This window comes from Vicugna pacos, chromosome 8, assembly GCF_048564905.1.
Source record: "Vicugna pacos chromosome 8, VicPac4, whole genome shotgun sequence".
In the NCBI taxonomy this organism is placed as follows: domain Eukaryota; kingdom Metazoa; phylum Chordata; class Mammalia; order Artiodactyla; family Camelidae; genus Vicugna; species Vicugna pacos.
Window position 1 is genome coordinate 8,391,088 of NC_132994.1, and position 288,358 is coordinate 8,679,445.

General features: G+C 41.5%; 2 protein-coding genes and 2 non-coding genes across 6 annotated transcripts; 3 read left to right on the plus strand and 1 right to left on the minus strand.

Moving 5' to 3' along the window:
• Positions 1–600: 600 nt before the first annotated feature.
• Positions 601–19,516, plus strand: LOC116281423 (uncharacterized). Its single transcript, XM_072966274.1, has 13 exons — positions 601–872; positions 3,192–3,306; positions 3,464–3,637; positions 7,666–7,772; positions 10,614–10,681; positions 13,593–13,651; positions 14,551–14,689; positions 15,128–15,186; positions 16,087–16,225; positions 16,664–16,722; positions 17,623–17,761; positions 18,184–18,230; positions 19,121–19,516. The coding sequence occupies exons 1-13, from the start codon at positions 652–654 to the stop codon at positions 19,313–19,315; spliced, it is 1,521 nt and encodes a 506-aa protein (XP_072822375.1). The 5' UTR covers positions 601–651; the 3' UTR covers positions 19,316–19,516.
• Positions 19,517–43,634: 24,118 nt separating this feature from the next.
• TRNAN-AUU (transfer RNA asparagine (anticodon AUU)) lies at positions 43,635–43,710 on the minus strand. Its single transcript is given in 2 exon segments — positions 43,635–43,670; positions 43,674–43,710. It is a non-coding gene; the product is annotated as a tRNA-Asn (tRNA).
• Positions 43,711–47,540: 3,830 nt separating this feature from the next.
• On the plus strand, positions 47,541–159,467 carry CD109 (CD109 molecule). 3 transcript variants are annotated; one of them, XM_072966276.1, is made up of 33 exons: positions 47,541–47,833; positions 49,174–49,346; positions 63,450–63,478; positions 67,206–67,436; positions 71,869–71,994; positions 86,767–86,806; positions 89,598–89,682; positions 94,937–95,033; positions 95,303–95,444; positions 96,128–96,237; positions 98,431–98,661; positions 99,487–99,588; positions 99,676–99,738; positions 100,473–100,649; positions 103,296–103,448; positions 108,704–108,778; positions 109,307–109,367; positions 113,210–113,348; positions 114,246–114,363; positions 116,874–116,987; positions 118,391–118,609; positions 119,342–119,486; positions 121,742–121,918; positions 131,449–131,530; positions 133,316–133,544; positions 134,540–134,705; positions 136,337–136,527; positions 136,963–137,118; positions 138,111–138,176; positions 140,898–141,040; positions 144,231–144,378; positions 152,933–153,035; positions 154,746–155,028. In XM_072966276.1, exons 1-33 carry the CDS (start codon positions 47,760–47,762, stop codon positions 154,922–154,924), a joined length of 4,344 nt encoding a protein of 1,447 aa, XP_072822377.1. In that variant the 5' UTR covers positions 47,541–47,759; the 3' UTR covers positions 154,925–155,028. The 3 variants fall into 3 exon arrangements, with proteins under 3 accessions (XP_072822377.1, XP_072822378.1, XP_072822376.1); XM_072966275.1 differs by lacking the exon at positions 154,746–155,028 and adding an exon at positions 155,041–159,467 and having other exon boundaries at positions 47,545–47,833; XM_072966277.1 differs by lacking the exons at positions 140,898–141,040; positions 144,231–144,378; positions 152,933–153,035; positions 154,746–155,028 and adding an exon at positions 139,392–139,549.
• Positions 159,468–222,990: 63,523 nt separating this feature from the next.
• On the plus strand, positions 222,991–223,064 carry TRNAI-AAU (transfer RNA isoleucine (anticodon AAU)). The gene has a single exon. It is a non-coding gene; the product is annotated as a tRNA-Ile (tRNA).
• Positions 223,065–288,358: the final 65,294 nt, after the last annotated feature.

Here is a 288,358-nt window from a genome sequence, read left to right on the forward strand (position 1 = left end):
AATGATAAATTCAAGATCTACAACATGTGAAATTCTTTCAGGTATTCTGGATTGATTTCACACAAAATGTATTTTATCTTTGATCAACCCATTGCCCCCATTCCCAGTCCTGAGGCCTGTTTTCCCTTTGCTTCTTTGGAAGAATTTCTCAGAGCTTTCATTTTGCCGCCAATATGACTTCACCCAGAACTCTCTCATTGTGTGACTTTATTTCAGTTGACAACAGGAATAAACTGAAGGGCAAGGAGGTTGAAAGAGTTTTTGGGGGGATCTCTCCGGGGGATGAGGCCCTCAGCATCCTGAAGCTCCACACCACTCCATGACCAGTCACATGCCAACACGTCTTTCTTGGGTGAGTCTAAATTCTGCAAATGTCCTGAACCAGCCAGCCAAGTAGCAGCAATATTTGAAAGGAAAGCAGTGTGGCCCAGAAGCAGTGGCAGAGATCTGAGATGCCTGGGGCTGGCACGTGCGGGCAGGGCGTGCTGGGCCTCAGGGCCTCTGTGCGCACGGGTAGGGGCTCGGGGTTCCGAGGCGCACGGGCACTGCATTGGCGTTGCTAGGCTGCGGTTGCTGTGTACGGATAGAATCCAACGGACACAGCTTCCCAGCCAGACCCCAGTGGTGGTGGAAAGCCTACTTGTAGAGATAATGAGCCGATTTTTTTGCGTTTGCCGTGCGAGCTGCGAGTCGCCTGTGGGCTGTACCATCAGCCCTCAGAGAGACCGCAGGAACTCGCAGCCTGGCTACCACATTCACAGGAGGGACCTAAAAAAGATCCATAGAGCTGCCTGTGCTGGAGACGTCAGGAAGGTCCAGCGAGTACTCCTCCTGAGACAGAATGGCCTGGACGAGCGTGATAGAAAGAACAGGTCACAGGGGTGGCAGGACAGGGCGGGGCGGGTCTGGGAGGGGCCGGGGGCCGGGGGCCTGGCCCAGCTGTCAGTTTCCCTCTGAGGCTCCTGGAAACCAGCGTGGGGTCCAGTGGCCAGCAAACTTTATAGGTGGCTAAAGCTTGAGCTGGTTTTGGACCCACTCATAATTCCCCTTAGAGAGCACTTTCCTGACAGTTTTTCAGTGACTTAACTGCATGGCAGTAATAATAGAGACCAGATTCAACATAAAGATAAAAATGGCATCTTATTTTGAATGTACACTTTTATATACAGGAAAGTGTGTAATGAGAAAAATAATTGCCATGATAGATGAGCCTCTGGGATAAAACTTCTTGGGATAAAATTCAAGATCCATTTTATATCAGTGTACACGTTTGTACATACATTCTTTACTGAAGGACCTTAGAGGACAACTTTGAAGTGGGGAGATAGATAGCTGTGCTCTTGAACACGTGGACTCATTTTCTTTAAATCTGTGGTCTTCCCATATTTATTGAATTTTCCATAAACCAAATTCAAATTACAGGCTTTTTTTGCTTGTTGCTTTCAAAGACTTGTCAGTAAAAATGAACATATTGTCTGACACAAATACACTGTGCATCTTTTAAAGGCACATTGTTGGGTTTTTTTGTTAATCTTATTTTCTGATCTACAGGGTTTTAATTTTTTTTTATGTTGTTCAATCAACCTCCAGAATTCTTGCTTTTGAAGTCCTTCTTTGGAATGTCTTTGTCAGCATAAAAAATGTATAGATAGAAATTTATGTTTTCTTCTGGTACTTTTCTCACTTTGTATATTTAAAGATGTTTATCCATACGTCTTACACTTATGTATGTGAGATAAAAATCTAGCTACTTTCCTCTAAATAGATTGTTTCTCCATCACGCATGAATAACTTCTCTTTCCCTTATATGAAATTTCATCAGTAACAAGTTCTAAAGTCTTACATAGACTTGGGTGTTTGGGCATGTTCCGATCCATTCATTTATCTGTTTTTTCAACTGTTGGTAAATCAGTAATTTGTGGAAATTTACAGCACATTTTGATATCAAGAAGGGTAACACTTTGTCTTTGTCTACTACACAGATGTTTGAATTTCCTCACGAGAATTCAAAACAGCATGTGTAACTCACAATTTTTCAATGGAAGTCTAGTTGATTTACAATATTGCCTATCATGTTTTTAAGGTCTAAAGTTGATTTAAATGCCACCCGTGTGACAAGAACTGCAGTAGACCTGCAGCATGGACCATTATTGCACTTACTGAAAGGCACCATAGGTTGTCAAATGCCCCACTATTTTATGCCCCAATAAGGAAATTTGTTAAGTGCTGCCAACTCCCAGATACAGAGAACAAACTAGTGGTTCACAGTGGGAAGGGGGAAGCGGGGAGGGGCAGTATAGGGGTAGGGAACTTAGAGGCACAAACTGTAAGATTTAAAAGAAGCTACCAGAATATATTGTACAACACGGGGAGTATAGCTACTGTTTGATAATAACTCCAAGTGGAGTATAACTTTGAAAGGTTGTGAATCACTGAACTGTACACCTGTAATTTCTGTCACTGTCTTATACATCAACTATACTTCCGCAACAATAAAAATGCAACCGGAGACCAAAAGATATTCCAATAATTAGACCAACAGGAAAAATGAGAAACAGTTTTAAAAAATACTACCAATTATGGTTGTAAGACATGATGAATTTGAAATTGCCTTCCCATGCCAGAGATGTTAAACTGTGAGAAAATGAGCATCTTAGAATCATTGAAGTCCAGTGTTCTCTCTGATCCTTACAGAAGCAAAGTAGGTGTGATACCATTTTACTTCATTGAAATGCTGTCTTTGTAAAATAGTAGTGAGTCATGATTATATTGTCAGACAGCAACTGAGCTGTTACTTGTGCAAGGAACTGTTGCAAACACTTTGCATGGATTTTCACTGAAGCATCACAGCCGTGTCCTGTGAGATAACTCCTACTTCATCCCTGTTTGGTTGATGAGGAAATTGAGGCACAGAAAGGCTAAGTGGCAGCTTGTAAGTGACAGTTAAAGTAGAAGTCCGGCCCAAGTTGAGCTGAATCTCGAGGTCATGCTTAGTATTCAGACAGGTTGTTCTTCCTTTAATGTGGTGAGTAATAAGAGCTTATAAATAGTGTTCTTCCTGCATAAGGAAACTGAGTATTTCTTTTAAAGGGGTAGGAAGAGCATGCTATTGAATGTTCCCAGTGATATGAGTAATTGTATGTTTGAACTACTACGCTCTAATGTCCTAAAAAGTTGTCTCCCGTTCATAGGACGGCCCTCCATTTGGCCTCTGCCAATGGCCACGGAGGCGTGGTGACTCTTCTTCTGGAGCGAGGCTGCCAGATCGATGCCCGGGACAGGAAGAAAAGGACGGCGCTGATCAAGGTGTGTAGCAGCCAGCCGTGCCCACATGAGGTGGAGTCCATGTAATGACTTAAAACTGAATTGGTTTGGTTTAAGCATAATGAACCGCTGGGACTTGTGGCATGTTGACTTGGAATTCCTGGCACTTACAGTCTGTTTCTTGGCATGATACCGACAGGCCGTACAGTGTGAGGCGGAGGAGTGCGTGGAGATCCTCCTGAAAAGTGGAGCAAACGTCAACGCCGCAGATGTGCTTGGCAACACCGCACTCCACTATGCGGCATGCCTCGACACCGCGTCTATCGCGGAGAAGCTGCTGTCCCACGCCGCGGACATGGACATGAAAAATCAGGTATAGCTCCACTCGCTTTCTTGACAAAGTATTTCAAATACAGGTTCTTTTTTAGCCACAGGTGTTTTATTTCTAATACATGTACCGAATAGACTACATCAGGCCCTGTTACCATGGAAACAAGTCCAAAGCCAACGCCAGGGGCTAGAGAAAGGTGATGCCCACAGGAAAGGCAGAGCTCTGTCACCCAGCACCTGTGCTACCCTGGAAGGAACAGCTCCCCATTAGGAAGTGCTTGGGAGTGGGTGGTAGGTTCAGAGGCCATAGAAGATGAAGGCCAGGGGGGAGTGAAATGATGATGAGGGCTGGCTGCCTTAAGAGGCGGGGTGGCTACTGGGGATGGGTGGGAGGAGGGAGGCTCAGTATGCAGCAGGGGAGCTGGGTGAGTGCACATGGGCAGGGGAGGCAGCAGGCCACAGGCCCTGAGCACCCCAGGACCCCCGGTAATAGGATCAGGGCAAGTGAGGTCAGTCAGGTCATGTTTGACAACCGGCAAGGGCATTCACTGGTGCTGGTGTCCATGTGGCCCACCACGTACACCTTAGGGTCTTCCACGCTTAGCCTGGTGTAGCTCCTCAGTGGGGCTGTGGCTCTTTGTGGGCAGCAGGTGATGGCAAAGCTGGTCCGCCTGCTTTTGCTCCAGGACATCTGTTACCTCCCGCCACTGCAGCCCTGCCAGGAATGCCCTCCGCTGACATAGTAGGTGCAGTTTTACGTATTGGAGGCTCAGGCACTTCCTGAGTGAAAATATTTGGAAAGAACTTGTCTAAGATTTCACTTTAAATAATGAGATTTGCAAAGAAGCATTAGAAGGTGCAGCTTTCTTTTGTTTATTTATGGCAGATATTTGTGCAAACGTTGCATTTGTTGCAGGTAAAAAAAAATTCTTTTCAGGTTTTACCCACTCACTTTTTTTTCTGTTTGGTGTAAAAATCAAAGAAAGCAAAACTTGCCTTGGAAATAGACTTTGTCTTAACACTGAAGCAAAACAAAAACATCTGACAGTGTAATCAACTTCTTGCTGCTATGGACAAGTTTCTGTTTTATTAAAACAAAGAATTTATCTAAAACTGATTTCTGTCTCATTGCCCAAGGCTTAAGGGGAAATAAAAGGAAACAGACTATGGATTGAGCAGTTGAAATATGCAGGCTAGTGTGGAAATTGGGAAATAGCAAGAGGAGGTTTTTGTTTTCCTTCTGTTTATGTAGTTGGGCAAGCTGTTCTTCACTTGTTGGGGAGAAACATTGTCATCTTGGGAAAGAGTGTGAGTGAACTGTACACTTGCCGAGACATCAGCTTTATGGGGACTCTGAGGAAATGACACTGGTGGTGAACAGGGGGTGAGTCCGTGGGAAATAAGAAGAACAGATAACAAACTGACCCAGTGTCCTATTCTGGCAGAAACAGCCTCTTAGATAAGAGTCTAGACTTGGCTGTCAAATCTAGGATGTCTTGATGGGAAGTAAAGAATGCAGAGATAATGAAATCAAGTTGCTTCTGAATTGAGTAGTCCCTGTTGTACTGCTGTCTACCCAGGAGAATGAAATGCAGTTTTGTTAAGTGACTTTTATGTCTCAACATTTCTTTGTTTGTGCAAATCCTCAGATGAGGGAAGGAACTGGCCCCGTGGGAAAGCGATGAGTCCGAACTGGTCGGTTGTCTCCTGTGCGAGTTCTCAGCTAAAATCGTGCCAGTGAACCACAATCACCTGGCAGCATCTCCAAAAATGTTCAAGCCTAGGCTGTCCCCTGAAGATTTTGAGTGAATAAATGTAGTAAGGCCTGGGCACGGGTAGTCGAAAGATTTCCTTGAGATTCTGATACAGCCCTTGGGTGAGAACTGTTGAATGGCTACGTGTACTACGTGTCAGTTCACAGCTCTCGAACAGAAGGCCTCTCTAGAAGAGTGGGAGTGTGACAGATGCGGCGTCCTTCAGTGCTCTCCTGTCCAGCCACAGAAGTCTGACTTCTATCCATCCCTACTTCTGTGCTTGACAAGTTAAAACGAGTATTATTGGCAGTATCTGTGGGCTTGAAGAATAACTCCTTTTTCCTTCCAATCACTGATCATTCAGTGTCACTCAAAGAGTCTTAGAAATTTGCTTCTGGTGAATGATTTAATAAGTAGAGCCCTTTAAGGATTTTGCACCTTTTGTTACCAACCAAGGCATTAGGCCAACAGGGTTTCCTGAGTGCAGTGATAGTAAATCATGACCCTTCTGTTGGTTAAATCTGTGTGACCGAATCTTGCAATATATCTGTTAGATTCACTGAGCACCTGCATCATTAAAATGGTGGGTTTTTTAAAAAAATGGCAGTATACTTGATTTACAGTGTTGTGTTAGTTTCTGCTTTATAGCGGTGATTCAGTTATATACACACACACACACTTTTTCATATTCTTGGCCACTTTGGTTGACTACAGGATGTCGCATACAGGGCCTTGTACTGTACAGTGGGACGGTGTCGTTTATCTATTTTATATGCAGTAGTTTGTATTTGCTACTCCCAAACTGCTAACTTACCCCGCCTCCACCACCTTTCCTCTCTGGTAGCCATCAGTTTGTTTTCTACATCTGTGAGTCTGTTTCTGTTTCTTCAGTAAGTTCATTGGTGTCATAGTTTGGAGTCCACATATTAAGTGATATCACCTGGGGTTTGTCTTTCTCTTTCCAGCTTTCCTCATCCAGGATGATAATCTCTGGTCCCATGCATGTTGTTGCAAATGGCAGGATTTCATTGTTTTTATGGCCGAGTAGTATTCCATTCTATATGAATACACCATGCAAGATGGCAGTTTTAAACATCAAAACCCAGGAGGTTACTAACAGAAGGGAATTGTTTTAAGAATGTAGTTTCAGGCATCTTATGAACTAGACATCCATATGATTAACAATAAGGGAGACTGCGATACAGATTGTAGTCTGAGTAGTCATAGGAAAAGTTCTTAAAGTAGGTATTATGAGTCTTAACAGCACTTTTTATGACATGTTGGGGCCCAGTTTTTTTTTTTTTTTGGTAGGACATATGCTACTAAAGGAAGGAAAGGTTTTACATCCAAATATTTGCTTCATACCCAACTGTTTGGAAACACAGCAAACATACAAACACAAGTGGGCTATAGACGAAACATGGCCCCTGGATATGTTCAGTTGGCCTCCACACGTTGAGTCAACGTTTAAAATTTAGGAGACTCGTGCAGAAATCTACATTTCAGACTTGAACTAAAGGAACAAATCTAGTCCCCCGTGAGCCCAGGCTCCCGTGTGGTCTGCTGTGCAGAGGCAGCCCCTAGTCAGTGGGGTGTGTGTTCTCCACTTTGCCGTCCTCACCTGGGACCTTCACTGAACATGGGTCCCCTACTTTGCCTCTGTAAGCATTTGATTTGACAATTCCTGTTTTACAGTATATTTTGATAATGATTTTGAGGTTTTAAAGGCAGTGTATATTAAATTTATAATCTATTTCATATTGTATAATAATCTCACGCATGGGATTGAATTTTTCAAATTAGAACTTATAAGTTGATTTTTAAAACAAACTTTTTCTTTTCATGAATATGCAAATAATCATATTCCCATCGGAATGTCTTTAAACCTGATGAGGTTGGTCGTGGTCAAATCTGTACAGGTTATGCTCACTGCAGACGGTGTGATGTCTTTCTCCTCCGCGTGGCTCCTTAGAGCTGCGCTTGACTCAGTAGCTACATGGCTCCCTGTGGAGCAGTGCTGAGAGCGCTGAGCGCAGTCACAGAGCAGTAAGGGGGCGACAGAAGGCCTGGCAGAAGCAAAGGCTCTTGGAACCAGTAAGTGCTTGAAGTGAGTTTTAGAGAATGACTTCACGGTGAACTTTCTGAAGAGCTCAAGGAGGAGTGTTTTAAAGAGTAGGAGCCCAGAGGGGTGAGGAGGAAGAGGCTACTTTGTATTTACTTTACATGATATGTTTATGTTCAGAGACTTACAAGTTTTTACATTCAGTTTTGAAATATGTAATTTTGTACATTATACACTGTTTTTGCTGTTTTACAGGATGACCTGACACCACTGTTACTTGCCAGAAGGAACAACAGGCAGCTAATGGCAGACTTTTTAAAGGAAAAACAGGCACATATGCCTACAGTTGAGAAGACGAAAAGGTACAGTAGTTTGTTACCTTTAAAAAAAAAAAAACTTTGCTGTTGTTCCCAAGCAGTATCAGTTAGAAAACTTAAATTAATAAAATGATTAACTTAGAATCCACACATCTTCGGTTAGGGAGAAAAGCAATTCCGACTGGGTGTCACAAAGAACAGAATAGAACAGGATTCCTCTTCCTTTATAATATTGACTGATGTCATTTGCAACCTGATTCTTTTGATCATATGATCTTCTCATAGGTCAGGGAGATCACTTTCATTTTATTAGTATGAATTCCAATTTTAATTGATGTTATGATAGAACAATGAATATCTGAATTCTTTTATAATAATGTTTAAATTTCTACTGTGTATAGGTTTTTTCTTAAAAGATGAAGGTTAAACATAGAGGAATTTGTTTTATCTTTTAGATGACTATTAGCTTGAAATGACTTTCTTTGAAGAATACTGATATTTTTAGGTTATCACACACGAGTGTGCATCACCATTACCGGATCCTATGGGCTCATCCGTTTTTATCCTTTCTCAATTCTTGTTCATTTTGATGATTTTATTTTTAATTGATAATGGTAGAAACAGGAAAGATAGCTTTAGTGATTGAATAAACATTTCCTTTAAAGCAGACAAGGCAGTGGTAGATGATAAAGAGGAAAGAGTTGAGCTTTAGATCCAGACCAGGTTTAAGTCCTAGCTTTCCTGTTTGTCAGGTGTGTTCCCTGAGGAACATAACTTCTTATCGACAGATAAGTTTCCTGATATGTAAAGGAGGACAGGAGTACATCCTTTATGGGGGGTTGTGTGTAAGAAGGAAATACATACGGTATTTAATTCAAGGCCAAGCACATGCTTCTCAGCATGATTCACTGCAACCGGGACTATTTTCATTATTCATATTATTGTTTGAAGCCTGCAAACAGCTTTTTTGTTTTCCTGACCTCTAGCTGATTTTAAAGTATAAAATTTCAGACTCATCAAGAAATGGGGAAATCTTTATTTAAATCTTTCCCTACTTGACATAAGTGACCTCAGCATCATTTCTTGTCCATCAGAGGACTTTAAATCTGCAAGTTCGTCTCTGTGTTACCCCAGGAGGACAGGGGGCTGCTTTTTTGTGGCTTGCTTTTGGCCTTGAGGTAACTTGCCGAGATGAACACTTGAGCATGTATATGATCAGTCTTACAGAGATGGTCAAGGTACAATATATCAAATAAGCTGTTGGAGAAAGTTAAGTAAATTCCTTGGGGAGGGGGTGGGTTTTCTTCCCTGATTTTAGAACAGCCCTCATGCTTGCTGTAAATGATGAATCACCAAATGTGGTCAGGCTTCTTCTTCAACAAGGCATTGATGTCTTTCCTCAAGATACCTAGGCATGGAGTGTAGAAGGATATGCTCTTATTAGTGGTTTTAATATGTAAGTGTTTACACTAAAATGGCGATGATCACTAAACTGAGGTTGAAAATAAGTGTTACTTGTCACACGACAGGTGAGAGTTCCGAGTTGGGTGCAGGCAGTTGGGGGATGGCAGTGAGCTGTGCCCATCATGAGCTGGAAATCACGCCAAAGGCCAGACTAGTGAGATGCAGCAGTGGCCCAGGATCCTTTATCTCAGGGCCTCTGAGCCCTTTGTCCTTCAGCATCCTCGTGTTCTGTATTTCATTCCAAGTGTATCCCTTATGCATGGGGTACAAACAATGTCATAACTGATTTTTCTAAGCAGCTATTTGGGTCTTAAAGTGTTTAATTGAGCAGAAAATCCTGTCTTTTGCCTTGAGGGCTTTCCTCTGTACTCTTCCTCTGGAATCTTCCAAGAAGGGAAGGGATTCCCTGAGGTCAAAGTGACACCCGTCTTCCACAGGTCACTGGGGTTGGGGTGGGGAGGAGGGCTTTCTAGCCATTCTGTTGTTCCCCTCGATTCTGTTGCTGCAGCGTCGGTATGAAAACTGGTCTCAGCAGGGTCTCGTTGGCAGCTGGGTCTGCGCTGTGCATGTTGTTCTCTAAAGACCTTTAATAACATCATTTTAAAAGAAGAAAAGAAAACAGAATGTGGCCCTGCAGTTGGTCCTGTGTGACCTCTCCTCCCAGGATGCCCATGCTGACCCACGCTCCTCAGCCTTCCTCGTGACCCACACTCAGACTGCAGGGCGACAGCTTGTATAGTTCTCATGCATTGCTTGTGTGACGTCCTGTACTTACAAATACAGCTACAAAACATGTAATAGCTGAGGTGCCCTGAATTATAATCCCTGAAAAAGGACGGCTCATCACCATAACTTGGAACATTTTCTGAAAACTGCACCTTTGAATATTGCACCTATGAAAAAACACACATTGGTTTTTATTTGGGGTGCTAAAATAGTTCTGGCATTAAAGTTCAAGAAGGATTTATTCAATTTCTTCACCGTTTCTTGGAGCATTGTGGGGGTATATTATGTCATTAAATCCTCTGAATAGTATTGGGAATTAAGGCTATAAGATCCCAGTTTTATAGAGGAACACTTTGAGCTGATGAGAAACAACTTTTCCGGGAACAAATAGCTGTTGGTTACAGAGCTCGGACTTCTGAGTTCAAGATCCTTTCCGTGTGTCAGACTAAGTCTAGTTCACTTCATGAGCTATCCTGCCCTCAACTCATGACTACTTAACCTGACTTTTTTTTCTCCTTAAATTACATGTTAAAGAACAAGTGTATAGAACTTAGAAATTTGAGGTATACAGGACCATTGAAGGTTTGATATTAGCTCTGCTATTGTATGAAATAATGTAAGAGTTTAGTATCTTTGGTCATTATTTTCATATTGGCATTCAAGAGTAATATTTATCGATTACTTTTTTTAACATAGCGAACACAAAGACGAAAGGAGACGTGAAAGACCCTTTCAAACTACCAGCCTGGCGAAGACTTCTGATTGTAAGTGACTCTCTGTGGTCCTGCCATAGATGGAGAAAGTGAGAGTGAGGCAGTGCTGATCATGACAGAGCAGTCAGAACAGCCAGTGTGGGAATTCCATGTATACCTTGATTTTTACAATTAATTTCTCCCTTAATGCTCTACTGTTCCAGATTATTTAGGAAGTTAATTGTAGGTCATTTAAACCCTGAGACAGTGTTGTCTGGAAAGAAATTCATGTATTTAAACACAGCCCCTGAAATCCCATGTTCTGTCTTTGTGTAAAGAAGGAAAACAGATCTTTAAGTTTGTTGTCCATTTCCTCCATCAACCACACTATAACACACTGGACTTCTCATAGAACTGGATCTAATGGGTTACACTGGGGAAATGAAGGTTAGTTATTGCATAGTGACTCATCTCACTTAAAAAGTTACTGTCTTTAAAAGGGAGAAGTCAGTAATCCCTTCCTGGTACTCTAACGCTTTGGCAACCCGTGAGTACTGCAAAGCTGAGCCAGTGCGCAGCACACCAGTAAGAGATTGTTGTTGAAAAGTACCCAGCGACAGTACAGAAGTCCGGAAAGCAGTGCCTTGTGGAGAAGCACTGGTCATTTTTCCCATCCTTACACCAACCAGGTCTCACTCTTACAACTTCATTCCTCATAAGTGCGAACAGAATGTGATATGCTGACCTAATGACAACCAGATATATTCCTGTCTTTCTCCTCCTTCTCCTCCTCCCTCTTCCTCTTCTTATTCTTGGATACTTGTCATGAAACTAATTTTGTTAGAACCAGCTGCTCTGTTGCCATCAGTTAAAGGATTTTCATCATAAATATTCAAATAGCCCAACACAGGACTTAAGAAACTGCAGTAAAAGCACAAAAATGCTTCCCATGCGCATGAACACTGCTGTGCCGCCTAGATGAGAGCCCTGGCACTTGCACAGTCTGCGCTCTGTGGGGGCCCCTGTAACACAGCCGGCCCCTGGCAAGCAAAGAGCTTCTGCTGGTTGGCGTTGCCAGTTATGGGAGACACAGAGATGGAACTGGTAGTTCTTGTCCTTAAGGCAATCAGAATACGACACAGTTGTCCCTGGTTGTTTTCTGTGTTTTTTAAAATAGAATTTTGAAAGGAAGCATTCTCATTGATCTGATAATTATTATCACTTTTTAGGTCATTTTTTTCCCACATAAATGGCTGTCAAGTGTCTCATAGGTGCTAAGCACGAACCTGATGTTACAAAATGCAGACATTTAACATGCAGCCCCGCCCCCCAGGAGCATGTCACTTATCGTCATGTTTGTGAGTCCCTCTCGGTGACTCTGCTCCCTGTGTCCCAGGGCCCCTAGGGCTTCATAAGTGTCTTTCTGTATCTTTCATTGGTGTTTCATATGTGCCCAATGCTTTAAGTTCATGGTGAGGAAATGGCTCTTGAAAAAGTGGGCAGGATTGGAGGGAAGCATGCAGGGCGAGAAGTTTGCCAGGGAAGCAGAGAGAAGGACAGTGTTTGGTAGGAGGAACAACTTTCAAGATGACATTTGGCCAAAGGAACAGCAGGCAGAGGCAAAGATGTGCCAGGGAACTCAAGGGGATTCATGAGTTTCATGAAGTTGGCCCAAAAAGGATGCCGTGGGCGTGGTTGGGAACGAGGTGAATGCAGAGCTCAGGCACGCTCTGGGAAGTCCTTCTAGTTCTACAGAGAAGAGTAGGTCTCCTGTAGACCCCGGGAAATGTATTGGAATGCTGCTTGCTGTAACGAATAATAGACCTGAGGGGCAGTGGCTAAAACAAGAAGAAGTAGGATTGTGCAGATGATTCATGATGCCATCAGCATCCCAGATGTCCCTCCTTCAGCTGTGAGGCTGCCGGTGTTTGACGTCTCCTTTCCTGGTCTGCTGGTTGGCAGCAGCTCCTGGCATTATATTCTCACATGGGAATATCCAAAGGCCAGAAGGACTGCTTTTGTCTACCTCTTTTCCTACAAATAACGAAGAACAGTAGGATGCTTACAATAGCCTTCCCCGGATATTTTACTGGCTGGGTTATATCACATACTCATTCCTAAATGAGCCTCTGGTGAAGGAAAGGTAGTTCCACTCATTATCTTAGAAGTCAGTTCTGTTTTGGGAGCTGGGGGGAGGTTACCTTCTTTGTATATTGGGATAAAAAGATATCAAAGTAAAGTTGCAATTGTGCAACAAGAAGGAAGAAAAACAATGGATGTCAGGTTGGAAATGAGCAACATGTGCTGCAGGGATTCCATAGGGAATTTTGAGGAAAAGAGCAAGAAGATTAGATTTGAGTATTAGGGCTCTCTGGTCATGACCTAAAGCACAGGGAGGGATGACCGAGCCAGAAATAGAGAAACAAGAAAACGGTACTGAGACGGATGCAAGCGATGAAGGTGCTCCAGAGGAGCCAATAGATGAGAAGAAGTTGACCTTTGTGGATGGAAAAGACAACACTGACATGGCCAGTAAAATAGTAAAATCTATGGAGTTTGATTTTTCTTCTCTCTGTGCTTAAAAGCCACTAAGGGTGAGGGAAGGGAATAGCTGATTGGTAGATGGATCGCATGCTTCAGATACAGGAGTTCCTTGGTTCAATACCCAGTATCTCCATTAAAAACAAAAATACAAAAGCTAATGAAATATATCTGAAGTCTGTGGATACAGATAACATATCCATTACTGTTTCTTTTCCATTTCCCAACTACCGCAATACATAGCCAACAAAAGACCAAGGTTTTCCTAAGCAAAGTGCATCTTCCCTGTGAAATTCTTTTGGGTCACGTTAACTTACGGAAAAATTCTAGCAAGCAGTTAGGCTTCACGTGTGTGTGTGTGTGTGTGTGTGTGTGTGTGTGTGTGTGAGCAGGTCAAAGCTGTCAGTGTTGTCTGAATAATCTGTGTGACTGCACCCTCTAGGTGAAGAGTCACCTTTCCCCTCGGGACCGGAGGAGGACGCACGCACCCCTGGCGAGGAGGTACCATCTCGTTTTCTTGACTTACGTCGTCTTGTAGCACCTAGCCGTCGAGGGTCGCTAGTGCACATGAGCGGATGGATGCATCGCCCCTGCGTCCTAACGTTTGCGATTTCCCGTCCCGGTTCTTGACTCCTTTTTGTAATCCAAGCTAACTAAGTCATTCTGTGCTTTCGGTCTCGCCAGGGCACAGTACACTTGTGTTAGTTCTCCACGCTCCCCTACGGAGAGCAGTTTCTGTGTCTCCATTCTTTGCTTGCACTGCTTTTCCCTGGTAGGTTAGTCCAAGTCACTGCATGTAGATAGCTCCCCGTGCCAGTTCGGTGAGGTTTCAGAGGTCTCCCGCTTCGCCTTGTCGTTTTGGCCCTCCTCGGTTTTGATGAGTGGACTGGTGCCTCTGTTTACTGAGTCTTGCCAGTGGGGTCTTCCCATTCCGTTCCCACCCAAGTGTGTTCCCGGTGTTCCGTGTGACTTCCCGTGCTGTTTCCCACCTCGTCCTTTGGCTCAAGCTGCCCCTCCTCGAGTCCCTCAGCCTGCCCCCTCTGCGCTCGGACTGCCTTTGAAGACACGGTGCGGTCTTCCCAGCGTTCCCCGAGCCGAGCCCTGCCCCAGACTCTTCTGTCCTTTGTGCCCTGCCTGTCCGTTCGCGTCGGCTGTCGATAGGCTGCTGAATGGCCCTTTGCCGTGCTGATGGGTGTTCCCGTGTCCCTGCGTCTGGTAACAACACGGAGCAGAATGTCTCTTTCGTGTGTCTTCCCAGCTGTTGCCTGGGCGATGCCTGTGATTTGACACAGGCAGGGACTGGTTGCTGCCTCACCGAACTGACAGACTGAATGGCCAAGTGCAGGAGTCGGATGGTTTCTCAAGGTGGGTTGTGGGGTTCCTTTGCTTTGTTTTTACAGGAAGGGGTGCCCGAGCCCAAAGCAGAACGGGACGGCACCCGTGCTGAGACACTCGTCGCTGACGAAGGCGCTGCAGACGAGACAACTGAAGACGAGACCCTGCCGTCTGTGCTTGCGGCAGAGCAACCTGATGAGTCCGGTAGGTTGGTGAACATCCACGGAGGTTGACTGTTCTCCTGTGTGTGCTTAAAGGCTACTGTGGGGCGGGGAAGGGTGTAGCTGATGGGTAGATGGGTGGCATGCTTCGGATGCAGGAGTTCCTGGGTCCCATGGCCAGGACCTCCTTTCAAAGGAAGAAGCCAAATGGCAATCTAAGATACCTCAAGGCTGTAGGTCCACATACCCCATGCAGTACTCCCGTTTTGTTTTCCTTCTGCCCACTTTCTCCACACATACCGCCAACACAAGCAGGCCTTCCCTGAAGAAACTCCCTCAGTCCTCTGAAATGCTCTTGGGCCACGTTAGTTTACGGAAAGCTTCTTGGGTGGAGTTAGGCTTCACGTGTTTGTGTGTGTGTGTGTGCAGGTCAAAGTGGTCAGTGTTGTCTCTGAATAATCTGTGTGACTGCACCCTCTAGGTGAAGAGTCACCTTTCCCCTCGGGACCGGAGGAGGATGCACGCACCCCTGGCGAGGAGGTACCATCTCGTTTTCTTGACTTACGTCGTCTTGTAGCACCTAGCCGTCGAGGGTCACTAGTGCACATGAGCGGATGGATGCATCGCCCCTGCGTCCTAACGTTTGCGATTTCCCGTCCCGGTTCTTGACTCCCCTTTTGTAATCCAAGCTAACTAAGTCATTCTGCGCTTTCGGTCTCGCCAGGGCACAGTACACTTGTGTTAGTTCTCCACGCTCCCCTACGGAGAGCGGTGTCTGTGTCTCCATTCTTTGCTTGCACTGCTTTTCCCTGGTAGGTTAGTCCAAGTCACTGCATGTAGATAGCTCCCCGTGCCAGTTCGGTGAGGTTTCAGAGGTCTCCCGCTTCGCCTTGTCGTTTTGGCCCTCCTCGGTTTCGATCAGTGGACTGGTGCCTCAGTTTACTGAGTCTTGCCAGTGGGGTCTTCCCATTCCGTTCCCACCCAAGTGTGTTCCCGGTGTTCCGTGTGACTTCCCGTGCCGTTTCCCACCTCGTCCTTTGGCTCAAGCTGCCCCTCCTCGAGTCCCTCAGTCTGCCCCCTCTGTGCTCGGCCTTCCTTTGAAGACACGGTGCGGTCTTCCCAGCGTTCCCCGAGCCGAGCCCTGCCCCAGACTCTTCTGTCCTTTGTGCCCTGCCTGTCCGTTCGCGTCGGCTGTCGATAGGCTGCTGAATGGCCCTTTGCCGTGCCGATGGGTGTTCCCGTGTCCCTGCGTCTGGTAACAACACGGAGCAGAATGTCTCTTTCGTGTGTCTTCCCAGCTGTTGCCTGGGTGATGCCTGTGATTTGACACAGGCAGTGACGGGTTGCTGCCTCACCAAACTGACAGACTGAATGGCCAAGTGCAGGAGTCGGATGGTTTCTCAAGGTGGGTTGTGGGGTTCCTTTGCTTTGTTTTTACAGGAAGGGGTGCCCGAGCCCAAAGCAGAACGGGACGGCACCCGTGCTGAGACACTCGTCGCTGACGAAGGCGCTGCAGACGAGACAACCGAAGACGAGACCCTGCCGTCTGTGCTTGCGGCAGAGCAACCTGATGAGTCCGGTAGGTTGGTGAACATCCACGGAGGTTGACTGTTCTCCTGTGTGTGCTTAAAGGCTTCTGTGGGGCGGGGAAGGGTGTAGCTGATGGGTAGATGGGTGGCATGCTTCGGATGCAGGAGTTCCTGGGTCCCATGGCCAGGACCTCCTTTGAAAGGAAGAAGCCAAATGGCGATCTAAGATACCTCAAGGCTGTAGGTCCACATACCCCATGCAGTACTCTCGTTTTGTTTTTCTTCTGCCCACTGTCTCCACACATACCCCCAACACAAGCAGGCCTTCCCTCAAGAAACTGCCTCAGTCCTCTGAAATGCTCTTGGGCCACGTTAGTTTACGGAAAGCTTCTTGGGTGGAGTTAGGCTTCACGTGTTTGTGTGTGTGTGTGTGCAGGTCAAAGTGGTCAGTGTTGTCTCTGAATAATCTGTGTGACTGCACCCTCTAGGTGAAGAGTCACCTTTCCCCTCGGGACCGGAGGAGGACGCACGCACCCCTGGCGAGGAGGTACCATCTCGTTTTCTTGACTTACGTCGTCTTGTAGCACGTAGCCGTCGAGGGTCGCTAGTGCACATGAGCGGATGGATGCATCGCCCCTGCGTCCTAACGTTTGCGATTTCCCGTCGCGGTTCTTGACTCCCCTTTTGTAATCCAAGCTAACTAAGTCATTCTGCGCTTTCGGTCTCGCCAGGGCACAGTACACTTGTGTTAGTTCTCCACGCTCCCCTACGGAGAGCGGTGTCTGTGTCTCCATTCTTTGCTTGCACTGCTTTTCCCTGGTAGGTTAGTCCAAGTCACTGCATGTAGATAGCTCCCCGTGCCAGTTCGGTGAGGTTTCAGAGGTCTCCCGCTTCGCCTTGTCGTTTTGGCCCTCCTCGGTTTCGATGAGTGGACTGGTGCCTCAGTTTACTGAGTCTTGCCAGTGGGGTCTTCCCATTCCGTTCCCACCCAAGTGTGTTCCCGGTGTTCCGTGTGAATTCCCGTGCCGTTTCCCACCTCGTCCTTTGGCTCAAGCTGCCCCTCCTCGAGTCCCTCAGCCTGCGCCCTCTGTGCTCGGCCTGCCTTTGAAGACACGGTGCGGTCTTCCCAGCATTCCCCGAGCCGAGCCCTGCCCCAGACTCTTCTGTCCTTTGTGCCCTGCCTGTCCGTTCGCGTCGGCTGTCGATAGGCTGCTGAATGGCCCTTTGCCGTGCCGATGGGTGTTCCCGTGTCCCTGCGTCTGGTAACAACACGGAGCAGAATGTCTCTTTCGTGTGTCTTCCCAGCTGTTGCCTGAGTGATGCCTGTGATTTGACACAGGCAGTGACTGGTTGCTGCCTCACCGAACTGACAGACTGAATGGCCAAGTGCAGGAGTCGGATGGTTTCTCAAGGTGGGTTGTGGGGTTCCTTTGCTTTGTTTTTACAGGAAGGGGTGCCCGAGCCCAAAGCAGAACGGGACGGCACCCGTGCTGAGACACTCGTCGCTGACGAAGGCGCTGCAGACGAGACAACCGAAGACGAGACCCTGCCGTCTGTGCTTGCGGCAGAGCAACCTGTTGAGTCCGGTAGGTTGGTGTACATCCCTGGAGGTTGACTTTTCTTCCGTCTCTTCTTAAACGCCAGTGTGGGGCCAGGGAAGGGGGTAGCTGTTGGGTAGATGGATGACTTGCTTAGGCCGCAGGAGTTCCTGGGCTCCAACGCCAGGACCTCTGTCGAAAGAAAGAAGCTACGTGTGAACCTAAAGTACCTCAAAACTGTAGGTCTAGATACCACCTGCAGTACTGCTTGCTTTCGTTTTGCCCGCTGTCTTCCCACACATCGCAAACACGACCTGGTTTTCCCTCAAGAAAATTCTTCAGTCCTCTGAATTTCCTTTTGGCCACGTTAGTTTACAGAAAGATTCTTGAATGGGTTAGACTTCACGGGTTTGGGTACAATTCAAAGTGGTCAGTGTTGTCGCTAACATCTGTGTGCCTGCACCCTGTAGGTGACACATCGGGGCAAGAGGAAGACACGGAGTCCCCTGACGAGGAGGTACCGTCTCCTTTTTTCTGTTTTTCTTCTTCTTTTACTACCTAACCGTCGAGTGTCATTAATACGTAAGCGGTTGGACACGTCGCCCCTGCGTCCTGACGTTTGCATTTTCCCGTCACCATTCTTGCCTAATATTTTCTAATCCACAACTGCTAAAGTCATTCTGGGCTTTCGGTCCCACGAGCGCACAGTACACTTGCGTGAGTTTTCCACGCTCGCCTACGGAAAGCGGTGTCTGTATCTGAGTTCTTTGCCTCCAGTACTTTTCCCCGGTTGGTTAGGCCACGTGACTGAATGTAGATGGTTCCCTGTGCAAGTTCGGTGAGGTTTAAGATGTCTCCCATTTTGTCTTGTGTTTTCGGCACTCCTCGTTTTGGATGAGTCGACTGTTGTCTCTTACCGAAGCTTGCCAGTGGGGCCTTCCCGTTCCCTTCCCGCTCTGTGTGTTCAGGATTTCCGTGTGACTTCTCATGCCGTTTCCCACCTCGTCCTTTGGCTCAAGCTGCCCTTCCTGGAATCCCTCATCCTGTCCCCTGTGCGCTCGGCCTGTCTTCGAAGACATTGCCTGTACTTCCCAGCGTTCCCCGAGCCGGGACCCGCCCCAAAGTCTTCTCTCCTTTGTGCCCTGCCTGTCCTTTCCCTTCGGCTGTAGAGCTGCTGAATGGTCCTTTTGTGTGCTGATTGGTGTTCACGGGTCCCTGCCTCTGGTAACAGTAAAGGGCAGGATCTGTCCTTCGTGTGTATTCCCAGCTTTTACCAGTATAATGCGTGTGAATTGATAGACACCTTACATAGCTCCTGCCTCGCTGACTGATAGACTGAATGGCCCTGTGCATGAGTAGGATGGTTCCTCAGGGTTGGGCTTGTGTCATTATCTTGTGTTTTTACAGGAAGTTTCAACGCAGCGGGAGAATGCAGTAGAATATGTTACTCAATCCCTTGAAGATGCTCCTGAGGATCCAATTGTGCAGGAGGAAATCGCATTTTATGAAGGAATTTTAATGTTTATATTACTGTTCTCCAGCGTCGTTTTGATTTTTATTGTATTATATAAACCAACCATTGATGAGTTGTGGCGGGTGTAAATGGTATATCCTGCATTGTATCCATTTGTCGATTGTTTCCCCCTCGATTCATTAAACCCGTCTTTCTGGCTCAAAAATGTGTGATTTGTATTTGTATAGATTCTGTTTGGATTCTTAACCTATGTTTTCTCTTATTTCAGAAGTATTTGTCATACTGTTTCGTTGGGTTTTTTTTTTTATAAATGGATGTTTTAATTTTTACAGTGATTCCGGCAAAAATATTTGCTTAAAAGGAATAGTGTTTTTGTTTTTGTTATTTTTTCTATTTTCATCTCTTGAAATTTAAAACATGTGCTTGCTTCCTTTGAAATTTTATGTTTTCAAGTAGAGCTGCAGGGACATTTCAGGAGAATGAACCCTATGGTAAGCAATATGAGATATGTTACGTTCTTATAGCATCAGTTGATGCAGTCGTGCTCTATTCAGGGCCAACCCTGATGATAGGAATGGATTCTATTCCTCAAACTACATGAGCAGTATGCACTGTTTCCTGTTTTAAAATGTATCTACCCACCCCATCCCGCATCTCAAGTGTTTTCTCACCCTTTATGCGCTGTTGTTTACTCAGTTGAATTGTCCTTGGGGCCGCACTGCAGATTTCCAGGGGCCATTCTGTGGTCCGCTCCCTCCTCACCAGCCCTCTCTCGTCTCATCTCTTATCTGTGTTGGTTTCGTCTGACTCTCTACTTCGTCACCTCGAGTGAGGGCGTCTGGTGGACCCTCCTACCTCTGTTCCCTGTCCCTGTGTCACAGCCTTGATATTCTCCCAAGGCCGTGCACTGGGGCATCCATTAGACTCACTTCATGTGTGTTTAGGGATCACTGTCCTTCAGTTCCTGAAGTCCTGTGTGTTGAAGATTGTTTTTTCATGTATTTTGTCTGTTTTGGTTTTGCTTGTTTCAAGGAGGCAGGCCCGTCCGTGCCTGTTCCTCCGTCTTGGCTGGAAGCCGTCTGCGGGAGGTCTCGGGCTCGCGCTCTAGGTGGTCTGCTTCCTCTTGGGCTTAACTGCTTCCTGCTCATCCTTCATTCCCAGTGTGACCATCTCTTCACTGGGGAATCTTCCCCGGGCCCAGTCTAGGCCAAGCCCTGTTACATTGTCATAGAGCTCTCTTTTTCTTATAGTAGCCATCTGAATTTGTAATTATTTTACTTGTAATTCTGTTCTACTAGACTGTACACTAAAGAGGAGCCGGGGTCTTGTCTGTTTTATCTTCAGAGCTTAGTAGAATGTCTTCCACATTATAGATGCTCAGTATGTACAATTGTTCAGTCTATGGATGAGTGAATGTGAAGGTACACAGTCCTTTACACACAAAAGTTACTCATGTCTTTATTTCTACTTTTTTTCCTCCTAATGCAGATTATGGTAGCTTAGTGAAAATTCAGTATGCAATTCTTTTATAAAGAAGATGAATAGAATTTTAAAAAACAGTGTGAACTACTTACAGGGAAAATTCAAAGATTGGAAAAGAAGCTTAATAGGCTATGAAAGGAGCTGTCAGAAACAAAAGGAATGAAATCACAGAATACGAAAAAGTGGAGTGGGAACGAGAGCTCTGTAGTTGAGGCACTGAATTTCTTGTTTCTAAACATTTGAACTCTTTATATCTACTTTAATAATACAGATCTGTAGAAGTTTTATAATTGCTAACTTGGGATTTTACATTAAAGAAAATTTCATTAGTATTGTGGAGTATGAAATTCTTGGAAGTAATACAGCAAGATAAATATACATACACACACACACACACACACACACACACACACATATATATACACACACTATATCTTTAAAAGATCTTTGATCCATATTTGTCACTTGTTCTCCAGAAAGTTTGTTATTTTACATTCCCACTTGTAGAATTAGAAAAATGGCCATTTTTCTCAAGACAAAGTTGAAACAGCATGCAATTTTATTCTTAACATCTGAATGGGTGGAATAAAAAGTAAAATGAAAAGTGATTGTTGACTAGTTTGTTCAGCATCCCTCTCATACAGAGAGAAAATTAGTACAAGGGTCTTTACCGAAAGCACCGATTACTCTTTATTGTTTAATTAATGAACATGAATCCTGTCTTGTTCCAGAAGTGATTCTAAAAGGATTTATTAAATAGATAATAATCAACAAGGTAAGTTTAAAGTGTTGTGAAAGAAGAAACATAAAACTTGGAGGGGAAAAGGGTATATATAGCTCAGTGGTAGAGTGTGTGCCTCGCATGCATAATGTCCTGGGTTCAATCCCCAATACCTCCCTGAAAAAGTAGAAATAGAAATAAAGCTAATTACCTCCCCCCACCAAAAAGAAAAAAACCTAAGAAAAAAATGTAGGGCAACAGGGAGTAGACTCCCCAGCGTAGCCTTGGAGGATAGTAATTTGCAGATCTGTGCTCTGTAAAAGACATCTGCAGGTGCTACCTTACACCTGGGTGCCAGTCACCCAGCAGGGGCACAGGAGGAATCTCTTTGGATGCCCACCTGGAGGAAGTCACGACATCACAGGCTTTTGCACACCTCCCCCTACCATGTGCCCAGTGCCCTAGGAGGCTGAAATGGGACAGTCTAGGGCCCCTCTTCAGGCTCACTTACAGGTGGGAGCCATTCAGTCCAGCCCTGCCTGGAAACCTCCGTCCAAAGGCTAGGGGAAGCGCCAGGCCCCTGTTCTCTCAAACCACCGCTTTCTATCATGGGATCCATGTGCCTGTGGGAGTTAGCACCCACAAGTCTGAAACTTGAACACAAGGGTTCTCACCCAGCTGGTCACCATGCACCGTGCTCCTGACAATGGCTGGAGACTACAAATCCAACCTCTCCTGCAGTCACCAGCTCCCAAACACTCCCCTGCGTCCCCTCACTCCACCCGCAGCACCCTCGTCACCCCTCCACTGTGGTGAACCTGACTCCAAAGCTGGTCCGCAGGACTGGAACCATCCCGGGCGTATGGTCGGTGCTCAGAGACGTGGAGCATGATGGACTTGCTCACCTGTCCTGTCATCGGTGAGGCGCTCGGCGCCGGAGGGCCAGCCTTGTGCTGGGCTGGGCACCTGGAGAGGGAGCCCATCGCTGTCCCCAGGGCCTCTTGAAGGGAAGACATCCTGGGCCCCGAGCTGAGCACACAGGTGCAGGGAGGCCGTGGCCTGTGGGGGAGGGAGGGCACAGCCAGGATGCCAGGCCTGGAGGGGGAGGAGTGTGCGGGCCAGGCACTGCCTGAGCAAAGGCAGGAGGTGGAAATCATCTGAGGGATGGGGTTTTGTTGGGGGAAGGCCCCAGTGATGGAGGAAGGCCAGTGACGGCCGGACAGGTGGGGCTGTTGTTTCCCGTGGTCCTCCCCCTCCACCCCACACCTCAGGCAGCCCCCGTGCAGACCTGGACCCAGGCTGCGGGTGCTGGGTGAAGCGAGCAGCGTCTGCCTGCAGTGGGTGGGCCTGGAATGAAGGGGATCAGAGACGGGACCTCCACCCTGTCCGGGCCTCCCAGGCCGGTCTGCCACTTGGGACTCCCCGGTCAGGGCCAGACATAGCCCACTGGGGTTTTCAGGAGCAGCTTGGCTGGGGCCTAGTGGGGCTGAGGGCCTTCAGGAGGTCGGCAGGGCCCCTCCCTGCAGCGGGAGGGTGGGAGGAAGGACTGCAGATGCCACCAGCTTTCTCAGCTCTGGCTCCTCCCCAGACGTGCTGTGTCCCCCTCTGCCCCTTCCCCACACCCAGCACCTTCCTTCCTAGATCCCCTTATAGCCCCCAGTGCTGTGAGGGGGATCTGCATCTGTCCCTGTTACAGAACAGAGATGGGGGAAGGGCTTGGGCTCCATCGTCCCGGGCAGGTGTACCGAGGTGGGCACCATTCCCTTTGGCCACAGCCCTGATGGCAGAACTCACCTCTGGCAACTTCTAGGGCTGGGTCTAGGCCTGGGTTCTCACAGGAGCTGGGGGACCCCTGGTGGGGTGGCCGGTGTCATCTGAGGGCTTGGAAGGAACCAGGAAGTTGTCCAGGCCCTGGGCCTCGTGGGCAGGCTGGCATCGGGCATCCACGTGACTGGGTGGCCCCAGATGCCCTGCACCTGCTCCGAGCCACAAGCACCCCCATGTGATGGTCCTGGACTTTTGGGCCCACTCTCAGGCTCCTTGTCACAAAAGCTCTCTCCGTCTGTGTCTCCCTCTCTCTGTCTCTGTTGTCTCTTGCCTACCACCACCCTCCCCAGTCCTCAGCATCCACAAGCTCTCAGTCAGTAGAGCCACAGACATCAGCTTCTCCATGAGGGCTGGTGGGCCATGGGCAACTGGGCCAATGTGCCAGAGGACAGGGTCACTGTGTCCAACAGCGTCTTCTCCATGGGGCTGGCAGGTGAGGGGCCTTGGAGTGTGGGAGGGGACCCCCCCAGGGTGGGAGGCCCACCTGCCTGGGATGTATCTTCTTGAGTCTGGCCTGCTGCTTTAAAGGCTAGGGCAGCATCCATTTCTTCTCAGTGTTCCTGAGGTTGCCCCCTCCTCCAGGAAGCCCTCCCTGCTCTCCCTGTGTTGAGAGGCTCCCAGCCAACCTTGGCTGAATGGACCAGTGGACGGCCTTATTGCAGGGAGGGCAAGGATCTAGCCTGGAGTCGCACAGCATGTGACTCTGGTTCCCAGGAAGAGAAACTATCCCCTCAAGGGTCCCTCAGGGCAACCCCCCCGGCTCAGCTGCAGACTGCATCTGTGGTGGGGGTGGATGTGACCACCGAGCCGGGGCCTCCTTCGGGGGACATGCGCTTCCCTCCCCAGAGCAGGGTCGTGGCCTGGGGGCGGGCTGGGAGGAGGGCGACCGGTGGTGCTCTCTTCCAGAGGCTGATGACTCGTCTGTGCTTGTGATGAGCACCGAGCCCTACAGGAACCTGGGCAGCTTCGCGGCCCTGCAGAGGTGGGCGCGGTGGGCACGTGGGGTCGGGGAAGGCCAGGCCGGGGGAGCTGGGGTCTCGTGCAGGGGGGCTCCCGACCCTGACACGGCCCGCTGGCTCCGCCCAGGAACACGACCGCCCTGAACTCCAAGGTCATCTCCATGACCGTGAAGCCCCCGCCCCACTCCTGTTCACACCCTCGGAGATCAAGTTCACTCACATGGACAGCGTGAGTGCCCTCCGGGCGCACATCTGTGTACACGTGTGCCCTCCACCTGACCCCACGTGTGGTGAGTGTGCTCGGCCATCTCGGCCTCACATCAGCCTTCAGACAGAGCTGCTTTTACCCTTGGGTGATGGGTGGAGGCCACTGAGGCTGGCAGGGGACTTGCCCAGGGTCACATAGCAAGGTCGTGTGGGGGCCAACACGCAACGCACATCCGAGGCCACTGCACCCCTGGCCCCGTCAGCCGGGCCGTTCCCTTGGGGAAGAGAGAACCATCCTCTGCTGAGAAATGAGTCTGCCCCACCTTCAGGCCCTCCATGTCCTGCTCCTGGGGGCAGCGGGCGCCAGGATGCCCTTTGGACCAGCCGAAGACAGGAGCTGCCCACTTACCCAGCTGGGACAGGGCAGTGGCAGGCCTCGATCCACAGGACAGGTTGTGGGAAGACTCGGTTCTGCCCTCTCCCTGTGTGTGGCCTTGGGCCTTGCTCAGCCTCCCTGTGCCTTGGCTCCCTCCCTCAGCAAGTGGGAACCCCCGCTGTTGTCACACCATGGCCTGCAGGACAAAGGCATTTGCTGAGGCCCTCCCCCCAGATGCTTTCCAGAGGCTGAACCTCTCTGTCCCCACTAACTGCCTGCCTGAAATGCTGCAACGAGGCCTTGGATAAATGCCTCAGAGGCCCCTCCAAGGCTTGGGCCAGGGTATACCCATGTCAAGCCCCAGGCCACAAAGCGGTGGCGGAGGTTGACAAGTCGAGTGCATCCCAGGCCTGGGCGATCAGAGCTAGGATAGGGTGAGGGCGTGCGAGGGGGCCCTTGCTCCCACCTGCCCCCTCGGGCAGGACTCTAGGATGAGGGGTCAGGACCTGGTCTTCACTGAGGGGATCCCTCTGACTCACGGGAGGCAGGTGCAATCAGGGTGAGCTGGGGGGAGTCCTGTGTGATGTCTGGGCCAAGATGGAGTCAGAGGAGAGACAGGGTAATGGAGGTCCCTGGGCCTCCAGCTTGGGCAAGTAGGTGATGGGTGGCGAGGCCCCTTGCTGAGCAGTGGGGAGCAGACGTGTGCACGTGTGTGTGCAAGCACATATCTGTAGGTGCATGTGTCTCTGTATGCACATGCTATGTCTGCACACGTGCACATGTGCACCACACCTGTACAAGTCTCAGGGCAGGAGGAGACCTGGGCTCAGCGTGTGCTACCTGGGACATACGGGGCAGTGGGACAGGGACAGGGACTGGAAGAGGAGGGCTTGCCTGCCGAGGACCATTTAGGGAGAGGCCAATGGCCAGGACAGAGCCCCAAGGAGCCGAAGGCAGGGCCTCAGAGAAGGAGGGCCAGGCCAGCAGATGGCTGGGTGCGCACCTGGCACGGGGGACCTCTGGCAACTCCCACAGCATCTGAACTGTGGCTTCCTCTGTGCTGGGCTCCCTCGAGCTGGCTCCCCCTTTGCCCTTAGCAGTGTGGGGCCTATAAGGGGCCACCAAGCACCCTGGGGTCATACTCTGCTGGGGTCAAACTGCCAGCCTGCTGACCGAAGGTGAGGGGTGGAAGAGGCTTGTGGGCTCTGACCCAGGGCCAGGGCTCAGCGTGGTCACTGGGCAGTTCTCTCCAGAAGTGCTCACTGGGTGCTCACTGTCTCCCCTAAGCCACAGGGCCCCTCTCTGGCCCTTGGTTTCCCATACACCAGCCTGGGTCACTGCAGGGCCCATCACCCACTGTCCCTCTTGGGTTCCCAAGCCCTGCCACTCAGGTCCCTGCCTCTCCCATCACACCCTCAGGACCAAAATGCCCTGCTGCCAGGAGGCTCTCCAGGGGTCCAGCCCCCATCACTTTGGTCAAATTCTTCCCCGAACCTGCCACACGGCCTCCCAGAGCCTGCAGGTTGTCCTCAGGGTGAGGGGTGGGGGACCTCAGAGAGATGGCCATGCCAGGCGGGGACAAGGAGCTGGAGCCACAGCGACGAGGGACGGAGACGATGACTGGTTTATTTACTGCACACCAGGACCGGTCTCTGGTCTCACGGGACTCCCATGGGGTAGGAGCCATATAGGCCCCACGCTGCAGCTGGCAAGGTCCCCATCAGAAGAGAGACCCCACCCCCACCTCCCACCGTCCCGGATGTACCCACGAGCGTGTGAACCATCCATGATCCCTGCCTGCGATCAGAAGCCCCAGTGCCTTGGTTTCCCTGCCGGACAACTAGGGCATGGGCTGGACACTGGTACCTCAGGCTCCAGGATTTTCCAGCCTCACCTCAGCCTTTTGGATCCTCCCCAGGCCTAGCCCAGCACACAGATAGGACCAGGTCCTGCCTCCGTACCCTCCCCATCCACCCCAAGCCGCCAATGGCATCCCCAGACACCAGCCACAAAAGACACTGCTGTCCTGCTGGCCATGTGAACAGTGCCCACCTGTGTGTCTGGGAACGGCTGCACTGGGGAGGGAGGGCAGGTGGGCACTTGCGGCACTGAGGGATGCCCCAGGGACTGGTGGTGTGCAGGGCTGGGAGAGCCAGCAGGAGGGGGCCCCTGACCACCCTGCCCACTGAAGCCTGCCGTCCCTGCTTGGGGGGCCCCAGGGGCCTCCACATATGCCCCCTGGGCCATAGCAGGTGAGGCAGCTCGTCACTTGGAGACAGAGGCAGCCCTGGCGGGAGACCCCATCGCAGAGCCAGGACAACCTGTCTGCGCCTTCTAAGGGGCTTGGGGTGGCGAGGAGGGGCTGGGGAGCCCAGGCAGGCCTCCCTTAATGAGCACAGAGCCAGGTGGGGTGGTTGACTAGCCTTCCCCGCAGACCCACGGCCACCATCTGCCCCCACTCACAGCCTGTGCCAGCCAACCAGCCCCCCAGTCCCCTGGCTGACTGTGGGGCACCCCAGGCCTGCCGTAAGGAGGCCCCTGGCCATAGTCCACTCACTGCAGAGAGGTGGGGGCAGACCAGCCAGGTATCCCCACTGGGCAGTAGGGCCCCAGTCCCTGGTACTAAGAGGCACCAAAGCTCCCGGATCTGGGCCTCCCCAACACCTGTGGGACACCATCTCCCCTCTCCCTGGGACAGCTAGGGTGAGGGAGGTTGACAGAGAGTGTGGGCCGGGCAGAGCTCAGGGCCACCACCAGCTGCATCCCAAGCACCAGGCTGGGCTGGGTGGAGATAGGACAAGCCGGACCTGCAGCCCGGGCTGAGCTTCGCCGACCCAGCAACCAGGAACAGAGCTGTGGGGCCCTCGGCTGGGACAGGCCAGGACTGAAGGACAGGCCTACGTGACTTGGGGTACATCTGTATGTGCGTGTGTGTAGGCACGGGAGTGAGGGTGTGCACTGGCAGCAGAGTAGTTGGGGGTGTGTGTGCGTGAGCACACGCGTGCAGATGTGCACGTGCTGCTGTTGAGAGAAAACCTTTCTAAAGGTGCCCCAGGTGAGGGGGGACCAGACAGTCAGGGCTCGGGTGGGGAGCAGGGACAGCAGGTGGTGGAGGGCGCTCTCATGTCCTGAAATCACTGGCACTACTCCGGGAGAACTGGGGCTCACTGACACCCGCCCTGGGTGGCCCCTGACAGCTCCCAGCGCTGCACTCAGGCAGGGCTGCACGCAAGGGAGGGCTGCAAGGCTTCCTACCCTGCGTGTGTCTCTGGGCAGCGAGAAGCGCTGTCCGAAGTCCCCATGCCAAACAAGGCGGGAGGCACCTGCTCCGCGGGGTGGGGCCCTCCACCCATAGCCAGGTGTGGGTCAGTGACACAGCCAGAGCACCGATGACCCTGTTCACCAGCACCTCAGGTGCTCTGACAGCAGCCCCTCCTCCGCCCAGTCTCAGCTCAGAGTCGGCATGCCCAGAACTGGCCACAGCTGGGAGTGGATGGGGACAGCCAGGGTCTCATCGCACTGTCCACCTCAGCCTCTGAGCCTCTGGAAACCACCAGCCCTGGAGGCTTCTCTGGGACCCACAGTCACCCAGCAGGCCCTGAGGGCCTTGAGACCCCATCTGTGCCTCCTCCAAGTGAGCCCTTGAGGATGCCCACAGATCCCATGGGCAGGGAGGTGGCTGGTGGGATCAGCAGGAATATAATGGAGAGCCAGATGGAGGTGGGGGATCCCTTGGGAGATGAGGGGTGAGGGAGCCCCACCTCTGGGCTCCTGCAGGCCACAGTCTTCTACCTCCAGGGCCCATTCACTGAGCCAATCAGGGTCTCTTTCCTCCTGTATTCCCACGCCCTCTGCCTCTCCCAGGCTGCATCTCAGGCAGTGTGTACACACGGCACCCACAGTGGGTGCCAGAAAACACAGCTCTGTCTGATGGCACAGTTGCAGCCATGGAGGCTGGAGGCCAGAGGGTTCCAGAGGGCAATGGCAAAGGGGGATTTGCCGACAGCTGGGGTAAATACAACCCTCCAGGCTTAGGGTCTTGGTGGGGGAAGGTTAGAGTTTTGCTCCTAGGTCTTCGCCTCTTGCACATGGCCAGACACCGACCTGCCACAGGTAAAACGTGGTTGGACTCAACACTGCCTTCAAGGGCGCACATTCACACAAGCCCTGCTCCATGCCATGCAAACACATGTGGCAGTTTGCGTGCCTGCCCACACATGCTGGCAACCTGCTGGCCGGACACGTACGTGCACGCGTGGCACACCTGTACACGAACGCGCTAGCTCTGGCCTGTGCGTGGGGCCCAGAAGCCAGGGGCCTGGGGAGTGTGGGGAGACACGGGTGACGGTGCTCCGGTCCTGGCGGGGGAGTGCAGGGACCTGCGAGAGGGTGGGGGCCCGGGGGCTGGCGCCCGGGCCGCGGAGGAGACAGAAGGGGCGGGCAGGCGGCCGGAGCGCGGAAGCCTCTCTCCGCGGAACGAGACGGCGCGCCACCCACCGCTACCGCCGCCGCAGCCCCGGGCCGCAGCAGCCGCAGGAGCTGGAGGCGTCCCTAGGAGGAGGGCTCGGGCCCCAGGACCTGCTCCGAAGTCGGAGGCGGGCTCGGGCCCCAGGCCCTGCTCCGAAATCGGAGCCGGGCCGGCCCGCCGGCCAGGAGGCGAGGACGCCATGGAAGGCCGCCCACGCCCTGCCGTTCTTCTGGCCCTGCCGCCGCCGCCTGGTGCCGGGCCCAGCTGCCTCCGGGCCAGCTGGCCGGGACGCTGCAGACCCAGCTCGCTGAGGGCCCAGCACGTTGGATGTCCGGTTGAAAACCGAAGACCTGAGCCGGAAAGGCTCTGAGAGCCTCACCCTCGCCCCCATTTCACGGACTCGTCCACCGAGGCGCAAGAGGAGCCAGAGCCTGCGGACAGGGGCCGGCTCAACAACTTGGCTGTGTCCTCTCCCGGCCCAGGGTCCGGAGGAGTGCGGCGTGATGCCGAGAGCGGCGAATCACCTTGTCCACCCTGGCGCGGGAGCGCACCTGAAAACAAGCGCCCTTCCCCGCGACTGAGGCAGCCGACTCCCCGCTCGAGCCTCGGCGCCGTGCCCGCCAGCAGAGCCTCGCTGCCCTGGCGCATTCCCGCCGGCTTCACACTCGGCCCCTGGACGCCCCGGCTCCTGCCCGCTCCTTCGCCTGCTTGACCTTGTTCGGGTCGTCGGAGCCCCACCGGCGGCAGCGGGGCGTCGGAATGCAGAGTTTCGCTGCCGCCTGCGGTGGGGAGGGAGCGGCAAGGAACAGAAGGCTTCGGGTTCTCCCTGCTACCTTGGTGGCGGCTGGGGTCGCCAGGGAAGGAAGGCTTCGGGTCCTACCAGACGCTGTGGCCGCCTCCTCAGACTCCAAGCACCGTACACCTACAGGATGTGAAGGAGGGATGGTTCAGGGCTTGTCTGCTCCCATCCTGGGTCCCTGCACTGCAAGAAACTTGGAAGCCGAAAATAAGGTTGGGAAAGGTAAGACGCTCAGCGGGCCGCGGCTTGGGTGTCTGAGTGGGCGATCCCTCTGGGCTGCCTAGGAAGTGACCCAGCAGGAGCCACAGCCGCCCAGCAGAGGTGCCGGGGCTTGGAGTCGCAGCCTCTATCAAGTCTTTCAGGCCACCTCGCTTCACCACGATTTTCAGCTCTGCTGCTCTCTCCCGAGGCAGGCCGGAGACGTGCTGAACCCTGCCCAGAGAGCCGTGGGGACTAGGGGGAGAGGGCTTCTGGCTGGGTCCAGGGCCCCGGCCTGCCTGGGAAGGGGTAGGGGCCAGGCTCATTCCTCGAGGCAGCTCCGTGGGTCCAAGCGAGCACGGCCACCATTGAGGGCCGGCGGCTTCCGCCCACTGGAGGACATCTCGGGCCCCTCCAATGTCTGTAGGGGCTCTGGGTCTGATGAGGGGAAGGGGCCATAACGTGTCTCTCCTGAACCTCCCTGAGACTGTGTGTGGCTGTGGGGCACATCTGGAGTTCCCCAAGACCCCTGCCAGCGCCTGTATGTGTTGGGGGACACAACGGGGAACGCCTTCCCCAGCCTGCCCCGGGTGTGTGCAGGGGAGGTGAGCAGCGCCGAGGAGCCTCTCCCACGTCCAGGTCGCCCCTTCCTCAGCGTGACCGGTGCGGGTGCGCCAAGACCTGTCAGATTCTGTCCCCGCTGCTGGAGGAAGGCGGGGGGGAGAAGCTGGGGGCGGGGGCGGGGTTCCAAACTCCCGAGATCCGAGAGCAAACTTCGGAGCTGTGAAGCGCCAAATGTGAAGTTAGAAAATCCGGCCGCCCGTCCCTCCCCTGACCCCCTCCCACCTTCGCTGCACCCCTTCTCGCCGCGCCCCCAGCCCCGCGCCGCAGCCTTTCTGGCCTTCCCCAGCAGTAGCGGCCTCAAGACTTGACCCAGCGAGTTGCAAATCCTCAGGAGGCCCGCGTCGCCGGGGGCTGAGCCGGGCATCCGATCGGAGGGTGGGCTCCTATCGCCGCCGCGCCCCCCCGCCCCTCCGTCCCCGGTCAGCTCCAGGTCTAGCCGGGGCGCCCCCGGTAGCACACCAGCTGGCCCACGAAGGCACCCTCCCGTCTCCACGCCGGCCGGGGCTCCCCTGACGCCTGGGAGGCCCGGGTGCCCGGGCTGTGGGCGATGTGGGGCGCGCGGGCCGGGCCTGGCCAGGACGCTGCGCGGCCTCCTGTGCTCCAGGCTCGCCGGCTCCGCGCTCGCTTCGCCAGGGCGGCGCCAACGCCGTGCCCTCTGCAGCCTGCGCCCGCCGATCCCTCTCTGGCAGCCGCCGCCGCTCCGCTCCTCTCAAATGCCCTCTCCTCTCGCCTTTTTCCCCCTTCCTGGGGGGCGGGGGCGGGGGGCGATCCGAGCCAGATGCCTGGAGGTGGGGGGTGGGGGAGAAGGAGGAGAGAGGCGAGCTCCTTCCTCTCACCGGGCTGCTGGCTCCTTAATCTCTCGCTCTCTGAAACTGGATCCCAAATCGGGAGCCAGAGACTGCATTACGGATTATAGCAGGCTTTATAGAGCTTCCAGATCACACATTAGAGGGAGCGCGAGTGGGGAGCGGGTTGGGGGGGGGAGAGAACGAGGTAGCGAGGCAGGGATAAAATGCAGACGCGCACACCGAGGAAAACCCAGGTCCTGCCCCATGCAACAGGAAAACCAAGAGCTGCGTCTCAGCTCTCTGCCTCTTCCAGGAGCCTAAGAGTGGCTGCAGGTTGGCTGGCTGGATAATTGGTGGATGGATGGAGGGAAGGAAATTATACCGGTTGTACATAGACAATGAACACAGGTTCGCGAGAGGATGGGATGAGTGGAAGGATGGATGAGGTAAATAGGTGCAGATCGAGGAGATGCATGGGAGGATGGATGGACAGATGCCTGGAGAGATGGGCGAGATGTTGGATGGAAGGGTGGAGGGTGGATGGACGGATAGAGAAAAGAGACAAGTGAAGATGGACAGGATAGATGAGTGCATAAATGGACAGATGGCACACCAGTGGAGGGCTGAAGAGACTGGGTGGGCCCTGCAGTTGGAAGGATAATGAGTGGATAGGTGGATGAGAGTGGGTGTGGGCAGGTGAGATGGAAGAGGGAATGAGTGATTGGAGATAAGAGTCAGAGGCACAGACTCTGGACCCCATCCAGGAGGAACAGAGGTTGGTAGAGATGGGAAGAGCCAACTCGAACTGCACAGGTTGGGTTTGTCCAGTCTTTCTTCCAGGGGACTCCTGTTCTGAGAGATGCTGTGGGAGGGGCTTGAGATTAGGACCAAAAGGGTTTGAAAGTAAGGCCCAGACTTTACCCTGTGGAGCTGGTCTCAGTCATTTCCTCCCCATTCACATCTTCCACCCATCCTCCTTTGGCTTGGTGGCAGGGGGGAGAGCCCAGTCCCATATTTGGATTTTGTTTTCCATAAGCTCTGCTTCATCTCCCATCTTAAAGCATCCATAGTCTCTCTTCTTCTGAGCTCTTGGCCAGATACCTGCAGGGTGCTTCTCTAGAATGAAATACCAAATCTTGGAGGAACTGTTGCCAAACGAGGTTCCTGTGCACCACGAGCTCAAACTATCTGAAACACTGAAGTTTGGAGGAAAGAAAGGTTTATTGCAAGGCTGAGGAAGGAGGATCGGGTGGCTTATGCCTAAGAAAACCCGGAACTCCCAGAAGGAGCTTAACAAAACATATTTAAAGGCCAGGTAAAGGAGGAGGGTCACAGAGTATGTGATCAGGTCATACACAGTCCTCTGACTGGTTAATGTGGAGGTGGTCAACACCACCAACCACCAGGCGCCAGAAGGTCTGGGGGCTATACGCTCTTGATCATCAAGTAGTTAATTTCTTCCCTTTCGTGGTGGTTTTAAGCATCTGAAAAATTCAGGAAATATACATAAGATACTATTATCTGGATGCTTCAGAGAGGAGCTGCCCCAGAGGATATAGGTCCTGCTTCGTTACAATAGAAGTATTCATGAAAATTAATAGTGGAGTGAATCTACTTGTAGTATTTTTTTCCAAAAGAAATTAGTAATTTGTGATTTCAATATATTGATTTTGTTTAAAATAACTCAGAAATTAATGACTTAAACTGCAGTTATTTGAGGCCCAAGTTAAACTTTTTTAACTGAAAAAATGCACATCTCCTATTACGGTATCATTGTAACTTAATGCCCCAGTGCTAACAGAATGTGATTTTTTGTGTGTTTGTGGTGAATCAACACATTTTAGATAATCCAGTAAGAGCTATCAGATTGTCATATTGTCAGAACACCAAGATTTAAATTAGAATTGGGACAAACTTGTTTGGAAGCCACTTCCTGAAGGTAACCAGTATTGAAGTTTGGTGCAAATCTTTTCACTTATTTTTTTTTTTAAGTAGAGCTAAAATTGTAATCCAGGTCAATGTGCTCCAAATTCTGTGTTCTTCCCATTAAACGAAATAATGTATATAAAATATAATGAATGCCTAACATGTAGCAAGACTTAGTATTAGCTGTAGTTCTCAGTTTCATTTCTATCAACCCTGTTATATGGAATGAGCTGATCAGTCAGTGAATACTTGGTGCACACGTTGTTCTCAGCACCACACTAAGGACAGAAGGTATCTGAGAGGATGTGAGAGTTACAAAGGCTATGCAATGTCATTTTCATTTTAATACATAACTACAGTTAAGCGTGGCACAGAGACCATTGTAATGTATCAGGCTATGAAATAGATCTTCAAGACCACATTGATGTTAAAGTTTGCAGATTGCCTCTGTTCTCCGCGTGTTACCAATACCCCTCCCTCGATTTCGATAGACTGACTGCAGGAGTGTGGCAGTTCGTGTGCGGGTCTTTGCTGTTGCCGCTGTAACCAGCAGCACACAGATATGCCTGGCTTTGCGGTCCACCTCTCCGGAATAACAGGATTCCAAGTCCAGCTGCCCTCCCTGTTCAGATCAGCCTCTGTGCCAGCTCCCAGGGATGAGAAACTGTCTCCTGAGGCAGCTCAGACAGCTCTGGTTGCTAGAAAGTTCCATGTAGTGCCCTTTAAAACTAACTTTGCCAGAGTGAAAACTAAGTTGAGCCTTCAGACAGGGCCGGCACACTCGATCTTTGTTAATAGAGATCCTACACCAGCAAAACTTCAGGACTCTCAGCTAATAAAGGCCATTCAGACTAAAGTTAGCAGCTTCCTCCAAGGAGGGCTCAGTACATGGAAGTTTCTTTAACCATGTCCTTCTAGATCCAGAGATGGGGTCTTGCGTGTAAAAGTCACATTTCTGTGACACTGGGTTGTGAAAGGTGCACCTCTTATGACCTTTAACAACAGCATGAGTTAATTTTATAAATTTATAAACTTATAAATGAGTGAATGACTAAGGTCACATTCCTAGAACTCCTGAAAAGTGCTCAGAATTCCAGAATGCCTGAAGCTTGGGGACAGTCACCTGCCCCCTCCCCTTGCCTCAGGCACTGTGCTTTGGGTTGCTGGCCTTTCCTGCTGTGTTTTGAAATAATGCAAAATGTTGTTTAAGTATTCTGGAGTTTAGCTTTTTGATTTATTCAGCCTGGCCATCTTAGTCCAGATAAGATAGCCTGGATGTGCAAGGGGTTACAGTTTAACTTAAAAAGAAAATGTTCAAAGAACAGGAATGTGGATATGCAGACCAAAAGGAAGCCGGTGATTTGGGCACAGGGCCTGTGCTTTCTTTGGGGAAATGAAGGGATCCATGTTATTTGTTGAAGTGTTCTGAGTTGGTTTCCCACATTTTGTTTGTAGTGACCTTGAAGGGGCTGTGTTTGGACCCTGGCTTTGTTTTGTAACCTCTGCTTTATGGTTTTTGACTCTTACCGATGTTTGTGCTTGCAGTGGGTTTATTTTGACAGTGGCCTGTGGGCCCTGGGGTACAGATTCACGCTGTGTTGGTAGTACCTGCCACAGCTATTGCCGCGTGGACACTCAGAATTTCCACTCCCGAAGACTCCCCAGCCCAGAAGGCCAAGCTTATTTGACCTGCTTTGGAAAGGTGTGTTTATATACATTTTAAACATTCTTCTACATCCCCTTGAGGAAGGAGGGCTTTAATATCTACTGGGTAGAGTGTTCTTTAGTAGGTGTTCTGCGGTTTTACACCAGTTTGTAATATCTGTGCCGGGTGGGTCCAGAGATATTTGGGGTCCTGGTGAGTGTCTGTGTGTTTCTCTCATGATCCTAGTAACTCATTGAGAATGGAAGGCGGAGACTCCTGGGCTTCTTGCCACAGTCTTGCTTTCCAGGTGACATTTAAAATTTGGCTTATCCCGCTCAGCTCCTTGCCCTCTCCCCAGGCCCTAACCCCAACCCTGAAACCACTGGGTCTGTCCTTGGGGCTCCTGCAGGCCTCTCCCAGAGACAAACTCAGAGTCTTTTCGTTTTCAAGTTTTGCTGCTAACACTTCCAGAAAAACCCAAAAAGTACATTTGATTTTTTTTTTCCAGAGTAGTAAAGGTACAAAGCTTCAGAAAATGTTTACAGAAGCCTACCGTTCAGGATTCTTTTTAGAAAATATATTTTTAAATTCCTCAGGTGGTACATATTTGGTGTGAAAACATAAGCAATACAGAAATATACGAATTAAAAAGTTTCTCTGCAGATGTTAATTTTCTGGGTGGAGGATTTGCGCATTAAAAATTTGATAGACACTTAACAAATGGATGCTTTCCAAAAGTGTGTACCCTTTACACACCACCACCACTGGCAGCCTGTGAAGTTTCCCAGGAGGGTTCCCAACACTGGGAACATCTTTGCAAATGTTTACCACTTTGATAGGCGGGAAAGTAGCATTTCACATTCATTTGCATTTCTCTGATTACAATGGATTTGAGTATCTTACTATTCTATTGTTTCTGTTGCTTACTATTCTATTGTTTTACTATTCTATCTTTTACTGTTCTATTGTTTCTGACATAGAAAGTAAAAGTCAGCTTGTACTGCGAAGGTGTGAGGTGCTGTTACTAAGTCCAAATTCATTCTGTTTGCTGCAAGACAGGCCAGTAAATCAGGAGATGATGTGTTGGGGCAAGGAATAGCAACTTTATTCGGGAAGCTGGCAGACCAAGAAGATGGCAGACTAATGTCCTGGATAACCACCTTCCCCAAGTCAGAATTCAGGCTCCTTTGATAACAAAAAGGGGAGGGAGTGTGGTTGGTTGGTTGATTCAAACTTCTTGGTGTAGGAATTCTTTGTTCCTGGAATCCTTTGGTGTTTCTGCTGTCCATGTAGGCCAGGTCATGGTGCGCCTATAAAAACTCCAAAAAAATGAATGCTATTTTCAGTGTTGATGGTGACCTATGGACCAATGCACATAACAGATTGAAAATTGAGTTATTAAGAAGCAAAATTCTTGTATCTTAAAAAAAAACCCACATTTTATTTGTTTGGAAGCAACAAATTAAGAAATAAGGATTTCATTTAGGAAAAACCATAAAATATAATGTATATTTTTATTACTAAGCTTCCTATGATGTGTCTGTGTGTATATATATATTTATTTCTGGGGATTGACAAATTTTTATCGAGATGCCTAATATATCTATGAAAACTGTCCTTCAACCTAGGCAAAACTGCTGGGGCTGTTCAGACCCATTCCTGCACATAAGGGGTCTCTTAAGTTCTTTACCTCACTGCAGATGATGGAAGCAGTTCATTCTGCTGTCTCCTGACCGAGGTGGATGTAAATTAATTAACAACTTAATGTGAACCATGTGTAAGTTCTAAAGTTTATAAAAGCAGTACTGAAGTATCTCACACATAAATATTTGGGATTTGTTGCCTAAGGAAACCCTGTGTTTCTATAATTGGATCCTTCCTTGGGAGTGACTGGCATTGCTACAGCTGGTTTCAGCTATCCTTGGGAACAAGATTGCCCTAGTAATTATTTCCTTTTATTTCAGGATTCTTTAAAACTTTCTGACAGGAGCTGGGGAAAGGGAGACAAAAGAGAAATATTTTCCTTTCTATTAATTCATTATAAACCAGGTATGTGTGAAAAAACAACCTGGGGCACCTGAAACTCACTAGCATTTCCTTTTGTTTTCCATAGTAATCAACAGAATGATAGCTGTGATGGTTTCTGGACGTGACTCCAGTTGTAGAGTTTGATATTGTCTTCTTCTTTTTATTTTTAAGTTGTAGTGAGTTTAAAACAATTTAGAACTGATGTTTTTATCATCCGTAAAATGAGATTAACAGCTGGCTTCAATTGTATAGCAACTATAATTTATTCTGTGCCAGGATGTTTATCTCATTTAACCCTTATGGCCCCACTCAGAGGTATTACCTCCACTTTGCAGACAAGGACCTGGAGGTCCAAGGTACCGTCCTCTCCAATTCACAAGTTTCTGTGAAGGTTTAAGTAACAGACAAGACGGCAAAGTTCCTGGAGCCCCGTCATGTTCTATGAATGTTGACTTGCTTCCTTTCTTTCCTCCCTAGATTATGGGGAGGAGAGATGCTCCCTTCATGTGTATTTTCCTTTCCCACTTTTTTGCACTTAAACATGTGACATCAGTTTGTTACTGGGCATTACTATACAAGTGGGCTCATTTTAATATATGATTTCTGGTCAACAAGAAATAAAACCCTTTTCTGGCCTAAAACCAAAACAAACAAAAAGTAAACACTAACAAATCCCCAATACATCAGAGGGTAGTGCTAATTCCTAATCAGAATTTTGAGTTGATGATGCCTTTGGAGTGCACGTAAACTAGGGGTGAGGCTGTGAATTGGCCGTGAATAGTCCCTGTGATAGAGGCCGTCGCACGTACAGGACTTCAAGTTTAGAGCCTGGGCCTGATTTTGCTACTCAGCACTACTCCAGGGTCTGCCTGGTGGCTTGCTGGCCTCCACAGCTGCCGGTCCTGGAGATATCTGAAGTTCGGAGATGGTTCAAGTCTACCCTGAGAATCCATGGTGTTGGTCCCGGGTGAACCTCCCTTCACAGCAAAGCCTAAATACGATGGAAACCACTTGGAATAAGTAACCTAGTCCTACTTTCAGGTCTTGGCGAATCTGTCCTCTAGGAGTACAAGGGAAAGGTGTTTTTAGGAATGGGTGGCATTTGTCCCAGGACTGAGCTTAGCACTGAGCTGAGGTCATCTTCGATTTTTCAGTGAGGGAAATTGACATTCTTTTGCCCATGGTGGTGTCTGCAGTAATGAACACAAGGCTGCTCACGATCAGGGCGGTAATCCTGAAATCCCCGTGGTCTCAGCTTCGTGTCCTTCCTCACATTCTCCGTGGCTGGGCCAGTCATCTGACCGGTGTAAGCTGAGGTTGTTAATGGTCCATTTCACTAATGTTTAAGCAAGTGATATTGAAACAGTTGGCTTAGGTAGACTACTAATTTCATTAACAGACATGGGAATTACATCTCTTATCTTTTTATCTCTTCATAAGAATTTTTATCATTTATTGTTTTGCCACTGTCACCTTGTAATAGGGATGTTTACTTTCCTCTCCTCCTCGATTTGACTCAGTAAACATTTATCTCAGGCACAGAAAAATGTGACATGGATTAGGCAGTGACTCCAGTAACGTGTTACTATAATTGATATGACCACTGGGTGGCAGGCTGATGCAAAGTGGCAGCGCCCTGGGAAACTGGAGTCTCTGGCCAGAAGGGCAGGCAGGCTTTTCCTGGATTCAGAATGCAAGCTGGCTGAATACAAGCATCTGTCACCTTACAGACCTGTGGCCCCAATTACCATTCCTCCTCGTTTCTGCTTGTGGACCTTCAAACACAAGAGACTAAGCATCCTATTCCAGGTAATAGAGCTATTTCCTCACCATTGTAATGTGACCCCAGGGCCCCTTACACAGACATCTAGAATTCAGAGGGGTCACGGTCTAAAATTTTTGAGTCTTTTCTGAAAACTCCTATAATCCTGTAACAAGAATTTTAAAATACAAAATAACCCCGATTAGGAATTAGTCAGTGCTACCCTCTAATGTATTGGGGATTTGTTGGTTCAAGGCGTCCCCCTCCACCAAAATCTGGGAATGCCCTTACATAAAGTGACATGGTATTTTCACGCAACCCATATCTATCCTCCCATTTACATTTACTCACCTCTAGATTACATACAATACCTAATATAATGTAAATGCTATATAAATAGCTGTAAAAACAATGCAATTGCTATGTGAGTAGTTGCCAGTTCATGGCAAATTCATGTTTTGCCTTTTGGAAGTTTCTGGAGAATTTTTTGGAATATTTTCGATCTGTGGTTGGTTGAATATGCAGATGCAGAACTTGCAGGCCTGAGGGGCTGATTTTTAATAGAAAATTCAAGAGGTTCTACAGATAAACTCTTAGAACTGATAAGAGTTCAGCAGGGTTGGTGAATACAAGATCAACATACAAAAATTAATTATCTTTTATATCATCAATAACGCATTAGAAAATGCAGTTAAAAATATCATTTATGATAACATCAAGGACTATAAATCTGACAAAGGATATGAAGACCTTTATCAAGAAAAAGTATAAAATGTCATTATAGAACATAAAAACATAAACAGCAGGTTATTGTATGCCTATGTATGGGAGCATTCGATTTCAAAAAGGTGTTGATTTCCCTAAGTTAATCTCTAAGTTAAAAAAAAATTCAAATAAAAATGCCATCATGCTTTCCCCCATGGAACTAGACTGACTTGAAAGTTCATATGGGGAGTAATGGTCAGAGAACAGCCAAAAACAATTCTGGAAAGGGACTAGAAGAGGTAATTTACTTTTTACACACCAAAACTCAATATAAATTTATATTAATTAAAGCATGTGGTATCAGGCCCAATGATAGGAAAATAAATCAATGGAAGAGAAATAAGAGCTTAGAAATAGACTGAAGCACTTGTGGCAAATTGATATAAATGTGGTATATTACAATTTCTTTCTGTGATTGGCAAAACTCAAAATAGCAATGGCTTAAACAAGGTAGCTGTTTATTTCTCTCTCACCTGTTAATCCAGAGGAACTCAGGGGCCTAGATTTTTATCTTTTTATACCACTGTGCATGGCCTACTTTTCTAAGCTCCACTAATGGTTCAGGATGACTTCTGCAGCTCCAGCCAACATATCTTCATTCCATCAGCAGGGAAGAGGTTAAGGAAGGAAAAAAGCATGCCTTCTCCCCTTGGGGACATTTCCTGTAGGTTGCTCACACTACTTCCACTAACAGCTCATTGGCCAGAACATGGCCACACCTAGCTCCAAGTAAGGCTGGGAAATGTAGTTAATTCTGGATGCCCAGGTTTCCAATTAAAAATCTACTACAGAAGGAAGAGGAGAAAGGATATCGAGGAAGCAGAAGATTCTGCTACAGGTGGCAAAACAAGTCAAAGGAAAAAGTTTCGTTATTTAATATAGATGTTGGGACAGTGGATTCATGTAAAATTAGGTACATTCTCCACACTATACAAAGATGAATTAAAAACTTACATGTGAAAAATGAAACTTTAAGGGTGCCTGAAGAAAATATAAGAGATTATCTTTATGATTGCAGTAGGAGATTTTTTTTAAAACAGAAGACACAAAAAGCACAACCCATTAAGTAAAAGTGTGATAGATTTTCCCACAGTAATTAGAAACTTCTGTACCACAAAGGACAGAATAAACAAAAATGAGGGACTGAGGAAGACATTTGTAATTTATATATTAAGGTACCATTAGAATCTAGAACATAGAGTTTCCATAAATCTGTAAGAAAAAGACAACCTAATACACACTGGACCAAAGGCTTCATGAGGTGATTTACAGAAGATGAAAACAGAATGCTAAGCCACACCTAATTGTGCCAAATACCTTTTTATTGTGAAAAGAATTTAAGAGAACTTCTTTTCCACTGGAAAAAAGATAAAAAGAAAGAAAATAAAAAGGTAATTAATACGTGAACATGTACTCAACCTGTTACTGAGTCCAGACTCATTCTGCTCACCGCACGACAGGCCAATAAATTGGGAGACGAGGTGTCGTGGCAAGGAGCAGTGACTTTATTTGGAAAGCCAGCAGACAGAGAGGATGGCAGGCTAATGTCCTGGAGAACCATCCTGCTCCAGTCTGAATACAGGCTCCTTTTATACAAAACAAAACAAAACAAAACAAACAAAAAAACAGGGGAGAGGGTGTGGGTGGTTGTTGCCAACTTCTTGGTGTAGGAATTCTTTGTTCCTGCAGCTGTCCACGTGGGCCAGCTCACGGTGCTCCTGCAAGTCCTCCGACAATTCAAACAATTCTGCAACTTACTATCTTTGCGTGAGTGCAGAGCTAGCAAGACTAAGCCTAGGGAACAGGGCACAGCGGTTAAGTCCAAAGGAACAGATCCAGTGTGGAGTCAGATTTGTTCTCCTCTATTACAAACCTTATTGGGGAGTAGGATATTGAATGGTGAGTAAAACACTGAGTGGAAGGATGTATTCTAAATTACAATGATGCTTGCTTCTGGACAGACAATATCAAATATCTAATAGGAAGAACCAGACAGGAGAAGAGGACAAAGGAAGTTTAATTTGTTACAAAGCTCCTCATCTTTAAGTTAAAAAAAAAAAAGTGAGAAGGAAAGGACAAAACCACACCAAAAGCCCACTCAGTCAGGCTTTTCTCTACTTCACTGCCATACTCTTTGGATGGGGCCCAGTGAGGGCTGCTTACCCACTGCCCTTGTCTGCACGGCAGACAGCGGAGGGGACAGCTGGAGAGTCACAGCACTTTCCCTCTCCAAGGCCATGGCTGAGAAGGGTGGACCGCCATTTGTGCAGAAGCCTGGGTCTGGTTCTCTTTGCTGCCATATCTCTTAAGATGGGAAATGCAGGAATCCTATCTTGACTTCTGATGAGGACCCCTGCTCATGTTTTCATCTTGCACATGGAGAGCGCACCCTTTTCTCTGACATCCTCAGTAAGCTTTGCTGCTGTCTGACTCTTGGGGGCATACAGGATACCTGAGTCAATTTGTTCTCTCTCTGCAGGCTGTTCTCCAGGTTAAAGCCCAGGAATTCTTGGCAAAGTACCTGATAGTCCCTGACCCATGGGTTGTTCCCAGATAATTATTTTTTAAAGGGAAAAAAATTAAAACAAGAAAAGATGATATGCAATAATACATTATTTCAGTAATCGAAAGACTCATCTGAAATGAAGTCCTCATTAAGATCTGGTTTCCTTGTGCTCTACATTGGAATTTGACATAACATTGTAAAATGACTGTAACTCAATAAAAAATGTAAAAATAAAAAAATTATTAAAAATAAATGTGGAAAAAAAATCTGGTTTCCTAACATATCTAAAAGGAAAACATCTTTCTGGGATCGCCCATGTACAAGACTAGTTTGATGGTGATGGTGGCGGGGATGACAGGCCTTCTAGGAGTCAAAGCATATACCTGGCGCCTGAAAAAGCCAGGAGCTCAGAACAGCGACTGTTTAGCTGAGGCTGGGAGGGGATCAGAGCCAAAAGTGATCAGACGTGCATGGCTTAATACAGGCTCAGGGTGAGCTTTGAAGTGGGGGCTGCGTGGCGAAGCAAATCAAGCCAGGATGGATGATACCTCAGAACCGAGTCTCAGGTCTGGAGGCAGGTCACCACGGAGACTAAAAGTGGGGATATATAGGTGGATTCATGATTCTATTTTGTTTCCATTTCAAGTCATTTAAACTTTTTGAACCTTGACTCTCTGATTTATGTTCTAAATATATCAGGTACAGATTTATGTCATTATAGTTATATCATTTTTATTCTTTTTCCTTTATACAATTCCCTTTAGCAGAAACCTGTGATTTGGTAGAAGTTCAGCAAGCAAACTCATTTTAGCGCAAGGAGGTAAATACACTCTTAGAACAGCCATTGAAGCCTGATGATATTTATGGCTAAAATTGGCTGTAGAAAGGTATGCCACATTCAAAACAAAAAATACTGAAGAATGGGTGGGGAGCTTGCCCTCTGGGCCAAGAAGGCTTAACCTTAGTGGAAATCACTGACCTCAAGGGTGCGTTGTGTCTTGGGGCAGACAGGACACGAAAGATCAGAGTCCCAGCTGGGAGGGGCCTGAAACTCTGGCACTGACTCAGGGGTTCCCTCCAGCTGGAGACGTCCTGATGGGGAAGGGGACATTTGGGGCCGTCCAGGGCTGCTGCAGCCACTTAACTGTACATTCAGGGATCCAGGTGCTTTCCACCTGCCTTTCCTCTCGGCCATCCTCCGGTGGCTTTCATCCTCTTGAGTCACAAGGAGAGATGTCCAGGTTCTGGGCCAGATGAAGGTGAAAAACCAGGACCTACTCTTGAGGTGCTGTGTCCCGCCCTCACATTGTTTTTTTTTTTTTTTTTTTAGGCAGGTAATTAGGCTTGTTTGATTGTTTGTTTATAATGGAGGTGCTGGGGATTGAACCCAGGACCTCATGCTTACTAATAAGCAAGTGCTCTACCGCTGAGCTATATCCTCCCCCTCCCCTGCATTTTTGTTAATGGAGATAATGCTTCCCCTGTGGTCTTCTTTTTTGTCTCATTGTGCAGAATGATGTCACACAGCCATGTCTAGCTGAATTGAGCCTGGAAAGGTGTATTTTAGCTTCCTGCCTCCCTGGCAAAGGAGTATATGGCAGAGGGAGGCAGTAGATAGCTTTTTGGTAGCCAGTCTACAGTGTTTATTTCTAGGGAAGTAGATGGTGACCCAGGAGGTGCCCAAAAGCCAAAAGTGAACAATGAAAATGAAAAACAAAGAAAAGCCAGGAAGTTAAAATGTGAGTAACAGGGCAAAGCAGGAGTTTTAGGTCACTGTGACAATTAACTTTTGGTGTGTTGTGTAAAGTTGGCCAGGTTTAGAAATCTTGACACTGACTCTTGGTTCTGCCTCCTTTAAAAAATTAAAACAATTTAAATTTAAATTCAGTGTTTAAAAAATTACATTTGCATGCAATTTAAAGACTGAAATAATTCTACAATAAGATTTAGTGGAAAAAGAAAAACCAGCAGTTCTTTTTACCTACATTGTCTATTTCCAGAGGAAGCCATTTTTTAATTTTTAAAAATGTTTTATTATTTTTATTAAATTATAGTTGATGTACAATATTATGTAAGTTATATAATCAATATAGTAATTCACAATTGTTACAGCTTATACTCCATTCAGCGGAAGCGATTTTTTGATTTCAAGTTCACGTTTTTTTGTTTGTTTTACGAGGGGGAGGTAGTTGGGTTTATCTATTTATATATGTTTGGAGGAGGTGCTGGGGATTGAACCCAGGACCTTGTGCATGCTAAGCATGTGCTCCACCACTGAGCTATACCCTCCCCCTAGAGGAAGCCATTTTAAATGGAGAATTTTCTTTGGTGGATTTTCCAGCTCAAATTCCATCTTTTCCGCCAGCTTTCCATTTCTTCCTTGAGGTCTTAACTAGGTATCTTTCTTAGGCTGTGGTAATTTGGGACAAAATTTTTGGTCATAATTTTCATCTTCTCTGTCAAATTTTTCGGTGGGAATTATTAGTCATTTTTCTGTTTTCATTTTTTCTTCTGAACTGAATTTTCTTGTACCTTTATATAAATCTTGTTTTGGTACAAAAACTATTTCATTATGGAAAAGTTCAACCATATGCCGAAGTAGAGAGAAGGGGTCAGTGAATTCCCACGTACCCATCATCCAGCCTTAAGAACCATCAACTTACAGCCATGTAATTCCATCTCAGCCCTACCTGTTTGTCTACTCCTGTAGTATAATTATATATAGTAAAATATTCATAATGTAAAATTTACCATTTTGCCCATTTTAAGTGTACAGTTCTGTGGCATTAAATACTTTCACATTGTTGTGTAACCGTCACTACCATCCATCTCTAGAAATTTTTAATCTCCCCAAACTAAAACTTGCTACCCATTTAAATAATAACTCTCCATTCCCCACTCTTCTCAGTCTGGCAACCACCAGTAGAATGTGCTTTCTATCTTTGTGAATTTGACCACTCTGGGCACCTCAGATAAATGGAATCGTACAGTATTTGCCCTGCTGTGACTTGCTTATTTCACTTAGCATGATGCCGTCAGGGTTCAAGCATGTTATAGCACGTGTCAGAACTTTTCTGAATAATCTCCCATGGTATGAATATGCCACATTTTGTTTATCCATTAATTCATCAAGGAACAGTCAGGTGACTTTCACCTTTTAGCTCTTGGGAATAACGCTTCTGTGAGCATGGGTGTAAACGTATCTGAGTGCCCGCTTTTAATTCTTTAGGGTCTATACCCAGAAGTGGAATTACTGGATCATACGGCAATTCCATGTTTAATTTTTTTGAGGCACTGTCATGCAGTTTTCCACAGTAGCTGCACCATTTAATCTTCTTACCAGCAGTGCAGAGGGGTTTCAATTTCTCCACACCCATTCTAATGTTTGTTACTTTCTGTGGCTGCTAATGGCTCAGACCCTTCAGGAGAGAAAATTTGGGTGAACCCATCATGCAAAGAACCATGACCAGCCTTCCTGCTTACTGAGGGCAGAGGAATAGGCAGTTGAAGAAGGTGGTTGCAAATACAACTATGTAACCAGGAGCAGAAATAAGGACTGTAATAGCTATTTGCATTGCCTTCTTAGAAAAAAAAAGTGACAACGAATGTATGTATGTTCATGTATAACTGGAAAATTGTGCTCTACACTGGAATTTGACACAACATTGTAAAATGACTAAAACTCAATTAAAAAAATGTTTAAAAAGATAAAATAAATCTGCCTAGATTGAATTTTATAAAATGACTGGAGGTTGTAAAACTTTCTAGATGTCTTTGTGGAATGCGACACTATCAGGTATCTTTTGGAATCCCTCTTACATTTGCCTGCGTCTAGAATATGCCTGGATATACTGATCCATCTTGTGAAGTAAAGCTTGATGTCCAACTTCCTTTTCTTACCAAAGTGCCCCCCAATTGCCTCCACTTTTAGACCCTCTGCGGCCCACTGTTCACTGAAATAAAGCAGAATTTCAGTCCCTCTTTCAGGCCTGCTGAATCAGCACCTGCATTTTGCTGCGATTCTCATACACACAATTAGAGTTTGAGAAACACTGATTTAGCCCCTGACACAGCCCGCACTTGACCTTGAACAACAGAGGTGAGGAAGCCAGACCAGCAGTAACAGATGTGTCAGGGGCAGGATCTGTACCAAGGTCCTGGGCCCACTGCTGCCCTTTCGCTTAACCCGAGCCCTGCCTGCAAAGGAAGTCAGCCACTAAAATAGGCGCATGTGGGAGACAGGAGGACACAGGGACCTCTGCAAGGGTGAAGAAGGGTGGCACAGGAAAGGAAGGAAAGCGGTTCCTGGACTCCAAAACCACAGCGTGTCTAGGTGCTACTTTTCCCCTTATTTAGCCCATAGCTTTGCCACTGACACAACCCTTTGCTGACCTCTTTTCCTTTTGCATTTTTCCCCGTATTAAAATGTCACCATCTAAAACTTGTCTGTATGAAAACTAGAAACTTTACGTTGTCAGGGACTGAATGTGCCTGTTTTCCAACAGTTTCTGGCAGTTCCTGGCTTTTATGGTGTAGTCATGGTGAAACCTGAGTCATCTAAAGATGGTGACAGTGCCAAGGAGCTGCGCACAAGCCAGACTGCAGGAGCTGGCGCTCAGCCACTGCTGGGCACCCTGGGCCACTGGCCCCCCTGGGGACAGGAGAGCCACCCTAGTTCTAACAGTGTTGGTACAAACAGCTCCAAGCCTTGCAGTGCTGATGAATGCTTCCTGCAGCAGATGGGCTTAGAGACAGCCCCAAGTGTAAAGTATCTCCCCACATGTGTTTCTCAGAGTTCAAGAAGCAACACCTAACTTTCACATGTGCCACAGTTCTTTTCTCCCTCTTTTCTTTTTAAAGCTGAGAAACCACATTTTCCCGGAGAGGCAAACACTATACCTCACTTTTTGCTTTAAGGGGAAAGAAAAAGGTTTTCTCTTGTGTTTATTCATATACATTAAATAACAACGTGTGTGTGTGTGTGTGTGTGTGTGTGTGTGTGTGTGTACGTGTGTACGTGCCTTTTCTCTAAAATTCTGACTCAGTTTGCAGGACAATGACTGATTTTTTCCCACCTCACATAGCTGCTATGATTTCTCCACACAAGGATGGGCCTGTTTACGCACACCGGGGAACCGTTGGTGGAGCGCTAGTGTAAACAGCCCCAGGAGCCTGGTGGGCCGGGGCGCCCTGCGTTCTCCGCGGGGAGCGGGGGTGCGGGGGCCAGGTTGGGCTGACCGCACCCCGCCGGCCCAGGGTTTGTGATGTTTGCCGGGGAGGCGAGGAGCGCCATTGTGATGCAGCTGGGAGGGGTGGAGCCACCGAGTCCCGGCTCAAATTAGATCCTTCTCTCTGCTGGGCGCCCGGGCGCGCCCAGTGCCGTTTGCTAAACTCCAGAGTCGGGGAGAAATCTGGGAGGAGGTGGGTCGCCACACCCCCGGTGCCTGCGAGTTTTCTTCAGAGCCCGGGGTGCCGGGCACAGGCCACCAAGATGCTGGGCCCTCGGCTCATGACCACCGCCCACCTCTTCTGCTTATGGAGCTCGGTGCTGGCCGCCACCTCCGGGTAGGAGCGCAGGGGGCGCGCGGGGCAGGGTGGGGTGGGGTGGAGGCGAGCCTCAGCCAGACCCTGGCTTGGAGGTTTGATCGTATTTGTCCTCTGAGCTGGTTCTCCATGGGACAGTTACTTTGTCCACCCACGAGGTTGCTGAAGCGTCTCTGGCCGTAACTGTTTTCTAAAGACAGTTGTTTTACTTTTAGTCCACATTGCCCCTGTGATTTTCTCAATTTTTTGCTCCCAAATAATAACGCGTTTTTCTTTCAAAGACTTTTTTTCCTTCCCTAAACGAGATATCCCAACTTTGGCACTGACAAGGTGTGGCTGAGGTGACTGAAGCACGGGTTCAAGTGCAGACTTTGTAGGGAGATACCTTGTGAGACACCCAAGTAATAGAAAGCCCTTGCCACCCTGCACCCCCATCCCCCAACCCCCTCCCCGCAAAGGTTTTTGCCTTTGAGCCCTAACCCCAAGCTCGAGCAGAGAAAGTGCTGTTTTAGCGATTTTTATGCTCTGCATCTGGAAAAGTCACCAAGGATAGTTGAATTTCAGTTGGTATACTTTAATCAGTGGTGTCAGTTAGGTGATGTTTTCTTGGGTAGATGCCGAAGCATTAAGATTTGAATAAGAAACAGGCAAAATTCGTGTGTGTGTGTGTGTGTGTGTGTGTGTGTGTGTGTGTGTGTGTGTGTGTGTGTGTGTGTGTGTGTGTAAGCCAAAAAAAAAAAAAAGTCACGCTGGGATGAGATCCTCTGTAAAGGAGAAGTTTAGAGGCTTGTACTTTGCCAGTAACTTCTGCATGTCCCAGTGTAAGCTATACTGTGCTGTTTGTGGTTTATAAAATGGAAATTATAACATAGGCCATCCGCTAGTGGTGCATGAATTACTGTGTTAAAATTGATTTATGAGAAATTACAGCATGATAAATGTAATTAACACTGCTGTGTGTTATATATGAACGTTATTAAGAGAGTAAATCCTTGGAGTTCTGATCATGAGGAAAAATTATATTTTTTCCATTTCTTTAATTTTGTGTCTAAATGAGATGATGGATGTTCACTAAAGTCATAATCACGATGCTGTGTAAGTCAAATCCGTATCTATACACTTTAAACTTACATGGTGCTGTGTGTCAGTTACATCTCAATAAAGCTGGATAAAAATTGATTTATGGCTGCTATTGTTATAATAGCATGTCAGTGCCGTTGTTAAGTGGAGCAGTGGGGCAATACTAATTGGAACAATTGCAGTTGGCACCATGCAAGGAGGCTGTCTCAATATTTACAAAATTTGAGGATCTCAAAAGATGAAGATGTGAGGCTAAGAAACTTTGTTTTCCCCTCCTTTAGGCCCAGGTTTCTGGTGACAGCTCCAGGGATCATCAGGCCTGGAGGAAATGTGACTGTTGGGGTGGAGCTTCTGGAACACAGCCCCGCACAGGTCACTGTGAAGGCAGAGCTGGTCAAGATGGCAGCCAACCTCACCGTCTCTGTGCTGGAAGCAGAAGGAGTCTTTGAAAAAGGTAAGGTGAATAACAGAGTCTTACCCTCCTGCAGAAGTAACTGGAGTGTGTTGATAAAGCTGTGTGCTAGGTGACTTAATGGAGAAGCCCCACATTTTCGGTAGCTTACATGATACACTTTTTTTTTTTCGTGTGAGAAAGGCTTTATTCATCCGCCTCACAATTCTTATAAGAGAAAGTTGGTAAACAGTAACATCTTGAATAATTGCACTCTTCATTTTTTTCTAGTTCATTTTTTTCTCCCATTTTTAAGAGACGGCACCTTAGAACCAAAAAAACTTGTTTCTTTAACTTAAAAAAAAATCTTCACACTGTAAGCATCAACAACTTAAGTTACTTTGAAAGAACTTCGAACAAGCAAGCAGAACCCACTTACTTCCCATTTCATAATACACTTTGAATCCTTACTCATGTGAGTCCGAAATGGTGTTTCTGGGATGCTCTTCTGGGTGGAGATTCCGAGACCCAGGTTCCTTCCACTTCGTGGCTCCATCGTCATTAATACATGGATTCCAAGTCTGCTGCTGAAGAGCATGGAGTTTCTCTTACAGTGCAGGCCTGATGTGGTCATATCACTCTTCTTCTGATGGCCACGGTTAGCTGCACAGGAGGCTGGGCGTGTGGGCCGTAATGAACAGTCTGACACAAACCATAGTTATGTATGGTTTACACAAGCTGTGCATAACTGTATTTCTTTATTGAGTACAGAGGATTTTACTAAGTAGGCCTATGGGAAGGGAAAGATGAGTCATAGTTAAAAAACCTAGTTTTATGGAATATTTTTTAGTTTTTTTAAGTAGCAGAAAAAAAGACAAATAATGTAACAGTGGGAGTCATTTGTAAAAGAATCCACATCTCCTGTTTGAAGTTTGGGTTCTAACTAGGCCCAGGATTAAATTGGGTCAATGAATGTCTCCTTTTTCAATACTAAGGGAAAAATAATTTTGGGGGGGTAAACAGTTAAATATGCAGATTTTTCTTTCATTAAAATGAGTATTTTTTTTCCCAATTGAAAGAATAATCTATACTCAGTACTTACAACCTGATAAACACTGGAAGTAAAGGAAATAAACCAAAAATCACCTGCAATCCCACCACCCCAACTATAAACACTTAATCATGTTTAGATGTTTAGTCAGAGGCCAGAAATTGAGGCATAAATTCATATTATGTTAAGAGTTATCTTTTAAAAACATCATTTAAGGGCACAAAATGAAAGCTAGATGGGGTTCCACAGTACTCTGTTATATAAATGTTTATCCTTTACCAGCACAGAGAAATTAACCTCCTCATGAAATGAGATAAAATCAAAGTTTATCTACATCCAAGGTTCTTTCTGCACTGGGAAGTTGACCGACTGGGTGGGTTAGTTTGGGATAGGAGTCAGGAAGAGGTGATGTGTGCAGGGGCCAGACCACGTTGTCTTTCATAGGTATGATGTCAGGGAATTGGGAGGCCTTGTTTCCCTGGAGAGGAAATGTAGTTAGTGCTTAAGATGTGAGATTGAGTCTTAGTACTAGCTGTGTGATCTTGGGCAGGTTACTTAACTGCTCTGAGCCTCAATTTCCTCATCTATAAAATGGGGATAAGGTACTTCCCAGGGTTGTTACAAAGTTATAGTAAGTATCTAATACCTATTGGGCACTCAATAAACAATAGCTTGTTAGTACTGTAAGTAGTAATAACGTCAAAGAAGATGCCGGAAGTGTCATTTCCATCTTATGTGGGGGTGGATCTCTACTTTTATTATTGAACTGTTTTATTATGAAAATGAATGAATTTTGGTTTTATGATAATGGATAAAGAAAATGTTGAAATACTAAATCAGAGCAGATGACACTTAAGGTAGCTCCACATTCATTATTTATTCATTAAGAATGATCATTTTGGCTCTAGTAGTGTGGCAGTTTTCCTACAGGGCAAAGGTCCAGAATAACAAGGATGATTTTGACTGATATTTGGTCTTTGCTTGGACATTTGCGTACCCTTATTCTAGAATTTCTCCTGCATTGTTTTTTCTGCAGTCACCTTTATCGGTCTCCTTTCTTTTTTTCTATAAACAAGTAGTATGAACACTGGGTGCATGTTATTGTGGCTTGGTTAAACTTTATTCTTAGATTTTCCCTTTGGGAGGAAAGTTGGTCATATGCCTTTGGGAAGGCTAAAGTGCTCAAGATTGTGTAGGACAACACTATCCTGGGAGCAGAATGGATCTTTGAAAAAGAGAAAGAAAATGTGCTACTTTCAGGGGCTGTTTTGGACTCAGTTGATGTCCAGTTTCATTGAAAATACCATTGGCTGGAGCATTCTCCCTCTTTCAAAGGAGAATGTTAACTTTGTTATCAGGGGCTGTGGGTCATTGTTCTCAGAGCAGATGCTTCCTGTAAGGTTAGGGCTGAAGGATCAAGACATTTCTCCCTCCTTGTCTTCACATCCTTTGCTTTATCTGATTTCTTCAGTTGTAACAGTATGTAGATAAAGGAGGACTTTCTGAATCAATGGGGTCTGGATCTTCCTAGGATTTATTTTTCTCCCCTGCCGCATAAACACAATACATACATATTAGGTCTCACTGTTTCGCCATTTCCTTATGAAGGCCTCCAAGAAGTTCCTGCCAAGAAAAGACTGATTTTAATAAAGATTCATCTTCTAGCAGAACTGGGTAAGGAGGCGGAGTTTCCGAGTGGCTGTTCTTCTTAGAAATTCCTGGGGCAGGGCAGTGTTTTACCATAACCATATTGCATTTCTAGCTTAGTTTGTGTCAGAAATAGTGACAGCTAAAGGATTTGAGTTGCAGAATATCTTAATAAAGGCAGAAAAGTATGGCTTGTCCTCAAGGAAGAGGTCATTTGTTTGACAGATATGGGGAAAATTTTGTTTACATTTTCATCCTTGAGCCCAGCAGCATGGATTACATTACAGCTAGCTTATTCATTTTTTAAAAATATATTAATTCTGTATTTATTGGGGATTGATTACTTTTATTTATTTATTTTTTTGTGAACAGTAACCTTTTAGAAAGTGTTTCTAGTGAACTTTGAGGAATTCTTTAAAGGTATATTAATGCCTCTTCAGTGGTGAGATTGAGACATTGAAGTGTACTTGTCATTATCAGAACTATCACCAGCATCACCACCACCATCGTCACCAGCACCATTATCACCACACCATTTCATCATCACCACCACCATCATCACCATCATCATCTCTGCGATGAATAGAACTAGGTTCATAATCTTTTGTTGTGTAAAATAGTTACACAAATATAATAGACAAAACATGGTAAAATTCAACAGGTAGTAATTACCAGAGGAGAGAAGGTGGAGCAGCTATTGGCATTTGAAGTCAAGACAGACAGTCTACTGGTTGGAGAGTGAGTCTGTCCCCTTATTTCTTACCTTCTTGGCTTTTACCTCTTCCTTTACTGTGATGTTGCCCTGGAGTTCCATGCCAAAGCAAGAAAACAAAGTTGAGAACATCTGAACTCACAGGTCATAAATGAGAATTATCTTCTCATCTGTTAAGATGTATGGAATAATTGAATTATTTATAATGTCCTTGAAACTATAATTTCTGCTTTATTTCCTGTTCTCTTTTTACAATTTGAAATACTATTTGTAAACTTTCAGTGTTTTTCCTGAATGAGATTTACTTCAGATTTTGATAAAGAATATACCCTTTTCCTCCACTAATGAATTCATTGTGGCTGGTTTCACAGAAACCTGATTTAAGAAAAATACCTAAACAAAATCTCGACTGCAGACTGGGGTCCTCAGCAGGGCATCTCCTGGCCTGGAGGCACTGATGATATATTTATGGTGCCAAGTCTACTTCCATCTTCTCGCTGAAGGATTTGGGAGAGATGGACTCTGAGACTGTGCCTCTGTCCTTTAATAACTGGCTTTTTCTTCTTGCCCTAAAATCTTGGAGCATTAATGGGTGTTTACATTCAGTTCTTTAAGAATTAAACCTTCTTCTTTGTCCTTTATTGTCTTTTTTTCTGTCTCCATTGACTGTGGGATATTTTATTTTCCATCTTAATCCAGTAAGAATGTGAAGTTAGTATTTTAAAATTTGAGATATTAGCTGAAAAGCTTTTTGGAAAATCATCCAATTCGGTTCGGATGGCTTTCTGGTGGACAAAGCTCCTGAACATACTTTTTGTAACTTGTAGATCAAAATCAGTGCTATGGTTTTTGTGAGAGTAGATTAATTAGAGAGCTGTGTGGGCAGGTCTCCCAGGGAAGTTTCACAGGCAGCCGTGCCAGGAAAGCTCAGTCTGAGCATGTAGTGACATGAGAATCATTTTTAAAGGGTGTGGGCCCTTCATTCACATGTCTTTGGTATTGTGTGTGGTGTATATTAATAGGGAGGTGGGACCTGAGGACAAAGGACCAGAGTGTAGTCATGACGTGCTTGGGCTCTGAAGCCAGGCTGCCTGGATGCCCTTCTGTTAGTGGTTGTGTGGCTGTCGGCCATGGCCATCTCACCAAGCTTCAGTTTTATCATCTGAAGAGTGGTGGTTCCTGCCTTGTACAATATGGTTATTGGGAGGACTAAATAAGTAACGTGTCTAAAGCACTATCACACATGGGAATTTTTAAAGAAGATGGTAGCTATGGTAATTATTAGAAAACGCTGGCAACAAACACATCGGAGGCAATTCTTAATCACCCTCTTGAGATGATCTTGAACTGGAAACTCTATAAAAGGCACATCACTAAGCGCGAATGGGAAAGGATGTAACGTATTAAATACTGAGTTTCCTTATAGTGCCGGGGACTTTATGCACACTTTTTAATCAGTAACCTGACGAGGAAGGTACTTTTATCTTCATTTTAGAGATGAAAAACTGAGGCTAAGAGAGGACCAGTAATTTTCCTAGGCTAACACAGTAAATGGTATAGCCTGAATGTTCTGTTGGTTCTGATGGTTCTGAACTTGAAGGTTTTGTACTGCCTGAGAGAGTGTGAAATATTTTTTGTTGCTTTGTTTGGGGAATTTGATGCAATGTGTATCAGCCGTCTTCCTCAAAAATCATTTTCTTCTTTGCTTATGGTAGTTTAGAGCTGGATCTCATGAAATCTAATCTGGATCCAAGAGTTGCAAGAGGCAATAGCAGCTCTCCTCCTAATTTAGTTTAGGCTTCATAGAATTTTGGAGCTGAATGGAACCTCAGGGATAAGCCAAATCAATCGCCTAATTTATGGCTGAGGAGACTGAGATGTGGTGTTGGTGACTTCCCCAAAAGCTGGAAGCAGATCTCAGGCCCCCAGATTTTCAGTGCAATGCTATTTACATTATACTCTGGGAAACTCTCCTAGCATGTGGGGAACTGTATGTAAGACCTAGGGGATATTTGCAAATGTTGATTTTTCTGATATGGAAAAAAATAAGGCTAACTAAGGAGTTTAAAAATGCTTACCTGTATTTTTGTGCGAGTTTCTTGTTTCAGCTCAAGGTGGAGTTGTTCTTTATGGACCAGTGGTTCTGCATCAGGTGGGGGTGGGGCTCGGTGCCTGAGAGCTCAACTAAAACTTAAATCCTATTGCTGTGTTTCTGGAAATGTGAGTCATACTTATGAAAAATGCAGATTCATGGTGGCCCCCTCAAGACCTGGGTAAGGTCTGGGAATCTAAACCTCATTTTAAGCAATCACTGCAAGTGGTTCTTACCCTCGTTAACATGGGAACAGCTGGGCTTCAGTTAGGAGGAGACTCATGGATTGTTCTTGACCCAGTGGTGGGAAGCTTGAGAGTGAGAGGCAAGTCTTAGCAAGTCTGTGATGATTCATGGCCGCTGAAGGGCTCCACCCAGATTTCTGTATTTGCCTTTCAAGCAGCCCCCAACCCTAAGCCTTGGTGTTAATTTAAAGCAATAGAGAAACATGTCTTGGGTTTTGATTGTGAATCAGTGACGGAGTGAAGTTGAAACTGAACAGACGGATTCTTTAAACTCCAAGTTAAACATGTGCTGCTCCTCTTCTAACACAGAATGAGTCACTGTCCCAGTGACTCACTGAGGGCTTGTGGTGGAAACAGAAATCAGATCTTGTAAGAATCTGGGCTGGGTTGCTGTTTGAACCTTTGTGTTATTAAGAGGGCTTCTCAGTGCTGGAACTCATTTCCCCAAGGACAGTTTCCCCCCATTAGTTGATTATTTATTGACTATTTGCTGTATGTGTATGGGAACCGTGAATGAATGGGGGGGTGGGCAGAAGAGGAAGGGAGGCGTTAGAGGAGGTGCAGAGGTTGTCGAAGGACATGTCTGATATTAAAAGCAGAGGAGGCCGGAGAGTTTTTATTTCTTGTTTGTGTAGAAAATTCAGTGTGGTTGGTAAATAGTGCTTCTTGTGTGTGACCCTGTGCTTGGTACGGTTACTTTTTACACCCAGAGCTATACAGATGTCCATTCATGAATGTTCCACCTCTGCTGACATAGTTGGCGTTTAGTGGGGGAAGTTATTTCACCTCTGAGAGAACACGAGGATGTGCCGGAGGAAGAACCCAGGGCTGGGAGAGGCAGTCATGGAAAGGAGATAGAGGTGTGTGTGTTTTCTGAGAAGATGTTACATCTGGCTTTATATGTATGTGTGGGGAGACGCCCAGATGGAGACGTTCTGCAGATAATTTTGACATTGCAGCTAGGGAGAGTTTAAGGCATTGTTTTCACAGAGGCAGACGATATTTGAAGTCTTGGCGGGAAGGCATGGGATGCACAAGAGAGATGGAGTTTATGGAAAGGACACGTCTGATGCCAGAAGCATGGAGGGAGGAAAAGAAATCAGTGAAATGAATGGGTGGGGAGCAGCCAGAGACAGGGATGGATTGGAGATGGTGAGGCGTCTCAGAAGCCAAGGGAAGAAAGAGTTACAAGAAGGAAGTAGTATCAAGTGTCCTGTACAGTTGGGGAGACATGGTAGTTCAGGACGGGGGCTCTGAAGCCACACTGGAACTGGGCCCTTAGCACGACCTCTTACTGCCTTTGTGACCTTGGGCAAGTTGCTTCGTTGCGTCTAGTCCCAGTTTCTTCATCTGCATAATGGTGACAGGAATAGTACCTGCCCCAGAACATTGCTGTGGGGATTAAATGAAACAATGCTTTAGAGCCGTATTGCCCAATATGGTAGCCACTGGCCACATGTGGCTTTTGAGCACTTAAAATGTGGCTTGTACGTATTATGATGGACTGTGAGGACTGGATTTTGAATACTTAGTGCCAAATAATGCAAAAAACCCAATCATTTTTTTATATTGATTGCACATTTAATGGTAGTATTTTGGATATATGGGGCTAAATAAAATATGTTTTTAAACTTAATTTCACCTGTTTGTTTTTCTTTTTGCAACATACTGCTTTAGGACATTGACTGCAGTGCCTGGCACACACAGTAAACATTTGGGCACGTCAGCTATGTTGCACCAGGCATCCCCCTACATAGACATTAGCTCTGATGCCTCCCTTCTGAGCATGTGCCTGTGGCATGAGACCAGGAGTCTCTGTAGATGGGCCTTTGGTTCTCACTCGATTGGGCCTTCAACCTTATTTCTTTGTCTTTGAGGAAGGAGGATGTCTCCCTTAAAAGAGCACCATGCCATAGGGGTTGGTAAATTTTTTCCATAAAGGGCCGGATAATCAATACTGTAGGTTTGCCTGCCAGTGGACTTTGTTGCAGCTACTAGACGTGGCCTTTGCAGCAGGAAAGCAGCCACAGAGGACACGTTAACCAATGAACGTGCTTGAGGACCAATGGAAATTTATCTATAAGCTCTGAATTTAGGGTTCCTGTAATTTCACGTGTCACAAAATAAGATTATTTTTATTTTCCCCAGCTATTTAAAAATGCAAAATCAACATAGCTGACCATAGATGTGGGCACAGTGACCTAACTCAGCATGGGACAGAAGCTCACTCCTAGGCCGGCCAGCAAGGACTAAGGCACATTCTATTGGAAACATAGTTCATAATACAGGGAATAAAAACATTCTCCTGAAGAAGGGAGCCACAGTCATGGCTAAGAAAAAAAATCTATTAGAATAATGGGACACAAAATCAAGATAATAATTTAGAATACTTACATAGACTAATACCAAAACTATTTACTTGATAATACATATTCAATGTTCCTAGAAAATAAAACTCTAGAATGAAGATTTTTTGTTTAAGTTGAAGTATAGTCAGTTTGCAATGTTGCGTCAATTTCTGGTACAACATAATAGAAGATTTGAATTTGAGAAAAAATAAATTCATAACAGACCTTTAAAAAAATGCAAAACCACTTTTATTTCATGAACTGTACAAGAGCAGGCCTGGCCCAGGCTTGACCCATGGGCAGTCGATTGCTGACTCTACTGTAATAAATGCCCTGTCCGTTTGGCCGCCCAGAGCCTGGCTTGACTTGGTTTTTCAGTGTATAGAACCTAACATTTAGTTTATATTGTACCATTTTATTTATTTTACTTATAGTAGTTTCATTTGACTTGTTTTATGCTGAGTGGTCTAAATGGAACAAAACATTGTTTATGAAACACTTCTTTACTGAGATATTTATAAGCAAGGGAAGGCAGGAGAGGAAAAAAAAAAAAAGAGTAAGGGACCAAAGGAAATTTTTTTGTTTTATTTTGCTTGAAATACTTGTGTTTTCTGTATCGATTGAATTCACTGAAGTTCCTTGACTTAAAAATGCCATTAAACTGTGAAGCAGAAAAATTATATTTTAAGATTTTGTCTTCACGGATTTGTGGTAGAAACCCCATTTCCCACCCTGTCCATCTGAGATCAAAGAAAATGCTGAATAATGAGAGAATATTTTAATAACTTGACAAAGAGGTAAAATTTTTCAGCTCAAAAAGTGATTTCCTTAAGTTTATTACTATATATTACTGAGTAGCGGAGAGTTGCCAAAAGCCATCAGGTAGTAAATGCTAGGTCAGGCATATATATGGTGGAAAGTCCTTTTTTCCCCCCTTGGAGGATATTTCAGGACCCAGTTGGATTTCCAATTACACACTCTCTCCCTTCAGTGACTCTCTGCAGTGCTGTCTGGCGAGCACAGATGTCAGAAGCAGCAGCATATGGCATTATAGAGTGTGTTTAAAAAGTTAAGGAAAGGTTAGTTTTTGTGTATGCTTATTACACCATTTAAAAATAGCTTTGACTCTATTTGTAAATCAGATGACGGCCAGCTCTCAGCCTGTGCCAAGTGTGAAGCCTTAAAACAAAGTTTCTTTTGAGTGGCTTTGGTGGCATTGGGAGGCAGAAAGCACTGGAAGGGTTTTAAGATCGACTTTCTCTGGTTATACACAAAAACGATATGATCTGGGTTTTACAGAGTTGTCTGCAATAAAGTTGAGAAGGATTTCAGAGGACAGAATGTATTTTTAGTCAGTGATTAAGGATGCCATGCAGTGTTTTAAGAGGTGGTGACTATTGCCCATGTCTCAGGGGAGCCCCACTGAAAGGGAGAAGAATGTTCACAACAGTTTGCAAATTCTGTCTATTTAATCCTCAACCCAGCAACCCCAGGGAAAGGGATGCCTGTTTCCCATCTGCACTCCCACCACCCTGCCCCAGTTTTATGTTTTGGTGCTGTAAATTATTGCTAGACTATTAGAACTTCCAAATAAGACTTAATAAGTCCCTAGGAAATTCCAAGCTGCTTTTATGAATTTAGAGGGATGACACCAAGTAGAAAAAAATGTCTAGCACTTAAAGGTGACCTTTTAATAAGATGCTTGAGGCAAGTGAAGGGGGCCTTACGCTGGATCTCTCTGCACATCCTTTGAGTCACTTTATGAATCTGGCAAGAATTAGGCCTGGGTGGGGCCTCTCTGCCCCTACATTCCAGCTTTTGGGTGTGGCTTCTGTTTCTGGGTCTGTGCCTTTCCTGGGTGTGTGATGGGCACAGTCACGTGTCACAGAGGTAGGACCCAGGCATGCAGTCCACTCCCCTTCCAGTTTCTCTCAAGTGAGAAAGACCCTCAAAGCTTTGACTCTATGAAGAGTTACAGTAAAAAAAAAAAAAAGTTCTATGAATGGGATTTCCTGTACTTCACATCTGGGTGGCTGGTTTTAAACTGCTGAAATGCTTGCCCTTCAATTTGCCATCAATCTGCTAGATTTACTTGGATCAGAGACTCGAAGCTGTTTTGTTTTACTTTCTCCTTGCTTGATGTCACTTAGATAAAAATAAATCCAGCCCTGACACACGCATATGTATCTTTAGTCTTTGTGAGCGTTGGGAGGTAAGATGGTGTGTCAGGCCATGGTAGAAAGGAAGCACATTGTTTCCTCCAGTTACCGGGCTGACAAAGTAATCAAGCCTGGTGAACAGTTTGTCCTAAAGTCATGAAAATCAGGGACTCTCAATAATCAAGAGTGCTGGTTGGCTGGGGCTGAGCCCCCTGCAGTCCAACACTTTTGATTTTATTCCGCAGTGGGACGTTGTGGGGGCTGCTGCGCTGTACTGTCTAGGTTGCCCCCATCAGGGAGGAAGACTCATTCTCTGAAGCTGCTGGGAATACTGCCCTTTGAGCCAGCCCCTTAGGGGACTGCCCCAGCTAGAGAGAGTCTCCCTGTCCCAGGGGCACCCCTCTCCCTCAACTCAGGACAACTCTCAGGAGTCAGTGCTACTTCTGAGTGCCCCCCTGGACCTGTCCTGAGCCTGCATTGCAGCCCCCGTCTCCCCTCCCCCCAGTCCTGCCTCCTTCCAGTTCCTTCCCTTCTCCACGCACTGGTCCCAGGCACACCCCCTGCAAAACCTCTTGCGCTAGTTTTTTTAGGGCATCTAATACTATATTTTTTCATACTAATGAATCAAAGAGGGAAATCATGTGATGGTCATGAGAGGTTTCCAAAAACCGTAACATCCTGATTTTTTTAGAAATTCAATAAAATTAGTAACATACACATACACCAAACCAGTAACTTGTATCCTGCTTAATGGTGAAACATAAACATTCTGATTAAAGTCTCAAACAGTATAAATGTGCTAAACAATAAAATAATTAAAAAAGTAAAATAAAAGGCATTAATATTCTAAATATGAAAGCCCATTTCTTATTATCTGTGGATATCGTCATTGCATTCCTCAAAAACACAAGAAAATCAACTGAAAAACTATTGGAAATAATAAGCAAATTCAATAAAGTGATCATCTATAAAATAAATGCAGAAAAATCTGTAGGAAACCTCTTGCACTTCAATCAACCATCTCAGTGTTGGCTTCCCAGGGAACCCAGCCTCAGACAAAAGCTACTGTTTACCTTTCCTTTGAGGATGGGTTATTCCGATCTTGATCTTGAAATGAACTTCACACTGTAGTGTGAAGAGCTGATAGAAGAGTTGGGAAGTTTTCCAGTTTTTGTTTCTTTTTTGGAAGTTCTTGTATGCCACAGATTATTTTAGAATTAGCTCCACTCCAGCAGCGCTTGTGTGTAACTCTAAGGGATGGGAGAAACATTATGGAAGAGGAACCTGTGCTGTGCTGATGGCTAAAATTGAGTTGAGGGGAGAAAGGAGTCCAAGAGGACTGAGGTTTTGAGCCTCTGTGACTGAGGGAACAGGAGTTTCAAGATACACAAAGAGGCTACCCAAGCTCCCGATGCCAATTTTTTCCCCATACTGTACTGTTTAAGTGTTTCAGCCCAAATATTTTGCAGATCTGCCTGCAGAGTACTGTGGTTCTTTTCAACAAATATTTTTACAAGACAAAACATGTCAGTTGTCTTTTTATGGTTCTTTTGGGGGTTCACCCAGTTTAGCTGCTGCAACACCTCAAAGGCTTCTCAATTTCACTTCGGTTCAGTATAGAATACACCTCTCCCATTAACAGCAAGAACTTAACGCACAGAAGTTTCTGCCCACAAATGGAGAGATTCGCAAAGCGTGATTACACAAATTTCAGAGTTAAATCTTGTGCAAATTAAACCCACCTCATGTTAATATTTTGCTAAATCAAAAAAGATCTGTGACAAATGCTAGATACGGAATGCTGGGGTAACAGCGTGACCTGGACCATCCTGGGGGGGCTCGCCTGTCTAAAGGGCCTTCTGTGTCTAAAGGGCCTTCTGTGGTCTGATCCAGCCTCATCTCTTCTGCCCCTCCCACCTCTGGTTTTGTCTCATCTGGCTCTTTGCTTCCATAGACTCATGCTGACCTCCACTCCTTTGCACTTACTGCTGCTCTGCCTGGAGATTCTGCCCCTCCGTTCTCACCTGGCTCATTTTCCCCCAATCTACAGTCCTAGATTCTGCATCATTTTCTCCAGGGACCTCCTGTGATCCCTCTGGAGTGCTCCCCAGGCTACCTCTGTTGCAGCCCACCTCCGTTGCAGCCCTTCCACGTAGAGCTGTATCTGCTTCTCACTTTTCAAGACACTCTTTGCCCAGTGTCATATGATTTCAGAGCCCTGCTCTTTGCTTCCTGTGGTGACAGATGTTAGATAAACTGGTCTGTGCTGTGTGGTTAGTGATTTTGATGCATTGCTTATCTGCTCCGGAAAACATTTGTGTTTCACTGAGACCCATCGAGGCAGTGGCCATAGATGGGGTGCACACATCTGGGAGTGCACAGGACCATTTATAAGAGTGTATGTGGAAAAGGTACTAACTTTTATTTCTATTGTTTTATTAGAAAAGCTAAAAAAAAGAAACTATTTAATACTTTGGTTAAGAAAGTGCATTATATATATTTTATAAAAAATATGTAATACTTATACATAAATAAATATACATAAATATGTAATGTATATTACATGAATTATATAATATAATCTATAGTATTTAAGTAAATGTAATTTATATAGCATAGATTATAATTTACATATTTAAATAAATATAATTCATTTACATAATATGTAAATTATGTATTTACATAATATATAATATATAATTTATTTACATAATATACAAATTATATATTTACATAATATATAATATATATTATATGGTATATATAATACATTTATATATTTTATGTAATGTATAAAGTATTATTTATGTATGTAAAATCCACATATTTTATAAATCTATCCTGATGGGGTAACCGGTACTGAATACTTTATTGACTGCATGCTCCATCATCAAACAGGTTACAGAGGCACACTGACATGCTAGTGGGGGACTCGGCAAGCTTTCTGGCCCTATAATGACGCACGTTGGTCAAGTATGTTTTATGTGCCAGGCACTGCTCTGTACCCTTTACAGGCATTGACATACTTATTCCTTATATCCACTTTGTGAGATTGTTGCAATTATCAGCATCCTCATTTTATGGGTGACATAGCTGAGCCCCGAGAGTCAGGTAACGTTGTCAAGGACAGGACTCATGCGTGGCTGGTTGAGGAGAGAACCGATGTGCTCTGACTGCAGAGGCTACTTGCTTCATTAACCCTGCTCGACGCTGTGCCACTCTGTTCCCTTGGGGTAGACACGTGTATCTTGTTCACTGTGGTACCCTTAATAAATATTTCTCAAATAAATGAAGGAATTGAGGGCCTGTCACCACTTCTGAATTCGTATCATTTAAATGGCAACTTTGGATGAATACTCTTCTTTTTAACTCGAAACATTTTTTCCCTTGCAGTAAATAGATGTGATGAGGAATTGGCATGGGTGAAATTCGCAGTCTTTGTTTCAAAACTTACATGAAAACAAGTCTGCATCACCCTAGTACTGATGGGCCAGTTATGAGTCCCAGCTCTTCCTGACGTGACTCATGCCTTCCTCTCTTCCCTTTATCATGAGTGTATGAGAACATGGGAAATGGACCTCAGCTTGCTGGAAGTGTCCCTCAGACATGGACAACCTTAAACAGCAGCAGGAGCAGCAGCAACACTGACAGCAAAAATAGTGATGGAAAACAGAAGCAGGACTTAACTACTTAACTAATTCTGATAGCCTTTGAAGTCTTCATTCCTTGGCACCAGGATCTGTAATAACTCTCAAGTGTTCTGGGCTTTGGTAAAATTGTTTTGATTTGACCAAGTAAGTTCGTGGTTTCCTAAGCTTATGACTCCCTTTACATCTGAAAGAGGATTGAGAGGATCTTAGGAGTGTTGTATCATATTGTATTCAAATTATGACTCTATTTTCTTTCTTTTAGGCTCTCTCAAGACACTTACTCTTCCATCAGTAAGTATTTATTTAAGAAACTTGGTTTCAGAAATATACATTGCATCAGTGAAATAAAGAAATGAATATTTTATTGGCTTTTGTATCAGTTTGTATTCCTTGTGAGTTTGACTTGAGTTCAGTCCCCCCTTCAGATTATTTAAGAATAATTTTACTTCTGGGAGATTGGCTATTAGCCCCCTCAAACTCACAGCAGAGATTTCTTATAAAATAGAGCAGTTCACTGAGGGGACCTGGCTTGGGCTCGTAGCACAGAGACCTGGGTTGGTTTGGTCCTGCTTCTGACCTAATGAGCCTTGTAGTCTTGGGTGTGTTACTGATGCTCTGTCTCAGTTTCTTGGTTCTGGAAAGGGGCGGTCCCTTGCTGAGCCTTGTTGGAGTCTGAGGCAAAAGGGAACATCAGTGATTAATACTGATCCTGCCTTTGGTTAATGTTTTGGCTTTTTGGTTCATAATTTAATTTTTGTATCACTTTTGCTATTTAAGACTATTTTAGATATTAAAATTTTATTTATCTTGATGACTGAGTTTTTTTGGTGCCCCCTTGAATTTGGCACTTGGGGCAAGGGCCTCGCTCACTGGCCTTCGTCCTGGCCCTGGAGGAGGGTGAAGGTGTCTTCTCCTTTCACAGGGGCTGCCTTGGAGGTGAAAGGAGATGGTCAAGTGCTGTAACTTGACTTGTTACAGAAAGTTTTCTTCTTGAGAGAGTCATAAAACCTGATGATTAGAGGCTGTGTGTGAGCCCGTCCTGCTTCCCGTTGCTTTGATTTGGAAGTTTGTGCTTTTATTACTGTTTTGTTTCACAGCTTCCCATGTTTACTGTACAGTTCAGTAGATCAGAGCATCCACCATAAGGTGCAATTCAGTGAACTTTTCTGGGAATAGATGACTGATAATTTTGACCCTGACACCACTTTACATGCTTATGTAGGGTCAGCGTTTCCCGATGGGCTAGTTCCCCCATTACCTCTGTTTTTCTTTGGAGGTGGGTGGAGATAATCAAGTTTATTTATTTGCTTGTTTAATGGAGGTACTGGGGATTGAACCCAGGATCTCGTGCATGCTAAGCATGTGCTCTGCCACTGAGCTCTACCCTCTCCTCGGTCCGTTACCTATTGAAGGTTACTTATCAAGCACATTCAGAAACCCCATTCCTTTGAGGGATTCTTAGAGAATACAGGGCTCCCAAACCATCCTTTATAAAAATTACTTACATTCCATAGATATTATGCTTCTTACCTATGATGTTTATTCTGACCTTAAAGAGATACACTGCTGTAACAATAGAAAGTGGGGAGGAGGAGGCATAAGCAGGCTGATGTGCGGGAAAAACCCCAATCTTAGTGACAGCAGGACATTAGATGGCATTAATGTAACCTCAGGCATTAGGTGCTGGCCCCCAGTGCCTATGCCCATAACTCCGTGGAAAGAGTATTCCAGTGAGAAGATTCAGATGACTCCTGTGTCATACAATTGCCCGACAGTGGAAGGGAGTGAGATTTGAGTTCAGGAATCACAGACTGGAGTGTAGAGAGGCTGAAATGAGCAGGCACGCAGGCGGTCCGACGGCACTCGGGCTGATTCCAGTAATGCTCTTGTGAACTATGCTCATCCCGGCTGTCATTAGCTGGAAATTGGCTATTATTATTCTTTAAAGTCTCAACTGTAAGAAATACTAACTCCAACATCCTGCATTTGTCTTTAATATTATGCCACTTCTATTGTGTTAACATTTGGCCATACCTGCTCCATCTCATGTCTGTCCATCTGCTCATCTCTTTGTCTATTCATTTATCTTATGTTTATGTCACCGAGTCCAAATTCGTTCTGCTCGCTGCACGACAGGCCGGTAAATTGGGAGACGACGTGTTGGGGCAAGGAATAGTGACTTTATTTGGAAAGCCAGCAGACCGAGAGGATGGCAGACAAATGTCCCGGAGCACCATCTTCCCCAAGTCAGAATTCAGGCTCCTTTGATACTGAAAAGGGGAGTGGGTGTGGTTGGTTGTTGCAGACTTCCTGGTGTAGGAATTCTGTGTTCTTGGAATCTTTTGCTCTTGCAGCTGTCCACCTGGGTCAGGTCATGTATCCCCTGTAAAACCTCTAACAAAACAAATGTTGTTTTCTAATCTGCAACTTGTTATCTTCATATGAGTGCAAAAGTGTTAATATCCTTAAAGGTCAGAGCCTTGAGGATGGGCTGTCTTATCTATTTCAGGCTCTAGGCAACATTGTTTCACAAAAGGTGCGGAATCAGCAAGACTAAGCCTAGAAAACAGGGCACAAGGTGAAATGAAAGCCAACGGACAGATCTAGTATGGGGTCAGATTTGCTCTTTTCTATTACATTTAAAATGCATTTCCAGGTAAACTGCAAACATCAGTGCTTTTCTCCCTATTTCCTGCTGATCTTTCCGTTGTTGTTTTTCCTTCATTTTCTTTTCCATATTGCTGGCCTTTTGGTGGCTGCTATTGCTGGAAAATCTCCTTGGAGCTCTCTGTGGGCAAATGCTATTCGTAAAAAGGAGGCAGAATGTAGTTTCAGAATCCTAGGTTTATGAATATGAAAATGAACTAGAAGTCAGGTGTACTAGTTATTTCTTGTTGTGTAACCTGCTGTCCATCCCCAAACTGTGGTGTGAACCAACCGTAAGCTTGTGTTACTTCCCACAGGTGTTGTGGGTCAGGAACTTGGGAGCCACGTGGTTGGGCAGTTCTGCTCTGGGGTCTCACAAGGCTGCACTCACGGTGTCAGAGCCGCAGTCATGTGAAGGCTTCCCAACTTGGGCCTTGCCCACGCTTCGTGATTGTCCCATCACGTGGCGGCTGACTTCCTCCAGAGCCAGGAATCCAAGGAAGAGAGAACCAGGCAGAAGCTATCCTTTTAATGATGGAGCATCATTCTACTCTTGAGAAGCAAGTCACTAGGGCAGTAGGTGCTACCATTTCAAGGGAGGAAGGTCAGAGAGCTTTTGGACATATTCTAGAACCGTCACCTGAAGGCTCTTGTTAGTGTAGTGGGGCTTATCCTGGGTTTGACTGGGACCTGGAGCAACTTCCTTTACTCTTCCAAGCCCCAGTTTCCCAGTTCATAAACTGGTGGTGTCAGAGCACCACTTGAAGGACTGCTGTGAGGTGAGATGACACTGTGTGTGAGCTGCAGAGTCTGGCTTCTAGTCTGTTAATGTTAATGTTAATGTTAGGACGTGGCATTTCCTTTAAGGACAGAAACAGTAAACACCCTAGTGCCATCATCCTTACCCAGACTCTGACATGATGCTCAAGATACAGGAAGAGACTGCATCCTGGAACAGATGAGAGATTCTGGAAAGAGTATGGCAAGGAAATCACCCATGAGCTGCCTCAGACGGGGTGATGCACGGAATAGAACGCCGAGGGGACTAGCCATTCTGGCCCAAAGGGTGTCAGTGAGGAAGAGTTTGCACTTGGTGCAGGAAATGACAGGGTGATTGTTGAGAGAGCCAGGGGACGTGCCTCCCGCTGTCCAGGAGCCCTGTGATTTAACTGGAGAGCTGACTCCTGGTTGCTGAACGAGGGAGAACAAATTGTTTAACTTTGGTGCCTAGGAGGGACATGTTGTTCAACATTGCAATTACTTTTGGTAATACTATGCATTTAAAATTTCAATCCTAACTTACAATTAACGTACAACTTTTGAGGTAAAATAATGAGACCTTGACACATCTGATCTCTCTTTCTTCCCTCAGCTACCCCTGAGCAGTGCCGATGAGATTTACGAGCTCCGTGTCACCGGACGTGCCCAAGATGAGATTTTATTCGCAAATAGTACACGCTTATCATTTGAGACCAAGAGAATGACTGTCTTCATTCAAACAGACAAGCCCCTGTATAAGCCAAAGCAAGAAGTGAAGTTTCGGATTGTTACGCTCTTCGCAGATTTTAAGCCTTATAAAACCTCTTTAAACATTCTAATTAAGGTAAGTGCCAGACAGAAAAGAATCCAGGAGTGGAAGCTGTCTCACTGAAACTCTCTTGGAAGTTCTGCTCACATTGTTGGTACAGGGATGTCTTAGAATTTACATGGCTGAGCTTCCCTCCCAGCATGGGGGTGTCTCTCGAGGAAGGGGTTTGGTAGAGCACTCGGTGAGAGCTCAGGCTCTGGGTTCCAGTCCTGGCTTCTTCATTGATTAATTCATCCATTTGTCAGACATTTATTAAACTTGTGTCCTAGGTCCAGAAGGGACAGGGCAGTGAACAGAACGGATTAAGTTCCTGCTCACATTGAGCTTTTATTCCAGTGGGTAGTAGATGGGCAGTAAACACACACATACCTAAAAAAAGGAATAGGTACATATGTGTGTGTGTGTGTACGAGAGAGAATGTGTGTTTTGTGTTTACTGTTTTCTGTAGAGTTGATAGAGAAGCTCTGTTTGAGCAGAGAACTGAAGGGAAGAAAAGAATGAGCCTGTACACACAGAGGGAATAGCATGTGCAAAAGCCTTGAGGTGGGAGCTGGTTAGTGCATTGGGGGAGCAAGCTGGCAGTGCACTGGAACCCAGGAAGTGAGGGGACAAATATTAGGAGATGAATTCAGGTACGAGTAGGTTGGTTGGAGGAGGGGTTATACAGTATCTTCTTGACTGTGACATAAACTTTGGATTTTACTCTGAGTGAAATGAGAATTCACTGGAGAGTTCTGAGGAGAAGGGCATAAAGTGATTTGACTTATTAACATCTTAAAGTGTAGATCGAAGCTCTGGGATCTGGAGGAAATTAACTAACGTCCCTGAGCCTCAGTTTTCTTATGTGTAAAATGTGTAATAATAATAATAATACCTCCCGAAGGCTTTTGTGTTATGTGAGATGATTCAGGGAAAGCATTTAGAGCTGTGCCTGACACATAGTACATGCTCACTGAACATAAGCTGTGATTAGAATAGGAACCCCCTCTGGCAGGGAGTCATTTGGCCTCTGCTGCTTGAACACCGAGCTCTGGAGGCAGCGTGGTTAGCAGACTGAGTGCTTTCCTGTGAGAACCAAGCTGAAGACAGCTGAGATCCGGCTGGATCTGGCTTTCTGTCCTTAAGCCAAGGAGAATACTAGACATTTGATCATTACATGAGAATAGGGTGGCCAGCACATCCCAGTTTGCTGAGACTCTTGATTTTAGAACTAAAAAATACCCCTCAATCTGGCACATTGGTTACCCTAAATGTTCTGGTGAGTAACACAGGATGGAAGGTAAATTCAGGCTTTTCAGCTCAGTATATCCCTATTCTCCTTAGCTTCTTTGTTGTTATAAGCTGAACAAACAAGTAAATGAAAATCAAGCAAACAAACGTGTACACATACAACTTCAAGCCAAGATGTGTCTGTAGCAGACAAGGCATTGGTTGGCATGCTCAACGCGTATGTCTTGAATGGAACTGGTGCTATATCAGTGTTTGCAGCTTATTTGCAGCTTTGTGAATTTCTGCCTTTGCTTTGTGTTGGAATGAAGTGGGTTGATACAGTGAGTAGCATTTCAAAATTCATGGAACTCTCGGAGCAGCGTTTAGGAATGCCTTCATCCCACCCTCCATCATTTGTCCACAAATACTGAGAACTGAGTATATGCCAGAAATTTTGTGCAAGATACAGGATTTAGAAGTGTGTCTGCCTGTGTCTGGCTGTTTACATTCAGTCTGCCTCTTTCTGTCTCAGGTGAATAAAAGTCAGCACTAGATAAACTGCCTCTTCTAGGCATTAACCTAGAACTAGCCCTGCTGATCCTGGACAGTTGGTCTGTGCATTTGTAAATTTCGGGTCATTCTGCTCTAGCATCTGCCTTTGAAACTTCTGATTTGTAGATTCTTTGGGTCCCTCTTTCTGACTTTGCATTTAGCCTGTCATGCCCAGTGGTGCTCAGAGAGACTCCTCTTGCTGCTTCTGGTCCTGGGGGATCCTGCTGGCCTGGCTGATATGTGGCTCGCTTGGACAGGGGAGGGGAGTTTAGACTGAAATTCCAGGCGGAATGCACAGTGCTTGGGACCAGTGAATGAGCATGCGTGTGGGTGCCCGTCCTCCGCTCTCTGTATCTGGGTAGTGAGGTGGGGATGTGAACTCCAGTCCAGCCTCCTTGCTTGTAATGTGCAGAGGCCAGGTCAGAGCATTGATGTGAACACCAGCACCTTGCACTCCTCCACCTGAAAACAGCCTTGTGGGCCAGAGCTCACCAGACTGTGCTGTTTTCTACATCTTTCAGTGTAGGATAGGTGGTTTATTGAAAAAATTTCCCAGAAAAATGTGGCCTTTAGTGTAACAAGAGCCCCTGACTTGGACGCAGTCATACTTGCTAGCACAGCACCACCTGCAGGCTGGTGTGGAGAAGTGCATCTTGGAACTATGGGAGACCAAATTTTGGGGACCCATCTTGCCCAGCCAAGAATGACTAGGATGTAGCTAAGATATTGACCCTCAAAGCATATTCAGGCATGTTCAGTGTTTTATTGGGGGATCATTGGATATTATTCATTTTGCCTGCCTGGATAACTGACCTTCTCAGGAAGCAAAGGGCTTTCTCTGGTGGAGTAAACTTCTGCCTTAATTCCAGCTTCCCCCGGCCAGTCTGTCCTTATACTGTGGAAGGAAGTTCATTTGCATTCCCTTGATTATTAGACAGCATGTGTATGTTAGCTCTTTGTCTTCATCTGTGTTTGATCCTCTGAGCTCTGTAGCATCACACCGTGGGGGGCACAGGAGAGCCAGCCCTGATGACAGTGCCTGCCTGCCCCCCGGGCTTGCCGAGTGACCTGCTTCCTCTTGACCTGCTTGTGGTCTTTGGTTTTAACAGTTAGTTTCTGGCTCCCTAGACCACTTCCTGCTCAGTTCTCAGCATTGTACTTACGCTGATTCACATTCTCCCTCGCTTGGGGAGAGAGGTTTCTTACGGCTTCTAATAACCAGGCCAACCCACTACCTCTAGTCAGAGGATAGAGGATAAGAACAAGGAAAAATATTTGATCCTCACTGCCAGGACTTCATGGTCTAGGAAACACAGAAACACCAAAACCAAAAAATAACAGTGACGTTAACAGACACACACACGCACACACACAAAAGGCCCAGAAAACAAATGAGTGCCTTAAATAGTAGTATGTGTCAGGAGGGGAAATGTCCAGATGCACTGGGGCTCTCAGGCAGCGGTCACTGCTGCTGGGTGCAGGCACGTGTAGAGCAAGAGGCTGGAGCTTGTTTCACTGGCCGGACGAGGACGAGATGGCCTTCCACGCAGCTGAGGCCTAGAGGCATGGGCCATGGGGGCAAATGGCAAACAAATCTGTACATTTGGAGGAAGATGTGCCTAGAAATGTGGATGAGATCCGCTTCCCAATAAGCCTTGTAAACTATGCCAAGGAGTGTGGATCTCATCCTGTAGACAGACAGAGTCATCGTCACCTGCTGGTCTAATATAGTGATCGTAGTCTGTGTTTCCTCACTGCTTGTTACATGCCAGGAACCGTGCCAAGCATTTCAACCACCTGGCCTCAGTCTCAGGTCCTTGTTTCTGACGAATGACACTGTCGGCACTGGGGAGGATGGATCAGAGGGGTAGGACTGGAGGAGGGAGATTAGTTGCAATAGTTAAAACAGGCATTGTGGCTGATTGTGAGGGTGGAAAGAGACAAATGTGAGAGAAGTTAAAGAGGCAGAGTTGACAGGGCTGGGCAGGTGAGGGGAGCCTGGGGTGACTGCTGGATTCGCTTGGATGGACGGGGCCCGAAGCGTTTGTGGTCTGGGAGAGCGTGAGAAGACTCAAATGTTTTGCACACACCCCATTGTTTAACACCCCTATGACATACTTTTGTTGAGTGAAAAGACACGTGGGTTTGAATCCTGAATTCCACCATTGCCTGGGGCTATGGCATTGGACCATGGCTGGCATTTACAGTTGAGGGCTTACGTAACCTCTCTGAGCATCAGTTTTCTCAACTGCAGTAATAATAGTTCTAGCCTGAAGGAGGATCAAAATGACTGGATGATGTGTGAGTGGTAATGCTAAGGCAGGGTGCCGGGCACATCACGGGCCTTTACTACACGGGGCCTGTTATCCCTACAGTGGAAATTTCTCACAACAACACGGTTTGGTGATGTATACTTTGTAGTGTTTCATGTAGAAGGAAATATGTTGCCAAGGGTTAAAAAGAGCAGAGTAAGGATGTTCTCGGGAAAATCTGAGAAAAGAAGAAATTTTGATTTGTCTTCCTTCTTCAGTCATACAGAGCTGACATTTTCCAGAATCTTCTCTGTCTCCCACATTTTGGATGTGCTTTACCTGGGAGTACTGCACAGCCGCATTCACAACCATGTAGGATCCATGCGCACACGGGCTGGCTTTACCTAATTAAACTTGTGTGGTTTTCGTTGTAGGACCCCAAGTCAAATTTGGTCCAACAGTGGTTGTCAGAACAAAGCGACCTTGGAGTCGTTTCCAAAACTTTCCAGTTGTCTTCCCATCCAATACTTGGTGACTGGTCCATTCAAGTTCAAGTAAATGTGAGTATACATACATTTTCTGGGGGGAATGTTAATATGATTTAAATAGGTCAGGTGGGGAAAGTATCTCCGAATTCAGTGAACAGAAAAACATTAACCTGAGCATCTAGACAATTTAAGTGGTTTATTTTTAATTTACTATTGTTATCAATGGGTTAGCCTTTATTATAATATAACATACTAGAGTTTTAATCATTTTTTTATATAACATAACATTTGAAGCTTAAAGATTTCCCATTTGAGTATGAAACTAATTAAATGAGGCTTATCATACTTTGTTACTGCATACATTGCGTATTAAAACCAAGTAATGAATATGCAGCTGTTATATGGCAAATTCTATGTCCCAGAATGATGACTCCTGATGAGAGACTGGACTAACCTACTTTATCTTTGCTTTGAAAACTCCAGTGACCTTAAATGGCCACATCAATCTTCTGTTCTCCAACCTTTCTTTCTCCCCAGCTTGTCCACCTTTGCCTGTGTTTGCTGCCAACTCCCGTAGTGCTGAGACCCAGCAGGGCAGGGGCACGAAAATGCCCTCCCGTGTCTCTGCCTCAGGTTTCCTCCCCTGTTTGAAGATTCTTAGAATATTTTCAAATGGTTTTTTTTTGAATTTCTGACGTGCAAATTCACAAATAAGAGCTTTATAAAATAACAAAATAATTCTATTAGAACAGGACGTCTCACTTAGGAAGTTATGATCAGCAATTCTTTGCTGTGGCTGCTGCCCTGTGCCCTGCAGGGCATTTAGTAGCATCGCTGACTTCTCCCCACTAAATGCCAGTAGCAGGTCTTCCCTCCCTCCAAGTCGTGACAACCAGGAATGTCTCCAGATGTCACCAGATGTCCCCTCAGAAAACTGCCCTCTCCTTCCTCCATCAAGAGCCACGTTATTAGAAGGAAAAATCATTCTTTAGCATAAGACCTGAGATAAGATAAAAAGTACCATGTACTTAACTAAAGTCAAAACATTTTTTCAACTTCCTTTCGCTTGTGTTTTTTGGGCCACATCTTAAAAGCAGAACTAGGTCCCCCTAGTCAGCACATGTCCTTGGAGCATCTGCATGAGGATGGGGAGCACGCTGGGCTTCTGGTCAGGCTGTGCCGCAGAGGAAAGCAGAACGTGTACCAGGACTCATAGACGCCTAGAATGGGGGTGATGAACTCTGGGCGGACCAGACATCTGAGTGTGTAGAGGGGGAAAGAGTTGATGTTTGTGAGACTTAGGAGAGAGGAGGATTTGCGTGGAGGTAGGAGAAGTGGAAGACAGCCTCGAGTATCTGGGGATTTGGGAGAAGCGGGTTACTGGAGTGTGCTGAGGGAGATAGGAGTTGAAGATTAGGAAGCATATTGTGAGTCTTAAAGAGTCAGGATTTTATTCTCAGTTCCTATTTTTTGATTTTATTATAAGTTCCCCAGGAATCAGTTGTTTGACAGTCCATCCTTCCCTCCATCCATCCATCCCTCCCTCCATCTATCCGTATATCCATCCACCCACCCACCCACCCATATACTCATCCATTCACCCACCCATCCATCCATCCACCCCCCACCCATCCACCCACCCATCCACCCATCCATTCATCCACCCTCCACCCATCAAATATGTGTTGAGGATTTATAGTGCCATGATGGATACAAGGAGGCTAACCATGTGATCTCGGTCTTCAGAGATGTGGGAAGATGACTAGTTTGACAAGGATTAAGTTACACAAGGGTAATAGAAAAATGTGAGGTTGTGCAATAGCAGAGGAATTGTGAGGTGCTGAGTCTTTGAGGCCCATGAGGTGCCTCTAAGGAGAGAGTCTTACTCAGGCCACCTCAGGACAAAGACGGTCTGCCGTAAACATAAGGGCCTGTGCTTTGGGGGCCACCCGCTCCCTCTGTCCTTGTGGCCAGCTCCATTCCCTCTCCTCCAACCTCTAAGGTGTTCTCTAGTCTCAGTCTAGACTGAGCACATTGGCTCAGCTAAATAACCACCATCCTCAAGAGTCCTAGAAGCAAAGCTCTGCATGGGTGTCTGGCATCCCGTGGATGGCTCACTCGGTCAGGTGTCCATGGTTGGTCCGTTCAGAGGCCACCTCTGCTCCATGACCAGGCAGGACAGTCTCAGCCCTGAGGGTGGCAGCCTCTGAGGGATTAATTTGTTCAGTGAGTGGTACACAGAATATGTACCAGAGGAGACACAACAAGAGAATAGTGGAGAAAGGCTGGAAGATGTGAGATTATAGGTTGAAAGATTTATAGGATTGCTCATGTAGTAAGTTTTGGATTTGACCTGTCATATTGCTGTGGTGGGGGGAGAAAAAAAAGATCAACGCTCTCAGTGAAATTTGGGTGCTTGAAAAATTAAAACTCATTCACAAATTCTGGTCCTTGCCCACCTCTTTGGTCTTGTTTAGTGCCACCCTTACCCTCGACCTCTGTACTTTAGGCTTAAATTGTTCCTTAAATTTCTTAAACCCAGCAGTCTGTCCGATCCCAGAGCCTTCCTATATGCTGTTCCCTCTGCCTGGCGTGCTGTCTGTCTGCTTGCTGTCCTCCTTCAGGCGTTGTCTGAGGGGGCCCAGCCCCTCTGGACATCTCCTCTGCCCTCTGTGCTTTTCATGGTCCATGCCTGTCACTTTTAGTTGGCCGGACCTGATAGAAAGTCTGCGTGAGGCCTGTTCTCCCTGTGTCTTCAGGACCTAGCACGGTACTCTGCACACAGGTAGAAGTCAGTACATGTTAAATGAGTAGTTGAAAGCTATATAATCTAAATATGATGCCCCCTTTTCACATTCTATAAACATCTTTATCCTTTGTGAAGACAGGCATATCGATCGGGTCCTTATTTGTGGTGATGTCATGTTTTTTCCTTCTGGCTTTATCGAGGTGTAATTGACAAAACTGTAGGATATTTTAAGTGTACCACGTGATGATTTAATACACACACACATTGTGAAAGGATTCCTCCCCGGGGATACAATGTTTAGGCACACAATGAAGGGAAAATAAGCTCCTTTGTCGAAAAAGGAGTCCTTCAAGGGCCACCAGGGGTCAGTACAGTCGAATGTTGTTGAGAGGAAACCCGGACCCACCCTTGAGCTCTGGTTTTTGTCTTTCCTTGACTCCCCACAACATTCAAGGACTGTATATATAAGCTCCTTTTCTTTTGGCAATGAGTAATGACCATGGAAGAAATATATGAATTATTTAAATAGTCACCATTATAGACTACATTTTAATTTTCCCAAGGCAGTGACCATTCTCATATAAATCTTAGGGAGGGGAGAGACTTATTTTCAGGAGAGTGTTTTGAAATCCCGTTTTGTCCCTAGAAAAAATATGGAATGATCCTAGTATTACTATTAAAGGACAGTGTATTAAAAAAAATACAGGACTTATCAGAGCTTTGATTTGTGGTGATGGTGCAGATTATCAGAGTGGTGTTTTTCTATTACCCTTCCGCTAGGTCAGGAGCAGAATCCTTTAGGTAAAACACACTTGATGGGCCCCTTGGCATCTCTAACTGTAACTGTTTATGCACTGAGAGTGGATGAGTCCTTTAATATACTGTTAACCTTTCTGGGTTTCTTAAACTGTTTTTGAATTTTAAGTATTGCTTTTCACTTTTCAGGATTTTTAATGATGAGTAATTATTTTGATTGAGTAGGATTTCTAGGTTTTACTTCTTTTAATTTTCTTTATTGTGCAGTGTATGATGGTGGAGCATAGTGAGCGCCATAACTTCATAGACAATAATTCTTTTTCTCTTTTTCTCTTTCTCTCTTTCTTCTTTCTTCCTTCCTTTCTTTCCTTCTTTCTTTCCCTTTTCCTTCCCCTCCCTTCCCTCCCCTCCCCTCCCTTTCCCTCCCCTCCCCTCCCCTCCCTTTCCCTCCCCTCCCCTTCCCTTTTCTTCTGAAACCTGGGAACAAACCAGGGATAACAATGACTTTTTCAATGGAATTTAATTATGTTGGAAGTAACTCTTAATGATTATTTTTTAAGCCCTTTTAAAACTAGTAAAATTTAGTGAGAGCACTGACTTTTTCATGTGTTCCTTATGCACAGACTTAGTTTCTATTGCATTGAGTGGGTGTAGTTCTTTGCTGCTTTGGGGGCTGCACTGCTTTTGAGAAGACTCCCCATCCCTTCCATGTATTCCAGCCTTTGATCCCTTCTGCCCTTCCTCGCCTTTTTCCATCAAATCTCCCCGACCTTCTTGGAGCACCAAGCTCTCCCCTCCGAGGAAGAGGTTTATTTTAGCTGTGATACCCTCCATAGACGTGTGTTTTACAGGGTGTTGTACATCATGTACATTAGAGGTCAGGTGGGCAAATGTGCTCCCGTTTGATCATCATCTTACAAACACACCCTGGGGAGGGAATTTGTTTTAAAAGTTAGACATTGCTTGTGTTTTCACTTTTTGCAATATTTTTCTAGTCGCCTTATCTCTCGATTGGTACCCTTGGCTCTCCGAAACAGTTGCAAATATTTTTTCTCCCCATTTTTTTAATTGTATATATACATAACATGAAAGTTACTATTGTCAACTGAAATAAAATGCACAACCTAAAAGCTGAGAGTTACATTTTATTCAGTGGTTTTTTTCTTAGGACCCAAGCCCAGTTCTTAGGCCTTGAGCCTGGGGACACAGCATCTCAGATCGCTCTAAGAGGCTGTTCCAAAGTGACAAAGTAGAAGCCGGAATATATGAGTTTTTGCAATAAAGACCGGGTAGTCGGAACGTGAAAAGATTACTGTTAATTCAAGAAACCCAGATACCTCAAGTTAAGGAATTTAGTGCTTTTCTATGTACGGGAAGGTGCAAAGGTCTTGGCTCTTTAAATTATTCCTTTGATACGCACCCAGTACCTAGGGCCAGTGTGCTGTTTTTTTCACATCCTGAGTCCCCTCAGGATGCACCCTTGGGGGTGGCTGCAGAGGCCAGCTGCTTTCTTGACTCCATCCTGAGTTCCCTCTCCTCACTGTCAGGGGTGGTGGTAGTGGCTGATGACTTGATGGCCATGGCATTCTTTGTTTAATGGTATGGTTTGTAATATTTTTCATTCACACTGTCTTTATTTTTAAGCGTAAAATTTAGTAATATTCAATACATTCACAGTGTTGTGTAGCCATCATCACCATCCATCTCCAGAACTGTTTTCATCTTGCGAAACTAAAACTCAACGCCCATTAAACAATAACTGCCCCTTTCCCCTCCTTCCAGCCCCCGGCAACCACCACTCTGCTTTCTGCCGCTACGGTTCAGACTACTCAAAGTACCTCATCTAAGTGGAAACACACAGCAGTACTTGTCTTTTTGTAACTTCATTTCACTCAGCATAATGTCCTCGAGGTTCATCCATGTTGTAGCAGGTGTCAGAATTTCCCTTTTTATAGGGCTGGACAATCTTCTGCTAAATGTATTTACCAGATTAAGTTGCGAATGCTCTTGCATCTATGATTAAAAATTGTATTCCAGGTTGCTAGAAGGCAGTTTTCCACGTTCTTTAAAAGAAAGGCTGATGTTTGTGTCTGAACCCCAGGCTCCTGGGAGCTGGGAGGATCTTGCCACACCAGCCTTCTCCCTGGGGGCAGCCACGGCTTCTGGGTGACCCAGGAGTTGGGGCTCACTTTCCTTTGAGGACCGGAAGGGAGAGAGAGCCCTGCTGTTTGATACTCAGCCCTGTGCCCTCTCCCTCAGGGGCAGACAACCTGTTTCACCGCCCGGAGCGGCTCATGCAGCTGAGTTCACCAAGTGAGGCTCCAGCTCCTGGATCTTACCTGTGGTTGTCAAGCACCAGAGAGCCCACGAGTCAGCCCAGGCACCACCCTGGGGACTGTGAGTCAGTATTGTGGGCACGGGCCTAGGAATCTGCATTTTAAATGAGCACTGTAGGAAATCCTGTTTGTAGGACCACATTTTGAGACGTGCTGCTCTGTGCTCGTAGCCAGGCATCTTTAGTTTCTGTCTATTCCACTGAGAGGCAGTGTTGGGTGGTGGAAAAGGCAGGTCCCCTGACTTACTCTTTGAAGTCCCTGGTGGTGAGACTGAGCTCTGCCCAGCTCCCTGGCAGCCTAGACTTTCTCCAGCAGATGTGGGGTCACGATCTGCTTTTTATGACAGCTTCTCTGGTGATGTAAATTCACAGCCATCATGGGAACCCCTGAACCTGACGACCTTCTAGTCTCTTCTGGCTGCATCTGTCTGCAGTTTCTCAGCCCTTATCTTAATCTTAAGCCAGGCTGGGGGACAAGAAATAGAAGGTAGAAAACTCAATAGCTCCGAGGCCTGAGACCACTTCTTTGGAGACTTTTGATATTTTGTGGGTGTCAAAATGTTATGTAATTCAGAAGCAGTCCGCATTGAACTGTTCCTTTGTTTCTAACAGTTACATCTACTTGATCCTAAGCTAGATGGTGTGGAGGTTAGGTAAGAGGTGCCGGTGCTGCATGGCTTTTTTAAAAAAATTTTTGTTTTTTACTGTGTATAGTCAGTTACAATGTGTCAGGATCTAGTGTACAGCACAATGTGCCAGTCCTGCACATATTTACGTATGTTCATTTTCATATTCTTTTTTATTAAAGGTTATTGCAAGATACTGAATATCATTTCCTGTGCTATACAGAAGAAACTTGCTTTTTATCTATTTTTATATATAGTGGTTAACACTTGCAAATCTCAAACTCCCAAATTTATCCCTTTCCACCCCCTTTCCAATGCTCCTTATCTTTCTGCTTCGCTGCTCAACTGTTCCCTGGTTATTCTGCTTCTGCTGTCAAGGCTGATATGAAGCATTGTCCTTTGCAGAAGAGCACATCTTTGTTTGGACAGTTCTCCTGCTTGAAGCTCCTCTATAAGTAACATTTGGTAACACCCCCTGGCTGGTGATGACAGCTTAACAGAAAGCATGGCGCAAACTGTCACAGGTCGGCAAACAGCGGCATCCTCTCTGGAATGGTGACGTGGCTTCCAAAATACTTTTGCTTGCCTCTACTAGAAAAGAGACAGAATTTCTGGAAAAAGACCTCAAGTTCTTGCCTGCATGTGCAGTGAAAAAAGGGAGGAGGAGTCAGTCTTAGAATTTTGATTTCTTACAGTGTCAACTGGCAGAGTAAACACTTCACTCTCCTTGCTTCCCTGGGTCCTTTTACATAACACCTCACTATAGCACTTACTGATCGAGATAGGTCCCCCCCCTTTTTCGTGGGAAGGCATACATAACATAAAATTGACCATTTTAGCCATTCTTTGAGTATATAGTTCAGTAGCATCAGGTACATTCAGATTGTGCAGCCATCACCACCATCAATTTCCAGAATTTATCTTTCTCAACTGTGATCAGTGTAGTTTTTAAAAAAACACGACTGCCTCATTTGACTGAGTCCCTTGAAGACAGTTCTTTTTTAAATTGAAGAAGAGTTGATTTACAATACTGTGTTAGTTTCAGGTGTACAGCATACTTACTCTTTTTTTCCAGATTATATTCCCTTAAAGATTATTACAAGATATATAGGGTAAAATTCCCTGTGCTGTGCAGTAAATACTTGTTGCTTTTCTATTTTATGTATAGTAGTTTGTATCTGTTAATCTCATACTCTTAATTTCCCTCCCTCCCTTCCCTTTGGTGACCATAAGTTTGTTTTCTATGTCTGTGAGTCCGTTTCTGTTTTGTATGTAGATTCATTTGTATTAGTTTTTTAGATCCCACATATGAGTGATAGCATAGTATTTATATTTCTCTCTCTCTGTCTGACTTACTTCATTAAGTGTAGTATTCTTTAGGTCTATCCACATTGCTGCAAATGGCAAGATTTCATTCTTTTTTGTGACTGAGTAATATTCCACTCCATATATATCTCCTATCTTTTTAAGCCAATCATCTGTTGGTGGGCACTTGGGTTGCTTTCATAAGACAGGAATTCTGTATGATTAATTTTTACATTTATTCTGTTCTGTTATAGGAACTCATTTCATGCTTGTGGGGTGGGAGAATGAGTGAATGGAGTGAATGAACAGTTTCCTCTCGACTTGCTACTGGGTATTACCCTCTGTGATGCTCTTTGAGTTATAGTCCCACTCTTCTATATGATACTACAACTTAGTAGAAATAGAGTTGTATATTTTCATGGTGAGATTATATGCAGTTGCTATATTTGATGTACCCGAGAGCCGGTAGGAATCAGGCTTTTTGGATTAATGTTCTGGTTTCTAATTTTGAGAATCAAAAATGATTTCAGTCAAGATCTGAATTCCTGGTCTCTTATGAAATTCAAGCTGCACACACAAATTTTGTGCTGTATTGTTCCTGTGATGTCATTGGGTCATTTGATCTGCTGTTGTCAGTCCTTGGGGGTGTGCATTTTACCAGTCTCTGACTCCAAGCTAATTTTTGTGAGGGCTTCTTTGTCATTCCCTCCAGAAGCTACCCAAGGGTGCCCTTCCTTTCAAGCGTCTCATACCAGTCCCTCTCTTCTGGTACGTGTTTTTGGTATCAGTTGGAAAACTTCGGGATCCTCGTGTATGCTCTGATTGTCAGTGGAATGGAGGATCTGAGGAGCCCATTGGCACATATCACAGGGTCCCGGTGCTGGGGAACTCTTAGAGGTTGCTCAGACCCATCCTCTCCTTTGATGGAGGAAGAATCTAAGAGAAGTGATGTGGCTTGGTTAGGCTCAGGTGGTGACATGGTGGGTCAGGGCTAGAAGCTAGATTCCTGGTATGTCCAGCTCTATAACATTGAATTATTTAATACATGCAGCAGGTGCTGTTCTAAGACAGTCACCTTTTGAGTTGATGTCGATGTCAACAGGGCTGGCGGGAGGCATTTTGCAGAGGAGGCCCACCTCTGTCACACGACTTTGGGGAGCCACACAGATCACTTTCTAACACATGGGATATTTCCAAAGTGTCTCAGATTCTGGCCACAACAGCCAGGGCTTTGGATTGAGGTTTTGAGTCTGGGAGACTCATGTTACAGTGTATAGGTGGCTGCAGGGAACTACGTGATAGTCATTTGTGTATTATTATGGATTAGCTTGTTGTCAACTATTAGACTATAATAATCTTGGTGTTATGAGCCATAAGAAGATTACTTTTTAAAGGAACTTTTAATTTTGAAGTAGATTCGCAGAAATTACAGAAAGGTCCTTGGTATCTTTTACACAGTGTATCCAATAATTATATCTTAGTGTAGTTCCACATCAAAAGCAGGAACTCGACACTCACGTGATGTGTGTTTATAGTTAGTTCTGTGTGATGCTGAATTGTCCACGGTATAGAGGGAGTCTGGGGAAGTTATAGCTCATTGGACTCTGACTGCTGGTGGCAGTACCAGGTACCAAGGTGGGGCACTGAAATGAGTCTTGAGGCACTGGGTGGAGTGAGGAAAGGACGGATGAGCAGGAAATGGAATTATTTTTGCCTCAAGGGTACCTTTTCTATTCAGTCTGCTTTCTGCTCTTGCTTGAGTTTGGTGCCCAGGAAAGTTGGTCATGTTGCATATCTTTGAAACTCTTAATTCTTTCCACTTTCAGTTGAAACAGAGAGGGTTAAATGAGTACTTTTTGTTTGTTTTTAAAGAGAGTGTGATTCTAGTCAATACTTTTCTACTAATGAAACCAGTTTGTCCCTTGTACAGCATGAGGTATTTCTACTGCAAATGGTGAAACTTTTTAGGAATGTGAACGTGCTTGTGGCATTGGACGCCTGAACCGTTCGCATCCTTCCAACTGGAGCCCTGTGTTGTCATGTCTGGGTTATTGGTTAGATCCATTCTTCCCAAGTCTTGTCTATGAGTAACTATTGGGTATAAAACAACTTCAGTTTTTTGGATGTTTACTTTCAGTCTTGATGGGTACCAGAATATTTGTGATTCTTTCTAATGAGAGATCCAATCAGTCATTAAACCCAATAATTCTTCCTTTAAAGTATCTCTTTAACTCACCCATTCCTCTTTAGTTTTTGTTGCTCCTCTAAAGCAGTGCCCTGTTACCCTCAGACTGGACTATTATAGCCTAACAGAAAAAGTGGTCATATGTTTGGTAAACAATGATGTGAACCCCCTGGTAGGCTCTCTGATGTCAGTTCCTCTCTCTTTAATCACCCCACATGCTATGATCTCCCTAAAATACTATTTTAATCGTATCATATTATTGCCTAAAGGATTTCTGCAAAAAATCAATTTTAAGACAAGAAATATCGATGATTTCTTTTGTTTGGGTTTTTTTTTTTCATGAACATCATTCTTTCTACTAAATCATGTTTGGGTGTTTCTACCTGGACCATGCATTACTTTCATAATCAGAGGGAAATAATAAAAGTATCATTTTTATATCTTTTATGATTTGAGAGATTCACTCACATATATTTTTGCTTTCTTTGTCCTCAGAAGTCTTATATGAAATTTGTAACATTGACATTCAAAGTGAAATACGTTTTTAGAGCCCCCCCCCACCGTCTACAAAATGAAATCCAAAATGAGCCTCCTTGCCATCACCCTCCACAGCCTGACCACAAACTCCTCCATGGAACTTTGTCTTCCGTGACTGTTACCGAGTAAAGGGCTCATGTGCCTGAGGTGCAGAAAGCCACACTCTGACAGTGAGAGTTTGCAGCAAAGTGAAGGGCTTATTGCAGGACACCAAGCCTGGGAGTGGGAGATGAGCCTCAGACCCACTCCCACTTGGTCTTTGAGTTGGGGGTATTTTTAAAGAGGAAGAACAAAGAGGCTGGGATTAAACATCTTGTGACATTTCTTTATTTGTAGTTTGAGGGTCAGGATGTCTCTGATTTATGATTCTCTGGCCAGGTGGTCCGTGGCTGGGGGTCTGTGAGCTCACCTTGCCCTGGAAAAACAACCTGAGATTGTACATTAATAATGAAATCTGCAACAGCATTTTCAGTACATTAACGATGTTATCGACAACAGCAATCAGTCATCTGACTCTGGGTGATTAGTGTTCAGTTAGCATAGGGCTGATGTCCGAGGGGACAAGAAAAGAATAAAGTTTTGGATTGAGAGATGAATCAGAAACTCAGAGAAGGAACTCAGTTTTGGGGCCTCGGTTGCATGACTGCCGGGCCTCCATTCCAGGCAGTGCCGGCTGTCAGCCCTGCAGCTCTGTCCCCCACTCTGAGCCCCAGTCCACCTCCACCCCTGCCCGGCCCCATCTGAGTCCTCTAGTCCATCCACCGTTAGTTGAAGCCTGGAATTTTAAAGGTGGGAAGAGGCTTCCAAGCTCTCTGATCCAAATCTCTTATTTTACAAGAGGAAACTGAAATCCATAGCTGAAATGACTTGTCCACAGTGTGCTGCCTGGAGCACAAGGCACCAAGTCTTGTGACTCCCAATCTAATGCCCTTCGCGTTTATTACGTGGCCATGTTCCCTGACTGTAAGCTCCTTCAAAGTAGCGTTTGTGTCTTAACCATCTTTAGATGTTCACTGGCTGGTGTTTCTTCCCACCTAATATACAACAGGAAGGTTCTATGTTTTTAGCTTTATTCAGATCCCTACTAGTGTTCCTAAGTTTAACCTTAATACCTACAGAACAGTAATCATGTAATATCCTCTCTTCCCCTCTTTGATTTTTACCATAAAATTAGCAACAAACTTAAAATTTAATAAGAAATCACAGTGGAAATATCATTCAGTAAAAGCATCAACAGATGTACAGCAACTTACTTAGAGACACTTAGAGACATGACAGATCCTGAAATGCAGGGTCAGTCCCATCATTTTTCTGGTTATGCTCTGGTATTAAGAGGTCCTGTCACTTTTGGTTACATGTATGCACACAGAAGTCTATATTTGGTAATTAATATGTTGAGCCCAATAAAATTAAGTGCCCTCTTCTCAGCTTGGGTCTTCTCTGGTCTGGCTGCCTGTCCCTGACTCATGAGGCTTCACTGCACTCCTGCAGGATTGAATCAGGTTGAAGGAAGAGAGGTGAGGGGGGGGAAGATTCTTACTTGATATATAAGGATGAGACATACGGATTTGCCACTATCTTTTCTACAAAAATGGCAGTTTAGTATGGTTTAAAGCACGACTGTCCTCAGCTGGCATTGGAGCACTCTGGGCTTGGCAAGCATTTAAAATGAACACCTTTCCTTCTCAGAGCTCTTCTGTGGGATCCTTGGAGCCACCCCTACCATTGCTGGCGCTTCTTTCATCCAGAGTGTCTTTGATGCTTTGCCTCTCCCATCCGGCTGGCAGCTTGTAGCTGCGGCCGCAGCTCCTGAGCACCTCCAGTGTACCTCCAGCTGCCGTCTCTGTGGGCTGCCTTATGCCTCTGGAGGCTGGTTTTGATCGGGATGGAAGACAGCCTCATGCTAGTGCTCTCTTTTTTGCACATCTGGTTGAGGGAAAAACTCTCTTTGCTCCCCGAAACTCAGCAGGCTCAGACCACCCAACACAGCACCCTCTCTGAGCTCAGCCCTCCATGAAATGGGTCAGTAATAATATTTTTCTCTCCAGGTTTTTCGGACAAGTGCAGTGCTTGCCCACTGACAACTTGAGGTCGCTCCCAGGGACACATACCCAGCTCTCTGGATTGTCTAGTTGAAGCCCTTTGCCCTTGGCTTGAAGTGAGGGTCAGGCAGCTCCCACCCGATCCTGGGGGTGGGGTGTGTGTGACTCCTAGCACATCCAAAGCTTTCTTCTAGACTTTCTTTCTAGTTTGTTTTCATTTTGACCCTTTTGGTCCAGAATTGTAAAACCAGTTTTCGGGAACCTCCTTTGCAGGTCCTGTGGTGCTGTTCTTGCACCTGGCTTGGGAGTGTGCTGTGGCTGGCATCTGTTGTCTTGGGAGACAAATCCAAAACTGAGTCGGAAACAGTTCCATTTTAATGACCTGTCAATGTGTGGGTTTAAAAAAATCAGTGCCTTTCTTAATCTTTAAATAAAAATTAAATCCAGACACTGGAGATCATTACTAAAGCAGATGTTTGGGAAATTAAAATGATCATAAATGAACATAAATGTGCAAACAGAAACAATCCATCCCGTCCCTTAGTTCTGTTTCTGGCATTTCTTTTTACTCCAGAAGTAAGACTTGAAAGAGCTAGACCTGCATTTAAAAATATATTTTTTAAATGGTCATGTCATGTGCCATATGTCTTGAAGTTTGTTAGAAATAGGAACGCTCTCAAGAGCTGGATGGCTTCATGGTTAGAGAGGGGAAGTCTGTAACTGGAATAGATGGTTTTAGTAATTCACATGTCTTCAATTTGCACCATAGTCTTAGCATATTTCTTAGGAAGGTAGTAAAAATGGTGTGTGTTCTGTCCTTTCATGTGACCTTTCATGTGACCAATTTCCATAACATTCACCATCACAATGAGCTACTGAGTTAAGGATAAGGGGATAAAGAGAGCACCTCCTGGTTCTTCTTTTCCATTCTGCTTTAGAGGTTGTTTAGAAAATCTAATTATATATGTGCTGAAGAGCAGGTTTCCTAAGAGAGCGCTTTCCCCCTGGAATAGTGACCATATTGGGGAAAGCAGAGCTCAGAGGATGGTGAAGAGTTAGTTACGTGTACTCTCTTGCCTGGAAAGGTATTTATTTGCTTGGAAGACATGCTGCCCCAGTGTTTAAGGTCGGTCTCTCTCTCTCCAGCTGCCGGCAGAGTGAATGAGCACAAGCTGAATTGGATGAACTAGAATAAATATTAAAACTCATTACAAACAATTCGGGGGGGAAGGGAGGTGAGGTAATTAGGTTTATTTATTTATTTTTTCATTTATATTTGCCAGAAGTGTTGGGGATCAAACCTAGGACCTCATGGATGCTAAGCATGCTCTCTACCACTGAGCTATACCCTCTCCCCTAAAACTCATTTTGAAGCAGATCGTTTCTTTGAAAGTAAAGGCAAGTTATCAATAGAACTTGCACTTCCTACAGAAGGCCTGGGGTTGTTTTTACTCAGTATTTTCCGTTCAGTTTAGTCAGATTTCATTAGGTTCAGCTAGAATTAACGTAGAACAGTTTGTAACTAAATTTAATTTTTTAGGCCAGGGGTCAACAAACCCTGGCTTAATGGCCAAATCCAGCCCAATACCTGTTTTTGTAAATAAAGTTTTAGTGGCACACAGTCGGTCTCATTTTTTGTGTTGTCTCCACCTCTTTTGCCAAGTTTTAGACAATCATTTTGTTGGCATAAATGTACTTACATTGGTCTTACACATTGACATGAACTATATCCTTTTAGGATTAAAAAATAACTTGTTGATGGGAGTGTATTTAAGGGTTACAATAGAAAATAATTCAAAGAATTAGGAAGACAAAAGGTGTTGGTCCATGATAATTTTGTATCCTTGTCTATTTTTAAATACTTCATAAATGTGTAACTGTATTTTCTCCAGTGGATTTCTTTGATAGTGATAGCCAAACCAAATTTGAAGTCATTTCCTGTTAGTTTCACATGTGTTATCCTTGATTCCTAAACTCCTAAATTATCTAATTTAATCTTGTTCTCATTTTACAAATGAGAAGTCAGATTAAGCAGTTTGTTTCAGTGACCTGCAGTGAGTTACAGAGACAAGTCACCTTTTCATATTAGCGGGTTGGCAAGAAAAACTCATGAACTCTCATAGACTTTGTGTTGTGGATGACTGAAAATAAACTTTTACAAATTAAATAATTTTGTTCACTAAATAATTACAAATGTAATTAAATTTTTTTTCCTAAATGTCTTTGTGAGGTAAGTAAGCAAGTAAAATAATTAGAGAAGAATTCTTATGTTTTCTTGTCTTTTTTTTTTTTTTTCTTCCTCCCAATAGGACCAGACATACTATCAGTCATTTCAGGTTTCAGAATATGGTAAGAGTTTTTCAACTTATTTTGAAAGAAAACATATTGATTACTTTCCATAGAGATAAGGGAAGTTTGTAAGAGATGTATTATTTAAAATAAGAAATTCCAGTGGAGGTAAAATCCTGGTGTTTCTTATAGGTCTAAACGTTTTTCTTTGTAAAAGTGAAGGTTATAAAAGGTCATTATAGTGAATAAAGTAGGAAAAAGATCACTTATAGTCCCATTATGCTAGCCATTTTCTTATGTACAATTATTATTTTTCTATTGTTTCTACAATTATTGTTTTTCCACTTTGTTGTGATTAAAAGATATTTAACGTTTTTAAATGTTTTTTTAAAAAGCATAAGCTCAGTTATTTCCCATGCTTTTCATTTGGTCGGCACTGGTAAGTCCTCTTCTTGCAGGTGCCACATTCATAATATCACAGTTGGAAACACGTAGATGTAAACTGTGTGACCCAACTATTTTGTTACATGAAGAGAAAGGAAAACAAACATGAAGGCATAGGAGCCCAGTAGTAGTTGTACTGGGAACAGCTATTTTGAGGTTGCACACAAGCTTCTGTGTCTGAATTGTGTTACTTTTTGAGACTGTGTCTCATTCAGGCAAAAGAAATTCTGGAAAACTGTTGGCTTACACTTTGTGGCTCAGGGGCTGCACATCTCATACAGCATCGTCACAGCTAAGTCTCATGATCAACTAGAACAGGGATCAGCAAGATATTTTCCTGTGTACCTTTCCTGTCATAATATTTTATGCTCTGTGCGCCGTAGGTCTGTGTCATCACTGCTCAGCTTTGCCGTTGTAGCATGAAGCAGCCATAGACAATATATACATGACAATGGCTGTGATTCGATACAATTTTATTTAAGGACATAGAAATCTGAATTTCATATAATTTTAATATGTCATGAAATATTCTTCTTTTGATTTTTTCCAGCCAGTTAGAAACGCAGTAACCATTCTTAGCTCGTGCTGATCGCCATTTATTGGCCCCTGGTCTGGAACTGTGTTGTCCAGTTCAGGGACCACTCACCACGAGTGGCTATTGGCTATTGAGCGCTTGAAATGTGGCGAGTCCAATTGGAGATGTCCTCTAAGCTTGTAAAAGACCAAATTTTGAAGACAATATTAAGAAAAGAAAGAAAAAAAGCTCATTAATAGTAATTATTTATATTGGTTGCTTGTCAAAATGATAATATTTTGGATGTATGGGGTTAAGTAAAATGTTATGAAAATTAATTTCACCTGTTTCTTTTTAAATGTGGCTAGTAGAAATTTAAAACTACACCATGCAACTCACATTTTGTTTCTTTTGGACAGCACTGATCTAAAGGAATAAATTAGAGGTGGCCAAGGTTTTAACAGGCTCCCTTCATTTCACATAAGGGTGGTCAGGTGGTTGTATGGTTGTTGAATGGGGTGTAGTGGAGGAGGGGAACTGATTGCCCACGTGTGATGTTTGGGGAGGGGACATTTTAATTTCCTTGTTCTAAGGAAATTCCATCTCTGGGTGGTCCCTAGCTTCGGTGCAGGTGGAGGTCCTTGGAGGAGGTCAGAGTTGACTCAGGTGGCGTTTTTGGCCCTCCAGCCCTAGACTGGTCTAGGGCCTAGGAGTGTCTTGGTGCTCCAAGGGTCTTTGGCCTGGAGCTGGAGGTCGACCCTGTCCTGCTGCCTCGTTGGTCGTCTTGATACTTCTCTTGTGTTAATTGAATGGTGAGATGCCTGGTTATGGGACAGATCTGTTTCATTGGTTAGAGAAGTTAAAGAAGAGGAGTATTTCTATAGATTTCTATAGATTGGAAGGGAACAAATTTTTTTAATGAAGTGCTTTATGTTAAATAACATTAATATTTATAAAATATTTCCTTTCTTAGTTTTACAAAGCTGATCAAAGTAGGAGTGTCTACTTTTTGCATTGCCTTCAGGAACCACTCCTTGGTGCACAGGAAGAGCAGCGTTCCTTTGTAGCCACATCTTAGTTACTAACTAGGAGTCCAACCCTCCAACTTCCTCTTCATAGCAATTCATTGCGTTAGACTGTCACCAGATTGACCTTTGATAGTCTCAAAGGACGAGGATTCTCTGTGACTGCATATTTGCCACTGTGCAGAAGAAGAGGAGTCTGGGGGCCTCAGGATACGCTTTTAGTAACCAAATTGGAGAAAAGTTCTAGGGAAGGGGCTGCTCAGAAGCGGCTCTTTACCAAGTGATGTGGAAGCAGTTTAACAAGCAGTAAGTCCACACTAATGGGTGACAACTGAAACTTATGGTTATCAGGGGTAAAGGGGATGGGAAGGGATAACTTGGGAATTTGAAATTTGCACCTCTTGGGGAGTGATGGAAACGTTAGCTATCTTGATTGTGGTGGTGGTTTCATTGGCGTCTACATCCATCAAAATGTATCAAACTGTGCATCTGAAATATGTGGTTTACTGTACACCTAGAGTAAAGGTGTTTAAAAAAAAAACCTTGTCTTTCAGCTCTTAGATGGTTTTGCATCTAGAGTTATGGGCACAGTTTAGGTTCTATCAGTGGGAAGCTTCCACTGACACAAATGTCCACAGCAACTGGCCCCCACTGTCACTGTCTAGTCACCAGCCTTGTAGGACTTTTGATATTGAGTGGAATAAAGTGCTTTCTGTCTATGTATTAATGTGTATTTGGAGCCTAAAAAAATCTAAGTTCAAACAGTAGCAATTATTAACTGCTTTAGAGCAATTCTAGTCTCTAGTTTGCTAAGCTGAAAATGATAGGAAAATAGATTGTTTAAAATATCCTTGCTTTTCTTTTCTAGTGTTACCAAAATTTGAAGTTGCTTTGGAGATACCATTATATTGTTCTTTAAATGCTAAGAGTTTAAATGGTACCATCACAGCAAAGTAAGTATCCTATTTCTTTTTATGACTATAAACTGTTACGGAACTGCATGACAAAGAGCTCATTATTTACCCCAGAACATTAGCACGATGTCTTGTTTCACTTATTAAATTCCCCAATGGATGGGAAACAAATATTTATAATAATTAAGCAGATCTTTGTACTCATTTCTCTGCTCCAAAGCTGCTCCAGTCTAAAAGGCTAGTGTCTTTCCAAGAGTCATCAAAAGAGTTACAGTATAGATGGTGTCAGATTAAAAAGGAAGTTGTCGCTTTATTCCTCATTCAGCTGACATGGATTAAGGCAATTTACTTCTTAGTGCTAATTGTTCCCTGTCAATAATGGAGGTTGAATCTTCGGGGAGGAGTGTTGTTGCTTTATTACAGGTAGCTGATGAGTCAATAATCCACATTCATCATCCATTTCAGCATCCTTGCACAGAGACTTCCAGCCCACCCCGACGTGTAGTCCCTTTCATGGTTTTGATCCACTGGCTCGAACAGCAGAGCATTTTGTATTGCTGAGGTGAAAAGCACCCTCAGAGTTTCAGACCAGTGGCTCTCCAAACATAGAGTGGGGTTGTCCTCAAATCCAGGATTGATTTCTTTTAGCATTTAAAAAAGATTACTTTTTTTGCCCCTCCCCATCCTTTGGGGTTTGGAAGGACCTGGCTGGGGCAACACTTAGGACTCGAGCCCGTCCTCGTGTACCTGTCAGTGGGCTGGAGTGGGCCTGGGTGGCTAAGCCTCCTCAGGAGAGCAGCCTGCAGGCTGGGGGCGGACCCACATCTCTGAGGGGACCTTTCCTGGCTCAGCTGGCCCTCCCCTTCCAGACCAGAGAAGGTCTTGCCCTGGGTCCCAGTAGACCTCACCATGCTCCCTGGTGCCCTCCACAGCCCCTTTGGAGAGGTGCTTGCTTTTCCTCCCTAGGAAGGGTATTTGTAGTGTTTATTATATTTTTTAATTGAAGTATAGGCAGTTAACAATGTGTCATTTCTGGTGTGCAGCATAATGTCCCAGTCATGCGTATATACATGTGCATGTATATATATGTATATTCATTCTCATATTCTTTTTCATTAAGGGTTATTACAAGATATTGAATACAGTTCCCCATGCTATATAGAAACAATTTTTTAAAATCTATTTTTATATATAGTGGTTAACATTTGCAAATCTCAGACTCCCAAATTTGTCCCCTCCCACCTCCTTTCCCCTGGTAATCGTAAGACTGTTTACTATGTTTGCAAGTCTGTTTCTATTTTGCAGATGAGCTCTTTTCTTTCTTTCTTTTTTTAGACTTCATATATGAATGATAGCGTATGGTATTTTTCTTTCTCTTTCTGGCTTAGTTCACTTAGAATGACAATCCCCAGATCCATCCATGCTGCTGCACCTGCCATTGTTTCATTCTTTTCTTTTATCACTGAGTAATATTCCATTATATAAATATACCACAACTTCTTTATCCAGTCAGTCATCTGTCGATGGACATTTAGGTTGCTTCCATGTCTTGGCTATTGTATACAGTGCTACATTTTTTATGTGTCATTATATCAGTGCTTTGGTTTCCGAAATTTATTTAGTTTCAGACTTTATTTGTAATTGCTGGTAAAAACTGGACCCCATCTCATCACTGTCTCATCACAATATTCCTCTCCTGATGAGGGTGTGTGGCCAGTGGTGGGCAGTACGTCTCCTGGTAGAAACAGTCCACACACCAGGACATTTGAAGATGCCTGCTTTAGGTTCTACTTAGCAAAAAAAAAAATCATGTGAAACCCCTGTGACACAAGGCAAAAACATGTCTGCTATTTGTATACCAAGTTAATTCAACTAAGAGGTTACTTCCAATGTGAATTTGGGTGCTGTGGCTGGATTTATGGTTTAGAAATACATAAATACCTCTTTTTCTCCCACACAATTATTATCCTGCCCTTGATCTTAGCTGAAGGTTAAGCATTCTGTCTGTTTTATTTTGAGTTCTTTGGCTAACACGTATAAAACTTAGTGACTGCAAAGCCATATAAACCATCAATGTCCTCATGGATAATGTTGAAAGTGGATACCTTCTTTTCTTCTGTTCTAGTTTTTGGGGTGGGCCAGGGATTTAATACAACCAGTTAGAATGGTGATCCTTAAATTCTGGTATCTCTCTAGGAAATTTATTATATACTAAATTTCAGGGGGTGTGATCCCCTGCAGCCGCAGGGTAGGCAGCTTCCTCCCACCAGCCCAGGGAACCCTTGTAGTTTCATCCTGATTCCCATTTGTGGAGATACTTTGAGATACTGTTGGCTGAGAATGGCTTGGCAACTGTGATGGCCCCCTGGCATTTCTTTAGTGATCAACACATTGTATTTGTAACATTTTCCTTAGTATGTGTATCTGTCAAGTTTCAAGCAGAGAAGCAGAATCAGCAGGAGATACATATTAAGAGATTTATTGTGAGAAATTGACTTGATTGTGAGGGCTAACAAGTCCAAAATCTGCAGGGCAGGTCGTTAGGAAAGGCGGGCTGGGACAATCAGGTAGTGATGTTACTGTTTATGAGCAGAGTTTCTTCCTGTTCAGGGAAGTCTCAGCTCCGCTTTTAGGGCCTTTCAACTGATTGAATCAGGTCAGTCAGATCATCAAGGATCATCCCCTTGACTTAAAGTCCACTGAGTGTGGCTTGAACACACCTATAAAATACCTTCACTTCAACACCTAGATTAGTGTTTAAGTGTTTAGGGACTTCAGCTTAGTGAAATTGATGTATCAGGAAGACCATCTTAGTGTTTGGTTTGTCAGCTGTAGATAGTGAGTTTCCTTGTTGCCATTTAAATTGCTTAGATCTTGCTAGTTTCTGATAATGCAACCTACCTTGGAGATGGTGGGTTGAGTCTCAGCCACTGCAGTAAAGCAAATATCACAGTAAAGCAAGTCACGTGAAGTTTTTTGGTTTCCCAGGGCATGTAGAAATTATGTGTATACTGTACTGTAGTCTATTCAGTGTGCGGTAGCATTATGTCTGAAAAAACCAATGTCCCTTCCTTGATTAAAAAACACTTTTTTGCTAAACAATGCTGACTACCATCTGACTGTTTGAGTCATAACTTTTTTTCTAGTAGCAATACCAAAGTTTGCTGATCACAAGTCACCATAACAGATATAATAATAATGAAAAAGCTTGAAATACAGTGAGAATTACTGAAATGTATCAGAAAGACACAAAGTGAGCAAATGCTGATAGACTTCCTCCTTGCAGGGTTGCCACAAATCTTCAACTGATTAAAAAACTCAAGTGTCTGTGAAGTGCAATAAAGCAAAGCACAGTACAATGGGATCGACCTGTAGTCCATTCCCATTACTTCCTTCCTATCAAAGCTCCTTCCTTCAGGCTTCAGTTGCTCCGGGATAACGTCCACAGTGGTGGCAAGGGAAGATGATTCTGTCCCAGGGCAGCGAGATCTTGTGTGTGTATCTAGGTGAGTCATTCGTGACACCGCACAGCCGAGGACTTTTCCCCAGAGGCCTGTGGTTAAACATTCCTCCTCCATCCCAGCTTTCATGAGTTCATTTTCAGACCATTGCCCTGAGAGTGAAGTTCAGAACTTTCAGTATATCTTCCAGAATTCTTTTCTTATTTCATGTCTTTTGAAACATGTCCCGGAATAGCTTTGATTTGCTTTTTTAGAAGTTGTTGAGCTATTATTTTCTGAATGATTAGTTTATCCCCCGAATTTCCAGATTCTATTTAGGACCATGACTGTCAGTGTCCTTGTTTCTTGATTAGTGTAATCAGCTTGGGGCTTGGAAAGCAAAATCTGCTTCACATTTAATAAAAATTAAAAATATTTTTGCCTGAGAATACTTTAAATTATGTATAGGTTTTCAGGCTCTCAAGTATAGTATCATGTGATGTAAGTTAAAATACAGTGTTCTGCTGTTGTAGTTTTGCATTTGTTTAATCTTTGACAGGATACAAGCACTGGTAGGTTTTGAGGACTCTCGAATGAATGAATGTGATGCTGACGTTGCTAACCGGGGTTTCTACTAACTTTACTGTTTTTACTTGGAAGGGTGGTCTGTTTGAAGATGGATTGCCTTCTTCTCTTTAATTTGGAAGGTGCTATATTTTACCACTAGGTTTTTGAGTTGAGTTCATCCAGATGCGGGGGAGGGGGGCTGTTTCTGTGTTCAACTAATGGATTCAGCAAGCAGGAGTTTACTGTTAGATTTATAGAGCACAAAGCAAAATCAGTTTCCATGTTTGGCTTAGCATTTCACAATAGAGATGGAAGGATCCCAGGAAATGCATTGAGAAAAGGCTTCCTGACAGTAAAATGGTCTGCCAAAGATTGTCTCTCCTTCACACAAAAAAGACTGTCCCATCATGAGAAAGGATAAAGCTAATACCTAGAATGCAAAGCAGCAGAGCTGAGATTTGACTCAAGGAGTTAATGTTGGTGTAATGGATTTAAAAAGTTACTCTTCTTTTAAGTTTCTCTGCAAAAAGTGAATTTTTAGTAGCCATGAGCACAGTTGGTGTCCTGGCGTGTTTGGTCTAATAAACCCAGCTGGTTAATGTTGGAACATGCAGCAGTGGCCATGGTGAATGCAGTTTCAATGAACATTTACAACTTTCAGACTCACAGGCATAGAAAACAAACTTGTGGTTACCGGAGAGGAAAGGGGGCGGGAAGAGATAAATTGGGAGTTTGCGATTTGCAGATATTAACTACTGTATATAAAACAGATAAACAGCAATGTCCTAATGTATAGCACAGAGAATGATATATATTCAATACCTTGTAATAACCTATAATGAAAAAGAATATGAAAAGAAATATATACGTGAATAAGTGGATCATTATGCTGTACACTAGAAATTAATGCAACATTGCAAATCAACTACACTTCAATTGAAAAAACATTCAAAAGCTTCAAAGTCTCCTGGGCATGCGGTTAATGGGCCAATCCAGTTATCTAGGAAGGAAAGATTTTCATAATCTTTTAAAAATCTTTTGACAAGAAACTGTCACTTCCAGTTATGACCAGATTTCCTCTGGGCTGTGTAGAGGCTGGGTCAAGCGTGGGTTATGAACTGTTTTGAGGTATTGCAGTTGAGAGTCTTCCCATTTTGGAAACTTAATTTCAAGGATTACCATTTATTAAGGACATTCCTGACTATGCTTTCAGCTTAAAAAATGTGTAGTAAGAGTGTGTTTTTGATATAATTCTTTCATGTTAAGCCCCATTTGTTATTTTCCAGGTATACGTATGGGAAGCCAGTGAAAGGAGATGTCACACTTACATTTTTACCTTTATCCTTTTGGGGTGTGAAAAAAAATATTACAAAAACATTTAAGGTAAGTCGAGAATGTCTTGCAACTTGTAATCGGAAAAAACTATAAGTATACTTTTTCTAGAAAAAAAAGATTTGGCACTGAATTAAGGAAAGTTGAGTGTAAGAAGCCCAAGATCTTGCTAGCATCAGACAAGTGAGAATGTACCCATTTGTTAAAATAATGAAAATGGAAACAGAGCCATTGCATTGTTGTGACTTAGGTTGAGTTTTGTTTCTTAGATCTGAATTGCTAAAGTGAAAAATGAAATTGAAATTTTTTTAACCAAACAGATAAATGGATCTGCAAACTTCTCTTTCAATGATGAAGAGATGAAAACGGTCATGGATTTTTTGGATGAGCCTCTTGAACACATGTATCTGTCTTCTCCTGGGCCAGTAGAAATTTTAGCCACGGTGACAGAATCACTCACAGGTCTGTAGACATGGAAAAGTGCAGGTAGAGATAATTGTGTGGTGCTGCTCTGTCATCTTCCCCATGGTAACTGGCACGTTCCTGTGAGGCCATTGCTGCCTAAGGATGCTGTTTAATGCTGATGTTGCTATGACTATTAGTCTAACTTGCGGAATGTGTTCGTAATGAAGGGGAAACTTTACTTTCTTTGGAATTCTGTACTTCAGCCACGTGTGATGAATATTTATAAGCTTTTTTTTTCCAACCTGAAAACCACATGGAAAGGGTACATTTTCAGCTGACTAACCATCCTTTTTGCCTTTTTTATATAACATCTTCTGAAATCTCACTAGTTCCTAGGCAATTTTCTCTTTTAGTAATAAAATAAAGTCTAATTCCTTGGATCTTTCTGTTGCTATTTTAATAGGTTTCACTAGTCCCTGAAAGAGCAAAATGACAATTGTGTCAGTGGCCTGAATGTGTGGGGCACATGTCATTGATGGGGGGGTCAGTAGTGGTGCTCAGAAGGGACCCACAGAGGACAGACTAGACCTGATGGTCCTCTTACTGCCCAAGCCAGAGAGGCTCCTGTGTCTTGAGATCCTAACCAGTTTGAGGAGTAACGCAGATGGGGAGGTTTGGTGGATAGGAGCTGTTGGTAAAGCATTACTTTTACTTTCTAAAAGGTGCAATTTCCCAAACAGGTATCTCAAGAAATGCAAGCTCCAATGTATTTTTCAAGCAACATGATTACATCATTGAATTTTTTGATTATGCTACGGTCTTGAAGCCATCTCTCAACTTCACAGCCACTGTGAGTTGGCGTATTTCTTAACGTTCTAAAGCAGTAAGTTTAGTTTAGTGAAACAGAATGGGAAATGGTATTTTCAGTGCTTTTCAAAAAGTTTAAGCCCAAAGTAGATAACGTTCCCTCTTTAGATATATGAGGCATGTGGAATTGTTTCCAAATGACCTTTATCTACTTTATCCAGAAAGTAGTTTCCAAAAAAATTTTCCTCAAAATGTATTTAATAAGCAGTTAAAGTTAGATTCGGATTACAACTATGAAGTTTTGTGAAGGAATTAGATGCTAGTCAAAAATTTTTAATTTCAATTTGATTTTTATAATGACTAATTTTATTTCTAGCAAAGGCGTAGCATTAAAAATGATCAGCACATCTCTCACTTATTGAGAGAATATTGAATTACCATTTATTACCCGAGTGAATTCTGACTGTGAGCAGGGCGTGCTGCTGGGTGGGGCTCTGAGACCTAAGAGGGACCCAGTCCCTCCCCTGGAGTCAGAGTGTTTGTGACAGTGATGGGAAAGTAGACACACAAGTGTGACTCAGGGCAGGAAAAGATCCGCGTCATGAGGACATTTCTGTAGGGACTTAAAACAGGTGTTGGCCGCCTTTTCCTGCAAAGGGCTGGATGTAAGTATTTTTAGCTCTGTGGCCGTTGGTCGGGGTCACCACTGCGCAGCTCTGACACTGTTGGGTGAAGCAGCCCCTGCAGCTTGGTAGCCAAGTCAGGGTGACTGCTTCTCAACAAACCTTCTTTACAAAGAGACTGGATTCGGCCTCCTTGCCTGGCATAGCTTGCTGACCCCTGGTTTAAAGCAAGGAGGGATCACTTCTTATTGAATAGTTGGAGAGAACGTTTATAGTTTCCGTGTTGGGGTACCTGTGGAGATTTGGGGACAGGGATGCGCTCAGAGAGGGCGTGCAAGCTGTGTCCCCCTTCTTCATACCTTGTTTGCCCTAAGCATCTCTTCCCTTTGGCTTAATATCCTTTTATAATACACCAGTGATCTAGTGAGGGAAAAAAGTTTTAGAGAGCTCCTGATTTTAATATTCTTATAATTTAGACAGTTGGGAAAGGTAGGTTAAAAAAAAAAAAGCCCCAAATGACATGAGGTTGCAAATGGTAATTTCCAAGTGAACAGAGGGAAACAATGAGAGTTCAGGGAGGGAGGGCTGGCTTTGGGATGGGATGGGGTCATTCAGGGAGGCTTTCTGGAAGGGGAAGATTTAGGCTATTTGTGAAAAGATCAGTCGTATTTTCAGTGTTGGGATGTGTGAGTTGGAGGTGGGGAACCAGATGAGCTGAGACAGAGGTGAGCACTTTGGTTGGCGAGCTCAGGGTGTGTTCAGGTGACAGTGACTGGGCCAGGGCAGTGGCAGCAGAGAGCTGGTGTTCCCTGTCCAGGAGGGGTCAGAGGGAAGACAGGAGGTGGAGCTCGGTCAGTTTGCAGAGGGTCCTCAGGGTCTCACCTGTTGTTTAGCTTTATGCTCTAGGCAGTGAGGAGCCTAGAGCCTTAATGAACGTGAGAGGGGTGGGACAAAAGCAGTGTCATGGGGTAGGGGAGGACTGGGGGATCTGTGTCCTGGAGGATGGCAGCAGCCTGGGCGTGAGGCAGCGAGGAGCCTCCTGGTGGAGGAAGTGGGGGGAGAAGATGTCAGAGACCTACAAGACTTGGTGCTCATTGGGTGTGAAAAGTAGGAAGAGGGAGGGGAAATTCAGAGATGTTAAGTCTGGCCGAATTGTGGTGTGAGCGAAGATAGGCAGGGCAAGATGGTTTTTCAGTTTTAGATGTATTGAATTTGAGATGTCAGGGATATACAAGCAGAAATTTCCTGCAGCGGATTGGAGGTGTGGAGTGTCAACTCCAGAGCCAGGACAGGAGTGCTGAGACCTTTGGGGATAACTGATAAGGAAGCTTGACAATTTCTCACATTTAGGGAGAGGAAAGGGGAACCAGAAAGTCATTGCGAGGATGTAGACAGAGGGGTATAAGTGAAGGAGGTTATTGTGGAGCCATGGAAGGCAAAAGAAGCCATAATATCAAGAAGGGAGTGGTCAGTGGAGTTGGATGCCGCCTTAGAGAGACCACTTACTCTGGAAGTTAGGGCGCAACCAGTGATTTTTGAGAGTTTGGTTTCATGAGAACAGCACAGATGGGGACTGGATCCAATGATTTTAAAATGTTTCCTTTTGACCTTAGGTGAAGGTAACCCGTTCTGATGGCCATCAACTGACTCCCGAAGAAAGAAGCAATCATGTAGTCATAACGGCGACACAGAGAAACTATACTGAGAAACTGTACCAGAGCAGATGGGACAGGACAGATCAGGAAGTAGGGACTGTCCAGGTCACAAATCATACTGTCCCGCAAAATGGAATCTTCAAGATTGAATTCCGAATCCTGGACGATTGCAGTGAGCTGCAATTGAAGGTGCCGTCCGTTTCCCATCATTACGTTACTGCAACAGCAGCATTAAAATTGTCGTCTTGTGGTAGGCACTCGGTCTGTTGGGAGGTCAAAGTGCACAGGAAGTGGACACATAGTTTTATTGGAAAGAACAGGGGAAATGGTTAAAAGTGATTTAATGACAGTGGCTGAGAGTGAGACCGAAGGCTTCCTTGTAAATTCATTTTGAAGAGCACAGCAAAATAGAGAACTGAAGGCAGGGTGGAGAAGCTCCCCAGACTCCCAGTGTAGGTGATTTTCAATCATGTGAAATTGCACTTTGGCAGGAGCTGAAATGAAAAGGGAAAATATTTTTTGGCGCTTGTACTCCTATGCTGGTCTGAGACTCCCTAACCATTTCTGCTACTTTTCTCGTGATCACTCGGCCCTGCCACAGCTGTGGCTTTGAGTTTTACTCACCAGTGGAGGACCGAGTGAGCCAGTGTGATTTCCTGCTTGTAGATGAGCTCTGTGTTGTGGGGAGAGGGAAGGATTCCTTTTTCATCTTGCCCTCTCTCCTCAGAGTGTATTTCCTGGTACAAAATAAGCCTTTGTTTCTGAAATAAGTTAGGACTGTGTTTTTTGCCTTTTACTTGATGGGATGAAGACCATCTTAGATGGTTTACATCTCTCACTTTGTTTATCGTATAAGCTGTAAAATGATGAAGATCCAGTGTCTGGGGAATGTGTTTGTCTTGCATGAAAGAAGAGTGAAAGTGAATTTGCCTTTCCATGATTGTTTAGCAGGTAACATTTTCTCCAAGGCTTTGTAAAGATGAAAGTTTATGGCTCCCCTGTCTTTTGTTCTAGGCCTCTTATCTGGATAGTGTGGATAGCATCGCAGTTCACGGCATGTTTAAGTCTCCTAGTAAAACATACATCCAGCTAAAAACAAGAGATGAGAATATAAAGGTAATGCTTACAGTCACTTGATAATGACAGTGTAATTGGAGTGTCTTGCCATTGACATGTGCGTATTAATGAAATGCTTTTTTCTAGGTGGGATCACCTTTTGAGTTGGTGGTTAGTGGCAACAAGCAATTGAAGGAGTTAAGCTACATGGTAATCTCTTACAGAATCTAAATTTATGATCCATTACAGAATCTTCTTAAATAATGTCTACCTTATATCTAAACTAAACTCACTGCTTTTTAAAATTCAGCCTCACACCTTGTTAGCCTTTCTTTTTTATATCGAAATCAAACTATGTTTTTTGCTTCCTTCACCTACGTTTGCATTTCCAGTTTAAGATGGATAATGAAATCTTGCATTATGTGTAAAATTTAAATTTCTGTGAGATAAGACACACACATTCATTGTGGAAAACTATAAAATAGAAGAAAAACAGAGGGGAGGGTATAGCTCAAGCGGTAGAGGGCATGCTTACCATGAACAAGGTCCTAGGTTCAATCCCCAGCACCTCCTCTAAAAATAAATAAATAAATCTAATTACCTCCTCCCCAAATAATAATTAAAACAATTAAAAAAAAAGAAAAACAAAAAGAAAATAAAAATTATTACTCTCCCGATGGTGCTCTGCATTCCTTCCACTTAGATTCTCGACCGTCAAGCTGCTGTTGCCTCAATTATTTTTATTCTTTTATTTTATCCTTTTGTAATTACCAACTTATACTCTCTGTGTTGCTCAGGGAGGGTTTTTTTTTTTTGCATTCAAAAAGGGTTTGAAGTAGGTTTAAGTCAAGGATTTGTGTATATGCTCAAAATTATGATCAATCAGCTGCCTTTGAGATTCTCACTCGCTTTAGCATAAAATGAGACTCATCTCCTATTTTCAGGTGGTGTCCAGGGGACAGTTGGTGGCTGTAGGCAAGCAAAATTCAACAACCTTCTCCTTAACACCAGAGAATTCTTGGGCTCCAAAAGCCTGCATCATTGTGTATTACATTGAAGATGATGGGGAAATTATAAATGATGTTCTCAGAATTCCTATTCAGCTTGTTTTTAAAAATAAGGTAAGATTTGTGGTAATGATGTTTAAAAAGAAAACTTCCTATTAGTGAAATCTGAGAAATGTAATCCTTCTTCAGAAAAGTACCATTAAACTAAATTTTTAGAAATTTATATTCGTTTCTAGAATTATGGATAAATCTCTTCATATTTAATTATTATATACCTTCTTCACATATGGAATTATTGGACACTGTGAGGCTTCTTTGTAAGTTACAATTCTTGGCTTTAGACTTAAATGCAAATCCATGAAGCTCTTTCAGGATTTCCCCAATGGTGGTGTCAGTATTATGTTGCATGGAATTCCAGTGGCAATCTAGAGTCTATGTGGTGTTGACACCGGTGTGGGAGTGAAGTGAAGGAGGGAGTGAGGCCGTCTGCAGTGAGGTGTGGAAGCAGGGCTGGGCTTTTGTTTATTCATTTCATCAGCCTGGAAACTAACCCAGGACAAATTTACAGTGAGCTTGACTACTTTGCATGTGGAGATCTGTGTGGAATTTGGTCTCCAAATGCAGCAGTGATTTTTATAACCTAAGGTGTATAGCTTGTGTAGGAAAACCCTTTAGGCCCCAGCTCTGAGAAGTCACCATTGCAAGACTGACATGTGGAGGTGAATGATCTCATTCATATTGAACTGAGCCATCGTTCTCACTAAAAGCTGCTGCCTTCTCAGGAGCGCTGAAGCAAAATAATCATTATTTTAAGGTAGTGATTGCAGAATGTATTTCTTTTGATAGCATTTTTCCCCTTAATTCATTGAAATTTTGAGAAGTAGCAGTCACCATCCATGCCTTCTTTTGTTGAGAACTGTCACCTCTAACTTTGATTGTCAAAATATAATACAAATTTTCTGTCTTATGAAAATAATTTTGTAAAAGACAATGCTATACTCTGTTAGTTTCAGAGCACTATTTTTGACTTCTAGTGACTCCATTAATCCCCTGATAAAGGTGAATTTTAAAGTAGGTGTAAGGCTTAAACACAGAGTATGGAGGCACAGATCTCTGAATGTGAGTCCCACTTCTAAAAAAAAGTTGCAGTGTAAAAGGTCTTCTGCTTTGAGGAAGCAGAGTGTGTAAATAACATACTTCCAAGGAATGTCTTAGGTCTGAGGGATGAGAAATTAGTTTCAGTTGTGTTTGCAAAGATAATTCTTCCTCTGATTTTTATATGATCATGTTTACCATGTATTACTCCCAAAGGAATTATGTATTTGGAAATAAAATAGGTTTAAGCACGAGAAAATTAGTTAATCTTTGTGGATGTTCAATAATGACTGGGATCAGTGAGTGAGATGTGGAAGGGGCATGGGATTAAGTTTAGAAGTCATCCACACAGAAGTGCAGGTTGGAGCCATGGGGTCCCTGAAGTGCAGAGTAAAGTGTGAGAAGTTCAAGGTTTGACTATGATGCTCCCCCTGCCTGCTCCGCCCTTGTTTGAGGTGTAAGTGGAGTAAAGTAAACCAGGGGTACAGTGGCTCAAGAGGCATATCAAAGAAAAATTACATTGGACAAGTTAAACAAGCATGGGAAGAGTTTATTCAAGACAGTTACAGCAGAGGAGCAAGACTGAACTCAACTCCACTGAAACTGAAGGCAGGAGGAAAAGAACTGGAGGACACTGGGGCGGGCGGAGCTGTCAGTGTGATCAGACTATGTGTTTCCCAGCTGGCATTTGTACATTATGCTCCTCTGGGCCCATAAAACCTGGGAGATCCATCAGGGCTCTTTCTGGATGATCACACTTTGAAAGGATGGCTCCCAGGTCCTTGAGAATGACATGCCTGCTTGTCAAACTGGCAGGAGGCTGGGTAAAGATTTACACCTCAAAGGGCAGTGAAAAAATTTACAACTGCAGGCTTTCTACTGAGGGACTTAGCCGCAGGAAGAAGCTGTCTAAAGTTCAGGTAAGCTGAGGGGAACATTTAAAGCCATCTTGGTCAGGTTGTAAGGTCTCTGGGGCAGTGGAATGTCGCAACTAAGCTGGACAAGATGAACGTTCCTAATAGGAAGAGGCCTCATGACATAGCCATTCAGTTCAGCTGTGATGAGAGGATTGACGCTCTTGAAGAAGGAGGACCTTAGCACTGTGCTTTGCTGAGTGTAATGACAGAAGCAGCCTTGGAGACAGAGCACGGGCCCTGCCTGGGGTCTGGTCTGAGTATCTCCTCCCTTGGAAAGACCCCCAACCCCAGCTCAGGCAGTTCTGTGAGTCCCCAGGGCGCTCACCTGCATGCACTCACTTCTAGTCCAGGTGGCCAATGTGCAGACGTCTGCAGTGTCTTTCGTCCTCCCTGTCCCCTCTCCTGGATACTGGCCCTCCCCATTTAGCCAGATGCTATCTTCTCTTCAGCACTGGCTGGAGGCGGGGTGAGAGATGGAAAAAGGGAAGAAGAAAGGTAGAGAAGGGAAGGAAAATTCAGATTTTTCCCACTGTGAGAGGTTCCTTGACTTGCAAACACTGGGAGCAAAGTTTCTTTTTACTCCTTTCCCTAGAGAAGGCTTATGTATGGCTTTAGAATGGTCCCCGAGCCAAGGCAAATGTAGAATCTTCGCTAGATTTTGCCATTGATCTGCTATGGATAAGATATGTAAGAAATGTGTTAAAAAGAAAAAGTACAATATGTCAATCCTGTTTTCTCCCTTTCTCAGATACAGCTGTTTTGGAGTAAAGCTAATGCTGAACCATCTGAGAAAGTCTCTCTGAGGATCTCTGTGACACAGCCAGACTCAGCAGTTGGGATTGTAGCTGTCGACAAAAGTGTGAATCTGCTGAATGTCTCAAATGATATCACAATGGAAAATGTGAGTTCAGCTGTTTTTGTCATTACAAAAACACACGTTAAAAGAGAAAAAAAAACTTTATTGCATTACCATAGTATCTAAAGTAAATTTCATGAGATCCTTTTAAAGTATAAGTCAGTAACCAGTAAAGCTTTGGGATGAAAAGGATCTGCGTTCCAGTTGTTATGGAGACAAAAGGCTATTGTGGGAAGGTGTCTTTACTGTCTTCCATGTGAAATGCCACCTCGAGTTTTCCCTCATTTTCATACTGTATTTTAACTGAAAACTCTTGAGAAAGTACTAGGAAATAAACCTGCGCAATTCTGAATGACACTGAAGAGAGCTCTAAGGAGTTGTGAGGTACTTCCTATTTTGGTTGTACAGAGTGGTTGTAATTACAGTCCCTATTGAATCAGGAATTTGCTGTATATTGAGGGAGTGAAATCATGTTCGTCTGCTGAAAACGTACAGACAAGAAACACGTGAACATCTAGTGTCACATTAGCTGATCCCCACTCACTAGTCATTTCATTTTTAGTTGTGAGTCCTTGATAAAGCCACGTAGCCATTGTCAGTTGAAACCTATGGTCACTGATTGATTAAGCACAGTGATTAACAACATGTCAGGAAGAGAAATATATTTGTTTAGGCTAATTTGGTCATCCTGTTGTAAGATTAATTCACCTGAAAAATAATTATACATATTTCTTCAGTCTATCCAGTTAATTTTTCTTAGCCCTCCACCTTTTTTTTTAAACTCCTTAAAAACCATTTGGTCACTTTTTTTCTCTCAACTTCACTTAAGAGAAGTGAATTCACATTATTCTAAAAAGTTTGTGACATTTTGCATTTGATTTAGCTGAATATAGTATCTCTCATTTTACAACTTGCTGAATACAGTGTCTCTCGTTTTACAACATTTTACAAACATCTTAATAAATAATATTATTTTACTTTTTCTCTCTCTATATGTGTACGCACAAACACACACACGTGCTCTCTCTGCGTCTCTATCTTCATATCTCACTATACATTTATGTTGAATTTTGTCAGATACTAAGATTGCCATTCCAGCTTTCTTTTGATTCACACTTGACTGGCATGTGCTTCCATCTTTTTATTTTCAACCTTTTGTAAGTTTTTGTTTTAAGTATACCTTGTAGATAGCATATTATTTTAGTTTGCTTTTTAAAAATCGAATCTGATGGGCAGTATCCTTTAATAAGCTTATTTAACCCATTTACAAGTATAGTAATTCTTGTTGTAATTAGGACTTACTTCTGCTCTTTTATTTCGTATTTATACATTTAGACTATTTCCTTTTTATTTCTTTTTAGTCTTCTTCTTTCCGTGGTTTGGAAGTTATACATTCTATTTTTGTCCCGTTATAGATGCCGTGAACTCATGAACTGTGCACATACTTATTTATCTATGTTGATTTCTTAAGGTTAACAGCATGTGTGTCTTCATCTGGCAAGACAAATGATTCAGTGTGCTCTCATATTCTTGTCTCTCCCCATCTCCACCTCCTTCCCCAGCCCTGGGCCACGTCATGTTGCTCTTGTGCAGAACTCAAGTTCTGTGTCACGATGGCTTGCCCTTTCACTCTGGGCTCTCCCTTTATTTTTAATTCTAGAAATTTACATCCATTCTTTCCTCCTATATTTTCTCTTCTCTATTTTGACTTCTCTCGCTTTCTGGGGCTCTTGTTATTCAGAGTTTGGCACTTTTACTTCCTTTCTCTGTATCTCTTACTTTTTTGTTTTATGTTTTTTTAATCTCTTTTTGAATTTGTTTGGGAGAGTTCCTCAGCTGACCGTTTCCGCTCACTGGTCAGTCACCGTCTCTGTCTTACTTTGGTAGATGGCCTACTTTTATGTCAGCTATTATATTTTTAATACCTGTCATTTCCATTTGGTTCTTATCTTTTGTTGTTTCATATTGCTAATATTTTCCTATCTTATGTATATTTACTAGGTTTATTTTAAATTCTTGAGTGGCCTTCAGTATTTTGCTTCACATGCTGTATGCTGTCCAGTTGAATGTCTTTCATGGAAATTACACTCTTTGGATGTCTAGTTAATTGGCAGCTACTCTGATAATGTCTGTTGGAGAAGGCTGGACACCAGGCTCCAGTCTGTATCAGTCTTGTGCGTTTAAAAGCTTCAAGGGTAAGAGAACTACTCTTGCTCCTCCCTGTGTGCTGCACTCCGTGGTTCCCTTTTAAACTCTTAGGGAAAAGCAGCCCAGGAGAAGGCAGTCTCCTGAGGTGACAACCCAGCAGCCCTGAGGCGTTGGTGGAGGAGAGGAGAGAGAGTGAGTGCTTGAGGGCAAGGGACACGTCTGCCTGTTCCTTTGATTTCTCACACTGGAGGGGCAGAGCTGCTGACCTGGATTTACCCTGGCCGCACCGCCTGCCTGCTGCTGGCTGGTTTTGGCCGTGAAATTGCAAGAAGTGATTGTCCCGGGGCCGACCCCTGAAGAGGAGCAGGAGCAGAAATTTAAAACCTTCCTTCAGCCTGACATCTGACTGCTGCCTCCAGCGGCTGTCTGCCGCCCCCTTCCTCCAGCGCCCCAGTTCAAGATACCCTTCCCTCTCCCTAGGGTCTTCTCGTTCTGCTCCTTCAGGTTTCTTGCTTGCTTTTATTGTTTCTCCAGAGTTGGCTCTCCAGGAGGGAATCGGGAGCCTATTATAATAGACCATTGTGGCTGCTTCTTAAATTTGCATGTGCTGCCCAGGGCCTCTTGAGTACCTTGGAATCATTTAAGTGTCCTCGATCTTCCAGGACAAATGGTCAGAGCCCCGCCTTCCCCTGCTGCCGCTTTGGCACTGCCTCTTTACTGAGCCAGTGAGGAAAGGAGGACTTCATTCTGCAGGAGATGCTTCTTCCTTGACAGTCTTGTCACTTCACTCCCGAGTGTCAGCAGAGGCCGTCGGGCACCCGCGGGTGCTCTGTGGCGGAGCTGGAGTACCAGAGCTGAAACTGTCCCCTCTGGCACACCTGGCGCTGGCTCTGTTGTCTGCAGTCAGGCTATAACTGTATTTGCTGGCTTGTCAAGATATTATGACCTTTTCTGTTTTCTGTTGTTTTCTTCTTGGTGCCTGTTCTGGCACCGTGTTTACTTACCGTGGATCTAGGAGTGGTTATTGTTAGCATAGCAGAACCAGTGGTTTGGGTGTTTAATTTTAAACTTGGTGAGTTTTTTAAGCTTTGAATCCTTCATGATTTTTATCTGGCATTTTCTTGATTTGTTTGTTACGCTGCTAATGTAAATCAGGGAAACATATCAAAATAGTTACACCAAAGGGTATAATATCTTAACATGTTTATCACAGCAGACATATGTAACATAAGATTTTCCATTTTAACCATTTTTAAAAATGCAATTCAGTGGCATTAATGACCATTCATAATGTTGTACAATCGTCATGACTGTGTATTTCTAGAACTTTTCATCACTCTAGACAGAGACTCAGTGACCAGGAAGCACTAACTCCCAATTCCGCCCCCCTCCCTTAGCAACCCTGGTCACCGCAAACCTACGTCTGTGCTGGTGAATGTGCCTATTCTAGAAAACTCCTGTGAGTGAAATCATACAGTATTTGTCCTTTTGTGACTGCCTTGTTTCACTTAGTATAATATTTTCAAGATTCATGTGTGTTGTAGCATATTTCAGAACTTTCTTTTTATGGCTGAATAATATTCCATTGTGTATATAGGCCACATTTTGTTCTTCTCGTGATGGACACCTAGGTTGTTGCTGTCCTTTGGCTCTTGGGACTAATGCTGCCGGGCACGTTGATGTACAAATACCTCGATGAGTCCCTGTTTTCAGTTCCTTTGGGGTGGAATTGCTGAGTCATATTCTAATTCTGTGTTTGGGCCAATTTTATTCACTCTTTTAGCCTGTTTTACTCACTCTAGCTAGTAGCGAGTACTGTTCTTTAAAAACCAGCATTGTTTGCTAGAGACACTGTGGAGAAAAGGGAGCCCTCCTACGCTGTTGGTGGGAATGTAGTTTGGTGCAGCCATTATGGAAAACAGTATGGAGATTCCTCAAAAAAACTGAAAACAGACTTACCCAAAGACCCAGCAATCCCACTCCTGGGCATATACCCAGAGAGAACTCTGGTTTGAAGACACCTGCACCCCAGTGTTCATAGCAACACTATTTCCAACAGCCAAGACATGGAAACAACCTAAATGTCCATTGACAGATGACTGGATAAAGTTATGGCATATATATGGAGAAAGAGAGAAATACTACTCAACTATAAAAAAAGAATAAAATAATGCCATTTGCAGCAACATGGATGGACCTGGAGATTCTAAGTGAAGTAAGCCAGAAAGAGAAAGAAAAATACCATATGATATCACTTATATGTGGAATCTAAAAAAAAAAAGGCACAAATGAACTTATTTACAAAACAGAGACAGACTTACAGACATAGAAAACAAACTTGGTTATGGGGGAAAATGGAGGTGGGGAGAGTTAATTTGGGAGCTCAGGGTTTGTAGATACTAAACTACTGTGTATAAAACAGATGAACAACAAGGTCCTACTGCATAGCACAAGGACTGTATTCAATACTTCGTAATGACTTGTAATGAAAAAGCACGTGAAAAGGAATATATTTAAGTATATAAAAATGAGTCACTATGCTGTATATAGAAATTAGCACAACATTGCAAATCAACTATACATCAGTTAAAAAAAGAAAACTGAATAAAACTGCACTGCTAATGTGACACATGCAAATATCTCATTATTGAAAAGCTATCTCATTGATGTAATTTGCATCACTTTGATTATCAGAGGTAGAAATTTTTCTGCTTATTAACAATATGCATTTCCTCTTTTGTGAATTCTCTGTATGTGTTATTTTAAAGAACTTAGTTAACTGATATTTGTCAGAATTTTTGTTAACCATCAAATTTAACCCATTTATCTTTTCCCATAATATGAGTCATTTTTAATGCTGATCTCTACATGTTGGTCTTGTCAGATAGTGACATATAAGTTTTCCCTTGGGCAAAACTCAACCTCACACTTCTTAGGAACTCTGGATTACTGAAAAGAATAAAATTAAGCTTAAGTAAATGTAATTGTGGCTGATTGAATTATAAACATGGCATTATTCCTCCATTTGTTTCATTTTCAAGTTTGATAAGCATGTGGGCTGTCTCTTATCTAAGTTACGTATAAGGAATGTTGCAGAGACAAAACATGTTTGTATGAGTCCATTCATTCCATGTATTTTATCTTCTCCTTAGGTGGTCCATGAACTGGAACTTTATAACACAGGATACTATTTAGGGATGTTTATGAATTCTTTTGCAGTCTTTCAGGTAGGTTTAGTTTGCTATATCACTTAAAAAGATACTAATATATTTTACTGTTGCCAACAGTTTCAAAATTAATGATTTCAGTTATGGTATGTTAAGACTTTAGTACATATATTGCTGAAGTGCAGTGTGTTATGTAAGTGTAATTTGAGGTGGAAGGATAATCACTCTTCTGGTTTTAAAAGCAAATGAAAAATTCACTGTTAGAGAAATAATGGAATTGTCATTGAATGAATAATTTCTTTTTTGAATATCACTTTCGTTGACTTCGAAATGGCTGTTTCTGCTTGTGAGCGAGAGAGAATGTGTGTGTGTGTTGTGTGTGTGTGTGTCTGGGTATGAGAGAATGTATGCTCATGTATGTGCCTAAACTGTCAAAACTGAGCAATAGTTAAAAGAAAAAGGGAAATACTTTCACATTTTGCACAAAAACAAGTGAACAAGAGTGAGTTAGGAGTATGGGTGACTATGATAATTTAGAGAACATTTAAACTTTTATTTTAAAAGAAAATTAAAATGTATTCTTTCTAGGAGTGTGGCCTCTGGGTATTGACAGATGCAAACCTTGTGAAGGATGACATTGATGGTGTTTGTAAGTAAAATCTGGTAATGTGATTTAAAGTGTGTAAGTCTTTCATCTCAGGTATTAAAGTTACTTATGCAGGTCTGAGTACCTCCTGGTTGAAAATGGATGCTGTGATTGTCACTTTCTGTTCTCTGATCCTACAGTCTGTGGCGTTTACTGCACTTGGAAGTACATCTGGGCCGTGACATGGAGTGTTTTTGGCTCCTGTCTAGATCTTTGTAATGAATGCTTTCCATGTGCTCTCTGTTATTTCTTGACGTGGTTTTATTTTTGGAACTATTGGAAGATCCTTTGCCTCCAATTTGTATTGCAAACTGTGCTGTTACTTTGGAATTAGACAACACACACCGAGTTCTTCCTGGGTGGGGTCACATTTGTACATCCTGGTTCCCTGGATTGGTAAGTGGAGATGACCACCCAGCTAACAATAGTGAGAGTGCTTTTAGGAAGAAGTCATGCAATGTTTTGACTGAAGGAAATATATCAATGAGAATGGTTAATTCTAGAAGTTGTTCTCTTTTCTTTTAGGTAAAATTATATGAGTATCATCTTGAAAGACTCTACAACTCTCCTAGTTTCTATCCATGAATTCCCTGATTCTGTCAGATGTTCCCAGTTACTTCACACTGAGCCCCAGGCTCTCCAGCTTTAGGTTGGTTCTTGCCACCACCGGACAGCTGAGTGTCTGTCCGGAAACAAAAAGAACAATTTTATAAAGACTCTGTGAAGTGATGCATGTGTTAAAAGATGTGTGGCCCATTTAGCTGTCCTTGTGTAATCGTCTCTCCTAGACAGCCTTCCCACGGGCTTTTCCATTCTCTCTCTGTCAGGTTGAGCCTTTACTCACCTTGGTTCGTGTTTACTTCCCGAACCCTGATGCCCACAGCAATACTCACTGTATTCGTAGTAATATTTTTGTATCCTTTACCTTTTCTGAGAACCTTCTTCTACCTTCCACTGTAGCAGAAGCCTGATACTATTCTGTGTCATGTTCCTAGAAACCTTCTAGAAAGTCACTGACATGAATGTTTCTGCCTGTCTGCTGGTTTAGGGTCAGTAGGTAAATAGGGTTCAGTATTTTCTTGGTGACTTCAAGACCGTTATCCAACAACCCCCAGTGAAGAGGCCCTTATCACTTGACTCTCAAACATTTCGATTACAAATCCTTTGATCAACATTCAGGTCACCCACTCTCTGTTTTCCTCTTCTTACATCGATGACTCTCACAAAAGATTCAAAGTTTAACTCTTGTCGTCCTGGGGGATTTGAATGTCCATGTGGTTGGTCCATCTAATGTGCACTGTCCTGTGATCACTACTGTGGCAACACTGGCCACCCAGGGTCACATCACCTGAGCACTACTCTACCGCTGACGTCTCAAATGCCTGCCCTCCCACCTTGTTTACGCCATCACTCCTTCAAGTCTATTAAATGTTTCTTTGGTCTTACTAAAGAGCAGATGTCCTCTTTGGTCTTGCCATCTGGTTATTCTGGGTCACTGGCTCCTTCTGCCCCTATTTTCCTCCAGTACCTGAAGCACATGGTCAGTGAAGCTGGTAGAATTCTTCCCTAGTCCCTTGTGCTTCTATGACATCTTCCCCATGAAACCCAAGATGGACCATCTCGACTCTTTATCTTACCCCTGTGTCTGCACCCTCATGCCCCGCAAATACCTTAAATTTGATATATCACAAACCAAGTATAGGATCTTCTTTCTCCTTAAAGCCTTACTCTCCCCTAATAGGATTTGATGGACAGGACATAGGAACCCTGGAGTTGATGTGATTTCGTATCTCTGTTAGTGAAACCATCTACCCAGATGTCCAAATCAGAAACCCAGAATTCATCCTTAATCCTTTCCTCTCTCTCTCTCTGTCAAATGTGAAGCAGCATAGTGGCTAAGAAAAAAATTTGCTGATTGTACTTCAAAAACAAATGAACAAACTAATGGAAAAAGGGATCAGATTTGTTGTTACCAGAGGTGGGATGTGGGGGTAGGGGGAGAGAGAATTGGATGAAAGTGGTCAAAATGTCAAACTTCTAGTCATGAGGCAAATAGGTACTAGGGATGTAATGTGCAACCCGCTGGATATAATCATATATGTTATATATGAAATTTGTTAAGAGAATAAATCCTCAGAGATCTCATTACAAGGAAAAATGTATTTCTTTCTTTTTCTTTCATTATGTATCTATACGAGATGATGGAATCTCACTACACTTACTGTGGTCATCATTTCATGATGTAAATCAAATCACTATGCTGTACACCTTGAACTTACACAGGGCTGTATGTCAACTGTATCTCAATAAAACTGGAAGGAAAACATATTAGAAAAGGAATTTGCTATTAAATACTTCTAGCTTTGAATTCTGGTTTTATGGCCCTGAGAAAATCCATTAAGCTCTCTAAACCTCAGGTGTTCCCCCTGAAGTGTAGGATTAATAATACTAATGTGTGTTACACGGTTGTTATGAGGTTAAATCCAAAAGTGTGTAAAATGCCCAGCATGTTGGACACTTAAAAGCCTGCAGTTACCTGTTATTTTATCCCTCAGATCCAGTTTGTTCATTCATTATTCAGTAGGTGATGATTTTAATTGCGTGCCTGACATTTAGAAGGCAGTGAGGATTCCAGCTTGGTCTAGTGGGGCAAACTAACACAATTAGAAGAGTGTGTGGAAGTACAGTGTGCCGTGGGCCCACACAGAGGTCATCCAACCAAGTGACAGAGCAGTGTTGTCTCTCAATACCGTCCTTCCTCTCCTCTGCTTGGCTTCAGCCCCTTATCAGCGCGTCTCCTTGGACCCTGCAGCACCCTCCTGACTACTCCTGCCTCCATTTCCCCCAGCTTTAACTCACTGTTTGCACTGAGCCAGAGCTATCATTACAGAACATGGGTTAGATCACAGATCTAATTTATTTTAAAACCTTCAATAGGTCATCACTGCTTAAAGGATCAAGTCCAGATCCTTCAGCATGGGATATTTGATATTTTAAAATCTGGACCCACCATTCTTAATCTCCTCATTTTATGTCACTCTTACCTGGACATGCCTTTGCACTTAGCTTACTTTTTTCCCTCTTGTATGGGATACTCTTTATCTGGAGCTGTAAGGAAAATGGAACGCAAAAAACAATGCAAAATGAATTTTTCTTCTAGCCGTGCTCTTTGCATCATTCAGATTCTGCATAAAATTAGCAGTTTTCTTCATGGTAGACATTTAGCCTGTGTGTTAGCACTAGTATAATGCATTTGTCTGTCTCTCCATGGATACTGGGTGGAGCACAGTGCATTCATCTTTATATCTTTGGTACCTTCTACAGTATAATTTTTTAAACTTTATTTGGAAATAATTTTAGAATCAGAGAAAAGTTGAAAGACTAGAAATAGGTGATCCAGTGTCTGTAGGTCAATATGCTTTTTTTTTTAATAAGAAAGAAACTAATAAACTGGATGACTGGAGCAACTTATGGCTGGTGTAGCCAAAGGTGATCAGCATGAAGAATCTAGAAGGAGGAGAATAGAAAAATTGGAGGCAGCTTTAAAAATGAGATTTCACTTATTATTTAGCAACTGAACTGTAGGTCATTTTTTGGGTATTGGATGTAGGGGCATCGAGCAGTTTTTATTTTTATTTTTGGCTCTGACTCTGCCATAAGTGGCCACATGGCCCAGGATAAATCACATGACTTCTCTGGGTCTGTAAAGTGAGTAAAACGAGAGGACTGGACGAGACAAACTCTAAAGGCCCCGTCAGCTGAGACGTGCTGTGATTCTGCTGACTGAACTTACGATCATTCTCCCCTTGGACTTTTTCCTAACACTTGTCAATGTTTATTTTTAGATGATGGTATCGATCCGGTCCAGTTTTTGGAGAAACAGGAAGGATACTTGGTCGATTTTCATGACTCTTCCTCAGGTAGCAGTCCACGTGTCAGAAAGCATTTTCCGGAGACTTGGATTTGGCTAGACACCAACATGGGGTAAACATTTATAGAGCTCTTTGCCCATATATATTTTGTTTGATCTTAGTTTTAAGGAAGTATTGCCCTCTTTCTAATATTTAAGAACAAACATGGGATGATTAAGATCTAAGTAGACCAAGAGGTTTTTGGTTTTTTTTAAATGATGTCTGTTGTATCTAAATATAGCATTTAATAAAGCTACATGGAAATTGTAGCAATGAGAGTATTAGCAAGGGAAAGATAGGCCTTTTCCTAATGAAGGGTGATTTTAGCTTCCCTGAAGTCTCATGGTCCTCAGTGGGGAGAGGTTACTAAAAGTTCCTTTATTGCTTTCGGGTGGGAAGCACTCATGATTACTTCCTCTGCCTTGTGGCTCCTCATAAAACATCCCCGTGAGCCACAGGGAGAAGGGGTGTGGACGCTGGAAGGAATTCAGCTTAGCCGACAAACCCTGTGCTGCCTGGTGTGATATGTAAGCTGGTACGTCATGAACGCTACACATTCTGTTTATAGTCAGCCACTTATGGAAACTAGAAAGAAGACACAAGTCAAAAACCAAATAATAGCACTGACTGGGATACAGAGGGAAAATGCAATGCTTATTGAGAGAAACACATTGGAGTTAAATTTGGAAAATTTTATTTGTTATCTATGCAAAATTTATGAAATGGTATTTATTCTGAAGATATAAACATTATAGAGAGATTTTATTGGAATATGGATCAGTATGCAGTGTTATAACCTGTTCCTTGAGAACCTGGGATCCACTGTTTTATATTTAATCTTTAAAAAGTTCAGAAATGTAAATGATTTGGAAAACTAAAATTCTTCCAAAAATTGACTTAGGTTATGTTGACTTATTTTGAAATGTGTCAGTTCTTGATTTTGTGGTTTTTATGTTTATCTTGACTCCAGTTCCAGGATTTATCAAGAATTTGAAGTTACTGTACCTGATTCGATCACTTCTTGGGTTGCAACTGCGTTTGTGATCTCTGAGGATTTAGGTCTCGGACTGACAACTGCTCCAGTGGAGGTAGTCTATTGAAGGGCTGCTTTTAAATGTTACAGTGCCGCGAAGCGAGACAAGTGTCTACTCCTCAATGGATTTAAAAAAAGTCATTGCTTATGATGTTGATCACAATTTAGAGATGCCTTGGCATTTTCTTTTTGTTTTTCATCTGTTTTACCTTTTAGAATTTGAGCTGTATTAAACTGCTAAATGTGCTAGCTCTGTATTAGGATTTGGATAGAAAGTTTATTATTAACTGAGTCCAGCCACTTCCAAAGGCCAGAAGATAGAGAATATTTCCATGTCCTTCATTAAGGATGAGCTGAACTTCTTAAAATGTCCCCTTGCAAACATACCTTCACATCTCTTTGGTCAAATTCCATCCCATGTTTCTTCCTAAACTGGTTACTGACAAGAGGAAAGTAATGACCATGATTGGTCTTAGACCAATAGCTTTCACCTCTGTTATACCTGAATCTGGCTTTTTGTAACAGATATTTAGTTTTGCCCCTCTACCATCCAAAATGAAATACAATACAATATACCTATATGGTCAGAATATACAATATACCTATATACTGAATGTAAAAAAAATATAGAAAATACAATATATTTACATACTCAATGTAAAAAAAAATCAAATGCCCTAAGTAAAATACTAAGGAAAACTAAAAGGAATGTATAATAAAACAATCACATTTCAGTATGTAAATGACCAGGCATAGTTTCACTAGAAGGCATAGTAATATTTAAATATTTACTCCATGCATAGAATCACCTTGTGTGTAACAGCTGCAAATGCAGTTCAATATACACATACTGTTTTAGCAACTCAAACACCTTGAGTGGTGCTGCCTGTGGTGATGTAAAATTTGAAACTGTGAACAACTTTTGGTAAGTTACAAACAAAACAAAGTGTAGACTTCTCTCAATTTAGAAAATAGTTCTATTCATGAAAAATTCAGTGTGTATTGAGAAATGCTTTGGGTTTATATATAAATTGGAATTAGGTTATAAGCCCTGGTCATTCTAAGCAGGTATTTAACATGAATGACAGAACGGACATTCAAGAATCATGAGGGACAGTGTGGGCATATGTCCAGAGGGGACTTTAGTTCAAAAAGATAAATGCACCCCAGTGTTCATAGCAGCATGATTTACAGTAGCTAAGACATGGAAACAACCTAAATTTCCATCAACAGATGACTGGGTAAAGAATTTGTGGTATATTTCTACAATGGAATACTACTCAGCCATAAAAAGAATAAAATGATGCTTGTTGCAGCAACATGGATGGACCTGGAGACTGTCATTCTAAGTGAAGTAAGCCAGAAAGAGAAAGGAAAATACCATATAATATCACTTATAAGTGGAATCTGAGATAAAGACAAATGAACTTATTTACAAAATAGAAAGGGATTCACAGACTTAGAAAACAAACTTATGGTTACCGGGGGAAAGGGAGTGGGGAGGGATAAATTGGGAGTTCGAGGTTTGCAGATACTAACTACTATATGTAAAATAGATAAACAACAAGTTTATACTGTACAGCATAGGAAACTATATTCAATATCTTGTAGTCACCTATAATGAAAAAGAATATGAAAACGAATGTACATATGTGTATGTATGACTGAACTATCATGCTGTACACCAGAAATTGACACAACATTGTCAACTGACTGTCCTTCAATTAAAAAAAAGAATCATGAGGAACACGGGACGGTTCTTCATTATCTGGAACTGTCCTGAGCATGCAGATCCTCAGCCACAAAGCACCAACAGTATCCTACTGTGACAATCTACAACACTCCCACAAATGTCCAGATACACCTCCAAGAGGGAAATTCCACTGCCGGTGAGAACCATTGGCCTGCACAAATCCAGGTTTACCCTCAGAGGCAGAGGAGGGCTTCAGATTTCCCTGCAGGACCTGGCGAACACTGTCACCCAACACCAGCACCGGTCTGGGTGACCAGCAAGGAAGCACGTGTCTGTGTAAGCTGCAGGGCGGCAGGCAAAACATCATTGAGCTGTCCCACATGAGTCTCAGCCAAGTGCTGTTTGGTGTGGCCAAGGCTTGACAAGCAGATTGGTGGCATCAGCACTGCGTGGTGGAGGAGGAGCTGGGCTTCAGCCTCAGACGTTTTGGGGTCCCATTCTGGCTCCCCCTCTTGCCAGCAGCATAACCTTGTACGAGTTCCAGAGGTATCTGAACTTCAGATTTCTGTAAAATTTAAGCATAACACCTGCCTCCATAGGTGTAATGACTAAATGAGAAAATCTGTGTAAAGTCCCTGGTCCCTAGCAGGCAGCTTAATAAGATATAGTGATTTCTGGTTAAATAACATAAGTCAAACCAGTTTATCCCTACTCACTTGAGATAAGCTGCTGTTTGCTTTCTGTTGGTAGACAAGTGGACATTTCTACGTGAAGTCATAAGCCTCACAGGTTTTGTGAGATTTGATCTTAATTGTGTAAAATAGGAAGCACTTGGACTTGAATAAAATATGTATGTATTGTGTTCTTTCCAGCTACAAGCCTTCCAGCCGTTTTTCATCTTTTTGAATATTCCCTACTCTGTCATCAGAGGTGAAGAATTTGCTTTGGAAGTAACCATATTCAATTATTTGAAAGACACCACTGAGGTAATACATTAAAGGTTTTTTTCATCATTTCCATTTCAGAAAACAATGAAGAAACCCCACAGGGGTTGAGTTATGTGTGTTTGGGCATCTGAGCACTTTATCCATTTCTGGGAGATTGAAAACAGCTGTACTTTGCCGACAATTTCTTGTTCATGTCGAAGGACGTCATCATCTCATCTGAGTGTCCTCACCTTAGTTTACTGCACATTTTCTCTGCTTTAGCCACACCACTTCCTTGTTGTTTCTGTGGCACATCTTTTTCTTTCCTGCCTCCCCGCAGTCTTTCCCTCGTCTTTTCGCACATTGAGAGCGTGTTGCCGCTTCTCACCGCCATTCTGTGCCCACTGTGATTGGCAAAAATTTATTCCTTTTGAGACCTGGTTTGAAACTAAGGTCTCGAAATCACCCGTTCAGTTATGGTTGTTGTCCCCATGTTTGTACGGTGCGTTCCCCTTTGCAGGTTTTGTGTTTTGAGTCATGGATCTGGTGTCTCCTTAGCCACTCAGTTCCCTGGAAGGCAGGATCAGGCTCTCTGTGTTGTGCCGAATAACAATAGTGTTAGCAAAATGATTCTTACCCCAGAGCAGGTAGGGATGTGTCATTTACGTGATAACCTGATAGTACCATAATCTCTGTAAGTACTATGTCTTCAGAGTAAATTGCTTCCTATTTTCTAATTTTACTTCTTAATCTTCTCAACATGTTATAGTGTAAAGAGCAAAAGATCTGGAGTCAGCGTCCAGCTCCTCCACTTACAAGCAGATAACTTAATTGCAGTTTTACACATCGATATTCCTACAGGCCCTCTTTTGAGAAACAGATGAGAAATAAATGGGAAAACAATTAATAAAATCTTAGACCCAGAGAAATGCTATTTTTCATGAGCTTGGCAACTTTGACACACTTTACAAAAATTTACAACCAACATACACTTTCAGGACTAATGTCTGAGTCAGACTTTTCTTGAAATAATTTTAGCAGAGACTTTCAACGAGGGTAATAATATTTCATTCTGTTGGAGTCACGTTTTTCTAATGGGACCAGTGTCCCAGGATGACACAGTTGAGTCAGGCTGGTGGCAGTACCATGACATGAAATAACCTTTCTGGGCACACCCTTACCACTCACAGGCTTTGGAAAATGAGAAAATTTAATGTTCATGGGAGTTAAACGTTAAAATGGAACTGAGGAATGCCCTTTCCCCACGTGGCTTAAGGTAGAGTTTTGGAAAAGCATAGGAAAGAAATGAGGTTTTTTTCTGATAACCTTTCACCCTCTCCTCGGCTGAACCTTTCTGTCTCATCTTTCTCTAAGCTTGGACCTCACAGATTGAACCCCACTTTAAACAATATTTTCCTGAGAAACATTTATTATGCAAAACTTTTGATGATTTTTTCTTGCAGGTTAAGGTGATCATTGAGAAAAGTGATGATTTTGATATTCTGATGGCTTCAAATGAAATCAATGCCACAGGACACCAGCAGACCATCCAGGTTCCCAGTGAGGATGGAGTGACTGTTCTTTTTCCAGTTAGGCCAACACATCTGGGAGAAATTCCTGTCACGGTCACGGCTGTCTCACCTGCTGCTTCTGATGCCGTCACCCAAAGGCTTTTAGTGAAGGTAAGGATTTGAAGTCTAAATAAATGGAATGGAAATTCATAATTGAAAAGGAAAGAGAAGGTGGTTTTTCTCTTGGTTAAATCTTTTGGCAAGACCTAGTAGATCCTCCTCACCCTCCTGGCAATGCCTGGCGGTTTTCCATCTGAATGGAAAACTATATCCCATGTATGTTTTAGAAGTAATTGCCAATGTCTCCTTTAAATTTATAAGGTGACTAGAAAGCAAGTCGGCTGTATTCACAGTCTGTGTGATGTTGGGATCCTCTTAAGTCATGCCAAGTTGGCATGTAGATTTTGAATTTTGGGATTCCTCAGTACGGGTAGAAGAGATTTTGTAGATGTTTTTCAGAGAAGAGAGTATGCAAACAGAGGGCTTGGAATAGGGGATAAGCACTTGTGTTCTGGAGTGAGACAGCCCTGGGTTCGCATGCCTGCTCTGTCAAGGGTGCCTTTGGACAAGGTATTTCACCTGCCTCTTTGGATAATAATAGGACCCACCTCAGAGGATTTCTCATCACCTTTTCAGCTTCTCCTTTGTCATTTCTATTGCCATTCCTTGAAATGTTTTGTTGAATTTAACTAGAATGTTAATATTTATCAACAGATTTGAAGCAAGAATCAAGACATGGTGGGTACTTATCTAACCACTCACAGGCCAGACTTACTATCTGCATAGAGTTCTCTGTAAACAGATGAGTGGAGACCGTGTTAATTGTGTTCCTTTTCTCAACAGGCTGAAGGGATAGAAAAATCCTATTCACAATCCATCTTATTAGACTTGGCGGACAGCAGGCGACAGACTACCCTGAAAACCCTGGGTTTCTCCTTCCCTCCTCATACAGTGAGCGGTAGTGAAAGAGTTCAGATCACTGCGATTGGTAAGAATACAGTGTATCACCATCATTACTGATTTATTTGTATATAATAATTATATTTTTTCATTGATACATAGGTATATTTTCTTACTTAGTCCTAATGAGAAGAAGTTGCAGAAAGGTTTTAGTTGGTACCCACTGCTGATGATAGTAGAAAGGCTGCAAGATGTGTGTCCTGGACCAGTTCTTGTCAGTCGTCTGTGCGTGTGGAGCGCCTGGGGAGCTTGTGTGAAGGCAGAGTCTGGGTTAGGAGGCCTGGGGTGGGGCCTCAGATTATGCATGTCTCACAAGCTCCCAGGTGCTGCAGATACTTCTGGCGTACAAACCACTCTTTGAGCAGCCAGGCCAGACTAGCCTGAGGCTGGAGGGAGGGGTTATTCTAAGGGCAGAGCTTCTTGACCACTGGTGAATGCCAGCACCGTCTGTGGGGCTTTGCAAACACATGAAGCTCTGGATTCTGTTGTCACTCTGCTCAGTCAGAGTCTCTGGGGCTGTGGCTGGGCGTGCATATTTTGAAAAGTTTCCATGAGTGCTTCTGATCACCAAATGCTGAGCACTGCTGCCTGAGCAGTTCTCTGTGCAGAACACAAGTAACCTTCATGGCAGGAGCTGCCCACTGGCTGGGTCACCCTCTCCTAGTTACCTTTTGATAACCAACCTAAAAGTCCTTTCAGCTGTCCAACAGAGCTTCCACGTAAGTGGTTTATTTATAGAGTTGTGCTGTACACATCCCTGAAGGCCGTGTGTAGATTAAAGCCGTCTAAATAGTTTGTTAGGTCTTTGAGGTGTCAGGACCAGGGGCACATTTTCAGATGTTCTTTTAAATCTCATTTGCAGGTGTAATGCTTTTCATTATAACCCACAACAACCAGTCCCTCTAGAGAGGACTTTTTGGGGAGCCTTAGATAAAATTTTTAAAAAGAATTAAATAACCTCACTACTCAGGGATGCTCAGAGATGCCTAAGCACCTCCCACAGTGATAAGCTGCTGAGTGATAGAGCAGACACATGGGTGGTTGAGGTGCACACACACACACACACACACAGATATACCCCCCCACACATAACATACATACACAAATACACACATAACACATGCATACATACACATACACAGGACGGAAAGAAGCCTGAAATTGTAAATGACACCACCACTCTTCACATTGGAATGAGTCCGCCTCTGGTTATTGAAGTGCTGTGAGGTTTCATTGTAAAGCCTGATTTCAGTAATGGATTTTAAATATGGTAATTTATTTTTTGAAAACCTACTTGGTACTCCAGATGTGTGAATCTTAGCTTGTTGCCTCTTTGAATTTTTGAGAGTCTGTGTTCACTTTGAATATTAAAAACATAACCTGCAGTGGTAATAATAGTTAAAAGCATAGCCTGCAGCGGTGTGGACCTCACTGCGCTAGCATCTAAAGTTTAAGACATCATACGCTCACATGGCTGCAGCCTACTCACGTGAAGCTCTTCCTCTCTTTTGTGGATTCAGTTTTCTTTAGAAGTAGCTTTTCACTAGGTATCTGGACTTGGAAGGGTATAAATTTCTAAAATAAGACATGACAGATATTCTATACAGTTCAACCATAGTGGGGTCAGAATTAGAACTCAGCCTCTATATGTGTAAAATTTTATGTATTTTCCTGAGTTATGGTGTTAGAATGCGGGTAAAGTGTGTGTTTTGTATAACTGTATATAACTAACTTTGAAGGCTATTTCTAATCCGTTTTCATCCTGAGATTCTCTGAAATGCCTGAAACACTTGTTAGTTCTACTTTGTTGTTTCTGAATAGAGCACATTGAAACATACCACAACCCCTGCCCTTAGAAACATAATTTCTCAAGAATTTGTAGTGTATCAGTAAGGAAATCAGAATAAAATTCTATTTCTGTGAAGAATCCTAATAATAAAACCTTTTTTCCTATATAAGAATGATGGTTTCCTGATGATTGATTTCTGACATTTTTGTCCAAGAATGTTTTTAAAGTTCCTTTTTGCTTAGATATGCCATGTCTTTGAGCTGAAAGTCTCCTAATTTGTCACACAACCTGCAAGTTCAGTACCACTGTATCATCACTCATTTGGCCAGTTTTCCTAAAAGCTTGCTGCGCAGTTTCTACTCTGCTCCAGGCAGTGGAATAACAATACTGCTTCTGGGTCCGGTGCCTTCTGCTCTCACAGGGAGTCTCTTTGCCACGAGTAGGTACAGTTATTTGAGGATTTGCTGAACATATTAAATATCTTGTGCTTTCAGGAGATATTCTTGGTTCTTCCATCAATGGCTTAGCCTCACTAATTCGGATGCCTTATGGCTGTGGTGAACAGAACATGATAAATTTTGCTCCAAATATTTATGTTTTGGATTACCTGACTAAGAAGAAACAACTGACAGAGAATTTAAGAGAAAAAGCCCTTTCATTTATGAGGCAAGGTAAGTAAGCATTTTGGAAACATACTTTTATTTGTAAAAATAAATTTGTTTTGTTTTTTCCAGCCAGAATTGACTCTAGGCCATGTTTCAAAATGGACAGATTTTTGTCTCTGTGATTGTGGGACTAGATGGGGTTGAATGTGCCAGAGATTCAAGCAGTGGGAAGCTGTCACCATCGCCCCTCAGCTCAGTGCTCAGTAATTGTCGCCAAGATGTTCTTTGAGGAGTTCAGTTCGTTCAGTTCATTAAGGGATGTGCATTTTCATAAGGGACCTGAAAATTAAAGCCACTTAAAATCCAAGGGAATGAATGTCCACTGATTCATTCCACAGTTATGGAGTATCTCTTAGGGCTGGAGTCAGTTCCAGTGCTGAGGGGACAGAGGAAGTCTGGCCTTTTCTCTCAAGGAAGTCTCTGTACAGTGTACACTTGGTAAAATCTACTAATTATTAAAGTGAATCAGTCAGTACTCTAAATAGATAAATACAAGAGCTGCTTTTTCCAACTTCAGTTAAATTTGAGCAGTGATAACAGGGACTCTGTTTGGTATAGTGTGTGCCATGCTGAAATCAGGTGAAGTCTTTGCACATTGCCATACTGGTTATATTTAAGGAGATGAGTTAAAAATATTTTCTTAATTTAAACTCTACACCTTTTTAAGATTCCAACTTGTATGTGAAATTTAGTTCGGCTGGTTTTAGGTAGAAAGTACGTAGGAACGAGACTGGTGCTTGACATACACTCTTGGGATAGTTTAATAAAATAAAGTAAAACACTTGAGAAAATGCCACTAATTGCATATTTTATATGCTTTATCGACTGGAATGTCAGCTAATCAAATAGTAATGCTTTAAAGAGACAGAATCTGTTATATAGCTTAAACCATTTAAGCCCATTTCTTAAAAATAATTTGAGTTTCTCTCCTAGACACTTTACTCTGGGTCAGCAGATGCCCCCCAGAATGAACAGTCCAAATCCTCACTATCTTAGCTTTTTTTCCAAAAGGAGCACTGGTCCCCCAAGCCTGTCTGGGCCAGGGAGGTGTCAGACTCCAGGTTTTCAAAGCAGATCCTCTCTTGCTTGGGAGATTTCCTTGTATTTGCTGGTTGCTGTGTTCCCCTAAAAGCAGAACGGGAAAGACCCCTGTTCTTGTCATGCCTGAAGGATAAGGATACAGATGGGAAACGGAGAGCACTGGGTTGCAAAAGCATTTAAAGGATTTATTAGCAAAGGGAGAGTACACCTGCAGCAACGGGAGGCGGGCTGCTCCAAGGGAGGAAAAGCTGCTGTCTTTGTCTGCCCTTTCTCTTATACCTTCACTTAGAGGTGGTCTTTGATTGATTGATGGCTCTTGCCCTTGGAATGTCCAGTCATGTTTGTTCTCTTTGCACATGTCCTTACACATGGTGCACACAGAAAAACCCGTGGTGGAGAGGGAGCCAAAGCCATGATGCTAATTATGTTACCGTGAGCACTGGGTCATGTCCAGTTACGTCTCGCTACCGCAAAGTTGCGGATCGCAGGTTCTAACCGGTTTCTTGCTGGCGCTCGCTTAGAGGAAGTAAAGCCCCTTTATGCTGGAGGTAGGCATAATGCCGTCTTCCAGACCATCCTCCCTCTCCTCCACCTATCTGCCTGGTGTCCCCACTTATCTAACTACCTAACAGAGGAAGCAGAGCAGCCAAAGGGCAGAAGAAGCACTGTTCTCTAAGTGCCACATTGTCTTCCAAGTTGTCATCAGAATGAAGAGCGCTGCAGCTGCAAAGTGGGCGAGTCCCACCTGGGAGAAGTGGGGCCGGTGGTCACAGCACCGGGTGGGGAGGGGAGGCAGTCAGGCCTGGGCTCGGATTCCGCCTCCTGCTTTGGGCTGGTTTCCTGAGCTGCCTCTTTCCACCTGTAAGTCATGGGAATTAAGTACCCACTTCTTAGGGCTGTTTTGAAGCTTGAATGAAGTATTTTAACACTTTATTTAATATACAGTAAATGCCCAGTAACTGCTAGATAGAGGAGAGTGAGTTGCATCTCACTAGGGAGATAGGATCTAAAGTCAGCAAGTAAATTCTGTCCGTTCTACCTCTAAAACAAGAGTGAAATTCCACCAGGCTCTCCCTCGCAGGCTGTTTGCTCCATTCAGCCACGTCATTGCTCACCCAACACTCCAGTGGCTTCCAAAGTAGACTCTTTGCTAACGTGCTCACTCCTCTTCAATACAGTTCCACGTATTATAAAAGGGATGTTTTGATAATGTCAAAATCATGTCATTTCCTGGGTTAAAATTCTATCGTGGGTTCCCGGGCTCTGTCCTTCTCCTCACCCGAAGCTGCCCTCCCGTGGGTCTGTCCGGCTGCATCTGGAGCGCTCCCAGCCCCACGGTGCCGAGGGCCTTTCCCCCTGTGCTGCCTTCTCCTGGGATGCTATTCCCCCACATCCTTCCAGAGCTGGCTCCTTGTCATCCTGCAGCTGGCATTTTCCTCAAAGTGGCCTTCCCTGGCCGTTTAGTAGCTCTCACTTATATTACGCGAATTTATTTTCTTCATCGCACTTAACATTATTTAAAATTATCTTGTTTTTCTGTTATCTAACTGTCAGTGAGGACTGCATTTAATCTCTCCTCCATCGTCTCACCATATGGGCCTGTTGGTGAATAGAGAAAGGTTGAAAGCTTTCTCATCAGCGTTGACTTCTTTGGGCTTTAGGCTGATGGTCCCATTGCGGGGACTGGGTCTAGAAGACCTCTCAAGTGCTTCCACAATGCGTGGTTATTTGTAAACACTAAAAAGGTTCTACCTGGTTCTGGCACTTTTTTTTTTTTATCGTTTTCATTTTATTGCTCAAACACGGAAATTGAGGCGAGCCCAGACCTTTAGCAACGTGCAGGGAAGAGACTGAGGGGTGGGGACCAGCCTGGCTGAGAAGGGGAGATACTGGAAGTCTGGCACACTTTTATGAGCTAGGAAGTGTGACCAGAGTTTTCAGTGTGTTACCTTTCCAGTTGGTGAAATGGCTGATGGGAGTCAGTCCATTGAGCCCACCAAAATGCATCTTTTTGCATGTTGAACTAAATTATGTTTCAGAGTAGTGGACACAAACTTCTTGGTATAATGACTTTCATTATGAAATCAGTGTCACATTTCAGAGACTTTTTCTTTTGCTATCACATTTGCCAAGGTTTTAAAAGCATACCATAGTTATTTTTAATTTTTAAGAAATTAAAGTGACTTTGGCACAAGTCATGACTGTATTATTATTTTTTTAAACTTTTTTATTAAGTTATTGTCATTTTACAATGTTGTGTCAAATTCCAGTGTAGAGCACAATTTTTCAGTTATACATGAACATACATACATTCATTGTCACATTTTTTTTTTGCTGTGAGGTACCACAAGATCTTGTATATATTTCCCTGTGCTTTACAGTATAATCTTGTTTATCTACTCTGCATATGCGTGTCAGTGTCTACAGATTTTGAACTCCCAGTCTATCCCTTCCCACTCCCCTCTCCCTTGGCAACCACAAGTTTGTATTCTACGTCTATGAGTCCGTTTCTGTTCTGTATTTATGTACTTTTTTTTTTTTTAGATTCCACATATGAGTGATCTCATATGGTATTTTTCTTTCTCTTTCTGGCTTACTTCACTTAGAATGACATTCTGCAGGAACATCCATGTTGCTGCAAATGGCGTTATGTTGTCATTTTTATGGCTGAATAGTATTCCATTGTATAAATATACCACTTCTTCTTTATCCAGTCATCTGTTGATGGACATTTAGGCTGTTTCCATGTCTTGGCTATTGTAAGTAGTGCTGCTATGAACATCAGGGTGCAGGTGTCTTTTTGAAGTAGGGTTCCTTCTGGATATATGCCCAGGAGTGGGATTCCTGGGTCATATGGTAAGTCTATTCCTAGCTTTTTGAGGAATCTCCATACTGTTTTCCACAGTGGCTGCACCAAACTGCATTCCCACCAGCAGTGTAGGAGGGTTCCCCTTTCTCCACAGCCTCTCCAGCATTTGTCATTTGTGGACTTTCTGGCCATTCTGACTATGACCTCATCGTAGTTTTGTTTTGCATTTCTCTGATAATTAGTGATATGGAGCATTTTTTCATGTGCCTATTGATCATTTGTATGTCTTCCTTAGAGAATTGCTTGTTTAGGTCTTCTGCCCATTTTTGAATTGGGTTGTTTTTGTTTTTTCTTATTATGTCGTATGAGCTGCTCATATATTCTGGAGATCAAGCCTTTGTCAGTTTCATATGCAAAAATTTTCTCCCATTCTATAGGTTGTCGTTTTGTTTTACTTACGGTTTCCTTTGCTGTGCAGAAGCTTGTAAGTCTCATTAGGTCCCATTTGTTTATTCTTGCTTTTATTTCTATTGCTTGGGTAGACTGCCCTAGGAGAACATTTTTGAGATGGGTGTGAGATAATGTTTTGCCTATATTTTCTTCTAGGAGGTTTATTGTATCTTGTCTTATGTTTAAGTGTTTGATCCATTTTGAGTTTATTTTTGTGTATGGTGTAAGGGAGTGTTCTAGCTTCATTGATGTACATGCTGCCGTCCAGTTTTCCCAACACCATTTGCTGAAGAGACTGTCTTTATTCCGTTGTATATTCTTGCCTCCTTTGTTGAAGGTTAGTTGGCCAGAAGTTTGTGGGTTCATTTCTGGGCTCTTTGTTATGTTCCATTGGTCTATATGTCTGTTTTTGTACCAATACCATGCTGTTTTGATTACTGCAGCTCTATTGTATTGTCTGAAGTCTGGGAGAGTTATTCCTCCAGCCTCTTTCTTTTTCTTCAGTAATGTTTTGGCAGTTCTAGGTCTTTTGTGGTTCCATATAAATTTTATTATGATTTGTGCTAGTTCTGTGAACTATGTCCTGGGTAATTTGATAGGGATTGCATTAAATCTGTAGATTGCCATGATTGTATTATTTAAATATAATTTATAAATAGTGCATTGTTTTCCTTAAATAATGCTTGGCCCCAGAGCCCTGTAACCTAACCCAGTCAAAACCAGTGTCTTTTGCTGTCAAAAAGAAAAATAGAACTGTCAAAGGAAAACTGTTTCTGATAAGGACTGGAAATCCTAAACCTGTTAATTGGTGTTTTAAACCACTTGTTTTCCTCAAATATTTAAATCATAGTGCCTGCAGCTCAATTTTTCAAGAGAGACTCAGACCAAACTTAGTTGAAAATACATAATGTTTTCTCTATTGGAATAAAAACAGGAAAAAAGTAGGTTTCAGAATTCTGATGCTGCATTTGGCCATCACAAGAATGGTTAGAAGCAATCGTGAAGATGCTAAAAAAAAAGTTGGTAAAGTTCTCACTTTCTATTTCATGTCACAGAGAGTAAGGAAGTTGATAATGAATACTTTCAGTGCAGAGAATATTTTTATCAACTTTTTCTTTTTTTAACCAGAGAAAGTGATTAAAGTCACAAGCTGCTGATTTTACTTCTTTTTTTGGTATGCAATTTGGACACTCGTGGTACACCAAGTCAAAGTATATTTAGAACATTACTTTTCTATGTGTTTCTGTAAACAGTGCTTTCATCTTTATTATGATAAATGGTCAATATTTTACGTTCACGGCTTTTCCAAAGAAAATTCCTGACCCAGTAAGGATATATCTTGCCTGGCCCTTTATAAACAATGGTTTATGCATTATTATTTTAATTTTAAGAAGTGTCCGTTAATTCTGATTATACTATTACTTTCCAACTCAAGAGCTATTCATAAAACTTTGAACTTAAAGGAAATCCTCATACTTAATTCCTCATAAACCATAAACCATGTTTTCACCTTTCTCACCTATCATGATGAAAAGCCTCCAATTTAGGTGGCGACACTGGAACACTGCGTTGTTGTCATGTAGCGAATGGCCGAGCTAGCAATGCCCATTTCTTTTATGGAACTGGATGATTTGGAGAAGAAGCAGCTGAGGGTTCCTCTAACCATGCGTGGCTGGCTTATGATGAGGAAGGAAGCCTCCCAGGAGACCCACGGGGAGAGTTGTATAGGCCCCTCGCTCAGGTCTGAGTCCCTCCTTGTGTTGCCCAGAGAGCAGAGCTGGAGGTTGGGATTTTCAGTCTCATCTAAACTAGCTCGAGAAATGCACTCCATACCTGGAGGCTGTCTGCGAGCCCTCCCGCTCCGCTGGGCTGGCTGCCCTGTGGGAGAACTGTGCTGGTTGTGGGTATTAACGGTGACTCTTGGAGGTCAGCCACCTGAGGGGTAATTTCCATGAGCACTGATCTCATCTCCGTGATCTCATCTCTCTGACTGGTTTTACAATAACTCACACTTGGAATTGAAGTTGCTGATGTGATTCAGGGCCTTGGGGTCACTTGGTCCTTTCCTCGGGGTTGGTCCATCTTCCCACATAAGCACCTCCTCTGGGGATGGAGGGCCCTGGAGCACAACAACTTCATTTCTGTTTTTTCCCTTCCCCTCCCCTCCCTGCCTCTATCAGATTGAGTTCACAGTTAAACTCTGCTACCTGGTGGATTTAGTCCTTAATTGGAAATTAAGGGCAAATGTCTTGGACTCTTTTGCTCATTTCCTTTGTGAACATTAGAAAATTACTCTGCTTTTCTGTGATCCTTAACCAGCTCTGACAAAAGAAGAGATTATATATTGAGTTATACATTGAGTTTTTTTAAGGTTATATGAAAACTAAAACATGTTAGAGTGAACTAAGATCATGTTAATAGTGCCATTTAATTCTTTTCCATTCTTGTTTATTTTTTGAATTTATAGAACATTAACATGCTTCCAAAAGTCAAACTTATTTTAAAATGTGTATCCAAAGGGGTATCTCTCCCTCTCGGATCCCTTCCTCTGCCCTTTGTGTAACTTTCTGCATAAGTTTCTAGTTTCTCCCTCTCTTCCTCTCTCAGCAGAAATTAACATGTTTTCTTATTTTCTCTTTTTTGTTCATAAAAGATGCTATACTGTGTGTGCTATTTTAGGCTTTGCCTTTTTCATTTAATGATATATCCAGGAAATAGCTCTGCATGAGTTCAGAAAGATAGTCCTCATCCCTTTTCACAGCTGCATAGTATTCCACTGTATACTCGTACCACAGTTTATTCAACCAGTCTCCAATTTAGGGGCATGTAGGTAGTTTACAAATATTTTTGCAGTTATGAATAATGGTGCCATCATTTTTGTCATGTTGGAAGTATATCAAATGTATACATGTTTTTGTCATGTTGGAGGGGTATCTTCACGTTAGATCCTTAGAAGTGGGATTATTGGGTCAAAAGTTGTAGATATTTTCCTATATGGGAGCTGTACTATTTGGAATTCCCTTTAGCAGTGGATGAGTACTGGTTTCCTTATAGCCTCCCCAGCATACTGTATGGTCAAGCTTTTGAGTCTTTGCTAATGCGGTGGGTAAGAAATGGTATCTTAATATGTAGTTTTAATTTGTGTTTCACCTGTTACGAAGTTGAGCATTTTCTCCTACCTTAATGTCTGTCTTTCTGTCTTTGTTTTTTATAAAATGTCCATACTTGTCTTTTGTCCATTTTTTCTCTTTATAATATTTTTTCTTTTCCCCTAAATTAAAAAAAATTCTTTATATAATCTATATGCAGAGACATTGTATTAATATATATAAACATATATATAAAATCTATATGATATTAATATTAGGGAGATTAGCCATTTACCTGTCTTACATAGTTGCAAATATTTTTGCCTAGTTTGTCATCTGTCTTTCAACTTTGCTTATAGTGTTTTGCCGTGGAAAAGTTTAAAATAAAAACATGTAGTCAATTTTTTTCTTAAAAATTGGATGGTTAGAAAGACTTTTTCTACACCCATGTTACGGAGTGATACCTATTGTTTACTGACTGTGTGAAAGGTACTGAGTGAAGGACTTCTCACATATTAATCGCTGAAGGAGACAGGTGGGCCTTGGCAGGTGCCTACCTTCAGTGCCTACCAGCCGTATGACCTTGCACATGGGTGTATTCTGAGCTCCAGTCTCTTCATCTCTAGAAAGGGAATAACAATAGCTTCTACCTCATAGAGTTGTGAGAGTCACTTGAGTTCATACTGGAAAAGGGCTTTGACCAGTTCCTGACACGTAGTGTTGGATAAAGGTTGGCTATTTAAGTTTGTGCCATGATATTTCTGTTTTAAACATAAAGATGATAACCCAACACCCCATTCTTCAAATTAAGAAAATTCTGTCACCACTTAAATGCTGCTTACATTTCTTTACCACCGGTCTTAAAGATCCACCATGAAACAGGGTCTTGTTTTTTGTCCATTTTGTCTCATTGTAGCTTAAGTCAGATACTCAGATCTGTGGCTTCTGGTGGAAAGGCCGAAGGGGAAAAGTTTGGAACATGGCAAGAGCAGATGCACTGTAAATTTAAACTATTAACACTCATGTTTTGTTAGTCAAATATGAATAATTAATTAGTTATTGATGCCTCTAAAATGTGGTATTCATACAGTAAATTTTTTTTCTGTTACTAGTTTATTAGGGGATTGAATTCAACATTTTACAAATACTCATGGTGCCAGGTGCTCCGTGGCTGGGCTGCAGGGTGCATTCTGTGTGCGCTCACCTCCTGTGGTGGAATCCTGTAGTTTGCAGGAAGAATTCTTGGTGATCAGAGAATCATTGATAAAGCCTTGAGTTGGAAATGTTTTTGCTCCTGCTTATGCTTGCTTTTTAATGATAAATTAAATTTTTTTTTCATTTTATTTTCATTTCAGTTTTAGCAGGTTAGTTTGTTGAGATTGTCTGGTGAATCTTTCATTCTTTGGCCTGTGACTTCCCAGTCACTGGACTTTGAGATCTGCATGCATTTTCTTGCAAATAAGAAGCATCTGCTCATTTGCAACCATCTTTGCAGATATGAAGCATCTGGTTTTATTAAAGCAGATACAAGTGCCTTACTTAACCCCCTCCCCAATTTAGTTCTATAGTGAGATTTCACTACCACCACCACGTTCCTTTTTTTTAGTGAGAACTTAGAGTTGATGTTTGAGCAGACTAGCTGGTTTTTGGGTTTACCTCAGTTGGCCATGATCAAAAAATTCTAGAGCCATTGTCTTAGATTATTTAGCAACTTTCTCCTCTCAGTTGCTCGCCTAAGAATAAAAAGTATTTTTACTTCCTATTTTAGCCTTAAACTTTAATTATGATACTATAGCTAGCATTTTTCTTAGGTCGCATTTGAAACCACTGTAGTTAGCTCTGCAGAGTTAAGTACTCTGCCTTTAATTTACTTGCTTTGGAGTGGCTAGGATAGTTGTCTATGTTGTATTCGTCTGAATTTATTCGGATTTGGGGATATTGCAGTTCTTATTTTATACATTCTGCTTGAAAAGTCTTAATGTTTTTAATCTCCCACAACACATCATATAGAAAATATTCAAAATTAGTTGATTCAATGCCTTCTTTCCCATTCTCTGCCCATGTTTCCCCATATGAAGTCATGATTAGAAACTTCCATTCATTGCAAGTTGATTACATTAATTATCTGTCTATTTTGATGTCTTCAGGTTACCAGAGAGAACTTCTCTATCAGAGGGAAGATGGCTCTTTCAGTGCTTTTGGGAATGATGACCCTTCTGGGAGCACGTGGTAAGTGTTTTTGCTAATGGAACAGATCCATGGTACAGAACGGGCTCTCACTAGGTCATGATGGCCATGAAATTGACAGATGTGTCTGTGTATCAACTTGGAAGCTGCTTTTCCCATACCCTGGCTTTAAAAGAGATTCTCCTTTTAAAAAATGATTTTAAAACCCTAATAAATCAGATGTTTTTATTTAGAGAAGATAAGTCATAAATTCTCTTTTTTTTTGGTGGGAAAAGCTGTAATACAATACTTTATGATGATGGCGCATCTGGCAAGAAAAATTGGTTAGAAATGCAGGGTGATTGTGACATAGTTCTTTTTTTTAATCAGACACAGTCAACACGAACTGTGTTAATTCAGTGTAGTTTCTTTAAGGTTATTTTTTGTGAAAAACACAATTTTAGGATTAAATCATGAACATCTGGAGTTTGCTCCACATGAAATCTCTGTGTGGCTGATTTTGGATGATTAGTCTCCTTGTCATCTTCAGTTTCATTTTTCACTCAGAAAAAGACTAACTGTATCAGTAGGGTTAGACAAGGTGTGTGGTGGTATTGACAACTCTCTACATCTCAGTGGTTAATTATCCGAAGTTTCTCTTGTGCTCAAGCTGCAGTTCCATGGTGAGTCAGCAGGGGCGGCGGCAGTCTTTGTTTCAGCCACCATCTCACCATCTCACCATCTCACCAGAGGCCCCAGGCTTGCTGCTGCCTGGGGACCAAGGCCAGCGTATCCAGCGCTGGCAGTTAGCAGCTTCAGCCTGGGTGTAATATATCTTATCACTTGATCATGATCAGAGCTGGTCCCATGGCCATGCCTAACTTCAAGAGGGCAAGAAAGCAAATTCTGCGTACTCAGAGTGGGAGAGGACTGCATAATGTTGCATATTAGTAATGTTCACCACACTCAGTCTTTTACAGGGTGAAACAGATCTGCTTCACATTTTCTTTTGGCACGAGTCAGGCTATAGATCCATAAATAGAATGGATATAGATCCAGAAATAGGTCTCAGGGTTTTATTGCGTGATGTTCTTTACGCCTCAGTATTGAGTGCTCGTAGCAGGGATTGGCACACTTTTTCTGTAAATGTCAGATAGTGAATATGTTAGGCACTGCAGGCCATGTAGAGTCTGATGCATATTCTTCCCCCTCCCTTCCACTCTCTCTCTCTCTTCCCTTCTCTCTTTAAAAACCATTCTTGGGTTGGGGGTTGGGGAGAGGGAGGCACATATAAACACACGGTGGGCTGTGTTTGGCCCACAGGCTGGAATGTGCCGATTCCTGTCCTATAGGAGAAAAAAATGTCCATTTCCTCTACTTCAAACTACGACAGTTTGATTGTGAACTATGTATACTTCATCCACTGCTTCAGGGTTGAACAAAGTATGTAATGAGATCTTCCTTGGTAAATACCGGGAATAGTCCAAAGATAAATAACCTTGGACAATTTATTTAACTCTTTCTGAGTATCTAGTTCTCAACCTATAAAATAATGAGGCAGGCTTAGATGGTTTCTGCGTTCTTTCCCAACTCTGATATTTTGTGAGTTGGCGGGGAATTTCCTGGCCGTTGTAAGTGGAAACCACGCCCACTGGCCCAGCTGAGCTGTTTACTTTGTTGTCCCTTTGTCGTCTGTCTCTCCCTTTGTTCTTTCTTCAGGGATTTGTCCTTTGGTGAATCTTCTGATGGGGAAAAATGTCTTGTTACTGTTGATGTTTTCTTGCTCAGTGTAATTTGGAGGCCTTTATAAAGTGTATTTTATGTAATCCCCCCCCCCTTTTCACCAAGGTTGTCAGCTTTTGTTTTGCGATGTTTCCTTGAAGCTGATCCTTACATAGACATTGATCAGAACGTGTTACACAGAACATACACTTGGCTCCAAGGACGTCAGAAGTCAAGTGGTGAATTTTGGGAACCTGGAAGAGTGATCCACAGTGAACTTCAAGGTGGCAATAAAAGTCCAGTAACTCTTACGGCTTATATTGTGACTTCTCTCCTGGGCTATAAAAAGTATCAGGTATTTAATCTGTAATTTAGTAAATAATGGGTAGACAGTCACAAGGAAGGTAGATCTTGATGGGTCAAATATGCATCCGGAAATGAAGAGTTTCGCGGTTTTACATCACATTCGAAGTCTTGAATTTCAGTTCTCTTGCGCTTTGCATTTGTGGGCACATTCCAAAATCTAGGAATAAAAGCATTGACTCAGTCTTGCAGAGTAACTGAGAGAATTCTAAAAATACGTCCTAATGTAAATGATGTTGTTACCAGTGTGAAAAGTCAATACATATTTTATCACTGGGAAGTTAACTTCTTAGGGGAGAGAAAATTCTTCCAAATTTCGGTTGTGAAGGATTGTTTTATTTCTAAAATGTCATGGAGCAATTATAATCTCTGCTAATTTAGTTAAAAAAAAAGTACACCCACACTCTAAAAAGTGTCTGGAGTGGGCATGGATGTCTGGGTGAAAACAAGTGAGCATGGAAAGTTGTGCTAATGAGCTTAATTTTGCCTCAAAGCTGTCCCAGTGATTGACGCCTTTACTGCTTCACGCAGACTGCAAATGATCAAAAAGAGTCGTTCTCTAATTAGGCTCCTGCGGTTTTCCCAGCCCATTACTGGGCATGTAGAAGATAAACTTTCGGCTGAATTTAGAGCTTTAACACCTGAGATCAAATATGAGAAGCATCCTTCTCAGGCTGTGTTTAATGCTCTCTTCTTGGTTCTTGATAGTCAATTGGAGAAATACTGGCAGATACTTCATAGTTTTTATTCCCTCTAAGGAATGGTGCCTATTTGCGTATAAAACCTGAAAAGCGGTGTTATTTTCAAAATGCAAGGCAGATCTTTAAATGTCTGTGATCATCAGTGGTTCCCATTGCCTAGGACAAAGTCAGGTGCTTAACAGACACTGAAATTGTTTTTTGAATGAATGTTTGAAAATGCTTTTTATTTAAATATGTGGTAATGGGTTATTTTGAATAGTAGAATATATATATTTTTTCTTTCCAGCCTAATATTGATGTGCAGGAGCCTGTCAACTTTTTGGAGTCTGAATTTGATAGAGGAATTCCAGACAATTACACACTGGCTCTTGTAACTTATGCGCTGTCATCTGTGGGGAGCCCTAAAGCCAAGGAAGCTTTGAATATGCTGATGGGGAGAGCGGAACAAGAAGGTAACGTGGGGACCCGTTACGCGTCATGAAACATGTACGCGATGGGAGCAGGTTTTGTAAACCAGATACGAAGCGGATTTCCTACGAAGCGAATTTCATTTACATCTTTTGAATGGGATGAGAATGAAACATCAGAGTGGGTGTGATGTGCCCATCCGCTGCCACTCTCCCCAAGAGTTTTCCAGAGAATTTTGGTCTTGGGGAGTTTCTTTCTTTTAGATATTTCTGCCCTATGTCAGTTACCCTGTGAGTAGTCTGCTGTCACTTCTGGTTTGGTGGCCTTCGTCGGCCACTAAGGTTTTAGAGAGACTCGGGTTTTAGAGAGACTCGGGCTCAAGTTCTGGCTCTGTCACTTAGCTTTACGAGCTTCAGTTTCCCTAACTGTAAAATGGGAATAACACCTATTTTCAGGTTGCTGTGAGGATGAAATGAGATAATGTGCAGGGACTGCCATATAGCAGGTGTTCAGAAATGTGAATTAAAATGCTAATTAACTTTAATAATGCGATGCAAGTGTTAATTAATTTTATTAATGGAAATGCAAATGCCAAAAGAATGCTGTGAGGTGGGTGTATAATTTTATAACAGTTTGGGGATGGGGACTGCTTATGGGCCACAACAGGACAAGTGTAGGTGGTGTTCCTTCTCAAAAGGCCTCTGTGGTCAGAGACCCCAGTGTGTGTGTGTGTGTGTGTGTGTGTGTGTGTGTGTGTGTGTGTGTGTGTGTGTGTGTGTGTGTGTGTGTGCGTGCGTGCGTGCTGGGGGATTGGTGGGCAGAAATAATTTTAGGTAATGTTGGCTGATTCACAGCTCTTGTAATTCAAGAAAGGGTAACTGTGGAAAATATTTAGAGACTTCTGAGACTGTAAAAAGTATTGCCTTGTTATTAGCAGTAATTTAGATTAAATCCTCAGTACCCAGTGCAGTGCTGGAGATGAGAAGATGATTGCACAGAAGCTGAAGTAGGCCTTGGCATTTCTGCTTCTCTGCTTGGCTAAGCGGTAGTTATTTCACATTCCACCCACGTGTAGTCATCTTCTAAGCACTAATACTTGAGAGGGAGAAGGGTGTAGGGACTAGGGTGTCCCTCGGGGGGCTAGCGGGAATATCTCTAGGAAGCTCGTAGAGTTGCCCAGGGTTCCTCATTTTTTTCCTGGGGTCTTGAATTTTGAACCTGTAACACCAACTTTCATTTAATGAAACAAAGGAGACTTTCCCAGAACACTAGAGCTGGTTAATGGCAGACTCCCAGAACAGGATTCTTTCCAGTATGTCCTAAAATATTTTGGGATGATCTGGAATATAGTAATTTTTTTAAATTTATAGTTGTTTGGTCGTAGCCAAACATATGGAATTTCTCTTGGGGAAACATTTTCATCAAAACGTCCTCAAATATAAGTAATAGGAAAAGGATGAAAATTTATATGTTGTAATAGTTTAAAAGCGGACATGTAACTACATGTTGGTGTGTGTATGGATATACATATATTTGCTTGGCATAAATATACACATATATGGAGATTTTTTTTTTATGCTGGTTAAGGAGATCTTGGACCAATGTAGGAGTGTTTAATGGTATAAAATGTAATTTTTCTGTAGTTGGTCGGACTGTTACTACTTTTCCCTTGCAGGAGGCATGCAATTCTGGGTGTCATCAGTGTCCAAACTTTCTGAATCCTGGCAGCCAAGCTCCCTGGATATTGAAGTTGCGGCGTACGCACTGCTGTCACACTTCCTGCAGCATCAGGCTGCCGAGGGAGTCCCGATTGTGAGGTGGCTCAGCGCACAAAGAAATAGCTTGGGAGGTTTTGCATCTACCCAGGTGAGTGATGATCGCTTTAAATTTCTTTAACTGTATGTATATTTATATGTGTATATACTATATGTATATATATATAAAGTTAACTAACTATATATATATTACAAATCAAATGTTTAAGTTGCTAATTTTAATTTTTTCTCATCACTGATATAAACATTATATCTGATATTTACTTGGGATAAACTGGTTCCGGAAGTCTTATTAGCCATTTTTCATCCATGGTACCTGTTGCGGTAAGTGTTCAGTTTCATTCAGCAGATGTTTTCTGAGCCTTTCCTGTACTCCAGGTCAAGCAGATGCAAAGATGAGTCGAGGAGAGTTCACTCCCAAGGAAGGTGGATGGGTGTGTAGAGGTGTCCTAAACAAAACTGAAGTTCACACTTTGGAGACCTTGATAGATACTCACATGCACACCCTTTTTTCTTTTCTCAACAGGACACCATTGTGGCCTTGAAGGCCCTGTCTGAATCTGCAGCCCTCATGAACACAGAAAGGACAAACCTCCAAGTGACCGTGATGGGGCCCAGCTCACCGAGTCCTGTAAAGTTTCTGATTGACACACAGAACCGCTTTCTCCTCCAGACGGCAGAGGTGGGGAAAAGGGGTGGTTGGTGATCTGAATTTCTGTGTAGATGGAATAGGGCTTTGTTTCCATTCTGTTGATTTCAACAAAGGCTTGTTCCCAGCCCTGTCCTGGAGGAACGAATGTCCTTTGGTTGAATGTGCTGAGCTGGGGAGGGGAGGAGGGTTTGAGAACTTTGGAAAGATTGGGAAAAGCAGAAAACATGGGCCCTGTCTTATTGGGAAAGGAACGAACACCTGCTGAGCTCCTGTTCTTGGCAGGCCCTGTGCTGGATTTTCTTGCATGTACTATTGCATTTACTTCTTAAACTGACACTAAGGAGTAAGTACTTTTATCCCCAAGGTACACATGATAAAACTAAGGTTAAGAGAGTTTAAGTAACTTGCTCAAGATCATGTTACTAGTCACAGCAGAGCTAGGATTTGAACCCACGATCACAAAGACCATGTTCTTTTTGGCTGCACCATGTGTCCTCTTAGGAGAATTGATGAAACCAGTAGTAGAATTCTTTCTTTCAAATGGAATAAAGGGCCACGCTAGACCCTAACTTACTCCCTTGGTTAACCTTGTAGGAAGTTGAAGGTAATGGATAACTTCAGGACTGGAAACTAAGGGGGAGGGGTGATGGCAAAGGACAAGGAAGGACTAATGTTGGACTAGTCAGTGATGGTGTCCCTCTGTATTCTGAGGAAGGCCAGGGACTTTGATGCTGAGGGAGGCATGAGGAGGGAGATGACTTCTGTTTCCTGTCTTTCATGCTTCGGCCCCTGCAGAAGGGCAGACCTGTCCACAGCACGAATGTGTCCTTCCTTGGCCTTCCCCTCCCTTATCCGGTTGATCCATCAGTTTTGACATGTGAGGGTGTGTTGTAAACTTCTTAGAGCTTTAGAGTGCCGATTTCTTAGACTCCCAGGGAGGGATAACGGTGGTCTCTTGTGCTGGTTGGAAGGACCTCGATATGGACAGTTGGCCTTATTCACTTTTTCCCCACTTCATTCAGCTTGCTGTGGTGCAGCCAATGGCAGTTAATATTTCCGCAAGTGGTTTTGGATTTGCTATTTGTCAGGTATGTAATCATGTTTATTTTTGTTTTGTTAACTGTGACTTGCTGTAATAATTCTTTGGTTTGGGGCACTGCTCAATCTTTAACTTAGATAATGTAAAATTCTTAATGATTAATTTCTATGACTTAGGCAAGATAAATCACTCTCTTTAATAAAAGGAGTTAGATTACTAGCTAGTGAGTAGACGGCAACTATATAGTTTGATAATCCTTTGGAAGAAATTATTCTTGCATATTATGCGCTTTTTGAAGTGAGAATTAAAATCCGCCAATATGATTCATGTGAATTGTTGGGAAATCTCACCTTTTTTTGTTAAAATACAGCTCAGAAATTGTGACACTTGGTAGAGTTTCTACTGTGACTTGATGAGTAGCATTTTACTTAAAATTTCTTAATGTTCATCTAAAGAAATAAAGGTTAACATGATATTACAAGTAATTGACTTGAAGATAGGAAATGTGCCCCTTTGATGTAAAATTTTATATTACAGTAAATAAAGCAAGTAGAGCATGATGTGTTCAGTGCTCTGGTGTAGGAAGGAAATCTGAAGAAATCGACCCTTTATGGTGTAACTGGGCTGGAGTAAAGTGGAAGCAGTAGGTAAAATCCTGAATGGAAGTTATTATACTTAATACATGAAAATCATAGGGACTTACCATGTTCTTGGGACACAAAATAATATGTAACAATGCCGAAAAAGATCATTTGCTTTGTTAGAAAAAAATCCAAACAAACCTTGAAAGATTTACTGAGAAAGTTAAAAAAGGCCGTTATAGAGAAGAGGTGCTTTTTCAAAAACCATTACAACTGTTCTAGTTGGGGGAACAGAAACACTTAGCAAAGTAGGGCACATAGTCAGGTATAATTTGGAAGCTTCCAAATAATGTGAAGATTATTTTGTACGATACTCAAACACAGTAAATGTCTTTTAAAAATCAAGGGAAAATCCTAGTTAAAAAGAACAGTATTCAAAGTATTCAAGGAAAAGGTCAGAAAGAGTGAATAATTTGTGTTGATCTTTACTGACAAAGACCACGTGAAAGCTGTCACTCCCGCACTGTCTTTCAAAGCAAAGAGTAAATCCAAAAGTAAACACACTGGATATTTTTAGATACAATTGAAAAATTATGTATCCTTAAACCACCATATCGCTTGGAATTCATTCTTTATAAGCCAAATGTAGATAAATGACTGAATCCAGACAATTTTTATTTGAGGTTTGAAGGACACTGCAGTAAATATGGCACCTACTGGTCAGCACGCTCACCAGTCCCATGTCTGTACCTACAAGCAGAAGACAAAGGGAGGGACCACTAGGCACTTCTCGTAATGGAGAAGAAAACTGCCAAAACGCTGGCCGCCTGGGAATAGGTACTGACATTTCCTTTAGTTGATATTTTTGTAAGTGCTCTAGGAAAAAGGAGGGCAAAGAAACTCAGGTTTGTAGTCAGTGTTCACCTCTTTTGGGTGATGGAAAGCAATCTACTGGAAATAAACTGCAAGATCTCTTGAAGTTCTCTGAGTGAGCAGTTGATCTGTACTATGGGCCAAATATAAACTCTAACACTTAGTTATAGCTGGATATTAATTGTGACCCAGGGGACAAACCTTGTAGTTGTGTTTATTTCCTGATGAGGTTGGTCTCTAAAGGACAATTGCACGTGACAGGAAAGGGGGTAATGAAAATCACAGAGGCTGTCTCTCCAGTTTGATGAGAGACTCCAAGAATATTCCAAGAATATCCTACAATTTTCATTGTAGCTTAGGAAAAGTTGGAGAATGTCCAGACTGAGATATTCCAGATGATGAAGAGAATGAAGGATTATATGATCTAGGTGAGGCACAATCAAAAGTTGGAACTCTTAGATTTGAAAGATGAAGGCTTAGAGAGATGGGTTTTTAAAGTCTGTAAACCCACAGTGGATGCTGAATGTTGAGTTCTGAGGCATGTGTATGTGAGAGAGAGACAGATTTAAGTATAAGTAAAAGAAAATATAGTATTACATAGTAATAGTGAGGCTTATGAATCTTGGTATCAAAGAAAGTGGAAGAGGTAAAGAATTTAAATAGTACGCTCCCAAGCTTCTGATCTTCGGATCTCTTTGACAAAAACACTGGCCCTCACACTGCCCCACAGTGTCGCCTCAGCACCATTCAAATTGGTGTTGCTGAAAAAGACCCAGTTGACTTGAAATCCATCGTGTATTTCATCATCTTTGGAAAGCATTTTATGATCAAAAAGAATCCTTAGCAGTTGAACAAGTTTCTGTTCAACCAAGGATCTTGGATGAAGACATGTTGATTTATCTTACTGATAGTTTGTAAGGTTCCAGTTTCTGAAAAATGACTCCAGTTGGGCAGCGGAACTTAGGAATTAGTGGATGCTTTCAAGAAAGTTGGCGGTAGTTTCATTTTTACCCTCAAGGGAATGGTTCACATTCTTTGAAAAAGCAATAACCATCAATATCATTCACGATGGTCTAGGATACTTGGAATGTTATGTAACAATTTCTCAATTTAAAAAATCATTATTTATAAACATTCATAATTATATTTGTTGATTATGATACTTAGTTAGTAACACTAATTTTTTTCTAGGTTGAGGATTACAAATTTAGTTGGGTTTGTCCCGAAGAGAATCATTACCTAATATTTAGAATGTATAATGAAGGCAGTTTATTGCTACTAATTTATTATTTATACTAATTAGTTATTTATTGCAGCTTAATATTATTTATAACGTGAAAGCGTCTGGATCTTCTAGAGTTCGAAAATCGATCCAAGATCAAGAAGCCTTTGATTTAGATGTTGCTATAAAAGATAATGAAGATGATATCAATCACTTGGATTTGAATGTGTGCACAAGGTTGGTATCTAAGTCCCTCCTCTTCCTCTTTCTCCTTAAAAAAATAGCTTTGAAGATTTGATTAAATATATGTTGTTATTTATAATGTAATTACATATATACAGTTATCTAACTATATCAATATAAAGAGTTACATTTAAGAAAGATTACAGTTATGTGTTACATTTCAGATTACAGACTAGAAGTACTGCTAATTATATTTAAACATTTATTTCTCAACATGTCCAGATTATTTACAGGTTTTCCATGTATTTATAACAAGTTTGAATGGACACATTTAATAAAACTCAAGTTTATAAAAGCTTTAAACTCACAAGTCATGCTTAATACTCCAAAGTTGGTTATTTCTTTCTGTTGGTCATTTTCCTGTTAAATAATTATATCAGGCTCATATTTAACCTTAATAAAAGCATGCACATTCAGTGAAGAGAATAGTTTTTTTAGACACAGTGAAAATATTCCAGTTTAAAAGGTCCTCATGTTGGGAAATTAGGCTCTTACACCTTCTGGGAGTACTTGCTGAGGTGACTTAAATTTGGTCTGTGTCCCAAGCGTCTGAGGATCTTATTAAGTCATAAGGAAAAGGCGTCCACCTCAATCAAGGCTGCTGACTTCACAGATTCAGGGTCTTGCTCATTCTACTGCACACCCAAGTTTGAGAACAGCCCCTTCAGAAAGTTCTCGAATCAAGAGGCTTTACAGTTTCTTTCTTATCAGTCTATCCTCTTACCTCTGCATGATTTGGTGTTAAGCTGGGTGTTCCTGCAAGATGCGCTGACACTGAGAAGCTGCTGCCTGCCTGCCCTTGTTAAGTGTCCCCTAGTGTCTGGTTGAACTTGGGCTGTCGATGGGCTAGAAATCATGGCTGTGGGCCTGAGCTGCCAGATGCTCTCAAGGTCATCTCTGGGCATTCCTCCCGGGGGTCAGCCTTTTTAGCCACTGCCTGAACCCGGCCTCCTTCATTATTGCTGCCATCTGGACTATCTTGGGCCTTCTTGTTCCTGATGTTGGTATGAAATGTCATGTGTTTGCCCCCTCCCTGACCTTATTGGGCATGTTGGACCAGCCGCACGGGGTTATCAGAATCTCTGCAGTGGCTTCCTTTCCAACTGAAAAGAAAGTAGGACTCCCATTATACTTTACTAAGCTTGCAACTGGGCTGTGTTCCAGAACAACAATATCAAGTTATTATTATTGTTGTAAACAACAACCACCTACATTTATCACAGACTCACTTGCCAGGCCTGGTACCAGGCGCTCGCGTGCCCGTCTCATTCGGCCCTTACAGTAACTCTATAAAGTAGGTGCTATTACTATGCCTGCTTTTCTCAGTCACTCCTTCAGTCACTCATTCACTCAGTAATGCTGGTTGAGACTCCCTTATGTGCCAGGCACAGGGTCAGGATTCGGAATATAAATGTTCAGCCAAAAAGACAGACACTTGTCCTTATGGAACTTACTATTTGGAAGGGGAGACAGAAATTAATGAAACTAAATCCTGACGCCAGCATAAAATTCCAGTTTGGGGAAAGGCACAAAAGAAGAGTGTTACGGTGCCCTGAGAGGGAGTTTACCTGTTGGAAAGGTCACACGAAGACACAGAAGAGGGAAATCAGGTGGGACTGAGATTCAGACCATGACGGGGCCTCATTCTGTGCAGGGGCGCATGCCAAAAGGCGGCATTCCGAATCTGAATCCAGAATCAGGAGTCAGATGGGGCAGTAAACGTTGCTAGGTAGAGGATGTCTATGTCTTTTTCTTCTTCTTTTTTTGGAGGATCTGGGGAAGGGAAGTGTTTTCATGTCAGGGTAGGGGTTTTATAAAAAATGATTCAGATGCTGCTACTAGTTTTCTGAGAAAAATCTGCTATAAAATACAAATAAACTTTTAAATGAATTCTTTCAATGGCACTGTATAAAAAATATAGCTGGTATTTCCGGCACTTTATTCTCATCAGTTGGGTCCCAGCCCTCACTCACCTCAGACAAGGTTTCTCGGTGGCAAGGTAATTTAACAGATCGGTCCGTGGCTGGCGAAGAGACCAGGTCAACCAAGGCACTTTGGATGATGTACTGAAGTCACCGTGCCTAAGCAGATTGGCTGTTTTTCTCATCTGTGCTTTTTGCTCAGATAAAAACACCTCTAGTTTTAATGCCCGTATTAGTTTTCAATAGCATCTCTTCTGGCTCGTGCATCAGCCAGCAGATGGTTCCAGCTGCCTGGGACTGCCGGGCCCGCTGCAGCCAGCCCTCGTGTTGTATGGCTTTTCCATCAGTCATGTTTGGCAGGCATCTGTTTGCTGCTCTAAAAAGCAAGATTTTTTGCTGGCTCCTCTTGCTCTTGCCGTTTGGAGGACAACAGGAACTGACTTCACGATGCTAGGAGCCTTTCACGTTGGAGACAGACTCCTTCCCGTCACGACGCAGGGCTCTTTCTGCCCCAGACAAAAAGCGCTTGCCACCTATCACCTATTCATTTTAGAAAAATATTTGTTTTAAAGGAGACAAAATGTTGTGGGTGCCCAGATGCTCTGATGCTCGCACAGGGTTAGAGAATGAGCAGTGTAATAAAACTTTCCAAGGCTTGTCATTCTCCCAAGGTGGCCAAAGAAAACAGAACATGTGCTCCAAGCATGTGGAAGAAGAAAGGGAAGGATGGGTCTTCTCTGTCTAAAACCAGATGAAGAAAAGGTTGTTAACGACTTGGCCACCGTCTAGTGCTGAGTGGTCAAGTGATGCTTCTTTTTCAGTTCCTGGCTTTGAGCTGGAGATCTTAGTTCTGTCAACTTTTGGGAAGATGAAAAATACACTGCAGTTTGGAAACACTACTAGAAAACAAGAGTTGCCTGCCAAAGGGGCAAGGGCTGCACACGTTACAACCTAGGTGCACGAGCCACCACGTTGCAGGCATTTCATATGGGCTGTCACGTGGTTGAAAGATACAAGGATTTCGTATCTGTAAGGAAAGGATTAACCTTTTTACAGTTTTCTATAATGATTTTTTAAATTTCAACCATACAGTAAACATTTGGAAAATATTGGCTGTTGGCATTTTTATTTTTTATATGGAAATAGTTTTTTTTCTTCTTAAAAGGCACAGTTGTTACTCTAATGATGATGTATTACTCTTCAGGTTTTTGCTTTAGGGTTTTGCTAAAGGGTTCTCTTCCACCCTCTCTTCTTTCATTTAGATTTCTGGGTCCAACGAGAAGCGGCATGGCCCTTATGGAAGTTAACCTCCTCAGTGGTTTTACCGTGCCCTCAGATGCCATTCCCCTGAGTGAGACCTTGAAAAAAGTGGAGCATGATCATGGGAAACTCAACCTCTACTTAGATTCTGTAAGTAGTAAAACCGTTGCCAGAGCCATCACTTATTGTGTTCATACGTCTACTTTACATGCGTTCATTCTAAGTCAGTATTTCGGCCTTTTGTGTCCCTGAATAACTTTCACATGGCAACCATCTATTTGTCCCTACTAAAAATATATGATTATAAAATTAGTTTAAAGAGAATTGCTATTAATGGTGGGCCCAAAAGTCTTGATAAGGAAATCTTTGTTTCATACCAGACGTAAAACATATAGAAGTTGCCATGATACAATGTCTAAAATGCAACCCAGATCTCAATTTGAGAACTCCTTTGCCTCAGAGAATTGCTAAACATACTTGTTTAAATGCTGCTGCTGCTGGAAAAAAAAAAAAGTGCTGATGGTGAAAGCTTTAATCACATGTTCTAAAATAGTCCCGTGAATGGAGCAGCTTCAAGATGGTAGAATAGAAAGACACAGAGCTCACCTTCTCCCACAAATACATCAAAAATACACCTCCATGTGGAACAGTACTCGTAGTATACCTACAGAACTCTGGCAGGTCTTATACACATAGATCTACAAGAAACATTTCCATGTAACTGGGTAGGAGGGGAAAAAAAAGAATCAGGGGCAGGACCTGAGCCCTGGGGAGGGAGCAGTGAAAGAGGAAAAGTGCCCTCACCCTGGGGAGCCCCTGTACCAGCAGGGAGGGCAGCCTGGACAAAGGCGGAGCTTCAGTGGCTAGAGGAGGGTGCAGCAGCCACTTTGTGGCAGACAGAATGGGGAGAAACCTGGCCAGAGGACTTGTGAGGTCCCCAGCCTAAGCAGCGAGCCTGCGGCATGGACTGGGACTGGGTGCTAAATGAAGCTCGGGCTTCGGAGGACAGACCTGGAGGGAGGACTGGAGTTGGCTGCGTGGAGGCAGCCTGGAGGGACTATAGTTCAGCACAGGCTGAGGCTGAGAGTGTGTGCAAAGGAGCCCAGTCTGCCATAGCAGTCTCCTTCTTGGCTTGCTCTGGAAGGGCACAATTGCTGATGGGTTGACCCCCAGTGGAGGCCAGGCTGACATCTGAGTCCATTCCCAGGGCCACATGATTTCAGAAGATGGACTGAGATTTGAGTGGTGTCCCAGGTGGATTTGGCAGATTTATATCACTGGTACCTTTTAAGCTCAGTGTCTCCAGGACATCTGAGCAGAATGTTGGTGCACAGCTGGAGCAGGTCTGGAATTAACAGGGTGTGGACACAGAGGCAGGGCTGGGGCCTGGGCTGACCATGTAGCCCATGGCAGATTCAGGTGTGTGACTTGAGTGAATCTGCCCTAGTGGCTTTGTGAACAGAACACCTGAGGAACACCAGGGAAGGCTGCCTGCATCCCCACAGCTGAGGTGGGGCTGAAGGCAGTGCCAATAATAGTGTATTTTGTGAGCCTGCGCAACAAGTGACAGGAGACACCATGGAAGGCACTTCTAGGTGGATGGCTCCTGCAGAGGGCTACTCAGTGGCTCCTCTCCCAGAGGAAGCACTCCAGTCCCACCTACCTCACACAGCAGTTCAGATCTAGGGGCTTCTACTCCAACAACTAGGGAGTAGACCCAGCCCCCGATAGGGCTGTGGCAACCACAGAGCAAAGAGGAGGTCCTGCTCAGTGTCCGGTGCAGGTTCCAGGCACCACAACACCAACAGACTCCCTATCATGGGGATAACAGGCAGCACACATGGACGGAAGACATGATAGCCATCATACTAAAAATGGGCCTCACACAAAAATATACTGCACACACACAGCCTACACAAGGATACTCCCACATAAGAGCAGCCCATCGAGACTGCAGTATATAACTGTTAACTCCTAAATACATAGAGTCAGAGAACTATATAAGAAAAATGAACCACTCCAAATTAAAAGAACAAGAGAAATCCCCTGAAAAGAACAATGAAACAGACTTCTCCAGTCTATCAGAACTTGAGTTCAAAAAAGAGATAATAAAACTACAGAAGGAATTAAGAGAGGCTACTGATAGAAATGCAAATTATTGTAAAAAATGAACTAGAAACTATAAAGAGGAGTCAGTTAAAGTCAGAAAACTCAATTGCCAAGATGAAAACCAAGTTAAAGGCAATAAATAGCAGACTAAATAATGCAGAAGGACAAATAAGTGATTTAGAAGACCGGATAATAAAAATCACCCAATTGGAACAGCAGACAGAAAAACAAAGAAAGGAAGCAGTATAAGAGACCTGTGGGATAACATAAAGCATGCTCATCTATGCTTTAAAAGGGTCCCACAAGGAGAAGAAAGCAAAAAGGGGATTGAAAATGTATTGGAAAAAATTATGGCTGAAAACTCCCCAAACCTAAAAGAGGAAACGTATCCAGGTACAGGAAGTACACAGGGTCCCAAACAAGATGAACCCAACTAGGCCAACACCAAGACATATTGTAATTAAAAGAGCCAAAATTTAAGATAAAAGAGAAGATTCTAAAGCAGCAGGAAAAAGCAGGTGGTTACAAGGGAAATCCCCTTTTAACTATCAGCCAATTTCTCTACAGAAACATTGCTGGCCAGAATGGAGTTAGTTGCAAGATACACTCAAAATCCTCGAAGAGAGAATCTTGCAACCTTGGATAATTTACCCAGCAAGATTATTATTTAGAATAGAAGGAGAGAGAAAGAATTTTTCAGACAAGCAAAAACTAGAATAATATGGCAACACGAAGCCTATCCTGAAAGAAATATTGAAAGGTCTTCTCTAAATAGAAAAGAAGCAGGAAGCTATAGAAATGAGAAAACCATCATTGGAAATGCAGTAACCATAATGAACAGCAAAATAAACATGAAGATGCAGAAAGAGGACAGCAAAGTCTTAAAAGGTGGGAGAAGAGTAAGAAAATGTAGATGTTTTCCTTCTTTTTAGAATATGTTTGAGCCCAAGTGATTGCCAGTTTAAACCAAGTATATATAGTAATGGATTAATATACTTGAAAAATAGGGTAACCACAAATCAAAAACATGAAATAGAGTCACAAAAGCCAAAAAGAAAAGAACTCAAGCATAATACAGAAGAAAATCATCAAACCACAAAAGGAAAAACAAAAAGAAAGGAATGAAGAAGAAATACAAAATCAACTGGAAAACAAGGTTTAAAATGGCAATAAACACATACCTATCAATAATTACTGTAAATGTCAATGGACTAAATGCTCTAATCAAAAGACATAGAGTGGCAGATTGGATAATAATACAAGAGCCTACTTACTATATGTTGCTTGTAAGAGACCCACTTTAGGGCAGAGGACACACATAGATTGAAGGTGAGAAGATGGAAAAAGATATTTCATGCAAACGGAAATGACAAGAAAGAGGGGGTAGCAATACTGATATCACACAAAATAGACTTTAAAGCAAAGGCCATACAGAAAGATAAAGAAGGACATTATATAATGATAAAAGGATTAATTCAAGATGAGGATATTACACTTGTTAACAATATGTGCACCCAGTATAAGAGCACCTAAATATATAAAACTAATATCAACAAACATAAAAGAAGAAATGGATGGGAATACAATAATAGTAGGAGACTAACACCCCACTAACATCAATGGACAGATATTCCAGACAGAAATCAAGAAAGCAACAGAGATCCTCTAAATGACATAATAGAACAGTTAAGACTTAATTGATATTTTCAGGATGTTACATCCAAAAACAAAACAAAACAAAACAAACCAGAATATACATTCTTTTCAAGTGCACATGGTACATTCTCCAGGATAGATCTCATACTTGGACAACACAAGCCTCAACAGATTTAAGAGAATAGAAATTATTTCAAGCATCTTTTTTGACCAAGACCGCATGAAAGTAGAAATCAGCCACAGAAAGAGAAATGAGAAAAAAAACAAATGCTTGGAGACTAAACAACATGCTACTAAAAAACCAATGGGTCAATGATGAAATCAAAGATAAAATAAAAAAATACCTTGAGACAAATGACAATGAAAACACAACCAAGTAAAATCTATGAGATGAAACAAAAGGAGTCCTAAGAGAGAAGTTCATAGTGATAGAGACCCTCCTTAAAAAACAGGGAAAATCTCAAATAAACAACCTAACCTACCCTCTGAAAGAATTAGAAAGAGAACAAATAAAACCTAAAGTCAGCAGAAGGAAAGAGATTATAAAGATCAGGGAGGCAATAAATAAAAGAGAGATTAAAAACAATAGAAAAAAATCAGTCAAACCAAGAGCTTTTTTTGTTTTTTGAAAGAGTAAACAAATAGAGAAGAAGAAACACAGGTCACAAATAAACAAAACAAGAAATGAAAGATGAGAAACTACTACTGATACCACAGAAATACAAAAAATCGTAAGAGAGTACTATGAACAATTACGTGCCAGCAAATTGGACAACCTGGAAGAAATGGACAAATTTTTAGATACATACAGACCACCAGAAATGAATCAAGAAGAAATAGACAGTTTGAACAGAGAGATCACTAGAAGTGAATAGAATCTGAAAACAACAGCAACAGCAACCCCTTGCCAACAAAATTCCAGGACCAGATGGCTTCACTGGGGAATCTAACAAACAATGCGGAGGAGAATTTTTACCGATCCTTCTCAAATTCTTTCAAACAACTGAAGAGGATGGAGCACTCCTAAACTCATTCTGTGAAGCCACCATAACCCTGATACCAAAACCAGACAAAGACACTACCAAAAAAGAAAATTATAGGCTAATATCTTTGATGACAATGAATGCAAAAATTCTTAACAAAATATTAGCAAACCAAATCCCACAACACATAAACAAGATTATACACTAAGATCAGGTTGGATTCATCCCAAGGACACAAGGATGGTTTGACATACACATATGAACCAACATGATGCATCACGTTAACGAAAGAAAGGACAAAAATCACATGATCATCCCAGTAGATGCAGAAAAAGCATTTGATAAAATTCAACATCCATTCATGATAAAAACTCTTACCAAAGTGGGTATAGAGTAAACATATGTCAACATAATAAAAGCTATTTATAACAAATCCACAGCCAGCATAATACTCAATGGTGAAAATTTGAAAGCCTTCCCCCTAAAATCTGAAACAAGATAAGGACGCTCACTCTTACCACTTCTACTCAAGTACTGGAATTCCTAGCCATAGCAATCAGACAAGAAAAAGAAACAAAAGAGATCCAGATTGGAAGGGAAGAGGGTAAATTGTCACTATATGCAGATGACATGATATTATATATAGAAAACCCTAATGACTCCACACAAAATCTAGTAGAACTGATAAACAAATTCAGCAAGATAGTAGGCTTCAAGATTAACATACAGAAATCTGTTGCATTTCTTTACACTAACGATGAAGTATCAGAAAAGGAAAGTAAAAAAAAGATTCCTTTTAAAATTGTGTCAAAAATACTCAGGAATATACCTGACCAAAGAAGAGACAGACTTATATGCTGAGAACTATAAAACATTGATAAAAGAAACTAAAGATGATGAAGGAAATTAAAGATGATTAAACAAATGGAAAGATATCCCATGCTTTTGGATTGGAAAAATTAATATTGTTAAAATGGCCATACTATCCAAAGCAATCCATAGATTTAATGTGACCCTATCAAATTACCCAGGACATTTTTCACAGAACTAGAACAAATAATCCTAAAATTTATATGGAAATCACAAAAGACCCAGAGTTGCCACAGCAATACTGAAGAAGAATGAAGCTGGAGGAATAAACCCCACCACCCCAGACTTCAGACAATATTACAGAGCTGCAGTAATCAAAACAGTGTCATACTGGCACACACAAAAAAAAACCCCAAAAAACCAGATATAGGGATCAATGGAACAGAATAGAGAGCCCAGAGATAAAATCACAGAACTACAGTTAGTTAATCTTCAACAAAGGAGGCAAGAATATACAGTGGAGAAAAGAGCCTCTTTGGCAAGTGGTGATGGGAAAGCTGGACAGCTGCTTGTAAATCAGTGAAGTCAGAACACTCCCTCAGACTATATACAAAAATAAACTCAAAATGGCTTAAAGACTTAAATATAAGACAGAACACCATAAATCTCTTAGAAGAGAACATAGGCAAAACATTCTCCGACATAAATCCTAACTGTTTTCTAGGTCAGTCTCCCAAGGCAATAGAAATAAAAGGAAAGACAAACAAATAGAGCATAATCAAACATAAGCTTTTGCAAAGCAAAGAAGCCATAAAAAAAGAGACAACCTGTGGGCTGCTAGAAAATATTTGCAAACAATGCGACTGACAAGGCTTTAACTTTCAGAATATACAAACAACTCATACAACTCAATAAAAAGAAAACAAATGATCCAATCAAAAAGTGGGCGGAAGTTCTAAGCAGACATTTCTCCAATGAAGACATACAGATGAATAATAGGTACATGAAAAGATGCTCAGCTTTGCTAATTATTAGAGAAATGCATATCAACACTGATGAAATATCACCTCACACCCGTCAGAATGGCCATCATTGAAATAATAAATGCTAGAGAGGGTGTGGAGAAAAGAGAACTCTCCTACACTGTTGGTGGTGTGGAAATTGGTGTAGCCACTATAGAAAACAGTATGGAGATTCCTTAAAATATAAAAATAGAGTTACTGTATGATCCGCCAGTACCACTCCTGGGCATATATTTAGAGAAAACTCCAATTCAAAAAGATACATGTGCCCCAACGTACATGGCATCATTATTTACAACAGCCAAGACATGGGAGCAACCCAGGTGTCCGTGGACACATGCCTGGATGAAGAAGATATATATGCACACAATGAAATGCTACTCAACCATAAAAAAGAATGAAATAATGCCTTTTGCAGCAACATGGATGGACCTAGAGGTTATCATACTAAGTTAAGTAAGTCAGAGAAAGACAAATACATATCACTTATATGTGGAATCTAAAAAAAAAATTAACCATAAATAAACTTACTTACAAAACAGAAAGGGACTCACAGACCAAAAACAAACTGATGCTTACCAAAGGGGAATGCAGGGGGATGGATAAATAAGGAGTTTGGGATTAGCAGATACAAACTACTATATACAAAATAGATAAACAACAAGGTCCTACTATACAGCGCAGAGAACTATATTCTATAACTTGTAATAATAATCTGTAATGAAAAAGAGTACGAAAATGAATATATATGTATAACTGAATCACTATGCTATACACCAGAAATTAATACAACATTGTAAACTGATTATACTTAAATAAAATAAAATGCTTCCATGAAAAAAATTTTAATATGTCCCAAAGGAACTAATGTTCCTGCATTGAAAAGTTAGGTGCTTTAATTGTAATATTTTCAGAGGTTTGGCCTTTACACAAAATTATTATGTAATTTTTATGTACTCTTTCCATTGCTGTATGAAAATTACTGATCCAAGAATAAGGTGCATAAAATATGTGAGAGAAAGGTTAGTGAAGAATTCAAAACTCTACTTGTTATGTCTCAAAATTGCTGGCACATAAGTTTATTCTGACATCTATATGAAATTCATGTGTGGAATCAAAACTGAGTTATGAGTGTTCTTAGGACTTCATGTCACATGGGGGAGACACGTATGTTTCTTATTTCAGTTTTGCCAAGTATGAATCAATTGCAAATTGCAAAAACAACTTTATTTCTTCAGCAACAGATCTACTTTTAAAAAGCTAGTTCCTTAATGTTCTTGCCATTTTAAAACTTCAGAAACCACTTTGGTTAAAAAAGCTGTTAAATCTAGTTTAGGTCTCTAGATTGTTTTGCTGTTCAGTAATTTTCATACACTAAATATGGCTTGAGCTAATTTAGGGCTTCAAAAATACATTAAAGATTTTTATTTAATAATATAATTGGTTTTGGAGTTTTCCGGTCTTAGGATGTTCTTGTTAATGATTATCTTAATTTGAGTGTCTGTTACATTTTTTTGACTGATTAATTTGACTTTTCACTTACTGCTCATTGGAATATTTGAAGGAATTCATCAGTTTCAGATTTCTTAACCAACATTGTTTGTCAAATTCGCATAAGCTGCCGCTCCTAGGAGCCAGGAGGCTGGCCTTTCATACCCCGTGTTGCTCAGTTACTGGTTGTGGGCTGTGGCCCCTACCCTGAGGTTGCTTCCCTTACTGGACGAGGTGGCTCCTGTGAGCTAAGGGTGATTCCCCAGAGAAGGGGGCTGGTGTGAGTCGGTACCAGCCACCGGGCTGGGGTGCAAAGCTGAGGCTGGATCTGGGTGAGGCCCCAGGGCCAGGAGCGTGCACATTTGGGCTCATGCTTACTTAACCACTCAGATTCTCAGTATCCGTTTCAGTAAAATGGAACTAAGAATAACACTAGTCTTGCAAGGACTGTTTTACAAGTTAAGTGATGTAATTTATATAATGCGCTTACCACAGTGCCGGCCATGTAGAAGTGAAGTGCTCCCTGAATCTTAGTTTCTAGAGCTGTTTCCTAAAATGAAATGAGAAAGAAATGTCTTTTACTTTATTGTGAACACATAGTCACCCCATTAAACATCTTTTGTATTTTTCAAGGTAAATGAAACCCAGTTTTGTGTTGATATTCCTGCTGTGAGAAACTTTAAAGTGTCAAATACACAAGATGCTTCAGTGTCCATAGTGGATTACTATGAACCAAGTAAGTGTGTTTTGGAGTTCCTAATACTTTAGGAGGTAAGCCAGGCATTCACTGATTGATTGATTCATTCAAAGTGTCCACCTGCTGGGTTGGTTTTGCTGGGAAGAGTGTTGTAGGTGGGGGAGTGTAAGGGATTGGGGAGCAGGAGGTGAGCTGCCCATTTAAATGAAGACAATTGATAATTTATAAAAATAATCACATGATAGCATTTAGCATATGATATTAAAAAGTGATGTTATTGCTCATAACATTTTAGGTTTTTAACTCACTGTTATTAAACTTTACAAAGAAAACTTGACAAGAGTTCAGGTTTGTTTGGTTTCCAAGGTTCTGCTCCTGTTCCGAGCACCCATTGTGTTTCCAGTTTTAAAAGGCACTTCTTCAGGAGGAAAGGTGGACACCATCCACAGCGGGAAAGCCTCAGCTGGGTTTAGCTCTTTCTTCACTGAGGGAGTCGTCTTCTGCTAAGATTTATACATTATAACAGATTAAAAAAATCATTTCAAGAAAAATATAGTCTTTGGAAAATAACTTGAGCTTCTTTGATTTTACTGATAACTTCTTTATAAAATGTGAGACATTTAGGATGTGAAAGTAGAGATCTAGTTTGGAGATCACCTAAGTTAATTAGGACGGATCTGTGTTCAGGTGCAGACTGACTCTGCGGGTGTGTGGTTTCCCGACTAAAGTTTCACCTCGTAATCGCATTTGTCCTGAACGAGCATTCCTGGTGGCTTTAGAATCATCAGAATGCACGAGTCATGAACATTTTCAGGTGATAGGTGGTTGTAGATAATTACACTTGAAAATACAAGGAACTTTCCCGCATCATTGGTAGTGATGCTGGAGCACCCGTTAAAGACTTGCAGTAGCACCAGCTCTCTCTCCTCCTGAGTCAACAAGCCAGTTCCTCTTGTCTTTTGCCTCCTGTTGGAGCTGGGAAAGAGCCTTCCCCCAGTTCCCGTGGGACATTGTGGGGACGCACTGACGCAGCACTTTTTTTCTGGTGGAAGGATGGAATCCGCTATGGGGACTGGGTGACAGTACCTAGTTATCCAACTTTGTTATTTTATAACCTAGTTGAAAAACTCTCCAACTGACGTTTCTTAGGTGCATGGAGAACATTTCAGACATTTAAGAAGCAAAAAAGATTCAGTCTGTGTAAATTTTTGAGGAAAATAGCTTATGTATGAGGGGGACATTTTAAAATGACAACATTAGAAAGATCAGAATAATAAAAACCAACCAATCCATTATTTGAAAAATATTAAAGTTAGAAAACATTTATAATATTAAAAGTTGATGAAAACACATGAAGAAATTCAAAAATAGAAAGTTTTAAAAGTATTAAAAATAAAAATTTATGTTTTATGGTTAAGTTTACTGTAGTGTTACTGGTGCTTTATATATATATTTTAAATATTAGTTATATTTTATATATTACTTATATAATATATATATTACTATAAAATTTACCCAAGTTGAATAGTTTTAAAGACTGTATGTCAGTGTTTTAAAACACCGAGACAAGGCATTGCACAGGCAGCGTTTTCTTCATGTTTTCACATTTAAAAAATGAAGTCCATGGCAAATATTTCTCTTCAGTAGTTCTAATGATTAACACTTTACTTGAATGCATAGAAAATGTCAGCCTAAATAAACTCTTGAGAAGTTTAAAAAATCCTCCGTTTACAGTCTTCCCTGTTCCAGGCAGTTTCAGGTTGTGGTTGACTTGCAGCGGGCAGCCGTGGTCTGTTTCCTCTCTTTCAACGCTGGCCAGCTGCTGGTGGTGGAGAAGTTGGACCGAAAGCGTTGTTTCTCTCTTGGATTTGGTTAGCAGCTTGGGGCCCCTCGTGAGCATGTCAGTTGTTTCTTGTAAAGAAAAATAAAATTATATGAAGAGTGGAAAACTCGGAAAAGTGTATTGAAATGCTCTTAAGTTCTGGCAAAGTACATGTTTCTAAACAAAGGAGGCATGTAAACTGATGTCTGCCTCTTTGAACAGGGAGACGAGCGGTGAGAAGCTACAACTCCAGAGCGAAGCTGTCCTCCTGTGACCTCTGCGGCGACACTCAGGGCTGCGGGCTCTGTGACAGCGCGGCCTCAGCCTCTCCTTCTCCCCCTCCTGCCAGCCTCCTTTTCTGCTTCACGCTTCTGTTTTCTTTGCAAAGTTGGCTGCGGCTGGTTTTTTAAGTACTCCATGTAACGCTTTCTTTTCCAGAAGTCACATGTGATTGTCTTGTTTTCGTAATCAAATATTGCATCTGATTACTCTGATAATCATTTTTTCTCTTGTAATGGGGTCGGGGGGCGATGGTGGACAACAGGTCCTCGCATGCAGAGCTGCATTGATTTCTTCTCCTGACTTCCGTATGGAACAAAAGTCAAAATTACTGCAGCTGTGATTCTTTATTTCCCCCTCTTAAAACCTTTTAGGACTTCTTTTGGACGGGCTGTTTTCTCCAGAATAAATGTTATTCTAGATGATTCTTTTCATTTTCTAGAGGAAATGAGCCTAGGTTCTTAAGCTTTGCTTTACATCAGCGTCTGCTTAGTATCAACAGGGATGGATTTCCTGGGAGCAAGGAGAAAACACCCCGAGGGCGGAGCTTGTTCTGTCTCTTCTGTACCAGCCTCAGCCTCTGCCCACCACGCCTGCCCCTCTGGTCTCAGTACATCCTTCTTAATCAGGTATTACTTGGACATAGATGGTGATTCTTTTTTTTTTTTTTAAAGGGAAATAAATGGTGGTTTTCCACTCCAGATGTGGTCACATACCCTATCCCTAACCTTCCTCAGTTTTCCCTCTGGAGAGGAGGAGAGGGTGGATGCGCTTTGCTGTGCCGCCCGCGGTTCAGAGGTTGAGTGTGCTGCGAAGTGCCCGGAGGGCTCCCAGGCACGTTCTCCTCTCGGACCCCAGCCCCACACGTGGGTTCTGTTTAGAGAGCACTGCAACAGGTGCTTTCCGTGACTTGGACCAGAAGATCCTGGATCAGGAGGCACATGCCAGCTAGTCATGGGGGATGCTAAGCCAGGGGAGTGACAGAATCCTGTCTGCGACACAGCAGACTGACCTCCCTGTGGTCTGGGAAAGAAGGTGGGGTTTGACAAGGATCACAGAGATGTGAAGTACAATAGGGCACTGGCCAGGGTCTTGTGGAACCTTCTAGACTCAGATGTCTGAGTGTCAGACTACCAGCTGTCTGGTGACGTCTAATACTTGCTCTCAGTCTTACAGAAGATTCTTAAATTTTGAGCACCTGGGTCACTGGTTCCCCGGTATTGGGAAGGATAATACTCATTTATCTGGGTGAAAACTTTAAAGAAGTTTTCTTCTTTCTTCCCCCTTCCCTGTTTTTTCTCTCTTCCTTCTTTCTTCCTTTCCTTGACGTCTTCCTTTCTTCTTTTCCTTTGAAACATATTGAAATATTTTAGACATGTCAAAAACAGTTTAAAGATCTTTCACTAAATCTAAAAAGTGGTTTAAATTCACCCCCAAACTCCGCAGCATTTCTCGCAAAAGGATGTAGAACCGTGATTGCCATGGGCTCCCAAGAGGCTGCGTTACATACAGTATTTTCATCTGTTTAAAAGTAAATCCAAAAATAAAATATGCAAATGATATCTTTTAAAGTGAGTATTTAAAAGAATGTTGTCATTTTAATGAATTTAAAGAAATTACAGTGGATATTCAGGGATTGTTTAATGGATGTTTTGGATGCAAAGGTAGGAATTTCCAACATTCAGTAATTTTTGAAAGCTTGAAATCTGTATATAGAAAAGAGATGCTAAAAGAGAGGTCTACGGAGAAAGCTAGTAAATATCAAACATGTGATTTCCTTGTATTTACTTTTCAGTAGGGAAAAGTTTTCAGTTGTGTTACGCCTTTGAAACAGTCTGATTTGAAAAAGGCGCTTGTGTTTGTCCTTCCTGTGTGGGGATTTCGGCTTTTATATCCTAGGCTTTCTTTGGAGGTGAAAGTGTCTTGTAATAAAGTTGGAGGATGGTGTTGGCAAAAGATACCCCTTCCCCCTCCCTGGCCAGGGGACCTCAGACTGACCAGCCATAGCTCACATTCTGTAGTTTGTTTTCTGTTCATGCTGGACTTCTAGTGTAGCATCCTGGAAGCACTGGAGTGGAAAGCCATCGGAAGACGACTTGTTGCTTTTTAGACCATGTTTCTTCCTCACTGAAAACTAGAACTCTAATACGTATTTTGTGAATTATTTCAGATTTTCGGGTTAAAAGCTCACCTTGTAACTCAAATTGCAGTGCATCTCTTTTTATTACAAATGTATTAAAAATTGAGGAGCAGGAGGGGGTCGAAGAGGAAGAAGAGAAGGAGGAGCAGGTGGAGGAGAGGGTCGCCAGCGTGGCCTTGAGCTGCATGTGGCCCTTCTTCCTTCTGCCTCCCAGAGCACTGGCTCTCCTACAGCAGCGGGCTTGGCTTACAGGGGACCACAAAGCCACCGGGATGCGGAAGAGAGAGGACACGGCTTAGTAATAAATAGTAATGACTCTTTTCTTCACATGCTATGAATATTAATATTAAAAACCTCATTTCACCTTTAAGTTTGCTTATGCCGACTTTTCCTTTAGAATGCCATCAGCCTTATTTACTGATATGAACTAAGGTCCCCGTCTTCCCCACCAAGAGGGAACCTTATTAAGACACCAGCGTATCTCACTTCCAGCTTGGACTGGCCAGTGATTCCAGAGACTGAACATCGGGAGTAACTAATAGGACAGAACAATGCTGCGGTTTCACCATCTTACTACCTTCTGTTATAATTCTAAGAAAGAAATGAAAGCCCATTAAAATATGCTGGGCCAATGAAATGCTTCCTTTTATTGGACTGCCCTGTTACACTTGTCGCTTATACACACAATGCTATATTCTACACATGGGAATTTTTCGGGATTGTATATAGCAATTCTCCCTGCTTCCATTTGTTTTAAGCTGGCTATATTTTTTTTAAGTTGTATTTAACCATACTTTTTGTTTATATTAAATTTAGTTATAAATAGTCTGGCAATCTAATGCTAATTATCTTTATTTTGATATAGTTCAATTATTTTGATGTAATTCAGTTTGACACCATTCAACATTTCTGGCTGTCCTATGACATTTTTTAAAAATTGGAGCTATGATTTGTCTTTGTCATTCTTTAAAGGCACCATTTCATTAACCATGTAATCTGGAGTTCTTTGTAACAGCCTTACTTTTTCTAATTTGCTTTATTGAAGTTTAATACTGAATTCTATAAAAAATATGGTGTAAATATCTCCTTGTCAAGGTTTCTTAACATAAGGACAGTACTTATTTCGGGTTTGTCAAGTGGCTACCATGGGTCCAGATACCCTTATGTATATTCTTCAGTGCATCATTTTCTTGCACTTTGTAAATCTGAGACCCTTACAGTAAGTGGACTCACTCTTGGATAAGCTTCAGAACCTGATATATCCTCAGTGAGGGCTTCTGTTAGATAGAAGTATATTCCTATTTTTCTTTGTTTTCAAATTCCAATAAAGCATAGCACTTTTAAGAACTTAAAATTTGTCCATCATCTATTCAAATGATATTCATGTTAATATTAAATATCTTAAGTGACATTGGGAGTAATTTGAGGTGCCGTTATTTTTATCGTGACTTTGAGTAGAGGGCTGTCATCCTACTTTCTTCAGGAAAGTAAGCAGTAAATATATATTTTTAATGAAGTATGTGTGAGTGAGAGTCGGCTTGTTTCAAAAGTCTCTGGCTGTTGAGTTGTGTTTTCTGTGCCTCATCAAAAGACAGCACCACGTTGTGTTATTCTGTAAAACGTTGCCATTTCATTTCCATGACCGTAACACAGGAAAATAGAAGTTTTCTGAGTTCTTACTTCAGAGGACATTTATACACTGGTATGTGTGTGTCTCTGTAATGGGGATGATACTGACATACGTGTCGCTACATATTTAAGAATCATTCTGTCTCACGTTGCCATGAAGCCATGATTTACCACTCTTCTGCCCGTGTATTGAATCGGCGGTGGAAGATTGTTCCATGTTCTACTTACAGCTCTTTAAGATTTATCTTTGCTAGGTTTAATAAAGAGTGGCTCTGTTCTGGTCTTTCAAGCCTTTATGTTTTGAATTTTTAAAATAGTAGGGTATAGTTGATGTGGTAGAGACAATTGTTTTTTGTACACAGGAAGCGTTACAAGATTTTATTCATAAATCCTCTCTTTTATAAAGCTGTTTTGCATATGAGAAGGATACTGTTGAAATAAAATACTATTTTTCCAGAAACTAAAGCTTTCTATATGGAACCAGGGTGATTCTGAAAGTTTAAATTTTAGGTGTTTAAGTATTATGTTGTTGTCAATTGTACATGAATATGTATTGAATAGGAAACCATGATTTATTAATAAAAATGAACATTTCCAGCTATTTATTATCAGTGTTGTTTTTATTTTAGCTTAAAATCATGTCATTGGCACATCTCCTTAATTGAACCTGTTTAATGCTGAGATACGGGATATCTGAGGAGGGGTTATTGTGTTATAAGAATTTGACATGAATGAGCTGAAAGGAACTTGACCACGAGCCCCCTTCACCTCCCACCTCATTCTTTGTGTTTGGTGTTGGAGTGGGGTTCGTGGAGAGGTACATGATACACAAAGGAAAACTGTGAGGTGAGGACACGCTAGGCGTCTGGAAACTCTAAAGAAATACAGAAGACACAGTTTGTGTACATAGGAAGACGGGGCTTGGACTCTGGCATCCACAGCCTAACATTTCAGGTACTTTCCTTGATTTCTACTCAGTGTTTATTCATTTATTTTAACACTTTTCCTGCCATGAATTTTCTGGGCTTCTGTGAAGTGTCACAGTTGTTCTTAATTGGGGATGATTTTGACCCCGAATGACACTTGGCAATGACTGGAGGTCATTTTTGTTGTCAGAGTTGGAGGTAGTGGGACTGGCACCAGCGATGCTGCTAGACGTCCCACAGGGCACAGGACGGCCCCACAACAAAGACGAAATACCAGTAAGGGCAAAGTATCAACAGTGCTAGGGTTGAGAAACTCCCTAGCTGAGTGATGCCGGGTACTTCCAGATCACCTAGTAATGTCAATATGATTAGTTTAATGACGTCCATAAACAGCAGCAGAGGCACTGGAATCACTGGGCAGAGATTTAGACTCGCAAATAAATCTATACCCCAATCCTAGGAAACCTAGGCTGGAGACGGGAAAGAGGTGGTAATTTTTTTTTTTTGAAAATGTCTATAATGGTAGGTTCCAAACTTGGATGATTACCAGACTCCCTTAAAAACCTCATTTAACAAAAAAAAACCTTTGGTCTTCTAGAAATCCTAATTCAGTAGTAGGTGTAGGATCAGTTTCTGAATCTGCATTGTGCAGCACCCCGGATTCCAATGATTGCGTCGGTCTCGGAGCCACTAGAATCGGTCACGGTCCTCATGCCCCTGCGGCTCCTCTCCCTCTGATGTGGGTGTGGCCCGTGACTTGCTTGGAGCCAACAGAATTTGGCGAAGGTGACAGATCGCTGCACTCCTCCTGCTGGAGTCTCTCCTGCCTTTTCTGAAGATGTGAGCTCTCGTGTTGCGTGCTGCTGGGTCGGGAGACCCACGTGGCTAGGAAATGAGAGCAGCTTTTAGGAGCTGAGGGCAGCCTCCGGCTGACAGCCAGCTAGAAAATGAAGCCCCTGTGGCTGTAGGGAACTGACTTCTGCCCACAAGAGTGGATCCCTCGCCAGCTAAGCCTCAGCAGAACCTGCAGCCTGATGCTGTGATTTTAGCCACATGAGACCAAACAGGGACTCCAGCTCAGCGCCCAGGCTCGACCCGCAGAAACCGTGACATACCAGATGTGTGCTGTTCTAAACCGTTAATTCTGGGGTCATTTGTTGCACAGCAATAGAAAACTAATACACAAGTTTTGAAATAAATTAATTATGTTTTAACGGAGCCAACCTATCCCTAACTGGTGCACATAGTGTTTCTGTAGTGAACCAAACACGGGCGCGTCAGCCCTGGCGCCCAGCACTCCCTGCACTGCCTCTGCCACTTGTGTCACTGGACCAAAGAGAAGCTGTGGAGTCCTCATGGCTTGAGAGCTGCTCGGATCTCCACACTCAGGTGGGGAGATTTCTCTCCCTGACTCCGTGCTATACACTTCATCCCTTGGACAGAGTGGGTCTGCTTGTGCCTCAGTGCTCACAGAGTGTTCAGTGGAAAATGTTCTTTCAACACGTGCTTCTAGTGTCTCTCTCTCTCTCCACTCCTCCCTTGTCCAGGAGGCTGGGCTGCGTGCAGTGAGGTAGAGATACCGTACTGTCCTCCCAGTATGCCTTCTTTCTGACATACACAGTCTCTCTCTCATCTCCCCAAAATTGTCACGCAAAGTGGACTCCTGGTAGCCCTCCCTGCTGGTAGTTCATACATTCATTTATAGATACCGCAGTGGTTAAGAGCGGGGGTTTTGGTGCCAGGCAGGTCTGGGCTCCCATCTTGGCTCTGCCTCTGGTCAGAGAGGAGACCCCTCTTCCCCTCTGGTGTATGTGGGGTGAAATATTCCCTAAGTGATCTCAGGTTCCCTCTTTCCCTAAACTCACTCCAGCCCAATAGAGACAGATTTTTCTGAACTGTCACTTGAGTACGAGTACACTGGCTGCTTCGCCATCTGAGGTCCCATGTGGACACCCGCCTTGGTTCCCTTGTGCTGACCAGGTCTTGCTGTGCCCAGTGCTGCCTGCAGTGGAGGAGGAGTATAGCCAGAGATGGGCCTCCCTGGGCAGGTCTACTCAGTTCTTGCACCAGGCTGTGTCCTCCAACCTGGCTTTTATTAGGAATTGAGTGGGTTTTTTGGTTCCTTCATCTGTTGGTTTTTGTACACAAGGTGGGGATGAAGGCTGCAATTTATTGCATTCCATAGGCCCCCAACAGCTCTACCAAGGGTGTGAACTTGGGTAGGTTTTGCAACATCTGGTACATATGAGGTGTTTAACAAGTTATGGTTGTGACTCTGTGTCTGTCTCTGTCAGTGGATACTTTCATCTCTAACTGTATATGCATAGATTTAGGCAGGAGGGAAGGGAACTGTCCCACTCTCCAGCTAGGTTGTTGCCTCTGGGGGCGTCTGTTTGCAGCCGCAGCCTGTTCTCATGGCCTCTCTGATGCTCACAGTGGACCAGAGAGGATGTTTGCTTGGAGGCTGATGTGTTCTCCCTCCACCCTGCTTTGCTTGGTCATCATTTCTGCTAAGGTGATTCACAGATGGAGCCTGAAGAAGGTTCAAGTAACAATTTATTTAAAGTCACCAGGGATGAATCCAGGTTACTGAGATTCAGATATGTGGGTATTGTGCCCCTTGATCTAGTTATGTTGTCTCATCAGGGTGTCCCGGAACATGAGGCGTCACCTCCCAGACTGCAGTGTCCCGACAAGGACATTTCCGGTGCTGGATTCTTGAAGGTTGTTTTTTTTAGGTCATCTCCTTCTTCTTTCCCTGTTTTTCATCTCTGTTCTCCGTTCTGAAGTTCCCATCAGCTCCACTTTTTCTATCAGTGGCTCCCTCTCAGGCAGCAGCAAGTTCTAAGTCTCCTTTTTTGCCTTCAGTTTCCTCTTCATCTCTTCATCTGCCAGGAGTCAGAACTTTCTCTCTTCTCTCTATTCTGCTGCAAGGTTACCTCCCTAGGGCAGATGAATGATGAGAGAACTTTTGGAAGATTCTCCACCTGGTTGGTAATTGGCTTTTATTCTCTTTTATGTTATCCCAATTTTCTCAAAGATTAGATAACTGCATGGGTTCCAGATGAGGGAGGCATTAACTGGCAGAATACACAAAACAGACCTGATGGTTAAACAAAGTCAGTGAGAAAAGAGCAAATGCCTCCAGTTTCTCAACAAGGGAGGTGATTCATTTTAGCACAGTCTGCATGTTTCAGGCTGTTTTGCCTGGTTACTAATGTCACAATTTGAGAAGGAAGACCGACCGGAATCCATATGGGGCAGAGCAGCCATGAGGGTGTCAGGAGGAAAGACGAGGGGATTTGGGGATGCTCAGCTGGAGAAAGAAACCATGTGACTGGAACACTGAGCCATACACCAGAAATTGACATGTTGTAACTGACTATGCTTTGATAAAATAAATAAATAAATAAATAAATAAATAAATAAATAAATAAATAAATAAATAAATTGCATTTTTTAAAAAAGGAAGAAACCATGTGGACTATGACACCTTTCTTCAAATATCCGAGAGGCTGCCACCTGCAAGCTTGTTGCAAACCTGTTACAAGTGGGTAGATTTTGGCACAATATTAGGAGGAATCATATAGAACACCTTTATTTCAGATGGTGGTGACTGCCTCGTCCCTGGAGGTGTTAAGCAGAGGCTCATGATCATTAGGGGTGAGCACTTTTTTAAACTAGTATCTTATCCATTGCTGGTCTGCACGGTTTAAAATGGTAAAGGTTAAGAAGTCTTCTGGTTGAGCCGCAGTTACAGATTGAATGGTGTTTCCCAAAAGATACGTTGAAGTCCTAACCCTCAGCACTTCAGAATGTGACCTTATTTGGAAATAGGGTTGCTGCATTATAAGAAGGTGGCCGTGTGGAGACGGAGACACAGGGAGAATGCCACGCAATGTCAAAGACAGAGATTTGATTTATGTGGCTGCCAGCCAAGGAACCCCAAAGATTGCCAGCAGACTAGAAGCCGGAAAGAAGTAAGGAAACATATTTTTACAGGTTTCAGAGGTGAGCATGGTCTTTTTGAGACCTTGAATTCTGACTCCTCAGCTCCAGAAACATGAGACAATACATTTCTGTTGTTTTAAGCCACCCAGTTTGTGGTACTTTGATACAGCAGTCCTTAGATACTAATACAGCTTCCCAGTTTCAGCAAGACCACAGGGGTTAAATGCTGTGGACAAGTGTTACAATGTCTTCTTTTTTGCCTCTACAACTTTTCAAGAGGAAAATTGGGACTTCTGTCTGGCAAGGACCAGGCATTCAGTAAATATTGTGGAATGAATAAAATCACTGCTTTATCTTTAGTTTGAATTCCAGCAGGTTGATGGATTTCCCAGCTCCTGCTGGAAGTCCTGCGGCTTAAGCACTGATGGCTAAGTGTCCACATTTACTCTCTGCGCTCAGCCTCCTTGCCTGCCCGCCTTCACTTCCAGGAGGGAGGCCTGGAGCTCCTCTCCATTCCAGGCTGACTTACTCACTGTGCTTTTTAAAAATAAGCCTTTATAGCAATGATGGCAAATAGAGTGCCTCTTGAATACCAGCTGCAACCATTTGAGAATGGCTGCCCGGAGGAATTCTGCTGGGGATTTTGAGGCCATTTCTGGACCTAGTGGGCACAAGAGCTAGAATCAGCTGTGAGTGTCTGCACAGGTGAGGCAGGGGCAGGTGGTGGCATTTGAGCTGGGACTTCACCATCCCTGATTTAGGGTTTGCACTACACTATTTAGCCTTTAATTATATTGCCTTGCACTTGAACTAATTGTTTTTATTGGTGTTGGTCTTGATTCCCATATTACATTGTAAGCCAATATTTTTACCCTATACCATAGACTCTGTCTGTCTGTCTGTCTGTCTCCATACTTATGGTAAATGCTATCTGGCTGATGTACCCAGTGCATTCTGTAGGCTCTGAACTGTAGACTTATAACAATAACAATAAGAATAAAGGTACGTACTAAAGGGCCTGGCATTCTTCTAAACCACGACATCACAGATACTAACCACAGGGAACAACATAATAGCACACTCATGCTTTATCTCTCACAGCCCCTAACGCTACCGTTAAATCTCTAGATATTCAGAAATGTTCAATTGAATGACGGAATTTGAAATACCTGCAATTAAGAACTTATTCACATGAATAAATAAAAGATACAGGACTAGAGATAGAGGAAGTAAAGGGGGAAAAGGGTGGAAAGAAATGCAGGAGATGGCGAAACGTGAAATAGTTTGAGCATAACTGTTAGAGCTGGCAGGTAGCTAGATATGAGCAGAGAAAGGGGGGCACGGGCCAAATGGCAGGAAACCACACATCTTGTGAACAATGGGGATCCCTGTGCAGACAAAGAAAATCAGGGAACTTTGGACTGATAAGAAACCACATATTTTGGGTTAAGTGTCCTGGAGGCAGATAGAGAAAGGTATATGGATAAGGCAGGAATCTCCGGCATCTGAATGTAACGTTTTATGCCCTCATCCAAATGTAACCTTCTGCTCATTATGCCCTCGTTAGGATAAAATTAGCCTTGCAGATAAGATGTACCTATTATTCATGAATGCCATAACACTTTCCATTAAGACAAAAATTCCTCCTCCCCTCAGAAAAGTGAGCTGGGATGCAAATCAGTGACCCCAAACCCCTCCCTCTCCAATGAATATTCCACCCATTTATTTTTATACCCCGTATAACCAATTTGCTGAAGAAACTCAAGGCAGTTACTCATCTGAGTCTGCCCACTTCTCCCCTTGAAGGTGTACTCTGGATTAATAATCCTTGCTTTGCTTTCTTGACTTCTGTGTCTCATTTCTGAATTCTTCCTGCACGAGACAAGAACCTACTCTCCTGTAACATAACTTTTTAAAATTTCAGTTATGGGGATTTGGAAAATTTCAGCTGATTCCCAACACTATAGATATTTAAGTTGTGTTTTACATGCTAAGTAAAAAGTTAATTTATAAAGTTATGAGCAAATGCAGCTCTGTGTGTTCTTATTGCATTGTCTAATTTCTTGTTACTCTTGCCCTAGTCTGCAGGAGTAAGAAGGCTTCAATTCTTCTTGGTTTTAACTAATTTCAGCCGTGAATATTGTAAAACAAAGAATGTTCCCTGCCGTCCAGTTCTAGAAGGATTAAGTCTTTAGCTATTCTGGTCACTGACCGACAGTGCACCCTGAAAGGAATTCAGGATGAAAAACAGGATGAGGTACTCTGTGCTTTGGAAAAACAGGCCCTTTAGATAGTTAGATGTATTTCCCAGAAAGAATTTTAATGATCCCAGGTTCTTGCATTTTCCCATATACAGAAAAGCACTAAAACCATTAACTGAGATGTCTGTTCCTGTGACTACCAGTAGTCTTTTACTGAGATGTGTGCTTGACTGCATGCATCCCCTAGTCAAAAATTATATATATAATATATAGCCAAAAATTATATATATATATATATACACACATAATACTTATAATATATACACACAAACACAATGTATATATGGCTCTCTTACCTGAAAACTGAGTTTGCTTTTTGGTGGGTGTGGAGCCAAAAGACACACCCACATCAAAATCAGGAGGAGGAAGGTTGATAACTTGCAGCAAGTAAGGAGCGCCCTGGGGATCTTTCCCAAAGCCGTGTCCCCCCAAACAGCAAAATTGGGGAAGTTTAAACTAAGGATACATGCATATTCACGGAGGGGCTTAGGCGGGCCACAGAGTCCAAGCTCTAGCTGATGGGAGTCACGAGGTCAGGAGAGGTCAGGAGAGGTCAGCAGCAGCATCCCTTAGGTTCCCCTGATCTGGTGGTTGAGCGCATCAGGCTGATCTTTACCACTGAAACACAACTGGGGGTCTTTCCAACTGATATATTATCTTTGCTACTGTTACTTCTCTTGCCTGTTAACAGTCCTTTGTTTCCTCATTCTTTTTTTCCCTTAAGATCATCAATTACTGAGACCTGTTCAAGGGCAAGCACATGGCCAGACTTAGATCCCAAAATGCCTTAGGCCAAAGATGGCTTCTCTTATGTCAAGAAAGCCGTGCCTGGTTCTCGTTCTCTGGGGACCCCCTACCCTATCTGGTCACAGCTTCTCCCCTTGCCTCTTCAGGGCAGCTCCCTCAGAGCTACTCTGTCTCCCAGGTTATAGTTCTAAGTAAAACCCAGAATAAAACCTGACATCACAGGTCTTATGTTGTGTGGTTTAGTTGACAGTTTCATAAATATGAATTACTAAATATATTTTCAGAGTATTAAAATAATTCTAAAATAAGAGCTATCACGGAAGAAAAGTAATTATGACTCTTTACTAGGAGAATTTTTTTGAACCTTGAGGCTTTCACATATCAAAAACTCCATGTCCCTGTCAGCTTTTCCTCCCTCTTCTCCCTTCATAGCCAGAATCGAAGGCAGAATTTTCTGTATTTATTATCTACTCTTTCTCACTTCGCATACGTTTTTCAAAGCACTGAAGCCTGGACTTACTCTATAAAAGCTACTCTAAACAGAGTGATCAACTCTTTTCTTTTTACGTGATGGCTTCCTGTCGTCTTCCTGACATCTTAGCAGCATGTGGTACTGTTACCCACTCTCCTATCTGAGTCTTCTTTTTTCCTTCAACCTCTGTTCTGCACGCTCTCCTGACTTTCCTCCCTTATGTCAGATGCCTTGTCTCAGTCTCCTGTGAACTCTCATTTCCCTTTGTATATTTTTGAAAGCAAACTTGAGGTATTTTGGAGGGATTATCAGGAAGATTTTGGAATGGATTCGATGTAGGAAGTGAGGAAAAGAGGTGTCAGAAACTAGGCGATGGGGGAGAGGCATTTGTTGCGACAGAGAAGAAAGACTGAAAAAAATGAAAGTGCATGTCTGTGTGTTTATCAAGGATTCCATCTTGGGTTATTTTATGTCATTGCGTTCCCACTGGAGAGAAACAACGTATTGTTCTGACCCTCAAGTAATCTGCCAATGCAAATAATAACAACAATATATTACCTGATTATTCCTATACAAAAACTCCGGTTTTCTGTTTTTTGAGAAAATCAGACAAAGTTTAATAGCATGCATACCTGGGGGAGACCCAGGAAAACTGAATAACTCACCAAAACGGCTGAAAACTTCCCCTTAAATATCATCCTCAGCTAAAGACAAAAGAGGATGCGGAGGCTGGGGAGAGCAGGCATGGGAGGCTGCCAGGAGAAGCACAGCAAGCAGGAGTGAGGCTGTCATGCAGATTTAGGTCAACTCCTTCTCACTGATAAGAGTGTCTAGAAATTTGATCACCCCTTCCAGGCACAGAGGAAGACGCCCTTACAAATAAGGATTTCCCTTATAAATATAAATATTTCTTACAAAAGTGGAGGTTGTACTTGGATTTCAGAGTTTCCCCCATGTTTACAACTTCTTAGGAAACAGCTGGCTTAAAATAATTAATAGGCCAAAGAGACGGATTTTGGGGTGGCAGATTCTGTTCCCTTGTAGACTTCATACAGCAGACTCATTGGTGTGGGCCATGGGATTTGACTTTTAAAAACTTTTTATTTTGAAATAATTATAGATCCATAAAAATTTAGTAAAATAGTACACAGGGGTCCTATATGCCTGTCACCCCACTTCCCCATTGGTGCACTGTGGACCCAGGGACACTTCTGGGAACAATACTAACTGGAACATAGACTTTTGCTCTGTTTTCATGATCTTTTCACTTGCATTCATTTTCTTATATGTCTTCATATATAATTCTAGGACATTTGATCACACGTACAGTTCTGTGGTCTGAATATGTCCCCACAGAATTCCTATGATGACACCTAACCCCCAAAGTGGTGGTATTTGGAGGCGGGGCCTTTGGGAGGTGATCAATCATGAGGGCAGAGCCCTTATGAGTAGGATTAGTGCCCAAAGAGGTCCAGAGAGCCCCCTTTACCCTCATCCCCCTGTGACGTTACAGAGAAAAATCTGCCGTCTATGAACCAGGAAGCAAGCTCTTACCAGACACCAAATCTACTGGTGACTTGATCTTGGACTCCCCAGCGTCCAGAACTGTGAAAAATAAATGTTTTCTGTTTATAAGAAACCCAATCTGTGGTATTTTGTTAGGGCAGCCCAAATGGACTAAGACATATAGATTCAAATAATCACCATTACAACCAAAATATAAATCTGTTTCATCACCATAAAGGGACTCCCTCCTGCTGCTTTATTATCACACCTTTCCTCTCCTTCCTGAATCCCTTGGCAACCACTTATCTGTTCTCCATCTCTAGAATCGTCACCTTAAAGAATGTTCTATAAATGGAATCATACAGTATGTGGCCTTTGGAAGTGTGGTTTTTTCCTTTCCCCCCCATTCTGCATAATACCCTTAAAAGCATCCAACTTGATGTGTGTATCAGTGTTCAGTCCTTCTTACTACTGAATAGCATTCTAAGATTTGTTTTTGAGAGCCTACCGGAGTCCTAGGTATGGAGTGTACATCGCCTTGCCAACCTGATACAAAGTATTCAATGAAACAACTGAAGCTGATACAATGGGAAATAAAAATTGTGATAAAGAAAGAAGAAAAACAAAGAAGGAAATTCTTAGCCCTTCTTAGGGGAAAACCATGGTCTGGAAACAATGCCCACATGCCAGTGCTTTCCAAGATGACTTTACAGAATGCCAGCAGGTCCAATGAAGAAAAACATTTAATGGTGAAGTTTAAGAAATCATAAAAGGTGTTACCGCAGTGGGATTGATCTTTAATAATGTAATACATATTTTGAATTCTAAGAGAAGGCTATGAAATTCTCTGCTTTCCAGACCTTTAGACCAGCATATATCAATGTCCTTTTCCTAGAATTTTCCAGGGAAAATATTTTGAGTAGAGATGTTGTAAGTTAATACGCAATATTTAAGTTCTAAAATGATCATGAAGTTTTATCACAGAGTCAAATGTGTTTATTAAGTTGATTTTAAGGTTTATAATAGGCATAAAATATAATAGAGTTACTTTAATTGAAGGAGAATTAATAAAATGGCCACACTTAGGCTGACAGATTGCTTATTCTTATGCTTGCCCTAAAAACCATCAACTGATCTGACTGATCATTTGCTACTTACAGCTCCAGGCCTGTTGTTAAATAAAACTGTTAATTTTTACGGTTTCTGCTTTATTCCAGCAATCAAAAGTAATAATCATACTTGGTTTCTGAGTTGTTCTCCAGGAAGAAGTTCATGGAACTGTGACCTTAAAAAATAGCCTGAATTAGATCTCGTGGTGGCTCACAGTGAAAGATAATGTGACAATGAACATATGTATGTTCATGTATAACTGAAAAATTGTGCTTTACAATGGAATTTGACACAACATTGTAAAATGACTATAACTCAATAAAAAAATGTTAAAATAAATAGCCTGAATTAGCAAGAAGACCACACCTTGGGCACTTACAAGATAAAGAGATTGAAAAAGTGATAACCACCATCCTACACAGAACTGGTCCTCTGGAGGCATCATGACACTACTCTAAGTCTTCTGATGAGAAAATGATTCTGTTGATTGTTATCGATGCTTTACTGTTAAAGCTATGGCTATATAATTGCCCTGCCCCATCCACAAGGTGGGTTCACAGTTTTGAAGGCACACACCTGCTGTGAGGCCCCTTTGCCCAGCAAAGTAATAAAGCTGCCTCTTCTAAGCTCTAAGACCCTGTTTCTGAGTTTCAGTTTGGCTTATCAAGGACGGGGGCTGATCTTTCAGCAACATAATAGTGGAACTATGGTAAAATATGGTACATTTGGTAAAAGCACCAAAATGGTAAAAAAAAAAAAAAAAAAGTCAAACTCATAGAACCAGAGAATGGAAAAATGGTTGCCAGGGGCTGTGGGTGGGGAAATGGGGAGATGTTGCTCAAAGGGCATAGCCTTTCAGCTGTAAGAGAAATAATTTCTGGGACTCTAATATACTTCATGGTCACTATAGTTAATAATACTGCATTACATACTTGAAATTTGCCAATAGTAGATCTTAAGTATTCTCACCGCACCAAAAAAAAAAAGGTAAATATGTGAGGTGATGGATATATTAAATTGATTATGGTAATAATGTCACAATGTATACTTATATCAAGTCATTAGATTTTACATCTTAAGTACAAGCAGTTTTTATTCATCAATGCCTCAATAAAGCTGGAAAAAAACACAAAAAGTATGCTGCCACGAGGGGGCAGAAGAGGATTAGAGCGAAGAGAAACCTCCAAAATTGTTGCCTAATTTAAAAAGCCCTGTTGTGCACTAAAAAGTGGGATCTGAGAGCTTCTTCTCCTTTTTGTGCAAACAGATAACAACGTTATTAAAATATTCCACTTACTTCCATTACCATATACTTTTTAGGATGCTTACTTTGGCATGTACATAATTTATGAATAATAATATGTTATTTTTAGAGTAAAAAATACATCCAGACGGACAGCTGCTTTTTGGCTTCATAAAAGTAAATCATGATTTTAAAAACCTCAGAGATCATTAGACTTTGGACAGTTTAGAAAGAGATACTGTTACCATATTGTACTGTTGTCTTCCCAGCCTGTTTTGGTTAGGGAATAAGTTACAGCAAGTAAAGTTTGACCTAGAATTTGTGGAATTTTAATCTCCTAATGGAACCAAAGAATCTCCATTAAGCCTCTAACGTATATTTTTTATCATCTTTTGTCGCCTACTTTTGCTTTGTGCTTGAAGTAGTTTTTTTCTTCCAATGCTGCTGCTGCTGCTGCTGCTTCTTTTCTTCTTCTTCTTCTTCTTCTTCTTCTTCTTCTTCTTCTTCTTCTTCTTCTTCTTCTTCTTCTTCTTCCTCTTCCTCTTCCTCTTCCTCTTCCTCTTCCTCTTCCTCTTCTCCTTCTCCTTCTCCTTCTCCTTCTCCTTCTCCTTCTTCTTCTTCTTCTTCTTCTTCTTCTTCTTCTTCTTCTTCTTCTTCTTCTTCTTCTTCTTCTTCTTCTTCTTCTTCTTCTTCTTCTTTCTTCTTCTTTTTAATAATCACAGCTGGAGAAGAACAAATATAGCTGAAAAGATAGCAAAATGGACCTTTGGTTGACTGGCGAGCTTCTCCCTGCCTTTGCTCTCAGCACCAGACCCCCGCATGCTCTTCTTCATCCTGAACTAGGTTATCTGTATAAAAGCTTCTAATGAGCTTCCGGGAGCCCCTTTCATTTGGGAGGACTGTCTAGAGATTGTCTAACAGGAAAGTGAGCCACTGGGTTTGATGCTGTAATGGAGGAACCATCCCACCATGGGTTTTATCCACTCTCCTTGTCCTTTCCCTAAAGTGATCGCTTGTTTGTGACATGGTTTTCCTGGTGAGGGAGGGCTCAGATGGGAGTTGCATCTCCCTGAAGGTGGCAGTCATTCCCAGGGACCAAAATCTGGGAAAGTGGCAGGTCCTCAGACAGGAAAATCAGGAGGTGGGGCAGGGAAGGCCTGCCTTTCTCAGGGTAGTGATCCCCTGGGGCTGCTTGCTCCCGGATGGAAGGGGATTCCGATGCCCGCGGCCACACAGGAAGGCTGGGAGGCAGGGAGGAGCCTGAAGATGAATGAATTAGCCCACACAGACTGGAGTATCTAGGGGTCTGTTTATTCTCCTCCAGTTCTCTCTTAGATGCTAATGATTTCTAAATGGTTTGGTCTTTTTTCAGTTGCACTGAAGGGAATTTAAGAAAGTTGAACTTTCAGATGAGAACCATGCCTCCCCGGGAGGCAGTGCGGAACTGGTAGCCTTCACAGAGGAGACGCTGAAAGCAGGAGTTTGAATGTCAGGTTCCCAAAGCCTAGTCCTTGAAGGGGGACGGAGTCCTCTCAGACACAGAGCAGGACGTGTGGAAAGGGGGGATGATGGGAGTTTCTGCCCACGCAGAACACCGCAGAGCACTGCCCTCGAGGCTTCTCGCTTGACAAAGACCTTTCAAGTCTCCCAGTTATTAGGATGAGACGATCATAGAAGTGATTCGTTTTTGTTTATTATCAACTCATATCTGACTCCCTTCCAACTGTTTTCAAGTGAGGGAGCCAAAAACTGGTTCTGAAAGGTTAAGCGATGTTCCCAGATTCACAGGGTTAAAGTCAGGGTGGGGGAAAAGTTCAGGTTTCCTGAGTCCGTGTTGTTTTGACACTGCCCCAGAGAGGGCTCTTTCCACTTTCTTGGTCAAATCTTCCTCTGCCATGAGACAGAAGTTTCAGGACACCAGGACACAGAGATCAGTCAAGAAATGTTTCTACAAGGTCTTTATTTTCCTCCTAAGACAGTGCTAAACAATCTTAGATGTTAAATGCATGATTTTCAGTCCTAGGCTGAAAGTGGAATTCCTTCAAGGACTCTAGGACCCTGAACTGTGTGACTCATTGGTTGAAGGGGCAGATATAGAAAGATCCTTCTGCCAGCCCCACGGCCAAGTCCTGAGGGTGTGACAAGGTGCGTGTTGAGAGGTCCGTGTGTGTGTGTGTCCTTCCATTGCCCTCTTGGGAAAGAAATGGTAGGTGGTTGGACATCAGATCATTGCCCTCTTTCTTTGCACAGTACACCGAAGGGCAAAGTCCTGTCTGTTGTAAGTTAGACATGAGAGAAGGAAGCCCTCTCAATTCCAAACAGAGGGGCACTGAGCAGGGATATCTAGGAGTCCCATTTTCTCCTCCTCAGTGCAGTCTATCTTCTGGAAAAAAAAATACTAAGATGTTGATGGCAATTACTTACTAATCACAGATGGTGACTCCACTGTGCCTGTGAAATGGAAGATCATCGGCATTGTCAGTGCCCATCCGGAACCCAGGGCAGACCTCTCTTCAACTTGGCAGCTCCCCGTGGTCAGCCTGGGACCTTGAACAGCAGCTAACACTGATCGCTCACCTACTATGTGTCTACATTGTTCAGAGTTCTTCACGTGTTTTATAGCAGGTAATCAATCCTTCCATATGTCCCAGGACTATGTAGACAGAGCCAACATTACCGATGGAGACGCTGACAAAACGAGGTTGAGTATGTATCATGTGATAGAAGGTGGAGAGCCTGAGTCAAGTCCCAAAGTCTGGTTCCAGTGTGCTCCTAACCCCTACACCACCCTGCCCGCTGGTAGCACTCACCTGGACCTATGCACCTAGATTAAATCTTGCAGATTTTATTCACAGTCCTTTAGGTTTTGGCGTGATCACACACATGGAAGTTCCTCTTATTTGGGGAGAACAATCCATAGTAAAAACTGGAGCTTGATTAAAAAAAAAATCACTCTAGTACATACTCAAGAATAATGTGCCTGGGGTGTCATTTCCTAAATTTGACTCATTGATATTATTTTTGAATGATACAGTGAGTGTTTATTGAAATATTATTTAGTGTTTAACTAAATGTAAGTGAGTCCTTTACATGTATTACCTCTTAATCCATCCGGCAACCAAATGTACTGTTATTGTCCTGAGTTTAAGATGAATTTAAAGTTATTGAATAATTTCCCCATGTTCTATAGCTTCTTAAAGGCAGATGTGAGGTCTGAACCCAGCACTGTGACTCCAGGGCCCACATTCTCAGCCACTGAGTTATGTCAGTGCCCCAGCTGGCTGTTTGGCAGTTCGGGATGGACATCTTTCCAATCAGTTAGCTTTCCTGAAAACCTGGGAGCAGGATAGATCGGTCTCTGTGTTCCTGAATGTTGTTTTGCTGATTGTGTTCTGCTCTTGAGCCATCTGTGTACCATTCTTTCTTCCTTTAGTATTCAGTTTTCATCACCTGGCTTTGATTTGCTCAAGCTCTTTCCTCTATGCAATTTGTATTGTTTTGGTTTCTTTTTCTATGGAAACCATTTTTTTTTGGTTGTTAATTTAATAGTACATGTTTTACTACTTTGAAGTCTTATTCTTTCACTATAATAATGAAATTTACATAGCATTATGATGGATGTTTTCAGCAAAAAAATATATACATATCTATAATTTTAAATTTATTAAATTGTGCCCCTATAAATAACCTTATGAATTGTTTGTCAAACAACTGATCTAAACTGACTTGCCAATGTCACTTTTTCCACACAGCATGATTTGAGGGGTGTAGAAAAATGTCTGCCTTAAATATTTGTTAATGGTATAGAGCAAGTATTAAACCCAGGGAGTCCTCTAAGGGCACAACTAGGGTCATCCCAGGACTATGTATTAACATACGAGTGTTGTATTAGAGAAATGAGTTGCTTCAAGTTGCAGAGAGTGGGGCAGAAGCCTTTGGTGGAAGGGGTCTGGACCAGGTATATGCATCCCCAGTGCACAGCATTTTACTTGCTGCATGTGTGATGGGTCAGGCAGCTGGGAGGGTATGAGAGTCTTGAAGAAAGTGAGGGGCCAGGGGTGGGGAGACAAAAAGATTAAGTTGAAAAAGGCAGGAAAAGCTAAATACATATGTGGACTTGTGGTGGTGAATGTCCACGTAGTCGCCTGCCCAGCTCACAGCACTTCCCCTTCTTGGGTAAACTTCCATCTCTTGCCCCCTACTCCCTGCCAATCACTCCAGCCTCCATTCAAGTGATTATAGTGGGAATGGCCAAGTCCACACAACGTGACTTTGCCTTCACAGCTGATTGGGCAAATATGGGCCAATTTGTTCCTTCTCAAATCTCTGAGACCAAGAGATTCTAGACAGTTGGCTGTTGTCCCAAACAGAGAAGATATAAACCAGGAATCAGTGAGACAGAAGAATGAGGCAGATGCTGGTGAGTGGACTCTTTGGTTTTCTCCAGTGATCTAGTTGGAATTTTGTCTAATCCATTCCCTAGGGCCATTTGTAACTCTGCCTTTGGCATTGACAGACACCTCTGCATTTTTGTTTAATTGATTGAACTTCCTATCATTTATAACAAGTTCCTTTTTTTTGTGGTAAATATATACAACATAAAATTTACCATTTTAACCATCTTTAAAGTGTATAGCCAGTGGCATTAAGTATTAAGTACATTGTTGTGTGACCATTGCCAACATTTATCTCTTGAGCATTTTTCATCTTCCTAAACTGAAACTCTATACTTAACTCGTTTAACAACTCTCCATTCTTCTCTCCTACAGCCTCTGGCAACCACTGTTCTACCTTCTGTCTCTATGAATTTGACCACCTCTAAGTAGGTACCTCATATAAGTGACATCAGCAGTATTTGTTCTTTTGTGACTGGCTTATTTCACTTAGCATGATGTCTTCAAGGTTCATCCATGTTGTAGCATGTGTCAGAATTTTCTTCCTTTTTTAGGTTTGGATAATATTTCATTGAATGAACATACTGTGTTTGGTTTATTCATTCATCCATTGATGGACTACTGAATTGCTTCCACATTTTGGCTACTGTGAATAATCCTGCTATAAACGTGGTTGTACAAATATGGTTTTGCATCCTTGCTCTTGAGTCTTTTGGTATATACCCAGAAGTGGGCTTTCTGGATCAGATGAGAATTCTATGTTTCATTTCTTGAGAAATTGCCATATTGTTTTCCCACAAGAACTTCAACATTTTACTTTCTCACCAGCAATAACCAGGGGCTCCAATTTCTTCACATCCTTGCCAACATTTGTTGTTTTATGTTGGATAATCACCATCCAAAAGAGAGTGAAGTGGACTCACACTGTTGTTTTGATCTGCATTTCCCTAATGATTAGTGATGGTGAGTATCTTTTCATGTGCTTACTGGCCATTTGTATATCTTCTTTGGAGAACTGTCTATCCAACTATTCATTTAAAAATTTTTGTTGTTGCTCTTGTTGAGTTGTAGGAGTCCTTCATATATTCTGGATATCAATCCCTTCACAGATGTATGATTTGCAAATGTTTTCTCCCATTCTCTGTGTTGCCTTTGCACACTGTTGACAGTACCATTTAATGCACAAAAATTTAAAATTTTGATGCAGTCTACATTGTCTACTTTTACTTTTGTTACATGTGATTTTGGTGTCATATGCAAGAAATCATTGCCAAATCCAATGTCGTGAAGCTTTTCTACTTAGGTTTTCTCCACTAGTTTTAACTCTCACATTGAAATCTTTGATCCGTTTTGAGTTAGTTTTTGTATATGGTGCAAGGTAAGAGTCCAGCATCATTCTTTTGCATGTGGATACCCAAGTTACTTGTTGAAAAGTCTCCTACCTCATTGAGTGATCTTTGCACATTTGTAGAAAATTATTTGGCCATATATGTAAGAGTTTATTTCTCAGCTGTCTGTTTTGCTCCCTTGGCCTATGTCTGTATTTAAGCTGGTACCATAGCTTTGTAGTAAGTTTTGAAATCAGGAGGTGTGAGACCTCCAACTTCGCTCTTCTTTTTCAAGATTGGTTTGGCTATTCAGGGTCCCTGGAGAGTCCACATGAGTTTTAGGATGGATTTTTTAATTTCTGGAAAAAAATCATTGGAATTTTTGATAAGGATAGTCTTGCTGAAGGAGGATTAATAAAATGGCTGCCCTAAGGCTAACAGATTGCTCATTCTCATGCTCACCCTTAAAGCGGTCAACTGACCTGACTGACCAGTTGCTACTCACATTGTTAAAACTAAAGCTATTGATCTTACTGTTTCTACTTTATTCCAGTCATTGAAAGTAATAATCATGCTTGGTCTCTGAGTCCTTCTCCAAGGAGAAGTTCACAGGAGTATAAACTTACAAAATAGTCTGAATTACCAAGAAGACCTCACCTTGAGTGCTTATGAGATAAAGAAACCTAACTGCTAACTGATCGCCTGGAGGCATCATGACACCATTCTAAGTCTTCTGATGAGAAAATGATTCTGTTGAAGGCTATTGATGTTTATTGTTTGAGCTCTGGCTGATAACCACCCCGCCCCATCCCCAAGGTGGGGTCACAGTTTTGAAGGCAACAGCCTGCTGTCAGTCCCCTTTGCCTCTTCTTCTAAGCTCCATGACCTTGTCTCTGAGTTATTTGGCTCGTCAGGGACGGGGCCAATCTTTTGGCAACATTGCTTGAACTCTTGCATTTTCGCTTTGAGCTTCTGTTTTACAGAAATAATTAGGTTGTTAAGTTTTAAAATTTGCTTTCATCTGTTCCATGAATATTCTTTGCCATTTGCTTTCTCAGTCTCTCCAACCACAACCTCTGAAACATTTTGGTGGTATTTTAGTGAAGTTTATCCAATGATACCTTTTTATTTCTCTTTTACTCATCCTTAAATGAGTAGAGTTCTTCCTATACAGTGTGTTATAGGAGATTTATGTGAAAGAGAAGTTAAGGAATTTTTCAAGCTTGTATAAAATTTCCATTACAAGTAAAATGCTTGGTGATACAGGGTTGTGTGGGTAAATTCTTGGAGCTTTTATTCCTTCCCAGCCACCTGAGATTGTCAGCCACAGCACGGTTCATGATGTATTTCTGCCTAGCCTTTCGAAAGCTCCCTAGAAATATGAGTGGTTCCTGGTTTACCCTTACCTCCTCTGCTCCTCCTTGATACAGCCTTCAGACCCTCTCAGGATGTCCTACTGGCTCTGGAAACCTGTGTTCTGACAGCTTTGTTTGAAATCTTTAGCTAAATACTTCCTCATTGGGTGTCTCCCCATACCTTTCTTCAACTTTCAATGTATTCGGCAGCCCATCCTCATGTACTATGTTTTGGAATTGTAAGTCTCTGAATTTTATTAAAAGTGGAGTTTAACTTTCTATTCCTCATTCTCCTTGTTGTTTTTGGGTGATTTCCTGAAGGAGAAGAGAGTAGCCTTATAATTTCTAGCAATGAACCTGAGAGGCAAGAGAGCTTTAGCTTTTTGAAATAACAGTCATGGAAGGCTGATTTTCATGAGCAAGAAATGTGAGGAGAATGGATAACAGCAGAATCCCAAGTCATTTCTTTATGGTGAATTCTAGCTAAGTGAAGACATCTGTGAGAACTGCATGAATGACAGCACATGGAATGCAGAACTGATGTGTCGTAGCCACCATGTTCCTTCACGGTCAACCTTAGGGTGCTCAGACCTCTGCTGTAGACTTTTGTGCATTTCTGATTTTGTTTTCGAATCTACTATTGTCATTTGGTTTTTCCATCTCTAAAATTCCTTGCTCAAATGCTTTCCATATCCTTCCCTGTGACTTTTATTTGGAACTACCATTCCATTGATGTTACTGTCCTTTCTTCTATCTACCTACCACCAATCAATCTATCTGCTTGGCAGATGGGGGGGGTGGGGTTCCTGGGTTTTCAAGGTAATATAAATGTGACAGAGAAACAGTCTTCATTTCCATTAAGGCTACTGTGACTAGAATTATAAAAAAGAGGTAGGAAATCTCTGGTTGTACCTTCCATTCAGGAAATGAGGAGGAGTGGACTCAGGTATGGATAAGGGAGGCTGTATTTTCCACCTGAGATCAGAAAGGTTCAGATGACAGTAGTGCTTGGCCAGCCACGGAGTGACATCATAAGGGAGGTAGTTAGATGAGGGTCTCGTTCCTTTATTATTGGCACCTGCAGGGATGTTAATCTAGGACAAAGGGCTCAACAAAATGCATTAATGGGTAATATCAAAGCGGTGTGGTGGGAGGAGTGGCTGGGCAGAGAGTCTCTGAAGCAGAGGATTCTTCCAGGTGTTGCATAAAATAATTGACAAAACATGTGTGGGGCTTCCCCTTTCTTTTTCCACCTCTGCCCTTCCTTTATGCTTCTTCCTGTTATTCATTTTCTCTTTCAAATCTGTCCTAAGTGTTCATTTCGCCCGTATAAGATTGTGCAATGTGGTGGATGACTGAAGAGGTTAGTGAGCTCACACCTATGGAGATGGTCCTTCCTGTGCCATGTAGACTCCTTAATATCACAACAGAATTCAGCCAGGGTCATAAGATGAGCCTTTGAAATAACTGTAAATAAAATACTTTTAAAGCATGGTTACAATCCTATGGTAAAGCATAAAGTTGGTAGGTGCTGCTTCTGGAGACAAATAATGTGCCTCCTACTTCCATCTATTAAGGAGATTTAAAAAAAGATGTATAGGTTGTTACCATAGCATAATCAAATGCATATTTTCCAAATTCTATATTCAGTTTTTAAAATTTTTAATGAAGAGCATTTTCCACAATATACATGTCAGTTTCCATTAGGATATTGATCATTATGCACTTTCCAAATGAGACATATCAGAATAATTAAGGGAGAGACCAGATACATGTCTTTTAAGTGAAATAATCTGTTGTCACATTCTTTTCAACTTATCTCAGATCTCTCATGTGCTTTATCTCTTGAATGGATCTCGGTTCGTCCCCAGCTGTGCCTCTTTTTATTGTACTGAATGTATGTGTTTCAAGTTCCAGGAAAGATTCTTTGTCAGATTTATATTTGGCTTCTTTAGTCCCCAGAGCTTGTGAACGATATCACAGTGGGAAATACTGAATTATTCTACATACTTGGAACTTTGGAAAATGAAATTACTGCTTCATGCAATTGAAATAAAATTTTTGCCTGGAGTGCATTAATTCTAATTTTATTACCCATCTACTTTATAAGGTTTCTCTACTTTTTATGTGGAAAAAGTAAGGGATAGAATGGCTAAACACATTTTAATGATGAGAAACTCTGCAGTAGAATGAGCCAAAATTGAAGGATGCCTTCCACTTTAGGGGAAATATTTCCACCTCTACTATATAGGAAAGGGAATCTTTCAGCCCCATTTCTAAACAGTCCATGCTACAATGGTTTGGTGGTGAACCGAGATTCTAGAGGAGCAGTTCACTTTTTAATATGTTCAAGGTGAGATAAAATCCGGAGTTCTAACCAAGTTCTCTTCCTCCTAAAGGAGAAGCATAATTTTTCCTTTCCATACCATAGAATCTTAGAGTTGGTGGGGGGTCTCAATCACACTTGAAATCCTGAGTTATTTTTTTCAAGTTATTTGATCCAAGAATGACGGACTTCTTCCTGATTTTTTAAATTTGGCCAATCTGGAGTTAGGAAGTTAGGAAGTCCTAACTTAGTCAAGGGTTGCCAGACTATAAGATCAAAGAATTAAGCTTAGTTCAAAAATAAAAGCTGTGAATTCTGATTGAGTGCTAAACCTGGCAAATATCCTTGTGAGAATCATCTGCCTTACATAAAGTGGGTCTGCTACATCTCTGGGAAACGATGCCTGCTAACTTTTTAGATTGATTAGATGCAGTCTTACTTCAAAGCTGACATTTTCATGAAGCGTTTGTAATGTAACTATTAATACTGACAATCTGAGCTGTGACGTATAGGAGAAAGTGAATGTAACAAGATGAATATTTATTGTTAAGTGTTGTTAAGCATTATGTAATCAGAAAACTTTGAGTGCCTAGTATGAAAAAAGTCTCTTTTATTTGCATATTATGGTACATGTGTGCTTTTACATAACACGCTATTTCCATGTGTACGATATACATTTAAAAAGGACGATCTATCTTATAAATTTATAGTAGGTTTATAAGAATTTTATAAATATAAATCAAGCTTATAAATTTCACATACTTGGTATATCAGATTATGTGTAATGTTTTAAATTAAAAAATACATATATACACAAAGTACTACAATGATTATAAAATGTATGAATACCAATACTTAATCCATCCCTTCAAATTGACACCGTGCTATTGATTCCTTTCTTCATTATCTCTGTAATTATCTTTATCCCTTGCCGGAACTGCAGGGTAACCTGCACAACCCAGGGGAGAAGAAATATCATTCAGGTTGCAAAGTTACTGGTTTGGGGATTTGGGATTGAACATGGCATCTGAGTGCACCTTCTATGATGATTTGATAAAGCAGGTGCTTTTCAGGGTAGGCCTAGAAAGATAGGTTGGTATGAATTTGTGTGAGTCTCAAATGCAAGACTAGGAATTTAAACTTATTTTGGTAGAAAGTATTACTGAATTTTGCTTGGGGGGAGTACGGAAGGAGGGCTGGGCTTTGGGAAGACTGTAAGTCTTCAAATTGGCTTTCATTTACTTCAACAAACAAATTCTACTTTAAATAATTGTAGAGGTCTGAATTTTGCTCTGAAAAATTTCCCCTAGATCTATTGAAGTATGACTCATAAACAAAAACTGTATTTATTTAAAGTGATAAGTGTATTTATTCAAGGTGTACAACTGTATATATTTAAGGTGATGTTTTTATGTGTGTGTACATTGTGAAATGATTACACGATAAAGCTGATTAACATATCCAGCAACTCACATACCTTTTTTTTTGTGGCGAGGAGACTTGAGATATGCATGCTTGGCAAATTTCAAGTCTGCAATCTATTATGTCCTCAAATGAAAAAAAATCAGAATGTTTAACAGGTAAAACCAAGAAAATAGAGAATTAGCAGATGATTGTCTTTCCCTTTTTTTGGTCAATCAGTTTTTACCGTCGGTTCCCAAATAGGGTGATATTTTTGTCTTCCTCCCCAGAGGACACTTGGCCATGCCTGGAGATGTTTGTGGTCGTCATGACTAGAAGGGGCGGTGGAGTGTAGGTGCTACTGGCATCTAGCTGTTAGAGGCCAGGGATGCTTGTAAACATCCTGAAGCATATAGGACACTCATCTCCAGCAAAGAATTATCTGGCCCCAAATGTTCATAGTGCTGAGGTGGAGAAACCCTGGTGCTCGCATATTGAGGGCATACTCTGAGCACAGCACTGAACCAAGTTTGTGACTCCCCAGTGCTCAGTCCTCTTTGAAATATGTGGGTGATTATTTGTATCTTCTTTTGACACCTATAACATCAGGTGTAGTTATTAGACAGAATGCACTTTGGAGTTAAATTTTCAGAATGTTATAGAATTGTAGCTTTTTATTTGGATATACTTTAATTTCAGTCGTATTTCCTGAAATACAACAACATGAACGTAGGGGAAAATCATTGTTTAAATAGCGCACATCACAGGTGTAACTGTGGTTCCACACAGCTAGAGCTATAAAAAGTTGAATTTTATATGGCAGGACAGCCTAAAGATTATGTACTATTTGCTCTAACAATAATGTTATAGTTTTCTTTCCCAAGGCAAAATTTTAATAATTTAAAAAGTAGCAAAAAGTGGTGATCATATTTTTAAAGTGTCTTAGAAAATCCATGGAGGGACTGATGTTGAAGTCATTCATATTTTAGAAATGAGAAGCTTGAGTCATGCATCAGGACTTGCGACTTTACCTGATTTTAGACTTTTAAACTTCTTGTTTCGAAGAAATGTCAAGAATAAAATTCTTGCAAGAATAAAACAAAGAATTTACACATGCCCATCACTTAAATTCACCAATTGTTAGCATTTTGCCTGATTTTCTTTCTCTCTTCTCGTGACATATATGTATCTACATCTTTTATGTTTACTCATTTTCTTTGTCTCCTAAGAACAAGGAACTCTTTTATGTAAACATAACCACCATTTGAGAAACAATGGTATGGACTGACTGACAAAGAAGGAAAGACAGACAGGCGGACAAAGCAGGTGTTCATTAATTTCCTGCTATTTTCATGGCTTTTCCTGTTAAATATCCTGATTTTTTAAAAATTTCAGAACATAATGTACTGTAGACTTGAAATTTGCTAAGAGTTCAAGTGTTCTCACCACACGCACAAAAACAGTAACTATGTAAGGTGATGGTTATGTTAATTATCTTGATTGTGTAATCATTTCACAATGTATATATCAAAACATCACCATATATATATAATTTTTACTTGTCAATCAGACCTCAGTATAGCTGGGGGAAAATTTTCAGAACAAAAGTTATTTCTCTACATTTATTCAAATTAGAATTTGTTGGGGGAAGGGTATAGCTCAGTGGTAGAATGCATGCTTAGCATGTGTGAGGTCTTGGGTTCAATCCCCAGTAGCTCCATTAAAAGTAAATAAACCTAATTACCACCCCCACCATAAAAAAGTTTTAAAAACTAGAATTCTATACCTAGCAAAATGGTCCTTCAAAGATGGAAATGAAATAAAGGTATTTTTAAAAAAGAATTTGTATACTGAAGTATATGAAAACAACTTGAAGCTTTATCAATCTTTCTAAATCCCAGTCTTCATTCTGTACTTCCCCCTACTCTGAAGTCAAACAATCGTTCCTGCCAAAATAAGTGTAATCTAATTAAGGACATTTAAGATCATTATAATATTATGTAAATATAACCGCTATTCAGAATTTACCAGCTGTGCCAGTATTTTCATTTATAGTATGCCATACCTCCCTCATTGCCTTTAATCTGGAATATTTTCTGCTTTTTTATGACTAATATTTTGGGAGAGGACAGGTCAGTTGTTTCATAGAATATCACTCAATTTGGGTTTGTCTGACCTGCATTTTTATTCAGGTTATGCATCTTTGGGGTTACTCCTATGTAAGAGGTGCTTTGTCCTCACTGCATTACGCCAGGCAGTACCTAATGTCAGCTTGTCGTGCTATTGGTGGCAAATTTGATCACTAGGTTAGGATGGTATCTTTCAGATGTCTCCACTATAAAGGTATCATTTGCCCCCTTTGAAATGAATAAACTGCCTGTGGGGAGATATTTTAAGATTATGCAAATAATCTGTTCTGCACAAAGTTACATCTAATGGTTTTAGCATCTAGCGATGGCTCTTGCTTAAATCAACTGTTAGTATAAAGATTGCAAAAGAGTATTATTCCCTCTACATTTATTAGTTGGCTTTTTACTTTAAAGAACTTACCCTCTTAATTGATTTGTTGCTTGTTTTGGTATTAGTATGAAGTCATGAATTATTTTTATTTAATGTGCTGTATAATGTGTGACTTTCATGATTCATTTTGACGCTGAAGTTATTGCAGATTTGGGCACTGGGATCCCTCTTAGGTTGGCTCTTGTGTCTTTTTGATATGCTCTCATCAGTTTTTGAACCCTCCCCTGCTTGCTGGCACAATAAGACACTTCCGATTCAACTTACATCTTCCGTGGAATCTGTCTTTCTCTTTTTAGCTGGAAATTTAGAAAACAAGCTCTAAGTGTCAAGTGTGCCCATCGCTACTGAGGTGGCTTTGCTTCTAGGCTTTTTCAGCAGACAGAGTTAGAAATGAATTTCTTCCTTAGTTTTTAAATTATTAATGTTGGTAAAATACACATAAAATTGATCATTTTAACCATTTTTAAGTATACAATTGAGGAGTGCTGAGTACATTCACATTGTTGTGCAACTGGTCTCCCAAACTCTTTTCATTTTGTAAGACTAAAACTGTCCATTAAACAGAGCCACCATTCCACTTTCTGTCTCTATGATATGACTGCTCTAGGTACTTGAGATAAGTGGAATGATACAGTTTTTGTCTTTTTGTGACTGGCTTATTTCACTTTAGACTTTTTTTTAATCATGAATTCAGTAGGAGTATTTTTGAAGCATTTTATAATGGATTTTTATTAAAGTTGCGACTTTTTTTTGACAAATGCCATTTTACAAATAGATGAAACTTCCAGATATATTTTTTATAGTCAAGCCGTTGACCAAGTAATTGGTGTCTAAAAATACTTGTCAGTTTCAGTAACTAATGCTTGGCCTCGGTAACTTAGGAATTTCATCGATTTTTCCTGAATACACATACTTTTTTCTTCTGAAATTGTGTGAGTTCTCAAAAAAGAGACTATTAAGATCTATTCCTCTTGAACAGGGAAAGGATAAATGAATTTGTAGGTAGTAAAACTATCCTAGATGAGTGTGAATTTTTGGTCATATTTTTCTAACTGAAACACTAAAAAGTCACTTAACCACTTTAAAAGAAAAATCACATATATCTGCTTCTCTATGTGTAGAATAGAAAGATACATTGAAATATGAAATAGTTAACTCTCTAAGGGAGCACTCCAGATATATGAGGTGATGCTTTTAATAACTGACCAGAGAAGTCAGAAATGACTGAAGACTGTGGAAGATGGACACTTTGGAACTACATGTGATTCAGAAGATTTTTGGATGGATTCCCAAAGTCTGCATTAGGCAGAATATTCGAACAAATTTTGATTTGATTTGTGAAAAGTTTTCTTAACATATTATTCAGCTATGTTATTTATCATGTAATAGTGAAAGCTGTTTGAGCACCAGTTTAATGTGAACAAGACACTGTAAACACCCCCTTTCTCTTTTCCTTTTTACTACAATGTACTAGTTCTTTAAAGTGATATACATTAGCACTACCTTTTGGATTTGGACTGAAGAGATCTGATGAAATCCACCGTGAGATATGGACCAGGCAACGGGAAGCAGAAATTGGTTCCCCAAAGCAAGTTTTTCATTAAGCCACTTAATCCCTGGGCTAGAAGGCCCCTGGCGCCTTAGAGATCACCTAGTCCAAAATTCTCTAACTCTCTTTTACAGAGATTGCCAAACCTACATCCTCATTCTTACCTAAGGCTTATCATTCCATCTTTAGAAAACTCTGACTGCTAGGAAATAATCTCCTTATAGTTTCCACCCACTTATCCTGGTCCAATCCATTGGAACCGTAGAGAAATGCCTGATCTCTAATCACAACCAGCCTTCAAATACTTAAGGCAAGACAATTTTATTTTTAAAAACTGGAATCTTTCGTTAGTATAACCCAGGGCTTTATTCAAGAGACACAACAGCTGCAGAAAAGGAAACCAAAGAGAATTGGCAGAGTTAGGACCGGTTCCCCCATGCCATAAATCAGAACAGGACTTGCCAGCCAGGTGTGGCTTCCCCACCCAACTGCTTCCACGCAGCCCAGCCCCTGTTGTCAGCCGAGTGCAGGTGTATTCCAGATCCCAGAGCCAACCCTCCCCCTCACAGTGCTTTGCTGCTTTTAATAAAAAAAGATTTGGCACTCCTGGATGAATAAACTGTATACTTTTCTTGTAGCAATTTAGGGATAAACATAACTTGTCGTTTCACAACTAAGCAAGGCACTGGTAATTAACATTCTTGTCAAAACCTTAGGTACTAAGTGTGAAGGTTACTATGCCCATTGTTTCATTTGATTGGAAGACTGGTTTTCATACAAGTATCATGTTTGAAGTGCTGTTTTAAGATCATGTAAAAACTGTATAAGACATGATGTGTGAATCTAAGCACTCAGGAGGGAGAAATATCTTGAATTTGCTCCCAGTGTTCTCACTGTCTTAATGGTCTCACTGGCTCACACTGCATAGCAGGTCCTGATGCTGCTGCCCACCCTGCAGAACAATGATTTCCTTCCAGGATCCTCCCGCTACAGGACTGTGTGCTTCAGAAGAGGCAGGCCTCGTATCCAGCCCAGGGGACAGTGCTGGTGACTTTCAGAGTTGCAAGGACGATGCTTTTGGCATTTGGGGTCAGTGAATTTTTTATTTTGTGGGACTATTTCATGCATTACAGGGCATTTAACCCTCCTGATCATCATTGCCTAATTCTAAAGCATCTCCCATCACCATGACAACTAAAGGTGCTCCCAAACGCCCCATGTAAGCAGGGGATGGGGAGGGGGATAGTAGGGTAGCTGAGGGGGTGGGTAGCAGTAGCCCCATGTGAGAACCATCAGTCAAAGACAATCACAGAGGCCCCAGTCCTCTTGCTAGGGATTGGTGTAGGCATGGAGGTCTGACACAATTCTGCCCAATGAGATGAGAGGGAGTCTGTTGGAGTGCTTCTGGGAAAAGTTTAACCCATGGATAATATGAGAAGAAGCAATTTCCTGTCTGCGTCTGGCCATTATGATAAAAATATAATGCCTAGAAACTGCTTGTGGACAAAGCAAATTTGCTGAAGATAGCTGAACAAAAAAAGCAGAAAGAACCTGGTCCTTTATGGTGCCAGGGAGCTGCTCAATCAGTCCGTCCTGGAACTATTTGTATTTGACTTTTTACTGTGCAAGATAATAAATTCCTTATTGATCGAATCAATTGGGCCGAAGTTTTCAGTTACTTAAGTTAAAAGCATACTAAATGATATGCCTTATCCTGCCTTCTTCCTCCCAACCCCCAATCTTAAAGATAACTGTATTGAAACAAATGAAGTTCTTAAAAATAAAAAATTAACACAAGTTAAAAATATTCACACCTGAAGCAAACACCAGTGCTCTTTGAAAGACAGACCTGGGTGTGTCTTCTGTATCATTCACTTGTCATTTGAATTGGGTCAAAACAATAAGGGCTTTGTCTTCATTCCAACAAGTGATTCCAAAGCCAGAATTAATTCCATGAGTTTCCTTTAAAAAAATTTACCAGTCGTTGAATAATATCCATAAGACATCATGTCAGGTCACAGTATTCAGTCATGGTGGCCTTTTCCTTTTATCTTTGCATTCTTCCTGAATCGTAACATTAAGTTTTGAGGGTTTTTTTTTTCCCACTTGGTGTTTCTCACTTTGACCATGGCTTTTGCCTGAAAATAAACACATGCTTGAAAACAAAGGGCGGTGTTTCATGAATGAATCTACTCATGGCGATCTTAACTTTAACAAGGTTTAAACTTTCTCTCAGATCTGTGGAATTTTAGTGCTTGAGTGGACATCAGAAATAATGTAACATGTATAAACTCCCTTGAATCCTTAAAGTGAAGAGGGAGATTGGATGGTAAAATGTATTTTAACGTTGATGTAAATTCTTTAAGGGGTAACATGCCGTGGATAAATAAAAGTCACAGGTATTGGAACCAGAACACTAGGACTTCTGTTCCGATCCCCGCTTTGGCATTTCTCAGGTGTATGAAATTAGACAAATTATTCACCTCTGCTTCTTTATCTATGAAATAGGTTTAGAAACATTAGCTCTGCTTTTTTTTTTAATGTTTTGCTTTTTTTGTTTGTTTGTTTTATGAGGGGGAGGTAATTAGGTTTATTCATTGATTTCTGTTTATTTATTTATTTTTTTAACATTTCTTTATTGAGTTATAGTCATTTTACAATGTTGTGTCAAATTCCAGTGTAGAGCACAATTTTTCAGTTATACACGAACATATATATATTCCTTGTCACATTTTTTTCCTCTGTGAGCTACCATAAGATCTTGTATATATTCCCTTGTGCTTTACAGTATAATCTTGTTCATCTATTCTACATTTTGAAATCCCAGTCTGTCCCTTCACAACCCCCCGCCCTGTTGGCAACCACAAGTTTGATTTCTGTTTAGAGGAGGTCCTGGGGATTGAACCCAGGACCTCGTGCAATGCTAAGCATGTGCTCTACCACATCCTGTTGGGTGAAATTGAGTAAGAACCACTGCAGATTAAAATAAAAACTTAAAACCTCCATTGCTTCCTGGAACTACCTTCTCTCTTTTGTCATTTGGATACATCTTTATGTGTCATCAACCTCTCTGCTCAGATGTCACTTCTCTCCAGAAGATTCTCTGCTTCCCCTCAAGAGCAGACTAGATCAGGTGTGCCTCCTGTATTGGGTTCATAAGTCAATCACAGCACTTAACTGTCTCCATCTCGCTGTTTGGCAGTGGTTCTCTGTGTGCCTGAGAACCTCAGGGAGCTCAGTTAGTAAGAGGCCCATGCCCAGAGATCCTGATTCAGTAGGTCCTGCGACCTGGGAGCCTGAGTGTTTAATATCTGGTGATTCTGGTGATCTGTCATTAGGCCACACTTTGAGATCTCACTCAGCTCAAGAGTGTTCTATCTGAGAGCCAGGCTCTAATTTTCTTTGTATCCTCTTTACCTAGAATGGGGCTAGGTACATAGCAGATGCTCAGGATACAAATACATAATGGATACCCTATTTTTTCTGAGGTTCTGGTTGTAGAAATATATAATTCCTTTGACTTTCCACACACGATTTATACATATTACAAAGAGCAATATACTCCTAAGAAATTTTGCCTTTTGTGGCCCAAACATTCAGAGTTCTGAAATAATTGTATTCTGTTAAAATAGAAAGAGAACCTCCCAGCACTTTTTAGATGTCAGAGAGACGCAGAGAAAGTACTCATTTATTAAAAAAATAATATATCAGTTACTTTCAACATGCATACATTATGTTGGGTGCCACAAACGTGGAGGAATTACAAATAAATGTAGGAAACATTTTAGTTGCTCAGGACGTGGACGTTCTGGGAATATAAGATAAAGCTATATAAAACAGGCCTGCATTAGTATGAACGCTAGAGTGGAAATTAGGTGGGGCACTAGGGGTAGGCATGTTTAGGAAAGTATTTGTGGAGTTGTTGATTCTTTGAAGAACTGGAAAATGAGAGGGAAATACTACCGAGGAAGGTGTAACTGCTTAACAAAAGGCTTAGAGTCAATGACAGGCATGGCTTTAGCAAGACAGGTAATGCTGGAGAAACAGTGAGCCTCAGTCAGCAGCGCTGCCTCCTCCCTCCTCCCATGCAGAACAAACAGGAGTAAAGGAGTAACAGAGGAGAAGCTAGGATAATCACCTTCACTTCCGATAACGACTAAATCTGAGATTCTAGTTCAGTGTGAGAGACAAAGGGGCTGCTAACCGATCCCTGGAGGAGCAGCACGATGGATGATTGATTCCACAGGACTGAGCTGGGCATGCTCCCCCAAGCTGCTGATCATTTAAGTCACTGCATCTCTCTTGCTTTGAGAGATGAGGTCAGAAGCGTCACCCCTTCACCTGGGAGGAAACAGCAGGAGTGTGGAGGAAATAGCCCTCTAACATTCCTCTGCTTTGTGTTCTCTTGATCATTGGGCTTTTAAAAAATATGTTATTTATTTATTTATTTATTTATTTATTTATTTATTTATTTATTTATTTATTTACTGTGTCTGAAACTTCTTAGTTTCATTTATTTTTTAAACTGAAGTACAGTCAATTACAATGTGTCACTTTCTGGTGTACAGCACAGTGTCCCAGTCATGCATATACAAACAAATGTTCATTTTCATATTCTTTGATCATTGGGTTTAACCATTAAGCTCAAGGTCAGTTGGGAGCATAGTTATCCCCCTTGAATGAGATGATCTGCTATTTTCAGGGCAGTCCTGATCCCACCTCCACATAGCCACTGCTCACCACCAGTTGCTGCTCCTTTGGGTTTTATTCTGGGTTCACTGGTGGACAATACAAAATTTTGACCCAGAAGGTATAGAAATGGGTTAAAAACATGTATTAATTAAGCAATTGACTGGATAAAGAAGTTTTGGTATATTTATACAATGGAATACTACCCTGCCATAAAAAAGAATAAAATAATGCCATTTGCAGCAACAAGGATGGACCTGGAGATCATCATTCTAAATGAAGTAAGCAAGAAAGAGAAAGAAAAGTACCATATAATTCCACTCATATGTGGAATCTTAAAAAAAAAAGACTATGAACTCATCTACAGAACAGAAACAGACTTGCAGACTTAGTAAACAATCTTATGGTTACCAGGGAAAGGGGGTGGGAAGGGATAAACTTGGGAGTTTGAGATTTACAAATGTTAGCCACTATATATAAAAATAGATTTAAAAAAAGTTTCTTCTGTATAGCACAGGGAACTATGTTCGGTGTCTTGTAATAACCTTTAATGAAAAAGAATGTGAAGAATATGAAAACGAATATATGTATGTATATGCATGACTGGAACGTTGCGCTGTACACCAGAAATTGACACATTGTAATTGACTGTACTTAAAAACAAAAACAAAAACAAAAACCACAGACGAATTTGTGTCCAAGGGTGAAAATCATTTACTGTTCTAATTCCCACTCCAGCTGTGTGGTCCATCATCACCTACTGAAGTTTCAGTGAGATTACATGGGACAATTAAATAAATCCAGTAATAATGCCCAGCAAAAATCCTTTGCCTCCAAAGCAGGTGTTAATTTTGTTCTTTCCACAACAATGTAGAAATGTCCAAAATCTGATAAACTCCTACAATTATAAAACTCCCTGAGAGAAATTAAAGACTCACATCAAAAGAAATTAAAGTCCAGACTCAGATTCTCTTGCCTTTGTGAGTATAAAGAAATTAGAGTCCTTCCCACTTCTCATCCGACTCAGTCTCAGGGGTTCTTGGCCCTAGTGTAGACATCCGGATCTATGTGTCACTCACATGAATGAGTATAGTTGGGTCAAGGCTTCAGAATCTCTGATGCCAGCTCTCTGACAAACCTCCTTTTAAAAACAAGTCCAGTGGGTCAATAAGGCCTTTTAGCACTGTTCCCCCACCCAACGACTTTAGCAAGTCACCTAGGCAAAAATGACGTTCCCAAAACTGAGTGTGCAGTGTGGACACAGACCGTTGAAGAAACCCAGTACATTTAATGCAAGGAGCATAGAAGAAACAAGACAAAACAATAGCAACCAATCAATCAAACAAACAAATAACAGTTACAACTTGGTTAGGATGCCAATTAATGCCAGTTGTCCAGAAACCACAATGAATTAATTTGAAGCCAACTGGGAGAAATTTCTCACCAGTTTTGTTTGGGAAAAAAGCTAATCTTGTTTCCACTCAGGAAGTGGTACCTGAGTCATTGCTGTCTTCTTGCAAAGTTTAGAAATTTGAAGTGGTGGCAGCCCTACCGCCGCCTCGTGTGTGCAGACATCTTGGTCCTGGGCCCCAGTGGCTTTTTCTCCTCCATCGTCATGCGGAATTGCCTAGGCCTGTAAAACACGCCCCTGGGGAAGGCTTCTTTCTCACGTATGATTACATTCAAAACCCACCTTCTAGCCCTTGCTGGCGGGTGACTGCAGACATACTGATGAACTGGTGGGTCGTGCTGTGACTCCCTCCTTGGAAATGCACAATGACATTCTGTGCGGCCAGTCTGGTGCTGCTTACCTAATTCTGGCACCAAAGAGATCTGGAGCTTAAGAGTTCTGAGCAGCACACGTAGAACTTGGCAGACCCTGCTGAGAGACACCCATGCTGAAGGACTGGGTGAGACTCCGTTGTAACCTGCAGCTGAGTCCTCTCCCCTTCCTGCCTTTGAGGCTCACTGGCTACTGTTGGGGCAGCGTCCCACTGCAGGTTGCCTCAGATGCACAAGTTTAAGGGTAAGCTCTGCAGCTGTGTCTTGAGGCTGCCTCTGGCCCATCCCTGTGTCTCATTCACCCTTTGATTCAAGTGGGAAGCCCCACATTCTTGTCCAGGCTGCTCATATGCCTACTCGTACAGCTCCCCACCTGCCTCTCATTTTATTTAAGGTCAGCCTTGCTGAAGACCCTCACCTTTGCTGAGGCCAAAGCCCACCAATGTTTAAAAGAGATCCAACCCCATTTCAGGCTGTCCAGGCCAAACAGTGTCTGTGTTTAGCTGCATTAAGGTGAGTTCTGTCCAGCGATCCGATCCTACTACCTTATCGGCAGGCACTGAGGAGAAGGGAGGGGCTTGGCTGGGTGTTGCGTGAGGCCTTTGCACTTTACAAGCAGTGTTTTTTTTTTTCCCACTATTGCTGTCTATTTAATTAATTAGTTAATACATTATTCATTATTGAGCTGGAGAGGGTCAAAATGAAGACTTTAACCTTTTTTCTTTTTACAAATAAAGGCAACGGTGGTACGTGGGTTGATGTGGAGTAGATAAGGACTGGTCTGAAGTGGATACAGAGGCTATTCTGATAATCCAGGCCAGGGTGGTGGCAAGGACAAAGGACATTTTTTTGAGACATTTCCAAGAATTAGAATGAATAGGTGCCAGGGTGAGTGGGATGCGAAGCCTTGCAGAGCAGCCCTGATTGTAGACTTCATTCCCTTCTCTCTGCCCTTGTGGCTGCTGCTGGGGAAGGGCAAGTCGCCTGGGGGGTCAGAGGGGAACATTTGCTAGGTGCCGGTGGAGTGGTTATAACAGATATCAGGGAGAATTGTTAGCATGCCCGAGCTGTTCTGATGTAGAGCATTGGAATGTGCGCCTGTGTTTTCCCTCGCGGGCAGTTCAATGATGCCCTCCTGGCCTGAAATATGATCTGTCCTGAAGGTAGTTCTAGACATCTGGTGCTGAAACAGCGCTCCTGACAAATAGCTAACATTTTAAATAAAGGAAAATATTGTATCAGGGGATTCCACTTATTTCTCAAAACCAAATGGCCTCGAAGCCACTCGATGTGTCACTAGTACACAGTATTGTGGACTCTAGGGAGGTGGGAGTAATGAAGAGAATTTTGCCATTTCTCCAAATTTCTAAGCCCTAATTTAAAGAGCATTCCCTGACAGACTCATCTCCTGCCTCCCGTGAAGGGGGAGAAGTGACTTTTTATCCAGTGAATATTTGGCTATCAAGTTAATGACATCCACCTGCTTTCTACAAACACAGCAGTTTCCTTTCATTCCAGGAGAGCTGGGCATAAAGTGTCTCACCCACTGTTAGCACTTGGCTTTTAGAACCTGCCCAGAATCCAGATTGACATAAATTCCCAGCCATCTCCTAATGAAACGCAGCCTTACGGTCCATAGGTGATGCGAAGTGTCTTGTGCTGAAGTGGGGCCACATGCAAATCACTCCAGAAGAAATGGCGATGGGATGTTTTTGTCTCAAGAGATTTTCCCACATTTGTCCCCATGGCCATTTGTACCCCATCACTGAGTATTTTAGTTAATTAAATGATTTACTAAATTCCTAGTTGAAGGGAAACATCTGGAGGAAAGCGAGTCATTTTCTGTGTTATTTAAAGGAAAATGTCACTTGATACTCACCTGCAAAGTGAGACCGAGGAAGAATTGAGCAGTGCTTACGGATAAGGCATTGGGTCTAGTTCTGGACAAGGTACAAGAATGAGGAAGATCTAGTCCCTGCCAACAAGAAATTTGCCATGTGGATGGGGCCTCCCTACTGTTGGCCGTCGGTTGGACAGAATTCCCTTGACAGGTGCTGACCCCCATACCTGCCCCACAGGTTTCAGTGGAGACCCTTTTTGTACATCCTGTGTCTCAGTCTCCCCAGCTAGCTGTTTGTGTTTGCAACTTGTTAAATTAAAGAGCCCAGGCAATTTTTAAGAAAGGGAACTTAGACTAAGGAAAGGGAAAGTAAAACAATGTACTTTCTAAGTTTTCTCCCAAGTAACTTTTTCCCAAGTTCAAAGGGCAAGTAGTTAGAAAGACGTTAACGCCCTCTTCCTGAGAAGGTTTGGAGCACATCTCTCAGTGGGTGGAGGGTGAGTGGGGGCCCCTTTCTCCAGCCTTGCATCCTTGGTGATGGACAGTGATTGAGCTGCAGGCTGATTTTCTCGCCATTACTCCTGTGAAACCCAGCAAGTACTCACATATCTCCCAAGGCTAAGCTTTAATTCTCAGGCACTGGACAGTCTACACTCCTAAAGAAGATGAAATAACTTTTTTTTTTGGTCTTATAATTTGCAAACTGTTTCTATCTTTCTGCGCTGGGTGGTATTCTTTTCGTTCTTGTTTCCAGGTCACGTACCTTAGGGGCTGCAGGAACAGGAAACTATCTGCACACTCTTTTCTGTCTCTTTCTTTGCAAATACAAAGGAAATCCGTGAGATGATAGTTCCAGCCAGGACTTTTCTTAGCGAGTTTATTTTCTGTTTTCATCCGGAGGAAGGGAAGAAGAGGGCCACCAGTCTAGTCACATTGCTTCTAAACTTGTCAATAAACCTAAATATTTTAATTATTTAATTAGCACTTTTTGGATTACTAATGAAATTGACCGCATTTCCATTGATTTGTCTGCTTCTTTGTATATCTTTAGAAATTGCTGTTCGTGTCCCTTCCCATTTTCCTATAGGCATGCCATATTTTCCTTACTGATGTGGAAGAGTCTGCACAGCATTTCTGATAGTGCGTGCCATCATGCAAAGTGAATGTGTATGTTTTTCTCTTTAATGCATAGTAACTGCTGTGTTCTGAGACACTTAGGTGCTTCCAGATAAAGCCCTTCCAATTCGGCTCATGGTAGAATGCCTTAATCTGCAGGAACAGCACGGGAATCTGTATCGAATAAGAAGTACGTGCCTTATTTATATGTTACAATTTAAAAAGAATTTTTATACAGGCAATCACATTTGGAACCAAATGAGTTGTTTTCTGAGTTCTTAAACCGAATGGAAAGATGTCTCTTCGTATATCTCACAAGGATTTGAGCTGTTCTAGCTGGTTCTTATTTATATTTCATGATCATTAGGCTGTTTGGCCCTGGGCCTTCAGTGATGGGGAGCTGCTGGACCTCTGCCCCGGTCAGTGCTGAGTGGTCAAGAGAACAGGGCTTGCTCTTTGGCTCAGATGTTCAGTTTGGCAGATACAGGATTGCGCTGGGATCCAGTGTACCTCAGTTGGAGGTGCCATTGCATTAAAAAAAAATATTTTTAATCGTGGTAAAATATATGTAGCATAAATGTATCATCTTAACCATTTCTAAGTGTTCAGTTCACTGGTATTAAATATATTCACATGGTTGTACAACCATCACTACTGTCCACCTCCAGAATGGACAAAGCTGAACCATCCTGCAAAACTGAAACTCTATGCCTGTTAAATAATAACTCCTTATTCTTCTGTATTCGTGTACCATGGCAACAACCATTCTGCTTCCTGTCTCTGTGTCTTTAAGTACTCTAGGCACCTCATGTAACTGGAATCATAAGTATTTGTCTTGTGACTGGTTTATTTTACTCAGGACATTGGCATTTCAGGCAGAACAGTCCTTGGGTGTGGGCAACTGTCCTTTGCATGATATTTGGTCCCTTGGGCAACGCCGGGACTCCAGGTGTCTATGGAAACACCACTGCCTGCGACAGTCAAACTGAGGGATAGGAGTGCCCCTTTGAAATGACTTTCCAAATAAAACCTCCAAACCATCTGAAATTGATTCTTTCAAAAGCAAATATGTATTTGAAATGTAAATGGCTCCTTATCCCACTCCGTGTAAACAAGTCCCAGATGCTACTCTCTCAGACCTGAGAAAGTCAAGCCAAGTTTCAGAAAAGGCTCTTTCAAAGTCCAGTTCCTTACCAGCCTATGGAAAACAAATTTAAATACTCTGTTTGAAGTGTGCGGTTCACATTCGGGCTGTTAGGAGTCCTTGACCTTTTCCAGGGGGAGGAGCAACACAGTCAGCTTCTCTTCTTCCTCAGCTCCCTCCACAACCAGCCGCTTATGATAATTTCACTTAATGCTCTCTGTGTAAACAGTTTACCACCATGTTGATTAATTATTGCATTTTCCAATATATTTATTTTAGCACAAATGTCTCAGAGAGCTTTGAAATTGTGCAAATAGTGAACTTATCTTAAAGGCCAGAGTGGAAATTGGACTTGAGGTGAACAGCCTTCCTGGTAAAAATGGGCACCTTCGATGACTCTGGGTTTTCATGAGGCTCAAAACACAGGTGATCTTAGGGGTCTTAACCATTAATGCCACACATACTCATCAACTAACTCTTGGGCATATATCTGGAGAAAACTATAACTAGCAAAGACACGTGCACCCCAGTGTTCATGGCAGCACTATTTGCAATAGCCATGACATGGAAACAGCCTAAATGTCCATCAACAGATGACCGAATAAAGATATATACAATGGAATATTACTCAGCCATGAAAAAGATTGAAATAATGCCATTTGTAGCAACATGGATGGACCTATATAGAGATTATCCCCTTAAGTGAAGTAAGTCAGAGAAAGACAAATATCATATGATATTGCTTATATGTGGAATCAAAGAAAAATGATACAAATTCTATTTACCAACCAAAACCACTCATGGACATAGAAAACAGACTATGGTTACTAAAGGGGAAGGGGTCAGGGAAGGGTAAATTAGGAGTTTGGTACTGGTAGATACACATTACTATATATAAAATAAATAAACATAGATCTACTGTATAGCACCAGGAGCTATATTCAATTTCTTATAATAACATGTAATGGAAAAGAATCTGAAAACACATATGTATATGTATGACTGAATCACTTTGCTACATATCTGAAACTAACATTGTAAATCAACTACACATCAATCAAAAATAAATTTCAAAAAAAGAAAGAAAATAAAGAATATTATAAGGAGAAAGAATAAGAAGAAAGAGAAAGAAAAATAGATTGTGTGCAATCCAAGTATCCACAAGTACTTATTTATGGCTCATCTACTGGTTTGTTCTTTAATGCATTTAAAAAACACTGATTCCCACTTGTTTTCTACCTTCCTTTTCAAAGGGAACATTCATGCATTCAGTTGTGCTAAACCAATCTATCATACAAGTATGGAGCTAAAATTGAATTCATTGATTGGTTAACCCACCTCTCTTCTGTCATGAAACTCTTCCGAGGCAGTTAACTGTCTTGCTAGAGGTTACGCTGCCCTTTGTAGCTGCGTTTGGTAACCCTTCAACTGGGATGATTGATAATTTCAATGATGCTTTAAAGTAAGTTGAACAATTATAAAATCAGCCTTTCAGGTTGTGTTATGAGTTGTGTGTGTTGCCTTCCAGTCTTTGTGGCTCTGATTCTCTGCCTCTGAGGTCTCATCCTAATTTTGGTTAGACCTTATAATGCATTTTCCACTACTCATCTTAACAACTGCTTTCTAGGGTTATCTGACATTATGCCAATGCTGCATCTATAATACCTGGAAAGAAAAATTGCAATAAGTCATGCTTTAATTTGGTGCAAAAAACAAATGCAGAACAAGGTCTGAGACTGCCTTTATCTTGGGCCATCACAAGATTTCTCCAAGCCTTAGTTCCTCTCTCTGTAAAATGGAATAATAATGATAATAAGATAATAAGACCAAATATGGCTCTTTTATGAAACTGATGAAGTTCTTGGATAACCTGTTATGAAGACACATTAGAGTTTTCCTCAAAATTATTTACTTAGTGAGAAATAAGAGCCTCCTGGAGGCTGCAAACACTGAGTGGCTTAAACTTTATACAGAGTTATAAGTTGAGATTCTCATCTTTGAGGAAGGAAGGCAAAACTGAAAAGCACATGGTCAAAATGATGTCTAAATTAACACAGCCATTAGCCACCCACGGTGATATTTCCCTTTTGGGAGCTCCCATTAGTGTGACTTAAGCATGTGGTTGGTCCCTACCATATGGTTTAATGCATATCTTCTTGAGGATTCTCTGATGATTTTTTGTGCATTGATCCTTACTAGTCAGATTTTACATTCCTGGAGAACCTCATCTATTCATGATATTTTCTTTATCTGCCTTGTAGGATGCTGCACAGGTCAGGCATATGCGGGGCCCCATGTGCCTGGGGATTTCCTAGAGGAGTAGTCTGAAAAGCACTACATCACAGTGTAACTTTACATGTAGAGCTGGCTGGGTGGTGGGAAGAGGAAGGTGATTCGATGAGGGATTTGGGGATCCAAGCTTAGGCATCAAAAAAGGGTAGGCAGGGGACAGAAGGATGGGTAGAAGGACTTCAGACTCCCAAGGCAAAGTTTGCCTACACCCAGTTTTTCCCAGAAGCAGGCCTGGAGGTAGAGATGTTGCTTTGCGTCCAGCTGTTTGGAGAAGAGCTACTTAGAAGGACATGGGTACCATCTCACAGGTCACTCTGCCCTGCTGCCTCTGCTGGAATGCTCATCCTGCTTGCATTTTGTCATTCAGGTCTGGGCTCAAATGTCATTTCTCTGAAAGATGCTTCCTGTCTACTCAGTCTAACTTTATCCCATTCTCCAGCTCTCTGAAGCAATCACTTTCTGTTGCATGGCTAATTTATTTCCATGAGCTCTTTGTCATCATTTGAAATGATACAAATTCCTTTATAAGTTTACTTATCTCAGTGATCTATTTTCTTGTTCATAGTAGCGCTGCCAACTCCTGAAACAACACCTGGTACTCAAAAAGCAGTGGTTGAATAAGTAAACAAATGAATTACATGCAGTCACAGTTAGCCAAAAGGAGACATCCAAATATTTTGTTGACTTAAAATTTTATTATTAAATATTTCTTTAGAATTGGACCATTTGGTTAAGAGCTGAAACTGTTTAAGTATAATTTTTTGTAGGGTAATGAAACTTAAGCTATTTTTATTATAATACCTATTACATGACTCCTGGGTGACCATAGATTATTGTGATTAGTAATGAGAATGGGCAAAAGCAATATTATGTCAAGGAACAAAAAATTGACCAGATGTAAGACTCTGTTTATCTCAATTTTCTCAACAGTCAAGTGGCATAGTTGGACTCACTATGGTTTCAAGGGACCCCTGTAATTCCGTGAGCTCCTTGTAAGAGGGAATAAGAAGGAGCAGAGAGTCTAAAATACATACATGTAAACAGACATGTTAAAACATCTCTTTAGGAAAAAACTAGGACATCCTTTTAAGCCATTGTGAAGCATGTCAATTGATGAACTGATTATGGCTCAGTCATTTATGGGAAGAGCTTACAGGAAATATGAGGTAAGAAACAATTTCCAACCACTCTCGTTGTTGAATAGACAGCCGTCTAGTCAATACAGGAATTTTCCTTTAATTTAGAACCTACTTGATGACATCAGTTGGCTAGTCTTTTACTGGGAAATTTGTAACCAGACTTGAAGTTTTTTTTTTTTTATCATTTGTTTTAATCAGAACTCATGCCTCTAAGTCAAAGAATACATTGCTTCTGCTCTCCTTTCCAGCCGTAGGCCACTGCTTTCAGTTTTCTCTCTTTATTGTCTTGGCACTGACACTAGGTTTGGTAAGTGTGCTAACAGAAGAATTTGAAGAAGACAGTAGAAGACCAGTGCTTCATTTATAGATACAGACAATTTACCCCTCCTTCCTTTGTTCAATCTTCCACAAATGAATAAACAAAATAATGCCCATGCTTAGTGAATGGAGTAGTTGAAAAAACATTCATGGTGGCATCATTGTGTATTGTGACACTGGCATGACACACGAAGATGTGGTAGGATTTTGGAGGGTCTCTGGGCATATGTAATCACTTTTATTCGATACCAGTTCTTTTATACGTTCTCTGTAGCATATTACCATTGCCATTTAAGAAAATAAATTTTCATCTTTCTTATGTTTCTCAGGGTTAGACAGACTAATTTTTTTTTTAGTAGTGAGAATTTCACTTTATTTTTGTTAGTATTATTTTCTAGGCATTGATGTATTTCTCTGTTTTTAATAGGGGCACTGGGGATTGAACACAAGACCTCGTGCATGCTAACTAAGCATGTGCTCTACCACTGAGCTATACCCACCACTCCGTATGTTTCTCAATATTAAAAAGCATTTAGGTAATTTTTCTCTAAATAAATTTTAAAAAATTGGCTTATACAGTACAAATCCTAGGAAGGAAATTCTGATGAGTAAATTTCATTTATTCCGGCTGTGTTTATTTAAGTAACACTGTAAATACCATGGATGGTTTTATGGGGAGACCCAGATGTGTTCTAATTGCTCAACAAAATTGTCTGGTTGTGAATTAAAACATGATGACTTTAATGAGATTTCCAGTAAAAATTTATCTTAAAAATATGCATATGCAGTATTATCAGAAAAGCAACATAGTAGCGTGGAAAAAATTCTGGACTGGTGGTCAGAACATGTGGGTTCAAGTCCTGGCTCTGCCCTCCCTAACAGGGAACTTTTTATGAGTCTTTCTGCAGCTTCCTTATTTATAAAATGTCCTGATTTGAACATTTTCCTGCCATATAAATATATGGATTGTAAGGTTCATATAAAAATTGTATTGATGTTTGTTTGTAAAGACAAATTTGAGGAAATGAGAATGAAATCAGTATTAAATGATCTTAAGATTGCCATTGATTCATTTTATTAGGATTTCCTAACTCTTGCCTCACCTTTTTACAAGGGAACACAAGCTTTAGGGAAAAAAGTTTTTTTTTTTTTCCTACCCAGGTGAGAGATGTAGTTGAATCGTCCTGGCAGTGGTGCTCCCAGTACGAAACATCATTCAATTGAAGAGTGCCCTTCCCTTGGCCTCCACCTGAAAGGCAGAAAGAAACTGGAGGATAAACTAGGAAATCCAAAGATGTGGTCTGGCTGTCCTGAACCTTGGTGCCTTCCGGGCTTTGTGCTGTGTGGTGTAGGGGACAGTGCCAGCAGCGTGCTCTGCTACAGCCTCCGTGGTCTGGGGTGTGTGTGTGTGTGTGTGTGTGTGTCTACAGAGAATGGGTGGAAGGCAGATGAGGAATTCATCTTTGTACACCTGGCAAGATAGATTGGTTTTGGCCTTTCTTGAAGAATTAGCATTATTAAATTTTTAAAAAGTAATTACCTCCCAAAAAGGACAAGCGAATAAGACTCTTTTCCAGAGTTACCATTTGGTGCCAGTTACCAGGCATTACTCCATATCACTCCATGCAACACAGGATGTGGTCTGATGTTTAATCTAAGTACACACTCCACTTTTTTCTGGATAGAAGGAAGGGACTTACATAGCTTCTTTCTTACAGAATGACTTTGTAGAAAACTGCTTTCTCTCCTTAAAAACTAGAATTACTCAGACAGACTATGATAAAAAAACAGTAAGTCCTGGCATTAAGCACACCTTGGCCCCCAGCAACCATTTTGGTAGCAGGTGGTGAACGTGTTTTAGTGGTTTAATATTTCTGGAATGTGAGCTGGGTCAATGCACAGCAGAGTCAGCAGGATTGCCGCTCCAGGGACCTAGCTGGAACTGCTGGCCTCACTGCAGCATCTCGTCCTACTAGGAGCAAAGCCTACGCCCCCCAACTGCCCTTCCATATTTCATCTTCTTGGGTTTTACCCCATGTAAAGTGGACGGTTTTGGGATAAGTGGAATGAGTGCACCAAACCAGTCTTTTACATTAGCTGTAATGTTAACCCTTTTATGTAACAAAATGCCTTAAATTAATTATTGCACTTACCTAGAAATACAGTTGTTGTTGAGAAGATATTTCTTATAGAAGGTAACTTCATTGCCTATCAAGTCAAAGCAATATAGCTGTATGATTGCCTCCAGATATGAGTGGCTCTTGGTATTTTCAATAATTTTATGACTTCCTTATTACATTAACACAACATAGGTCATCAGCAAAATGGTTGACTAGGTGGTCTTCAACTTGGGTCTCCCTCACAGGTAGAAGACCTAGCAATTTATAGATAAGACACCTTTGTGAAAATCCCAGAACCCAGGGATGAGATTAAGCACCCCCATGAACCATAGAGACCAAGGGTAATAAGCGTGTTTTCACTTTGATTGCATTGTTCCTCCTGCAGGATGGCACAGCTCCACACGGAGAAGGTCCCCCACTGGGACTGTGGCTTCTCCTGGGGCAAAAAGGATCCCAAAGTGGTTACCCAGTTTTTCCTGCATGTTTCCTGGGAAGCCCACTTGAGTCTGGCCTCTCAGGAATCACTGGGGGAAACTGTGGGGCTGGACAACTAGAGATTAGACAGAGATGAAGAAGTGGGGTGCAATTAGGCTACAGCTCTCGGTGGGTCATGTTCCTGCTGACAGCGATGCATGAGCAGAGATCCCAGCCAGTGGCTCGCGCCCATCTGCAGAGCTGAGCCGGTGGCCCCGTCTGTTCAAGGAGCTTGGCCAGCAGTTCTGCGTTTCTGGGGCTCCCAGCCAATGGGCCATACTGGAGAGCCCATTCTATGACCCTGCCTGGACGAGAAGCAAGTCAGCTGCCCTACCCCCCTGCTGAACACAGCCCCCGGTCCCACCTGGCCAGGAAGGCTGGCCAGAGATTCTGGCAGCCATGAAGCCCTCCTAGAGCCCTACTCAGGCAGAAAACCAAGTGAGCACCTCTGCTCAACTGTGGAGAATTAACTCCTCAGAGCCTAACCAGGGAAATCGAATACAGACCTGAGTAGCCTTAGAATAGAGCTTACAATATTGCCTGGCTATAGAGGCCAGTCTATAGCCCTGCACAATTGCTGAGCACAGCTTCGGCCTTACCCGGAGATGGAGGCCAGCCAGTGACAATGGTCCATTGCAGAGCACAACCTGCAGCCCTACCTGACCAGCAAGCCTGTCCAGCAGCCCTCCTCAACCACCAAACCCTGCCTCCAGCCCCATCCAACTGTGAGGTACAGCTGGTGCCCCCCCCCCCACCAGGGAGACTGGCTGATTCTTGCCCAAAGTGGTGCATAGCCAGTGATTGATTTCAAACTATATTACAAAGCTATAGTAATTAAAACAGCATGGTGCTGGCATAAAGACAGACACCTAACTCTACCAATGAGATAGAATAAAGAGCCCAGAAATAACCCCCTACATATACTGTTAATTAATGTTTCACAAGGGAGCCAAGACTGCTCAGTGGGAAAAGGGTAGTCTCTAATAAATGGCGTTGGGAAAACTGGACAGCCACACGCAGAAAAACGAAATCAGATCCCATCTTACACCACTCACAAAAATCAACTCCAAGTGGATCAAAGGCTTAAACATAACATTTGATACCATTAAAACTCCTAGAAGAGAATACAGAAAAAGCTACCTGAATGTGGTCTTAGCCACAATTTTTGGAATATGACACCAAAAGCATGAACAACAAAAGCAAAAGCAAATGAAATTATGTCAGTCTAAAAATCTTCTCATGGCAAAAGAAACCATAAAAAAATGACAAGAAGAAAATATTTGGAAGCCATATATGTGATAAGGGGTTAATATACAAAATATATAAAGAACTGTAGCTCAATAGAGAAAAACAATCTAATTTAAAAATGGACAAAGAATCTGAACAGACATTTCCCCATAGAAGATAAGCAAATAGCCAACAGGTACATGAAAAGGTGCTCAACATCACTAATCATCAGGTACATTTAAGTCAAAACCACAATGAGATTCTACCTGACACCTGTTAGAAAGGCTATTATCAAAAAGACAAGAGACAAGTGTTGGCGAGGATGTGGAGGAAAGGGAAAACTTGTGTACTGCTGGTAGGAATGTGAGTTGATTGAACCACTCTGAGAAACAGTTAAGAGTTTCCCCCCAAAATTAAAAATTAACTACTATGTATATGATCCAGCAGTCCCACTTCTGGGTAAACAGCCGAAGAAACTGAAGACAGGATATTGAAAAGGTATCTGCACTCCCTTGTTTATCGTAGCATTATTCACAATAGTCAATACATGGAAACAGCATACACATCCAACAGTGGATGAATGGATAAAGGAGAAGTGGTATATATACACAATGGGATATTGTTCAGCCTTGAAAAAGATGGAAGCTCTGCCATTTGTGACAACATGGATGGACGTTGAGGGCATTATGCTAAGTGAAATAAATGAGACAGAGAAAGACAAACACTTTATGATATCACTTATATGGAGAGTCAAAAAGCTGAACTTGTAGAAACAGAGTAGAATGGTGGTTTCCAGGAGCTGAGGCTGGGGGAACTGGGGAGATGTTTAAGGGTGCAAACTTACAACTGGCAGGTAATTAGGTTCTGGAGGTCTCAGGCATAGCATAGTGATTATAGTCAACATTACTGTAGTGTAAACTTCAAAGTTGCTAAGAGAATAGATCTCAATTATTCTCAATACAAAAAAGAAATTATAGTTATGTGATGTGACAGAGGTGTTAGCTAATGCTATGGTGGTAATCTAGTCACAATATATAAATATATCAAGTCAACACATTGTACACCTTTAACTTACACAATGTGATATGTCAATTATATCTCAACTAAGAAACTTTTGTATCCTAAAATATGCTTTGTCATAAAAGCCTGAATGTTTTTGCCATCTAAAGATTTCCACTGCAGAAATTTTAAGAAGCTCTGAAACGAAAGGGGGAAAAAATGCAGCAGATGCTAAAGAAATAAGGAAAGTAAGAGTCACCTAATTAAAAAAATTGAAAACCAGTAAAAAATAAAGAAAATATATTCATTAAAATAAGGAACTGAAATTCTAGAAAATATTAACAACTGGAGAAAGGTACGGAAGAAAAGAGATTGAAAACCAAATAGACCTGAGTGCATGAGTACTTAACAGGCACTAATAGGGGAAGATAAACATAGTGGGAAGCTGAAGAACCAACAGAAATAAATGTGAGGATGAGTCTCATGTCAAGAAAGATCAATATCAAAATAAAAATTAAATGTAGAAATGTTTTTTAACCAGAAGAAGACAACTTGACCAATCTGCTTAAAAACAGGAAAAGAGAGACAAAAAAGAAAAAAATTCTGTGAAAGAAAAGTAAGCAGAAAATATGAGATGAGATGAGATAATATAATAGAAAAAAGACCTATTACAACAGAAATTATAATAAATGCAAATGGTTAAAAAAAGGCAGGACTCCTAGGTTGAATTTTAAGAATCCTATATTTTTGTTTCTAAGAAATATATGAAAAAAATAAGAGGCAGAAACATTGAAAAGGATGAGAAAGATATACAGATAAGTATGATATAGGAAAGATGGGATGGTAAAGCTAATATCCAAAAAATTAAAATGTAAGATAAAAAACTATCACAAGGGACAAGGGAGTTTACTTCCAAAAAATCTAGAAAAATTGAGATATATATCAATCAACAAATGAATGTACTGTAAAGAGATAGGTGAGTCAAAAGTTTTATCTGTAGATTTTAACAAGCCCTCCCAGAAGCTAGCATGTCAGGGGGAAAATACGCAGTAATAATCTATCTGCAAGCGCCTGCTGCGTCCACATGCAGCCCCTACCGAGGTCAGTCTGCTTATTACCTGATGCTCAAGGGGGCAAGACTCCTCCTGGGCCCCTTGGCATATGGCGCTGGATCCCACAACTACCAGAGTGGTATTTTTGTCCATGAACAGATGCAGTATTAGTTGCTAAAAAAGGGAGGTCAAAAAGAGGGACATCTCATGCCACAGGATGTTGACGTTGAAACAGGAACATCGATACTATGATATTTTCATGATACAAAATTGCGGGTTCAAATCTTTTGCTCCAGCACTTTAAGAAATAACTTCACTGTTTGTTTCTACTGAGAAGCTTGATGTCAGTATCAGTCTTGTTCTTTTGTGGGTGATCTGCTCTTTCTGGAATCTTTAGATGTTTTGTCTGCCTTTAATATCTTAATTTCTATTTATGTATCAGTGTGTGGTTTTCTGATTTCTTCTGTTGGCACAGAATTGGTCCTTTCAGTATGAGGTCTTTCAACTTTCTTTCATACTAAGACATTTATCTCCATTATTTCTTCCAATATTTAAATTTTCTTTTTCATTTTAAAATTTTGTTTCCTTGTAAGACTCATCATGCAGATGTTGTTACTTCTAATTTTGCCTTTCGTGTCTCTAAGTTTTTCTCATTTTAGAGATATGAAAGTTTTTGCTGCCTTTTTGGGGATTGCCTCAATTCAGTTTTCTTAACAATTCACCTTTAAAGTATCTGCCTCCTGTTACGCTAATCCACTATGTTCTTTATTTTGACTAGTTTATCTCCATATATAGTATTTCTTTGGGCTGTTTAATTTTTTTTTCTGTTCTTGTTTCATTTTATTCTTCTTTCATCTCCTAAAGAATATCTATCATATGTAATTTGAAACCTTGGTTTTTCCCTTCCAGTAATTCTTCTTCAAATGGTGTATGTTTTCCAGTTTGCTCACTTAAAAAAATAGGAATGCTTTCCCAAGAACTCTATCATTTGATCCTGTGAGTTCTTGTTCCTCTGGGGCTACCAGCTATTCTATTTGGTCGCGAGTGTCAGAGTGGCAGTGAGGGCCGGTTCCTACTCAGTGCCAGTAGCAGCAAACTAAGGAGAGGGGAGAAGGGGAGCCCGGGAGCTGCGGAATCCTTGTTGCTCATTCTGGCTTGCTCCGTTCTCTCCTGCAGTCTCTGGTCAAGGGCTGATCTAGAAGCCCTTGGGGAGAAGCAGCATCAGAGGAGACAGCTTCCTGGGTCATAATCCACAGCCCTGGGCTTTGGAGGATGGGAGGTGCTGTTTTCCAAACGTCTTTACCGCCGCTGGGCTTGTGCGCTGCTCTAATACATCCTCTTTGTCGTCACAAATGGCTTCAGCGATTGCTACTGATACCTGTGATAATGCAGTCAAAAAAAGAGCGTCTCAAGACAGATTGGGGTGAGGCCAGGGCCCAAATTTGAAAGGCTTTCTTCCAGACTCTTCCCTCACTGCTGGTTCCTGGGCTTCAGCTACGCAGCTCTCACATAAGCCATTTTATGGAGGCTTCAGTCTCTGGGGTTTTCTTATCTTTGTATTTGTTTTCAATTGATGCAACCTGTGTTCCCCTTGGTCATTCATAGTTTTTCTAGAATTGATTTTGGACAAGGGAGCCAGCACCTTGTCCTAGATTAACTGTTGGCAAGAAACAGGGTATCTTGCAATTTTTTTCTCCCATAGTCCTGCTTTCATTAAAAGCTGTTCAAAGAGTAGGAAGCGAATATTTGGGAGTCAATTCAAGAAGGCAACTTGTTTCCATTCTGTGAAAAGTGAATCATTCAAGCAGGCAGGGACCTCTGTCTTCTTAGTAGAAAACAGAAGCCTCAATTTGACAGTGGCATTTAGTAGCAAAACCTTCTCCATCCTTTACAATTTTTCCAAAAGACATCTAGGAAATACTTTCAAAGTGGATGACAGTGAAGCAGCTTGGCTGGAATGGGAGCCTCTTTTGGCCAGTGAGGTGTAGGGGCAACTGAGGGCTTCTGGGGAAGGTCTTCTACAATAAGAAGAGCAGTGTGGGAGAGCACTTTCCATCTCCTCTCCTCTGCCCTGCTTGGAACGCAGAAGGGATGTGCAGAGCCACGGTAGCTACTTTGCAGTCATGAGCAAAGACACTGTTGCAGTGCTGAAGATGGCAGACGGGAAGAGGGGAGGGGGTCAGAGTTTTTGCCAGTGTCTTTGACTTGCTGAATCCACCTTGAGACCACTTACCTCTGGACTTCCTGTCACGCAGACAGTAAATATCCTTACGATGTAAGCCACCATGAACTGTGTATTTTATTACCTGCAGCCAAATAGATTCCAAATGAAACAAAGTCTACTTAGTAAGTAAATTAAAGCATGTTTCCTTCGATTCCCATCTTGATTTAATATGCTTAGTAAGTTTTTATCACAAGTAAAACATCAGCTAGTCATCACACGTTGAAATTTATATATTTTCTCCATATTTTCACTTCTTCATTGGATACCTCATTGTGCTGTAGGTAAGATTGGTTTTGTGGGAAAGTATTTGGGGCAGAATCCTAGAACCTCTGTCTCAGTGTGATGCAAGTCAGAATGGTGTTTCAAAACCTTGTTTTTGTCACATAGCAATTGCTGATACAAACAAAATATAATGTTAAAATACATAGTAAAGCATTTATTTGTATCAATATCTTTATTAAAAGAGGAATTGTATTTTCCTCTGACGTATTTTCAGAAGTTGGTGTGCGGCACCTGATGCTTTTTAAAAAAAATTGAAGTATGATTGAGGTACAATATTATGTAAGTTTCTGTACAACATAGTGATTCATCATTTTTAAACGTTATATTCCATTTACAATTAAAATATTCCATTTATAATTAAAATATTGGTTATATTCCCCGTATTGTACCATATATCCTTGTAGCTTGTTTATTTTGTTCATGGTAGTTTGTTAACTCTTTATCCCCTACCCTTACCTTGCTCCTCCCCCATCCGTCTTTCCACTGGTGGCCACTAGTTTGTTCTCTATATCTGTGAGTCTGTTTCTTTTTTGTTATATTTACTAGTTTGTTTTGTTTTTTAGATTCCACATATAAGTGAAAGCATTTACCTTTCTCCGTCTGATTTATTTTACTTAGCGTTACTTAGCATAACACTCTCCAAGTCCATCCATGTTGTTGCAAATGGCAAAATATCATTTTTTTAATCACTGAGTAATATTCTGTTTGGTATATATCCCGCATATTATTTATCCATTCATCTGTCAGTGGACACTCAGCTTGCTTTCTTATCTTGGCAATTGTAAATAATGCTGTTGTGAACATTGGGGTGCATGTATCTTTTCGAATTAGTTTTTTGGTTCCTTTTCAGATAAATACCCAAGGGTGGAATTGCTGAGTCAAATGGTAGTTCTAGTTTTAGTTTTCTGAGGAACTTCCATACTGTTCTCCACAGTGGCCGCACCAATTTGTGTTCCCACCAACAGCGTACAAGGGCTCCCTTTCTCCACAGCCTCACCAGCATTTATTATCTGCAGCACCTAATGCTTGTTCTCTATCTGTTGTGAGATATTTGTTTCACAGTCCAAATTACAGGGCTTGCATTCACTGGTTTTGAGTCCTAGGATCAAAAGCCTCTTCTTTCAATTTGTGAATGTTGTGACCTTGGATGGGAGGAAGAGGTCTAGAGCCTGGAAGATGGAGTTTTGAACTATCAGGATAAAAGTTCTGTTTAGTTGAAAACTTTAGCGTTGGGATTTCACAGGGTAAGAGACAGTGTAGAAACTCACCATGCATAATAACTATTTATTCCTACACACAAAGAAATTTATCATAGATAACGTGTGCATGCATAAAAGATGTTTCTTGTCATTCAAAAGTCTGTTTATGTTACTCCAGATGTTCTTAGTCTCATGACAATTGGCTTTCTCCTGTATTTAAATTTATGCAGAAATTACATCTCAGCATTTTTTGAACTAAAAAAATACTGAAAAACAACATTCTTTCAAGCTGGTGAGACCCTGAGCAAAGAATATAGCTGTGCCATTTCTGGATTCCAACCAACAGAAACTGCGAGATAATAAATTTGTGTTGCTTTAAGCCACTAGTTTGTGATGATTTGTTCTGCAGTAATAGAAAACCAATACAAATGGGAAAAAGGCATTTTTCTCTGTGATAATGGTACTTGTCCTGATGCTCTATGTTTTCTTGGTTCATTTCAGTAATGTGGCTATTGTAGGCTCGATGTCTATGTCCTGTGACTAAGCATAAAATCACGGGTTTTGGAAAGCTGATTGGCATTTTCTGTTTTCTTGATACTTATTGTGGATTTGCAGCATGAAATTCATCCCTCACCCAACATTTCCAGTTTTATATAATTCAGAAGATGATTATTTGCACAGCAAAAAAGCAAAGGCATTCCATTGCCCTTTCTTACCATCCCCTTCATGCCTCTTCAAAATATCTAGATGGAGAAAGCCAATATGGAAAATACAAGGTGCTTTCTTGCTTAGTGAAAAAAAAATGGTGATAAACTTAGTTGCACTCACAATCAGTGGAATTTAAGGTGTAGCACATTCTGTTCGAAAGTCCAAAGTAAGCAACTTGCAATATAGTTGTAAATAAATAGGCTGAGAAGACAAAAATACCACAATTAAAAGACTAGAGGTCTTGGGAAAGCATTCCATAAGAAGATCTAAGACTTTTATAACAAAGTCCTAGAGTTTCATTATAGATTGAATCGTGTCCCCCGCAAAGGATATGTTGAAATCCTAACCCCTAGAACCTTAGAATGTGAACTCATTTGGAAATAGAATTGTTGTAAATATAATTAGTTAAGATGAGGTCCTGTGGGAGTAGGATGGGTCCCTAACTCAATTTGACTGATGTTCTTAGAAGGAGACAGCTATGTGAAGAAAGAGACATAGAGAGATAACCCCTATGAAGACGGAGGGTTGGAGTGGTGGAGCTACAAGTCGAGAAACCTCAAAGATTGCTGTTAAACCAACCAGAAGCTAAGGAGAGGCATTTAAGTTTTCCCTACAGGTTTCAGACGGTCCATGGCCCTTGGCTTTAGACTTCTAGCATCCAGAATTGTCAGATAATACATTTCCATTGTTTTAATTCACCCAGTCTGTGGCATTTGGTTACAGTAGCCCTGGGGAACAAATACATCCGCTAAGGCTTTTACTGAGAGTTAAGAAAGTCTGACCCGCCTGCACCTGACTCTACGTGGTCTGAAGGCATTACGGGCAGGGGGTCAGTCACACCACAGAGCTTGGCTAGCTGCTGACTGCACAGTGGAAGATGGCAGGGTTATGTCTTGGAAATGCTTCCCCGCTCCCAGCCAGTCCTTCCAGTTTCAGGTGTGTGATCCCAATTAACAGTTTAATACTTCATCAGGAAGGGACACTCTTAAGATCCTTTAACTTGATTGGCATTGACTTTAGGTCACAAAATGCTAGATCTCCTTTTTATTTACACATTATTTAGAAATGTCTACCTCCTTTCGATTTTCAATAACTCCACTTTCCTGAGAATAATTTTCTACCACCGACATATTTGCTAATATATGAAACAATGTTTCTCAGTATCTGTTCCATGGACTATCAAAAGGTGCTATTTAATGAAAGATTTTTGAGGTCAAATTCATTTAGGAAATAGTGAACTAAATAAAGCTAAGTGTATCTCTTCCTTTCTTCTTTCCTTATAAAATTTCTCATAGCCTTTAATATGTTCACATGTATAAGGAATCTCTAAGGGACAGATTGTAGATGGGGAGAGATTTACAGGATCTCTCAAAGTTATTTAGATACTACACTTTTTATTTTGAAGGGCCAATGTTCCCCGAAGTACTTTTTGAGAGATGCTGGGCAATCGTAGGATTTTTGGAGCTGGAATACAATTCAGAGGTAATTTACCCCGATCTTGAGACTTTATGTTATCTAAAATAACATGAATAATTAATGGCAGACTTAAAGCTCAGGTAATACACTTACACTTAGAAGTAGAGCTCTTAAAATTACATACACTTATTTTGGCAAAACAAAGGAATTAAGCCTGTAATTTTCAAGCTTCAGTTCCATATATAACTGATGCTCTTTCTTTCTGTTATCCGAATAACACTCTCTAGAATTGTTAGCATTTCCTTTTTGATCAGAACTGTGCCTGCTTTCCAAGAGGGGAAAGTGTTACCATTAGAATTTGGCATGGTCTATCCATGCAGAAGGCAACTCAGAAACAGATGGGGACCAGGAGGTCTACAAGTGGGAGTTAGGAGAGTGGGGGGAGTGGGAGATGGAGAAAGAGCCGTCCAAACTAATGATGCAGGAGCAGCTGAGTCAAACCTGAGCTTTATTAAAGTTTCCTGTTTCTGTGCTGAAATTTGGAAATATTAGCATTATGCCTTCCCCTAGGGCTCCCCTCCTGCTTTTTCACAGACTGGGGAGGCAATGGCAAGCAGCCTTGCTCTACTGTCAGTCCCAGTGAGCCTGCATCTCCAGCCCTCATGCTCTCTGTGCCTGCCAGCAAGCTGATAACTCCAAGAAGCTGATCTCATCTCAGGCACTTGGGAAAGAGCATGTGTCCCAGGACTGGGAAAGTCTTTGTCAGCTCAGTCTATTGGGAAACAGCAAAGATAACCATGGCAGCCTTCTCAAATCATTCTCCTTCTGTCTTATCTTCCTGACCTGATACAGGAAAACCCATAAAGCTTGAGGATTAAATGGACCTTTGGAGAGGTCCAGGATCTAGTCCATGGGCTTATAACCGTCAGTCCATGGACTATTTGAAGGACCATGGATGAACTTCAAAGACTCTGAGAAACCCAGAAATGATATTCAAAATTTCTAAGTCTATTTTTCTGGGAAAAGAGTATGTAGCTTTCATCAGACCCTCGAATGAGTTGATATCTCCCCCAAATTTCAGAGCCACTGATTTAGCCTAGCTTTCCTAGCTTACAGAGTGGAGGAGACTGAGTCTCCAAGAAGCAGAATGACTTTACTAATAAAGTTATGCAGTTTTTAGTGGAAGTTAAGCCTACAGGACTTTTTCAGTCCAATTCAAATGAACCATTTAGCATTAAATGAATGACTTAAAAGATAACACTTCTTTATATTTGTGCATTCGAATTTTGAAGAGTATCTGGTCTCCATATGGGATTATCTATCCTCAGATGAGGTCCTTAATAATCGTTTGTGAGACATTCAAAAGTGAAAAGATAGAGTTACTCCTCTGCTTTGTTCTTGCTCATACTTTTTCCTTGACTCCTCTGGGCAGCATCTATTTTTCCCTGGTTACTTAAAAATAATCATAATGAGGAATGGAAATTGCAGACTAGTCTCATTTTGTGTGTGGCTTAGCTTCTGTATCAGTCAGAATCCAGCTAGGAAATGATGTAATCATGGTAGGCTTTTCAGCAGAGGGACTTTAATAAAGGGATTCAGTCAACAAAGTGGTGAAAGAATTCAGCCACCAAACAGGGGATGGAGAGGCCATCCAGAGAACAGCAGCAGCAGCAGCAGCAGCACTCTGCTGCCTCCATCATGTCAGAAGGATGGTGGAGAAGTCGTATTTCCAGGTCCTAAAATTGAGGCTCCCTGGAAGGATCAAGAACCATGGTGAAAGCTGTTTAGTGGGAGCTGGCACCACAGAGGAGACACAGCCATTGCTGGTGGCACCATCAAAGACACACAGAGAGAGAGAACACTCAAATCTTCTGCCAGTTCCTCCCACTGGTCAAACCTACCTGGAAGGCAGATGGCAGGAGACCCTGGGAACTGTTGTTCCTCAAAATACAGAACACAGGAGGAGAGGGGGGTAAGGTGGACCTGGGAGCAAAAATGCAGTCATCTCACATAGATTCTAAGACAGGAAAAGCAAGGTTGTAAGAGGCTAAAGCCCTTAGGAATATGCCACTTTGGAGACAAATTCATATCCCTTATGCAGTTTAGAACAACCGGTTGGGTTGGATGTTGAAACAGAAAATTCTTTTTTTTTTCGATTGAGCAACAGATGACATATTTGGTTTTGAGCTGGGTTCATCTTTTATGAAAAATACGAATATTTCAAGGTGAAAATCACTCAGCCCAGTGGCATGCTCATACCTTGAGAAGTTTCCAGAAACTGACAAGAAGAACTGGGGAAAAAGCAGTTTCACACCTGCCGTTACTCAGAAATCTCAGCCTTTCTCTTACTCTCTGTCTCTCCCCTTCTCCTTAGGTGGATACACATATGTGGCAGAATGGCTGGGGGAATTCTCTGCACTACATAATTGCTAATTTTCTCCTTAACTTTCTTCTTTTTGTTCTTTCTCTTTTTTCCAGAGACCATAAGCTTAAAACTTGTGTAAATTGACTGCTGCAATAATGCTGCTTAATTCCATTGAATTCTACCATATAAGTATTTTGTCTAGGAATGAAAGTAAAGAATGAGTGAGAACATGGTTCCTGAATTTAATGGGCTTGCTTGGAATCGGTAGAGTTTATTCAGGCTACTGAAAAAATTCAAGAAAAGAAGACAGTGCAAAGCTGGTCTATTTTGTAGGGCAGACTATTTTTTGGGGGTGGGGTGGGTGGGAATATTTTAAGGAATTCATCATTTGAAGTGTGTTGATACCTCATAACACAGACACAGTGACACATCAAGAAACCAAATACCAAATGCAAAGCAATATTCAGGTAAAGATTGAAAATTTTGATCACTCCTTTTCCACAAAAAATTATTCTAAGAGTAGTATGATGTGCCACCCATGATGTATTCCTCAGCTCTGTTGCTCATCAATTGTTAAAATAACCTATTAAGGGAATGGCAAGATGTTAATTTGACAAAGTCAGGAGAAATCAACCAGGAGCCTTCCATGGGCTGACGAACTGCGATGGTCAGAGGAATCATTAGACGTCATCCACGAGGAAGATTTTGACTCAGCCTTAACTGGGATGGTGGACCCTATGATTATGATAACTGGATGGTGGACCTCGTGATTGTGATGGCTAGAGAGGAGGGATTTAGCCAACAACCAAGTAAACTGTTGGAGCCACTTCCAGCTGCATGAGCTATAGTGCTGAACCCCAAATCTCAGGCCACTGTGCCTGTGTGAACAAATTTAGCCTGATTCAAGATTGTAGTTTTTTCTCTTTGGTCTCAGGTTCATATGTATATCAGTAAAATTGTTCTATCTTTTAGTATCTACTTTCATTCTTCTCATCTCTACTATTTTTTTTAAAAAATGTATTTAAAAATGATTCACCTACTTTACAGACCCATCTTTTTTGGACTAGGAAAAGACCCACCATTAGATTATCTGGTTTCATCTTCCCACTTAGCTCTCAGAGCTGTTCCCATAAATGCATTTGTGAGCAATCATCTTGGTTCATTTAAAAAGTTTTAAGCGCTAGCATTTGTAATATTCCCTTGGGGTATGATACACCGAGTAAGAGGCCTCATGCAGGAAAACTTTCTTCTTTTCCCATTATAGACATACTCAACCCCTACACACAAACAATTAAGGATGGATACAGGAGTAATATTTTGACTTGGTTCCTATTTTAAGGTTTTCATATTCTAAGACTTTAAATTAAATAAACCCTCTCCTATAAATTCTATTGGAATTAGAGCTTTCTGTGTTGCACTCCGCTATCCTGCTATTCTCTCTCTTTGCTTTTTAAATGTTTTAATTTAATATCTGTAGAAACAAGGTCGTTACTAAAATGTCAAATACATCCAATACTACTGATTTTTTTCATTTATTTACATGAAGATTGCCCCACAGTGAGACGACATCCTTGATTTTAGTTTTTTCTCTCTAGTATATTGGGTGTTCCAGAACTATCCTAGGGCTCTCCTTCGAGGTTCCCCTTGGTTTCTGTGCCCTTTATGAAGTTTTCCCTTGCGAGTCAGACCTTATTATTCTCCTCCTTCTCTGCATTTTTGGCACCGTTCCTGACTTTGGTAGAATGTGTTATTCGCAATTTCCATGCATGCTTGTGCTACAGGGTGAATAGAACCTACTGGAACTGGGGGGCTCGGTCTCGTCCATCCCTGTCAATGAGCAATACAGTAAACTAACACAGTTCAAGTGTGCTGCCTCGGTAAGGGGGTGGAATTTTAAATTCTGTTTTCTTATGTTTTTTTCTTAAAATTTGATCACTTTTTCATGACCCTGGCTTAAAAATAAGAAACTTTGGTAACGTCATTGTTCATCTGACTTAATACACTTAGATTTATAGTAAAATACTTGAGCAACTGTGACTTCTTGATTTGAAATCCCATTCTGGTAGAGCCACAGGTTTTGACTTCTCTCCTCAGTTTCCTCTGTAAGGAATTTTAAGTCTGACACATGGTTTTCTTCCTTATTGGATATAAACTTAGCTTTGCACCATGTTGAACTTGAGCACAAACATTGCAGATTGCAGTTATCTAGCTGCTGAGCTATATGCTCACTAATTGTGGAAAACCTATTCAGGCTCTTCCAAGAAAGTCCAGTTCAGTTCAGTGACTCTTCATAGAAAATTCAGGATTATCTTCTTAGTTACATTTCAGTTCACAGGATCTATTAGGCTGTTCTTGCGTGCTTGCTGTCTGATGGACATGTGTGTTTGAGTGTGTACATGTTTGTGAGTGTGTCTACGACTGTGAGTGTGTGTTGGGGAAGCACCCACTTCCATGACTGACCACACACTGGAGGTGCAGAGAGCTTGCTTTTGTCTGGTCTCACCAGCTCCATGTCTGTGTTTGCCTTTCTGCTCTTATCCATTACTAACTACTTGTGTCACCATCTGCTGGGATCTCTCGTGTGGATGATTGTGTTCAATGCAGGCTCCATCAGGGGGTCTGGTGGCTTGAGGTATCCTTTGGAACCTCTGTATGGTTTCCTGATGTGGCCTAACTCCCAGAGATGCAGCATTCCCGAGCCCCCTAACCTTCACAGCAAGGCCACCCACCACTCTGCTGGGGAGATCGCTGGTGAGCTGACTCATTCTTCCAGTTAATTCTGGGCCCACAAGAAGTGTATAGACTCCCCACACCAAACCTGACTTGGGAAAAGCTTTGGGAGTGTCTTTTAGAATACATGTCTGCCTCCCCCCTACTCCTTGGGGTTCCAGACTTCATAGGAAACACACTTGTACCTATTTCTCTATCCCCTGAAGCTCCTACCTTCCACCCAGCTTCAGAAGTGGGGAGCAGAGATTAGCTACAACAAGGACAAACCTTCGCATGTCTCCTAAAATGTCCCTGCTTCTTCTCCCACCTGTTTCATATCTCCTTCTCTAACATCGGGGAGAAAGCCCCCTTTTATGGGTTTGCATAGTTCTCCACTTGCTTTTCCTGCCTCGCAGTGGTCACTGTGTCCTAGGAAACCAGCATATTAGAATCTAGTCTTTACCCACAACAGCTTATGCAGGGTGGTCACTGGGAAGGAAAAGAGAAGATGCCGTTGGAGGTATCAAGGTTAGTGCGTGTGCTGAAAGTGATCTTTTACGTATCTTATTTTATTGGATTTTCGTAATGCTTAGTTTTTAACATGTGGCTGCTCAATCATTCTGAGCAATGCAGGGCAAGAGATGGGACGTGGGACTCTCCTCCGTGGAGTGAACACTGTTCCACGACAATCAAGCTTCCAGACGATGTCCTGTTTCATAAGATCCTACCTCTTCATTCCCTGATGACTCTCATCCTGTACTTCTCGAGGGCACCACAGACGAGAATTATAACTACCAAATGGGCCCGAAGGGCTCTTTCCTAAAATGTTTCGTGGAAATGAGTGCTGATCTATCCCCAAGAGCTCTACTTCTATCATCCTGAAGAGGCCCCAGCTGCTCTCAAACTAGAGGTTGCTTTCTCTTCTGCCATTTTTGGGGTCTGAGGGAAAGAGGGGGGTTCTAGGATTTACTCTGGCAGCATCAGGCCCATGGGTGGTCTTGGCTGTGGCTATTGGGGAAATTCATTCCATCCTGGGCAGAATGACAGCCAGTGGTGAGAAAGTGCTGGGAATTTTGAACAAGGAAGACTTGCAATACTTGCTTTCAAAAATAAAAAATGTTTGCTTATTCCTCTACTTGTTTATTTACCTATTTATTAATTTTCCCATCAAATATGTATGAAGCATCTGGCGGAGGACTGGATGTTGAGGATGTAGAAGTAGAGAAAACAGACGAGGACCCTACCAAAATGTTAAAAGTGGTTTTCCCTGTGTGCTTGGTTATGAGTGATTTTTTATCTTCCTCTGTTTTTCAGAGTTTTGAAAATGAAGACATTACTTTTATTATTAGGATAAAAATACAAGAATTTTTTTTCCTGGTTGCTCTTTCAAAAATTTTGTCTAAGAAAGGGAAGGAACATTTGGACTGTAGTTAGAAGGTAATTTGGGGTCAAAGGGAGGAACTTTAACATAGAATAAGCTTGGTCATGGGTATAGGCTGCGAAAAAAAAGGCAGCAGTGAGACAAACATATAAGACTGTCTAAATGTTATAGGGTTCCTAAAGAAGAGAAAGGGGGTGGGGTATAGAATGGAGCAGAGAGATTCACTGCAAACAGGAGGAAAGAAAATTGTAGTATGGAAATGTGAGGGAAAATGGGAAGACTGATGTAGAGAGATGAGTTTGAACTTTCTTACTCCAACCACTGTCCAGGCAGAGTAAGGTCAGGGACTAGGACATCCTTTTAATCTGTTCTTGCCTGTGTGTAGGCATCGTCTCAGATAGTCAGAAAACTCACTAACAGAAGCTTGTGTCAGTGACTCAGTTTCCTTGTAAGGTAGGTAAGGCCATCGACACAAAAAGGAAGGGAAAAGTAGCAGAACGGAATACTTGAAAAGACTGATGAAGGTACGGAACCATCTCAACACGGCACATGGGGAGAAGCCACTCAGAGACAGAAAATTGTCTGCCAACATTGAAAATCTAACTGGGGCTCTAGGTCATAAACATGTAGGTGTTCAAATTCTCTCCTCTCTTAGTTCTTTTGTGGAGTCTTTTTATCCAATGGCACTTAGCAACTTGTATATGAAGCCAAAAAGATGAGTAGTTGGATTGATCCAGAGTTGGAATATTTCCAGAAAGGCCAAATAGGAAAGGAGTTTCATTTTTAGTAAAGATATGTTTTAAGTGATGGTTGTAATAAACAGGGAAGAAAAATAGAAAGTGAAGGAATAAGCCACATTGGAAGACTCATTTAGGCAGAAGGATGAGCTCAGCAGGAAAAAGAGAAGGAGAGAGCGAGGTGGACAGCACAGCAGAGCCCCGAAATGCAACGTCGCAGGGCTGGGCAAGGGCTGGGTGATGGCAGAAGGCCAGGCTGGGCCATGGGAGGGAACTGGGGAAGGAGGGTGGAAATGAAAGTTTTGGAAAAAGCAGAGGGCAAGGAACAGAAAGGCTGGGCAGCTAATTATCTCCTTCAAGATAATTACCAGCAGGATGCCACATAGCCTTGCTTCTTGCCCAGAAAATGAAGATAGCTGTTCTTGAAATATTGCCCAACAAAGCATAAGCTTGTCACTTATCCACGTCTGGAATCTCCAGTTGTGCAGCACATCGACATTATTAGTGCTCAATAAACCTATGTTGAATGAATAAATGACCTGGAGGTGACAGGGGAGCTTATGTTCTTCCAATCCACTTATTTCTCATATGAGACAAAACAAATGGTATTCCTTTGTTATCCACCCAAGAAGGGATTAAAAGTAAGTGAAGCTTAGAATGTGCAGACGTTATGAGTGTTACTTATAGAAGAGGCTTGTGATCGTGGCTTAAGTATTTGTGATGTCACCATTATTGATTTCTGTACCTAAACTTAGAATAAAAAAACACTGTAAACCAGGTGACCCTGTGCAAAATTCATATTTTCCATGAAATGTTTTTGGCAGTAAGCCTTGGCCATTGAGATCTGGAAACAAATGGCAGTAACTGGAAGCAGAGGCAGGTTACAGTCGTTTCTGCGTCAGTCTTTACTGGCTCCCCCAGCTCTTTGTGGTTGAGAGGACAATTCCTGCATTTGGCTCCATGGAGCAAGGACTCCGTCTTGCACCTTCTGCCCTTCAGCTTCCCCATTCATATGTCCGCTGCCTTCACCCAGGGCTGGAAGAGCAGGTTCCTGCACAGTTTCCTATCCACTCCCAGTCATCGGGGTGCAGAAGCCAGAGCAGGAACTGCCCACAATGGCCTCTTGGCTGTGGGATTCCACAGGGATGGGGCAGATAAGCTGGGCGCAGTCTTTAAGGAGAACTGGTCCAGGGGGACTGACGGGCCTTCAGAGATGCAGGCTGAAGAAGCACACCTGGGAAGCTCTGACTGAACGTAAACGAGCCCTGGACTAGAAGACAGCTTTTCAGAAGATGAAGCTGGGAAAACATCAGTCTTTCCCTGCGGTCTGTACGGCAGTCTGGATGGTGGTAGGAAGCCCGAGGGCGAGGATGGTGTCTGGGCACACTTAGCTTCTTGATGAGCCAAGCTTGTTGGCTGAAACTAAATGGACGACCTAGAAGCCAAGAGTTACGTTTTATTTGGTGGACATTTCTGAGGGCTCGGTCTCCTTGAGCCCGGGATGGCAGCATCTCAGATGGCTCTGAGGGACTGCTCTGAAGAGGTAGGGGAGGAGCCAGAATTTATAGGAATTTCTACAGCAAATACCGAATAGTCAGAACACCAAAAGATTACTGTTAGTTAAAGAAAACCAGCTATCTCAAGTTAAGGAATTTAGTGCTTTTCTATGTGTGGGAAGATGGAAAGGTCTGGGCTCACTAAAATCACTCCTTTGATATGCACCTAGCCATCTAGGGCCAGTGTCCTGTTCTTCCACATCCTGAGTCCCCTCGGGGGGGCACCGTAGGTTGTGGCAGGAGAAGCCGGGCTGCCTGCTTGTCTGCATCCTCTGCTCACTGCTGGGGTGGCAGGAGCAGCTGATGACTTGACGGCCACAGCATTCTTTGTTTACTGGTATGGCTTGTGATATGTTTCATTCACAAGCTTTATGCCAGGGCAGCGTGTTGACCACACATACGTGTCGCCCAGCTGGCATTCACAGGGTCGGCACCAAACAGTCTTCCTCTCCCATCTTGACCTGACTTTCTCTGACACTTGACCTCCTGGTGCTATGCTGTCTTGCCTTGGTTTAGGATGTCTTACTGGCAATTTCTTTGGCTCCTTTTTCAGTTTTTGATACTTGGCTCATTCTTTCTGGCAAGTGTTATCTCCAATGACTTATCCTTTGGGGATGGTAATGGCGTGGGTAAGGTGAGAGGAGGATCTGAACAGGTCCAGGAGGTTCTTGACTGACTCTGTTTCAGGATCTCACTGATACACTAGTTCTAAAGAATTGGCAGTAACACCAGACTTGAATAGCTATATATAAACTATAAGTAAATGATTGCTTTTGTTATCTTTCATAGTGTTTGCTTAAATATCAGATATTTGGAAAGCATTCACAATGCTTTCAGTAGAATCATTTCCATTGCCCTGGGGTGTATCTGGTTTCACCCTCTCTGCCACAGCGTGTGTGTGTTGTGTGTCTCTGCTCATGAGCCCAGCCACCTGTGTGCTAGCATCCCTGTGCGTTTGGGATAAGAGGAACAGTGGAATTTTATTACTTGTACCTTTTTGGACCTTACATGGGTGCAAACCTAAATTTCCAGAATTCTTTTTCTTGAAAACTTTAGGCCTTCAAAAATGGATTTCCTCAATCAAATTGAAAGCTCAGATGCTCCCTCTCCGAGTTCTTGCTGCAGGTGACCTCCTTGGGGATGACTTACACTCACATTTTACCTCTGTAGGTCTGCTTTCATCCTGAGTTTTTGCTTTTCTGCCCTGGCATGCATTCTGTTCTATAACGTTACAGCAACAGAGAAGAATAAGCCTGCCTCAGGCAGTTTGGAATTATCACAGGGCCAAAACAAAAGGGCTTTTTGATTTGTTGTTGTGGCATGTTCAGGATTTTACTAGTAATAAATTCTAAATATTTAAATATTTTAGAAATTTAAATCTACTTTCCATTTTCTCTTTTCCAAAATTACTTTTACTTTAATCATATTATTCTAGATAGGACCTTTAAAAAAAACCTTTTCTGCTCTCAACACTTGCTTCTCCCTAGAAAAAGAGCCAAGGATTTAACGTCAGTAATTTATATCTGTTGATTGATAGTCTGATTGTATATTGACTGAAACTCATTTGCTTTAAAGCATGACCACGATTGGCCTATGTTTGTTAAGACATTCGCTCTAATTAAAAAATGAAAAGGTTGTATTTTCCCCTCTTAAACAGTTTTAGGTATCAGGTGAGGAGACAAAATGTAGACATCACCTCAAGGTTGCAACCCATTTGGTGTTTTAAGTATAACTGGGTGGGGGATGGGATGGTAAAGGATAAATAACACAAGAGATGGCCAGGATGTCTTCCAGAATGTCCCCTTTGCCCCCAGGGGAAAGGAGGTCACTGGCTCGGTGGAGGATGCTGGGAGTCTTTAATTTGTCACCAGATTCTTCCAGAACTGAGAACTACTTGGCTATGAGTATCAAAGACCCCAAGTTATAATTTTTTCTCCAACATACAGTTTTTAGGTAGGCCATTTTTGTGGGTCAAATTATGTACCTCCCTTCTCCCAAAGACTGTTGAAGTCCTAACCCCCACCCCCACCCCGCCCCGGCACCCGTGGATATAACCTTATTTGGAAACAGGGTCTTTGCATACATAATCAAGTTAAGAAGAGGTCATACCGGACTAGGGTTGCCCTAATCAGGAATTTTGGACACGAAGACACACTGAGAAGGCCAGGTGATGATGGAGGCAGACAGGAGTGATGCATCTATGAGCCAAAGATTGCCCAAGGTTGCCTGTAAGAGCAAACACAGGTTAAAAATAAGGCTTCAGGAGGGAGGATATAGCTCAAGTGGTAGAGCGCATGCTCAATGTACATGAGGTCCTGGGTTCAATTCCCAGTACCTCCTCCAGATGGAAATAAATGGATAAACCTAATTCTTTAAAGGAATATAAGGCTTCATTTCAAAATAAGGAAAGAGATATCCACTCTTCCCTTTTCTTACTTATTTTAGAAAGCTATTAAGTGTAGATTCTTTTTCTATGTTTTCCAAATGTATGGAAATGTCTTTAAAAGTTAAATAAGCCCCATCTCTAGCCAGCATTTCACCTCCATGAATGGCTTCCTCAAGGGTATAAGAACCATCTCTTTGAAATGCAGCCATTAGGGGAGATAACAAACCTGTCCCCCAGGTTCTTTGGGAACCCAGCTTCCACAGGAACTTCACTTCTATCACAAAGACATGAGAAGTTTCCATTTTCCTTTGGATAAAGTCAGTTAACATCTCTGCTGGAGATGACCACCTCAGTTGAGCAGGTGAATCTAGGATAAACTGTGTGACACACAGGGTTGGCAAGTCCTTTTACTTGAGGATCAGTCATCATTTATCTTGGAAACATGTATGGAATGGCTTGTATCTGCTTGGCTATGTGAAGGGTGAGATTTCTCTCCGTTTTTGCAGTTTCTCAGTGGACTGCCTATAATGGGCATCACATTCTGGCTTAATGCTTATGCAGTAATAAAATTGTTTCTTTCTCTTCTACTTTATAGAGAGATTTTCTGGGTTGGGAGAAGATTTTGTTTTTAATTACATTTCCCCGACACCAGCAACCACCAGAAACCAGGAAGAGGCAAGGATTCTCTCCTAGACGCTCTGGAGGGCATGTGACTCTGCTGACACATTGATTTTGAACTTCTAGCTTCCAGCACTGTGAAGGAGTAAACTTCCATTGTTTGAAGCCACCTGGTTTGTGGTGATGTGCAGTAGCAGCCCCCGGGGACAAGCACAACCCTGCAGGGCTAGCAGGGCAGCTCTGCTTCACGAAGTCCTCCCGGGAGATCTCTAGGTTCTGCCCCCTGGAAGCTGTGCTCACGGTTCAGATGGAGAAACAAACCACTGCAATCTACATTTCAGAATTCGTTAGCAGAATACAGCTAATACTAGTTTTTAGCGAAGATTCCTGAATGCTGTCTAAGGGACTTCTACGTCAGTCGCATGGGGTAGAGCTTAAAGGTAAGGGCTTTCTTTCTTGGAAATATAGTGTGGCCATAATTAAAAGCTAGGTTAGTCTGGGAGAAGGGGAGAACGGATTTTTAGGGATAACGTGTACTCTCTGAATGTTCCCACGAACCCTCTTTCCCAGTTTCTCCGCTTGAATACAGTACAAATTCTTTCTTACTTTTGTAACTGGAATTTACCACGTCACACACATTTTCTCTCCCCGGGAGGGTCAGAGTCATGTTTTGTAATTTCTACTAGGTCGGATGGTGTTTGGTTGGTTAAAATATTTTTGTGTTCGTAACTCTCCCCTCAATTTAACATCCTGAAATGTACTCGTATGATTTGAAAATAAGGTCTACCTCAGGCAGGAAGGGTTCCACCCAGCAGGAGGGTACTGGAAGTTGTGCTGATAAGGATACTGTTACCACAAAAGTGCTTTCTTACTGAAAAAATGAATTCAAGAGAAATGAAACAGGAAACTGTTCTTAAATAATCCTTATAGGACCTAACTGAAAAAATCGATTACATTGTAGCATGTGGCACAGATTTTAAACTACACTTTTGTCTTCTGTAGGCATGGGAATTCTAGAAAATATAAACGAGATGAACTTTTAAATATTCTAAGAGTTATATAAAAATTTATAGACAAATTATAGAACATTTTAATCTTTAGCTTATACTGTACTATAAAATTAAGTTGATGCGGTCTCTTAAAAAGGCAAAATTTAGTTTTTTATTGAATATCAGTTTTTTGAGGGAGGAAGTAAATGGCTGAGTTTGGATTTCTGGGCTTCTAAGCTTGGTGTTTCAGTTTCATTTACATCTAAATCTTTAAGCCAAATCAAGCTCCCATCTGTTTCACAAAACATTGGAAGACATTTAAACGGCTTTCGTAAGTACGTCTTTGAATGAAGAGGATTTTTCTTCTTTTTCCAACACGTGTTGAGTCCTCAGCTGAGCTCTCCTCTCACTTGATTCTTGCTGTTTCTGCTTTGTTTCAGCAATGCGTACAGCACATTCTTGTTTGCAGTAAAAAAAAAAAAAGTCATCATATGGATTGTTTTGACTGTTTCCATGACATGCAAATGGACAAGGATTTTAAAAAATGTTCTCGGCCCTAAAACAAACGATATTTATTTAAACATCTAGGTAACCAGACCTCCTTTTAAACTTTATCACTTGTTCTTCTTCTAGCTGAAAAGAGAGTATTTTTGTACCTTTATGAGAGGCTGGCGAAATGCCTGCTAGCTCTCTGACCTCCTGCTAAATATCCCTGTGGACTTTTACCTGCTTCATAGCTTCTCAGCCGTTAACAGTGCTTTGGACAAAGGCTACTACTGGGCTGGCTACTGTCATTGGACAGAATTTGTACCCAGGAGGGCCTTCAGATTTCCACACAGCAAAATCTTCTGTGGGATCGCTAAGGGCCAAGCTGGAGTAGCAGAAAGAGGGAAACTCAGGGCTTTAGTCACAATAAACAGCGACCCTGTCATATACGCCTGAAGTTCAGAGCTAGGTATGCAGCTTTGGAAGCCATTTGTGTAGAGATGATAGTTGAAGGTTTCTAACTTCAAACAAAAAACCTTAGGAAAACTCTGGGGAGAAGGAAATGGAGCCAGAGAGGTCATTGGTGACAATGGCTGGACACCGCCCCTGGACTGACTGCTAAGAGACCAGTTTCAGCGTGTGGAGCAGAATGAGCCTGATTTTCAGGGGATGAAGAAACAAGTGAATGGGGAGATGCGAGCAGGGGTACAGAGGCTTCTTGAGTGGGTGTGGAGTGAAGGGGCAAAGCAGGATGGGCGAGCCAGTGCAGGTTGCCCAGGGGCAGACAGTTTTCTTCCAGGCTGAGAAGGTTCTTGGTAGCCTTGTGTGCAGAAACAGAGGAGAGACTGATGATGCAAGAGAACTAAATGAGGTCAAGGGAAGGCTGTACTGAGTGGGGGAAGAGCACAGCCTTCAGACTCTTTAGAGTAAGAGACAGAGCTTGCTAGAATCCTAGAACTGTATCACATTGGGCAAGTTAATCGATCCCCCTAAATCAGTTTATTCATCCATAAAATGAAGACGAAATGTAATACAATAGACTGACTCCTGGTATGATCAGGGCGTGAGGAGCGATGACGAGATCTTAGAGAAGTCTAATGGCAACACATTTATTTTACAAGCAAAGAAAGGAGACCCAGAGGAATACAGTGACTTACTTAAAGTTATGTAAATAGTTGGAGAACTAGAATTTGCACCCAGAATTCCTAATTCTCAGTCTGCTTCTATTTTGTTGCAGTCTTGACCAGTAGGAGAAACTGACAAGATGAATGTTACCAGTAAAGTTCTACGTTGGCTAAAAGATAAACTGTGACCATAGATTGGTTTGGAAGGTGGAGAGGACAACGGTCTTGACCCCAGCCCCTACAGGAAAGACACAGAGGATTTTAGTTCCGCAAGCACAGTATGAGCCAACGGTACACACCGTTGCTGAGAAGGGTGGTGCGGGCACAACCCTTACTCCTGTGAGGAATGCCCATGCGGACGAGGTCACGCCACGCCGGAGGCTCTGTCCAGGGGGTACCTCCCTGCGCATGTGAGATGAAATCAGAGATTGAGGAGCACATAGTGGAGGTGGAGATTTACTTTGTAGAGTCTTAGGAATAAAATCATAATATTAAAAAAGAAAACAAACTATCCTGGAAAAGAAGGTAAACTTGTAGCTTCACAGAGATCCATCTGGGACCTCCGAAGGGAAGTTTTGGAACAAAGCAGATCTTGGCTGAAAATGATGTGGAACCAAGGACTTCAGGTGTTAAAGCATGGGATGGAGTTCCTTTACTTCTCTGTGAAGCAGTGCTTGTGGGGAGGTGAGTGGGCATTATCACGGGTTGTCTAGGGGTCCACTTTTTGCTTTTTTTCAATGAACTTTATTTTAGAATAGTTTGAGACTTACTGCAAAGCTGCAGAGACAGTACTGAGGGTTCCCATCAACCCCATCACAGTTACCAGGGACAACTTCAAAAGAGGAAAGATCTACCCAGGACGGAAAGAGTGAAAACTGTCTCTGAGCGAAAAAGGAAAAAGCAGCCTTGCCGTTCATCAGGCTGGGAGGACAGACCCAGATCAGCCAGCTGCAAAATGAATAGGAGACACGATTTCTCCGAAGGTCCTGCAACAGCTGTCATGTGCTGTCGTGACCCTGTCTTTGAGTGACTGCCTTTTGCACAGGATGGTCCCAGGCCTGCTTTTCTTAAAAAGAAAAAAAAAATTTTTTTCAACTGAAGTACAGTCAGTTTACAATGTGTCAATTTCTGGTGTACAGCATAATGTTTCAGTCATACGTGAACATACATATATTCATTTTCATATTCTTTTTTACCATAAGTTACTACAAGATATTGAATATAGTTCCCTGTGCTGTACAGTATGAACTTATTGTTCATCTATTTTATATATATTAGTTAGTATCTGCAAATCTTGAACTTCCAATTTATCCCTTCCTGCCCCCTTCCCCCTCTGGTAACCATAAGTTTGTTTTCTATTTCTGTGAGTCTGTTTCTGTTTTGTAGATGAGTTCATTAGTGTCTTCTTTTTTTCTTTTTCTAGATTCCACATATAAGTGATATCATATGGTATTTTTCTTTCTCTCTCTGGCTTACTTCACTTAGAATGACAATCTCCAGGTTCATTCATGTTGCTGCAAATGGCATTATTTTATCCTTTTAAATGGCTGAGTAGTATTCTGCTGTATAAAAATACCACAACTTCTTTATCCAGTCATCTGTTGATGGACATTTGCATTGTTTCCATGTCTTAGTTATTGTAAATAGTGCTGCTATGAACATTGGGGTGCATAATGTATCTTTTTGAATTAAGGTTCCCTCTGGATATATGCCCAGAAGGGGGACTGCTGGATCGTATGGTAAGTCTGCCTGCTTTTTATACCCATCTATTACCAGAGATATTGAATTGCTGAGTTGACCTTGTTTTATGTCAATGCCCAGTCCTAAGTTAATCCCCTTTTGTCCCAGAAACAGTAACCAACCCTACTTTCCTAGACCCTCTTTTCACAGAAATAAAACTTTAGAAGAAACTTCTCTCCCCTCTCCCTCTTGTCCAGAGATGCTGGTGTTCTGTGCGTGCACAGGAGCACCCTCCCCTGCTGCATCTACTCAATAAATCTGAGTTTGTCAGACTACAGGCTTGTCCCTGGTGCTCTTTGCCTGGTGAGGCTTTAGCAACTCATACAATAGGAGGGCTGGTGGCATCCATAGTACCTTTTAGAGATTTGAAGCTGACTTTATGCATGAACGGATTGGATGGGCCCATTTGATGTGATTCTGGGGGCACTAGGTGAATGAGAAAGCAAGCAGCCTTCTGGAGTGTCTGCAGGGGGTGGTTTGGTTGGTAAAGATGGAACGAGGTTCTGCTCTACTAGCTGAACATTTTTAGATACTGCTTCTGTGGTCAGTGGACAATTAGTGCCTTCTCTCTATCTGAGCAGATAGCATGTACCAGGCAGTGTGCCAAATGCCTGTAGACATTGTATCTGGGACATCCTCACAGCAGTCCAGCTTGCAGATAGGGAAACCGAGGCTCTGAGAGGTTAGGTTACTTCTCCTGGGTTGTAAGTAGCAGAATTAGTGTTTGAACTCAGGACTATGTGACTCTGTGTACTCTTAGCTACTGTTAAGTTGTTTCTTTACAGATTTTTCTGTAGCCCCTGGTCTGGCAGGGTTCAGTTCAAGTTTTCCCTTCCTCATCCTCATCCCCTGCCTGAGTTTTGTTTCAGAAAGATATTTTAACTTTGTTAACTGCAAAATAGATCATCAGCAGGCAGGGTCCCTGGTTTTTTTCTCAGTATTCCCTGCCCCAGTGGAGGGGCAGCAGCCACTGCCTTCTTGCTCCAGTTCCAGTCTCTGCTCTCCGTGGCCTTCTTTGATGTCTCCATGCAGACCAGTGTCACCAGGTGACCAACCCCCATCAAGCTGACCCAGTATCCCTTTCAAGTTAAGTGTCTATTTAACACATTGTGAGTTTTAATGAAGTCATTTAAATCTCCAATACCTTTTTGTGACTCTTTTGCTTAATAAGGAGAACCCAGTGGTGGAATCTGCTACTCTGACTTTTGGGTTCATTTCCTAGAAGAACCTTGAGAGTTACCCTTAACCTGGTAGAAGTTGCTTAGGACATGGTATAAGTTGATTCCAGTGTAATTCTTGTGGTTGTGGCCCAGTGAAATGTTCTTTTAATGTTTGGGAGACACCCAAGGGGCGCCAGAACTTCCTACTCCTTAGGAACCCTTCACTGACTTATGCTATTTCAGTGGGCCAGTCAGTAATTCCATGAGGACCAGGGCACTCACACGGCCCTTTCCCGACTCCTGTTTCCTAGAGAACTGCAGGAGCAAGTGCTTGCCAGAAATGTGACTGCTAACTGGACTCCCGAGAAAACCTAGCTCTCCTCGGGTTTGAGTTTGGGTCACTTTGGTCTTTGTCAGAGTCTTTTTCTGGTGAAAGAGAGTCTCTGTTAACCTTGTCCCTCCTCTGGACTCAAGTGACAGCTTAGCCACTGAAGAAAGGATTCTCCCGAGTAGAAATGACAGAATATTTCCAGCTGGTAAGTAGAGAACTTGGAGGGTGGGAAACCATAGCAGCAAGAGGCTTGAGATGGGAGATGGGAAATATTTGACAGTATTTACAAGGCAATCTTGGATACTGGCAGGATGGCTCCCTGGGGGTTATGCAGTAGGAAAGTGGGATATTTATTATAAATGTGTTTGGAGTGATCCTATTCTTTGCAGGAAGTTGTCTCCCTGACCTAAAACCTCTTTTTCATTATCTAATTCATCTGATTAAAAGGTTTGTGAATTGTGAGGAGATGCATTTACAGACTACAGCTTCAGCAGAGGAAAGTCAAAGATCAAATATTACTTAAAAATACATTCCTTAGTAGGAAGCAGTAGAGTCCATAAAACAAAAAAACAAACTAACTAATAAACAAACAACCGACACACACACACACACACACACACACGTGCAAGATTTGAAGTCAGAAAGATCCAAAATAAAATCCCTACCTTATTTTTTCTCTGTGCAATGTTATGTAATTTGCACAATTTCTCTGCACATCAATTTTCTTATCTACAAAAGTGAGACAACAATAATCATTTAGGGCTTTCATTAATAAAATTTTATGTTTACAATTAGCCAGTTCTTGCTCAACCGAGGGCAATTAAGGAAGGGTCTAATGGCTCAGATGGTAGTAGAAACATAATTTAACTCCTTCACGAAGATCTTCTTCATGATGTTGCAAATTTTGCTCAGGTGAGTTTTGATCGGCATACAACATGCACAATGTATGGCCATTCCCACGAGTCTACATCATATGGATGCATTTTCCTTCCCTTTATATTGACTTAAATCCCCATTCCCATAAAAAAAGCATCTTCACTGTCTCCAGGTGCAGGGATTTGATCATTTGTCTCCAAATTGTATTCAAAATACATCTAAAGTATCACCATAAATGTTTCCACCAGTTCTCACTGAGCTCTCCTTCCTTTGGACCACATGCATCAGCATTGTTGCTAATTGTTGCATTTGGGTTATTTTTCTCTCCTCAGCTAGATTATCAATGTCAGATCTGGGCTTGCTTACATTTCTTTGTTTTTTTGTACTTCCCATGGTATACATCACAGGGACTGCTCAATAAGGAATTATTGATTACATGATTTTTGGCACAAATGTTAGAAATACAGTATGCTGAAGTGAACTAAATGTATTTACTGAATTAGTACAAAAATAACATGGAAAGAAAGAATGAAAAATAGCAGTTCTCTTTTAACTTACTTTGATTTTGTGTGGATTTAGTGGGATCAGTTTTTGATTAGTCCAGCACAAAATATTCTGTTTTTCAAAAGTCTTTGTAAAAAAAAAAAGGGACTTGGCCATGGTTCTCTTGAGTCTTTCCTTCAGATACTTTTTTTTTTGAGGGGTATATGCAGTAGTGCAAGCTCCTGTCCCTGTTCTTATTTAAAATACATTGTTACCTTTTCACAGAGTACTAGGGATTGTTTTTAAAGAAAGCAATTCATGACTAGGCTGCAATACAACCACTAGATGGCAGGCGATTGCTAGAGAAAGAAGAGGGGTTCTCCCTCTTAACCCCTCTTCTTTCTGAATCATGATTATTTTGGGGGATTGGTATATTTCCACTGCGCTGTCTCAGTCAACAGGCCTTGCCAATAACTCCTTAATTTCTATAAAGTTCTTCAGCATTAGCTTTCCAGAGATTTTAAAAGCGATTGCAAAACATTCCATGAAATATAACCGGCCAGATATTTTTCCACTACCACATCTAACTCTAGTCTGACCTTTTATTCCCCCCAATTTTCTTAAGCCATAAATGGTGTCCTGATATGCCATGGGAATTAGAAGAAATTACAATGAGCAGAAACGCATTATTCAGAGAAATGGAGAATTTACACGTTCTTATATAAAACCTGAAGTTTATTTAGAATTATAATTTTTTTCAAAACAATGGAGTGAAATACAGTTTTGTCTACAAGTGTCTTAAGGGCTGTTTGAGACGCCTTGGGGAACATTGTCTCGTGTCTGTCAGTACGTACATTTCACCTGTCCTGTGAAAGTTAGAGACGATCATGAACCCTGTCAGAGAACTCTACGTCCCACCTGTGTGCTCACCTCCCAAGGTACCTGTGCATCTTGACAGACCTGGTATGACTCCCTACACTGTAGTTATGAGCATTTTCTATTTTCTTTGCTACATTTTTCATATGTCAGTCTTCTAGGGATGTTAATAAGATTCAGAGAGAAAATTGAAAGCTCTACCTGTACCTCTTAATTAGTGAAATGAATGAAACCAATTCAACTCTGCTGGCACCCAAAAGTTCTTCAGAGTCATGGAATTCCCCATCACTATGAATGAGACCTGTGGTGAATTAACTAACTCAGCAATTAATTTATGGTATTCAGCCTAACCCTTAGAATTTATATATGTAATATTTTAAAAGCTACTGAACAGGTATTACTATACACGGGCTGATTACAAGGTTTATTTGTTGTTGTCAACATTAGCAACTGTATCTGATCTGGTTAGTTGAAAATGAAAGAGTCTCTAATGGTAGCTTGGTAAATAAAACCTTTTGAAATTTTAGAGTTAAGAAAATTTGATATAATGATAAACTCTCCTCTTCAGACAAATCTGATTATCCTGGGGAGAGAAATGAACAGCTCATGCGTTGCACACCTTTGTGATCCAAGGTTCCTTCCTGGCAGAGTGTTGAGCAACAAATGAGGAGTGAAGTGCCTGGGGCTGGAGGCACTTAGCCAAGGCAGCACTTACGTCCCACCCACCGTCCTCAGCTGGTAGGAAGCTTTGACGCTGTGCTCCGCACCAGAACTTTACACATTGTAACTGACTATACTTCAAAACAAAACAAAAAAAAAACACTGAAAAGAAAAAAATGTAGTAAAATTATCTATGTCTACAATAAGCAGTTAAGGGGTACACAAAATTAAAAGATGTAAAATAAGATGTCAAAAATATAAAACATGGGGAGGTAAAAATGTAGAACTTTTAGAATATCTTGAACTTAAGGGGTCATCAAAACAGCTATATTAGGTTGTTTATATAAACCCCATGGTAACCACAACCCAGAAATTTTTAGTAAATTCACAAAAATAAAGAGAAAAGATCCTTTGAGATTACAACAGTCATAATAAAGAATATATTCATTACTCCCAAAAGTAACCCCCTTTCTTAGCTTTCTCCCATCCTCACAAGGCATCCCAACACAATGACTGGTCTGATTTCTGTCACCATCGACTGTTTCATGTTTTCTAGAAATTCATATAAGTGAAATCATGCTGTACATTATCCTATTATCATTACTTTTTGGTCTGGCTTCTTGGAGATTTTTCCATGTTGTTGCATTACTTTCTATTTTGAGTAGTTTTGTTGTATTGGCATTTCACATTTCGTTTATTCATTCATCTATTGATGGATATTTATGTTATTTCGGATTTTTAGTTATTACAAATAAAGTCACTGCAAACATTTGTGTACACATCTTTTTATGGAAAGAAGCTTTGACTTCTCTTGGGTACATACCTGGGAATGGAGCAGCTGGATTGTATATAAGGATTATGTTTAACTTAAAAAACTACCAACTGTTTCCCAAAGTTGTTTTACCAGCGTAGTATTCCCATCAGCAGTGTGTGAGAGTTCTAGTCGCTTCACATCCTTGCCAACACTTGGTATGGTCAGTCTTTTTTTTTTTTTTTCATTATAATGTGTAGTGACTTCAATTTGTGGTTTTAATTTGCATTTCCCTCACAACTAACAATGTTGAACTTTTTTTCATGTTCTGATCTGTCATCTATATATCATTTTTGATGATGTGTCTGTTCAAATTTTTTGTCTATCTTTTATTGGAATGTTAGTTTTCTTATTATTAAGTCTTGATACTTTTAAAAAATATGTGTTGGGCACATAAGGCTTTAATTAGATTTGTGATATGAAAATATTTATCCCAGTCTGCAGCATTTCTTATCAGAAGTTTTTAATTTTTATGATGTCCAACACATCAGTTTTTTCTTCTATGAATCATGCTTTTGTTCCTGTATGAAAGAAATCTTTCCTTACCCCAAAATGAGTTATTGATTTTTAACCAAGATTGAGCAGGGTGAAATTAACTGGAATAAAAATTGACACTAGAACATTGGGATATCTAACTGTTCCAATCTGTATAGTGCATATTATTTTATTTTGGCATCAGTTGACCTTCTGGACAAGTTCAGGAGTTAGTAATAATTATTTCTATTCTAAATTTATAACATGATTGACTTTCACTTATGTTTTTCACTTTGTGAAAACACAAGCTGGTTCAAAGTTCTTTAATTAAAACTTAACACTAACCATGAATAGACTGCCAGATTTTGGAAGCAAAACAAGTCAAAAGCATCTTCGTGGTACCCTTCTCCCTGGAGCAATAGCAACTTCTACAGCTTCCAGGTAGACTCCAGGCCAGCCTCTGTGACTCCCTGCAATTCACCCACTATTCTCCATTTCTTCAGGCATTTCTCTAGTTCAGATAACCATCATCTTTTGCTGAACTGTTGGAAAAGTTTCTAACTGCTCTGTCTTCTTCTGGTACGGCACCTTCAATGTATTCTCTACTCAGATGCCAGAATTCTTTGTAAAATACAAATATGATCAAGCCACTTCCTTGTTTATGTCTCCTATGTCTTTAAAATATAAAGTCCAAGCTCCTTAACATGGACCCTAATTACAGTGATCATATATCTTGGTTCAAGCTATTATTGTTTCAATGTGTTTACTAATTGCAACTCCATTTCATTTCCAATGTGTCCTGGTTTTGCTGATAATTTATATGGTTGCTCTGCTTATAAGAGCTCACTGTTTTGCACTCTGGTTATGCTAAATTCCTTTCAGTTCCCTTTATTCATTGTGGCAGCAGTCACCATTGGCCTTTTGGGCATTCTTATTTCTGCCGTACCCTTTTGGCTGTCCAGCTCATATTTCTCCAGTTCACCCTTCCGGTGTCAGCTTGCACTGAACTTGTTCTATTAAGCCTTATCTCATAGTCCATAGTTTGCTTTAGGTCTCTTTTTATTCTCTCGTTATAGCATTTAACAGACCATTGTAACTATTTGTTCATTTGCCTATCTATCCCAGTAAACTGTAAGCTCTTTGAGGACAGGGGGACTTTGTGCCCCCTTCTTTAATACATTCAGCGTGTAGAACAAATAGCTGTTAAATAAATAATGCTGACCACACCCTCTGCATATTATGACTTTGAGGCAATAAAATGCACCCTTCCCTACTGGGAGAATGTGGAAAAGTCTGATCTGCAACAGGGAAAACTAGAGCTCCCAGTATCGTATAAATAAATGGATTGCTCATATAAAAACGCAAAACCCCTTCAAGGACTGAGTAAAGAAATCCTGTGATGGGAAGTGTCCAAGTGTAAGATTTAATTATGCTACAACATTCTCCGAGTTCTTGCCTGATCTTGCAGCATCCAGCACTTGGATTCTCACTGCACTTCTTGACCCTCAGAACCTTAGTTTTTCTCTATCATAAATACGAAAAAGAATTCTTTGCTTTTATTGCACTCAGCTAAAAGAGACTAGAATTATTTTCTAATAGATAATGCAACAAATTAGAGAAAGGAAAAGCCAGAAACGAATAATAATAGCCACAAAAGTTACAAACATTATAAAAATGAGCAAGTTCTCAAAACATAATTTTTAACCTTGTGTCCAAGTAAAAGCAGGAATAATCCGGGCTGTGCTTCAAATCTCCTTATTCCCTTATATGAAGATAATGACTCTGGTCTAGCCCCAAAAGGCTGCCACACATTTGCCTATGCCTGAATTGCTTCCTCCCAAATTCCTTGTTTGTTTGTAGTGAAACCTCTGAGCTTTACCTTATTTCCTTAGCATCTGGAAAATATTCATTTTGGACGTCTTATTTAAGGGCAAGTATCAACTTCTTTAAGCTTTGTCTTTTTTTCTTTACTGAACTTTCCTTAACAGTGTGAGATGAAATCCACAACAGAGCTGTAGATTGCTAGCAAAGGACACCTTGAGGCACCATTGGATGATTCCAACCTTCTCAGTTCAAGGTTTTAGTTCTGCTTTCCTCTGAAATCTGGGGTACTAGCTCATCAAGTGAGTCCCTTAGCATATATAAGTATGTGCATACATGCACACAACACTTTGGAGAGAAACTCTGACTGAGTTTACCCATCACACTGAAGAAATGCAATAATCCTTATTATGCCGTAATAACAACTTGCACAAAACAAGAGTTAAAGTAATCATTGCACACGATCCAACATCTAGACTTAAACTCCCTTGGACTTGTTTGCATGGCCTGCAGATTCTGGTAGGATTTTCTAGAACAGATCTCTGAGTGTGGTCCTTGGAGCAGCATCGGCATCTCCTGGGAACTTGTCAGAGATGTAAATTCTCAAGCTCCAGCCCAGACCTCCTGAACCAGACCTCCAGAGAGGTGGGGCCCAGTAATCCGTGTTTTGGCAAGCCCTTCAGGTGAGTCTGAAACACTTTGAAGTTTGGGAACTGCTGTTTTAGGAGAATCGTCTCCATTTCAGAATAATGTATAGAGAGTTGATTGTATTCAACTGTCAAGTGCTTTGGTAGAACATTAAATAGCAACTAGTAAAACTTCACCTCTTCCAGCAAGTTTCTGTGCGCCCATTAAACATTTTTCCATTGCCTGTAGATTTGGCAGGGGTGGAGTGAAGTTGAAGGAGGCAGATTACAATCTCTGAACCAGTGAATAAATTAAAGTTCCTCTATACTTGAGTTGAGGCCAGGAAAAAAGAAAAAGGAAAAAGAAAAATAAAACCCCAAAACTCCCCCAAAATATGAGCAAAAACTACAAGGGAGCAGAGGCTGGGTGCTTCTTAGAGAGCAGTGCAGGCTCTGGTCACAGAGAAAGCCCTGGTCAACATGTGCATGTTGTTAGTACTAATTCTGTCCCCACTTGCCTTTCATTTACGTGGCTTTCACTTGTGGCTAAATCTGCTTTACAGGTGACCTGTGGTCCAGAGAGTGAAGATCAAAGGAATTCACAGGAAGCCACTTCTCAGGATTTCAGAAATGTACAGAGCAGAGATGAAATGCACCTTTGGTCTCGCCATTTTTTTTTTCTCCAATGCATAAGGCACGGTTTCTCAACTTAACATTTACCTTCTAGTTGTCAATATTCCTAACATGCTGTTTTCCATAATCATTGCAGAGCACTTGAATTATAATTAATCCAGGGGACAGATTCAGCATTGCTTCACTTTGCCAAGAACTTTCCATTGGTGATTGCTCATGTGTATTTCACAGAGCGATTAGCGTAGGTCTTGTACTGGTCAAGGACAGACCTTGACTGCTGCGCGACAGAAACTCCTCAGAGGTATCAGGAGACAACTGGGAATGTGCAGGGGGGTCCTGACATGGCCACTGTGACCCAGCAGGGGAAGGGAAATGCATATTTTTTCCACCCGCTGCCTATGGTACGCTGCCATATCCTGTCTGGGATATAAAGTCATTTTAGCTTCCAAAACTGGTGTTTCATCTGGAAACCAAGTTTTCTTTCATCCAACCCCTTCTGTTAAGATTCGTGTGAGGAGTCATCTGGGATCCTACTTTATTGACCTGAATAAACTAGGTCTATTCCAACATACGTTGCTGCCATCTATTTTTTTTTTCCATTAAGTCTTGGCATTACATTTGGGAATGAGAAAAATGTTACCTTGTTCTAGGAACAAATCTTTATGAGTGTTATATATAAAAAATGCATCTGGATGACTGTTTTTCAAATGGTGCCCTTCAAGTTCCAGACATTTTCCAGGGGTACGCCTGGCAACAGGTTATCTCTGACACGTGAGCCTGGGCTTCCTGGGGCTTCTTCGGCTGACTACACACCACTTGATTTTAGTGTTTGTCATTTTCCTTCTGGAGTGTTCTATAAACATCAGATCCAAATCCATCGGTTATTTTTTGTTTGGTTGTTTCTAAATTTCATGAAATGCAGCGTTAGGACTGATATGTCTCTTAAAAGCCATAAGTTATTCTGGCACAACAGTAATTAGAAAAGAATATAGTCAGTTCCAGATAAGTTAGTTGTCAAGTGGGACAAATAACCTTGAGCTCCTGGGATGTTTACATTCCCTTGAACTTTATTTTGGTGCCGTCTGCTTTGATGTCCATGTCTTGTGGCGGGATGTATATTAGATTATGAGGCAGCAGACTTTGTTCCCAGTCCTGTTTCTGTGACTGACAAGCTGTGTGAATTTGAGTGAGACCATTCCTTCTCTGTGCTTCAGTTTCCTCATTTGGTTGGGACTCAATTTTTTTTTAAAGTTGAATTATAGTTGATTTACAATGTTGTGTTAGTTTCTGGTGTACAGCAAAGTGATTCAGTTATACGTGTGTGTGTGTGTGTGTACATATTCTTTTTCAAATTTTTTTCCATTATAGGTCATTACAAGATATTGAATATAGTTCGCTGTACGATATAGTAGGTCCTTGTTGTTTATTTATTTTATATACAGTAATGTGTATATGTCGATCCCAGACTCCTAATTTATCCTTCTCCACACCCCTTTCCCCTGTGGTAACCATCGTTTGCTTTTGATCAGTCTATTCCCAGTTTGTAAATAAGTTCTTTTGTATCATTTTTTAGATTCCACATATAAGTGGTATTATGATATTCGTGTTTGTCTGACTCACTTCACTTAATATGATAATCTCTAGGTCCATCCATGTTGCTGCAAAAGGCATTATTTCATTCTTTTTCTATGGCTGAGTAATATTCCATTATATATATATATATCACATCTTCTTTATCCATTCATCTGTTGATGGACATTGAGGTTGCTTCCACGTCTTGGCCATTATTAATGGTACTGCTATGAACATTGGAGTGCATATATCCTTTTGAGTTAGGGTTTTCTCCAGATAAATGTGGTTGGGACTCCAATTTTAAAACCCTTCAGTTTAAAAGTCTAGGAATCTTTCTAGTGCTATTAAATGGTGGTTAATAATGAGGTTCATTGCCACCTTGCTCTGTCCTTCTCCACTTGAGCTCCTCCCTGGCTTCACTGGAAGAACTTGATGAAGGGAAAGGGCAGATTGCAATCTAGAGAGAAAGGAGGGATTTATTAATAAGTTATTGAGAATCAGTATCAGTTCCTGCCTGCACTGGCATCATCTTTGGGCCTATCGTTAAGAGGTTTCTTTTCTAGCATCAGCTCAGTGGAGTTCTTGAGAAGTGAGAGCCAAACTAAGTAGCCATCAAGAGATCCACCCCTACCACCCTGGGGGTGAGGGTAGGTATCTACAAGAGTGAGAGGTATCTGAATTACTCTTCCTAATTCCTGAATCTGCTGGTTTTGGGGATGGCTCTGGCTTTACTGAGGTCTAGTTTTAAATTCATGGGTTTCTCCTTTGTTTCTCAAAGATGCTCTGGTTTTCTATTCTGGAACTAGAAGACCTTGACCTTCTACCTGACTACTGTCAGCTTCTTACTTTTCTCTCTACAACAGATACGGGATTCTGGTCTCCACATCCTCAGTCACTGTGTGACACCTAACTTGACAGGGAATGAGCCTCAATGGACCACAATGCTTTCACCCACCAGACTAAAAGTATAGATGCCTCCCCCACCCCATACTGTCTTCTGCTATCATATCAGATAGCTGCGCTCCATCATATCAATCCTTGGGATTTGGACATAGGTTTTGATTGAATACAAGATTTATATGTCCCCTTTGTTTGCAATTTGGACTTCAGCTCACCCTTGACTCAGAGCCCCATCCTTTAGCTTAGTTTTTCTTGTGAACTTCCATTGAAATCTTAGATTTTCTGCCAGGTGAACCATAAGGAACTGTTGTTTGACAAACAGGAAAAGGAGCTTTCATGTTACTGACATTTTTGAGTTGTGCATGAAGTCACTAAAGGGTTTTTATTTGTTTGGCATATATTTCCCCTGGAAACCTGAGAATATAAGCATTCAAGAAGCAAATCATTTTAGAATTGGCATTGATCACAACAGAAATGCTTACACATTTTACTTGTCTTTAATAGGTAATAAGTGCATAGCAAATTACCCTGCCAGAGCTAGTGGGGAGTTTAATTCATTCCCTGTTTGTAACACATGGAGTCATTCCTGAAGAGCCTCAATTCATTGTCCAAAAATAACTCCAAAGATGAATTTCACCTTAGATTTACTGCCTACCATTGTGTATCTTGTAAATGCAATGGTGGGAAGCAGTCACTAATTTAATCATTTACATTTGGGAATAGTTGAGTGGAATCAAAGATATTTGACCTCTGCTTTATGAATTTAAATTTGGGGGAAAGGATTTATGAGTTTGACCTGGAGGAGCTTTTGGTTCCATTAGTGGTCACAGGTGCTCACTAGAAAGCTGCTACAAGTTTCAAGTTTGCTACATTGAAATGTTGCTGCTGCCTAACAGCTTATTTGTCAGATCAAAAGGTACCAGGCAAGATCACAAGACGTTTTTTAGTGCTTGCAAATTCTTGAGGGAATTATTCTTTTTCCAAATGGCATAAATTTAAAAATGTTTTCATATTTGTGGCGATTCTTTAAGCATCCTCACATATGATTGCTCAGCTCTTAGCCTTGTTTCCAAGGCAACCCCACTTACCGTATGGGTCCCTATATGATGTACCCTGGCCAAGAGGCTCTATCTCACTTTTTGCCTCTGAACCTGCTTACCCTAAAATTCTATTGGTTCTTGAGCTCACTCCTGATTGGTTATTTCCTTCACACCTGATCGGTCCATTTCCCTAACTTCTGATTGGTCCATTTGTAGTACTGTATTTGCATGGAGCTCACTCCTGATTGGTTATTTCTCTCCCTCCTGATTGGTCCTTTCTCTCCCTCCTGATTGGTCCATTTCTACAAAACTTGTTCCTAATTAGTCAACTTTTGTTATATCTTATTTGCATAGGATGTTGCAAAGTGTAAACTGGCAGCCTATAAAAGCCTGTGTAAACCTACAGACGGGGTCCAGAGCTTGGAATATTAACTCCTCTGGGCCCACTGGCATAATAAACCCGAGTTCTCCAACTCTGAGTGCTGCTTGGTCTCTCGCCCGGATTCAGGTTGCTGTCACAACTGAGCTGTAACACCGAGCTGAAACACTGAGCTGTAACACAATTTTTCTGCAACACTAGAGGTTAAAGCTGCAAATGCCCTTTGAGATAATTTAAACCAGCCCCTCATTTTAAAGCTGAGGGAATTAAGACCCATGAGGTTAAAGAGGTTGGTCAAGGTCACACATCTTTTTAGCAGAAGAAATGGTTGTTAAATCCAGATCTCCTGATTCTCAGTTTAAGTTTCCTTCTACCATGTTCTGAAAAGGGTTAGAGCTAAATGAGAAAAACAAGCATTAAAACATTGCTTTCTCAGGTGTTTTTGTCTGTGGCTTTCCGGTGATGAAGCTGAGAAATGTGACATTTAAAATGGGTTTTGCTCAGCCGCCTTTCAGTTTAGTACCCTTCCCTGAGATGTTTCTACAGCAGCCTGTTTTCTGTGTCCCCAGTTTAGTACTTTGACCTCTTTTTAATTTTATGCATAATTAAAATAGATGTTTCCTTTGGATCTGGGGGTTGGCTTTTGTTTTCTGTCAGCCTGTTGAACAGATGCCAGATAAATGAGCTCAAATGAATTTGAGCAAAATTTCTGTGAAGTGAGGGAGTACCATCCACATGCTAAGGAAACATGTGTCTGTTCCCTTGTCTGGTGGCTTTAATTACGTGTAGAATGCGCCGTTGAGAGAAACTCGGGACGGGGTGTGTTCCCCTCAGGAAAGGCCTGTGGGTGACAGGGACACTGGGAGTGAAGGCCAAGCTAGAGGCCTGGTGATGGGTGTGAGGCCGGCAAGGGGCTGGCACCAGACCCCTCGAGGGCAGAGCTCACTTAGAGTCAGCCACTGCAATCTGTGTCTAAGGCTAATGGCATAAACAGAGCTAAGCGCCTGGGACATCCACTTTTTCTGGCATTCTAGACATGCGAGCATAAGTCCATGTGTTTTGAGTTGGTACTTTTTTTAAGCCTGGATGTACTGGACTCATTTTGCAGTTCTAACTTTTATACTATAGAGAAAAAGACACAGGACAGAGTATCAGCAAACCTGGAATCTGGTCTTGGTTCTACTACTAATAAATTATGTGCCCTTTCCTCATCTGAAAGTAAAGTGGTTCTAATATTTCTTCTCTAAAATCTGTGGGCCAACCGGTTCTTCTTTTGTGGCCCAATTCCCCAGGCTCTAATCAATACTCGATTTCACCCCAGGGTTTCCCTCTGATTTTTAAAGAGATATCAGGATGTTCTCTCTGTGGGTAAATCTCCCCTTTCTGTCCTGGCTCCCAGGTCAGGCTTCTCTTCTAGGAATGCTTTTTGCAGCATCACCCCTTCCAAAGTGGCCACTGTGGTCTAGCAAAATAACTTGCTAGCAGAAATGCTTAGTGACCTTTGTTATGAATTTGTAGAATTTCCCCTTCTGCCCCCAATTCATATGTTGAAGTCCTAACCCCACTACCTCAGAATGTGGCCTTAGTTGAGAACAGGGTTGTTGCACGTGTAATTAGTTAAGTTAGGATGCGATCATACTGAAGTAGAGTGGACTCCTAATCTAATCTGACAGGTTTCCTTAAAAAAAAAAAAGGGAAATTGGAACACAGACATGCCTATAGGGAGCATGCCATATGTAGGAGTTACACTGCCATAAGCCAAGAAATTACCAGAAGCTCAAAGAGAGGCCTGGAATAAATCCTTCCCTGGAGCCTTCAGAGGGAGCGTGGTCCTGCTGATACCTTGATCTTGGACTTGCAGCCTCAGAACTCTGAGACAATAAATTTATGTTGTCTCAGCTGCTTAGTTTGTGGTACTCTGTTTTGGCAGCTCTAGAAAACTAATACAACTCTAACGGGGATTTGGTAAGTTGTTGGAATTTGTGTTGAGTGTTGCTCTTCCTGGATGGCTAGGAAATCACAATGACTTGGTCTTGCCTCCTGGGATGCACTGTATTCCATCAAAGTCAGTATTACTGGGTTGTTTAAAATAACAGTAATTTTTGTATGGAGTAAGGAATGATAACCTTGGTAGGAAGAATGCACCCATCCAAGGGTAATACAATTTATCCTCCTTTAATATTGATAACCTTACGCTCCCCCAACTTAAACTGGCTTCAGAAGCAAATAAAATGTGCTGGCGACTCAGTGATTCAAAACTGTCTTCAACCTGAAACAGTATTTGAAATGCAGGAATTCTCATTTACCAAATAAATAGGGCAAATGTTTGATCTTAAACTGTTCCTAACAAAATAGGTCAATTCATAGCTCTGGCTTTCGATCATAGCAACAAAGAGAGGAATTAACTGTGGTCACTTATGGTTACTAAGACCTAACATTTAAGTCTTTCCAAGGATATCCCAAAGCCTATATATATTGACAAAACTAGAACAGAAGTTGTATGTCAAGGACTGGGAGATGGAGGTGTGGTTAGAAAAACCTCCATGAAAGGGATGTTTCTGTCAACATCTGTATCTCAGCTGGAACCTCATTAACTCTTGTTACGGTATTATCTATGGATATTAAAATGAGTCTCTTTTTAGGTATTTTGGCAATTATTCATAAATTCTCTGGCTTTGGTTTACACTGCTTGGTGATGTGTGATACTCCCTAAAGCAGAAATTCACTCTCTCTTCATGCTGTCAATTACTTTCTTCCCTGGTTTCTGTACCATTTGGGTCCCACATACATCTCTGGATGTTGGTTAATGCCTGGATGACTCTACCTGGGAGGCTTAAAGTTGACATGGCAGCAGATTCAAGTCCCAGGAATGAGTATAGTCAATATTATCCTGTCTTTTTTTATCCTTATTGATTCCTATTGAATCAATATTATCCTTATTGATTCCTCAACTTTTTTATCCTTATTGATTCCTACTGAATCAATATTATCCTTATTGATTCCTCAACTTTAGTTTTGATCTTGAGATACAGTTTCAGTAAGTTCCTTTACCTTACAAGTGGGGAACAGAACAGGTGTTATCTCCTTCTGGTACTAAAAATGAAAGATACTTGTTCCAAAAATATTCCTGGCCAACTATAATCTAATTAACAGAAGTAATGAAGGAAAACAGTATTTTCATGCCCCCTTGGTAAAACCAACTGGGTGGTTTAAAAATGTATGTATTTAGTTCAAGACAGGTTATAGATCATCTACTGTTTATTCAAAGATGTTAAGTTTTATTATTTTTCCATACTAACTAAGCTTAACTCCAAGTTTCCTAGCAGTAAAGTCAAACAAAAATATCATGATTATGAGCTTCCATTTCTTTTAATAGAAGGAAGAATACCATCTCATCAAAAGAGGATTAAGTGACCAGCTTCAGTTTATTGGAAAGTTCCTGACTTCTTGATGACATATACTAGGTTGGCAGACGTCTTCGCAAATTTTTAAGATGGGTCTATTCTAAGTAAAAGAAGACTCTTGTAGATACTATTGCATAAACTAGGCATAGAAGTGTGAATTACTATGCATAAAATAAGTTAATGGGAATAAATTTTATTTGACAAAAGCAGGGTAGCTCATTTAGGGTCTGTTTCCAGTCCATGGAACCCTCTTGGCTCTTGTGCTTCTATATTGACAATTGATCATAAGCCATCAATTGCAAACTTGAAATCTCTTTCATTGCTCATAATTATATTCCATGGGCACAGCAGACATGGACTGTACTTGTTACCTATAGCTGTGTGACAAATTACTCCAAAACCTCATGGCTTAACTTAACAAACTCATTATCTCTCAGCTTTGGTGGGTCAAAAATCTGGGTGCAACTCAAGTCTTTCACTCACTGGTTGCATTCAAGGTGTTGGCTGGGGAAGGATCCACTTCCAAGCTCACTCATGTGGCTGTTGGCAGGATTCAATTCCTTGCTGGCTGGTGGCCAGAGTTCTCCCTCAGTTCCCTTTCACAGGGCAGCTTACAATACAGCAGCTGGCTTTCCATCAGAGAGCATTCAAGAGACAGCAAACAAGAGAGAAAATAGTCTTTTTATAACCTAATTTTGAAAGTGACATCCCATTACCTTTGTCTTTCTTCATTTGTTAAAGTGAATCACTAGGTCCAGCCATGTGTAAGGGGAGAGGTCTACACAAGGGTGTAACCAGCAGTCGGTGGGCATCACTGGAAGCGATTTTAGGGCCTGCCTACCACACGGTAATAGGCTCTGTTGAGTTACTTACAGTTGTTCTAAGTAAATAATTTGAACTGATATATTATTACCTTTCTATTTAAAAATAGGTCTATCCCACAAGGGCTACCTGAAAAATTCCATACTTAATAAATTATTTTCCTTTACTGTTCCATAATGTAATACCAAAAATGATATTTGTATAGCACCCTATCACTTTGAGCATAGAGAGATTAATATTGTCAAAAAATCTGTGAAAGAGGAATTAATAAAATAATTTCACAAGTGAGAGAGGTGCCATTCAGAGAGATAAATGGATTTGCAGTATTACACAGCTGGGAATATGGCTTTCATGATTATTTTAAAGGCATTTATGAGGGATTTTTTTTGCTCAGAAACTTCTAAACAAGTCTAGGGAAAATATGCTTAAATGATTTATTTTGACTGTCTTTTTTGGTTATTATGGGGAGCCAACAACATGTGTTTACACAAAACTAAAAAATGAGACAGAATTGTGTCATTTGCAATTCCTTCAGTATCTCCTAATGATACCAACTCTGGAACTGAGTTGCAGTAGACTGGGGACTACTTCTGCTGTGAAAATTTAGGGAATAGCCAAGTACATGGAGCTGTGGGAGCTTGCTTCTACTTGTGGATGACAGAAAAAAAAATTATGATCTTTTTTTCCCATCGGCATGATTCTTTGCTCCCCTCAGAAAGGAATCTTCTGTATTCTTTTTCTACTTAATTTAGAAACTTAGAGAATAGAGGTCACAGTTTGAAGATGGACAGGAAAAAAAAAAGGAAAGAAGTAGAAGGGAAGAATGAAAAAGTTCAGGACACATGCTGATTGATTTCTTGCTACAAACTCAAGATTTACTTGCCGTGGAAAAGCCACTGTATCCATCCTGGTGAGTTGGATGAAGGCTGACTGCTCTGTCCACTTTCACACAGATCAGGCTAATTAATGCATATGGACCATCCTGGTTAGGTGAACTGTGAAAACTGGGTAAAACAGATTGGAGACAATGGGTCATTTGACAGACTTCGCTGGTTCTATAGGGAATTTGACCACCATAATGCCGAAGTCAGCTGTGCATGTAGAAATGGTCATATTTAAGCTTCACTTGGTGAAAAACAGTAGCAGATGCTTCAAAAACTGTGGGAAAACTTCTGAACTTTATACTCCCACAAAGGTCATATTCAAAAACATTAAAATTTTTTTTGCTAGTGTTCTCATTTTAAATTATATTTCTAACTTCAGTCCTCTTAAGTGACATTGCCATCCTACCTAAGCAAGAGTTCTTTGTTCTTTCAATTCTATTTTCCTATTCAATATTCTTCACAGAACTTATCACATCTGAACTTATTCTTTGTTTATTTATTTATTGTCTGCTTCCACCCCTGAACTCTAACCTCCCTAAGAAGTGGAGTCCCCGCTGACTTCTTCGATCTCTTTACTGTGATATCCCAGCACCTAGGCTGGCGTTGGACTGAGGTAGATGCATTCTTTATACATTGAACAGCATCTGTATTTTAGCCAAATTGACCTGGTTATGGACTCATGAACATGGCGTGATCTACATTCCTTGCATCTAAAAACAATCATTTCCTTTGGTTTGAGTACCGCATGCTTTCCCTCTCTACTTCTGAAAATTGTTCACAGCTTTCAGACATTCAGCCACTACCTTTCTCGGCCAATCCAGCACACAGTTATGACCCCTCCTTTGCAGTCTTATAACTATCATTGTCAGATTCACCAAATTGTTCATATGTCACATTGAAGTCCAGAGTATCTTTTTATGTATGTATGTCTTATGTCCCCAAGTGCATTATAAATCATCTGAAGATGGATCTGAGAAATTCTATGCATTTTTCCTTTTATCAGTTGCTATTAAAATATACCATGAATATGTAGATATTGAATGAATATTCATTCGTTTTCATTCTTACACCTAGGCATAGTTTTACAAATCAGTTTATAAATTTGAAATGATTCTTGCTCTTGATGACTGCTAATGGTTTCATTTAAAATGGCATTTTAAGGCTGTATCTGCAGAAACCAGCTTCCAGATAAGTGGTACCAAATGGAAGCTTTAAAAATGAGCTGCTGGTTCCTGCCATTCCTCCAGTTGGAAAAGGTAGATGTGACTTTAGAGATCTGTTGTAGACACAATAAAGCTTAATGAATACTTGCAGAACAACACGTGAACAGGCAAGAAACTTAAAAGAAATACATTCTGTAAAGAAGAAATCCTTATTAGAACATGAAATTTATTTCATAGAAAACTCGAGCACCCAGTCTTATGGAAGGACCAATGTCAAAATAAATGTTATCTTTGACCAATCAAAGTTCATTCTTATCATTTAAGGATTTGCCAACTTGATATATTCTTCTATTCACCCTCCCTGTCTTCTCCCAGGAAATAACATTAAATAAAATCAAGTATCACAACAATAAGCTTCTCAGTTTTCTAGTTTCATTTATAATGTCATCAAGGCACTCATTCCTCCTCATCTGATTCCCTTTTGTTTCAAATTTAGCAGGATCCCTGACTTCAAAGACAATCCCCTGCAAAACTGTAGGTCCCACTTTTCCCCAGACTGTCCAGGGCTTGATCTATAATTACTTTTACTTTTCCCCTATCTTTAACATCTATCTGAACTGCCTCTTCTTTCAATATACAGCTATGCTAACAATATAGATGTCTTCACTCTCATTTTCCATTTGACTACCATCCTATCTTGTCTTTCCCTCACATCAGCTTATATAGAAAGAAGAATTCACACTCACTCCTCCATCCTCACGTTCAAACTTCATCCTACTAAGACAAGTGAGAGCTTACCATCTCCCCATTTAAATGGTATTATAATAAACAAATGGATGAATATTTTAAAGCAAATTTTCTAGTACATTTGATTCTGTTTACTTGCAACAGTTATGTTCCATAAAATCACTAGCAGATACCGAGTCATTGCTCCTGAGGGAAAGTACAGGGTTGGGTTCCTGTGAGCCTCTGGTCATATTTTTATCACCTGCTCTATAGGTAAACTTCTTTTTTATGTTTTGGTCTAAAGATACGCTATGTATTGTACATTTTTAATTTATTAACAATCCTAATCTCAAAAGTGCCATCTCATCTTTTTCATCTTACTCTAGTCATTGGAAGCCTGTCTCCAGATCCAGCTCACACACAAGGAGAGGGGATTACAGAAGATGTGGATACTAGGGGGTGGAGATCATTGGTAGTCATTTTAGAAGCTGTCCTTTTCCCATCTCCTTTTCCCTTTTGTCTTGCTATAAAATATTTACTGAGCAACTGTTTTGTACTAGGTACTGTAGAATGTATTCTAGGCAAGTATAATCAAGTCCTGTGAATTACCATAATTACCCAAGGGAGCTCTTACAAATGGATTCTTGGATCTCATCTCTAGGTAATCTGATGCAGTAAATCTAGATAATGTCTGGGAGTGTATATTTTAAAAGCACTTTTGGTAATTCTGATTAACATGTCAGGCTGGAATCCAATTCGGTGGCATTCTTTCCCTCAGAAATTCATGGTCTAATGGAAAAGATTACTGTTGAGTTAGATAAATGCTGTGTTAGAAGCAAGCACTGGATGATCTGAAGTACAGAAGAACATCTAAGTGGGGGAGTTTTCAGGTAGAACAAAGCCAGGAGCTGCTTCTCAGAGGTTGTATTCCTGAGTAAGCCCTTTGCACTAGGATTAGCAAATAGGGAAGAGAAATGGATCTCAGGTCAGAGAAATAATATATAGAGGCTTGAGTGCCCATGACAAGGAATTAAAAATAGTTTGGTATGAATGGGGAAAAGTGCCATTCTCTGAAAGTGCTCATTGGCCCATGGGTGGATGCAGTGAAAGCAGCCAGGTGGGTTGCCTAGGGTTGGTGTTTTGCTGGGAGTTTGGGGCAGCAGGTGGAAGGGGTTGCAGAGAGAGGCAAAGGAGCAATTGAGACATAGGATCCAGGAAACAAGGCCACGATGTGAGCAGGAAGTGAGGTGAAGCTGGGGAGAAAAAGATGAAGACCTCTGCGAGGTTCTGGGGTGCATGTTTGGAGGTGGGAAACAAGAGCATCAGAACTAAAGGTGCTGGTGATGGAGCCTTCACAGCATGGTGCTGGGAGGACAAGGGGTGCAAACTGACCCTGAAGAAAGAGACTGTCTCTAACCTGGACTGACAAAGAGAAGGGAAAGACATGGACAAAACTTCTAACTATAATCAGCAAAGGTTGGCTATTTAAACCCAGAACTAGAGAGAGTCAAAATAAATTTTTTTTTTGATAGGCACTAGTTGGAAGGTAGACATCATTTTTAGTGGAAGAAAGACCTTCTGGGAAGTCACATATGATCTGAAGGCTTCTTTTTCTCCTAGAAAGGTGAGTAGCTCTATAATGGATTCTATAATTTAAAAACATAAGTTTTATAATACACTTTGAATTGATTACTTCAAATTATGATTGAACAAGCCATGAGAATGAAAACCCTTTGCTTTCTGTTGATAATTAAAAGGTTTCTGATTTCTCCTGAGAGAGAAATATCAGATTATCAGTGGGTAGAAGCCTGCCATTTGGACATGACTCTACCCCATTGCCATGGACCTCTGGGGAGAGGCGTGTGGGGACCTGGGCCACCCTCACATGCACCCCGGGGGCTCTCCCCAGTACTGGAGAGGATCCCGATGCCAGGTCTCACCCAGTGAGACGCACATTGTGAATGTTTCTGAAAGCACCTCTCCCTGAAATATGTTGAAACCATCTCTAATGGTTCCCAATCACAAGTCCTTAACTTCATTTGGATGGAGCTTGAATTCCCCCAATTAATTATAATTAAAGCCCACATTAATAAAATATATGAAATGGTTCCATGAAGAATTGATGACAAATTCTACTCCAGATGGTTACGAAGGTAAGCAGTTATCAATTACAGTCTCTTTAGTGGTTTTGTTCACACACAAAATTGTTGGTTGTCATGGTTCCACGTTATGTAGTATCTTCTAAATCAATGATGCTGTGTTATGGAGAGTAGTCGACGTATAAACCTAAAAGAGAGAGATGCTGTTCTCAAAGCATCACAAAAAACTGGCTCCCGTTACTTCAGTCTTGCCTCATGGATCCAGTTGCATGTCTGTCCAGGAACATTTTCTTCATTTTCTATTCCCGAGGCTGTGGTTTCTGGTGCAAATAATAAAGCAGAACCAAAGGAAATTTGTGATGCCTGAGGATCTTCAAAGGAGTTTTCCAAATGACTTATGAATCAATAGCTGATAGACTCAGCCATGCAGGGTACTTGTTTGTTACCTCTGATGGTTTGGATCCCTTCTCTTATAAACAAATGCCTTTTGAAAAATAAAGAATATCAAATAAAACCTCATGGTACTGCCTGAGAAGCTGGCACTCTCTTGGCAGTTAAGCTCTGTTCTCAAGATTTATGGGGACCTGCTGGCTGTAATTAGCTAAAAACAGTCAGAAGTCTAACTTTAAATAACAACTCAGGCCAGAAAGCTTATTCTCAGAGTATTTACTTATTTATTACTGTGGTTATGGGGGAGAATTCAAACCAATAAATCTAACACACAATCTTTGGGAACAAAAGAATTTTAGTGGTTTAAATAAGTATTTAAAACATTTGGCTTGATAAATCTGCCTCTGCTCTCAGGATAAATACTGAATCCTTTTGATTTATCTGTGATGATGGAAAATGTATTTCCTTTTAGAATGTACCCATCTTCACTGGCCTGGGTTGTGATAGTAAGAAGTCAGACAGGTATCCCCCACCCTACCTTTTTTTTTTTTTAAAGAAAATTCTTTTTGTTCAAAAAATTGTTTAAAGATTTAGATGCCCATGATAGAAAAACCAGAAAATACAGACACTTAAAAATAGCCCCAAACACTCCTATTCTAATTTATACAATGACGATTATATATTCCATTCAGCTTGGTACTTATTCTTCTTGAATCGTCTGTTATGTTATGTCATGTCATGTTATGTTATCATATATAATGGCTTTCTATCTTGTCTTCTGTCTTAGCAAGCTGCCACTGTCCCTACCCACAGCCTAAAAACAGAGTTGAAGGGTCATACACGCATCCTCCACTGATCATTGTAGCCCTGTCTGGGTTTTATAGTTTCCTCCTTATGTGCCCCTTCCCTCTTCCTTCTTTTACTCCATTTTTTTTTTTGTTCTTCCTCTTATCTGTGTGTTGGTGGGCAAGTTACTTAATCCCTCTGTGTCTCAGTTTTTAAAAATATTTATAAATAAGAGTTGCTGTGCAGCAAACATGGGGGAAGTAATGTGAGGCACTTGACACAGTCATGAGCCCAACAAAGGACCACCTCTTAAGTGAATGTCCCTTTGGTGTGGGAGACTCTCATTCTTGGAGCTCAGATACTTGGGGCAATGAGTAGACACGTGGTGGAGAAGGTACCATGGTCACCAATGGCAATAGCATGAAATAATCCATCTGGAACATGGCATTGATGGTTCACAAAACTTCTAAAAATTCGAAACAGGTTTGGCGCATGTTTATCACAATTTTCCTGTTGCGTAATCTCCTTTCTACCAAACCTGTTTGTTGCTTACATCTTTTTATGTCCTTTCTCTGTGATTAATGTAAATTGTATATTTTCTATACTGGTTAGGATGTCTTTTGTTTTCAGTTGTAGAGATTAGTCTGAATGTGTCTGATAATAGTCATTGGATTATGGGCTCACCCCATACAGTGGTTGGAAATTGAACTGGCCCAAGATGACGACAGCAGTTTCACTCAGTGACCACTAGTTCTCATGCTGCGGTGGCTTCCTCTCCAGGGACGCACCCTAGGAGGGCAGAGGTCAGTGTGGACCTCTTTTCAGAAGTGGGCATTTCTGACAGAGCCAAGAACCTCGACTTCATTTTGATTTGGCTTTCAATGTTAGGGTTAAGAACGCTCAAATAACACAAGAACCCAAGATCTCCAGGGCTTATGGACACCGAGAAGATCTGTTCAATTCACTTTTCCTTGGGAAATTTAAGTAGCTTCAGAAGCCAATTCGTGTTGTTAACACATTTAATAAATTAAAGACAGTTGAGAATTCACAAGGGAACACAGGGGAAAATGGCACAAGGATTCCCACTCCCCTCTTCCTCTGCCCCCATCCATCTGAATCTCAAGCTACACAATTTGCTTAATTGTGTAGCTTGTGTTAAAAGTAGTTGCTGCTGATATGGCTAAGTTAGAACTGGCACGTCATCCTTCTCTCCTGGTAAACATAATGTGTTGCCTAACCCTGGAGTGGCCCTGAAAGTCGGCAGCAGAACACTTGCCTGACTGGCATACGATCTGAATGATGGAGATGGTGTCAGTGCAAAATGTCACCCCTCCCTTAGGAGTGTCTGTGATGCAGTTGTGTGGGCATCGGTAGGCTTGGGTTGGGCCAGCAGGGGGTCAGGAGAGAGCCAGACGGATGTCAGGACCTGAGTTAAGCCAGTCACTTGGAAGTCAGGGAGTGAAGTCTAGGGAGTCAGTAGTTTCATGTGGCCAAGAACAAGGTGGAGGTCAGCCAGCCAGGAGACCAGACAGAGTCAGGGAGGAGGAATTAGGTCTGGGAGGTGAAAAATGGAAGAATCAAAGGTTCAGAAGTTCAGAATACGTGCAGATCTGGTATAGCACAAGAAAGCAAAGCACAAACAAGAATCAAACCAGCAAACATACAGCATCATTTATGGTTTTTTGTACTTCTTTGTCTGGCAAGGTTGGACTGGCAGTATTCTACCAAGTAACCCCCGGGGACTAGAGTGATGTGTTCTGTTCCAAATTCCTGCACTGTCTACTGACGAGCTGTGTGCCTAAGTCAAGTAATATCCCTAAGCTTTAATTTCCTCACTGATTAATGGGGATACCATTGTCCACATTCCACAGGCCTTCTGAAAGTGTGCTCATTTTGTGATAATTCACCTGTATACTTGACAGCTTGTGTACTTTTCTGGTTATGTGGGATGTATCAAGAAAACATTTAATGAAAATATTTATATATACATATATACATATATGTGACTGGCAGATACTAGAAACTATTTGGTGGTTTAATAATATAGGGAGCAGCACTTATAAATGGATTCTTAATAAAGTCACAAGTCACATTTGAACAATTCTTTAAATTTGGTTGTACTGAACTGAGCTAGTTTGGCATATGGGCATTTGGTTTTTAAACAGGGGCAAATGCTTCTTTCTTTGTGAAGGTAATAAGATTCCAATTAGGCCTATACAACCTTAAATGGGAAAATATTCAGGCAGGTAAATGGATATTTAAGCTGCTACAATGTTTCAAACACCCCAGTAGGAAAGCATATACCTCTGTTTAGATAAATGTTAAATTTAAATTCTTCTGCTTGGAATTATAGAATTACCATCTTCCAATTATGGGGAATTCTGTGTTGCTAATAAGTGTTAAGGTACATAAAACTTCTATGGCCAACTTAGTTTGGGAACCAACTAGCCAGAATTAAAAAAAAAATCCTGGACTTCTCAGAGTTTTTCACTTTTAATGTGCTTTGGGATTCTGCATGGCTTTTGAAACAGAGCCATGTTCTCATTAAACAGGTTGGGACATACTGATGTAGACATTTTATGACCCACAGTTGAGGTTGGAAGAGAAGTTGGTTAATGGATATTGGTATTCCTACAAAGTAAGAAATGATCGTAATCTCCTTAATTCTTAGGCCACTGTGACAATTTACTTGGAAATTGGGAATATACTTTTATGATTCAATCCAATAGATGCCAAATTCTTCCAAGGCAGGAACTATTTCAAGTATGTCATCTGTGCTCCCAGCTTCTGTACTTGGTAAAGTATAAAAAATTAAACAGTAGGCCTTGAAAGAAGTTTGGGGGATTTTTAATGAAATTATATGAAATACAGTCATTTTTGATGAGGTTTTAATTATCCTAGTAGAATAAGGAGACTGGAATTTGGGAAGATAATTTATAGGTAGTGATTCAGAATTCTTCCGGCCCTAGGTTTTACGAGGTACTGTCAGTGTTCAGTAAGAACAGAGATTTTCATACTCAAAGTTCTTCCCACGTTTCATTCCCTGAAAATGCTGAGCACATTGACAAGTATGACCCTTAGAAGTTGTCTTCTTGCCCTCTGTCTAACCTTTTCTGCCACCAGAATTCTTTCTAAAACACTAGTCTAAATTAGAGAGTCAGCAAATGCTTTCTGTAAAAGGTCAGATGGTAAGGATTTTAGATTTTATGGGTCATACAGTCCTGGTGTCTACTGCAACTAATGGAGAGCAAAAGTAGCCATGGATAATATATAAGGAATGGATATTGCCATGTTCTAATAACATTTTATTTAGAAAAACAAGACAGTGGGTCAGGTTTGGGCCTTGGGCAGTTTTCTGACTCCTGGTCAAAATCATGTTACTGTATTATTTAAAATCTCTTGAGGATTTTTCATTGCAACAGAATAAAATTCAATCTGGCCCAATCTGGTATACATCACAGTCTGGCCCCAGTCTATCATTCTGCCATTATTTTCAACTACATGCATGCCAAATAATCCTCTAGAATATTGAGCTGATTATATCCTGGGTCGGTTACTCACCAACAGGGGCTTCTGGTGTTCAGCTGCCCTGGGATCTTGTCCTTCCAGCTAAACCACAATCTTTGCTACAGCTGTCATTGACCTAGGATTAGGTTTTTAACTCTACAGGCATTGCCATGAAATTTGAATGCTAATAACCAGAGATCCCTACGTTTAACCAGTTGAGTTGTCATCAGAAAACAGACTTGTCTCTGAGACATATCCATAGACATGGGTTAAGTAAAAGATCCAGATTGGTATTTTTAATATACATTTTCAATTCTGAAGTATTGAATACATTCACTAAATTCTTTAGCAAATTCAAAATAGCAGCAGCAGTTTTTAAAATACATTTGAAGGAGAAGTGGGGTGATATAACACATATATATTATGATCTGTTATTTTACCAGGATATATTTTCAGTTCTGAAGATGACCAAAGCCACAATATAATTAAGGGAGATACAATAAATGAATGAGATAATGGAATAAAAATGTTAATAAACAGGACGTTAAATTCACAGAATTAAAAAAATTTTTCTTTTGATTTAAGACTTCTTTTTTGAGTGTTCATTTATTCAGTCCAGGAATATTTATTGCTGGCCTACTGTGTTCTAGGCACAGTTTGAAATTCTGGAATATATGAATGTTAAAGACATTATGAATAAATACCTTTGACCAGTATTTCAAATATTAGATCAACAAACATTTGAACATCTGCCACAGCCTGGACCTCTGACTCAATTGTGTGTGTTTGTGTGTTTGTGTGTGTGTGCATGTGTGTATTTATGGAGAGATAATGTTTGGGATTGGGCATTAAAGTGCTACCTTGTATGGAAAAACACTTAAAGATGATGTTGTTATTTCAGAGAAACAGTCAGAGTTTCATTTGATTTGATGCTTTTTGTCAGTCCACTTCTCAAAGTTAATGTCTCTACCAGGCTGAAATAATCTGTCATCCTCTAGAATGCTAGCCAAATTTAATTCAAATTAACTATGAAATGAAAGATGACACACTTAATCAAGGTAAATACACTGGTGATCATTTGAAAATATGTTTAAAAAAAGTGACTTTGCCAACCAGATGGTGTCTCCATGCAAATGGCTGGATCTTTAAGGAATACTCTTTATAAAGTACATTTGAGGTTGGCTCCCAGCAGGAGTGGATCATCTTCCTTATTCTTTGACCAAGGGTGGCTCAGGGCAGGGCACTTGACCCCACCCCAAAGTACAGGGTCAGTAATGGTGGCTGGGGCAACAGCTCTGGATGTGGTCTGCCTCCGTCCTGAGGTCCACCACTCTGAGGAGCCTCTTGATTCTGGCCGCCCGGTTGACAGCCTGTTTCCTAAGAGCAGTCTGGGCTCAGACTTGTGGATCACCTCTCACTGCCTGGGGCGTGGCAAATGCCCTCTGCCATTGGCTGTTTTTCTTTTCTGATGTGTTCTCTGTCAACCTTCCTTGCTTTGGAGTGGGAGGACCTCGTATTGAGTTGAAGGTATGGGAGGGAAAGGGGCAAAAGAGCATATTTATCGTTTTGATTTTGAGGTACATAGGCTTACCTAACCTAGGCCAAAGGAGTCTCCAGGTGGTCTAGACTGGCTCAGTGTGCAGGGCCACAGACTCGGAGCAATAAAGTGTTTGCTGGATGCCATTGTTGTCTGTGCGTGTATTTCCTTCTGTGTATATATATTTCCATGGGACCCTGCAGGGAGAGGAGACAGCTTCAGGACAGGATTTTGAATTAATTTCCCCATGCCTGAGCTACATTTTTCTTTATTTTTACAAGCATAAATCTGTGCCCCTTGTTGACATAACTTGCATATGCTTTGAAGGAACATGCATTTTCAAATGCATTTGAGCAAAGAACTGAATTTTGCTTATTTTCATGTTATGAAATGATGTACACATGGTAAAAGATTAAACAATTAAAAAATCCAGTTAAAAGTGCTTATTTGACCCTTAGTGCACAGTTTCACTCACCAAAGTTAATGCCTTCCAGAAATTTTTTCATGTATATACATCAATGCATAATTTTAAAGCATATTAAAAAACTTAAATATCATTATTAAAAAAACACATAAGTGCAATGGGAATAAATAATTTTATAATTTGCTTTTCTAAACTTAACAATGTCCTAGAGATCGTTTCATAGCAGCACATAGATATCTACCTTGTTCTTTTAATAGCTGCGTCCTTTTCACTGCTGCAATGTAGAGTAATTTATTTGTGAGGGATTTCTTTAAAGATAACAAATGTCTCATTGAATGAACAGTGCTGGATTGAAGATATTTCTCCCAAGGTAAAGGTGTAATGTAATTTACCTCCTTCTTTTTTCCGTCTGGAAAATAAAAATTCATGTCTCATATGTAGTTGGAAGGTGAGTTTTAGAGATAGTAATGTTAATTTCACATCAGTTAGAAGAACAAGAAAAATTGTGGCTGGATAATATTCCAGGATATTAGTTTATATTGCAAATACCTCCTCCTTTTACAGTACCCTGACAGCTCCTCCTGCCCCAGTCCATGGCTCTGGACAACAGTCACCTACGTCTGAAGCAGTCCCAAAGAGTAGGACTTTATAGGGAAAGGCTGAAAGGTTAGGCAGGGAAATTCGGATGGTCTTTGAATTTTCAGAAACCTGGGCTGGAGAAGAGGGAAGGGAAGGCAAAGGAATTATTCACAGGAGAGGAAGAAATGTGGAAAAAGCCTGGGAGGGGTAGATGTGGCGAAGAGCAACCTGGGAACTGAGGAATGGGGACACTGCTCTGAGTGAATATTCTGTTCTGGGAGACTCTCCCTTGTGTCTAGAGCTGTCCCCACCCTCTACTCCCCCAGCTCATCAGTCTTGGAAAGGAACACTGTTGTGGTGGTGGGGAGCTGGGACACCTTAGGGAGTGGGAGATACTGGGTTAAATGAAGATGATCATTACAATATACAATTTTAATACAGCCACTTATATCTTTTGAAGGCTAGCTATGGGCAGATACTCTGTGCAAGTGCTTCCCAGGCATTAAGATGAAGCTGAATTACTAAGCTGCTTGTCCAAAGCTTCAGAGCTAGTTAAGCAGAGTCAGCATCTGAATTGAGGCAATCTCACCACGGAGTCTGAACTCTTAACCACTGGATCACATTGCTTTCCTTGATTATAGAGGGGTGTATACATGAGCCAAAGGCAGGAGGGGTAAGAAGAACATGATTGGAAGAGGGGCTCTGAGTTGTCTAGACTGTGATGTCTAAGGATTTTTTGAGAAAGATAAGGAAGTTAGACTAATGTCACTCAGGTGAAGCAGTACAATTCAGCAGATGGAACTGGCTTTGGATGGGAGATGATGGGATGCTGGAGCTCAGCGTGGGGGCACAACTAGCTTCAGGGGCCAGCGGGTTGTGGAGAGGACAGTCTGTCTTGAAATGAAAGTTATATTTGAACTCCTGACAAAAGGAGTCATTTTTCTGAAAGATAGGTCTGCAAGGACCTCAAAAAAAAAAAAAAAAAAAGGTCAGACTCAAACGTCCTTCATCACTACATTTTGTGCTTGCAGTTATCTCCTTCCTAGACTGGGACATCTTTTGAGTAAAGTGACACATGCTTATGAACGAACTGTGTGAAGCATCACAGAGAACCCCACGTGGGAGTTGTGGCTGGTGACTGCCACTCAGCATCTCTGCTTCCTTCTGCCAATGGTCTTGACTTTCATCTGGGGGCCTATCCCCAACCCCCAACCCCAGGCCTTGGCCAATTACTTTCTTTTATTTCTGTGGTTACAGTGATTGGTTCAGCCATGGACATGTGACCAAAGCTAGTCCAATAAAAATATATCAGTTTTTCTAGAAATAAATCCTATTGGTGCTGGTTTCATCCCTTTCTTTCTTTTATCAAGCCATGCCTGAAACAAGCCCTTCCCTGGACTTTCAGTTAGGAGAGAAAAAAAACCTTATCTTTTTACTTACTCTTTTGTGATTGGGTTTTCCGTTATTTGCAATCAAAAGAATCCTAATCTAATTAATAAATAAAGAAGGATAATTTTCCTTTATCCATTGAGCAGGGGAGCTGAAAAGACCAGTGATGAATGCAGGAGACTTCGTTTTTTGGAGAACTCCAGAAGTTTCCAAATATGTAGTAGTAGCATTTAAGAAAATTAGTACAAAAATATTTTAAAGAATTTCAAGTGGTTGATAAATTTATTATAAATAAATAACAAATAGGATACATTGCTGTAAATACTTCGCTAAACTCAAGATAAATTCCTGAAAAATAACATAGAAACTTCATAGTCTATGAATGGCACTGAGCTATAAACCACCCCAATGAACAACTTGCATTCTCAGTTTCAGTGCAATATTTATGTTCTGTGACTTATTTAAAGAAATATGTAGGATAATGATTTTTCATGGTTTTAAAAATTTCAGATTACTCCAGTTTTATTTATAACAGCCTTCTTCATCAACAGACAGGATAAATGATGTTGTTAGGAAAAGTACACTTCACAGTTATTTTTTTCAAAAATACTTCTATTTGTATTGTCTTTTACTTGTATTCATGCTATTCAAAAATAATGATTGCAAATTTGTGCACTTTTTACTTTAATGACTCCCTCCACCTCCGTTAGAATCATATTTTGAAACTGAATAAATTCCTAAAAGCACTTTTTTCTCTCCTTGGAAAATTTAACATGTGCCAGAACATCATGCCTAGAAAAGTGTGATGAAAAGAATGGAGAAAAATTGAGAATTGTGGTTACGGTAATTATTTTGTAATTAGGTCAAAAATTATTAAACTTACATTAAAAATACTTGACTGAGAGTCTACTTGGAGAACAGAAGCTTACTCTTCCTTTAATTTCTTAAGATGATTTGGGGTACTTAACTAAGGAATAATTAAGATAGTCCAGTCTAGACTTGTTACTGGAGAAAAGGAGTGTGTGTGTGTGTGTGTGTGTGTGTATGTGTGTGTGTGCGTATATAGAGTTATGGGTACATTTTACTAAAGTGATATACCTTTTATAAATTACATTAGTGAACATTTTTCCTCACAATACTTCTAAGTATATTTTGTTTTGTTAAAAAAAAAAGAAGATATTTAATTTTTAGTAGAAAAACCAGCAATGAGGGAAGACTGCCAGAAAGCATTAAAGAGACTCAATTTTGGCTCCTATATTCCTGATATTTTCCTTTATGGATGAATGGCTTCCTTTTATAGCCTCTTTAAGAGCCTGTATTTTTAGAAAACCAAATCTTTCTCTTTTCATAGTGCCTTTCTGAAAAAAAAAAAAAAAAAACAAAAACATAGTATAGAAAGGAATAACTTTAGCAAAATGTCTCAACCTTAGCAAAATGTCTCTCTGTCTTGGGGTACTAATTTTATAGCTTTTTATTCTTTAGAGGGTAGGAATTTTAAGAGCGAGTTTTTCTGTGTGGATTCAAGTCATTATATGGTGAGGATGTCAGAAATACAATTTTATTGATAACAGACATCTGCTTATATAGATTTTAGTGAATATTATCTTTGTTGCAGACATCCACTGATCTAGAATCCAAGTACCTGGAAATCTGAAGTAAGCAGATTTCCTCCACTGGAATCCTTCTTCCCTCTTTGCACTCACATTTGCTCCAATGTCACACGCTAACGGGCCTGAACTTCAAAACTTTTCTCCAATAAAATAACCGAAAAACTGTGTTGTGTAACTACCAATCTGGGCTTGCCTAGGTTAATTTTTAAAGGCTGGAGTACACACACACCAAATCCAGGAAGGTCATATTTATTTTTAATACAACCTGAATATGTTGCTGATCAGAAGTTATTTCATATAGTTCATGTTTGCTGTAAGCAGTCTTTGACATTAGTGCTGAAATTACATTCACTGGACTCACTGATGGGAGTTGAACATGTTTACAGTAGTGCTTAGAAGAAAGGGTGTGGGGAAAGCCAGGGAGATTAGAGCTGCTGATGGAATCTCTCAGTATACATTTCTTTCTCCTCATTTAGGTTAGTTTTAGTATTAATGATGTTAAAATTTCTTGACAATACTTTTAAAATCCCTTAATTTACCTTTTGCAATTTATTCTTTTTCTTCTACTTAGCATTTTCCCTTCATATTTGATGCTTCCTCATCCACTAATATATTGGAGTTTTGCAATTTGCATAACGTTTTCTCTAAATATTCATTCCACACACCCTTTGCACAACCTACTTTATTCATGAACTCTAGTCTTGCCCTGAAAAAAAAAAGGTAAAAAGGATGCTTTCCCAAATGTGACAGAATCTCTTTAGTCCCATGTTGTTTAGAAGAACCTACATTCATATGTAATTGAAACTTAGGTGGCTCTGTGTCCCTTAATGGGTCAAATTAGAAAAAAAAAAGCCACAACCAAAAACCCAAGTCTTTTTTCTCCCCACTGGATGTTTCCACTGTTATAAGGAGAGAGTAAATAGATTTCAGGCTTAGAAAGGGCCACCCATTTCCTGCAGCGTAGAAGTGAAACTGTGAGGTTGCATTAACTTATTTCATCAACAAACATTTTTGTGTACCTTTCTCAAGTGCTGGCTCTTTTTGTGAGTTTGGTCTTGGGAACACAGCTCTGCATCTGAAGTCCCCAGTCCTGTCCTTTCTGCTGGATTTCTTCCTGGAGGACACCACCACAAGTTTGGACTAGTTTGGACTAGTTTGGTCTGTACACCCTGATGACCTTGGCAGAGGCTTAGGAATACCAGGTTCAAACTGAATGTAATTCACATTATGTTAACTCTGTAGAGACATTGGCATTACACTTCAGATCCACATGTGTTATTGATTACATAGTTTTTGGTTTATTTCATTGGAGAAAAGTTTTGAAGTTCAGACATGACAGCATATGACCTTGGAGCAAAAGTGAAGGCAAAGGGGGGAGAAGGATTCCAGGGCAAGATGGGGACACTGGGAGACTGGGAGACTGAGATTACATTTTTATGTGGGGAGATGCCTCAAAACAAAACAACTCATAATAAAGCAAAGTGACAGAAGACATGAGCTATCTTCTAAATTTTGCCCAGGTCAGACTCAGCCTGACTCATACTCAGCCTTTTGACTTCCAAAACATGCGCGTTGACCAGTGACCACTCACTGAAGACGTAAAGCAGCTTGGTCTTGTGTTGGGAAGTTTGGTGACTTGGGAATTTTAAATGATAAACAGCTAAACAGAGCTTACCGTAAAATAAACAAGATGCATCTTAATTTAGCCTGGAAATATTTCAGAGAATAGACTCTAATGAGCTCTGTGACTAAGCTTGATAAGGCCTTGGGAAATTGGTGTCAGTCCAACAAAGTGTTGGATCATTCAAGATTGTGGTTTAGTGGTCTTCATAATTAGGAAACTTAAAAAAAAAAAGAATTGGGGATGATGACAAAATTGAAGTATTTACAAGACAATGAAGCAAGTAATTGTATATATATGCAAAAATGCTGTAAGAGCAAATAGAGATAAAAAACTTAACATGCAACATATAATTCTATTCTTTCTAGGTAAATATGTGGATCAGGGTTTCTAAAAGCATCCTACTGGCATTGTGTCTAATGTGTACAACATAAATACTTCTGGGTGTGAAAAATATCCAACAACGTATTGATTGTAATTCATGATTTTTTCCTTCAGTGAAAATTCTCTGAAGTATGTGGTGGTTAAGCTTCCCTTATTTGGTTGAAATCTTATTGTTTCCTTTTTGTCTCCTTTCCCCGTGCATCTAATCACTTAAAAATTTCTGGTGGTTCTTTTACATGCTCTCTCACCCACATTCCTTTGCTCCCATCTCCGTGGCTGTTGCCTGTTTTGGCCAGCCGCTTCTTAATCTGCATCTCCCCTAGGGATTGCTGCAAGTGTATCTCCCAGCATCCAGGCCCTCCTCATGTTTCCTATCTTAGTTAAAAGATGGTGTTTTCATTCACTTTATTTCAGCCGCTCTGCTAGGTGTGAAATGGTATCTCATTGTGGTTTGAACTTATGTTTCTTGAATGACTGGTGAGTTGGAACACCCTTTCTGTGTTTATTGGTCATTTGGTATCTTATTTGTGAAACGCCTTTAACATTTCATGTCAATTTTTCTATTAGGTTGTCTGTCTTACTCTAATTAATTTATAAAAATGTTTGTATAGTATGATAACAAGCCCTTTGTGAGTTGTGTGTCTGGTGAGGTTTTTCTACCCATCCATGGCTTGCTTTTTCACTCCTTTATGGTGCCTTTTGATAAATTTACTAGTTTTTATATTGCCCAAGTAATCAATCTTTTCCTTCATAACGACTACATTTTATATCTTATTGGGGAAATAATTACTGATACAAAGGTCATAAAAGTAATCTCATATGTTATCTCTTAGAAAGTTTATTGTTATTTTTCAGATTTAGATACATAATCTGCCTGGAACTGACTGTTGCCTAGGGTGTGAGGTAGGAGCTAAGTTTCAGTTTTTTCCTTGTGGATATCATCAGCTTGTCACTATGCCATTCATAAAGAGCCCTTATGTCCTGGTCTACAGTGCCGCCATCATCATAAATCATGTTTCCATATATGTGGGGGTCTTTTCGTGACTCTATTCTGTTCCATTGATCTACTTGTCAAAACTTTGTCAAAACCATGCTGTGCTTGGTGATTTTCTTGGAGAGAAAAAAGTTACTTTTCTGGGTTCCACTTAAGAAAACCCAAGGGTGGTAAAATATGTAGACATTTTATATAGTTATACATGATTATTTAGGTATAATTCATATACAGTAAAATTCACTCAGGTGTACAGTGCTATGTCTTTTGACAAATGCAGACAGGCATCTATCCACCACCATAATCAAGATCAAGAAGATTTTCCAAATTCCCTCAGGCCCCTCGTAGCCAGCACTTCCCCCTACTCTCAGCCCTTGACAAGCTCTGGTCCATTTTCTGCTCCTACAGTGTTCATTCTCTTAGTGTCTTTTCCAGATTAGGTATTTTTAACTTGGATGAAGTCCAATTTATCACCTTTTCTTTATGGATCAAGCTTTTGGTGTTGTGTCTAAGCAATCTTTCCTGATATTACACAATTTTTCTCCTGTTGTTTTACATTTAAGTCTATGATCTGTTTTGAATTAATTTTTGTATAAGTTGTGAAATGTGAATCAAGGTTTTATTTGTTTTTGCATATGAATATTCAGTTGTTTAAGTACCATTTGTTGAAAAGACTTTCTTTTCTCCAGTGAATTGCCTTTGCACCTATGTCAAAAGTCAATTTATACATGGAATCTAAAAAAAAGATAAATGAATTTATTTACAAACCAGAAACAGACTCATAGACAGAAAACAACCTTATGGTTACCAGGGGGGAAGAGGGGGGGAAGGAATAAATTGGAAGTTTGAGATTTGCAGATACTAACTGCTATATATAAAATAGATAAACAATAAGTTCATACTGTACAGCACTGGGAACTATATTCAATGTCTTGTAGTAACCTATAATGAAAAAGAATATGAAAATGAATATATGTATGTTCATGTATGACTGAAGCATTATGTCATACACCAGAAATTGACACAACATTGTAAACTGACTAGACTTCAATTAAAAAAAAAGTTAACAAGGAGGATAAACATGATGATAAGTGTGCAAATTTGTCTCAAGATGCTATTCAGCAGCTTTAGAAGTTGCATTATCTAAAAATTTTATGTGGCCCATTAGGATATCTCTAAACCTAATAAAAATATTATTAAAATGAGAAATAAAGTCAATTGACTATATATGTAGGTCTTTCTTATATCTATTTGCCTTTCCATATACATTTTAAAATCAGCTTGTCAATTTGTATTAAAATATCCTGCTGAGATTTGATTGGAATTGTATTGAATCTACAGGCCAGTTTAGGGACAACTGACATATTCACAATATTGAGTTATCAAAACCATGAACCCAGTGTATCTCTTCATTCATTTAAATCTTTTAAAATTTTATCAATGTTCTGTAGTTTTCAGCATGCAAGTCTTGTATGTAATTTTGTTTATACCTAAATAATTCAAGGTTTTTACTATTAAAAATGATACTTTTAAAAAAGTTTAACTTCCAACTGTTCTTTCCTAGCAGATAAAAATGAGTTGAATTTTTGTATACTGACTTTATATCCTGTAAGCTTTCTAAACTCACAACAATTTTAGCAACTTTTATAGATTTTTGAGGATTTTCTCTGTAGGTAATCACTTTAGTTTGAATGGCTGTGTCCTGTAAAAATTCATATGTTGTAATCCTATCTCCCAAAGGTGACAGTGTTAGGAGGTGGGGATTTTGGGAAGTACTCAAGTTATAAGGGTGGAACTCACATGAATGGGATTAGTGCTCTTATAAAGGAGACTCCAGAGAGATTTCCAGCCCCTTCCCCCCGTAAGGATACAATGAGAAGTCTGTACCTGGAAGAGGACCCCTACCCAACCATTCTGGCACCGTGGTCTTGGAATTCCAGCCTTCAGAACCATCAGAAACATTTTTGTATTGTTTATAAGCCACTCAGTCTGTGATATTTTGTTACTACAGCACAAATGGACTAAAATCATAATCATATGGTCTATGAATAGAGATAGTTTCATTTCTTCCTTCCCAGTTTGTTGAATTTTATTTCTTTTTCTTGCCTTATTTGCATTGGCAGTACCTCTAGAATGATGTTAAATGTCATTGGTTAGAGCAGATGTACTTGTCTTGTTCCTGATCTTAGGAAGAAAGCCTTGTTTTTAACCATTAACTACGATATTGCAATAGGTATTTTGTAGATGTTCTTTATCAGGTTAAGGGAGAGTGTTTTTTTTAAATAGTTGTATTTCTTCCTTAAATGTTTGATTGAATTTGTCAGTGAAGTTATATGGACCAAAAATTTTCTTTGTTTGGAGATTTTTTTATGTATGAATTCCAATTCTTTAGTGGATAAAGGACTAATCATGCTATCAAGTCCTTTCGGAGTGAATTTGGGAAATTTTCTCTCTCAAGGAATTTGTCCATTTCATCTAAGTTGTTAAGTTTATGGGCATAATTTTGTTTTATTAATATTCCTTATTATCTTTTGTTTGTGGGCTTTGTAGTAATGTGTCCTCTTTCATTCATATTTGTTGTTTATCTATTCTCTTTTTAACATTCTTGTCATTCTGGTGAGAAATTTACAAACTTTATTGATCTTTTCAAGAAATGAGTTTTTGGTTTCATTGATTTTCCCTATAGATTTTCTGTTCTTAATTTCATTGATACCCACTTTTTATTATTTTCTTCCTATGCTTGCCCTTGGTTTAATTTCTTTTTTATTATTATTTCTTTAATGGTGGAAGCTTGGATATTGACTTAGTAGTTGGATGCCATTTTAGCAGTATCTCACAAATTCTGAAACTCATTTACATTCCATGCAAAGTATTCTCTAGTTTTCCTTGGAAGTCCCTTTTTGACTTATGGGTTATTTAGAAATTTGGTGTTTGAGTTTCATGTATTCAGGGATCTTCCACATATATTTGCTATTGGTTTTTATTTTAATTTCATTATGTGGTTGCTGTGGTTGCCTTCAGCATGCCAAATTTTTCTAATGATGTCTTGTGCGTGAAGATCTGGTGCTTAAGGTTTTATCTCAATATTTGCTTTCAACCTGTAGCTTTCAGCTGTCCTTCTCTGCCTGCACCATAGATGGGCCTTTCTCCATGGGCCTGCCCCTCCCCAGATGGCTGATGTGGCTGGTTACTCAGTGTTCCCTAGACTTGAGGGGAGCAGGGCAGGAGGGTCCTCTATTCCAGCCCACACTAGGGCTCAAGTGGAGCATCGTGCCTGGGCTTCTGAGGATGGGGTTTTCTCAGTGAGCTTCCTACTCATAGCCAGCAGCCAATTTTCTGCGTGTATCTGTGGCAGGTGTTGTGCAGGAGATTTTCTGGCCGTGGTTTACTGGCAGGAGCCCTCTAATAGGACTGGTGCAGGATCCTGGGCTCAGGACTATTTCCTGCCCCTCCCCCAGGGATAAAGGTATTTTCTTCTTTCCTTTCAGGAAACAGGATCTGTCCTGCTGGAGGTGACAGTGTTTACTGTCCCTCCCCCAGAGCCTTGAGGCTTTTGGAGAGAATTGTCCAGCGGAGGAGCAGGGCTCCATGCCTTCCACAAGCAGGGTTTGTCTTCTCCTCCACGCCTCTCCCACAGAGAGAGTCTTTCTCCAGTCTCCTGCCCTGTCTCTGGTATTTCTCGAGTCTCAGTTGAACATCTGCCAATAAAGCCTAAAAATGTGTGGGAACTCCCTTGTGTCTGCGGCTCCCTTTGCTCTGAGGGAACTGCGCTGAATGCTGGCTGATTTCTTTTCACCTGCTTGGATAGAAGCCTCATTTTTCATGTTCTGCCATAGGCATAGGTGGGATCATCTTTGCCCCCACCCCTCCTTGGTAAGGCCTCCCCATCCTAGGATTTCAGGTTGCTTGGTTGTCCTGCAATGCCATCTCTCTGGTGGGTTCAAGAAAAGTGATTTTGTATTTTTATACGGCTTTCTCTCATTGTTCTCTAACAAGTGACACTGTTTTTACAGGTCTTTACACTCTAGGTAGAAGCAGAACAAAAAGTTATATTTCAGCGCTTAATTAGAATAAATTGTCTGAGAAGGGACCAGACCCAGGGGTGCTTGGGTAACTTGCTGTTTTCCTTCTGCCCTATCCTGTTGTGTAGTGGGGGCCAGAGGAGGAAACATAGCTAGGTCCTAACTGTGGCATCTTCTAGGTGTGCTGGGAATCAAGGTAAAGATCATGTTGCCTTGGGACCCAACTGGTAAGACTGGCCCTAAGCAGCCCCTGCCTGAACCCATAAGAATTGTGGAACCCAAAGATGAAATAGTGCCTGCCACCTCCATCTCCAAACAGAAGGGTGGGAAGCTAGAGCGGCCTACCATGCCCCAGCCGGTACCCATAGCATAATAAGTATGTCTCTAAGGGCCTCTTGGGAGAGAATAGGACTCTATTTCATTGTCCTTGTTAATACTTGTCCCACAGTGTGGGAGCACCTAGTGAATAACTGTAACTGAATAATTATACTTGCTTTACATGAGGGAACACAGGTTGGAGCCAGGGATTCATTTAATCTGGTATTCTGTTGGGAATGGTGTTTGCCTTTGGTCTCTTTAAGAAATTGCTACATTTCCTGGTGTTTAAAAAAAAAGAATAAGTTATTATTCTTCCTGAGGTGATATGAAAAATTCTCATTTATCAGAGATCTAAAGCAACACTTTGAACATACATGTTAATAATATCACAGTATTTTCCAGAGTGCTAAGCAATGATAATTAGTATTTATAATGATGGCACTTAAATATCACAGACAGCAAGTTGCCATCAGAATCATCAGAAAATAGTAAATTAAATGTAGTTTTAGAATTGTATTTATTTGAGGATTATGCCTTGAACAATTCCACATTTAAGTGGTATCATATAGTATTTTCCTCTGTCTTTCAGACTTACTTTACTTAACATGACAATCTCCAGTTCCATCCATATTACTGCAGATGGTATTATTTTATTCTTTTTTATATCTGAGTAGTATTCCATTGTATATATATACCACATGTTCTTTATCCACTCATCTGCTGATGGACATTTGGATTGTTTTCAATATCTTGGCTATTGTATATAGTGCTGCTGTGAACACTGGGGTACACATGTCCTTTCAAATGATATTTTCCTCTGGATATATGCCCAGGAGTGGGATTGCTGGATCATATGGTAAGTTTATTTTTAGCTTTTTTAAGGAACCTCCATACTGTCCTCCATAGTAGCTGCACCAACTGACATTCCCACCAACAGTGTTAGGAGGGATCTTTTTCTCCACAGCCTCTCCAGTATTTTTCATTTGTGGACTTTTTAATGATGGCCATTCTGACTGGTGTGAGGTGATATCTCATCTCATTGATTTGCATTTCTCTGACTATTAGTGATGTTGAGCATCTTTTCATGTGCTTGTTGGCCATCTGGATGTCTTCTTTGGAGAAATGTCTACTTAGGTCTTCTGCCCATTTTTTGATTGGGTTGCTGGTCACTTCTTTAGGGTTTTATATGAATAGTATCATGTCATTTGTGAACAGTGACAATTTTACTTCTTTTCTGATCTGGAGTCCCTTTATTTCTTTTTATTCTCTGATTGCTATGGCTAGGACTTTCAGAACTATGCTGAATAAAAGTGATGAGAGTGGGCATCCTTGTCTTGCTCCTGATCTTAGATGAAATGCTATCAGCTTTTCCCCATTATGTATGATGTTAGCTGTGGGTTTGTCATATATGGCTTTTATTATGTTGAAGAATGTTTCATCTATGCCCACTTTCTGGAGAGTTTTTTTTTTTTATCATAAATGGATGTTGAATTTTATAAAAAGCTTTTTCTGTGTCTATTGAGATGATCATATGGTTTTTATTCTCAGTTTGTTAACATTGTATATTACATTGATTGATTTGCAGATATTGAAAAATCCTTGCATCCCTATTTTCTTTTTTTTGTGATATCTTTGGTTTTGGTATCTGGATGACAGTGGCCTCATAGAATGAGTTTAGAAGTGCTCCTTTCTTTGTAATTTTTTGGGAATAATTTCAGAAGGATAGGTGTTAATTCTTCATTAAATGTTTGGTAGAACTTGCCTGTGAAGCCATCTGGTCTGGCACTTTTGTTTGTTGGGAGTTTTTAAATTACTGATTCAATTTCAATTCTGGTAATTAGTCTATTCATATTGTTGATTTCTTCTTGATTCAGTCTTGACAAATTGTACCTTTCTAAAACATTGTCCATTTCTTCTAGGTTTTTCTTTTTGTTGGTATATAATTACTCATAGTAGCCTCTTATGACCCCTTGTATTTCTGTGGTGTCGGTTGTGACTTCTCTTTTTTTATTTCTGATTTTATTATTTTGAGCACTCTCCCTGTTTTTCTTGATGAGGCTGACTAAACATTTATCAATTTTATCTTCTCAAAGCACCAGCTTTTAGTTTCATTGATTTTTTTCAGTCTCCATTGATTTCTGCCTTGATCTTTATGACTTCTTCTCTTCTACTGACTTCGTGTTTTGTTTGTCCTTCTTCCTCTTGCTGCTTTAGGTGTAAGGTTAGATTATTTATTTGAGATTTTTCTTGCTTCCTAAGGTAGGCTTGTATCACTATAAACTTTCCTTTTAGAATAGCTTTTGCTGTGTCCCAGAGGATTTGGATCTTTGTGTTTTCATTTTCATTGTCCCAAAGTATTTTTTTGATTTCCTCTTTGATTTATTCTGTGATCCATTGGTTGTTTAGTGGCATATTGTTTAGCCTCGACATGTTTATGTTTTTGTAGTTTTTTTCTTGTAGTTGATTTCTAACTTCATAGCATTATGGTCAGAAAAGATGCTTGGTACAATCTCAGTTTTCTTAAATTTACTGAGTCTAGTTTTGTGGGCCAGCATGTGGTCGATTCTGGAGAATGTTCCATGTGCACTTGGGAAGAATGTGTATTCTGTTGCTTTTGGATGAAATGCTCTATAGATATCAGTTAAGTCCATCTGGTCTAATGTGTTATTTAGGGCCTGTATTTCCTTATTGATCTTCTATGTGGATGATCTGTCCATTGATGTAAGTGGGGTATTAAGGTCCTCACTATTATTGTTATTGTTGATTTCTCCTTTTATGTCTTTTAACAACTGCCTTATGTATTGAAGTGCTCCTATGTTGGGTGCATATATGTTTACAATTGTTATATACTTTTCTTGGATTGATGCTTTGAGTATTATGTAGTGTGCTTCTTTGTCTCTTGTAACAGTCAGTCTTTATTTAACAATCTATTTTGTCTGATATAAGTATTGCTACTCCAGCTTTCTTTTGGTTTCTGTTTGCATGGAATATCTTTTTCCATCTCCTTACTTTCAGCCTGCATGTGTCTCTAGCTCTGAAATTGGTCTCTTACGGACAGCATGTATGGGTCTTGTTTTTGAACCAGTCTGTGTCTTTTGGTTGGAGGGTTTAACCCATTTACATTTAAGGTAATTATTAATATGGATGTCCTTATTGCCATTTTGTTAATTGTTTTGGATTTGTTTTTGTAGATTTTTTCTCTGTCTTCTTTTTATTCTCTTTTCTTATAGTCTGATGACTAAAGAAGTTCCTTTAACATTTGTTGCAAAGATAATTTGGTGATGCTGAATTCTTTTAGCTTTTGTTTATCTGAGAAGCTTTTGATTTCTCCATCAAATCTGAATGACAGCCTTGTTGGATAAAGTACACTTCTCTCTTGTCACCCAAGGGCCAAGGTCCAGCTGTTCTAGGGTAAAGTCTGGCCTGCATTTGAGGATTCCTTTCGCAAGCTTTGAGACTGTTGTTTTCTTATTTTTGATATCTGCTCCCTGGTGGGTGGTGCTGGATTAGAGGATTATGCAGGTTTCCTGGCAAGAGGAGTCAGTACCTGTCCATTGCTGGGTGGAACTTGGTCCTGGCCCTCTGGTGGGTAGGCCTGGGCCTAGGGGTGACTGTGGACTCAGGAAGTCTGCTGATGGTTGAGGCTTTGTTCCTACCCCATATGTTTTTGAACTGAGGTTTCTCAGCCCTTAACCATGCAGGCTGTTGGGTGAGCCTAGGTGCTGCTGCTAATGATCCAAGCAAGATGTCAGCCTCGAGGAAAGCTCATGTAGATGAACACTCCCTGAATGTTGCCACCAGCTTTTATGTCCTCAGGGTGAGCCACAGCTGCCCCCTGCCTCCCCAGGAGAGCTTCTAAAACTAGAAGGCAGGTCTGGCCCAGATCCTATGAAATCACTGCCTCTGCCCTTGGACACAGTGGGTGTGAAATTCTCTGTACACTTCCCAAGAGAGTGAAGGCTCTGTTTCCCCCAGTCCCATGAGTCTCCTGGAGTTAAGCCCCACTGGCCTTTAAAACCAGATGTTCTGGAGACTACTCCTCCCAATGCTGGAACCTTGGGCCAGGGAGCCTGATGTGGGATTCAGAACTCTCACTCCTGTGGGTTATTCCTGTGGGCTGCCCACCTGGGGGTTTTGGGGCCTGAATATATCACCAGTGCACCCTTCCTACCATCCTACTGAGATTCCTTCTTTATGCTTTCAGTTGAAGAGGATCTTTGTTGCTAGGTTCTAGTCTTTTGTTCCCCCCTATGATTGTTTAGTAATCATTTGTGGTTTTGTTCTAGTCATGAGCAGAGGCAAGCTCATAGTCCTACTATTCCACCATCTTGACTGGAATTCCCCACAATTACCCAGTTTAATTTTATTTTACTTTTATTGAGATTTGTATCTCTATATTTGTATAAATTATAAGAAACCTGGATTAAATCTTGTGAAATAGAGACAATGTTTAATTTTACAACCTGTACAGTATCTAGAAAATTGCAGAATGAAATTTAATGCATTGTTGGAACTCATCAGACCTAAATAACTATACTTCATTTGGCCAATGGTGATAGTTCACTGTACGTGTGGGATTATGACTAGGGCAGTACATTCTGTACTTTAGAACTTCCCATAGCTATCGAATGGTATAGAGGAAAATTCTTGATGTTTATTTGTCTTGAAAGATCATATTCAACATCTGTTTTTTTTTTGTCTGTATGCAGAACACACTTTAAATGATTACATCAGTTGCCTTTAAAAAATATGAGATGATTAATCTTTTTCTTATTGTGAAATGAGTCTTAGAATGAATTTCATGTCTGATTTATGGGGAAAATAAACCTTGGCCACCATGGTTCAATTTTGAGTTCTACAGGGTGGAATATGCTTGTAATACTATCAGTTTTGACTCCTTAATATTGTATGGCTAGGGAGAAATTCAGCTACTTAGGGAAACCAGAGAGATAAGGCAGCAGGGTGGCACACAAACATCTTGACTTTTCTCCTTTCTTCTGCCATAGTAGACTTTTACTACCGCGACTAAGATGAGAACAGGACACATTTGGATATCGGCTAGGGGAAGAAGCTAGGAGTGAAGATTTGACCTAGGATACAAATAAAATGACATGATTCCTGGTTGTCCAGTACAGACAGGGTCCATGTACTATTGATCATGAAGCAGTTCATCAGTAGTACCTTTGCACCACTGCTCTCAGGGGAATGTTCCCTGCGGTTATGCAGAAAGTGTTGCAGCAGTAGGCAGTGAAGGGAATCTGGTTTTAGTTCACACAGTTATCAGTAACAGATTGCTCAGATCCGAACTCCATAATTCCTTCACTGTAACTCAGTAAAGGGCACTGATTGTGCAAGTGGCCATAGATTCAGAGGTAACGAGGATGGAGTGGGGGATAAAGCAGCAGAGACTATTTGTAGTTTATAAAGAAAAGCAGTGTCTAGCATGATGTAGATTACACTTGAGGAAATGTTCACTTGATAAAGACTTGGTATTTAAGGGAAGGTTAAGAATTTGCAATGCACAGTACAGACTGTGCAAGGAGTAATCAAGGCAGTGGAGAAAAATCTCTAGCTGGTGCAGGCCATGTGGGATGAGAACAAAGCAAACCTGCAGGAGGAGTTCACTGGGGCCTGAAAGAGGAATCCCCTGGGACCAGAACAGGAGCCACGCCCTTCACACTGGACAGGAGCTCCTTCTGCTTCCTCAGAAAGGGAGTTTGATGTGGACATCAGAATCTACTGTGTACTTTTTGTAATCGGCATTAACTACTCAGTAACAGAGTATGCAGTTCATGTTGTGTGAAGTGGTAGAGTGGGTCCGGCTGCACGCAAGTCTTTTTTTTTTTTTTAGCTATTTTCATAAAGTCCTGAACTCTATGAACCTGGTTGACCATTGTAGTAAAAAGTACATATTCAAATTGATGTTAAATGGCATCTCTTTGAGGATATCATTTGAAAACACCCATTTCTGTTTGGGTGTTCTGCACTTGACCCTGGATACACAGGCTACTGCCTCCAAGTCTTTTATGATGATCAGAAGAGATAATCACAATCATCTATTTCAAAGCTAGACTATTTAGTGTACCTGCCTGAATTATAGAAGAAACAGAACTGCTCACGTTCACACAGCTACTAAGAGGCTGAGCTGGATTAGAGCCCGGTTTTCTTGACTTCCCAGATCACTGCATTTACTGTAACACTATAAATATAACAGAATATTTATCCAAAAACTCTTTACAAAAACTTGTTAAAAACTTAAAGTGAATTGAATTATTATTACTCAGGAATACTTGTTAACAAATGTGTTTACACCCACCCCCCAAATGATCTTTGTAGGCATAAAGGCATTATGTCTTTTTCTTTGGCTGGATACTCTCGCTTCTGAGAATTGTATTAGTCAGGGGTAGTTTCAGCTATGTGTTGCAGATTGCAAAATAACACGGTTTTGAACACAAGAAAATCAAATCCAGAGGCAGCAGACTGAGCGTAGCTGCTGTCACAGCTCCATCACATTCTGATTCTGAATCCCGGACTCATTTCTTGTGTCTGCTGTTCCAAGTGTGGCTCTCATCCTCGTGGCCCAAGACACTGAGAAGGCTTTTGCCACCAACACAGCACAACGGCAGACGTGTGTGTACAAAATCATCCGTTCTGCCTCAAGGTCACGGATCCTTCCTGTTTTATTGTTTGCATAATTCTACTTCTACTCTAATTTACTTACCATTTCTGGAAGTAGGAGCTCAGACACAAAGCTTAGCAGGGCAGTAAAACTACTTGCCTGGGAACATGTAGGGCAACTTGGTCTCTGAACAAATTTTGGGTTGGGAGAGTTGTTTCTTGGAGGCACTTTGACCTTTTTCAGGCTTATTTGTAAAGCTTTCTTAGGTGGGACCGGTGCTGCCTTTGGTCCAGAGCCAGTTTTGCACCACTTCTGAGGCGATAACACAGTGCTGCGAGTTACTCTGTGTCCACTCTGCCTGGTGGCGGCACGGGGTACTTCAGACCTGGAGTGAGCTCTGGATTGTTCCCGCTGTTCTCTTCAGATGGTGACTTACCCATCTTTGGGTAGTGCCCCCCTCCCCAGACACACACTGATCAGCACTCATCTGAGTCCTTGCGGATGCCCGTGTGGCTCCCTTGTTTCCAGCAGTCTGTCCTGGACCCTGGGGACCTGGGCCTCACCAGTGCCCTCCTCTGTCTTCTTGGCTCTGGGCACCTGTTGGGCTTTGCCTGAGTTCCCCCTCCCTGCACTGTGGCCTGGACACTTTCTCTAGTCAGCAAGATGGGCAAACCCAGGGCACCACCTCACCCTTCTCTTGGGATTCCCAATGTCCAATGTCTGAAAACTAGATTTTGCACATTTTTGTCCACGTTTTTAGTTGCTTCAGTTAGGAGGTTAAATTCAAGTGCTGGAGCCATGTCCTGGTCAAAAGCAGAACTCTTGCTTCTTCTTCTATCTTCTTCTTCACTATTTTCTCATTTAGTCCTCCTCTTCCCTGACTCCCACACAGTCTACAGCACATCCAGGGTTGGGCTGAGGAAGGAGATGAGATAAAGGGCTGAAAGGTCTTCCTGGATGGGCACAGTTGTAATGTGATGCCTGGGTTCTCTGCTGCTCCCTGTCTTGTGAGTGCTTCAGCTGCCAGAATCTCTTACCAGCAACTCGTTGACAGGACATGCATGCCTCCTTTTTCTGCTGCTTATGGCTCATCCCTTAGCTGCTGACTTCTGGTACTCCACCCCTCAAGGACTCCTCTTGGGGTCACCTTACCTTCCAGCTGGCCCTTTTGGGCAGGGTCTCTTTCAAGGAGAATCAATTTGTTCCAACCAGTTTCTCATTAGACTTTTCAGGAGTACATCACATGTGAGTCTCTGTGACTCTGAAACTTCTGAGGTCCCAGGTCAAGTTTTCTGGGTGATTCTCTGATCCCCTTCCTCACTTGGTTTACAGAAGGGGGAAAATAAGAGGAAAAGGGAAAAATAACAATACATTAACAACTCTTCTTTTAGGAAAATTAGTAGTACCAAGCTCTTCATCAATATTTAAGAATCTCCTTATATTCTCTTGATGTGGGTGTATAACTAAGGCTCTACATTTGCAGTGGGGCTGAATGGGGGGTGCCATTAACTGCCAGTTGGGCATAGATAGTCTGGCCCTTTTTCTAGAATGTATAGGCCTTTTAACATCCTTTGTTTTAAGTTTTAGCTTTCCACAGAAGTTGAGAAAAGAAAAAGTTCAAATTTAACACTTTATTATATGTATGATGAATTTTATTAACTGAATAGTACATTTTTTTTCCTTTTTAAAAAATGTCTACTGACTTTCTTTCCATGTTTTCCTTAATATATTAATATGACCCTAGAAGAAAAACTATAGATGTTATGAATTCAGTTCAGTCTGTTTCTCAGCAGGTGGTCAGTCCCCCAAACTTCAGAAAACACGGTGCACTTCTCCCCACAGCTGCTCCTTCCTCTGACACAGTCACACGCACTCATACATGCACACCCTTGTTATATGGTCTTGAAACTGAAGTCTTCGCCAGAAAAAAGGGGAAATGGAGTTTGTCTGGGAATTCCTCAACTGGTCTCTTACTGATATTAATAACTGTAGGACTGGCAAGGTCAAATTGCCTTTCCTTCTCATAAAGTTCATTCAAGACTCAGTCTGCACTTTGTTAACAATTGTGGGTCCTCAGTACATTCTTATTGAATGAATGAACAGCCTTTTCATTCTGCAGTTCTTATTTGTTCAACAGAGTAAAGGGTACATTAAAATCTGTATGCAGTCATGTTTAGTGACACTGTAAGTCAAAGAGGGATTGTCTGGAAGCCTCACAATGGTTCCCTGTGTTCTATAGCACATCCGATGTAAGCCTCTACCTTGAGCTCTTGGGCTAGAAGCTGCTCAGGTCCAGCCTCTCTTGTCCCCCTACGTTAGAGTCTTCCTGTTCGATCTTCCACACAAAGTACCGGCCAGTGCAGTCCTGAATAATCAGCACTTTGTTGGTATCAACACCACCACTTCCTCAGGGCTGTACTCACTGCTCCGTCAAAATCAGCACCCTTGCTGATGGAAGCCATCTTCAACTCCAGTAACCCTAACCAGCCCTGGCCAAGCTTGAAGACAGAAAAATGTTATCATTATCAACAAAATTATTGTAATACCATTGCCATGCTAAAATACTATTCCTGGGTGAGAAATAAGAGCTACTGGGATGTCATACAATGAAAATTGGTCACAGGTCATCAACATACTTTTGAAAATGTTTTTTAAATCATACAGCAAATATGTTTAGGCCAGTGTGGTAGGCCAAAATGGCTTCATCCAAAGATACTCATATTGTAATCCCTAAAACCTGGGAATATAGTACCAAATTTGGCTTTTAAAAGTACTTTGAAGATATGATTAAATTAAGAAATTAAAGAAGACATTATCTTCAATTATTGAGTGGACCCAATCTAACTGCATGGATCCTTCCCTTGCTATGGGTAGAAGCCGTAAAAAGCAAGGAAATAGATTTTTCTTTAGAGCCTCCAAGAAGGAGCACAGCCTTGAAGACACATTGATTTTAGCCCAGTGAAACCCATGTTGGATTGTAATATAACACATTTTTGGGTTGTTTGAAGCTTGTAGTAATTTGTTACAGCAGCCAAAGAGAGCTAATACAACCAGTGTTCCTCCGACTGTGGTCCTCTGAACTAGCTGTTTCAGAATCAAGTTGTCTTTCAGAGCAAGGAAACCTTTCAAGGCTAAAGAGAACATTGTGTAGTGATAAAGGGGTCAGTTCTCCAAGAAGACATAGCAATCGTTAATGGGGGTGCATCTAACAACAGAGCATCAAACTATGTGAGGCAAAAACTGATAGAACTACAGAGAACTATCTTAATCATCATTGGAGACTTCAACACTCCTCTATCAGAAGTAGACAGATCCAGCAGATGGAAAATCAGTAAGAACATGGTGGAACTCATCATCATCAATCAACTGGAGATTATTGACACCTATAGACTACTTCTTCCAGCAACATCAGAATACACATTCTTCACAAGCTCACATGGACCACTGACCAAGAGAGATCACATTCTGGGCTAGAAAACCCACTTTAACAAATTTAAAAGAATAGAGATCATACAATGTATATTCTCACTCCATGATGAAATTTAACTAGAAATCAATAACAGAAAGAATAGTTGAAGATTAAACAATGCACTTGTTTTTAAAAACTATATTTGTTTTATTTAATTTGTTATTATTTTTTATTTTTCCCCTTGAATGGAGGCTCTGGGGATTGAACCCAAGACCTTGTGCTTGCCAAGCACACGCTCCACCACTGAGCTATGCCCTCCACCCCAGCAATGCACTTCTAAATAACACATGGCAAAAAAAAAAAAAAAAAAAGCAAAATTAAAAAATAGTTTTTACTAAATGAAAATGAAAACACAACTCATCAAAATTTGTGGGATGTGGTGAAAGCAGTGCCTATCATTGAATAATTAAGTTTTTAAAAGTGCAGATTCAGAGTCTGGCCACAGATCCATTGAACTGGATCTCTGGATGTAGGGTGGAGCTTGGGAAACTGCAGTTTAGATAACAGCTGTAGGTGATTTTATGCACCCTAAAATTTGAATGTTCCTTTTAAAATTTATTTTTCCCGCAGTTTGTTAATCATGAAAATGAAGACAAGCCCACTAGCATTAAACTTTTTTTGAGGGGTCCAATTCACTTGAGTACAAACAGAAACACTTTCTACTTCTTTACCCCCAATACCAGCTACCTCCCACCCCATGCTATGCATATTTCCCACTGGCTAAAAACTCTTAAGATACCTTAAGTCAGGTTTTATAACTTCTCAGCCACTTTGAGACATTATTAGAATGATCTCATCCTGGTGTCTATATTTATATCTCTTTATTTAAAACCTTTGATCAGTTGTCTGCTTAAAAGGTCTCTTCTTCCTGGATTTCTGGCCAAGATGGCAGAGCAGTAGGACCACGAGCTCGCCTCTCCTCATGATGACAACAAAACTACAACTGACTAATAAACCACCATTGAAAAAAAGACTGGAACCAACAAAAAAGATCTTCTTCAACTGGAAACATAAAGAGGGAGCCACAACGTGATGGTAGGAGGGGTGTGCTCGTGGTATAATCCAGCCCCATATCCTCTTGTTGGGCAACCCACAAGCTGAAGAATGATTAAGTCACAGAAGTGCTCCCATAGAAGTGAGAGTCCTGAGCCCCACATCAGGCTCCCCAGCCCGGGGTTCTGGCATTGGGAGGAAGAGGAGAGCCCAGGACATCTGGTTTTGAAGGCCAGTGGGGCTTAACTCCAGGAGCCACACGGGACTGGAGAAAACAGAGACTTCATTCTCTTGGGAAGTGTACGCAGAATCTCACATGCACTATTTTGAAGGACAGAGGCAATGATTTCCTAGGATCCTGGACCTGACCTGCTTGCTGGTTTTGGAAGTTCTCCTGAGGATGTAGGGGACCCTGCACCTCACCCAGTGGCAGACATTCAGGGACCGTTCATCTACATGAGCTTTCCTGGAGGCTGACATCTTCCTTGGGTCATTAGGAGCAAGACCCAGCCCCACCCAACAGTCTGTAGGCTTAAGGGCTGGGAAGCCTCAGGCCAAACAATGTACGGGCTGCGAATACAGCCCCACCCATCAGCAGACTTCCTGAGCCACAAACACCTCTAGACGTGACCCAACCCACCAGAGGTCCAGGACCAAGCCTCACCCAGCAGTGGGCAGGCACTGGCTCCTCCTGCCAGGAAACCTGCATAAGCCTCTAGTCCAGCCTCATCCACCAGGGGGCAGATACCAGAAATAAGAAAACAACAATCCCAAAGCCTGTGGAAGGAATCTACAAACATAGGCCAGACTTTACACTGGGACCAGCTGGACCTGGCCCCCTTGGGTGACAAGAGAGCAGTGCACTGCTGGGATACAAAGGACGTCTCCTACAGAGGGTCACCTCTCCAAGGTCGAGAAATGTAACTAACCTACCCAAAAACACAAGTAGAAAGATAGACAATATGGGGTGGCAAGGGAATATTTCCAGACCAAGGCACAAGTTAATATCCCAGAAGAAGAAATAATTGATGAGGAGATACGCAATTTATCCAAGAAAGAATTTAGAATAATAATGGCAAAGATGTTCAGAGAACTCGAGAGGAGTATGGATGCACAGAGCGAAGTTTTTAGCAAAGAGTTGGAAAATATAAAGAATACCCAAACAGAGTTGAAGAATAAAACCCACATCCTTGCCAACATTTGTTACTTGTGTTCTTTTTGATGATGGTCAATCTGACAGGTGTGAGATGGTGTTTTATTTTGATTTTGATTTGTATTTCCCTGATATTGGTGATGTTGAGCAGCTTTTCATGTTCCTGTTGGCCATTTGCACTTCCTCTTTTGGAAAAACGTCTGTTCAGTTCTTCTGCCCATATTTTAAATGGGTTATTTGTTTGTTTGCTTTTTAATTGAAGTACAGTTGATTAAAAAAAAATCTATTCCTGAGCCCATGGCAGGCTACGGTGGGGCTAGGGAGGTAGAGAGCTGGGGGAGGCACAGAGGAAAAGTTTTCTGATTTGATGAGTTTGGGTCCTCCCCTGGGTTTGATGCTGTTGAATTTATTGCCCAAGTGCTTATCTTGGATGGATGGTAGCTCCAATGTGCACCTCCCAGCAGCACCGCTGGGCACTGGTGATTCCTAGTAAGGTTTATTCATGTCTTCTGGATTACTTCCCGCTGATGGCACCTGTGTTTCTTTCTCTGCTCCCTCCCTGCACCATAGTGGTCCTGACAAGACTGTAGTGGTAAATCTCACCTACCCTGCTATGCCAGCATTCAGACCTATGGGATGTGGGGGTCCTTTGAACATATCTTTTGGAGAGAGATACCTGAGATACCCCCAGTCCTCTACCATTTTGTCTTTTTCTTGTTTGTCAAGATTTCTGACCAAGCATTCAGCTGGGGATCCTGTCTTCTTTTCTTCAGCTTTGGACAAGGGTTATACTTGGCTTCCCTTAGTCACTGGACAGAAGGAATGGTCTCCAAAAACACAGACCTCTCCCCTCCTCGTGCCCACTGCCAAGCTGACTCCACCATCCTCAGTCGTTTTATGGTTTGTGTTGAGTGTGTGGCAAGTAGGGGTTCACTGGAGAGCCATCCTTCTGAATTAGTCTCTCTTAGTAAGCCCTACAGGGAGCTGATAGGCTGCAGACCTTAGAAGATGGAGTAGCCAGCACTTACTCTTCTTGGCTGTGTGCACTGATTTTGGTTCAAGGAAAATAAGAAACATCTTCCACAACATTCTGTTATATTCCCTATTGGGAGACTGATGTTTTCTGAGCCAAGAAACAGCAATTGTCATCAAAGCTGTTTATGCAATATACTAACCTCTTCTACACGCTAATGACATGAATCATTGTAAATGAGCCTGTCTTCTCAGAACCCATTAGAAACTCCAATTCATAACTAGAATTTAGCCTGTACGGATTGAGATAACTTCAAATATGTATCTTAAACTAAGGTACTGCCCAGTACTTGCCAACCTGATCCGTGTGAGTATGATACTAGTTGTTCAGGTTTTGGAATACCTGTATTATGTGGCTAAAACTCTTCATGTTTGGAAAACTGGCCAGCTATTAAAGGACTTCTGGGGCAGAACATGGGGAATGGGCATATCATGAAACTTGGGTTAATTCTAAGAAATGTCTTGCTACAATAAAATCAGCCATGATTCTAGCCTGTGCACTTGGGTCCTTTCATCCAGTCAAAAGTCTTTGCAAGCCAAAGCATTCTTTCTGTATGTTGTCATTTAGTTTTATTTTAAAAGCACTTTCTACTATGATGAGGCTTCTCACTTTTAGCTCCTGAAAGAGGGGAAGAAACTGAGCTCTAAGTTTCTTTTCATAGTTTATAACCAAATTTGAAAATATCAGTGAATTAAAAATTTATAGAATTATATTGTGTAAGGCTTAAGGCTTAAATCAAGTGGGAATTATTGAGACTGAAGTAAAAATGAAGTAATTTAAACATGTATGGGAACACCATGGAAATATTATCTAGTGAGCACACAATCTTTTAAGTTTACAAATGTCACAAATTATTTTAAAATATTTGACATTTCATAAAGTCCAGGCTCATCGTAACCAGTATTTTCCCTCCTTATTTATTTTTAAACCATATGTAATTTTTTAAGGGAAACTTAGTTCACATATTTTGGACTCATTTGGCTATGTCATCAAAATTCTATTTTGTAAGAATTACACTGCATACAAGTAATGTATTTGAAAATAAGTTTTTTTTTTATTAAGTCTCTTTTTCCCTTGTTAAATGGGTTGTATTTTTCCCCTGGTAGATGAATTTGAACAGAAATAGATTTGTTTTATTGATAATTCTTTAGCTATGGATAAATGATTATCTTATTAAACTAAAAATGAGTTTTTCATTATTATAAAAATAATCAATTTTGCTTACTATCTGCATTTAGACAGCATTTCACTAGTGATGGTAACAAGTAAGTCTTGGCAATTGAGAGTATAATCATGAGGATTCACAGTTATTTTGCAAACTGAAAACTGAAAGTCTAGAACCAAATCCTACTTTGGACACATAAAACAGGATCTAACTAATATTATTAAGACCATACTATATGTTAGGCAATGGGCTTAACACTTCACATGTAATTTTAAAGCATTTTATCTATATATTCTTCTGAGACAGCCATTTCATAAAACAGACAGCCAAGATTCAATCTGGTTAGGCCTGAGGCCATGCACAGAGTCATTGGTAAAATCAGGAATTGGACTATGGTACTCCACTTCCAAAACTGATTCCTTGTTGCAGAAAATAATTCACATCTGCTTTAATTATTGTAGCTAAAATAGAAATGTATTATTGATTCTCCAAGAGATTAAATCAATTTGGATAAGAGTTATACTCCATATATATTATATTAAAGACTTAGGCTGTACACTGGAATTTGACACAACATTGTAAAATGACTATAACTCAATAAAAAATGTTAAAACAATAAAAAACTTAAGAAATAAAAAATAAAAACAATGCAGCAATTAGCATCTTTAAAAAAAACTTAGTATACCTATTAACCTTGAGCACATCTGCCAAGATAAATATCACTATCCTTTAGTTAGACAGCTTCTTAAATTCACTTATTACAGAATTATTGTCTACCATATGCAAGCAAGTTATTATGAAAAATATTAATTCTTGAAATATTCTATCACAAAAACTTTGTGTAGAGAGTACCAGTTGGCTTTAATAGAGAATTAGTCTTAGCAGATGACAACAGCCAAACAGCAATGACTTCTACCACTGTGCTTGCACTATACAACTGGAGGGATATGCGGGTGTGCTACAGAGGAAACTTTCCTATCTAATTTTGTCTTTCTGTAGTAGTCAGTACAGGTCAAATTGTGCCATCGTAAAAACAGCCCTCAGATCTCAGTAATTTAAAACAGCAAGAGTTTACTTTTTGCCCATGCTCCATGGTCAATGCAGGTTGGGGGAGGGGGAGCGTATTTTAGTAACTCACAAGCCATACTGATGGAGATTTCATCTTTGCTAAACTTCAAAGGTGGGGTGTGAGGTGGAAACACAGCCACTGAAAGAAAAGGACATCAGAAATCAAACAGCATGTTTGCTACAGCACCTAAACTGTTCTTGTTTTTTTTTTGAATTGCTTTTTTTAACATTCAGTTTTTATTGAGATATGGTTGATGTACAATACTATGTAAGTTACAGATGTATGTACAAAATAGTGATTTATAATTTTTAATGGTTACACTTCATTTATAGTTATTATATTGCCTATATTCTCAGTGTTGTATAATATATTCTTATAGCTTATTTTATACATAATAGCTTGTACCTCTTAATCCCCTACCCCTATCTTGCCCCTCCTGCCTTCCTTCTCCCCACTAGTAACCACTTCTTCTTTCCTTATATCTCTGAGTCTGCTTCTTTTTTGTTATATTCACTTGTTTGTTGTATTTTTAAGATTCCACATATAAGTGATATCATACAGTGTTTGGCTTTCTCTGACTTATTTCACTAAGAATACTCTCCATTTCCACTCATGTTGCTACAAATGGCAAAATTTAATTCTTTTTCATAGCTGAGTAGTATTCCAATGCATGTATACCACATCTGCTTTATACATTCATGTTTTTATGGACACTTAGTTTGCTTCTATATCTTGGCTATTGTAAATAATGCTGCTGTGAACACTGGGGTGCATGTGTCTTTTTCTTTTCTTTTTTTTGTTTTATTTTGCATAATAAGTTTATTTTTAAAAGGTATATAGACAATAAACAAAGTAAACACTCAACCAGATCTTAACTTCTGCCGAGTATTATCTGTCCTAGAATTGTTCCATCAAGTTCCAGTCTGTAAACATTGTAAATTCAATAATCATCGTCTTCATCACAGTCCATTACTTTTCTTCTTTTCTGTTTGTTGGCTTACTTTTTCGAGGATTTCTATTAAACCTTGTTCTGATACCTTCTCACTTTGTCCGTATCGTGCCATCTGTATAGGGTAATTCTTTACTGCTTTAGTTTTCTCAGGCTTTACAAGTGCGAAGTTACTTAAGCGGGCTCCGGCTGATTGATCCAGAACTTGGGCTAAGATACTGTTTCTCATTTCTGCTTCCCTGTGCTTTGCCTCCTGTTGTGGTGCATCGCCAGGATGCCCGTGCTTCGTGTGCAGCTCGGCCAGCCTCTTCTTCCTCAGCGCCCCGAGGTCCTCCTCCGCCCTGGTACCGCCGTCCAGGACGAGCAGCCGTGGGCACGCTCCGGCCCACCCAGGCCCACTCCGGCCCACTCCGGCCCACTCTGCGGGAACTCGGGCAGACGCATGTATCTTTTTCAATTAGTGTTGTTGTTTTTCATGACGGAACTAATTCATCCAGAATTTGTGCTGATTTAGAATTGCTTTTGGAAATAAAAAATAATTAGAATAATCATGTTCAGTATAGATCAAATTCCTTTAATAATAAGTAAGTGAATTTCTTCATGACAAATATGCACTTTTTTATTATTAAAATTGCAATCAGGGATGTGATTTATACAGTAAATAATTCAATATATACACTTAAAATAACTTCTGCCAGGATGACCATATTGTTTTAGTAATTTCTGGTAGTTGTGCTAGCTAGATGTTAGATGTGTGAATTAATGGTTAGATAGTTCTTTCCACCAACCATGCTGATTCCATCTTCCTCTGTATTTCAGTCTGTTTCATGGATTAAAAAAAAAAACCTCTCTTTTTCGTCTCTTATGGTCTTATAAATTAACTCTAGGGTCAAAACAAGAGCACTTTGGGTAATGCAGCAGAAAAGGCAGAGCAACTTTAACTTGGGGATATCTCTTTGGCAAATGCAAAACCAAAGCCTGTGTTTTCCCTGTGGCCTCACCATCTGTAGTAAAGCTGCATGGAAGGAGACCAGAAAGTTAAAAAAAAAAAAAAAAAGAGAATTGTTGGAAACCATACAAGGAGATTTTCTTTAATTCTAAAGATTACTCTATTTTGTTTAAAGAGTCTTTCCTTTCCCAAACATCCTTGGCAAGCGTTAAAATTTCCAGTATTGAGCTGAATTGCTGCAGAGCATTGGAATTAAAATGCTAATGGCTGAGAAAAATTATTTTGTTTTCCTATAAAATCATTATGGTTTCCCACATTCTTAAGGAAAGGCGTTTCTTGATCTAAAATATTTTATGTGTCTTAGGTCAAAGGTTCTTTCTGTCCCGCTGTGAGTAAGCAACTCTAACATGATGATAGGAGTCAATGAGAAAACACTACCAATTTATAAAAATAAAGTTTGTAAGTTTAAATAATTTTTTAAAAAAGCAAAATGAAAACAACGTACCTCTAAGATAGACACATTATTATACAGATTGTAACTGGTAAAAGCACTGCTTGAAAAAAATATATTCAGGAATGCTGGCAAGGGGCAAAGGTTTGTATAAATGTTATTGCAATTGGATAAAACACATGGAAGAAAATTGTGGCATTTGGTATTTTCTATGTTTCTTTAAGTACTTACTATTTTATTTTCCTCCAGATTCAGTGCACTAAAAATCATTAAGAGCTCCGTAAGAGATTAAAGAATAATTATGAAAGACAATGATCCAAAGAAAACTATAAATAACAAAAACTGGATCTACTCCAGTTAAGTGTAATTAACTATTTCCCTTAGAGAATAAACTCTAACAAGTGCTTGGCAGTTGTGTGCATTTCTATTGTTTATTTGCCCCTTTATGGAGATCAAACTTCACACCAGCTTAATAGTGAAGTACTTGGCAATTGTTTCCTTGAAAGAAGATTTTCATTCTGAAAATCTTGTACTAAAATACTTCCGGTTGCTACGTTCAATTAAAATTTTGGAGAAAAACAAATTCTTGTATGAGTCAAATAGATGACTAATGTAATTTAATTATCACAACATTCTTCATGCTTTATCATCTTTTTGGAGTTTTAAGGAAATTTACTAAACTCAGTAGATTTCCCAATGACCCTAGATGGTAGGTATAGTGGGTGAACTCAAATTTCTCTTTTTCTCTTTAATGTTTTTGCTCTAAGATCCACTACAGTCAAAACTTTTTGAACATTAGCAGTTAAATAATTACTTTCAGATTTTTTTAAAGTCTTTATTTATTTTTATTTTTATTCAGATATAGTTGATGTACAATATTATATGTTACAGATGTACAACATAGTGATTCACAATTTTTAGATGTTCTACTCCATTTATAGTTATTATAAAATATTGACTACATTTGCTATATTGTACAATATATCCTTGTAGTAGCTTATTTATTTTATACACAATAGTTTGTATCTCTAAATCCCCTATCCCTATCTTGTCCCTCTCCCCCCTCCTTCTCCCCACTGGTAACCACTACTTTGTTCTCTATATCTGTGGGTCCGTTTCTTTTTTGTTATATTCACTTATTTGTTTTATTTTTTTAGATTCCGCATGTAAGTGGTATTACACAGTATTTGTCTTCCTCTATCTGACTCATTTCATTACAGATGGCAAGATTTCATTCTTTTTAAGGCTGAGTAGTATTCCATTGTGTGGAAGATACTCCACAGTATCTTCTTTATCCATTTTTTGTTTATGGACATTTAGGTTGTTTCCATATCTTAGCAATTGTAATTAATGATGCTATGAACATTGGGTGCATGCATCTTTTCAAATTAGTGTGTCTATTTTTTTGGAATATATACCCAGGAGTGGAATTGCTGGGTCATATGGTGGTTATATTTTTAGCATTTTTGAGAAACCTCCATACTGTTTTCCACTGTGGCTGCTCCAATTTACATTTCCACCAAAAGTGAATTAGTGTTATGTTTTCTTCACATTTTCACCAACATTTGTTATTTGTGTTCTCTTTGATGATAACCATTCTGACAGGTGTGAGGTGATATCTTACTGTAGTTTTGATTTGCAATTCTCTAGTAATTAGCGAAGTTGAGAATGTTTTTGTGTGCCTGTTGGCCATCTGTATGTCTTCTTTGGAAAAATGTCTATTTAGGTTTTTTGCCTATTTTTTGATTGGGTTTTGTTGTTGTTGTTGTTGTTAATTTTATGAGCTGTTTGTATATTCTGGAAATTAAGCCCTTGTCAGTCTCATTGTTTGCAAATATTTTCTCCCAGTCCATAAAAGTTGCCTTTTTGTTCTGTTTACAGTTTCCTTTGCTGTGAAAAAGCTTATAAGTTTGATGTAATCCTATTTGTTTATTTTTGCTTTTATTTCTATTGCCTTGGGATACTGACCTAAGAAAACATTGCTGCAATTTATTTCATAGAATGTTCTGCCTATGTTCTCTTCTAGGAGTTTTATGGTGTCATGTCTTATATTTAAGTCTTTAGGCCACTTTGAGTTTATTTTCATACATGTTATGAGGGAGTGTTCTTACTTCATTGGTTTACATGTGGCTGTCCAGGTTTCCCAACACCACTTGATAGGGTATCTGTCTTTTCTCCATTGTATATTCTTGCCTCTTTTGTGGAATATTAATTGGCCATAAGTATGTGGGTTTATTTCTGGCCTCTCTACTTTGTTCCATTGATCCATATGTCTGTTTTTGTGCCAATATCACACTGTTTTGATTACTGTAGCTTTGTAATATTGTCTGAAGTCTGGGAGGTTTATGCATCCAGCTTTATTCTTCTTCCTCAAGATTGCTTTGGCAATTTGGGGTCTTTTATCGTTTCATGTAAATTTTAGTGTTTTTGGTTCTAGTTCTATGAAAAAACATACTGGGTAACAGGAAGTACATTAAATCAGTAGATTGCTTTGGGTAGTATGGCCATTTTAACATTATTATTTCTTCTAATCCAAGAGCATGGGATATCTCTCCAGTTCTTTGAACCATCTTCAACAATGATGAAATAAAAAAAAAATACCTTGAAACAAATGACAATGAAAACACAACCATACAAAACCCATGGGATGCAGCAAGAGAAGTCCTTAGAGGGATGTTCATAGTGATACAGGCTTTCCTCAAAAAACAAAACAAACAAACAAAAAACCCCCCCAAAAAACAAGAAAAATCTCAAATAAACAACCTAACCTACCACCTAAAATAATTAGAAAAATAACAACAAACAAAACCTAAAGTCAGAAGAAGGAAGGAAATAATGAAGATCAAAGAGGAAATAAATAAAATAGAGAGTTAAAAAACAATAGGAAAAAAAATCAATAAAACCAAGAGTTGGTTATTTGAAAGGGTAAACGTAATCAACAAACCTCTGGCCAGGCTCACCAAGACAAAAAGAGAGAGGACCCAAATAAACAAAATAAGAAATGAAAGAGAAGAAGTAACAACTGATACTGCAGAAATACAAAAAAAGTAAGAGAATACCATGAACAATTATATGCCAACAAGTTGGACAACCTACAAAAACCAGACAAGTTTCTAGAAACATACAGGCCACCAAAACTGAAT

Excerpts from the sequence above, each read along its gene's own strand:
- CD109 (XM_072966275.1), top strand. The coding sequence starts at position 47,760 with ATGCTGGGCCCTCGGCTCATGACCACCGCCCACCTCTTCTGCTTATGG. Across the intron at positions 49,347-63,449 it reads AGAAGGAGTCTTTGAAAAAG|GCTCTCTCAAGACACTTACT; the intron begins GTAAGGTGAATA and ends TCTTTCTTTTAG. Across the intron at positions 103,449-108,703 it reads ATGATATCACAATGGAAAAT|GTGGTCCATGAACTGGAACT; the intron begins GTGAGTTCAGCT and ends TCTTCTCCTTAG.
- LOC116281423 (XM_072966274.1), top strand. The coding sequence starts at position 652 with ATGAGCCGATTTTTTTGCGTTTGCCGTGCGAGCTGCGAGTCGCCTGTG. Across the intron at positions 10,682-13,592 it reads CCTGGCGAAGACTTCTGATT|GTGAAGAGTCACCTTTCCCC; the intron begins GTAAGTGACTCT and ends TGCACCCTCTAG. Across the intron at positions 16,723-17,622 it reads CACGCACCCCTGGCGAGGAG|GAAGGGGTGCCCGAGCCCAA; the intron begins GTACCATCTCGT and ends TTGTTTTTACAG.